Below are 275,438 nucleotides of genomic sequence, written 5' to 3' on the forward strand. Positions count from 1 at the left end.
GATTTTGAAGTTCAAAGAAGATAAACAACTAGCTTCTGGCTGAGGAGCAGAGAGGAATTCAAATCCTCTACTCTCTACCCAGGTCTGACCCCAGAGCCCCAGCCCTCACCTGTGCAGGTGCACTGGCCCTCTGTCTTGTGCAGCCAGCACAGCCCGGGTTTTGGACGGTGGCGGCTTTTCACAGATGTAGTTACGTTTCCTCTGGATCGACTTTGTGAACAGAAGTTCAGAATTGAAGAGGACACAAGATAGTGCTTAATGCAAGCACTTCATTCACAGAAAAGGAAACTGAGGCCCACAGAAGGGAAGTTAGGATGACACCACCAGGAGTAGCGTGGCATGTCACTTGGATACAGAATGGACTGTTTCTTTTCCTCCCCTTTGCCCCATGTTCCCCACACTGGGTTTCTTCCTTCTTTGGTATTTGGATTCTGTCTCCCAGTCTCAGATCACTCTGACATTGTTTCTTTTCCTTGAAAGCTCTCAAAGAGCTTTAGGCACGTTTTCTGGGGTTCAAAAACTATCCCTGCAATATTCCCCACCCACCTGCCTCTCTCCCACTGATTTCCGGGGCAGACTACTCAGCCAGGTCAGTACTTTCCTCAGTCCAGACAAACTGGGGTCCTCTTCTTATGGAGCTCTAAAGAAGACCACCCCATAGGTTTCCAGGGTCACCTGTCCCAATGTGCTATGTAATAATCTTCTAGGGAAGTTTTGCCTTAAGTTCAGTCTTTCTTTCTTCCCCCCTCTCTAATGCAAATTCAACTCCTTTCCTTTTTTTCTGGCCTTAGAGATCAGGGCCATTATCCCACTTCAGTCTCTGTTAAATTCACTTTCAACCTTCTTTTCTCCAAGTAAAGACAATTTTAAGATTCTCTTAGAGGCTTGAACTTATAAACATGTATTAACTTTGCCATTCTTCCTCTCACTTCTGTCCTTAAACTGTGATCCTGTTGAATACAAATCTCTGGTAAAGATCTGATCTGTGTCAAATAAGCACTATGGGATGCTGAGGCAGCTTGGCATCAGGGGCGCCCCTCAAGCAGTGTAACCTCGATGGTTGAGATTGTGCCCCACCAAGTCTAGCCCCACCTCGGCCTGGCTAACTTAGGAGCAGCGATCAGGGTGTGCACTGGGAGAAGCAGATGTGGGGGGGGGGGCTAATATTTTCCAAGGCTTTTCTCTGTGGCACTTACCTTAAGCACTTAGCCAAATCTTCCCAATAACCCTCTGCACATGGCAATTCTTTTTCTCATATGACGGATCTACAACTCTAAGGCTCTAAGAGTAAAGTAACTTGTCTGGGGTTGCACAGTCAAGATTTGAACCCCGGAGCTTCTTCACTCCGAACTTATACTTTTTTTCTCAGGACACAGTGGTGGTTCAAGATCTGAATCTCAAGTTCGGATCTGCATCAGTCCCATCGCATTCAGTGGAGGGAGGGGGAGAAGAAGACTGAGAGTGGAAGCATCATCATTTCCATGGCAGTGATCCTGGTGCCCTTTTTATCTGAATTGGGGCCCAAGAACCTTGGGGCATTTCTTGGCTGCCTATGTTCTTAGCTGTTAGGTAGATGTAGGGTAGCTTTTGAATTGGGCTAATCCATGAGACCTAGCAAATGAAGCCTGGTCACTGGCAGGTTCCACCCATGGCCTGGAGTTTGAGCAGTAGCAACAGAGCCTGAACAGGGCACCTCACATCTGAGTCCTGGGCCTATTGGTAAAGGCACTTTTCTTCTCCCTCCTTTAGACCCCTTCTCCCCCTCAATCATCTGGATTTGGGATAGAACAAAGTAAAATCTATTTCTTTGGATACTATGATTCATTTTTTGCTTACTAGAGTGAACGTTGGAAAAATAGGTTGGAAAGAAAGGCGGCGGAGGCGGGGAAGGAAAATACACCATAGAACCTGATAATTTAAATATCTGTTGGGGCGCCTGGCTGGCTCAGCGGGTAGAGCATGGGACTCTTGATCTCGGGATCATGAGTTCCAGCCCCACGTTGGGTGTAGAGATTACTTCAATAAATAAAACTTTACTAAAAATTTTAATATCTGTTTATTAGACTACTATGTTAGTATATTTACTCAATCTTGAATTTAACACTGTAGTACAAATATCATGTGCTTATCGTCATCTATTCTTTTAGGCGCGCATATGTATGTGTGTGTATATAGATGTGTGTATCTACAGACACACACACACACACACACACCGTGCTGGTCAGTACTTCTGTAATCAACTAGTCTTTTTCCTCCTAATCCTGCCACTTGACCAGATCAATCCTGCTCTAAATCCATGGGTGCTGAGCCACAACCAGACAAGTTTCAGGAATGCAGTTAGTCAAATATCTTCCAATGACTCAGAGCACAGCAGCCCTGGCTCATAGAAAGAGCACTAGGTCTGGAGTTGGCAGATCTGCACCTGAACATGGTCTCCGATACCTGCTACCTATGTGGCCTTGGGTAAGTCACTTGACTTCTCTAAATTTTCGTTTTCTCGTCTATCAAGTGAAAATCTTAGCACTTACCTTGTAGGATTGTTGAGAGGGTTAGAAGTATAAGCCTACAAAGCTTATGTGTCATTATCCTCTGCTGGGTTCGCCAGCAACAGCGGTTCTCTGATTCCTATCACCCGTCTGGAGGGAATAATATCCATCAGGCTGCTCATACATGTGTGCCCTGAAACAGTAGTGGAACTAAGAGGATTCTTTCTATTAGGGAGCATCTACCTTGCGCACACTAGCGTGATGGGTGCATAAAGACAGAGAATGCAAACAGAAAGTAAAAGACAGTTTTTGTCCTCAAGAAATTTACTACTTAACCTTAAAAATAAATCACGAAAATAAAAGACAGTTATGAAGCCATGAATGCCACTCACAAATGAGTACAGAATAATGCATGATAAACTAGATAAGTTAGTAGATAAGGGCCTAGAAGGGTATGGAATTAAGAAGCCATTAGCCTGGGATCTTTCTTCCCATTGAATTCTTCCCACTAGTTGTCCCAGTTACTTAACTGTTGGAAATGTTTTTCATCATCTTTATATCCTTTTGACATCCGTTTCATAGCTGCTTCAATGCCATCTGATGATAGGGTTAGACCTCTTGAAAGAGATCGGTTTTGAAGGAGGGAAAGGAATACCTGAAAAGAATGAAGAGGATACTCAGTGACAGGCTGTGGCCCAAGCACAGATGATGGCACTAGTGATAATGAAAACCCAAGCTGGATGATCTAGTAAAGGGGGAAACCCCAGTGCAATCTGTTGTAACCTTCACAAAAGCCTTATGAAATTGACACCATTATCTTCATTTTACGAATGAGGAACTAAGGTTCAGAGCTTGTAAGTGAGGGAGTTGGAGTTGGAATCCAGACCGGTTTGACTCCATAATAATCCCATTTCTTCGTGATTCCTGGGGCAAGCACGCTGGGTTGTTGACCTCTGTTCAAGACACTCATTTTCTCTCTAAATCTAAGGGACTCTATTGTTACTTTCATCTTGGATTTTTAAGACCTCATACTCTTTGACCATTTCCCCAACTGGTTGGGATCACTCTGACTTCTGTTGATTTTTTTTTTTTAAAGTAGGCTCTACGCCCAACATGGGGGTCAAACTCAAAACCCCGAGATCCAGGGTCCCACGCTCTACAGACTGAGCCAGCCAGGTCCCCCTCTACTGTTGATTTTTTAAAGAGGTTAGCAACTCCACTAAATTTGGCCCATATACAGAAATGGAAGCAGGCTTGTCTTTCAAGCCTCAGGTCAGACCAGAACACATTTTGGAGATCCAATTAGAACCACTCAAATGCTTTGAAAGCCAGCTATTGATTAGAAATGGGAATGTCAAGTTACCTTCACCCTAACAATAAGCTCATTACAACGCACTTCAGAGGGATTCAAGCATTAAAGACCTTGCTTTGATGACTTTGAAAAGGTAGGGAAAAGTAGCAAGATTAGTTAGGAAGAGAGTTTTTCCCCTCAGATCAGAAACTAAAGATTGTTGGAAACTCTTATAGACTGAAAGACATACATACAAATATATTTGTGTATGTGGATAATAACGTGTTTATTATTAAGCTTTATTTCAACCCCAGTGTCCCTATTTGGGCAAAAATTAGTTGTTTAAAGGGAGTCTTGGAAAATACTAGTTCAGTGAATGTTCGGTACAGGAGAGGGTACTACTCTTTAAGTACTCAAGCGATGCTCTTGACATGCTTTCTGTAACTGGGTTTGGATTGGCTCACCTCCACTCTCTCACCAGTCTCTCTTGGTACAGATAGCACCCTAAGGGTGCTGGGGATGTGTAGCCAAAGAAAGCAAGAAGGTATTCTGTCACTTGTTTTTTATAACTTGTATTCTTAGTTTCTGCAAAATGACAACTCCATTCCGTTGTGGTTCTAGCTAACATGGCATTCAGCCCCCACTCTTGCCTTCTGACTGGTTGCTCCAAACCAAAAAGATTACATTCATTTATGTCTACAAGTTTCTGAAACCCCTTCAAGATACTGCCGGTGTGGAGGGGTGTGTTGTGTGTGTGTGATCATCTTTCTTCAGATATTCACTCATGAAGTATTTTTGAGCACCTATGAAGTGCCAAACGTTGCACGAGTTGCTTGGGATGTGAGAGAACCAGAAAAACAAAAAAAAGATTCCTGCTCTTGTGGGGCTGTAGTCTAGTGGGGAAGCATTAGGGATACTGACAATTAAAAATAATGAAGTCGCATAATGTGTTACAAGGGAACCTGAAGGACCATCAGCCCAAACCCTAAAAGGGAGGAAAAGGATTGGGTGGGCAGCCCGCTTGTGGGGAGGGTGTGAGGTTGGGAGGCGGATCACTCTGGTAAGTAGGGTGGTCAGTGGAGTTCTCCCTGAGTGTGGCTTGACCCAAGACCTGAAAGAGGTGAGGCCTTCAACCAAGCAGATGTCTAGGGAAGAGCATTTTGGGGAGAGCTGCATAGAGCAAAGGCCTTACATGCTTGCATGTCAAAGAAATAGCAAGGAGACCAGTGTGATTGAGGACGAAGCTGGGGGGGAAATGGAGTAAGCTTGGCTTTCCGCTTGCTGATCATGAGTATGATTCTTAAGCTTTTTATAACGCTCATACTGACGACAATTAACCCTTTAAAGAGATTTATGTTTGACATGTAAATATGGACACAACACAGTCAAGTAAAAATAAAAGCAGGTAATAAAACAGTATGTGTAGAAATGATTCTTTTAAACTTTTTAAAAAACAGACATAGGCATGGCTCTCACTTTCTACTTTATACAGTTGAAAAAATCTATCCCTTCACTATCACCTTTAGATTGCAGGCTTCTTGAAAACAGGAGAGACGTCTTTGTGGCCAGACAGCAAGTAGCATAACGCCCCTGGTTGGTGGAGATGCTGGTGAGTAAGCACTCAATATATACGGGATTTGAATTAATATGTTTAATTGTGCCTGTTTGTTGTTGAATATGGGTTTTTCTATTTCATTCCTGACATATTTCCTACAAACCTGTGCCTTTCTTTGAATTCCTTTGTGATGATTTGGAACTGCCCTGTTAGACTTTCCCATTCACAGACCTAGTCTACGTACTGTACAACACAAGGTTTAACCCACCAGCCTGGCTTCTTATATCCCCCTTCCAGGTCAGAAATACGGCCCATCCTCTGGAGCTTCTACTGGGGAATCTTTCTTCCCACTGAATTCTTTCCATTAGTTCTCCAACTTACTTAACTGTTGAAATGTTTTCCATCATTTTTAGATCATCTTGATACCAGTTACGTACCTGCTTCAATTCCATCTGATGACGGCCATTAGGGTGGTTTCAAGATTCCTATCCAGGAGCATACTTATGTCGTAGATTCTCACTCCCAAGAACTATTTTCCAGATGTCTTTCTGCCAGTTTTAAACCAGTCCCTGCTTTAAAATGGCTTTGGTGAATGACCCACAGGAGCCATGCCGGTCCCTGAATTACCACATAGCTCCCTAGTTGAGAAACATCAAATGCTCCCTCCTGGTGTTCCATCCTCACCCTATATGAACTGATCAAATATAGTTTCATTTGGCACAGTTCTGCTATTTTCATTCTCCAAATCCTAAAAATGCACCTACACTTTGACGGTTCAATAGTCCAAGGTGCTGGCACTGGGCCTCACTGTACTTCAGCTCACTGGGTGGTGACATCTCCAAAACCAGGGTGGCTGCAACTTGTGCCCAGTGTCTCCTGGGTGCGTGACAGCTGAGTACAAACTCAAAGTTGGCCACTTCTCAAGCCAGGTGCCCTCGTGTCTGCAGGAGGAATGTCCTCTGCCTTTGGCTGAACATATTGCCGTGTTAATTTTCCCTTTAGCACAATCCAGACCTTGCATCTCCTTTTGATTCCAAGTGGCATTGTACAGTCCTGCTAGTACCTCTGTCCTCCTCTTCTAATCATGTAAATTATCTGCCACACTGAATTGGTACTTATTAAAGAGAGCAACATAATGGACATTACCACCAGCCGAAAACCACTCCAGTTGGGGCATCAGGGTCACCTCTGTGCATCATCAGAGTATGACTCTTTACATTGCTGTCCCATCAGGTTACTAATGAAAGAGAAATCCTTGTTGGCAATTCCTTTCCCCCCAGCCAGGGCCTTCCTGTTCCTCCCATATGTGACATAGGACCCACTGGTACGGTGGTGTGCCCCGGGGGGCAGGGCCAGGCAGTGGTCATAAATGAAACTGGCAGGCTTTCCTCCTCGTGTGGTAGCAGGTCTTTTTGTCTTGAATAAAGGATCTCTTTACCACCCAGGACCCCCGGAAGTACTGTTCTTGACCCCTGACCACAGACCCAGACCCTACAGGGTTTCCCCCACCTCCCCACCCCCAGCTCCAACTCAGTGCACCACCCTGCTTACCCTTCAAGGCCTGGGGTGGGAGGGGGAAAGCAGGATGGAGTGCTAGTCAAGAGGATTACCCTTCCCCTACTCCATTCTCCCTTCTCCTGTCACCGATTTCTGACCGGCTGTCGATCCTATCAGGGGTCCATAAAGCGAGGAGGACTCTGGCCCGGGAGAGGGGGGTAGGGGTTAGGCAAACAGGCCAGGGAGGCAGTTGGTTGAAGTTTAACCACAATATTCTTGGTGTCTATTGTTTTGAGTGAGGCCCAATATTTCCACAGCAGGATTATAGGATCTGATTAACCATGTTAGACAACAATGCCGAGCTGGGATGGGCTTCCCCTTCCAGCTGCCAATATGAAAAAGTAAATATAACACCCAGATTTCAGAAGGGACTCCCAGCAGCCCCCAAGCCCTACTCCCCAATTCTAGCCCTGCTTCTGTTTTAGGCCCCAAAGTGAGGGGAGGAAGAGTGTGGCACCGCATGCTCCTTTAACTCCTGGCCCTTGGCCCAGCAGGACAGGTAATCCTGGCACAATCTTCCCAGGTGAGTCAATGGCTGTGTGCTCCCCACACCCTGGAGTCCTTCCAAGGCCTCTTCCGGGTTCCCCTAAGCTGGCCCAGATTCTCAGGAGCCCATGAGAGTTAGGTGTCGAGAGGCTAGCACTCATTCAAAGGGTCCAGGAGTGTAGAGGGCACAGCAGAACCTGCTGGGCTCCAGGAGAGAGAGACCGAGCGCAGGTAGGACTTAACAGCTTGGAAGACCAAAGGAGCCGTAGCTGGAATGCTTTGGTGCCACCTAATGACTTCATGCGAGCCAGGGTAAAGAAATGAGACCCCAGAGTTGAGGGACTACCATAAAGCAAAGTCTTGGGAGATGGAAAAGTATTCCTCCAAGGGTCTGGGACAAAAGACAGGATAGCTGGACTTCCAGCTCAAGGAGCAAGGGATCCCCTAGGTCCCTCTGCATCACACACATGCACACACACAAGCTAACGCAGACTCTCCCTGTCTGGATGTTTCCCCTCAGGGTGGGATCTTCTGACACCCTGTCCGACAGAACATGGTGGCGGGGGGGGGGGCGGGGAGGGTAGGAATAGAGCAATAAAGAGCCCACAGGAATAACCAGTAGCTGTTTCCAGAAGGTCATGGCAGTTCAGGAGAAGTCTCCCTCCGAAGTGGGGCTCTCTTCCCTTCCGACATTCCTCTCTGTAACTGAGTGCCCAGCATAACCCATTGCAATTCAGTGAGCCCACATATTTACTGATGCCGGGAACAGGGACTAGGAACCCAGAGCCGTAGGCTCCAAGGCTGGAGGTTTCCTGTAGTAGGTCACTACTCCTTTTGAACAGTTTCTTCTTCAGGAAAACTAGAATTAGGAAATACTTCAGGGCAGAGCTTAGGAAAGCATACATCCTGGGGCACTTGGCTAGCTCAGTTGGTAGAGCATCCAACTCTTGATCTTGGGGTTGTGAGTTCAAGCCCCGTGTTTGGGGTAGAGATTACAAGAAAAGAAGAGAAGAGAAGAGAAGAGAAGAGAGGAGAAGAGAAAAGAGAAAAGAACACATCCTGATCTTGTAAAAACCCGTTCGGTAGTATAATACCACCACGGTGATATTTTCTGAGTTAGGGTTAAAACGGAGTCTGTTCTCAAAGAGTATTTTACTCCTTGAGAGTATGAAAGGATGAAAACAAGAAGCACACAGAAGATGGGCACGCAACACAGATGACATTAATGGTACAAATAGTGAGGGGGTAGGCAGAACAGATAAAGAGCTTATTACATCATGAGGATGGGTTATTAAGAGCATGTTAGGTTTCCCCTATACTCCTGGGAGCAAATCTTTCTAGTTTTGTAAATAGGAGACCATGAGGGGCAGAATAATTGTGGAGAGAAGGAGATGCCCCTGGTGACAACATCCAGAACAAGACTAAGCTGTGGCCTTTTCCATGCCCCTCCTCCTGCCGTCGCCAGTCAGAGGCTGACATGTGAGGCTCCTGCTCATCTCCCACCAGACCAGGGTGAGGAGCGGAGGTAAGGGCTGGGGGAAAATGGGAGGTTTCAATGAATAGGAAGGCAAGAAACGGGAGTTCAAATGTACCACCAGATAAAATTAAGAAGCAGTAAGGGCTGAGTATTCAGGAGACTTGACCATCCCTCCTTCCCCCAGGTGCTCCCTGTAGGTGAAGTGCATCAGACCCGGGGAAGGACGTTGGTCCGACAGGGACAGATTCTTTCCTGGCCCGGAGCACAGGAGCCCTGGTCTCTCTCTTTGTTACATTACACTCTAGAAATTCCAGGGTGAGCTCCTCCGGGTTCAATGGGAAGATGGAGACCAGAAGCTCCTTTTTCCCTTCTCAATAACTTTTCTAGCCTTTGGAAACACTCCTTGATCTGGGAGACCGGCTGACCCGTGACAGAGTGAATGACCCTGGTGGGATTTTTTTCCAAGGGGACGGCTGGGGCGCGGCCCTCAAGGCTGCTGGGAAAGCCCTCAGTCAGGCCTGACTGAAGGAGGTGCTGCCCAGCTGGAGCGCTAAGGGATGAAGATTTCTCTTCCAGCCAAGAGCTTGCCTGTCCCAGCTGACTGTGGGGGCAGGGGAGCCGGGCAGCAAGGCCAAGTAGGCCTTGCAGCCTAGGTGGCGCTATTTCCCTATTTTTAGGTCAAGCGGCTGCACGAACTTCCTCGAGGTCCCTAGTCCTGCTCCTGGTTTGCTGGCTTGCTCGTGTAAACCACCTTATATTATTTTTTTTTCTAAAAATACTCCAAAGCAATTGAAAGAGTCCCTTCTCCCACCAGCCAGCCCTGGCCCCAGCCCCGGCCCCGGGGAGCGGGCGGGTAGGCGGGGAGGTGGGCCACTGCTTTATTAAACACAGGGAAAACTAATATTTACGGAATAAAATTTATGGAGCAGCCACGAGAATTCGACCCTTTTATGTGCATGTGGGGTGGGGGTTGGGCCAGGCTGGGGGCCTCAGGGAGGGGCCCAAGCCAGGGGGCAGGGCTGGAATACAGCCTGGCTAGGCCAATTTGTCGAGGCAGGGATTTCCCTGGAGTTGCCCCAGGATTCTCAACCACCACCCGCAGCTCTGAGGGGCAAGAATACCCACCCAAGGCAGAGCCTCCAGGAGCAATGTTTCTCTAAGGATGTGTTTAGGCGAATCCCCACGGAGGGAGCAACCTTTGGGGTAAAGGGGGCGGTGTCAGGGAGATCACTAGGCATGTTCTTACTTAACCTTTTAAAAAAAGTCACGCATTCTTTTGAGAACACGAAAATGTTATGATCTTAGAATTTTACTCACAATTTTAGGGGATTCACACACCCGAGCCCCCTCTGATTAAAAATGCATGCTCTTAGGGCACTTGGATGGCTCGGTTGGTTGAGCATCCAACTCTTGATCTCGGGGTTGTGAGTTCAAGGCCCTCATTGGGCTCCACGCTGGGTGTGGAGCCTACTTAAAAAAAAATTAAAAATTAGAAAAAAAATGCATGCTCTTGAAACCGTGGTTTTAGCACAGAGGGATTATCCAGGGTGAAGGACGCTTATTTCCTCCCTCAGCTGGCTGGGGAAGTCTTCCTATTTTTTATGTGGTCTCATACCTCATCCATGCCAAAATCTGGCTGTCTAAATTATGCCAAAAAGAAACTAGGGAAGAAAGTGAGCCACCTGATAGATTGTTTTTACATAGTCCTCAGTTCACTTCAACGACAGTCCGGATAGTGGGGCGCATCTTGGGGTGCTGCGGTCTGGAGGCAGAGTTATTGGTGGTGACTTAGAATGAGCCCTTGGGGGACTCTCAGACTCTGCCGGTCGGGGAAAGCATGGGGGTCCTGGAGTCCTGAGAGGCTCTGCCGTGAGGAGCCTGTAGGAACCAGAAGATCCTGCTGAAAGGAGGCAGGTGCATAGGAGAAGGGTGGTTCCAGCGCAAGACAGGAAAGAAGGCCTAACACCCTTCCCGGAGAATGTCTGTCAGTCATATATACACAAATGCAGTTAAGAACTCAGAAGTCTGGGTTTAAATGCTGGCTGTTACTTATTAGCTGTGTGACCTTTGATAAGTCACTTAATCACTTCAAGACTCTATTTCCAAGCGGGTGAACAGTATCTTCCTCCTCTGATGCTGAGAGGATTCAATGTCAGGCACTTATCAGAGCACCTGGTGTATATTAACCGCTGAGTAACTGTTAGCTGCTTATTATTAGTGCTGTTCTTCTTATAATCATTATTATTTTATTATCGCTTGGGTTGTCCTCTCCCCATGACCTGACCTAAGGACAGAAACACCCGTCCCAGACAGAGAAGGCGTGGGGATGAAGAGGCATTTGACCATCGTAAGTAAATAAACCAGGAGAGGCCTCTGTGGGTTCTGCCCCGACTCCTTCCTCCACCTGACAGCTCCCAGGGAACATCTGAGCTCAACTTCCCTTCCTGTCTCTCCAAAGTAATGTTTCAGATGGTCTGACCTGTCGAGGAAAACCTAGCAGGAAAGGCCAAGGGACTTTGCCAGTCCTGGTCTGCTAAATCTTGCCAGATCTGCCTGAAGAGTTGACTTTCTAACGAAGATGCCGCCTATCTCATACAAACTTTGTCTTTTTTCCTGCTAAGGCCAATTGTGTTGTCTCAGAGAACTCTGTGGCCATTCCTGCTCCCTGCTGGCCTGCCTTTTCAAGTTCTTCTAGTTGCCATGTTATCTGAAGTGGCATGAAGGATGGGAGAATAAAATCCCTTTCTCTCCCACTCCAGTGGGAAACTACCTCAGCCCTTGTGCTCAGAGCTCTTTATAATTTCAATCCCAGATTGTGGTTTAGTCTGTTGTCTATGCCTTGGAAACGGACAAAAAAACAAAAAACAAAAAAACACCCTACATGACGTTGGGCAGAGGAGAGCAGCAGTGATCTGTGCTGTGTTGTGCCCGCCACGGAGAGAGTTCTCGAGACCAAAGTTCCCAAATGGAGGCTTAGCGCAGGCCACGAGAGAAGCATGAGAAGAATCTGAAGGAGCAGACTGAGGGCCTAAACTTCATCTAGAGACAACAATGGGTGGGGCCCAGTAAAGTGAAAGAGCTTGGTCATATGTTCCACAGAATAAGCAATCTCGAAAGCAGGGGAGTGTGAGTGCTTTTTATTCCAGGCTTGAGAGAGAAGTGGGTCTCTGAGGAGCTACGGACTCTTGAGAAAGATGGACAAGGCTTCCTGAGCACGTTGTGCCTTTTTTGCTGACTTGTCCTCTGCACATAAAGTCCATGGTAGGATCCTGGGTCTGGGGAACCTCCAACAAAAGAGAGGAAGGTATGGGATTCTCAGAAGCTGGCTTCCACTCGGCTAGGGAAGGCCAATGCCCAGCGGATGGGAGCCCAGATTCCCTGGGTTAACAGTACCCACGCCTGTCCGCGTGAATTTCTGTTACTTCAGCCTTGCTGTGGGGCCTCTGACTATGTAACCCCGCACTGGGGATACTGTTGCTACAGGAGCTCCTCTCGAGGTGACACGAGGAAACTATTCTCCAAGCCCATTCTCCGCAGTCGGGACAGGGACAGGTTAACTGAAGAGCCCCCTTAGCTTCTTCCTCTTGACCTTTGACAGCTGAGGTCTGTGCACAGGGCCTGAAGTACCCTAGAATGAAAAGGAACCCGAGTTAATAGAGGTGTTTGAACAGATCCATTTAAGTCAGGAGAGGAACTTCCTTGCTCCCACGGCCCTGGTGGGGATGAGGGGCTGACACAGGTGTTTTGAAGTCTCTGCCAGACAGTGAATGTGACACAAGACTTCATGCCATGCATACATCCCTTCTCCCCTAAGGAACAACCTCACAGACCATCACTGGAAGTGGCATAAGGAAGAAAAGGAGTCACGGTCCTTCACTTAGTACAGGGAAGATGCAAAAGACCATGACTCCCCTATCTAGAAATCCGTCATCTGGCGGCCTGCTCACAAATATCCTCCAATATTAAGGCAGCACCTCCACTAAGTGACAACTCCAAGGACCTCTGGTTCAGGGGCTGCAGGTGCGTGACTCACTGGGGGTTCTTTCTCAGGCACTGGGAGGGACGGTGCTGGTTCTTCCGGCTGGTTCAGAAGTTGGTTTTCGGTCCCTTGTGGGGAGGCACTGCTTGAGGGCTGAGGATCTCCTGAAATCAGAAAGATCAAGGGAACACAGTGATAAATGCCTTCTTACCAGGGAGGCATTAGCTTTTAGCAAGCATTCTGAGCAAGGCCAGGGTTTAGTACTAATATATAAACAGATGGAAGTAGCTATAAATCCAACTTCCAGCTGACTCTCGGAAAGCCCCGTTTTTACTCTGAAGATTTCCCGCTTCCACTAGGTAGGAGAGGAGTTTCTTTGACTCAAAACAGCCAACTGCTCCTCAACAGACAGGTAGAGAGATGAGTCTTTCTTCTGGTCCTCTCACTAATTCTCCTAAGCACCTAGACCAGTTCCAGTGGAAGTTTCTGCAATGACGGAAATGTTCCGCATCTGCACTGTTCGACTTGGTAGCCGCCGGCCACGTGTGGCTACCGAGCAGTTCAAGTGTGGCTACAGCAAATGAGGAGAGGTATTTTTCATTTTGTTTCATTCGTATTTAATTTAAATAGTCACAAGGGGCGAGAGCTACCATATTGGACAGCACAACCCTACACCGTAACTCTAACCCCAGGGAGACCAAGTACCTTTGGAGCTACTCACCAGTGCCCTGATGCTTCTGTCTCCCTTGGATCTCTTGTCTGGTGACTGCCATATACAGACTCTGTAAATTCATGACAAAGGGCCTTCCATCACCTACACTGCATGCCTCTGGTAGTTTCTATAGGGGAGCGGAGACGCGGTTATTGGTTATACTATATCACCAGAGAAAAGGAGTTTGATATCCCACTGGCAGAAGTGGCATCGACCCCAAAAGAATTTATATAGAGAAGTTCGATTCAACATAGGACGTCCATACCCATACCTTGTTGGGAACAGTATAAAGACCTCTCCTGAGGTCTTCTCTAATACGCAACTCCAAATGTCTATCTTTAATTCCCCCAATACCTATTATGTTTTCCCATGAATACCCCTGGGGTATTCACCCAAGAGTCTCTAGGCTCATTCTTCCAAAGGGATGACCTCTGAGAGGGCTGTTTTAGGAAATCATCTTTCCTAAATTGTCCCTGAGCTGTACAGATCACTGGATTACTTACATTCACTCCTACTAAAGTTCCACACTAGAGAGAAAAGGGATGAAATGCAGGAAAGGGGAGAACAGGCAAAATGGGAATGACAGACTGAGAGACAAGGGTAAATTATGGAGCCACGGTGTTCAGTTGGAGGAGATGGGGTGACTAAAGTGTGCCAAGTTTGGAGGCTTCCCTGCCATTTTACATTGCTTTACTGCAATCCATGAACCCACAAATGGGGGCGACCATTCCCCCAAGAGGGGGGAAAACTGGTTCTTGAGGGGTGAAAAAAATCTTACTCTTTTAAAGTATGAAACATCAACATACAGTACACAAACAGAATTTTACTCTATCTGTGGTATTAAAATTTCCTGAGGGGGAGTGATTAGGAAAAAGTATCTTAGAAAGGCTCCTGAGCAAGGTGATGATGGGGAGAAAGTTGAGAAATGCAGCTACCATCACACTCTATGTACCTGTTTCCTTCGCTGTGAATGAACTGTGGATTTTATATCCACAGGAAAATGCTTTGCCTAGTTCAAGTTTCAGGCATTTGGCTTAACGGCTGTAGGCGGAAGCAAGTGCAGTAAAAACGAAGACGAAGGCATATGATATCCCAGGGTCCCGCACCTGGCTGTGCTTCACAATCTTGGAAAGGACCCAGAGTTCCTTCACCTGTGCAGGCAAATCGTCATGGTTCCCAGGCAAGCTAGCAGGTCTCTAAGGGAAGCCATGCCACCAGCTCACAGGGTACCCACCCAAGAATCCTGGATGGACCCACAGCTCACGTCAAGGGCACTTGCTCTGTGCTCTAAAGGCATTCACTTCTGAAAACCCGCCGTGGGAGAAGGATGGAAGAGAGAACACAGGAGAGGTTCCGTTCCTTCCAGAGAAGGATGGAAGAGAGAACGCTGAACCACAGTCAGGACTCTCTCTCCCTGAGGATGGTGGGATCTGAAATATGTGTTGATCCTCAGGAAATGCAGCATCCATTCGTACTGCAACCCTACCTCCGTAAGGTCTCTATCAGGCTTGGACTTTCCCGGGAGACCACCGATAAAGTCAGAACTTGGCTTCTGGCCAGCAGTCACTGCAGGAGTGAAAGGGCCCTGAGGAGCAAACTGAAAAGGGAAGGCAAACTCTCAGGCCATACACTTTGACCTCCCCTCACTCTCCTTAATTTCAGCTTCCCCAAGCCACATGCTCCAAAAACACGTCCTCTGCTCTCCAGCCAGACAGCCATGACAGCGGAGAGGCCAACAGCTGTTCTCCTTCCTCACCTCTCCTGTCTCCGGGGCCGCCCTTCAGATTGCTCACGAAGCGTGGCCTCTCTCAGGCTGCGGCACACAGGGCTTGCTAGGCCCTTCGCTGTCTGTACAAACGGGCGGGGCAGAGTCTCAGTGGTCCCAGCTCCCCGCCCCCGCCCCTTCTATGGAACCAGACAGACTCCTACATTTTTTAGGGCAATCTTGAGCCAACTCCTGTACCGAGTCTCACAGTGAAGGGGCAGAAATGAAAGGCCATAAAGCCAGTGCTGTCCCGTATCTTGGACCTTCCTCCATCCTTCCCTGTCTCTGAGAGATCTGGTCCTGCAGTTGTTGCCGAAAGTTATCCCACCTGAGTACTCTCAGAAAAGTACCAGAAAGAGAATATTGGAGGCTGCCTGGGCGGTTCAGTCGGTTAAGCGTCTGCCTTTGGTTGATCCTGGGATCAAGCCCCATGTCCTGACTCCCCACTCAGCAGAGAGTCTGCTTCTCTCCGTCTCTCTCCCTCTCTCTCTAGTAAATAAATAAAATGTTTAAAAACCAAAAGAAAGAGAATATTGGTACATTTGCTGTATATTTCCTATATGTTAGACACAGTTCTAAGAATTTAAATGTATTGATGCATTTTGTCTTATTCCCTGCTGTTTCCCTGGCACTTGGACTGTAGTCGGGCTCTATAACCACTTGTGAATGAATGAACATGGTCGGCACGGTATGACCCCATTTTACTGAGGTGGTTCCAACTAGTAAACAGAGCAGGATTAGAATCCAGACAGGCTGACCTCAGGGCCGACGCATATAATGACTACCCTATTTACTTCTCTAAATAGCAGAATTTTAGTCCCAAGGGCCATACAGCCTTTCCCAGGATCACAACCATCTGTGCCTCCCATCACAGATCACTTGCCTCAATTCCCATCCAGCTCAAGAACAAGCTCCCTCGGGTGACAAAACAGAAGTGAGGAGAGAATCTGGAGGTTCTACCTGAAAAGCTGGCCTCACCTGGAACCCTCCGGGGCTGAGGCCATCCCTCAACCCTAGCCCAGCCATTCCGATCACTGATTCCATGCGCATTATCCTCACACTATGCAAGGAAAAGGAGGTTGGAGAGGCCCGAGCTTGGGAAGGAGAAACATTAGCTCCCTGTGCAGGACAATGGCAGGGGCGAGCTGGGGCAGGCCACCAAGATCAAAGGGAGAACAGCGGGGTCAGAACTAAGAAAAGCAAACAGCAGTGCCCCCCCCCCCCCCACCGTAAGTATGAAGGAGCCAGGAGCAAGGTGTACCAGCCACAAAGCGGGTCACTGCCCAGAGTGGAGAGGGGAAGAAGAGACAGGTCGGTCTCCTGTGGAATGCGTTCATCTGATGAACCCAGAATCAATTCCACGCAGCAAAAGGCTATTGAGATTCTACCATGTGTTAGGTACTACACGACGGGGGGCGAGGGAAAGAGATGCACCCTTCCCTCCTCAGAATGGGGCTGAGTTAGCCAAAGATAAATAAGTCAGAGTCCCTGCCTCAGGGAGTTTATATTTGGGTGTGAGGAATAGGCAGATTTCAGGTTTTTTCCCAAGTGTTATGCTATCACAGAGTCAGAAACAAAGGGTAATAAGAACTGGAGAAGAAGAAAGGAAGGAATTCTGACCGTCCAGCAAAAGGCCTGGGGCAGGATTGGGGGGTGGTGAGGGGATGGGGGTGACATAGGCCAGCCTTGCGAATGTGGGGAAGTATTTGAATCACAAAGGTGTGAAAAGACAGGATATGTTGATGTATCTCATGGGAAATAAGACCAGAAGACTAAGTTCATACCTGCCAGATTGCTAAGGGCTTGGTGTTCTAAACTAAGGATATGCCCCTGGAAGTTTCTTTTTGTTTCACAAAGTGGCTTTCTCTACTACACCCGTGCTTGCCAAGGCTTGCTTGGCTCCGAATGACTATTGAATCAAGGGTGAGGGGCCAGAAGCATCCTCTGGGTTTGCCTTCATAGGCTTTCTGCTCCATTTCGTACCTCTTCACTAACTGTACTGCTAGACTGTGATTCTTCAGTGGGCAAAACAGAGCTACATTTCTCTCCTATCTCCAGTTCACTGGGACTTTGGCCCCTGCCGTCTGGCCATATCAGGAGCTTTAGGAAAACCAAAGCTACAGAAATCCTATAGGGCAGGGACGCCTGGGTGGCTCAGTCGGTTAAGCGTCTGCCTTCAGCTCAGGTCATGATCCCAGGATCCTGGGATTGAGTCCCACATCGGGTTCCCTGCTCAGCGGGGAGCCTGCTTCTCCCTCTCTCAGCCTGCCACTCTCCCTGCTTGTGTTCTCTCTCTCTCTCCCTGACAAATAACTAGATAAAATCTTAAAAAAAAAAAAAAGAAATCTTATAGGGCATTTTATTTCCCCTTCTTTTCCTACTGCAGCCCATTTCTGTTCTTGGTGCCCAAATTCCCCCTCTTTAGTGGAGATGTGTCTGTAACTTCCATCACCACCATGAGGTCTCAAACTCACTCCCAGTGGTCCAGAAACTCCAAGGCTCCCTCCTGCTCACTGACCCCAGCAGGATCTGCTGGAGAGATCCCAATTGTTGCTTTCCATTAGAAAGAAGAGGCTGGTGGAGCACCTGGATGGCTCAATCGGTTAAGCGTCTGCCTTCAGCCCAGGTCATGATCCCAGGGTCCTGGGAATGCATCCTGCATTGGGCTCCCCACTCATCGGGGAAACTACTTCTCCCTCTGCCTCTGCCCCTGCTTGTGCGCGCGCTCTCGCTCTCTCTCTCTCTCTCTCTCTCCCGCTTTCTCACTCTCTCAAATAAATAAATAAATAATCTTAAAAAAAAAAAAAAAGAAGAGGTCAGATTTCCAGCCCTACTCTCCGCCCCTCCCCCCGCCCAATTCCATCCCTCCTTTCCCTGAGGCTGTTTCAGAAGAGAAACTTTTAGAATTCTGAGTAAGGAAAGGCCGGACTCTGACATCCTGCTCACCCTACTCAATATGGGCCCATGGCCCAGGAGACGGGTAGGGGACAAAAGAGAGAGAGGCCCCATGCAAACTGGAACTCCCCAGCATCAGCCTTGAGCAGGTCTTTGGGGCGGCCCCCAGCTGTCTTGGTAGCACATCCAGCCGGGCAAGGCCCTCAACACACAGCTTCCAGAGGGTAGAAGTTCCTCTCCTCCCTCCTGCAACCTGGTAAACTCTATGGGTAGCACTCACCAACTCCCTGCCCTGGAGAGCTCAAGCCTCCCTTTAGGAAATCATGGACATTTTCATCATTAGCTCCACGTAGGGTTAAGGGCACATTGGAAAATTCTTCTAAGGTCTCACGTTACCAAAGGGTTACCAAAATAAATAGAGAAGAACAAGAAAAATGGTTTAGGATGAGGATTCTAAAGGGAAAGACTCTAACAAACAGAACTCCTCCCCAGTGCTCCTCTCCACCCTCCATCCATTCACCCAACAAATATTTACTGACCCTCTACGGTGTTCAGGATGATTGAGATGCTGAGGATATAACAGATTGAACAAGAGATAAAAAAAAAAAAATCCCCTGCCCTCTTGAAGTCTACAATCTAGAGAGGAAGATCAACAATAAACATACAGCTGATTAAAACATATGCTCTATCAAATGGTGACAGCACCATGGAGAAAAATAAATCAGTGCAGGCATTATGGGAGAGGGGTGGGGATGTGTTACAATTCTGAATAGAGGCCAGAGAAGGCCTTGCTGAGATGGTAATGTTTTTAAAAGACCCAAACAGAAGTGAGAGAATGATCCACGTGGCTATCTGGGTCAAGGGACCAAGATTCCCAGTTTGCCTGGGTCTAGCCCTGGCTCACGCTTGTTGCTGTTTATTAACAGACGTCCCTTTCTCTCTTATTAGGTTCCAGTTTGCATGATCAATTAGATGGTCACCCTGTATCAGAGGACGAGCATGGCAGGTTGGTGCGTATGTGTCTGTGTGTTTATTTGAAATCATGAGTTAATGTAGTATGTTAGCTTCTGTTCTGTAAGATGGGGACCATGAGAGCTTATAGAGGAGTGAAATGATCTGATTTACATTGTAAAAGCATCACTTTGAGTGTTGAAGGACAGGAGAAGAAGTGGGCAGATCTTCTAAAGGCTGCTAGGATGATCAGGTGGAAGGTGGTGGGAGCCTGGTCCTGGGGGGCAGCAGGGGAGGTGGCGCGAAGTGACCAGATTCTGGGTGTATCTGAAGGTATGGCCAGCGGGGTTTGCCGATGGAGTGAGTGTAGTATTCGAGAGGAGTCAAAGATCACTCTGCTCCAGGGCCGAAGGTAGATGTCACAGGGGGATGACCCAGAAACCTAAAATAAATCCCTAGACCAAAGAAAACCTGAAATGACCCCTACGGCCACAACACAGACCCAGCTTTAGTAGCAAAAGGATGAGAGGAGAAGGAAAGATGAATCTAATGCCCAGGGGAAGTATCACAGTTTAAAAAGAGAAAGCCGGAAGTGGCTTCTCACTCAAAGAGGAAGCAGCAAGATTATCCAGGGATTAGAAAAAAAATTCTTAGAAGAAAAAAGAGAGGGCGCCTGGGTGGCTCAGTTGGTTAAGTGACTGCCTTCGGCTCAGGTCATGATCCTGGAGTCCCAGGATCGAGTCCCGGGATCAAGTCCCACATCCGGCTCCCTGCTCGGCAGGGAGTCTGCTTCTCCCTCTGACCCTCTTCCCTCTCGTGCTCTCTGCCTCTCATTCTCTCTCTCTCAAATAAATAAATAAAATCTTAAAGAAAAAAGAGAAGTAGAAATAAGCTTTAAGTTCTGGCTTGAGAGCCCAAAGACTTGGATTTGTACCTTAGGTCTATTTGCTAGCGGGAACATTTTGGGCAAGTTATTATACTCAATCAAGGTCTGATTCTTGAGAGAGAGAGAGAGAGAGAGAGATGGAGGGATGGATAGATGGACAGGGGAGGGTGCTGAGACTAATAATCTCTATGTCAGGGTTCATGAAAGGATTAAATGAGAGAGTAGGGTAAGTACCCAATTAAAGTCCATCCCTTTCCTCTGCGAGGCACACTGACACTTTTCTTACCTGGCCCTGGTCCAGTGCCAAGGAGGCTCAAGAAAAGACTTAATGCTATAGTGCATACAAAGAAACCAGGTCCGACCCAGTTATTAACCCTTCCCTGCTCGAAGCATATGCTCTTCCAACAACTCAATGACTAATCAAAGTCCAGGGCAGGGACCCACGGTCATGGAAACCCTGGCTGGTAACCTGTGGGTCCTTCACTGTCCACCATCGCCACACGAGCCCCCCCCGTCAGACGCTGGTGAGGACCATGGCTGCGTGGCTTCTGTACCAGCAGGTTCTAGCTTTAAATCCTCACTTTGCCAGTCAGTGGCCTCCTCCCCAGAAAAATGAGGATAGCTACCCATACCTATTTTCAAGAGATTGCTAGAAGGGTCACACGCAATAATACAAAGGTTGTGCGCTCGGCATAGATGATGTCTCCTTATCTCCCCCAAAGCTGCTCTGTTGCTTCTCAAAGATCTTCTTTGTTCTCCCAAAGTTCAGGACCTCCCTGAGAGGTCCAGGTCTCACTTCCATCCCTCTCACTCTCTTTCTGGCGGGGTGGGTGCCATAGTGGAGAGCAAAGCTAACCTCCCCAGAGGCACATGAAGCACAAGCAGCTTGCTCCCCAAAACACTCCAGCGGAAGTATTCCACTTAGCCCCACCTGTCTGAGGACACTTCAGCCGGGGGCCCTTTCTCACCACCCCTTCCTGGCCCCGAATGAGCCTTGTGCAAGAGGCTCCGCCAGGCCATTTCCAAACCAATACACACTCAACAAAGGCTATTGGGAAAGCAGAAAAACACAAGCTGCCGATCCGTCATCCACACAGTGAACAGATAAATGTATTTTGAAGGGATTAATCTCGGCATGTCTTCAGAATCTGAGAGGAAAAAAAAAAAAAAAAAAACATTACCAGGACACAGAAAAGAGACAGGGTGGTGATGTCCAGGTTTTTCAGAGACAACCAGCTCCCTCTCCCTCCTCCCTCCCTTCAATTTCCACAGCAGCTGGCTTGGATGAGCTGTCTGAGTTTCAGGCAAGATCCAGCCTCTGTCTCCTCCCTCATAGAATACCCCTCGGATTCGGATTCTCTCAGCCCGCTGATTGCAAATCTCGCTGATTTGGGAGAGCACACAGTACCCTAAGCGCACAAGGCGTGCTGCCCTTGAAGATGGCACGTGAAGACCAGACAGCTGAGGTTGCTCCTGTGTTTGGTCTGGCTTAGGTCTGTTTGGGTCTGTGCCATGCCAGGCCTACCCTGACCATTCTGGCCGCCGCTGCTGACCTGGCGCTGGTCTCCCCATAGCCCCTAGCTCCCAAGCCGGGCTCTGTGAAGGAGAAGGCACAGACAGGCCTGAACTTCATCTTGTGTTTGGGAGCCTGCAAATCCATTGCAGTCCACCTTGCCCCTCCCCACGCTAAAACAAGGCAGGGGAACGGCGGCACACATACATGCATACATTCAGGCATGCAGGTCTGCAATCTAGTCAAATCATTAAATGACTCTCTTTGCAGCCTGCCCTTCTAATGGGGTAGTTTTGCTGCCTCTCTCTCTCTCTCTCTCATGGTGCCAGAAATACAATGGAGATAAGATATGTGCACAGTTCAAAACAGTTTGAGATAAAGTCCAGTCCTACTTATATTATTCAGATTTTTCTGGTTCCTCTTGAGGCCCAGCTAGCTCCCTGAGCTGTACAGTCAGAAGAGATGAGAGATGGGAGAGAGACTATGAAAGAGATGTCCAAATGGACAGCCTGGGGGCACCTGGGTGGCTCAGCTGGTGAAGCGTCTGCCTTTGGCTCAGGTCATGATTCCGGCGTCCTGGGATCGAGACCCACATAGGGCTCCCTGCTCGGAGGGGAGCCTCCTTCTCCCTCTCCCCATTGCTCATGCTTTCTCTAATTAAAAAAAAAAAATCTTCAAAGAGACAGCCTGAATAATATCAGTAAGATTAACATTTTGGGATGCTTTCAGTGTATTAGGTACTAAGCTAAGCATTTTAATGCATTATCTCAATTAATCTCCACAGTAGCCCTATCAGCCAGGCACTAAGATCATTCTCAATTTATATATGAGAAAACAAAGTCTCAGAGAGGGTAAGTGACCGAACCAAGGCCACAGCTAGAGAGTGGCAGAACGCTGAAGTAGAAGACCCAGGAGGCCGAACTCCAGAACATACCCTTGATCCACTATGTCACACTACCTCTCAGAGTCACCCAGGGAGACAGGCATTCCTCCCTTGTGCTCCTGCCTCCCACTTCCCCAGAAGAAGGCTGCTGGTCCCCATTCTGAGGCCTAGTACTAGAAGCTAGCCCTCACCTGCTTCTTAAATCCCCAAAGAGCCCAAGAGGCTGAGAGAGGGAAAAGACGTAAGGCCCTCCAGAGAAGGAAAGCCTTACTCAAGCCCTGGAGGGTCCTCCGATGGGACTAGAAAATCAGCAAAAGGAGTCTCTGGTATAGGGAGGCTCTAGACTCAAAATCTCCTTTTAAAATAAGTACAGCCCCTCAAAGTCATAGCAGGAAGGCCCCTCAGCTCTGCCCCAAAAGAAAAATAATGGTAAAGGGAGTGGGAGTGGAGGTGGGGGGAAGGGGCCGCTGCGCTCATAAGAGCCCTTTGTGGTGGCTGCCCCTGAAAGGGGGTTTTGCTAGACAAGGTGGAACTTCTCAAGGTGACAAGCAAATGGTACAGCCTAAGCTGTGACCCTTTGCTCGCTCCATAACCACCCCTCCCCTTTGCAGGGCCGAGCCTACACTGTCCCTGAAGCCCCACCCAGCCCCAGCACAAATCGGGGCTTTCTAGTCTGGAGAGTGCCTAACAAGCAGCAAAGGGGCTGGGGACCAGAGTGGTTTCCTGGGGGGGAGGAATCCTCGGAGCCCCTCAGAAACTACGGTAGCGGCTCTCACTCCTGCTCCAAGAACAAGCAGCTCCTGTCAGCTCTGGCTCAGGGAGGGGCTCTGGCCAGCCTGTTCGGGAGACAAGCAGTCTGAACGATGGTCAAGCACCTCTCTGGAGTTCAGCCACCTCACCATCCTCTTCCCAAATGGATATGAAACCGTGTGGTAGAGATCAGAAAGAAAAAGCGTAAGGTTTAATAACAACAAAAATCACAACTACGGGGCAGGCACCTGGCTCTGAAAGTTCTGGATCCCTGCCCTGTGCCACGAGCATGTTCAGGAGTGCAAATTTCAGGGGGTTTTTTTTTCCTGTTCAAGGGGAGAAGAGAGGACAGTCAGCTGGGTCTGCAGGGCACAGAGGTGATTTAGAGGATCTGCTAGTATTCTCTGTAGGACCTCTACCACTAAAGGGATTCCCTTTCACTCCAGATTACACGCTTGACAGCTGGGAACACAGCCCATGGTGGCTGTCATTCATGGGCTCCCTGCTCCCCATCCCCCGCCTGCTGCCTACTCCCTGTAGGGTGACACAGTGTCCTGTCTACCCTATGAAATCTTACTCTGTAGGGTGATACACCGCCTCCCCATACACACCCATGTACACACACACGCTCGTGATAAGGGCCTGATCATGACCTTAGGTAGGTGAAGATTGAACAGGACACAATCACAGGGGAAAAGCCTGATAAATTGGACTCCACTAGAATTAGGAACCTCTCTGCTCATCAACAGACACCACTAAGAAAGAGCAAAACAGCAAGCTACAGAATGGGGAGAAAATGCCAGTAATGCACATAACCAACAAAGGACTCGTTTCCAGAATAGATGGAGAATATATGAAACATTCTTAAAAATCAATATGAAAAAAACAAATCACCCAAGGGAAAATGGACAAAAGGCCTGGTCAAATCTAAATGACCTACAATTACATGAAAAAGTACAGAACCTCATTAGTCACTAGGGAAGTTAAAGCCACAATAGGGCACCGCTGCATATTTACTATTATGGCCAAAAGGGAAGGGGCAGACGGTTCGTGTTGCCAAGGATGTGGTACAACCAGAACTCTTAGATGATTCTTGTATGAGCCCAAACTGACACAGTCACTTTGGAAAACTGTTTGGCAGTATCTACTAAATCTAAACATGTGTATAACTGGGTGCCTGGGTGGCTCAGTTGGTTGAGCGACTGCCTTCGGCTCAGGTCATGATCCTGGAGTCCCAGGATCGAGTCCCGCATCGGGCTCCCTGCTTGGTGGAGAGCCTGCTTCTCCCTCTCCCTCTGCCTGCCTCTCTGCCTGCTTGTGCTCTCTCTCTCTATCTCTGTCAAATAAATAAATAAAATCTTTAAAAAAAAATAAACGTGTATAACTATGAAGCAACCCTCCCAATTCTATGTATATATCCAATGCAAATGGATAAATAAATTGTGCTATGATCTTACAATGAACTATTATCTGGAAATGAAAATTAACAGAGTGCTGGTCACCACAACAAGGATAAATTTCGTGAACATTTTATTGAGGGAAAGAAGTCACACACAGAGGAGTATGTACCATAGAATTCCATTTATATGAAGCTCAAAACAGGTCAAAATAATCACACGAGAAGTCAAGATAGTGGTTACCCTTTAGAGGCGGTATGTACTGAGTACTGGAAACTTTCTAGTTCCTGATTGGGTACTGATTACATGGCCACGTGCATTTTGTAATAATTCTTCGAGCTATATGCTTATGATATGGGTACTTTTCTGTATATATCTTACACTTCAAGTTAAGACATTTATTAATAAAAGATAAACCACCATGAAAAGCAATTTGGCGGTTCCTCAAAAAGTTAAGTGTAAAGTTACTATATGACCCATAGCAATTACACTGCTAAGTCTACACCAAAGAGAACTGAAAACATATGTTCATACAAATACTTGTGCACACATGATCATAGCAGCATTATTCATAATAACCCCAAAGTGGAAATAACACAAGTGTCCGTCAGCTGATGAATGGATAAACAAAATGTGCTAGACCCATATAATGGCATAGTATTCTGCTGTAAAAAGGAATGAAGGACTGACACTTGCTTCAGAGGATGAGTCTTGAAAACACGTTAAGTGAAAGAAGCCAGACACAAAAGACCACATCTTGTATAATTCCATTTGTATAAAATACTCAGAATAGGCCAATCCACATAGAGACAAAGTAGATTAGTGAGTTCCAAGAGCCGGGGGGATTTGAGGAAATAAGGAATGACTGCAGATCAGTACAGGGATTCTTTTTTTCAGGGTGATGAAAAGGTTCTGGAATTAAAATAGTAGCTAGGGCAGCACAACCTTGTGAATATTGTAAAACTAGTGAATTGCACACTTCTGGTAAATGTTATGGTAGAAGAATTGGAACTCCACTTTCTAAAAGGATTTTTTTAAAAGATAAAGTCTCTGCTCTCCCTCTATCTGCTTCCCATTCTCTACTCAGTTTCCTCTTTGAGGAACAGACCTCTCAGGCCCCCAACAGGCCCGGACAACATTTAAAGGACATTAACGCAGTCAGTGTGGCAGATCCCTGCCCAGTGACCGAGTGACTGGACTTAGCACAGAATGATCTAGAGTCACACAGCCTTGGCTCTGAAAATAAGGCCGCCATTTACATATTCATTTTATTATCTTAGCTAAGTGACTTAATCTCTCTTTTTTTAAATTTTTTTTTAAAAAGATTTTATTTAGGGCGCCTGGGTGGCTCAGTTGGTTAAGCATCTGCCTTTGGCTCGGGTCATGATCCCGGAGTCCCAGGATCAAGTCCTGCATCAGGCTCCCTGCTCAGCTGGGAGTCTGCTTCTCCCTTTGCCCTTCACCCTGCTTCTGCTCTCTCTCTCGCTCACTCTCCCTCTCTCAAATAAATAAAATCCTTTTTATTAGAGAGAGAGTGAGCAGGAGAGAGAATCTGAAGCAGATTCACGCTAAGCGCAGAGCTCAACTCGGGGCTCAATCCCACGACCAAGAGATCGTGACTTGAGCCGAAACCAAGACTCAGATACTCAACTGACTGAGCCACCCAGGCGCCCTGTGACTTAATCTCTTTGAGCCTCAATTTTCTCTCTCTAAAACAAGTAAAATAACTCTTATCAATGAGGGTTGTTGGGAAAAGTGTTAAATGAGATTATGTGGGTAATGTGTTAATCCCATTCCCTTGAGTGTTCCAAGAATCTCTGCTCCTTGAAGGCAACCAGAAGCCCTTTAATTCAGCTGAATGGTATGGGCTCTGGAGTCAAAATGCTTCTGCTCAAATCCCAAATCCATCACTTTATCTTGCTAAGCCTTTGTTTCTCCAACGGCACACTGGCAATGATAATACTACCTGCATTACAGAGTTAACCATGAGGATTAGATGGTACATGGGAGGTGCTTGCTATGCTCCCCGGCACACAGAAAGCGCTCAATAAATATTAACTGCTACGATTCACTCAATCAGGTCAACAAAATTGTTGACACCGCCATATGGCGTGCCATGTCCTGAGGATAAGATGGGGTTCACTGCCTTCAAGAAGCTCATAGTCTGGTGGAGGAGTCAGATGCATAAACAAATAATTGTTCTCCCTGGCCAGCACACACTGGAGCCTTTGATTCTGGAACAGTCAGTAGCACTAGGTCTAAGGTATTATAAAACAAAGCTGGGTATGTGAGGAACGGTGTGGGGGGGGGGAGCCCGTGGTGAACACACTGACCATGAATCAACAGTAGACCCTCCCTTTTTTCTATAAATAGCTTCCAAGACTCTAGATACATAGGCACGCAGACTTCCTCCTTGGCATGACTTCTAGCCGGCCAGTTTAAGGGCATCTCCTAGATATCTGTTCTCAACCACCCCCCGGCCTAGGCATCTCCTAGATATCTGTCCCCCACTGGCTTCAAAACTGGCCCCTTCTCATCTTTCAGATCTCAGTTTAAATGCCACTTCTTCAGCTCCCCTGCCCCGACCATATCATCTAAAGTGTTTGCCCTTAGAGAAGTCTATTCTTTTCCCTCAAAACAATTAGAATAATTTCCAACTGTTTATTTGTTTATTCATTTTCTATCTCCTTGACCAGGCTGTGAGTTCCTAGAGTTCAGGTTCATTCTGCAGATATTCACCGAATGTCTACTACGTGCCAGGCTCTGAGGTATGTGCTGGGCACTCAGTTTGGGGGCACAGACATGGCCTTGTAGAGCCTACAGTCTATATTTGCTGCAGAGCTTTGGGATGGAAGTTGATCCCAATCCTGGCTGAGGACCTTCTTTTGGCTAGCCCAGTTAGATATGGGCCCTGGATTGCCAATTTCTCACTGAGTCCAAAAAGCAAGAGGCTGGAACTCTGGGGACTTCTGAGTTCTTCTTCCTTTTACATTCCTAGATCCCCACAACCCAGTAGAGTTTAAGTTAGGGCACAGAGCACAAACTCAGAGCCACTTCTGGCTTTTTTTTTTTTAATAAAGCTATCCATAGCAGCTCATAAGAGCAGAAACTACTGGCATCGGGCAAAGGATGTACTGACTGGGGGAGGGGGTGGGTTGGAGGTAGGGGTAGGGAGACGAGAATCTCCCTAAGTCCCGCAGAGAAGGAATAAGTCGACTTGGAGATTCTGAGCCCTGAGCACCTTTCAAATTCAATGCCCTGAGATTTTCAGATGGCAGCTTCCCACAGTCTGAGCTTCTCTATCATTGAGCCTGACTTCATCCCAAAGGTCGTTTGCTGCTAAACCCAGCCTGAGGTTCTAGGCGATGCTGAATTAGACTTTAGTAAATATATTCTGCTCCGGTTCTCTGGGAATAGGTAAAGGGAACACTGTTTTCCAGGACTGGGACTGGGAGATAATAACATTCAAAGGATTATTGAAAAAGCTGCTTTAAATTCTTTATTAAATAAACAAGGGAGTGTGCGCACACACACACACACACACACACACACACACACACACACACACACGGAATAAATCCTTGCTTAATAGCAGGAGATAATTCCCGAAAGCAGGATCAAGGAGAAAAATCTCAAGCCACAGAAACAAATACATTTATTCACTTGGCACCTTCTCTGAGCCAGATAATTCTAGGTCCAAAGAAATAAATGGATGATTGTGGGTTCAGCGAAATGTGTTCAGTTCTGGGATACAGGTCTAAGCCCAGTCTGCCCTGAGAGAGAACAGCAGAAAAGCAGGCAGGACTTTTCATCCTTGTCAGGGATGTCCCAACCCCACTCCCAAACTCTCTGCTCTTAACCTGTGTTGGAGGCAAACCAAAGCAGTACCATGGGGTGGGTCTGGAGGGTGGGGCCGGGGGAAAGACAGGTCCGTTAATTCAGATATTGAGCTGAAAACAGGAGGGAGATCTATAGGAAGCAGCCAACTTACAGCCTCCAGCCCAAATCACTGCTACCAGATCTACCAGAATTAGTGGCGGGACTGCAGAAAAGCTAGCGAGGAAAAAGTGTCAGGTAGGGAATGAGATTTTGCAGCGAAATCTATGTGAAACTGCCCCAGGGAAAGGAGATTTTCTGGAAATCTCTGCACTCAAATTCCTAACTCAGCCCCAGGTTAGAATGCATGTCCTCAGCATTAACCTCCCTTGCCCCTCTTTGAGCAGATAGTAAGTATCGTGTTGTTTTCCTGGCACAAAGACCGCATATCCTGGAAGAATACGCTGAGCCCATCTATGACAGATTGAACACGGAACCTATAATTTGGAGAAAATGCATGTGGAAAGAGTGGCTCTCCCAGGATCCATGATCCTGGCGGGGGGAAGAGGAGAATTTTTTTTTTTTCACTCAGCATTAAAATTTTACTATTATTCCAATTACAAACTGTGGTTCCTTGCCATACTAACATGATACCACTTAAACCATCAGTAGATCCCTTTCTGGATTCATAATGATCTATCCACATTCTACTGGTTTCTCTGATGATCAACAGCACATTTTTTAAAAGACTTTATTTTTAAGTAGTGTCTATACCCGACATGGGCTTGAACTCACAACCCAGAGATCAAGAGTTGCACGCTCCACCAACTGAGCCAGACAGGTGCCCCCACAGCACGTATTTCCTAGCTAGATGGTACAATATGACTATGGCAGAAAACTGTTCTCTGTATCAAATACAAATGACTTCAAAGTAAATTAAGGTAGCTAGCTTAGTTAAGCTCCCTGCTTTGGAAGTGTGTCTTGTCCACCCACAATGCCCCATAAAAGGGCAAGATGAGGGGGTCAAATCTGAACCACATCCCCTGGACTCAGGTAATTAGACCAACGGTGGACACCTGACCCAAGAGAACTCAATCCTTAGACCAACCAGCTTCTCGCCATCAGGTATGTGACCCAAAAGCCACGCAGCATGGATTCTTAGCCTTTTTTGTGTGCCATGGACTCCTACACAGCCAAGTGAAGGCTGACGACTCTTTTCAAATGCATACAATACAACATAGAAGATTACAAAGAAAACCAATTAATTAAAATGCTGTTATTCAAATATTTTTTACATGAGTGATATAATAATATATATACTTCTTTATTAATACATTAAACTACAAGATCTAGTAGTGGGTCTAATAACTCATAATTTCAAACAGCGATGAACATAAACTATATTTCATGATATCTGCAGCCACTATAAAATGATCTAAAAATATCTGTGATTTCTATTGGTGACAAAAATCACAGATGCCATTAATGCAGTAGTGGGTTTTGCTTAGATTTATAATAGAAGGAAAGGCCAAATGTCAGTTACAGGTTACTGAAGATAAGGTTGCAATCTGCTCCCCCCATCCAATTAATGAAACCCTGAATTCTTTTTTTTTTTTTAAGATTTATTTATTTAGTTGAGAGAGAGAGAGAGCATGAGCAGGCGCAGAGGCAGAGGGAGAGGGAGAGGGAGAAGCAGGCTCCCTGCTGAGCCAGGAGCCCGATGTGGGATTTTATTTATTGGAGACAGAGAGAGAGCATGCACAGGCAGGCAGAGGGGCAGAGGGAGAGGAAGAAACGGACTCTGCCGAGCAGGGAGCCCCATGTGGGGCTCGATCCCAGGACCCTGAGATCATGACCTGAGCTGAAGGCAGACACTTGACCAACTGAGCCACCCAGGTGCCCTGAAACCCTGAATTCTAAGTGTGGATGCTCAAGGGAACAATGGACCCCAGGGTAAAAAACTGATGTAGAGACTTTCACTGGATAACAGCAGATACTTAGAAAGGCCACACAGAGCTAGTCAGAGTGAACAACAAGACAAGCCAAAGCTGGGTGCCAGTCAATAATTTATAGGAGCAGAAGCCAACTGGCCAGCAGGTCGGCATGAGGGCCATAAAGGAGCAATCTTGGGATCCCAGAGAAAGAAGCTGTCTTTCCAGCCCCTGTGAGGCATGGTTAAGTGTCCTAAAATTAGGTACCAAGAGATCTCCCTGTGCTTCTTCAGTAAATTTCCCTTTCACTTAAGCTAATGGAGGAAATTTTTTTCCTTACAATTAATTGCCAAGATAATATTTATTTTATTTTATTTAACTTCAATTAATTAGCATATAGCATATTATTAGTTTCAGAGGTAGAGTTCAGTGACTCATCAGTTGCATATGCCGAGATAATAGTTAAACAAGGAAGCTTACTGACAGTTTATAATATGCTACGTATATTTGTGTATACTAATATTCCACTGGGTTATAAATTCCTTAATAGTGGAGACTCCGTACAACCTTAATTCTGTGAAGCCTGTAGCGGCTGGCTTCTGTGGGCCTGCTGCAGAAGACACTAATCATGTCCAGGGGCTCCCGGGAAGAGGGAAAGTAGACCTGGGCAGTCCATCTCTAGATATTTAGCCAGCAGGAGCCAGACGAAATGGAGCAGGGTGAAAACTCAATGAAGAATCCCTGGTACTACCTGAGTCATTGTGCATCTTTAGGTTTGGGGAGGGCAAGGGCAAGAGGGAGATATAAATGGCCAGAAGAAACCAAAGCTGTCAGAGGTCCTCTTGGGAAATGCATCTTAAATAGACATCCCATTTGATGGGGGGCAGGGAGGGACTGTGTCCTGAACAGCTTTCCTGTTACAAAACGAACACTCATGGTCAATGCCTCAGCTCGACCAGATGGATGTAGGCCTGGGGCCGCTTCTGTGGAGAAGGGAATAGAATGACCCTCGAGACTTCTCCAGCTGCTCTTCCCAACGTTCTTAACCCACTGAGGGTAAACAGGAAAGGACACGCAAGGGCAAAGGAACTGAATATTACTGTTAATTGCTTAAAAACGCAGTGGCTGGTGGGTACACGGTGTTTGTTTTCTTACCCTGTATACCTTAGATACGTCATATATTTTCTTTCATGGGTCCCAAATATTTTATAGCGAAAGTATCTTAAAAGACACAGTGAAAACCAGATCAAATCAAACATCCCAGTGAAAATGTGAAAATTATGTCACATAACATCTGCAGCGACTACCAGAGTCCAAGAACAGAAGTCCGTTGAGCGACATGCTCTCCAGCCTTGAACGAGTGTCTGGCCCCTCTGGACTCCGAGTTTAAGGACGGGCAAGGATTCCAAGGAGCCTGAGGTTCTAGGGGGAAAAAAAAAATTCTGGATACAAAGTCACTTTCCAGAAAGACAAGAAGCCCGCAGGTTGCAGGTTAGAAAGCTGAAGTGCTAGGCCCCAGTCACCTGCCCCCAGTTTAACTCAAAATACTCATTCATAACAGGGCACCTGCTAAAGCCACAGCTGGGGTGGCCATGGAGGGATGTGACCTCAAAGTGTCCAGTGAGGACTCTAAAATCCAGTGCCTAGGAAAAACTGAGCAGGGCCTAACGAGGCACCAGAGGAAGGTGGAGTACAGGGAGACAAAAGGGGAGGTTGAAAGATATGCTTCAAGTCAGAGCTCAACTCAGAACAGGAGTGCGGTCGCACTATGGGGGAGCGGAGGGTGGGTGGTGGGAGACAGGGTCTGGAGAAGGAGAGAAGCGGGAATCTGCAGAGGAGTCAAGACAGGTCTGATGAGGAGGAATTTGCCCTAAATGGATGTGATCAGGCCTGAGGTTAAAAGCTGCTTCCTGAGACTTCAGTCCCTCAGCCCAGGACTTCTCCCCACTCCTTGTCCTCTCTCCTGGCTACGATCCACGTACTCTAAGATCATTTCTAGGTATAGTACATCTCATGCTCTTTTGGATCTAGGTTTCACTGAGGAGGACAGGATGCCCTGGTTACCTAATTTAGCGCTTCCTACTGACACACTCCCCACTTCCTTGCAGGAAGCCATAACCTTGTGGGTTTAAGATTCCCCCTGAGTTTGCTAAACCCCTATCCTCAGGCTCAGTTAGGAGGCAAGGCAGGCAGCTCTGACACCAGGCTGACCCTAGGGAACAGAAGAGCTACTCCAGGGTTCATCTCCAGGTGAGGGGATGAAGGAAGGACCAAACTTAGGCTCTGGTTACAGGGCATCTTGAACACCTGCTGATAATAAAACATTATCTGTCAAGGCTTTGGCCCTCCAACCCTCCAAAACAGAGGAAGAGGGTGGGAGAGGAATTTTATTCCCTCTGATTCCCACCCCAGGGAGTAACAGCCCCCACCCCAACTCCACCCCAAAGGCCACTAGCCAGAGCAGAAGGGACCTGAGGGAGACTCTAAAGGAAGGACTGACCAAGGGACAAGGGACTGTATCGGCCCCTTCCTACAAAGCGAAGGCAGGTAGTGGACACGGGAGAAAGGCTAAGGAGACACTTGGCCCCGTCCACTATCCTCCCTTTCCACTTCTATTGTCTCCAACTATCGAGGTGGCTTCTGTAAGATCTATGGGAGAATAAAGCAGAGAAGGGCAAGGAAATAAAAGCCAACCATGATGAAAAGAGACCAGGCAGCACATAGACGGCTGGCCCAAGAGGCCAGGTCTCCAGGTTTTGAGGAGCGCGTCTTTCACCGAGAACCCTGAGGGCTAAAGGAGCTCACTGCAGTTCTTAGCACGTGGGTACAATGCTTTATACCTAATGGTCACTTTAGAGCTGGCCCCCGCCCAGCTCATTCCCCACACAATTGAAACCTTAGTTTATGCAGACCCCTTAGCCTCTGCCCGATTCCTGTGCCTGGGCCTGATGTGGTTCAGGAAGAGCCTCAGACCACAGCAGTAAGAGCCAACAGCGAATAGGGGTAGCACCATCGATAGCAGGAATTAGCTTCTCAAATTCTTAATAACCTGGGACCTAGTTCAGAGAGGAGGGGTATGGGCACCATTATAAATGCAGTCAGAGGAACGCCTGGGTGGCACAGTTAATTAAACATCTGACTCATGGTTTCCGCTCAGGTCGTGATCTCAGGGTCATGAGATCAAGCCCCACATCAGGCTCCTTACGTAGAGGGCAGTCTGCTTGAGAAATGCTCTCCCTCTCCTTCTGCCCCTCCACCCCCCCAAAATAAATAAATAATCTTTTGAAAAGATAAAAAAATTAAAAATTAAATGCAATCAGAAAAGTGTGAAAGGAGCTTAGGGGCAGGCTTCAAAGACGTAAGACAGGAAGTGAGAAATATGTTCACTGAGGTCATAAGGAACACTGAAAGCAGAAGATCAGAGAAATCCTGGGAGAAGCAATGAATGTATCAGTTAGACCACATCTGGGTTGGGCCCAAGAAGAGAAGCTTTGAGAAGCTGACAAAAAGTAAGAGGCTCAGTAAATCAAAATTTAGATTGGAGGAGAGAAGTGGAGACTCACTTACTCAGGGGCTGCTGGGTGCAAAGCATTCTGCCTCATCCAGAAACACTTCCTAAAACAGGATCCCAAAGCCCAGAAATCAAGGAATCAAACTGAGAGAGGGACACTTGGGAAAGAAAACATGGAGCTCTAAGATGTCTTTCTTTCTAACTCATTCAGGGCGGGACGAAAGTGAGAGGACCACCGTCTTGCTATTTTTTTTTTAACCTCTTTAAACTTTTTATTGTATAAAGTTGGTAGCATTTTGCAAGACTAGTCCCCCGGGGAGGGGGGCACCTGACGAGGTAGAAGAGTTGAGCCGAGAAAGATTCTGTAAATATAAGGTGCTGGAGAGATGAAACTACTGCTCATTGGACCCAACCTGTCGGTCATCTGTGCTCTGTGATCATGCCTAAAACTAGATGGGCATTAATTCAACAGATATGCACTGGGGCCCACTGTGTTCCAGGTACTGTTCTTGGCTACAAAAATGAACAAAACATAAAGCAATTCCTGCCCTGTGGCACTTATATTTTAGTGGTGGAAGATCACGAATATAAAATAGTATGTTAAAGAATGCTGCATGCTACAGGGTGGGGGGGAAGAAGGGTAGGATAAGGAATTGGGAGGGTGGGGATGAAGGGGTGGACTGCCATTCTAAATAGGGGGGCCAGGGGTGGGCTATGACGAGATGACATCTGAGCACAAATTTGAAGGACCTGAGAGATTTAGCTCATGGGTATCTGAGGGACAAGTGTTGGAAACAGAAGGAACAGCTTGTGCAAAGGCTTAAGGCAGGAGTGTGCACAGTGTACTGAAAGAATAATAAGATGGTCAATGTATCTAGAGTGAAGTCAAGGAGTAAGAGATTGTAGGAGAGGTCGGAGAAGTTACGGGGGTCAGATAATACAGGACCTTATCAGCCATTATGAGGACTGCTTTTACCTGAAGTGACATGGGAACCCTTTGCAGGGTTTGGAGGAAAGAAGTGGCTGACTTAGAACCTTAAAGGATCTGTCCAGCTTCCAAGTTGAGAACAGACTGTAGGAGAACCGGGGTGGAAGCACAGAGACCAGTTAGGAGTCTAACAGTCTCCTGAGCAAAAATGGAAGGTGGCTCAGATCAAGGTGGAAGAAGCAATAGAAGAGTTTGTATCTATTTTGAAAGAAGAACCAACAGAATTTCTCAATGGACTGGATACGAGAAAGATAAGAGTTAATTAAACATGACTCAAAGATTAATTCTTAATTCAAACAAGTGGAAGGACAGAGTTGCCATCAACTGAGAAGGGAAGGTTAAAGGAGGAACATGCTTGGTGTAGGTGTGCTGGGGAGAGAGGGGGAAATCAGGAGTTCGATTTGAATGTGTTGACTTTGAGCTATCAGACTTTCTATTGGAAATGTAGAACAAGGAGCTGGAGACACAAGTCCAGGGTTTGGGAAGATCTGGGCTGGAGATACAGGCATAAAAATGGTATTTAAAGCCATGAGATTAAATGTAATCACCAACAGAGGGAAGGCAGGTAGAGAACAGAAGAGGACCAAGGACGGAGCCTTGGATGTAGTACAGAAAAAAGGAAAACATCAAAGGAGATTGTGAAGAAGAAACAGAGAATAGAAATAGAAAAATAAGGCCAGTAAAGTACACATCTCTGGAAGCCAAATGAAGAAAGTATGTCAAGCAGGACTGGCTGGCCAACTGTATGACAGGCTGCTTGTAGACCAACTAAGACAAGAACCAAGAACTAACTATTGGATTTTGCAATGAGAAAGTCAGCCTTAACCTTTTCAAGAACAACTTCAGTAGAGTGATAAGGAGTCAAAACCCCACTGGAATGGTTTCAAGACAGAACAGGAAGAGAGGGACTGAACACAATGAAAATAGACAACTCTTGTAAAGAGTTTTGCAGCAAAGCAGGCAAAGCAGGCTAGTAACTGGTGGGCAAACCAAGAGGTGGTTTTTTGAGATGGGAAAAATAAGAGCACATTTGTGTGCTAATATGATGAGCCTATAGAAAGCAAAAAGTTAGAGAGAGGAGAATTACTGGAGCGATTTCCTTGATAGGAGACATGGAATCTAATGCACAAATGGAAGAAGTGCCTTCAGATGGGCAGATGGCAAATTTTTCTATACAAACAGGTAGAAAGGCAGTGTATGAGGGTATATATGTTAGCAGTGAGTAGAAGCGCTGCTGTAAATCTGTTAAAGTTCACTTCTGATGACCCTTCTTTTTTTCCCGGCAAAATAGGAAGCAGGGTCAAGGTGGCTTGAGGAAAGAGAAGAAGGTGTGAAATGATGGGAGAGTGAATGGGCCAGGGAAATACAATATGAATGCCTGGCAGTATTAAGGGTACGTTTGAGGTTCATGGTCAAGAACTTATTTATTTATTCTTTTTTTTTTTTTTTTTTTTTTTTGAGAGAGAGAGCGACAGAGAAAGGGGCGGGGGGGGGCAGAGGGAGAGGGAGAGAGAGAGAGAACCTTAAGCAGGCTCCACGCCCAGCATGGAGTCTGATGTGGGGCCGGATCTCACGACCCTGAGATCATGACCTGAGCCAAAATCAACAGTCAGACGTCAAGAATTTAAACTGAAATTAGTCAGCATGGTTGTTATAGTTTTGTTTTGTTTTCTTCTGAGCTGACCATGTTTTGCTATATATGCAGGTATGGAAGAGGCCAAAAAGTTGGGTTTGACAATACACAAGAGATGGGCAATAGGGTCAAGAACACATGCAAGGAAGTGATTCTAATGAATGACCACAGGAGCTGAGTAAAGAAGGGAAGCAGGACATCAAAGGAGCCAGGACAATGAAAAGGAGTGAGATCCATGGACTGGAGGTCCCCGTGGGATTAAAGGAAGGTTGAGTTGAGGTAGAGAAAGAGACCTGGAACAGTAAGTGGAAGAAGTGGTTGGAAAGGAAGATGTGGAAAATTGAGATGATGGAATGGTTGTGATAAGTAGCCATGACAAGGTCAGGAGTAGACTCGAGGCCAGAGTCTCTAAAGAGCAGTCACTCTGGGCTGGACAACGCTTCACCATGGTGGGTGGGGGCAGGGGGGCATCCTGCCTACTACAGGGTGTTGAGCAGTGTCCCCGGACGCTTACCCACTGCCGATAGATGCCTGCAGTGTCTCTCAAGTTACGACAACCAAACATGTCTCCAGACATTGCCAAATGTTCCTGTGGGCAAAACCTCCCTTTGTTGAGAAGCATTGCTCTGGAGTAGGACCACAGAAATCAGTGAATGAGGTAGAGCAGAAGTCAAGATAATTAGGGAAGGTCGGAGAAAGTGGCAGTGAGTCAGGAGCTAAAGTCCCCAAGAAACAAATGTGAATGACTCAGAGTCACTGCACTAAAACAATAAAGACTACTGGAGGATATAATCTGACAAGAGAGCCCAAACCGGGCTTTTTAGGGAAGAGGAAGGAGAATGGTCAGAAAGCAGCAATTAGAAGCACGGAGGACACATAGCCCACCACCAAACTCGGTGGTGAGAGGACTCTCAGCGAAGAAATAGCCACCATGTAAGTGGGCTGCAGATCAAGAAGTGTCCTCCACGAAAGTCAGATTTGTGAGCAAGGAGAATGGAGTGCTCAGAGAAGAGACTAAAGATAAAGGAGATTTTCCTGATGATACACTATTAATTCCAGAAGGCACAGTGGAAAGGTTCAAACTGGGGAGGGCTGGGAAGAGAGGACAGAGGGAAGTGCAAGGTGTGTCCCTCAAACTGGAAGGTGGAACCCGGTGGGAGGTCCACTAAGGGGAGTGGTGGCTTAGTGGACACAGATCTTCAAAACAAGAGAAGAAGGAAGCTTCCTATTATTTTAGCAAGAAGGTGGCCAAAAGGTGAGAATCTGCCGGGAATATGGTACATGCCACTAGCAGTCACACTGTAATTACCAACCCCAGGCTAAACTTGGTCTAGAACAAGAGGATCATTTTCTAGGCTTCCCCACAGAACAGCACCAGCTTTAATAGGAGGAAGTCAACCCAAATGGACACACGTCTATCAAGAGATGAGAACAGGGTTTTTAAAAACGCAAGAGCTAAGGAAATCTTCAAGAAGGGGGATGCTTGAGTAAGGTTCGTGCAGACAGGCCTAAAGTCCTAAGTGAGATTCTTTGGGTCAATTAGGCAAGTGCCTTCCTTATTGGAGGATTCGAAATTAGGGTGATCTAAGAGGGGCAGAAGGGATCTAAAGAAGCAATGGAATATGGCCAAGAATCCAGAGGACCTGATTTAGTGCTTACACTCTGGAAGAGAATCAGATGGACTGAGAATCCACCCCCCACCCAAACCAGTCAGGGTTAAGAAAAGGAACCTGGACAAGTAAGCCAGGGAAGCCAAATCAATCAAACTAAGAAATAGCAAAGAATTCTACCAGGATAAGGAATTGGTGTTGGGTAAACTCATCTACTACTTTTTCTTCCTTTTAAAAAAGATTACAAAATGACATTCCGACTTAACACTTAGATACACACTTAACACTTCAGTTTAAACGCCACGGAAGTATAGAAGTAGAAGTAAAAGATGCCCTTCACTTAGCCTCCAACCCATTCCTCAGAGGTAACCACTGTGAACAATATGGCGTGTGTCTCCCCAGGCTTTTTTCTGTTCTTATACAAACATACATGCACAGAGGTGTTTTTCCCCCCAAATGGGACCACATCGCATATATTGTTATGCACTCTGCTTTTTTTCATATACTTACTAGTATATGATGGCTGTCTTTTCAAGGTAGGTGTAGGTCAACCTCATTTTTTTTATTAATTTTATTTTATTATGTTATGTTACTCACCATATATTACATCATTAGTTTCAACTTCATTTTTTTAATGGCTTCATTGTATTACATTGTATGGATAAATCACAATTTTTTTTCATATTTACACAACAACGGGCATTTAAACTGTTTCCAATTCTCCCCATTATAAACAACACTGCTTTGAACATACTCGGGTACAAGTGTTTACACATTAATAATTCTACAGATCACATTCCTACCTGCTGGATTAAAGGATATACCTGATACTTCCAAAAAACCCTGGCCTCCAAAAATAATGTATCAGTCTGTATTCCCACTAAAATTGTATGAAGAATGCCCAATTCCCATAATCTTGCCAAAGATGTAACAATTGATTTCAGTCTCTGCCGACTGACAGAAGAGGATCTCATCCTTGTTTTAATGTGAACTCTATTTTGTTCTGTTTGCTTGGTTTGGTGGGGGATGATACGTCAGTTTGAGAACAATGAGAACTGTTTTCAAATTCTTTTATATGCAGGGCGCCTGGGTGGCTCAGTCGGTTGAGCGACTGCCTTCGGCTCAAGTCATGATCCTGGAGTCCCAGGATCGAGTACCGCATCGGGCTCCCTGCTCAGCGGGGAGTCTGCTTCTCCCTCTGACCCTCTTCCCTCTAGTGCTCTCTATCTCTCATTCTCTCTCTCTCAAATAAATAAATAAAATCTTTTAAAAAATTCATTTATATGCAGACATATTGAGCCAAAAAGATAGCATCTTTGTTAAATATACCGACTGCTAAATGGAAAGAAATATGAGAATAATAATAATTAGACGCACAACCAATACTTTGGAATGTTTACTGTGAGCCACACCATGTAAAGTACTCAAGTATGCTATCTTCCTTAGTGCTTACAAATCTGTGGAGGGCACGAATATACCCATTTTCCACCAAAAGAAACTGAAGCCAGATAGCTGAAGTACCTTTCTCAAAGTCACACATCTAGTAACTGAACGTTTTTAACTCAGACCACCTGACTCTGGAGCCTCCATTTAGACAAGTAACGTAACTTGCTCAACCAATGCCCCATAGGCAGTGGATGGTGCAGTCAGGATTCAAAGCCAGGTCTGCCCAACTACAGAGTACCCATATGTAAGGTGTTTGTTTAACAGAACTTGCATCACCTATATGAATAATGTAATGATAGTGTGGGGAAGAATTTGTTCCTATCTAAACTTTTTTTTTCTTTTTTTCATTTTCTTTCTTTCTTTTTTTTTTTTTTTGGTTCTGGTTTTGGTATTTTTGGTTCTGTTTTGCCTAAGGTTAAAAAAAAAAAATCCTGACATTGCCTCGGTTGAACTAAAGGCAGGGCCACTGCATTGCATTACTCAGGGGCATCATTCTTTACGTGAATGGAGCTCACTGGAGTTGCTCAGTACACAGCCTGCAGGGCTGAATGTGGTGGCGCTGGACCAGATACAGACTGACTAAAGGAAATGGCAGATTTCTCCCCACAGTTGGGCCAACTGAGCTAAGGGAAACAAAGTGCCCCCTAGTGGTTGAGGATCATATTGACAACGGCAGAAGTCTAGCTAGAGATCTCCAGAACTGACAGAATGGGGGTGGTTGCTGAAGTGAAATCAGGAGACATGAAAACGAATAGCTGCTCTACCTAGAGTGTGCCCTTACAAAAGAACGCAAGATATCTCAAAACTACTCTCTGGAGAATCAACAGTGCCCCCAGGAAACAAAGGGGAACAGAGGATAAGTATCGCCCAGAATTCGGGTCTCAAGAATAAGATGCCTACACAGTAAATGATGACAGGAAAGGAAAATGATTTTACTAAACTAGAGGAGGTGGCAGAGAAGGTAGGAACATACATAAATAGTCTCAAGACTAGATAATCAGTCCTTGGAAACTTCTGAGTAATCTTCCAAAAGGCATCCCCCCAAAAACACTAGAAAATTAGGAGAACCTTGAAAATGTTCTCAAGGGGAAAAACGATGCTAAAAGAAACCCAGATGTGGTGAATGTAAAATGAATGGAATTTTGGATTCATTCCTACTGTCAGCCTCTCTTAGAATTGAGGCAAAGGCAATTGCAGACTTGGGAAGAAAGGCTTAACTTGACCAAATTAAAATGGCTTAAAGCCATGAGGAGACCATGGGTAAAACAGAAACACACATCAGCTGGGCAGAAGATGGGCCCTGAGAATCAGCACAGTAACTGCAAGAAATGGGGCAGATGCAGCCAAGGTAAACATGATTACAGCGAGTGCCCATCACTTGCTTGATGGAGGAGGAGATATCCTGGGTAATCGCATTTTCTAGTTTAATGTTTACCATTTGTTACTCACATAGATTATCAGTTTTCAAAGAATTCACCAGTACGTTGTAAAATAAAAATAACACTAAAACAGAAGATGCCTCATAATCTTCCAGTGACATCGGGTGTTTATCAAAAGTATCAGCTGTCACTACTGCCTAAAGTTTGTACAGAATCTGGTCTCAGTTACTGACCTGGCTAAGAAGAAACGATCTAGAAAGATGTAGATGGCACCAAATAAGGAGATGACAATGCCCAGAAGTAAGAGCCATCATTTTTTCTTTCTTTTTTTTTTTTAGTTCAAAGGACTCAATACAGTTAGAAGTATGGTGAATGATAATAGCAATGGGACAGAAGAAAACAATGCCACATGCATCTTGACAACTCATGAGACTGTGAGTTCCACAAGAGCAAAGACTTTGTTTTGGTCACTGCTCTATCCCTGCATCTAGAACAGTGACTGGCACATAGTAGGCACTCAAAAAACTCAAAGGAGGAAAAATGCTGTTCTGTCTAATGCCCTTTTCCCATTCTCCACCCCCCCCTAAGAAAACATTTCCAGAAAGGAATGCTGTTCACTCAGTCTAATATCCTTCTTCACCTTCTCTACTTAGGGAAATTCTCATCCTGCAAGGTCCAGCACAAATGTCTTCTCTTTCTTAGTCTTCCCTGAGATCCCTTCCTGCTGCCCCCAACCCCACCTCCTTCAAAACGCCAGAATTAAACCTTTTTTCATTCTTGGCTTCCAAAGCCCATCACTCGGATCTGTATTTGCTCTCGTTTCGTTCTGCATTGTGTTGTAATTCAGTATTCACGTGTCTGACCCTTCCACTGGGTTATAAGCTCCTTGAGTCCCAAGTTCTTGAGGGACTCGGTGATTCTGGAAATCCCATCTTCTAACATAATGCCTTATAAACAGTCATTACTTAAATGTCTGCTGAGTTTAATAAAACAGAATGACATTCTTGGTGTCTAATAAAAAGCCAGCATCTAACAGGTGCTTAATAAATGCTTATTATATGAATGAACTGAAAGAAAGATACCAACAAAACAAAGTTCTTTGCCTCAAATCCCAGGGCTGGAGGGCATGTCTTGAAGATAGAGCAATGGTCTGAGAGACTTGCCTGATTCACGCACCTGGTATCAGGCACTCCGGCCCCAGAGCTGCTGAGATAAGTCTGAGGGAGTGCCAGGAAATCGAACAAAACGCGTGGGGAGGGGGACGGCGGGATGAAAACGGAGCAAGCAATGAGGGGCACGTGAAGCAGATGGCCTAAGTGACGTCTGGGACCACATGCAATAATCTTCTAAAAACGCTGGGAGAGTGTAAACAATCAAGAGGGGAGGAATTGTTTAGCCTGGGCCGAGGAGCTGAAACTAGGAGAAAGGACGAAACAAGGCATGGAAGGTCAAAGCCCAGTGACAGGAAAGCCAACCAGGAGAGACGCTGCTCTCCTTGGACTCAGACAACAACGTCACTGTCACGTATGTTTTCACGGATATCAACAAGTGCGATTATCCTCACTGCCAGGCCGAAAGGTCTACAAACAGACGGATTCTTGCAATGAGAAGAACTAAACCTAAAACAGAACCTATGCCTGCAACACAAAGTCCTTTTACCGTTATGCAAAATGCAGCCCTGTGCTCAGTGTTATTAAAGTGTCCAAAAAAAACCCCGTGGATTCGGACTGCACCTGTAAGGAAAAGCATCTTCAAGCGAAAAGGAGAAAAGGGGGAGGAGGGAATCAGTGCAGCCACAGGCCTGGAACCCCCCCACCCCAATTCTATAAAACACATGAAATCTCCCTTCTGGGTCCTTATTCACTGCTTTCCATTTTACTCTAACAAAGCCACCTCTCAAAGTGGTGTTTGCTGAAAACACATGCGTTTCTTCCCATTTCCCATTCCCCTGCATGTCTGCCTGCCCGCTCTCAGGAAGTCTCAGTGGGCGCCAACGGTGCCTAGGACATTAATAGTAAGGGCTGAGTGGTAGGGACAGAGAAGATATGGCAGCCCACTTCAAAGAACTCATAATCTACTTGAAGAGACAAAATATAAATATGTGCAAATCGCAAGAAAATCATTGCAAAGCAACACGTGATATATGCAAGAAAAAAAATAGGCTAAACTATTTATATAACTGCCAGTGGTCTGTGAAGTCAGAGCTTGAAGATAAGACGAGACCGATAATTCAGGGAAGGCTTCCCGGCAGAGGCGCATTTTTTTCCTGAAGAAGAAACACTGAAATGGACGGACTGAAATCAATGTATGGGTTGGTAAAAGCTAGAAGGAACCTTGAGGCGTATCCCATCAAAACTGCTCATTGACAGATCAAGTAAACAGAAGCCCAGGGAGCTTAAATAATATGTCCAGGGACACAGAGATAAGTAGAAGAACTAGACTTCAAATCAAAGTATTCTGTCTTCACATCCAGGGCAGACAGCAGGAACAACTGCAGAGAAGCAAGAACTGGCAAATGCCCGTGAAGAAGAAGGTGAGCGGGCAGGCTTGGCTGTGACAGGGGGACTGTTTCGTAGGGTCCTGAGAGTTAAGTCCCAGGCTACCTCCAAACCAGCTGCTCCACGTGAGACTGCGCTTCTTTCCCTGTCCAGGAACACCCAGCATACCTTAGTGACAGGGGCCCTGCAGGACTTCTGCATTTCCCACCCCACATGCCCTGCTCTGAGAGCTCCTCGCAGCCTCCATTCCTATATTCCCAGGGCCTTTCCAGTCCTCAGGACCCCAGAAGCTCCCAAGACACACATATGGCAAAACTAACCAAGAAGCAACTCCACATATGAACCTCTGGTTCTGCTCACAACCCCACCCTCCTCTTTTGCCCCCACCAACACTGAGGAAACCAGATGTACAAATGGTTAACAGAGAGAAAAAAAAAAAAATCCCACCCAGACCACTTGAAACGCGGCTAGTCTGGCTGGGCTTCGAATCCGCTCAGCGACTGCTCCGTGTCTGCTATTTATAGCCTCTGGGTGCCCAGCCCAGCTTCCAGGTCACTAATTGTGGCCCAGCCCCGAGCCAATCCCCCCCATCTCCTCCCCCGCCCTTGCAACGCAGGGAAAAAGAAGCAAATCCGGCTTTGTCCGGCCCAGGAAGAACAGCAAGGAGTGAGATCTGAATCCAAGACCCTATATTATAAGTCCTGTAGAAGGTACCAGAACTGTCCAGAGGGTCTGCCCTTGGAGAGCTGTACTATCCCTTCCTTCTATAGGAGGCATCCTTTCCTGAATTCTTTCAGTTCATCCAAAGTTGAATCCTAATTTCAGGCTCACCCATTCAAATACTAGAGAGGGGAGGCATGGGTTTGGGCCAACCAAGGACACCCGTGAACAGTCCAGTAAAGACCATATCTCTTTGAGTAGGTGTATAAGCATCCATAGATTTGTACGCTTGCCCCTTCTTGGGGTCTGTTTGCTGGATGACTTAACCATTTATTTGTCTTACTAGTCTACAGCAAAGAAAGTACCCAGGGAAGAGGCTTGCTCAGCATTACACCTCTAAAAATTCTCTTCTAGCCCCCACCAAATATATTTGAAACCCCCCAGGTTCTCAGTTTCAGACAGAGGCCCTAAATATGATGGGTTTATTAGGGCGCTATAAATAATCCCTTCAGATTCCAAGATGCTATTATCTGCATATTATTCTATAACATATTTTCCCCTAAGAATGCAGATGACTCTGAGATGAGCGATGACCATTTTCTGACAAATGAGGCTTTGTGAAGTTATCCTGAGTGGAGAAAAGTTGGGTTTTTTTGGTTTTCTTTTGTTTTGTTTTTAATAAAGGCACAAGGGACCAAAAAAACTTGGCAAAAAGACTCAGTAAGGTTTTCTCTGTCAGTTCCGTGTCTGTGGTACCCTGGGGCAACCCCCTGCGGGCCTGATCCTTGACTCTTAATTCTATATCTGAAGCCTTGTGTCCATCCCAGTGAAACCCATCCACTGTCAACAACGTTCAACTTCCGAGCAAAGGACTGGGACCGGAAGTGAGGGGAGAGTTACAGGTTAGAGTAAGAGTGAGAGGTGCCCTTCCTCTCCCAGAGCCCCAGGGCCCAAGCAAGGCTTACTTCTCATCTCAGACAGTCCAACAGACTCACAGCCCCCTATAACCTTGACCACGACTGCCCAAGACTAGGCATCTTGGTGTCAGTCCTCCCCTTCTCGTTTTGGGGTTCATTTGGGCCGCTGGGTAACACGCCAAGGATTCTGGTTATTGGAGCCAGAATCAGAATGCTGCTGTGCTATCTCATCATCACCCACAAATACCAATTCCCAGCCCCAAATGGCCCCAAATCTTTCCTCCCAAGACCACAAGGGGAAAAAAAGTTTCCAAATTAAAAAATCTAAAACTGGCAACAAAGGTGCCCCATGGCAGTAACCTTTAAAACTGGCCATTAAAGTTTATAAGTCAGACGGGCACCAACGTGAACGATCAAGAAGAGAAAAACAGCCCCCTCCCTTGGGGACCTGGAGCCACAGCCTTTCCCCTAAAGCCACAGAGTTGATGTCACAAGAAGCGCTTGCTGCCATCAAGGGCTCTCTGTGTCCCAACTACAGCCACGCAGCCTCTGTGCACCGGAGGTGGGTGGGTGTCCGGCCGAGACGAAAGGAAAGGGGAGGGGCAGGGAGGGTAGAGGCTGAGGGTATAGAGGAGGTAGGGGAAGGTGGCCAGGAGAGCTGTCCACGAGTCACAGGCCAGGAGGGGACAGGCCCATTGGGCTGCCGAGGACAGTGGTTCTCAACTTTTTTCTACCCAACACACACGAAGCATCCCACATATTTTCATCAGTAACTACAGGTCGTTATGCAGTGATTCTTAACCATCCTGGAGCAGAGGGAGCACATATCAGAAAATTTTTGGTAAGGGTATGAATAGTCTGAGAAGGCCTCCAAAGCATCCTGACCACCTCCCCTAGGGGTTATGTACCCCCTATGAAGAATCATCAGTTTAGGGAGACTACTTCTCCTTCCCTCCCTTCCTTCCTTCCATGTATTCAACAAATACATTTCGAGAGCTTACATGTGCCAGACATTGTTCTAGGGGCACTGGGGAGACAGCAATGAACACACAGACAAAATTCTCTGCCCTCATTGAGAATCCATGCCTTCACAGGGGAGAAAAACAACACAATAAAAAAGTAAAATCTGTGGCATGTTGGGTGGTGATAAATGCTAAGGAGAAAAACAGAGCAGGGGGTAGGGGACAGAAAGTGCTCGTGGGGGCGGGGCTGGAGGTGGGGATGAAATTTTAGATAGGGTGGCCAGGAAGTCCTCAGCTTCCTGAAGGAAGAGAAGGGAAGAGCCATTCTTAGCAGAGGGACCAGCAAGTGTGAAGGTCCTAGGGCAAGGCTCATGCCTAGTATGTTCAAGGGAAGAGCCGGGAGGTGGCCACCGTGGTGCTCACAGCCCCTCTTTCTCTGATTCAGAGTCGGGCTGATCGCCTACTGGACTAAAAGCTGTCCAAGCCGGGGACAGGCTCACAAGCAGAAGAAACTGATACAGCTTGATGAAAGGGGACATGGGTGGGTAAGGTGAGCCGAGTCATAAAGTATTTCTTTCTTGAAACAGCGCACATATCATTTTAAATAAAATCTCATCTATTCGCACAAAATCCTTGTAAGGAGCAAAGGCCCTATCCCCTTAACTAAGGACCAGAGGGGACAAATGACTAGCTCAAGAACCAGTTGTTTTTTGGGTTTGTTTTTTTTAAGATTTTATTTATTTGTCAGAGAGAGAGAGAGAGAGAGTGTGCACAAGCAGGGGGAGTGGCAGAGGGAGAAGCAGATTCCCCGCTGAGCAGGGAGCCCGATGTGGGGCTCGATCTCGGGACCCTAGGATCATGACCTGAGCCAAAGGCAGACGCTTCACTGACTGAGCCACCCAGGCGTCCCACAAACCAGTATTTAAATGATTTTAAAGCTACAAACTGGAACCAAATTTATTCTCAATATGCAGTCCAATGCTTTCTGATTCTTCATAAAGTCACAGGATAGTAAAAGTTGGAAGAGGCATTACGAGATTATCTCGCATATTCCCTTCATCTGACTCAAGCAGCAGCTGCTGACATCAGAGCCCAGGATACGGGTCTCACACTCCTTAGAAAGCAAAGTAGGGGGATAGTGCAGATTTTACAAGAGGGGACCATTTCTCTCAAGTCCTACATTCTAGAATCTCTCCTGCAAAGAGATATGGTGATAACCTTAGGATTCCCGAAGACTAAACAGTGTTCTCTGTCCCCAGACCCCTGCAAAAGTCCATCTCCCCATGCTAGGCCCACCGCCCTTTATCTAGCCCCCTTCAGCCCAAATGCCCTCCATGAGACAGAGCCTGGCCAGGCCCGGGGGGCTGCAGGTTCTGAAGACCAGAACTGAGCCTCCAGTGAGAATACAGATACACACACAGACGCATACAGTCAGTGAAGGAGGGGAAGGAGCGCACACGCAACACAACACACCAGGGCAGCTGCAGAAAACAACTGCTTGTTAAGTTAAAATTAAACTCTGCACAAATATTGACCTTTGGAGGGGACAGAAACCGGTCCCATATTTACCAGTTTTATAAATGGGACTGACCACAGCTGCCCCACGCGCTTGGCCAGCGTGATGGCAGGATGGGGCGAGGCTGTGCTTTGGGGGTGGGGGATGAATGAGAGGGGCAGGAGACATTTTCAACCCTCTCTGAAACGCAGGGACTACAGGTAGGTCAAAGTTCCCAAAAGCCTGACGGGGGAATTTCTAAGAAAGCAAATAAGGCAGTCTCTGAAGCGGGGCAGGGGGTGGGGGCCCATCAGAGAAGTAGGGAGGGAGAGGAAAAAGGAAGTGTCAGAAAGAAAAAGAATTGCTAAACATAGTGAGAAATACGACAGAGATTGAAACAGAATGGAGGGAACACTGAGGAGCTTACCCTTTTGAACCCTGGCCCTTGGTCAAACCAAGAGTCATAAGCAAGAAGACCAGGTGACCAACTTAACCTAATGGAACAATCTAAACTGACCCAGGCTGAATCTTGGCTCTGCTGCTTACTCGCTATGTGACCTTGGCTAACTCCGGACCCCAGGTTTCTCATCGATAAAATAGGGGCAACGATACAGAAACATTGCTTTGATTCACGAAGACAGAACCCAGAGAACACAACATAAGTGAAAGTACTTTGCCAACCGTAAACACGACCCCGATATAAATCATTACTTTTATTAATTCTCTCCCAGCTAACCGTGCACCTTTCCACTCCACACTGGCCAATAAACTGCAGTCTCTCTAAGAAAAAGCCAGGGGTCAGAAGGGGAACTTGAGCTTCCCCTGAACTTGCTAAAAGCCTCCTACAGGCATATGACTAAGTCCTTCCCTGGCTGATAGATAACAGGGAGGCCAGCTTGCTGAAATTGGCCCCAAAAGCCATACCGCCAGTTTCAAAGGTCCAGATACAAAGCGGGGAGAAAGGACTCATCAATACTACTTCCCTGAAAGCTGATCTCCGGCAACCCACGTTGTTTTGTTTTGTTTTGTTTTAGGAACAAACATCATAGATGCTGGGTAAAGTCGTTTTGTTCCAAACCTCTGATGCCTTCATCTCTTTTATATTTTCTTTACACTCGTGGCTTCCACGATTAATAGTAATAAGCACAAAAAGTCTGGACCCAGTCTGTATATAGTAGGGCACGAAAACACCCCCCCATCCTTGCATCTGTGCCACCAGGAATCACAATCTATAAGTATTCCAGATAAAAATACTTTGAAAAACGTCTGAAAAGATTTTGCCAAAATCTTATTTATCGCCCGGGTTCCCAAAGAGCTCCTGTACCTTTTATGCTGTGCGCTGCTTACACCCTACACCTTAAAAGCAGAGACAAGCATCTGTCCCTCACGGCATGAGCAGCAGTGATGACGTGAAAACCCTTTGCCTCCTCACTGCTAACCAAACACATGTCGCTCGCATCTTCTGACTCTGTTTCACTTGTTCAATGTTTTACCTTAATATATTACAGTTTATATGGTTAAACGTGCGCCATAAAATATAAGCAATGTACAGCACAACCATGTCAGCAATTCAAGAAGAATTTCCAACGCTGCAGTCTCTGTGGTCACAAGGCAGGGAGATGTTTTGCATTTGGTGCACCAAATATGTGCTGAAGCACAGACTCCAAACACATTGGGGAGGGGGAGACAGACAGGAAAGAAAACGGGAAGAAAATGGGGAAATGAGACTCCATGTGGGGAAGCAGCTTCCTTGAATTCCAATCCAAGAACTTTTTAAAAAATATAATCACTGAATTTCCATAACTCTCTTCCTCTGGCTTTGTTCTCCTGCAGGGACTCCGGGTCCTGCCACTCTGGGCTTCCAAGGCTCTTGTTTTTGGAACAAGAATGAAAATCCTCTCCTCACTCCACCCCCATCTTTCCCGGGAGCAAGTGACTCCCATCCATAGGTCTTAGCTCCATCTTCTATATACCACAGAGAAACTGAGCTCGCTGACCTTCCCGGGATGAGCCTAAGATTCCCTGCCAAACCTATTAAGCTATAACCAGAAGGACAGTATCTTCAAGTATTCCAGATTTCTGGAAAAAGGGAAATGAGAGGTACCATAATTAAGACTGTCACCCATTTAATACTCCAAGAAAGTTCATCCCCTCCCTCCAAGCGCCAGAGCTCAAGGGAGGAGCCCTGCAGAACCAGTAGGTCTATGACTCCTCAAGACCCTCCTTCTGCCATGTTCTCAACCAAAGAAAATCAATGCCTCAGACAGGGAGGTTTCTAGGCAAAGAAAATAGTTCAGGAGCTGAGCATAAGCACCTTCAAAAGCGAAATATTCTTGGGGCGCCCGGCTGGCTCAGTCAGTAGAGTGTGATTCTTGATCTCGGGGTTGTGAGTTCGGACCCCACACTGGGTGTAGAGATTACTTAAAAATAAAATCTTTTTTTAAAAAAAGGCAAAATATGGGGCACCTGGGTGACTCAGTCAGTTAAGTGTCTGCCTTCGGCTCAGGTTCGGGTCCCGCATCGGGCTCCCTGCTCTGCGGGGAGCCTGCTTCTCTCTCTCCCTCTGCCCCTCTCCCCTGCTCATGTTCTCTCTTTCAAATAAATAAATAAAATCTTTAAAAAAATTAAAAAAGGCAAAATATTCTTAAGGAGAAACACACAAGGCTCAGTAGATCTCTGAAAAAAACAAAAAAACAAACAATAAAGCCCGCAACAGGACAAGTGATTATCACCCAGCAATTATAAGTCATGTGTCCACGGACACTTTACCTATGAGGGTTCTCTTGACCTCCTACCCACAGCTCCATCTGTGAGACCCTGCTGATCCTCTCCCAGAGTAAATTCAAGCAGCCTAAATTCAACACAATGCAGCCCCACATAGGATTTCTAGTCGAATACTATTTCAGTGAGCTCCTGCTCTCTCCTCGCCTAACTGGTAGACTGGTCTCTCAGAGAAATCCCTAAGCAGATCATGTGCCAGGGCTGATTTCTGCTTAGAATGCCTTGGCTCAAGCCAAGCAGGTGACATGTCATTCCTGGGGGGGGGGGGGGCGTCGAGACAGAAGGCACCTTAATATTAAGACGACAGCAGCATAAGCGCTCCAAAGGCCTACATAAGCGGTAATGGTTATAAGGCCTGGGAAACAGAGGATGGAAGCCGGGGTCCCCAGAAATGCTCTGATATAACCCAACAAGGACAGCAAGGACACGAAGGGGGCTCTTCCACAGGGACTGGATAAGGCAGGGAGCAGAGTGCAAGCAGAGACCCAAGGAACTTCTCCACACACAAGTCTATTTTAGACCCGCGGCCCGGACACTGCAGAAGTTTTTGATGGGGTGGGAACTCGGTCCATAATCCCGAAACAACTACATTTCAAGCACGCTAGGAATCATCCCTCCACCGTGATCTTTGAAGCCCCGAGAGAAGCCAATAAGGAAACATTGCTACCGGGTCCCAGGGAGTGCTGCCGACTCACCAGCCCTAGGAAATGTCTGAACAGAGTCTTATTCAAGCCAAGGGAAAACGCTGTTAAAACACACAAAACTCCTTTGACTAATGTGAGAGGGGGAAAGAGCCTCTATAATTAACAGAAACTGTCACAGGCATTGGGGGCCTCCGACGTGTTCAACGCAAACCACTTGAAAAGACCCGGTCTTCTGGGGGAAGGCTGGGGTTTGTGAGTGGGGCTCCAACAGGCTGGGGACAGCTTTTCCAAAAGAATCCCACCATATTAAAAAAAAGAAGAAGAAGAAGAAGAAGAAAAAGAAAAAAAAAATGGGGGGGGGGGCAAAGGAAAACCCAAACCTCAGCTGAATGTTTTTCCACCACTGGAACTAAAAAGCAGAACAGAAGAAGAGAAGTCCGAATGCAACCAGTTTTCAATTAGGGCCTAATTAGAAAGGAAAGTGGATCTGGGGAGGAAGAAATGCAGTCAATGACTTTAGTTTGGGCTGAGCTGTCCACTTGAAAGCTGTGATGATTAGGGGGACAGTTTATGGTGAGAGATGTTGGAGGGCAAGAAAGGAATGAGAGAAGAGAGCCCAGGGCTGGCGCACTGTACCAATGCAGAGCGTCCCAAACATCCACTGATCACCCACAATCTGCAAAGCATTGCACAAAGGGCTGTAAGGAGAAACAAGAGATCATCATAATAGACACAACTCTGACCTGAAGAAGAGTATAAACCCTGTCCCTGCGCTAAGTACCCACCTTGTAACAACTCAGCCACTAGATAACGCATGCATGCATGCGTCGTCAGACAAAATCTAACTTCCGCTTCTTTTTAGACACCAAGTCTAGTCTGACCACTCATGTGGCATCTCTCCCAGCTCCCCGTGCATGTCCATACATAACACAGAGAGAAAAGGAAGCCATCGTGAAGTATAATTCCCAAATGACACCTCAGCTGTCACAAGAAGCCCGTCCAGGTCTGCACCCTAGCTCAGGTAGACCGAGACCCTACTTCAAGATGGGGAATCTCAGAATAGCTGGAAGGGCCTTTTCTGCTTTCCTCGTCATCCCAGAGGATTCCAGTCCATTTTCTTTTCTTTTTTTTTTTTATTAAAGATCTTATTTATTTATTTGAGAGAGAGAATGAGATAGAGAGAGAGAGCATGAGACGGGGGAGGGTCTGAGGGAGAAGCAGACTCCCTGCCGAGCAGGGAGCCCGATGCGGGACTCGATCCCAGGACTCCAGGATCATGACCTGAGCCGAAGGCAGTCGCTTAACCAATTGAGCCACCCAGGCGCCCTCCAGTCCATTTTCTAGGTCAAGGCCATACTCCCTGAGAATAAGCGCAAAGGCGCTAGGGATGGGCAGGCTTATCCATGGCTATAGGAAGGAAGGAGACAGCTAGATCTATTCCCTATTTGCAATGAAACAGAGCAGTCTGATTGGTAGAAGCATGAAGGACTTTCTTCCCTTGCTCTGGGGTACCTTCTCCCTTGTTGATTTAGTTCAGGCAACTTGGAGGAGGGACAGGAAGGGCTAGGGCAAACATGTCACAGCCTGCAGTGAATAGGGCCAACAGAAAGGGGAGGCAAAGAAGAGAGCTAAGAGGAGAGGAAAAGAGGGGAGGCCTCCCTTCCCATCCCACAACCTGGGCTCCATCCAACACAAAGTTAATTCCTAACCTCGGCTCACCACCCTGCCCACTGCTCGCATGATTTATCCCCCTATCTGCCTGCGTCGCCTTTACAAGCCTCCTCGCCCTGCACACCATTATAAAAGCTGTCTGTGCTGCTGGCTCGACCTGGCCTGGCCCGGGCTCCTGCCACAGTAACCCTTCCCCACCCCTGCATTTTACAAGCCTTCCACCATCATGGAAATCTGAAATCCCACGAAAGAACAGTAAACATCGCAGGGAAGAGAAAATACCTAGCCAGGCCACTCTGGACAGCAGAGTCACAAATGGACTGAGGTCTCTGAGCCGGGGATGAAGGCGTCTAGGCTTGCCTTCTCCCCCGAGCTCAGCTGGGTAATAATAAAGAGATGCACGCACAGATGTGCCAATTCTTTATGGGGCTCAGCCAAGCAACCTGGTGCCCTGGGAATCCCCAGGCTCAAAGAAGCAGCCAGAATGTCACGAAAACTCACAAGTAAACACAGGTGTCAGGTTTAGAGACCATGTGGAAACGTGAAAGTTTTAAATAACGGAAAGAGACTAAACATTATTCAGACCACAAATTAAGTCAGAATCAGCTTTGTCACCTTCTTATGGGCTCCTCAGGGAGGTAGTATGGTGTGGTGGAAAGAGCACGGGCTTGGGGTTTAGCTGAATGGCTTTGAAGGCTGGCTGCATCACATATCGATTAGCTACATGACTCGGGCCAACTCATTCTCTGAATCTCAGTTTTGCTCTCCAACCCATGGGAAAATAGCAACTCCTAAGAAGGCTGTGAAGAGTAACAACAAGATTTACAGCCAGAGGGCCTGGGCCTGGTACTCAACAGGTATTAAGACATTGCTATTATGATGATTTGGGGTATTAGACATCCTAAAATGGGGTGCAGGGGCTATGGCTTCCCTAGACAAATTTTAGCCCACTTAACAGGTTTCTCCTTTATTCTACGCAAACTTTCCCTTTCTAGACCAGTTTTCACCTTTTCATCTCCTGCCCGGAGAATGAGCCAAAAGGAGTCCCGTGGGGGACTATTCTTTCCTACCCACTGTCTTAAGGACCCTTGACCCTTCGCCTCTTTGAACTCATATGACCCAGTTCTGCCCCTGACCCTCCTCATCAGGCCCCGATGGCTCATCCAGCCTCAGTCTATAAAAGCTCTTCTTTCTCTTCATTTGCCTCAAGAGAAGCTGCCAGCACCCACGGGGTTCCATTCTTTTTGAGAAATGCCTGAATGCCCTATCACATACCTTCCCTGACTAACTCAGGGAAGAAACGGACACTAAAGAATTCTCCACGAGTCTCTGGAGTTCCAAAATGCCCTGCCAACGAGACCGAGTGCTCCCCAGAGCTCTGTTATTCACTTGGGGGTAGGTAGTGGGAGATGGAGGGGGGGAGGGATGGGGGAGGGCAGGAAGAGAAGAGAGCCTTGATTCAGGGGCCAGACTGAGTCCGCCACAGGCCAGGCTCCGCTGAGGTTTCTCGGGTGAAACACGCCTCTGTGATGGCTGTGCTTGTGAAGCGGATGGAAATGCCCATAAAGCCGTATCAAACCCTGTGCAGAAAAGGACAGGGATATATATAGAACCAGGAACCAAAGGGGCCACAGGGGATTCAGGCGGACAGCTCCGCCCAGCCCTTAAACCCGCCCCAGGGAAGGGGGGAGGCCCAAGGAACAAGCTCAAGGAATGAAGGTTGGAGACAGCCCGGCGGGTTTACCAAGGGAGTGGGGAAATTGGGGGCGTCAGGGACAATGCCGGGAGAGAGCTAACGGCTCAGCGGTGGGAATCAGTCGGGGCTGGGGTAGCCGTGGCCGCTCAAGCCTGGCTGCCACAGAGCCTCTGAGCTCCAGTCCATCCTGACATGACTTTTAACCCTGCTCCCTACTGTCTGGACAGTGCTCTGCTTCCGTCTCAGGACCGGGGAGCCTCTGCGGGACGGACTCGCGCTGTCCTCCTCTGCTCTCCACGTCAGCACCTCCAGTTTAAATCTGTCCGGGGGCCAGTGTTCTCCATTCCCTACCCACCCCCCCCCCCCCCGTCCCCACTTCCAGCAACCACCCCCGGAAACTGGGGAGGGGGACAGGTGAGAAAGAGAAATCCATCCATAAGGAGAGTGTCCTGAGGCAAGAAAAGTATCCTCAGATGGGCACCTATTATCACTGAGAAATGAACCGACAGAAAGGCCAAAGGGGCTGACAGGATGAGGCGAGAGCCTCAGAACCCATGCTGTCTGGTAGCATCAGGCCCCAGAGGAGACACAGGGATGCCAGGGACAGAAAGGGAACCAACTCTTCTTCCACTCTTTGATTGGCCAGGATCTCTCTCTCCCCGCCGATCCTCTTGTCAAAGTAGGGCGCTGGAGGGACAGATCCCGGGTGATGGGGACTGGCAGATGTTGAACCCTCAGAGACTCCTTACCTGAGCAATGGCTAAGGTAGCCAGTCTCCCTCTCCCTGTCCCCTGTTCAAAAGAGAATCCTTCTGTCTATCCATCTGGAGTCTTTTCCTAAGCCAGGGCAAGTATGACAATGTTTTGGCGCCACCTGCTGTCCTTTCTGACAGATGAGCAGTATAGATCCTAGAACAGGATGAACCTCAAATTTACCTTGAACTCATCATAAGCCCTAAAGGAATAGAACCCAAGAGAAGAGAAACCGTAACTTCCACCAAAGGGACTATTCTGATGTAGCACAATGGACCACTCCAGTGGTCTGCCCCTCCCCTGCTTCCTGGGACTGGGATCTTAGGACTCCAGTTGTGGCCAGACCCCTGTCACTGGTTTGTAGAGCCAGTCTTAATAGCCATTAGTCTGCGAAGTTCCTTCTCCCAGCATCTTGCTGACTTGAGAACAGTGAATACTCAACGAGCCTTTTCTCTATTTAATAAATTCCCTATGTTTTAAAATTATTTCTCTATCACCCTGTTTGGGTTTTCTGGGTTTTAGGTAGAAGTTCTAATTTTGCACCAAGCTGACACGGTCCTTTGTCATCAAACTGTAGAATGAAAACGCTGTCATCCAAGAGCAATGACTTAGGTAGCTTGCCCAGCTCTCTCATTCCTGTGGCCCTCACTATGGTCTGGGCAAACATGCTCATAAGCAATAAGCTCATTGAGAAGTCGGTTCATCTCACAAATATAAACATTTGTTCATCCATTTAACAAATATTTCTATAGCGCCAACTATGAACCAGGCGCAAATTGGAGGCAGAGGGTGAGTAAGACAAGGTTCCTGTTCTCACAGAGCCTCTACCCACAGCACCGTCTGCCTGATTCATGAAGGTCGCCTGGTAATCTCCCACTCCTCTTACAGAATACCTGTATGAGCAGCAAAGATCAAGACCAGAACTATGAGCAGACTTCGTAAAGAAACAGAATGAAGAAACGTAAGCGGACAGAAGAGGATGGATGTACAGAGGGGACGCTGGCTGTGTGCGGAAGAGGGACTGTTAATATGCTCCACCTGTTGGGAGGGAAAGACGCCTGAAGAATTCTAGGAAGGGAGTTTCCAAGCTTCCCCGGCCACATTCCAGGCAGGTAAAAAAGAAAAAAAAAAAAAAGTCCTCTCTCTACTTCAACTATATCCTTATTGCTATAATTCAAGCTCATTCTTTCTTAGTGTCCCTTGAAGGAAACGTGGAGAAGTTCCTTATCATCCTACATGTACCAGTCTTTCCTATTCAAAAGAATGAGCTACCATTCAACTCTCTGAATTCAATAATCCCATTTTCCTTGGATACTTTTTTTTATAAAATTCTGTTTCCATCCCTTTTACTATTGTCCTGATGTTCCCATGGGCATGAAAACCCCACGCATCTTTCAAACATGACACCAAAATCCTAAGGGGCCAACTAGTGCTAAATTACAATGGCAGGGCGATCTTGGGCTCTCGTGCTCTTCTTTCAATTACATAACCCAGGATTATATTCATCTTTTTGAGTACCCAAACTTGCCGAAGATTATATCATAGTTGGGAGCTTTTACTAGTTAAGTTTTTCAGAAAAAAAAGAAAGAAAGAAAGAAAGAAAAGAAAAGAGTCCATCTAGGAAGTAGAAGGATACTCTATAGGAAAGAAGTTCTAGTAAATGAGATATCGGAATAGCTAATGCATCTGACAAAAGGCAAGGGAGGCACAGTTGGTAAGCAGGGAGCCCAGGAGGGTCATGCAGAGTGCCTTATGCCTCGTTGAGTGTTATTGAGAGAGTAACAGAAAATTCTCCTTCATTTCTTTAGGTTCACCCTCCTCTCAAGAGCTCCCCACAGAGAAGGACTTCCTCATGCATCTGCACCTCCGCACTGGGTACAGCTTTATTTAGCATGGCGCCCTCACCCTGAACTACAGGTATGTAGACACCTGTGTCCCCTGCACTTCCATAGGCTGCGTGGGGCTGGAATCACGTCCGTTATCACCGAAGACCTCACAGTGCTAGTCTCCTACTCCCCACAGTGCCTTGTACGAGAACCTAAGCCCAGTGGTATTCAATAAACACTGGATAAGGATGATAACATGAACAGCCATCCAGCCCAACTCCACTAAGCTGTCAGACCAGTTTAGGATATTGGCATGAAAACTCTTTTTTCTCTTGGCCCAGACATTTACTCTTAAGGTTTGCCTCCTCCTTAAGAGACTCCAGGAAATAGGGTTAGTTTTAAGTTCTAGAAGCTCTAATCATTCCTGTTTTCTCCGAGCTAAGGGCCTAAAGGAAGACTGCAGATGCCTCATGAATATTAATGAGCCTCTGCGGTCACATGAATATTAACAACACCCTGTGGCTTTCGGGAACAGCAGCCCAGCTAGAAGGCCTAATATTAACCTTGGCTAGGCCCAAAACGTGGGAAGAGCATATGCCCATAGGTCTCCATGGGGAGTAAAGAGTGCACGGCAGAGCCTAGTTTGGGGGTTGGCCCCTATGCAAACACTGGGCACAGAGGCAGTTAAGAGAGGACTAAACGTTGTGCCCCGTGTCCCTGGAACCGAGGACTCTGTTAGCTGCTACCTGGGCAGAAACCCCCAATCCTCAAGCTTCGCAGAAGTAAGGATGCAAAACGTCCCGTGCAATGCAAGGGAGGATCTGGTGGGGACCCACAGGTACCATAGCTACACAGAGGGGTACAGGCAAGGTTCAAAGTCAGTTCTCATTGGACAAAAACCAGAATCAAATAATAAGGCTCAATTAGACAACAAAATACACCGGTAGCAGATCACATGGTAACCGTAAGGAAAGAACCACAGACTGCAGTGTTTCCTGCTCCACACCTCCCATGAGACTAGCGGACACAGAGGCCGATGACTCGGGTTTAAGAAGGAAGATGTTCTAGGGTTGAAGCAGCAAGAGATGGGAGGGATCGGGTTCTTTCAGCACCTCCAGATTCTGAACCCAGGAGACACCAGAGAGAATGATGACCGCTCTTAAAAGTCAATAAATAAGAAGTACCGTGAACCAGAGTCAACAAAAGAAACCCATGCACCCCTGGTCCTGGGTCTCAATTCAACACCTTCTATGGCACACGACAATGTTATTAAAAGGAAAGGCAGGTTGACTGGCCTCACGCACTGACTGGAATTAATGCTAGTAATAAGATTCCTGCTGTACTCACACACCAGGACAGACGGCTTAAAACTTGAAAAGCACCTCTTTACGCCTCTGGCCTGATCCTACTCAAAGGCCTTGACCCCTTAGCTCTGTCTGAAAAGCTGCCCCAGCCCCCTTCGCACACACTCCAGAGGAACAGAGAGGCCTGTGGGCCCAGCCCAAGCCGAGGCGGTGAGAGGCCACACCTAGGAAGTGGGTGGGGGCCGTTCACGGGAGCTGTGTTCTGTCACACAATTACCATATTATGTAGCTCTAATAAAAAGAAATACTTGAAGTTTTACTAGTGCCATATAATAAAGTATTTATAGAATCCGGGGGGTGGGTGGGGGTGGGGGTGGAGGTGGGCAGAGGTAGAGACTGAGAGGGAGAAAGGAGGAATCGGAATTGTTAGCAGGAGCCCTGGCGAGGACAACTCCCAGGATTCAAAGCACAAGTCAACTTCAAAGCTGGCAGCCTGGGACGTCAGGCCCGCTCTCGCCAACCGAGACCGAGGTGGCTGCTGTTCACCCCCTCTCCCTAACAGTCCGTCTCTACCTTCTTACCGGTTAACAGAGAAAGAGACGAGGAACTGGGAGGAAGAGAAGGAAAGACAGGACGGTGTGGCTGGGGCCACAGGAAAGGGGACACTGAAGGAATGAATGGAATGTTCCATCCTGAGGCCACGCTCCCAGGTGTCGCCATCCTCCATACCCGACGGTGTTGAAATTTGCCAAAACAGGGGTTTCCATCACCGCACAGGCCCCTGCTGCACACCTCACATCCCCCTTCCAACCATGCTCTCCACTCACCACCAGCACGAGGGCTGCGCACTCCACACTTCCCGTGACCACACAGCACGCACCCGCGGCTTCTCGCACACCTCCCCTCTGCACGCATGGGCCCTATGGCCACAGTGTCACACACACACACACACACACACACACACACACACACACACACACCCCCCACACGCTCACCACCACACACTCCTCCCGGAGCGTGCTCACTGGCTGCCCGGACTTCCCCGGCATCTTCCCAACGTGAGACACATCCTAGATAAAAAACATTTTCTGAGTCTACAACCCTCTTTAACATTTCAAAATTTTCTATTACCCAGAAAATCTCCCCAAAGAGGGAGAGCAGTGAGGGCTGTGGCATTATTACAGAGGAGACTATAAACAGAACAAATATAGAGCTGCTTTATTACAAGGCAGTGTGGGGCTGGTGGCTGGCTGATTACAGGGACACTCCCCAGAGCTCTCTGCAGTCCCAGACCTCAATAAAGGCCAGACTAGAGCTGCTTTCAACTGAGGGGCAATTGGATCCAGGGGCCCCCTCGAATCCCTTCAGATTCCAGTCCAGGATATGATACCTGCCTTGGTTTAAGATAAGAAGGAAAGCAAACACAATCTAAGAACAACCACGCTTGGCAAAGAGCCACCCGACTATCTTCTCAAAGGGAAATACAATTCGTAGTATGGTTGGGGTTTCTTGAAATCAGTAGAGATCAAACTTCGGAGTTAAAAAAAAAAAAAAACCAACTACAGAAATCAAGAACAAATTGACAGATCAAAACCCAGGCACGTCAGGGACAATGAGGAGCGAGGAGAAAGACTGGGCTAGAAGGCAGACAGGGAAGCAGTGTAGCCTGAGTGGCGAAAGCCACTGTATTACGCCTAAAATCATAGAAGAGTGGGAAATCCACAAGTCCTCTCTTCTGGGCTCTGGGCACACGGCGTCCCTTCCTGGGTGACTCACTGTGGGATCACCTTCACCCCCTGCTTCATGTGGTCAGGGCCTCTTTATAAGGAGACACACCGCGAGCCTTCTCCTCCTCCGTCCCTACAAGCCAGGGGAGTTGCGTCACTGACCCCCCCACACACCCCCTCCCTCCTCTTTCCAGCCGGCCACCACACAAGGGATCTTGTCTTGTGGTCCCTGCAATCCTTTCATCTGGGCTCCAAACCCACTGTCACCTTGGCCCTGAATCACTCCCCAGGAGACACTGGGAAAACATTGCTGGACAAAGAGCGTCTGGGTCCCCTTATGGCTAGAATGTACTACTGATCCCTGCCGGTGAGAGAACCCAGGCCATGCTCTTCCCTGCCCCAAGGCCAGGGCGCAGGAGTAATTTTGAACCTGGCCCTGTGGCCAGCTCTGCCTACAGACTAGGTTTCTGATGATCTGGGGGATACCCATTCTTTCCAGCCCCCAAGAGCTGAAGAATAGAAACGGCTGAGAGGCAGCCTTAAAGGTTCTAGCTCATCCACCTTACTAGCTTAGTGGCTGAGAAACTGCTAGAGTTGGAAGAGGGTCAGCAAGTGTCCCCCCAGGTCCCCCAGTTCGGTCCTCACCCCACTTGGCTGTCCTGTTCTCAGGGCAGCCCCCGGGGAAAACATTTTGGCAGCTGAAAATGTCAGTGTTTCTCAGATCCTTCTCCAAGACTGAGGATTCCCCTCCAACTGTGTCTCAGAGATATTTCCATGTCTCACAGTCCTGACACTTTTCCTTGACCTTCTATGTGATGGGTAATCCAGTTTGGTGCTTGGCCATCTTTCTACAATTTCAGACCTGTGTTTCAGTGGGCAGATTTAAGAAGAGTTACAGGGATGCTTTTTTCCTCTCTGAATAGCCTCCCTTCTCAAATATATTTTATTAGAACAGAACCTCTGCGACAGGGGGAAGATAGGAAAAAAAGCTCTGTACTACAAAGTCGAAGGATGAGGTTCTGGTTTCAACTGCAATTACTTGTGGGACACAGTGCTACTTAATTTCTCTGAACTAAGCCACCATACCTCTTCATCCTGAAGCGGCTCTAGTGTAGTTAAAAAAAAAAAAGGTAGATTTATTTCTTCTTTTTATCTGAGTAGGTGATTGACATATTTGTGTTGAATTTTATTCAATGAAACCTGCTCACTTCACCTGCTAGTTAAAAGAGAATCAAATTAAATAATAAAGGCAAAATGTCTCTGCAGAATATATAACACCACAAAATGTACTGAGTACCTACAATGGATCAGACAAGTTAAATAAAACCGCTAATATCCCTGCCCTTGGGGAACTTAGCACTGGGGGAGGCAGGGGTGCGCAGGGATCCAGATAAACAGCAATTACAATGCAATGTGACAGGGCCTATGATACAGCCAATAAAGTGGCACACAAGAAAGGCAACTAAATTAATTGAACTCAGAGGGCCAGGGAAAATTCCCCAGAGGAAGTGACATCCCCGCTGAAATCCAGACAAGGAGCAGGAGTTATCCAGGTGAAAAGGTCTGCTGGTGGTGGCAGGGACTTCCCAGAGGGAACACTGTGTGCCAAGGACAAGAGATAAGACAGAGAATAATGGGCTCTGGGAACACAGCAGTGCTCTGTGCCTCGAGTGTAGATTCGGTATGGAGGGTAGAAGTGCGGATGGGGAGTGAGTGTGGCCTAGCAGAAGAGTGGGAGATGAAGTGGGGGAGGTAAATAGAGACCAGATCATAAAGGGTCTTAATGGTTTTATTAAAGAGTTTGGACTTTATCCTAAGGTCAAGAGGGAGCCGCCAATGAGTTTTAAGCAGGGACACGTGACCAGATTTAATCAGAGCTTCCACCTGGCTTCTTTTCCTGATTGCAGATCCCTGGGCTGAGTGGGGTGTTAAAAAGAGAAAAGGCACAGAGGTGAGTCTGGGCTTACTTCTCTTCCTTCTGTCCTTTAGCAAGGGTGGAACCTAGCAGGTTCCCAGTCCCTCCCTCCCGGAACTCTCCAGTCCTTTAAATTCCTGGCTTACTTTCCAAATAGTCTTCCCTCTCAGTGCCCTATTGCTCTCTCTCTCTCTGGCAAAGACAAACCTTTCACTGCATGGCCAATCCTCTCCACCCCGCTGTCCTCCGGACCGGGGCTGTGAGCCCCCACTCTCCAACTAGGCCTGCCAATAACCCACAGTTCTAATCCAAGGCCCAGCTCTTATCTCTTACTTGAATTCCACCAACTCTGCCAATATTTACTTTTCTTCTCAATCCTAGATCTCTCAACCTCTGGAAACAATTTGGTGGCCTCTTAACAGAAGACTAAGATAATGCTGACCAAACACATGATCGATCTGTATAAGAAAGACCTCATATCTAGATGAAAATGACAGACTGGTAAATGAACCCTATGAAAAACATCCCCCCCCTTTTCTTTCTTTACCTTGGTAAGTCATCTAGAGCCACAGTTGAAGACTTAGAATCACTACCCTGCAGGAAAATCATCAAGGCCATTAATTTCACCTCTTGGCTTTACCATTTGGCATGAGAATCACCAAACCCTGGCACCAGGAAAGAAACCTTTAATCAGCCAGTTCAAACTTCCACCTCAGTACCAGAGCTCTTTGGCATGACTTGGCAATTGAGATCAGATCATTTCTTACTGCCTGAAATTTCCTTAAGAATTCCCTTCTCTAGGGGCACCTGGGTGGCTCCGTCGGCTGGGTGTTTGACTCAGTTTCAGCTCAGGTTGTGATCGCACAGTTGTGGGATGGAGCCCCCCGCTGCGCTCTGCACTCAGCATGAAGTCTGCTTGAGAGTCTCTCTCCCTCTGCCTCTACCTTCTTCCTGCTCACGCACATGCGCTCTCTCTCTCTTACTCAAAATAAATAAATAAATAAAATCTTTTTAAAAAAAAATTCCTTTTTCTATTCATCGCCCACTGAACAGGTTAAGGGTAGGACCTCTCTATGTCCAATAGGAAATAGCTCAACCTCACTAGGTCTTATGGTTCTAGAACAATGCTATTCAAAGTGTGATCAGCAAACTGGTGCTGGTGCATGAACCCTCTGCAACTAGCCCATGATGACGGAAGTATGGAGACTGAGTTTAATAAGCATGTAAAAACTTTCATAGCCATCTGACATTGCCATAACATCCAAACACTTGGTCAAGAGGACTCCTCTCAATGAACAGGGTACAAAATGGTTTGCATATCACATGGGGCACATGCTGCATATCAGTCAGGCACAGTAAGAACATGTGCCAGATTACTCTGAAAAGCACTGTTCTAGAAGGTTCCATGGGAAGAGCAGAGGGTAGGTCTGGGGACAGGAGCGCTACCTCTTCCTTCCCCCCCCCCCCCCGGCTTTCTGGGTACAATAGGGAGTGAATCTGCTGCCTCGGAGGAGGAACAGGAAGCTGCTCCCGCTAAGCCACTGGCCACATGGGGTGAAGAGGAGGGCAGGAGTTGGTGGTCAGGTTATCAGGCAATAACAAACTCAGCATCCAAGCACGCGACTTCCAGCAATGCAAGGAGTTTCCTTTGTTTTGGGAAAACAAGAACTGCAAGAAGCCTCTCCTTGACACGTTCTTGCCTGGCTTCGGGAGGAGCCCAACCGTCCCTGACACACAAACAGGACAGTCCTGGCCAGCGACAGACAAGCCAGTACCCTGACCACAACCTCTGTTTGCTTTTCCTTTTCCACCACTTCCTCAGTTGGAGGGCCACTGTGGGGCCATAGGGAGCTGCCAGCCTAGGTCACCATTCAAGAACTTCACCCCCAATGACCCAAAACCTACTCCATGCAACACTTCTGATACCCTCTCTACAGCTTACTTCCTCTCCCCTGTATGGTACTTTGGGTCTGAGACTACGGGCTCCCGGCCCCTTCCCCAGAGTTACAGATAAAGCAAAGAAGCCTCAGAGCACCATTCTGACAAAAGCCATGGTGTGCTCTAGCGAACTACACTATTTTAACTCTAAAACCGGGAAGATCGGCGTCAAGTGTCCCCAAAGAATAATACTTGAGGTTTCCACAGACTATCCTAAACAAGTATTTTTATGTTACTTGAACAGAGTTGATTATATTAGATCCTCAGCTTCAAGAACCCAGTTATCACCAAGACCAAGATATATAAAAAACAACGTATCTCTTTATGATGCATGATGTTGTCAAAACTGAAATTCTAAGTAGCTAGCAAGGGAGCTTCGGACCAAAGAGGCAAAAATCCAACAACACTTGGGAGCCTCGCTTTTGGGGTTTTATAAACAGAGTAAGGATGTCAAGCTCTCAGATTCACATGGAAGGGCTTCTAAGACCAGCGACTTCAGAATAGTTTCTCCGAGAGCTCTGAGAAGCAGGGCTAGCAAGTTCCACTTACGACTTTAAATCATAATCTAAAATCAAGAGGCTCGGGGACCAGAAACCTTTCTCCCTTTCTGGTTAATCAAGGGAGGTTACTCTTTACCCTGATGGCCTGAGAGTCCAAGTTTCTATGAAGACTCATTTGTCCAGGAAGGGGAGGGGTGTGGGGGCGGGACTCCCCCCACTCCAGGCCCCCTTCATGCCAAAGAAGGAGGAAACAGAATAAGCAAAATAAAATTCATAAAGCGAAGCAGTAATTATGGTGTGGTCAACAAGAGGCTGTCCTCAGGCCCATCATTATGTGGCTAAATTTAACGCCCTGCGCGGCCAGGGGAGCCGTGCGCCCCGGGCACCATGTGTCCACACAGACGCCGGTTCTGCCACCTTCACCCGCTCGACAGCCGCCAGGGCTGCCAGAAAGCAGGTCACAATTTTTTTTATAGTCTGTTTACCAAGATGCTGTTTTTACTGCCGAGGTTTCTCTCATTTTATCTCTTTTTCCCTTTTCCCCAAACAGACTGGCCTGTATTTTCTGTCCTGGGTTTTTTTTGTTTTTTTTTTTTTTTCTTTCTCCCTCTCTCAGTACTATTTTCAGAACTCTAATTTTATATGGTATGTCCCTTTTTTTTTTTTTTTGGTAAATATTTGCCATGACTAAGCCAGGCACATCCAGTTTAAAAGGCTCCGTCCCACAAAACATCGGGTCTTTAATGATATGCATCTCATTAGCTTGCCCCATGAAAGGGGGTATAGAAAAAAAAAAGCGACTTACAGACTCTCTCACTTTTTATATCTAGAGAGACCTATATTTATATACGAGGACACGCTGAAAACTGACATTCTGAGCCCCGATACGAGGCTGGTACAATGGTCGCTTGATTCAGGCTTTGAGGCCTGAGAGAGAAGCAGTTTCAGGAGAGATGGGTTACTGGTCTGACTCTCACCGCTGGTTGATCCAGGTGGGTCTGACCAGGTCAGTGCAGCTAGAACCGAACCTTGGACTGTGAGCAATGAGGGCTCTCTAGACCTGGGAAGCAAACTCTGGGAAGTCTTCTGACACTAAATTTCCTAAAATGGGTGTGAGAAAACAAAGAGCGTAAAAGAGCCAATCTGTCCCTCCTCCGCTGGTAGATGGAGTCAAAGAATGGAAAACTCTAAATTACGAGAGTGCTGAGAGAGACCTCCTCCAGGTCAGAACTTCCACACCTCCACTCACACCCAAAGGGCTTCTCCAGCTGGACAAAGCCCCAACACTGATGGCAGGTTTTCTTAGGATAGGTGTTAGGTTCGACGGAAGGGGTGGTAGGGTCGGGCCCACCGAGGGCACTGAACAAAAGCCAGAGCCTCCAGTAAGCACTACCCAAGTACTTACCTGGCTGCTTCGAAACCCAGCTTGATCCTCTAAGATGGCTGGAGGAGCCCCCACTATCCGGTGTCTGCAGGAAGAGATGTCGGAGGCATTATACAGACAGACGCAGATTGAGAGACCCCCAAGTAGCTGTTCAAGCAGCATCTCAGGGGAAGTCTGTACTTTGTAAGGGTCACCAAAGGTCCGGAGTCCCCAGCACAGTTTCCATTAGTTCACTTAGGGATAATCGGACTCCAGAGAGCTGAAAAATGCAAACTAAAATCACCCAGGACACCGCTTTAGAAATTAAAATGCCAGTGTATTAGGTTATAAGGTGGGGGCTCTATCATATCAGTGACCAAACTGTCTTCAGCTGATTTTTCCTGAGGAGCCAAATAAACACTGAGTGCTATTTATTAAATGCAGGGAAAAAAGGTAAGAGAAAGTAGCAAGTGACTTTATGGGAGAGTTCCTATACACTGTGGAAAAAAACTAGACATTCATCCCCATTACTATATCACTGTTTTGGCACTCTGCTAGATACATCGATAAACTGTTATTCTTTAGTTTTGGGTTTTGGTTTTTCATTCTATACAACTCTGCCCCTCTGCTAGCACATCTGCTCCTCAGACCTCATGAATTAATTATGTAACAGTTTTTCTCAGATCGCTTCCAAGAGCCTAGAGGTGTGCAAGACTAAGGGTTGGAAGAAAGGGATGTGGAGGAAGAGAGGAGGCTGTACTTGGGGCAGAGCTCGCTAGCCACGGACCACTTTGCCATCTCTTACATAAGTGAGGTCTCCATAATGCTCACCAACGGGTCTCAGTCTTGCCTACTGCCCACCTGAAGTTCCAAGTGCAGCTGTGTAGCATGTGGCAAGGCAATGGGATATGATGGAGTAATACCGGACCAGAAGTTCAGAGCCCTGGGTCCTGGGGCCAAGATCTACCACTGTTGGTCTACATCAGAGTTCTTTCATCTTTGTAGGCCCTAATTTCCTCAAAAGTCAAATGAAGAGGTTTGATATATTCTTAGATTGATAAAGTCCCTTCCAGCTCCCCAAATTCCATGGCTCTAATCTTCTCTACATATATATATATCTGAGATGCCATGATTTCCTTCATTAAAGGCCTCACCTAGGCCCTGGTGGAGACTTGTAACCTAGCCTCATAAGCACTATACTTACAAACAGTAAGTAGGGTAGGTCACTTCCATAGATAGCTAATCTCATCCAATTTCCTATTGAGTCTTACTTACCTCGATATCAGAGCTTACCCCAAATTGGGAGGGGAGGGGGGAGAACACTCTACTTGAGATGTGCCCCTCCTTTGTTATCCACTAAATTCAGCAACTTCCCTCTGCTCTTCCCCCAGCTGCTGGGGCTGCAGAAAACTGAATGCTGAGACAATCATCAACTATTCCTTCTTTAGACCAAAGGGTATTGTCATCTTGTCTCAAAGCTCCCCACCTCCCCCATTCCTAGCTTCACTCACACCAAACTAGAAGGGGTTCTGTGGAGTAAAAGATTCTAAGAGGACAACGTACGGCCTCAGAGCTGCTCAGGCTTCCAGCGTAAGAGTAACAGAAGGCAAGGAGCTCTTGAAGGATTCCCTCAAACCACCACACGTAGGGAGAGCCTCTCAGATTGTGTAACTGAATAAAATACCTAGTTCGGCAGCCACTCACCACACAAAATCCCTCCGCACTCTTAGCTCAAGATTCACCTCTTCCAGAAATACCTCGTCCAAACTAGCCTGCTACAAAGCCCAGAGCCCATCCAAATCAATCTATTTCTTCTCCCTCTGTGGTAACATATATTTTGTGTATTTAGAATATCCTTTGTATATATGTAAATTTCAGTGGTCTAATCTCCCTCAAAAGTTCATCTTTCCAGGGCAGAAACCATGTTTTCACTTTTCAGCATGATTCCACAATGTTTAATATTTCCAATGGTGCTTAAAATGTCCCATCCACATAGAATTTAAACTTCTAAGTATGAAAACAAATAGACTAAAGATCTCCCGTACAGAATGAAAAAAATAAAATGCTTTCTGAGACTTTCTGGCAATTCTTCCCTTGATGATTCCCTTATGGGAGATAGTAAGGATGCCCATGAGTCCTGACGTCTTGTTCTGCACACACCGGACAGCTAAGCTGCGAACCTATGGGATTCAGCCTCTCACTTTTCAATGTGGCTCACTATCCAAAAGAAGTATCACCCATAAGTGAAGGCCATAATAAGAGAACACTTCAGGGATAAGGCTAAAGTTATGAAGCCAACACATCAGGAAAACTTAAAGGTAAGTCATTTGATACTTTTGTTTTCCCTCTTTGCTTCTATAACCAGAGACAACATTTATCAGCGTGAGAGAATCTTCCAAGCCGAGACCTTTAAGCTACAACCACTGGTTACTCTGTGCCTCCTACCTACAGGGCACTGCAGTGGTAAGTGACACAGGAAAGACACAAAGGGACACGGGAGCTCAGAAGAGGGAAAGAACACGGCTGATACTTCTGTCAGTTTCGGTACTTTGGTCATTAACAGAAAAGTCACGGAACGAACCATCTGATTCTCTGTTTAAGTAAGTAGAATTAAATGCCCTTGGGAATCACTTTAAAATTCTTAAATGAAAAGGCTATATCTTCTGGGGAAAGAGGATGGAAATAGGCGGAAATCAAGTCACCTGCTTCAAAACATAGCCCGTGCCTTCATGCCATCCGCAAATCTCAGAGGAAGGACTAATTCTCCCACTGTGCTCAACTCTGCAGCTCCTTGCTTTCACACGGTCGTCCCCCTTTCACCAGCTTAAGTCTGTCCCTTACCAGTGGCTTCTTCTTTGCTTTCAAACACACGTGCGTCTTTCCATCTTTAGAAGAGGTTTTGCTTAAGCCACTGCTAGCTTAGCAGCTCGCTCTCACTTCCTTTTCATTGTGAAACTTCTCCGGTCGAGAGTTCTATACTCATGGTCTTCATTGCCTTATCAATTGATCCTCCTCCAGCTGCCTGCAATCTGCGGATACTGCCCAAGATCACAAATTGCTATGGTCTTTCTTTGGGCCGGCAGGCACCCGATCTCTTTGGTCTCTCTCCCACATGTGGTGCTGTGGATCACCCTCCAGGGTGACAGGAAGAGCACAGGATTTCAGTAAAGACACATATGAGCAAATAGGGTGAGCTGACCTGAAACAAACTACTTAGCCTTTGAGCCTCTGCTTCTTTATCTTTAAAATGAGAATAATATCAGCAACCTCATAGGTTTGCTGTTAGGATTTAAAAGTTATAAGTTAGATAAAGCACCTGGCTACTGTGTCTGACACATGCACAGATGCACTTGACAACTGTCTGTTCCCTTTTCCTGGCTAATTTCTACTCTGTTCAGATTCTTCTATCTGCTCGCACTTCCTTCACTGGCTCCTACTACTCCTTCCAAAGATGATTGTTCCCCAAATCTCAACCACCGGACTTTTGTTCTTTTTTCTGTGCTCTTCTCAGAAAAAAAAAAAAATGCATCCATTCTCATGACTTCAAATATCTCTCCTCTGCAGCAGAGTCCCAGATCTCTCTATTTCTACAGATTTTCTCAACCAAAGCTTCAACACTCCTTTGTCAATGTTTCCCTGAGCATTCCCACTTGTAGGTCCTACAGTCAATTTAAATCCAACATGTATGGGAAAAAGACTTTCATCTTATATTTTTAAACGAACTCTGATGATATAGAAGCCATCATTTTTTTTTATAGACTGAAGCACTGTTTAATGGTCATAATGTAATGAATGGACTTTTATGAAACCCTTCCTTTACCGGGGGAAGAGGAGACAGACTCAGCTATGTGAATCACTGCAAAATGCTTCAGAGGTACGAGAAGCTTATAGTTTAGGCCTAAGGAGGCTAGATGTTTGCCAGAAATAAGATCTCAATCATCACTGCCTTACAACTCAATTCTGAACTAAGTGAATTTCTCAGACTGGAAATGAGAATGAAACCAAATGAGAGAATAAAAGTGGATTCAGTGGAGCTAAGAAAACAAATAAAAAAACAGTTTTCAGGGGCGCCTGGGTGGCTCAATCGTTAAGCGTCTGCCTTCAGCTCAGGTCATGATCCCAGGGTCCTGGGATCGAGCCCCACATCGGGCTCCCTGCTCCGCGGGAAGCCTGCTTCTCCCTCTCCTACTCCCCCTGCTTGTGTTCCTGCTCTCACGGTCTCTCTCTCTCTCTGTCAAATAAGTAAATAAAATCTTTAAAAAAAAAACAAAACAGTTTTCATTTTAGGAGTTGGTAACTTCCTTTCAATGAAGTAAGCTACACAAGCCCCCCCAGAACAGTGTCCGGTAAGCTGTGCTAGCCTATCTGGAGCTAGATACAGGGGCATGCGCGATCCCGTTTTCCGCAGACCCCTACAAATCTCTGTTGTCTTATATCCAGCCTGATACACATATTTATGTTGTACGCCTGTCCCCTGTAGGCATCTGAGTTAGTAACACTTGATTTTGAGGCTTTTAGAATACGAGAATTTGGAAACTGATAAAGTGTTTCACTATCAGGACTCCCAGAATCAGAAATCTGTCTCTTGGATATGCGTAATTGTATCCCATTTGTACCCTTCTGTTTGCTCAGATTTTTGATAAATTTTCTTTTGAAAGTATAAGCCCCTATAATGCTTTGTAAAAGGAAAATAAGGAAAGAGGCCTTTTAATATATTCTGGGGCCAAAAAGAAAAGAGGTGGTGGCCGCTGGTAGCAGGACTCAACGGTGACTACAGGAACCACATTGAGAAGAGCCCAAAGAGGAGGCAAAATTCCCAAGAAATGTAGCTAAGAAATATATGCAGCCATCCCTTCCTCCCTGGAGATTTTCATTCCAGAGCTCAAATACTAGTGGATTTGTGTTTTAAATAAGGAAAACCATTCCTTTGTAGGCCCAAGATTAGATTTAATTGAGCCCCACCCATGATTTCCCTAGTCTGGCAATAGTACCACTGTTCTTCAGCTCACATAGGCATACCACTGACAGCCTAATCTTCCCAAAGATCGCTTTCATATGTCAGTTCTCCAGCCAAAACGTCCCACGGCTTCCCACTATCTATAACAGTAATTAATAACTGCGAGAAGGAATTAATAACTCCTTCCTAGGGGATGAGCCTGTTTGAGAATCACAGCATGTAATGAAAGATGTTCATAACTGGACTGAAAATGGCAAATAAATGGATTCCCAGCAGGAAAAAAAGCTGAAATACATTTACCTTCAGAATCAAGTACCAATCCTCCAGCCCAGCATTTAAGGCCCCCCAACAACCTAGTCTCGAGTTCTTATCTTGGTAACCTTATTTTCTGCTAATCCTCACCCACTCGTTATGACTTTATATCCTTCGCCCATGTGCTTCCCAGCTAAAATGCCTTCCACCTAGTTCCCTAGCAAAACCCCAAACAACACGAAAGTCCAGATCAAGTACTGCCTTTTGCAGGAAGCTTTTTCCGATCACAGCACAACTGTGGCCCCTATTATCATTCATTAAGAATAGTGAGCTCTCTGATGATCACATCATCCCCTGTATGCACACGCACGACACTGAATCCCGGAAGAATGAATTCACTGCAAGTTCCTCTAGACCAGAGAACAGACACACGCGATGGGAGGACAGTCTCATGCCCCTAGACTTATCCTGCTTTACAATGCCCATGAAGGATACTGAAAAAACATACGCCAAGTCCTGTGTCTTCCTCTACATACTGACTACCAGGCATATGGTAGCTGAGCAGCCCTTCTAACTGTGGAGGAAGAGCCCAGGGAGAGGAAAGACTGAGGAAAGAGGAAACTTATTAACTCGCTTTTGGCTGTATGACTAACGTTCTTTCCAGGATTTTGGTAGGCTCTTCTTCTTTTGGTTTTTGGGATATTTCATTTCTTAACTGGGTCTAAAAGAGAAGCTCTGGGGGCTCTTGGTAATAAAAGTTTCAAGGCTTATAGTTTATCCCGAAGTTGGGACTATCTCCCAGTAAACAGGCAGGTAGGAGAATGGTAATCCAACAGCAATCCTCTGCTTAGGCTACTCGTCTATTTGCAGGAGGGCTATCTGGGTCTCAGGCTACCAACAGGTGATAAATTCATAGCCTGTTCGTAAGACAGGGAAGACAAAGAGGAGTGGGAAGATGCCTTCATCCCTCAACAAATATTTACCGAGTGCCTACTGCGTGTAGAGGCACTGTTCCATTCACTGTGGATAAACCACTGCACAAAACATCCACCCTAGTCCTTGCTCAGCTCCACATTCTAATAGGGGGAAGATACCATGAACAATGAGCTTAAGGAAATAAGGAAATTTTATTGGATGTTGGAAGATGAGTGCTACGGAAAAAATGAAAAGTAGAGCCATGTGCAGAGGGGCAAGGATGTGGCTTACAATTTTAAATAGGATACTCACCGTAAACCCCATTGTGAAGGTGACATTTGAACAAAACCATGTACTGTATTTTTCACACAGCTCCCCTTAAGAGGTGGAGCTTAGTTACCCTCCCCTCGAGTGTGGCCTGGACTTAGTGCTTCACTTCTAATGAAGAGATTACAGCAAGAGAGTGAGGCACTATCACTCCTGAGATTAGGTTATAAAAAGGCTGCAGCTTCCGTTTCGGTCTTGGGCTGTCTCTGGGATCACTTGCTCTGCAGGAAGCCAGGACCATGTCACGTGAGCAGCCATATGACAGGGCAATGGCACTTCCTGCCAACAGCCACATGAGAGAGCTTGGAAGTGATTCCTCCAGCCCCTCCCAGCCAACGTCTTGACTACAGCTTCACGAGAGACCCTGAACCAGAATCACCCCACTAAGCTGCTTCCAAATTCCTGGTCCTCCACAACTGTTTGTTGTTTTAAACCACAACATTTTGGAGTAATGGGTTATAAAGCAATAGAGAACTAATCCAGACATTAAGGAAGTCAGGAAGTTGGCCACACAAGTACCTGAAGAAAGAACATTCCAGGCAGAGGAAACAGGCAGCAGAAAGGACTAAAGGCAGGTGGTGCTTAGACAGCTAGAAAACCAGCAAGTGGCCAGTGTGGGTGCAGTGGAGTAAAGGAAGAAGAAAGTGGCAGATAAGGGCAGAAAGGTAATGAGGTCCAGATTACGTAGGGCTTTGTAGGCCACCGTAAGGCCTTTGGGTTTTACCCTAGAAGCATAATGTGAAGCTAATGATGGACTTTGAGCAGGGAGTATCATGATGTGATCTGTGTTTTAGTAAGATTGCTCTATCGGGAATGGGCCAGACAGGAGCATAGGTAGCAGCAGGGACACCAGTAAAGAGGCTATTGCAATGACACAAGAAAGAGACAACTGTGGCTCAGACCAGACTGGAAGCAGCAGAGGTGAAATTATGGGTGTACATTGAAGGCAGAGCCGACAGGATTTCCTGATGGACTAGATGTGGGATGTGAGGAAAAGACAGAAGTCAAGGATAACTCCAAGGTTTGTGGCCCTAGCAAGTGAAAGGGTGATGTTTCCATCAGCTAAAATGGGAGGAGGTTGTTCGAAAAGCAAATCTGGGGGGTAAGTTAGGAGTTCAGTTTTGGACATGCTGAGTTTGAGATTCTGTTGGACTTCCATGTGGAAATGTTGAGCAGGCAGTCCAGAGTTTGGGGGCAAGGTCTAAGAATAGAGATTAAATTCAGGATTCGTCAACAAGGAGGCAGTTAAAGCCATGGGACTCCATGAGATCACTAAGGTGAAAAAAGATAAGATCACCAAGGACTGAATCCTGGGACACTCCAACATTAAGAGGTAAGGGAGGGGGCACCTGGCTGGCTCAGTCGGAGGAGCATGTGATTCTTGATCTTGGGGTGTTGGGGTTGTGCGTTCAGCCCTGCACTGGGTATAGAGATTACTTAAATTAAAAAAAAAAAAAAAAGGTAAGGGAGAAGAAGAACCAGCAAGAGATTCTGAGAAGGAACAAACAATGAAGTAGGAAGAAAAGCAGGACGGTATCGTAGTATGAAGCCATGTTAAGAAAACACTGAGAAGAAGGAATTAACAAGCTTTATAAAGGAAAAACTTAAAGGAGAAAAGGTCAGCCAACTCAATTTTCTCCCTCCCTATCCTTCCTTTTCATTTCCATTTCCTCCCTTATGCCAACCGCTACGGCAGAGGTCTGTCCTGGGGGCTGTGGGAATAGCAGGAGAGTGTACCTGTGCCTGCAAGAAGACTGAGGAAAGGAAAAACGCTCACGGAAAACTCACAAAAGGGATGATGTCTGTGCACTCGGGAAAGCTGAGTAGGAGTCTGTCATGAGCACAAGAAGGAAGAGAATACCAGGCAAACTTGTCAAGGGATGTGTGGGCATCAAGACTTCAGTGTGGGAGGGTGGCAGAGGATCAGGCGGCAGAGGGTAAGAGGACCAAAGCATGAACGCCCTTGTGTGCCATGCCAGGAGTTGGGACCACTAAATGACTTCAAGCAATCGGGTTTCTGTTTCTGTTTCAAAGAGATCACTCTGCTGTAACGCAAATTCAACTGGCGGGGAATAAGGACTGACTGGGTGACAAGTTAGGAGGCTGCTGGAAGGTCAGACCAGAAAACGTGGGGGGATGGGGGCGGCAGAATAGAGAAGAGCAGATTCAAAAGACAGTTGACAAGTTAGGCTCTGAAAGTAAGGCCCAAGTGAAAAGTGGGTAACTCCCAAGTTTCTAGCTTCGAAAGCGGAATGGATACGCGTATGCCTCCCCAAGATAAGGCACAGGGAAGAGAATCAGATTTGGGGGGAGTACGTGATTTATTTTGGACATGAGTAGGATGCTGCAATGTGCGACATCCAAGTAGAGATGTCAAATATGCAGAAAGAAATGTGGGCTGCATAACGGAGACACAAAATTAGCCCTTGGTGGTATACTGGTGACAGGTCCAACGGGGGTCTGGAGGAGATGACCCGGAGAGAGAAGGGCAAGGGGAATAAGGACACAGTCTCGAGTAACACTAACATTTAGGGTGCAGGTAAAGAACGGGACGCCAGCCGAGGAAACCGAGCAGAAGCTGTCCGCGACGGAACTCAACCGGACGGCAATCTCCAGGTTTAAAGGACTCCTCCTCCTCCCCGGGCCGCTCTGATGTAACCTCTAGCTTTCTAAGAGCAGCAGGGAAGAGCTTCATAACTTCAAGTCTCCGCTCTAGCATCAGGTTGCAACTGGACAGGGAATGAAGACAGTAACTAAAACTAGACAGGGCACAAAGGCCGTGGCTACATTTAGGATGCTGAATCAAATCAGTGTCAACTATAGTTCTATAACTGTAACTATATGATAGAAACTGGTGACGGTATTACACTGAACAGATTAAATCGACAAGGCCTGCAGCATGCAGCAATGGGAATGACTGCTGTGCTGAATACTCTCCTCTGAAGACAGGGAAGGAGACAATCTCGCTGTTAAGGCCCCCCCCCCCCCCCCGCTTAAGGAAGCCAACTTCACGCAACTGCTCAGGTTTTGGTGTCAAGGGCTGATTCCTGGCCAGGGGTTGCCAGCTGCAGAGGGCGGGGCTCTATTTTGGGCTGCTTGCTGTCCCTGAGCCTGGCCGCGTCTGGTTTGAGCAGCATGCAGCCCCAGTGACTCACACACCCATGCAAACCGCCTGTGGCTCAGTGGCATGGCCTCGGAATGCCAGCCTCAGGCCAGCTCCCTCCTCACCCCATTACACTGGGATAAATAAATAAAGAGCCTGCCAGCAGCCACACAGCCTGATGGCAACCAGATGGAGAGGGGGAAGGCATGGACACGGCCAGGGTAAGGAACTCCCTCCAGTGGACCAGAGTGAGAGAGGGCCATGCCAGCCCCATCCTCCTAAACTTCTCTCACACAGTTCCTGGGCAATGCAGTAATAGTCCCTGATTCCTTGACTCATCTCCCACTCCGAACAGTGCCTCCCAGCCCCCAGTCCTAGGAGATGCTCTCTATGGGGAATCTTCCCTCTATGAAGATCATGCCAGAAGCCACTCCACCCAGCCGACTCGAAGAACACTTCCAGGTTGCCCCCTCCAGTCAGGCCACCATCGACTAGCCCCCTTGGGCTCCCTGGAAATGCGAAATCCAAGGCTCTAAGGAGGGGAGGGATGAAAAAACAAAAGAAGTAAATATGAAGACATAACCCCTGTTCAACCCTTAAATATTTTTCCTGGCCTTAGTATCCTAGAAACCTCCCTGTCCTACTGCCCTTCGTGCCCTATCTCTGTGGCCTCTCGCCTAGAACCAGGAAAAACAGACCCCAGCACTGACCGCATGGCCCCTCTGACATCAGCCCTGGCCCCCCTGCACCTTCATCCTGGGCTCTCTGTCCCTGGTTTGTTTATCTTCCTATGTTGCTTATTTTGATGGCACATCCTTTCAGCTGTCTTGGGTGACCCCATGACCCTTCTGTGTCCTGTTTGTAGGACCCCAGATGAGCAGAGTAACTGAAAAGGTGCAGTGGCCAAGAAATTCTGTAGTCCCACAAGGAAGCAGGTTCTAGCAGCTATGCAGGACAGTCTGTGATGCCAGAGGACGGTGCAGTGATCCCGGAGATTGCAAGAATTCCACACTACCCTAGCCCTTAACCCTCCTCTAATTGGTGTGTATAACCCGTTAGAGCGGCAGAACAAAACAGGGATGATCCCAGACAAGAAATGGAAGAGGGCCCTAAATGTCTGGCTACAGCAACATGACCTTAGGCAAGTCACTGACCCTGCCTGAGGCCCAATGTCTTAGTCTATGAAACGGAAAACTATAGCTACCTGTCTCTCAGATCCTTTGCAGATACATAAAATTCTGTAAGTCTCTGTGGTTTCGGTGTGATCCGCCCAGGACTTTGAAGACCAGTATTCCTGACGTAATTGGTTCTAAAACACCAGTACACCTCCTGGGTTGGCACCAGGATTCTATATGCCACTATGTCATTCGACTCTGCGGGGTTGCCCCCTGCCCCAGAAGCATGGAAGAGACGAGCCTCCAATTTTACAAATGAGAAAACAGAGGCTCTGGGAACACTGACTCATCCAAAGCTGGAAAATAAACCAGAAGAATAACCAAAGACCCCAAATACAGGCATCACAAGCAGGACTGTATCCACAGGTCACACTGCTCCAACTTTCATGAAACTTCCCCCAGCACAGGTTTATCAACATCTTCGTCGACAAACTTATAGAGAACCTACTACTCCTAGGCACTCTGTTCAGTGCTGGGGACACAGAAATGCATTTGACACAGTCCTTGTCCTCAAATCATTCATAGATCAATGGAGGAGAAAGGCATAGTCTCGCAGACCTAGAAACAGCAATATCTATCACAAAGTTATAAGTGGTAAAACGGAGGTAGGAACCAAGGCACTATAGCAGCAGGGAAGAAGGATTATCTTTACAAGGAGAGTCTGGAAAGGCCTCCCAAAGAAGCCAAAGCTGACACTTAAAAGATTAATAGAAGTTTACGAGGTAGATAAGGCCAGGGCATTGGGCATTATAGATAAAGTGAACAGTGTGGCAGGACATAAAGGCTAGAGGAAGGCATTGTGGCAATTCAAAGTCATTTTCTGTGACTTGGAGCATAAAGTTCATAATGAAAAATGTCAAGAAACCAAGCTAGAGAGGTCTGTGGGCACCAGATCAGGAAGGGACCTCTCTGCTGGGCTAAGAGTAAGTCTTGCATTGTTTCACTAAGGGGCTGAGACAGGGAATCAGCATGTCATCCCTAGCCTATGTTAACCTCCTTAACACCTACACTTACAGACAGAGGAAGCTAACTGACAGAAAAATGGCCGAGGAAATCTCTCTGTGGCAAGTCTAGGTTTAATGGTCTCTCTTTCCCCATAAAGACTTGAAATCTATTCTACTTCAAGACGTAACAGTGCACCCTTTCCTTCTTCTCCAGAGTTAGATTGCTTCAGTAGATGGACTGGGCACGCAACTTGCATTTTTTGTTCTTTGTGTTAAGACCCCAAGCATGATGGCGTCTTTGTTCAGCCAATGCACAGAGGCAGAACAGAAGGTTCCAAGTCAAGAACACCTGTTTTCTGCTGAGCCCTGGGAAAAATATTAATTTCATGTTCAAAAGAAATATGAGTCACAGTCCCTGTCCACAAGGGGTTTACAAAGTAGCCTAGATGACAAGACAGAAATATGAATAATCTATACAGAACATGATATTATAATAGCATTATTTGCTTACATAGTAAAGTACCAACTTGGGTCACATGTATAATTAGAAAAAAGGGCAATAATACTAAGGTACTAACTGTACAACCAACAAGTCCTAAAAGAGAGAAGAAGAAGATCAATATTGACTGGTATTATCAAAGGTCACTATTATTAATACTCCCCCTGTTTGGCATTTAATAGATGTTTCTTTTGGCCAAGTTCAATCCTTAGAAGGGAAACCTAGGCAGGAGCTTCTGACAGGCCACAATTATCTACTCCCCATTCATTCCTTTGCCAGGCCCCTTGTATAAACACTGTGATTTTCCACAGCCTACTGTGCCCACAAGACAGTTCCCAAATGGTAACCCTGTGCTTTTCACCTTCCTCTGCTGCGGGATGTTGGAGGGGCCCAGACAAGTAATAATGACCAGCCCCCCTGCTCCACAATCCAGACCTGTGATCAGATCTCAACGAGCAAAAATTGATCAACTGGTCAACCAAACTTTCCAAGGTCGGGGAATTCTAAATGAAATTCCTAGGTACGTGAACAGAGATGTTTTTACAAATGTTGACCAGCCCACTTTTGCCTTTTATATTCTTGCCCCCTATTTCACCCCATCTCCTCCATGGGCATCTCAAGTTTTATCAGATTTTCTATAGGCAACTTTTTCAGAGAAAGGACTTTCCAACCACGCAAGCTGGCTAACACCCAAAATGCAAGTCACTACTCAGGCACCTGGAAAGAGAAAATAAAGCAAAGCTGCACAAGGAGAAAGGAAATCTTTATCGTGATATACTCTACCTCTACCATAAATTGTTCCAAGAAGGAATTTTCTTCAAATGGCTCTGTCTTCAACCGATCTGTAATAAGAAGGGATACAGAAAAGAAATATTAGTCTTAGGATGAGTTTCCTGCCTGTGAGAAGGAAAAGAAACAGAGCCCGAGATTTCTTGGGAGGGAGCATACACATGCAACACCCAGAGTCCAGTGGGAGAAGGGATGAGAGTGTGTGACAAACAGGAGGAGGAGGAGAGGGTGATCAGCAACACAGGACATGTTCTTCCTGCCACAAAGATGCAGGTAGAACGGAATTTTTATTCTGAAGCAGGAACTATGCTTCGGAAGGTCCCAAGTGCGTGTTGCCCTCCCACAGTTTTATACAGCTGTTGGCCCTTTTCCAAAGTCTTTCCTTGCCACTGCCTCGGGCATGGCTGGACTCGGTTATAGCTTCTATTGGTCACTTGGGTGCCAGCCAGGTCCTCAAGGCAGAGAGAAGTGTCACCCGGCATCAAGTCTCCAGTTACGGTCAGTACCCAGCATCTCCTCGGGGAAGTACACCTCTAATGCAGATGTCTCTCCCCTTTTCTGAGGCCCTTTGACCATCTGTACCACTCCCTACCCAACACCCCAAAGAATGCCCTCTCACCTCGGCTCAGCACAGCCCCACTCTCCTGGTAGTCCTGGATCTCTAGATCTTTCATATGAAGCACAGTTGCTAGCTCCCTCACTTGGCACTGCAAGGCCAGGCTCATGCCCATGAGAGGACGAATCAAATGCTGGGAGACCTTTCATGGAAGAGATATCAATTAGCCAACAGACACAGAGTACTGCCCACTGTATTAGGAACTAGAAAAATACTGAAAAAGAAATGTTTTCATAGGGACTTATGGTTTCATGAGCAAGCAACCCATTTGCATGACTCTAATAATACAATAATCAAATAGGTAGGAGAAATAAGTTCAAGGGTTTTCTTTGTAGCATACATAAAAGGGTGGGGAGAATAGGGGAGAACACATGGATAGGCAGCCTGGAGTGGTGACTTAAAGAGAAGAATGTGACAGAACTGATAAGAGAAAAGTGTTGCTTCAACTCTCTGCAGAGACTGAGAGACAAAAGCAGAAGATCCAAGTAGCCTTCAGGAAAGTAGGCGTGGCTAAAACAGAGTGTGCTAGCTGGAGCATACTAGAAGACAAAAATCAACAGAGAGTAGAGAGCCTGGGAATCAGTCTCAAATTAGACCCAGACACTGATCAAGAACCATTTCAGGGCTGATGATAGCCCAGAATGAGCCCAGAGTTTCAGTCGGCTCCCAGGAAAACAGCAAAGTTTGAGGTCACTGTGACAGAAGCCAGCCAGTCACCGAGAGGCCAGCCTAGGAAGGAATAAACCACACCAGCACACCTTGCTCTTAATAAGGTAAGGACACAAGCATTGCCACGCTGCTGAGCAGCTAGGATGGTGTCCTCATATAATAACATATAGCTGTGGAGAATAAGCACTTAATTCACCCACACAAGGTGTCCAGTAGCCAAAGAAAGCAAAAAGCCTTAGCCAAAGAAAATAACTAGAATCAATAATCTCTTTGTGACTAGTGGATGCTATCGGGGTTCCTTTCCCTTGCCCCAAGGAGATGAGCTCAAGGAGACACTAAGAAAAAATGCCCTAGATCAGAGGTCAGCAACATTTTCTGCATAGGGCCAAGGAGTCAATATTTTCAGCTCTGTGGTCCCTACAGGCCCTGTCAAAAAACTCAACTCTGCTGCTATACCATGAAAGCGCCCATAGACAACATATAATAAACGAGCGTGGTGGGTTTCCAATAGAACTTCAGAAAAATCGGCAGCAAGCCAGAATTGGCCCGTTGGCCATAGGCTACCCAGCCCCATGCTTCTCTAAGGACAGATCAGAAGAGAAGAGATTGCGGGGGGGGGGGGGGGTGGTAAGGGTTAGAGCACGCAGCTTCTGTACCACCACCAGGACCCGACATATGCAGGGCTACTGACGCAGAGTAGGAGGCTGAAAATCAAACATAGCTGTAAATACCCATCACTTCTTTCCATCACGAAGCACATCCCAAGCTGGTCCTGGTACCCAATTCAGGTCCTTAGAATAAACTTAAGCCTCCAGGAAGTACTGCTCAAAATGCAGCCAAAGTTCTGCTTTGGGAAAATTCATCTGCTCCAGACCCAACCCTCTTTCCTAGGAATTGTTTGGTTAGGTTTGGTCCTGTTCGAGGGAGATCAGGAGGAAAAATAGGGAAATCCTCGGATGAAAGCAAGTCAGTGTTTGGAGGGGTGAGCTGAAAGTAATCGCAGTTGGTAACCAAGCAGCATCACCATCCCTCTGGTGACAGCCCTCAAATACAGAAATTCCTAAAGGTGACAACCAGCCTCTCTCTGGGAATCCACCTTACCAGCGATCTCTTTGAGTGGTGGTAAATCTAACCACATGGAACATACTGAGAAAGTTTTTAATCAATGCCATGTCTAATTAAATAAGGTAATGCCACGCCAGGCACCGGAAGTTATCTATCAGACTCCAGTGTCTATATAGCAAAAACAAAACAAAACAAAAACTATCTGTAAATATTTCAACTTCTCAAATAATTTCCTAGAATTGGGTTACACTACTTTGAATCCTTAGGATATAACTCATTTCAAAGTTAGATGCACACTAACACGCTAACTTAGATCAGTTAATTAGGACAAGGCATGTGGCTGACGTAATGGGTTTCAAAGCAAATCCACAAACACTACAAGGAAAAAGCTTGAAACACTTCAGGAGGTCAGGAAAACCCCTACCCCTTCATTTAAAGACAATGATATATGAAGAGCTGCAGTTTCACAAGTCAATTCAACAAATACCTACTGTGTACCTAACACATACTGTGACCCTGTGAGTCTTCTGCCCCCAAAGAGCTCACAACAGTTAAGGAGGTCAGGAAGTGTGATGGATATAGAGGCAGGAGTTTCCAATCTTTTCCAGAGGAAATCTATTTATAACATCCCTCAATGTCTGCAGATTTCCCATTGAAATGTTGACAAGTCAGAGGAAGGAGAGTTGAATGGCAGTTACCAATCCCGAGATGAATTTTATCAGGTTTGGATATAGTGACAAGGGCAACCAGACTGGGAATTAGATCTAGATTCTAGCCCTGGCTATGAGAGCACCCAGATGTGAAAATGGCTTAATCCCAAGCGCTCTTGTGGTCCTTATCTTTTTCAAGGAAAAATCAGGGAGTCGGAGTATTTGCTCTCAAAGGTTCACAATAATGCTGAAGTTAAGTAATACTATGTGTGGTCTTGTCTTTAATTCCCAGGATTCCACAGTAAGGTTGGGACTGGTGCCTCCACTTTACAGATGATGACACCAAGCCTCATAAAAATTCAATGACTTATCCCAGGTAATACAAATAGTCAAAGTTGTAGAGCTAAGTTACAAATCAGTCCTGCCGGCTCCAAAGCCTGTGGGCTCTTCCTGCCACAAAAAAACCTTTGGCTGTGACTCCTAGAAATTATAAAATGGCCAAATTTGAAAGTCAAAATATGGAATATCAAGAATTACATTAGGAAAAGAAAGGTAACAGCAATAACACCAAAGAATTACATCAGATCCTGGGAAGAACAGTGAGGAGGACGAAGGGACAAAGGAAGCTGGCTGGAAGTGGAAATGGGGTAGAAAGCAGAGACCCGAGGCTTTAGCTGTCCCATGCTACCCCGCACAGCCTTGAGAACTTAGCGTGAACCCACCACATGCTGAACTCTCCTACTCTCCTGCATGACTGGTAGGAGTTTAGATGTGCAATCTCTCTGGAAGACAATCTGGCATCATGTGAATAAGATTAAACATACAAATAGTCCTTTTTTAAAAAAAAAAAAAAAAAGGTTTATTTATTTATTTATTTCAGCAATCTCTACACCCAGTGTGGGGCTCAAATTCACGACCCCGAGATCAAGAGTCACATGTTCTTCCGACTGGGCCAGCCAGGCGCCCCCAAATATTCCTTGATTCAGCTATTCCATTGCTAGGAATTTACTCATACATTTATACTCAGGAAAAATAAATGCAAGGATAGTCACTACATGTACTAACAAAAGAATGGAAACAACTTAGGTGTTTACTGGTAGTTTGCCAATTAAATACATGTTGATATATGCATCAAATAAGGCTCTAAGTTGCCAGTAATGAATATTAAGGCAGACCTTCTAAATATATTGCTATGAATGGTTTCTAAGTTCTGTAATTAAGCGAAAAGAGCAAGCTACTGAACAGTGTGGATAGCATGCTGCCATTTGTGAAAAGGCATACATATGCCCAGATAGGTATTTGACTGTGTAAATATATACATACTCACATATATACAAACCTACATACAGCTTTCTTTAAGAATGCACAAGAAGATGGTATCAGTTGCTTTAAAGAAGGAAAACGAGGGACTAGAGAGAGGAGTAGAAGGACCTTTTTTTTCTGCTCTAGACCCTGCTTCAATGCTATCTGAAATGTTTGCTCTTTGCATGAATTACTCATTGAAAAAAAAATGAAATAAAAACTATCACAAGAATGAGTAACAAACAAAAATTATGACTGTGTGACCTCACAGACACACACACCAGCCTGAAATAGTATCCACCTACATCCTTGACAGTGTCCGCTGCCTCTAACTTTTCCCCCTGTAAAGCCTCCTCAGGCTCAGGGGTTTCTCTGGGCTGGCTTTCTTCTTTTTTTAATAATAAGTATTTTATTTTATCTTAAAGCCTAATTGTTCACCAACTGCTCAATGTTCACTTCTCCCCGTGGCCAACCAGGACTCATTCCACTCCAAACACTGATGCTTCTTTTCTTATTGTGGCTGCCCAGTTAGAGGAATTTGCCTAGAATGGCTAGTTTTCCCTTTATATATTATTTTCAATTATAAGCTCATTATACAAGTGAGCTTTATATCTTTATCATCTTGGGGGGAAAAAAAAACTATTAGAGCCCATCAGCCTCCTAGGAGAACTACCTCATCAGTCTCACTGTTCTGAATTTCTAGGGCTGTATGATGGAAAGTGAGACCAGCTATTGCTAGGACCTCCCTGGGGCGGCCCAAAGGTTTTGGTCCTAGAACAAGCATTATTGAGGGAACAGTGCCCCCTGGTGTTACTTAGAAAAAGTTACAGGGTTTTGAACAAAAGAGGTAGACTAAAGAAGGATGGAAAATTTCACAAAAAAACTCAATTAAACTCAACAGATATCAAAACTATTATCTGCTAAACACTGTTGATGGACCTTAGAAATTCAGAGATGAATGAGAAGTAGTTCTCCAGCTTTATTGGGTTCCAGATCAAAAATCCACCAGAAGGGCACCTCAGTGGGAGGGTTTGTATCTCTGACCCTTGGTTTCAGCTCAGGTCATGATCTCAGGGTCCTGGCATCAAGCCCCGCGTCGTTGGGCTCTGCGCTCAGTGCAGCAGAGAGCTTGAGACTCTCTCTCCCTCTCCCTCTGCCTCTCCCCACCACTCTCACTCTCTAAAAGAAATAAATAAATCTTAAAAAAAAAAAAAAATCCACCAGAGAACAGTTTCTCAAAAAAACACTTTTCCCATCCACCCTGTTGATTCCAAAACATCACATCACCTCCGGAAAACTAGAGAAGGGATATAGGAAATGATGCCCACATGTCTTCAGGCCCTTCGGCTGATAAACCTACACCTTTAAGGCCTCCCAAAGAAGACCCCGGCCTCTAATGCTACTGACTGAAACAAGCTCTGTCTGTATAAAAGGGTGGAACGGACCAGTGGCAGTAATTCCTGCAAACAAGTTCGTACCGTTTATTCTCAAACTAATTTCTTTTTTTTTTTAGATTTTATTTATTTATTTATTTATCAGAGAGAGCATAAGCAGGGGGTGGGGGGAAGAGCAGAGGTAGAAGCAGGGAGCTGAGCAGGGAGCCTGATGCAGGGCTCGATCCCAGGACCCTGGGATCATGACCTGAGCTGAAGGCAGATGCGTCACCGATTAAGCCACCCAGGCGCCCCTCAAACTAATTTCTAATAAAAGCTCCAGGGGCCTAGAAAGCTACTAAGTGAGCAGAAAACATTATCCTCCTAGTCCCTGAAAATGGGCTCTCGAATCAGACCTAACTGGGAGTAAAATTCTCGCTCATTCATTTATAAGTCGCAGGACTTTGGACAAATTGCCTTCGATTTCAGCTTCCTACTCTGAAAACAGGGAACAATACTACTTATCTTGCAGGACAGTCGTGAGGATTCAGTGACAAGAAATGTTCAGAAAGGCACGTACCTAATGCTGGTACATGCTCTACCCTGTTGCCAGACTGCTCTTGATAAACTACGAATTGGATCATGCTAAACGCCTGCTTAAAGTTTTTTAGTGAATCCCTGTTGCCTTTAGGATAAAATCCAAACTCATTAGAATTCCTCAAAATCTGGTCACTGCCTACCTCATTTCCCACAAATCCCCGCAGTCATGAAATTCCCCCACTGGCCCCACGCTTATACATCTCCCCACCTCTCAAAATGCACTCTAGCCTAGAATGACCTCTTGATCTCCCAATGAGTTCCTACTCATCTACAGAACTCAGCTCAGAAACTATCTCTTCAATGGGGCGCCTGGTAGGCTCAGTTGGTTAAGCATCCAACTCTCGATTTCAGCTCAGGTTATGATCTCAGGGTTGTGAGATCCAGCCCCATGTTGGGTGCCCTGTTGGGTATGGAGTCTGTTTAAGATTCTCTCTCTCCCTCTGCCCCTCTCTCCCCCTCTCTAAAAAAAAAACAAAAACAAAAAACCTCTCTCTTCAAAAAGGTTTTTCAGACCTCCAGTCATCCTGAGCTTACCTCAATCAAAGAATTTATCATACTTTATCCTGTTCCCTGTCTGTCTTCTCACTCGATTATGGACTCCAGGAATAGGCTATATTGCTTTAGATTCTGGACACCCAACAATTAGCCCACGGTAGATGCTTAATAAATATTAAATAATGAAGAAAGACACCCAAGAAAGCAGGTAAACCAAAACTTCGCCTTTGCTCCCTTTGCAAAGAAAGGATGTACCAGCCAAGAATCCGTTCTGCTTTCTGTCCGGTCAAGGAAAGTTTTCCAACTGAAGAAGAGTTGCAAACAGAGTCCACAAAAAAATAAGAGCACCTAAGGATTCATCTCAAAGCAGCTGGCATTCCCCTGCCCCACTCCACATTTGAATCACACTCACCACGGAAGGGCTGGCTAGGGTGCAGTGGAAATTCCAATAAAAGGGGAGACCAGAGAGCTCACTCCGCACGCGCAGGATCAGTGCCTCGGCCACATGATCACAGACAAAGGTAGCTTTGCTGGGGCAAGCTGTGTCCTTCAACAACGGGCGAAGCAGATCATCCAAATGACAAAGGAAAGCCGCAGGGGGGGCAGTCAGGCGCTTGTTCAGCTCCTAAAAAGACAGTGGGAGTTGTACGGAGTAAGGGTGCGCAAAGGAAACGGACTCCCCCCTAAATTACAGCAAAGGAGAACTCTGGCTAACATGAAGACAGTGGGCTTGAGAGGAAGGGAAGACAAAAACGGGGAAACAGGAAAGAAGAAAACAAAACGAGAGAACGACTGGCCTCCTTTACAATCCCACCTTGTACTAAATGCAGTGCAAAAACTAACATCAGACAACGATATGGAAAGATCCGGGGGAGCGGGGCGCCTGGGTGGCTCAGATGGTTGAGCATCTGCCTTGGGCTCAGGTCATGATCCCAGGGACCTGGAATGGATTCCCTCGTCCGGCTCCCTGCTCAGCGGGGTCTCCTTCTCCCTCCGCCCCTCCCCCCACTAGTTCTCTCTCTCTCTCTCTCTCTCTCTCTCTCTCTCTAATAAAATCTTAAAAAAAAGAGAAAGATCCCAGGGCTTTAGGTAGAAGGGCAGGACATTCATTAGAATTGTCTGAACCTGATTCCACCTCCCCTGGCAACCTACAGGCCAGCAAGCTGGCTGATGTAAATGTACCCTGACCTGCACTAAGACAGAAATTATATCCACTACCGCCCTGCAGCAGAACTTCTCTTCACGCTTACCTTGGCTCGCTGGCTGACCACACGAGCATCCACCTGTTCATGCCACACCTGCTGAAGATCTGAAACCAGCAAGGCATACCCCTGCTTGGTGATATACACCTTGGCCAAGAGAGAGTTCTCATCAAGTTGTAGCCAGGCCCATGGCTGCATCAACAGGCCTTGCTCCAGCTTCTCCATCTGCAGTAGAGTCTGGATTTAGGAAAGTGCCCCAAGGTACTGTAGGCCTGGGGACAGGGGCACCACACAAACAGTCCCATAGCAAATAAGTCTTATGAAGGACCCCTCCCTAATAAGACAGAAGGCATGGATTTACATTCCCCCCCCCCCCCCGACACACACACACAACCCCTGCCCATCCCCTGTCTCCCATATAACCAGCTGGGCACCGACCTTACTACCTCCTGGCCACTAAAAATCTATTTAGAATTTTAATTTATTTTTTCAAATTAAGTTCCTAAAGGGCATAAAATATCGCTCTTGTATAGTGTTTAAGTCTTGGCATATTGGTCTCAGTTATTTCTGCTTTCTAACAATATAACTGAAACCTAAACCATTCTTGTTGTATCTTTATCACATTCCTAATAAATATGCCAATGTTACCCTTTCCCAGAACTTCTAGAAGAGAAGGAATAGTTCTTGTCTTATAAAACATCGTAAGTCATAAGTGTCATGAGCAGGAAATTCAAATTATTTGATCATTATCTAGAAACAAAACTAGAAGATCTCAGATTTTCATATATAAATATTTATATGAACATAGATATATACATTCCCAAAGACAGGAATTCTTAATCTAGAGTCTATGCAGATGAATCCTCTGGAATTATAGACAAAATCTGTGCATACGTGCAGATAGCCATTCGGGAGGAAGAGGTCCACAGCTGTGTCAAACTCTCAAAGGGATCAATGACATACAAATAAAGAGCTAACAAATTCTATGTCCAGAAGCAAACAAAGAAGCCCCAAATCCCATTTCAGGAACCTAGATGACTAAGACGTCATAAACACAAGGCACAGCATTTCACAGAGATAGAAACAATTAATTAACTTCCGCTTCGCTCTTCCCCTATATATCCCTAACCCAAGGTACAGCCATCAATGACATCATGCCCTGCTATACCTCCTGGAACTCCTGGGAACCAACTTTTCTCGTTCAACAACGAAATTTGTAGTCTTAACCTAGTAGATGTTCAGTAACTAAAGCTACTTTACAGGAAGTTTGATCATTTTTCCTGTGGGGGAGGGAGGGAGTGATACTATTTCCTTCATTATTTCAGTCTATAAATACAAAGTGAGGTGAGGGAAGCACCTTAGAACATAAAGAAGATAATGAAATTCCTTGGATTTCCTTCACATGATTAACATGGTTCTGTTCCTCCAGTCATTTCCATCACGGTCTAAGCCGTCATTCTTCCAACCATAACCTAACTTTTGAAGTGTGGCCTTGTAACAAAATTGTGTAGTCAATAGTCGGATAAAACGTAAATATATATTGCGATTTTTATTTGCGGCAGCCTCAAAACCTTGCGTTTGGGGGATGGGACGTCAGTCGCTTCCCATGAGCTGCTCCCACGGGGAGATCTTGGAATGATTAAGCTAGCCCTCACTCGAGTTCCACATTGCCAAAGGTCACAAATGCAAGGGAACAAGGGAAGTCGCCAGTGTAGGCACTCGGCAGTGCGTCCTGTAAGAGTGCCCTAAATTGGGTTATCTTGGCCCGTCACTTTGGAAAGCCTGGGAGCTCAAAACCTTCAAACTGTATGGCTGTTTTTTGTCCTGTCTGGGGGGCGGGAGAGGGATTTAAAATGTGCTCAGGATCAACGGGCCCCATAGGAAGATCTGAAACATTCAGCACCAGACCTGGTGTTGGCTGCTCCCACCAAAGGCGTCCTGTTGAGTCCAAGGCCTCTGTATCTCATTTTTCCCCCCTTCAAGGCCGCCTTTAACCGTCACATTAACTAGATTCACCCGTTTATTATTCTTGAATGAAGCGGGGAAGCGCCGAGGGCCAACAGGAGGTCGCCCGAGAACCCGGGTCTGCACGGAGTCCCGCCCCTCGGCCGAACTCCTCTCTCGGCGCAGTTCCCCCGTCGTCCTGCAGAGGGCAGCAAGGCCCCAGCGACCGTCCGGGCTGGGCCACGCCCCGTCCCTCTGGTGGGGACCAACCCTCGCTCGCCTAACCACAGCCCCACCCCAGGAGCCCCGCCTGGCGTAGCTTCCACCCGCCCTCACTGCGAGGGCCTCCGCCGTCAGGCTTCGACAGCACCGGCCGCACCGAGACGCAGCTCCGGACCCCTCGGGGTTAGCAAAGCCGACCACCTGCTGCTTTGTAGCACCAAGGAGTCCGCCAAGGAGTAGCCTCACAGGGCCCGCCTCGCCGTCGGAAGGCGGGCTGCGCACGCGTGGCGCACGCGCCCCGCCCACCCCCGGAGGCCTGCCGGAGCTCCGGGGCCGAGCGCCGGTGCCCGCTCGCCCGCAGGGTCCCCGCGGCCCCTCGCCGCCCGGCCCCGGCCCGGGTCCCGGCCCCGATTCGAACCCCACGCCACCTACCGTGAGCGGCCGCCAGAGCTCCCGCCCCTCCCCGCAGCGGGCCGGCCCGCGCAAACCGAAAGGCCTAGAGTAGAGGCCTTTCGGGACAGAGGGGCGGAGCCCAGGCCCGACGTGGGCGGGGCATCTGGGCCCTCAGAGCTGTTGGAAGGAGCACTCAGAGCTGGGGGGCCCCCCGCGCCCAGGGGAGCGGGAAGAGGGCTGGGCGATCCGCTGCTAGGGAGATGGGGTGGTGGTGGCGCCCCTCGGAGTCGCGCTGGCGGAGTAGAAAGAATGCCAGAGGAGGTGCGGGAGAGGGGGTCTCTGGATTTGGACTTGCCAGTAAACTTGGATCACTTCCCTCCCCTACCTGTCCAACCACTTGTTTTGTTTTGTTTTAAATAAAGTGAGGGGCGCCTGCCTACTTCGGTCGGCTAAGCGGCTGCCTTCAGCTCACGTCATGATCTCAGGGTCCTAGAATGCAGCCCCGTGGTGGGGCTCCTTGCTCAGCAGGGAGTCTGCTTCTCCCTCTCCCTCTGCCCCTCCCCCCCAAATAAATAGGTAAAATCTTTAAAAATAAATAAATGAAATGAGGAGGTTGAACCTCACTAATCTCTCTGGTCCTCACCAGCACTCAAATTGTTTCAGAGAGGATCCTTCCATGCATAAATCCCATAGTCTCACCTCATCCTTTCTCCTGTCTCATTTCTCCTTCCATTTAGCCCCATATTTATGCTCCATCACCATGGAGAAACTTGAAATCCCTCAGCTCATTTTCTGCTTTGCACAATTTATGGTTTTGCTCCAGCTGGATACCTGAGCTTGAAATATTCTCCCCATCTGCTTTCCACTTGTCAAGGCCAGCCTTGGTGCTACTGCTTTCATATAGCCTTTGTTTGCCACTGTCCACAATCAGAATTAATCGTTTCTTCCTTTTTGCTCCCATAGCATTGTTTTAATCTTTATTATAGACTGCCTTTTGCCTTAGATTTTAGTTAGTAATTACATAGGTCTTTTTAAATGGTAGGTGCCTTAGGAGGGTAGGGATCCTGTCTTATCCATAACTGTAGTTCCAGAACCTTGCACGTGGGAGGCCTTCAATAAATATTTGTTAAGTAAATACTGGGGTTTGACCATAGATAGTTCACATGCAGAATCTCATTCATTCAATCATTGCCCACTAAACCATGGCCCCTGCCTGGAACAGTTAGGCCTAATTAAGAGAAGGAAAGGCAACACACCCATCGGGAAATGAGACCATTAGGTGGGCCCATTTCTCACACACACACACACACACACACACACACACACACACACACACACACACACACACACACACACACACACACACACACACACACACACACACACACACACACACACACACACACACACACACACACACACACACACACACACACCTTCTTCCTAGGAGAAATTAGAACCCGGGAGCTCACTCTCCAGCAAGCTGGGAGATAGGGTAAACTAACCAGGGCAGGAGTAGGAGTCCTGGTAATCACTGGGACCCAAGTTCTCTTCTAGACTCAGGACACTGCTCCCCAAAGCCAGGCAACAAGTCGGCTGTCTCTCCTGGCTCAGAGGGCCCTCCTTCCTCATTCCCAGGGTCTTCAGGCAGTGGGCAGAGGCAACGGAGGGGCTGAGGGATGTAGGGACGCAAGTTATGGATGGGGAAAGGAAGTTCATACTCTTTGGCAGCCTTCTCCCTGAACTTCTGAGGCAGCCGACCCTCTTGGGCAGCGAAAGGAGATGGCAGCCCTTGACCTAGGCCTCGCTCAAGCCTTGTGCCTGCAAAAGAAAGGTTGGTCAGGTCATTGCCCCACCCAGGGAGTGAGTAGCACCTGGCTACTCCCCACTGTGCTGGGGCCTGGCCTCAACTTACCAGGAATGGTGTTCTCTAAGAGGAAGCCCAAGAGTCCTGCCAGGAAGATGGGCTCTGTGAGCAGCGAGCGCAGTAACACATCTAAGGGGCTCCAACCTACAGAGAGTTGGGGCCAGGCAGGAGGGGAACTCTGATCCTGTGCAGGGTCAATGAGTCTTATATTTCTATGCCTAAATCTAAGTCTTGGGCTAAGGACAGATCTTTCTGAACTGTTACCCCATCTTCCCCCATCTTTGTCCCCCTACTCTCTATTTCCACTACCCAGGCCCTTTCCACAAGATCCCAGCCCATCATCCTGTCTTCTGAGTATCCACATGCCCTCCAGATATGTTTTGGTGGTTGCAGGCTCTGTAAAGTTTGGTATTAAAAGCCCCAACCATGGGGTGACTGGGTGGCTCAGTTGGTTAAGCGGCTGACTCTTGGTTTCGGCTCAGGTCATGATCTCAGGGTCCGGGGATCAAGCCCGCATCAGGCTCCCTGCTCAGTGGGGAGTCTGCTTGAGGAATCCCTCTCTCTCTCCTTCTCTCTCTGCCCCTCCCCCCACTAGCACCCTCTCTCTTTAAAATAAAAATAGATAAATCTTTAAAATAAATAAAAAAGCAAACCAGGGGTGCCTGGGTGGCTCAGTCGCTAAGCGTCTGCCTTCGGCTCAGGTCATGATCCCAGGGTCCTAGGATCAAGCCCCGCGTCGGGCTCCCTGCTCAGCAGGAAGCCTGCTTCTCCCTCTCCCACTCCCCCTGCTTCTGTTCCCTCTCTCGCTGTCTCTCTCTGTTAAATAAATAAAATCTTTTAAAAAAATAAAAAATAAAATAAAAGCAAACCCCAACCTTACTTCCCACTTTTTTTTTTTTAAGATTTTATTTATTGGAGAGAGAGGGAGTGTGCACAAGCAGGCAGAGGGGCAGAGGGAGGGAAGAAACAAACTCCGCTGAGCAGGGAGACCAATGTGGGGCTCCATCCCAAAGGCATGACCTGAGCCAAAGGCAGACACTTAACCGACTGAGTCACGCAGGCGCCCCTTACTTCCCAACCTCTTACCTTCTATGCTCTAGCCTGGTTTTCTCAACCTCAGTACTACTGACATTTTCGACCAGATAATTCTTTGTTTGAGGGGGCCTGATCTGTGCATTGTAGGATATTTAGCAGCATTCCCTGTACCCACTAAATGCTACTAACAATCCCCTCTTCTGTTTGTAACAACCAAAAATGTCTCTGGATATTCCCTGTGGGGCAAAATCCTCCTCAGTTGAGTGCCACTGCTATTAGCTAGGCTGCACTAACAAACTAAGGTCTTTGCTCCTCCCCGGAAATACCCTATTACTTCCTACATCTAGGTCGTGGTTTCTGATGGTTCCCCCACCGGAAATGCACTTACTCTCACTAAATATGTTCAAATCTTGCCATCCTTCGAACCAGCTCAATGTTACTTTCTCCATAAAACTTAACTTGGATCATCTCAAACAGAAACTCTCTCTCACCACCAGCACTCCTTACCTGAACCTTTGCTATTACGTTTGTACATATCTTATTTATTTTACTGGACTGTAACACCTGGAGGCACCTCTGTATCCCAAGAGGCTAGACTGGTGCTCAATAAATATTTGTTAAACAAATGGCTGACATCAAAAGGAATGAGATCTTGCCATTTGCAACGACGTGGATGGAACTGGAGGGTGTTATGCTGAGCGAAATAAGTCAGTCAGAGAAAGACATGTATCATATGACCTCACTGATATGAGGAATTCTTAATCTCAGGAAACAAACTGAGTGTTTCTGGAGGGATGGGGGGTGGGAGGGATGGGGTGGCTGGGTGATAGACATTGGGGAGGGTATGTGCTATGGTGAGCACCGTGAATTGTGCAAGACTGTTGAATCACAGATCTGTACTTCTGAAACAAATAATGCAACATATGTTAAAAAAAAAAAAAAGAAAAAGAAGAAGATAGTAGGAGGGGAAGAATGAAGGGGAGTAAGTCGGAGGGGGAGACGAACCATGAGAGACGATGGACTCTGAAAAACAAACTGGGGTTTCTAGAGGGGAGGGGGTGGGGGGATGGGTTAGCCTGGTGATGGGTATTAAAGAGGGCATGTTCTGCATGGAGCACTGGGTGTTATGCACAAACAATGACTCATGGAACACTACGTCAAGAACTAATGATGTAATGTGTGGTGATTAACATAATAATAAAAAATTTTTAAAAAATGGCTGAACTATTTACACCAAAGCCCAGAAAAGGGTGTGGGACCTGGAGTCCAGAGAGCCCCAAGCCTCCAGTTCTTGTTTTCCCAGGTCTGTCCAATTCCTCTTTCCATCCCTCCTCCTCCTCCCACCTGTGGTCAGCAGGACTGGGGCTTCCCGAAGCCATCTTGGCAACAGCAGAGCCATGAAGATGGAGAAGCCAACAATGAAGACATTCCGCCCAGAGTCAATGTCAGCCAGGTGGAAGCTGGAGAATCCAGTAGACAGAACCACGGCCTGGGTCACCCCAAGCACCCCACCTGTCTCGTAGGGAAGCAATCAAGGGGGTTGGGAAGGGCTGGCGTAGGAGGGAGGATTGCAGGGTGGGGCAGGTTGTGATGAAGACAGACAACTAAAAGACTCATTCTCCAATTACGCCAGAAGCCCGGTCAAGAGGTCAAGATGTTGGGCTGGGGAAAATGAGGGCAGCTGACACACACAGCTCGCCATATGTCAGGGGTCTGTTCAGAAAGAGAGGGTTCCAGCCACAAGCAACCAGTCGGGCCATCCTGGGGGGCAGGGGGGAGTGCTAGTTCAATACCAGCCCTGCTGATACGTCCACTCACCAAACACAGGCAGCGGGATGGCGGTGAGGAGCTGGGCCAGCCTTGGGGAGAGCCCAAGCCCTATGCAGAGCAGCCCCACCAGGTGCACCACTCTCCGAGAGCCAGCCTAGGTGGAGAAGAGATGCTAGAAAACATAGCCACCTCTTCAAAGCTCCAAGGATTTTGCCTCTCATCATTTGGATCCCAACTCAAATGTGACCCTTCCAAGAAGCACGCTACCTGAAGGCTCCTCCTTTTCTTTTTTTTTTTTTTGGCTTTTTTCTTTAAATTTTTTATTGTTATGTTAATCACCATACATTACATCATTAGTTTTTGATGTAGTGTTCCATGAGTCATTGTTTGTGCATAACACCCAGTGCTCCATGCAGAACGTGCCCTCTTTAATACGCATCACCAGGCTAACCCATCCCCCCACCCCCTCCCCTCTAGAACCCTCAGTTTGTTTCTCAGAGTCCATTGTCTCTCATGGTTTTTCTCCCCCTCCGATTTACTCCCCTTCATTCTTCCCCTCCTGCTATCTTCTTCTTCTTTTTTTTTTTTTTCTTAACATATATGGCATTATTTGTTTCGGAGGTACAGATCTGTGATTCTATAGCCTTGCACAATTCACGGCGCTCACCATAGCACATACCCTCCCCAATGTCTATCACCCAGCCACCCCATCCCTCCCACCCCCCACCACTCAGCAACACTCAGTTTGTTTCCTGAGATTAAGAATTCCTCATATCAGTGAGGTCATATGATACATGTCTTTCTTTCTCTGATTGACTTATTTCACTCAGCATAACACCCTTCAGTTCCATCCACATCATTGCAAATGGCAAGACCTCATTCCTTTTGATGGCTGCAAAGTATTCCATTGTGTACATATACCACATCCAAGGCTCCTCCTTTTCTCAACCACTGTCCCACTACTACCCTGCTTTGTTTTCTTTTTCTTTTTTAAAGATTTTATTTTTAATTTTTACCTACTTTGTTTTCTCGATAGCACTTATCACTCTGAAATTATCTTACCTTTTTCCTTTTTTAAAAAAAAGATTTTATTTATTTATTTGTCAGAGAGAGAGAGAGAGAGAGCACAAGCAGGGGGAGTGGCAGGCAGAGGGAGAAGCAGACTCCCTGCTGAGCAGGGAGCCTGATGCTGGACTCGATACCAGGACCCTGGGTCCATGACCTGAGCTGAAGGCAGACGCTTAACCAACTGAGCCACCCAGGTATCCCTATCTTACTTTGTTCCTTAAATTGTCTGCCTCTCCCTCTCTGAAGTGTCCAGGAGAGCAGGGACTTTATATGACATGATCTCACTGGATCCCCAGCCCAGGTACAGTGCCTGAGGCATAGAAGGAATTTAGTGGTGACTTAGTGTCTTCTTCCCACTCCTAGCCCCTTACCGCTTCTAGGCACCTCCCTAAATGAGATCGTTGATGTGGAGTGCCTGACAGAATGCTGGACACAGATGGCCACCAGTCAGTGTGAGTTTCCTCCCCTCTCCCAGCTTCCCCACCCCACCCTCATCCACATACCTGGATAAGACTCACTGTGCCCACATTGGGGAAGCTAGATGCAGTGCCCATAGGGCTCCCCAACAGCCCGGCCAGCACGCTGCCCAGGCCCTCCAGGCTCAGCCCTCGACTGCAGGCGTGTGGAGGTGGGGACGGCAATTGCAGCAGCCGGCCGCACAGGGCATAGCAGCCCAGGGAGCTGGTGGAGGCTGCCAAAGCCATGGAGATGCCAGCAGCCAGAGCCCTGGGTGTCAGCAAGGGCCAGTCCCACTCAGCTGGGGAGGGAGAAAGAGCCACCTTGGGGCCAGACTCCAGTCTGGAGCATCCCCCTGCCTCCAAAGTTCTGTGCCATAAGAATCCTGGAGAGCCCATTGTCTTTGAAGATAATGTCTTGGGATAAAACCAACAAACTCAGGATAAAGACTCATCCCTTTACCATGGTCTACAAGGCTTCATCTCTCACCACACTCTGCTTCACTCCCTTCACTCCAGATACCCTGGCCTTGTTTCAGGCCCTTGTACTTGCTGTGTGGCTGGCTACCACAGGGCCTTTGCATGTGCTGTTCTCCCTACCTAGAATGCTCTTCTCCCTTGCCTTTACCCTGTTAGCTCCCACTCATCTCTCACATCTCAGCTTAAAGATCACTTCCTTAAGAATACTTTTCCGGATCTCTCTGATAAAGTCAGATTCTCCATTTTAAGCTGTCATTACACAATGTACCTCCCCATTGTTACACTTACCACATGCAATTTCATGTTTACTTGGGTGACTATTTAATTAGTATTTGCATTCCCCAGCAGATATAGCTTCATGATTATAGGTACTGTGTCTGTCATATTTATCACCATGTCCCCTATCATGTGCCCAGCACAAAATCGGCACTCAACAGACCTTTACTAAACTGACAAATGAACAACTTTTGTACACAGTGCCTCAAAAGCAATTTTTATACCTAGGTCACCAACTCAAATGCCTGTGGGAGGAGGGGGCACAAAGGCATAAATTGGGTAAGGAGTATCAACGGGGAGTGATGGGCTTGCAGATGTCTCTTAACACTCAATAAAACACCTGTGATGAGGGGCCGGCACTGCCCCTCAGACTGGCAACTCCTCTTCCCTGTGTGTTTTGAGAAAACACAGGACTTAACTCAGAAATAAAATTCACTCAATCTTGAGTCCAAAGAAATAGACCCTTTATTTGAGTCAGAGGATGGGAGACGAAGAGCAAACCTACCTGGGTGAGGTAGCCAGACCCACGGCACGTCAGGGGAGGTAGACAGCTCTGGGGAGATGATGCGCAGACCCAGAAGGGCAGAGATGATCCACACACAGGCCACTGGCATCAGCACCTGAGGGGCAAGACTGAGGCAGGAAAGAACCCCTTCCCCAGAACCTTCCAAGCCAGGCTTTGAGGGGTAGACAGAAGCCAAAAGGTAGCAGGCTGAGCAAACATTCTATGCCAGTCCTCCTCCCCTCAACTGCCCTGCCCAGACCCCAACATACCGAGAGGAGCCGGAAGACAGGAACGGGAATGTGAGGAAAAGAGTTTGAAGCTGGCCTCCAGGGGCAGGGACGTAACTGGCAGGAGCCCAGGTGCTGAGAACAGACCACCATGAGCAAGATAAGCCTAGGAGAGAGAAGGAGCTTTAGGAGCAAGAGGAAGCAGGCATCCTGTGGGGGTTAATGGAGGTAGGAGTGGCAGAATTCCCTAAAAGGGGTCCCAGAGAAGAGAGGAAAGAGGATACCTTGGTGGGGGGGAGGGGAGGGGTCAGCGAGAGACAGTGCAAAGCCAGCAAATGAATCCAGCAAAAATCCTGGATTCTAAATCCACAAAGGATCGGCCCTGCTCAGATGGCTGCTGAGTTGGGTAGGGCCAGCTGCTCTGCCCTCGCCCAGGGCCCCACAACCCACTGGTTACCACCCCACGCCTCTCAGGACTTACGTACAGCAAGGCCAGGCCCCAGTGAGTAGAGCAGAAGAGGGCCACCTCCCTGTGGGCAGAGAACCCTGCCACCACCAGGCTGGGGGCCAGCACCAGGGGCCCACAGTGGGAGAACAAGTAGCCAGGACCCCCCAACAGCCCCAGGGTGCCCTGCAGCAGCCCGGATACCACCACAGCCCCGGACACCTGGAGGAGCCAAGAAAAGGACAAAGAGGAAGCGTTCTGCTCAGTGGAGTTGACCTTTAGCCTGGACTTCTTCTTCTTCTATTTTTAAAATTTAAATTCAATTAGCCAACATATAGTACATCGTTAGTTTTTGATATACTGTTCAGTGATTCATTAGTTGCGTATAACACCCAGTGCTCATCACATCACGTGCCCTCCTTAATGCCCATCACCCAGTTACCCCATCCCCCCACCCACCACCCCTCCTCCAACCCTCAGTTTGTTTCCCAGAGTCAAGAGTCCTCATAGTTCGTCTCCCTCTCTGATTTCCTCCTATCGGTTTTCCCTCCCTTCCCCTATGGTCCTCTGCACTATTTCTTATAGTCCACATATGAGTGAAATCTTATGATAATTGTCTTTCTCTGCTTGACTTATTTCACTTAGCATAATCCGCCCGAGTTCCATCCACGTTGATGTAAATGGTAGGTATTCACCCTTTCTGGTGTCACCCTGGACTTCTTAATGAATTCTGAATTCCAGGGGTGGGTCCCTGCCCCAGATCCTTCCCCCAGACCATCTCAGTCCCCACCATCTGGAAACAGGAACCTCCTCCAACCTGGCACCACCTGCAGCCCTCCTGCTCCCTACCCCCAGGCACTCACCTCTCTGAGAGAAGTGTTCCAGAGCCCCGGGCCATGGCAGCCAGGCCCCCCACATAGGCGCAGCACAAGGGAGGCTGGGAAAAGTGGGGGTGTGGAGAGGAGAGAGGTAAGTGGGACAGAACCCCAGTGTTCTACAGTCCTACCTCGTGCTCGGCACAGCTCCAAGACCCCAAAGCCTAGCAGTTCCCATCACTGCCCGCTCTCCATCCTGAACCCACCTATGCCTGGAGGCTCAGATTGGCACCCCACTCCACCCTCATCCCCTGCCCTTGCTTTGTGCTCACAGTTTCCAGGTGTCTGGATGGCCAGAGGTAGCTTCTGGCTGGTCAGCACCAGAGCAGGGACAAGGAACTCTAAGGATGGAGCCTGGACAAGAGGGAGCCTGTAGGAACAGCAACCCTGGCAGGTCTGGAAACGTGGCAGCCAAAAGCAGTCCTCAGGCCTCTCCTACACTCGCACAAGTACACACACATCTACACACACACACACACACACACACACAGGACCCGCCCCCTTCTCTCCAAGGAGTTCCCCTCACCTGCTGCCTATCCAAATTTGCAGGGTGGTAGACACACCACATGAAAAGAGGCTGGAGGCCAAGAGCTGCGCAGGGGAGTACGAAAGTTCTCCTGGGGGGAGACTTTGAAGCAGGAGCAGATGGGAGGCACAGAGCAGAGAAGCCAGGACCAAGATATGCTGCAGGGGGAGGAATGGGAAGGGCGGTCTTCAGAAAAGGGGTGGAAATAGCTATTTCCAGAGGGTTTCTCATGCCACGCCCATTCCCCCCGGCTATCCCTTCAGCCAGCACCAACTTCTGCACCTCTGCTCCTACCTGCAGAGCCAGAAGACAGCTGAGGCCCCAGGGAGGAGGCCCACACTGAGAGGCCCAAGGGTTAGAGGAGGGATTTTGGATAGCAGGCGTTGGTGGTGGTGGCGGCGACAGGGGAAGCAAGGCATCCTGGGGGCCCATGGATTGGAGTTGGATGGGATGGGGGGATGATCGGCTCATGCTGCCCCGCTTTCTTCTTTGTCTTGGCTGCCCTGGGCCAGAGTTAAGTAGAGAGTGTAAGAGGTCAGAGTTTGGATGAAGTTAGCTGCCTGGAGCGGGGAGGGGGGTGGAGGGGTCAGTGAAGCGGAGCAAAGGGATGAGGGATTTGGGGCAGGACAGGCCCTTTCACCTTTGCCCAGCTCTTGTGCAAATTCCATCACCCATTAACTGGGGAACCACGTTCTGGACCCCTCCCCCCAAGAATCTCCATCTAGATCCCCTCTTCCACGCTCTGCAAAGCAGGGTAAGTGGGCTGGGAAGACTTATAAAATATCCCGGGGAGGTCTTACAGTGTTCTCTCCTCCCCATCAGCATTTGGAGAGATGGCTGTTACCCCAGTTTTCAACTTTTTCAGGGTCCAGCCCCCATGGGGACTGCCTGGGAAGGAAATGCATGGGTAATATCCATCCATGGTGCATGGCAACAGTGAGCACAACTCCATACAATTTTCTCACCGTTAACAGAAAGGAGAAATGAAGGTGATTGGTGATAACAAGTATTTGACATGTGAAAGCTTGGGCCCAGCTAAACAAGAAGGCGATGTAATCCACGGCCCACCCCCTACGTAGAATCACCGTGGATGCGGCAGCTGCGACGGCAACGGATACCGCTGCTTTCTTGGCAACTCATGTACCAAGCAGCGCCGCCACTGGTGACCTGATGTTCCAAAATAATGAGCGGTTCTTGGCAAGTGCTGAGCAAAGCAAAGCCCGGTTTTAATTTACACGTAGGTACAAACGCCTGGCAAACGGCGTCTTTTTCAAAACGTGCAAAAATGATTTCGTGTTTACGTGTTAAAAAGTTCTAGGTTCAGATAAACAGGCTTTTTTTTTTTTTTAAGATTTTATTTGACAGAGAGAGACACAGCAAGAGAGGGAACACAAGCAGGGGGAGTGGGAGAGGGAGAAGCAGGCTTCCCGCAGAGCAGGGAGCCTGATGCAGGGCTCAATCCCAGGACCCTGGGATCATGACCTGAGCTGAAGGCAGACGCTTAACGACTGAGCCACCCAGGCGCCCCTAAACAGGCTTTTCATATACGTGATGTCCTGTGGGTCATTCGAAAGTTGTCTTGAGAATTCTTCATCGTAAGGGAGGGGCCTGAAGCTTTTCAGGTTGCCCAGCTAAATGCCAGTAGCATCCCTTCAAATGTTTGCCTCTATCAAAAAAAATGCCCCGTTTCCAGAGTGCCCCCTAGGGGGCAGTATGCCCGGTCCCAAATACCCTCAGTCCAGGTGCCAGAAAAGTTTTCCTTCTTCAGATAACCCGCCTTGGATTTGTCTTAACAACACCAACTACCACCGGGTGTCAGACCAGACTGATAGGATAGAGAGAGAGGCATCCTTGGGGCTTGCCAAGGACACTTAACTTGGCCTCTCAGAATCCACGAGGATAGGGCCCCCCCCGGAACTTGTGACAGACAGGGCCCACTCAGGCATGGTAGAATCACCCAACCGTGCCCCACAGCACCCAAGTCAAGCAGCACTAGGGGCCCCAAGGTGCTGAGAGCAGGGATGAGTAAGTTTGAAATGGGAGTCTGTAATCATCAAACAACAGGGAAGTTTTGTTGGGTTTTTTTTTAAGATTTATTTTAGAGAGAGTGCACGCTTGTGTAGGGGAGGGCAGAGGGAGAGGAAAATCTCAAGCAGATTCCCCACTGAGCGTGGAGCCCGACGCGGGGCTCAATCTCATGAGCCTGAGATCATGACCTGAGCCGAAACCAAGAGTCAAACGCCCAACCCACTGAGCCACCCAGGTGGCCCTCAAACAACAGGGAAGTCCTAAAATGGGGCTCCGGGAGAATGAGTTGCAAGATGACGGGCTCAGGAAGTAGAAAGGCTTAGAATCCAGATATGGGACAGGGGGTGGGGAGATTCTTCCAGGGCTGCTGCAGAAGAAAGAATCCAGGCCACGCAACTTAAACTGTTTATTGAAACCTCAGTTCTACAAAAGCGTGAAAAACCCAGATACAAAGCGATGGCCAGAGTGGCCTATGAAGAGAACACCCAGGAGAAAACCGGAAGAAAGGGAAGCCCAGGAGCAAGGTATTAAGAAGAGGTTGGAAGACAAAAGGGAAAGGCTGAAGGTCCCAGTAGTCCCTGGCTCCTTTAGGCTATATCCAGGGGGATGGGTGTGGAGAGGGTTCCCCCCTCCCCCCACACCCCCCCCACCTTCCCTTGGCAGATCCCACCTTAGCCTTATCTGTCCCTGGCTCTCCTGCTTCAGGGACATCACACAGGCCCCCAGTCAACGTCCCCTCTCTCCCTCACCCCACTTTTACCCTTCCATCCTAGGGAACTCAAATGCAAAAGTCTAGAAGCCAGGGAGGTAGAGAGACAGGGGCTTCTTCTCTGGCTGGCTGTGGTCACCAAGCTGAAGCTTCCCCTGGTACCATCACTGCCCTGGCCAAGCAGCCAGCCACTGAGGTCTAGAGAGTGAGTGACCTTCAGTCTTTCTGCCCCACAACCCCTTAAGCTCCATCACCTAGGAGGACAGGGACCAGCCAAGGACCCAGAGAGGTAGAGAGGATCTAAATCAAGCTTTGCTCCTCCAGGTTCTCAGGGACTCCCGGATCCTCTTACTGCATTCCTTGGAGGCCTGCCTAACCTGGGAAAATGAAAGACTTGAGACGGGCTAACTCCATGACACTGAAAAGGGAACATTGCTGGGGCTGGGAAAGCAGGGGAGGCATTGGGCTCCAGGGCCAGGGTGGAGCCAGGCCATGGGAGTGGTACCCAGATTTGGGGGGCCCAGTGGGGACGGTATGGTTGGAGTGGTGGCAGGCGTGGCAGCTTGGGGAGTCTCTCTGGAGCTTCTGACAAAGGGGACAGTTCTGGAGAAGAGTGGGAGGGGCAGGAGGGTCTGGGGGAGGCAATGGTGGAGGAGTCAGTGAGGCCAGGAGACTGCCCCAGAGTGAACGCAGCCCTGTGTCGCCTTCTAGGCCACCGGAGACATTAACAGGACATGGCAGGCACTGTGGCACAGAAGAAGGTATGCAGGGTTCCAAGAGGCACCTGGAGGCCAGTCCAAGGTCTGGGGGACCTGGTGAGGGGCTGCAGGACAGCCCCAAGGACTGGTGAATTACGGCCACCGAGGCCACCACCAGGGCCACGCTGCTCACATATGCCATAGCTAACAGGCAGGACAGCTGCAGGAGAGAAGGTCAGAAAAGTCAGTGCCCAAACACCCTTCCCCCAAGACCCGCTTCTGCCTTTAACACACCCACCCTTGCCTGCTCGAGTTAGAGCTGTCACCATCTATTCTCAAAGCCCATCTCCTGAGGCCTCTGGCATTTGCTCATCCCGCCCTACACACCAGCCCACTCCCAGCCCCTCTCCTTCCCAACCCTCCTCACCTTTGCCAGGCGCTGGCAGAGGGAGCCCAGGGCCAACTGCCAGGCCGGCTGCTCCAGCAGCACACACAAGTCTGTGTAGGTGTACCAGCCCCGCCGCCGCCCCTGCTGCTCAGCCACGCTGTTGGCGGGGGAGAAAGACAGAGGGCATCTACACCTCTCCCGCAGCTGGCCCAGGGCAGCCTCATTCCCCTGGGGACCCACTAGGACACACTGGGTAGCCTGTTACACGTACAGATTCCTAGGCTACCTGTTGATCCAGGAATTGAGAATGAGACTGAGATCTGTATTTTAAAATAAGCTCCTCCCGCCCTTCCAAAGGTGATTACAATGGTTTAGGAACCACTGCCTTAGGCAATTCTCTTTCCTGTCTCCTCCCTCCCCTCAGTTACACAAACCTTCCTCTTTGTCGGCCTCTTATGTCTAAGCCCCCAAATCCCTTGAGCCCTCTCCCCAACTCTAGAACCTACCAGCTCTCCAGCCAGCTCAGCACCTCAAAGATCTCCCGAGGGTCAGTGTAGAGGCGCCAATCCTACGGGCAGGAAGACAAGGGCACCGAGCAAGCTCAGATACGAGCCACAGTCACTTAACAACCAGAACGACCGCACCACCTGCAAGCACCGCCGCTCCTGCAGACATCCCCTGTGCCAGACACCGTCCCAAGAGCTTTTACATATTAACTCATTTAACACCACATTATCTGGTTTCACAGCACACCCTCCGTTAAGGGCAAAGAGAGAAAATAATCCAAAGACTGGTCCACGCCCATAGGGAGCTCAGAGTCAGGAGGCAGAGAAAGTCTGGATGCAAATAATCAGAACCCAGGAAGATAAGCTGTGACTCAGAGTGTAACATGTAGGGCCTAAGGGAATGGGGGTGGGGGGAGGCAGCAGCAGCTGCTCCATTTCTGGCCTCACCATGCCAGGAACCTCCAGAAGGTGGGGAGGGAAGCCACTAATAAGGAAAACCACAAGGAGAAGAGGCAAAAAGAGAAACAAAGAAACTACAGAACGCTGACAGAGAAAAGCAGAGGATGAAAGGAATACAATGAGAGATCAGAGGAACTGAGCGAGAGACAGAACAGCCACTCACCATGGCACTCAGGAAGCCCCGCTCCAGGGCGTTGAGAGTGGGCACGGCCACGCCCCCTGCAGCGCCCCATTCATCGTTGAAGACCTCCTCCTCCTCCCCTTCGTCATAGAGGTACTTACTGGCCACCATCTGCAAAGGGGCCAGAAGCATTGTCAGAAGAGCTGGCACCCAGCTCCTGGCTCACCAGGGAGATGAAGGGGAGGGAGCGTCCTACCATGGAGATCAGGAACAAGTCAGAGGATGACACGTGCTGTAGGTAGTCTGGGTTTCGATGCCGGAGCCGCTCGATGTACACCAGAGCAAGCATCATGGCGCACGGGGAGATGCATGCCTCCCTGCGTGGTGGAAAGGGTCACTAATTAACCCCAGGGATCTTTCCGCTCTTAGAACTCTTACGATGCTCACCCCTGTATCTTTACATCTTTCTTCAGAGATAACTATTTCCCGTTCCCTAGGGCCCAAACACTCTCATCCCGTCCCCCTCAATTCCAGGCTCACCGGGACACATGAGCTACGTATTTCTTCTGCAGCCGGCGAATAGGGCTGGGGGCTGCCTTCTGGAGCAGTTCCACAGCAATGTCTGCAGGAGGCAAAAGGCAGAGTAGGCAAAGAACTCCTCCCTTACCACTCCGCCCCCAAGCACACCTAGTTCCCACTGCTATCAGCAGAAAACTCAGATCTCTACAATCTGAGGCCTTAGGGACAGGACCACGGTAACAAAATAGATCAAATTCTCCCATGCTGAGACAAAAGGCCCATTCCACATTTGAATTTCAGCTCCTTCCAACAGAAAGGCTTATTTCCATGTCACCTGAAATTACCTAGATTTGTCTTTCGCCCCGCTCATCTGAGAAAATGAACAGGCCTTGTGAATTCAGGGTACGTATATGTGTCTCATGTACAAATCAAGAGTGACATAAATTTGTAAGACTCCAATGTCTTCTACTCATTTGGACTGAAAAAAATGTGAAACGGAAAGCGGGTCCTTGTACTAGGTAGCAATAAGTTAGCTATGACCAGACAGCGTAGCTCATGGGGTATGCACCTCATTTCGGTGACGGCTGACAACCCCATCTTCATGCTTCTCACTTGTCCAATCACGCAACACTAACCTGCCACGGGGCTGGAGAGTTCCTCCAAGCTGCAGTCAGCTTCCCAGTCCCAGCCATAGTAGAGTCTCCTTCGGATCCGAGCACTCAGTTTCTGGTGTCCTGGGAGGAACTGAAAAACGGCAGGTGGCGGAGGGTGAAGGGCAGGGAAGGCTACAGTGGAGATCCTGGCTCCAGCGTGGAAGTGGGATGTGGGGCAGCAGGCTCACCTCACTGCTAGTGAAGCCCATGCCCCACCCCACCCCGTTCTCCGGCTTATTTGCCAATGGCAGCCTATCTACAGTGGGAATCCTCCGCCACTGACTGCACCCCAGGAGAGGTCCTCCGAGAAGGTCCCGGGCTGGCTAACTCTACCTCCATTCCTCTACCCCGCGGCTCTCCCTCGGGGCCCAAGGAGCCGGGGCCTCGAGTAAGCAAGGCTTGAGCGGTTCCCGCCTGGCTTCCGGACCGAGCCGTCAGGCTAGCTGACGGCCCCGCTCGGGTCCCCAGGGGAGCGCCCGGGGTCCGGGCTCAAGCACCGGGAGGCCGCGGAGGGGGCGGGCCGCGCTCTCACCGTAAAGTCCTGGAAGCCGGTGAGGGAGAAGGTGCCTTCTTCGTCCAGCAGGAGCCCCGCCAGGTCCATCACGCCGCCACTCGCCGCCCTGCGAACGTGGAAAGGAACGCGTGGTAATGGAGCCGCGGAGCCCTCGCCTGCGCGCCGTCCTCCCCAGCGCAGACCGCCGCCTTGGCCAGCGCAGCCCCCTGTCCTCGCGCCGGCGGCGGCAGGCGGGGCCGGGCTGGCGGGCGCCTCTTCCTGTTCCGCCCCGGGCGGGGCTCCGGGCCCCGAGATCCGGGCACCGAGTGCGGGCCTCGGGGGCCCGGGGCGCTCACCTCACCCAGTGGAGAGAAGACCCGGCTACCAGGCGCGTGCAGCGAGTCTGCTCCGCCGCGCGTCTGCCCGGCGTTTACTAGCCGTAGGGGTGTCGCCGGCGAGTCAGCGCCCGGCACTTCCTGCGACCCCGCTGGGCCCAGCCGCCAGCCCCGACCGCCACAGAGGAGCCGGGCTCGCCTTCCTCCTGGTCGCCCCGATCCCTAGCGTGTCCTCGTCTGGGTAATGGGGACAATTCTCAGGGGACCATGCCACACTGAGGATGAACGAGCCCGGCTGACCTTTTCGTACCAATGTAGATAATGTGAGTAAAACCAAGATGCAGGACGAGTGGCTGCCACATGTTTTGAAAAAGATAACACAGAGCAATGTACATACATACAAAACATCGGAAAGAATACAGAAAAACCTTAACAGTGGGTGCACTGTGGTCAAGGTGGCAGGGAAACTTTTTGCTGTATACCTTCCTTTCAGTAGTTTGAATTCTAAACCAAATTACGTACTTTGTGGGGTTACTGCAGAAATTAAACGATCACAAGGGACCACAAAGCGCTTCGTACGTTGTAAGCCTCAATAAATGGTATTAGCATGCCTCCCCAAAATAAACATCTAAACAGGATTCTATTTTTAAACTTATCCCGCAACCCCAATCTCCTGTTTGAGCAAGGGATCGTAAAGAGTTCCGGTACGTGCAGGCAGTAAAGTTTACGGAAGCGGATGAGGAGAAAACAACTTTTCTGACTAGATGAAGCTGTTTTTGAGTCGGGCGAATCACGCGCTGGTGTTTGTTTATCCGCTGAGGGGAGGGAACTGGATGGACCAGTAAGTCAAGGGCTGAGTAATGGAACGGCCGCCGCCCTTCCCGAGCAGAAGCATTTGGGACACTGGGCATTTGGAAGCCCACTCCCTGCCCCTTCCGCGCGCATCACACCGGGAATACCAACTCCCTAGCCGCCCTGCCTACACAGGGAGAAGAAAACGGGCTGGGGTGCAGAAAGGCGGAGACACAGTCCTTCGGCCCCGCAGAGCACAACAGCGCACCAACCGGGCGGGGGAGCACTACACCAGCCGCCACAACACGAACCTGCGCAGAAGCAGGGTCGCTGGTAGCCGCCTGCGCGCAGGCGCGGGCCGCCCTATCCCGGCGGTTAGTGTGCGTCACGTGACGGGCTCGTTGTTCCGCCGTCACGTGACGGGCCTCGGCGGCCTGGGCTGCGCTCTCCGCGGCGTGCGCCCCCTTCCGCCTGACGCGCCCCCGGCGGCGGCCGCGCAGCCCTGGCTCCTCGCGGGGTCGGGCGGCGGCTGCGACGGGGCTATGGCAAGCGGCGGTGGCGGTGGTAACACCGGCGCAGGTGGGGGCCCGGGGCTGGGCCTGAGCCTCGGCCTGGGCCTGGGTTTGAGCCTCGGCATGGGGGAGGCCACCGGCGAGGCGGAGGAGGAGGCGGCCACGGCCGAGGCGGTGGGACGCCTGGCCACGACGCTGTGGCTGCGGCTTCGCGGCTGGGAGGCGGTGCTGGCGGCAGCGCAGCGGCTGCTGGTGTGGGAGAAACCGCTGCACAGCCTGGTCACGGCGGCCGCGCTCAACGGCCTCTTCTGGTAACGGCTGCGGAGGAGGAGGGGGCGGGGCCGGGCAGCGCGGGCGAGCGGGGGCGGGAGGGGCCGCGAGCACCATTCCCGTTCCCGGGGTTGACACTTGCCCCGGGGGAATGACCCCCTTACCCTGGCTGTTGTCCGTCGGGGTTGCCCCATTCCTCTATCTCGGGTCTCGAGTTAGGCCTGGAGGTTCCCGTTCCCCCATCAGTGGGCGCTTTTCAGCCTTTCGCCATGGATGCAGGAGCCTCTCACCCACTCACCGCCGAGGTGCCTGTTTCTCCCTAAGGTTGCTGTCTTCGTCGTCCCTCCGGCCCTTCTTCCTACTCAGCGTCTCACTTCTGGCCTATTTTCTGCTGGATCTCTGGCAGCCTCGCTTTTTCCCTGACATCTCAGGTGAGTGTTAACTTCATTCACCAAACCCCGTTGTGCACTTGCTTTGTGCCTGACCCCTCTGGGTGGGTTGAAAGGGGAGGGAAAATGTACAGCAGGCAACCAACTGCCAGGCACCACCACTTCCCTAGTTGGGAAATGGAGAATTGCCTTCTTCTCAGAATCAGCGTTACGTGAGTGTAGTAGTTAAAGAGTGTGAACTGTTCAGCCACATTGCCTGGGTTCCGTTGCTTGCTCTGCCATATGCCACGCATGTGACCTTGTAAGAGCCACTCAATTTCTGCTGGCTTCAGTTTTCTTTTTTGTGAAACAAAGATAAAATTTAGTAAGGACGTGAAGACTGAATGAGTAAATACGTGTTACGTTTATGGTAGAGTTTCACATACCACAGGAATCATAGGAGTATTAGGTTCTGTTTTGTTGTTGTTATTCGGGTATCTACTAAACAGGTGTTTTGAAGCAATTAGAGGTCAGGCTGTGTTAGTTGCTTGGGATGTAAACATGAGTAAGATGTGTTTGAAGGGTGTCTGGGTGGCTCAGGCGGTTAAGCGTCTGCCTTCGGCTCAGGTCATGATGCCAGGGTCCTGGGATCAGTCCCGCATGGGGCTCCCTGCTCCGTGGGGAGTCTGCTTCTCCTTCTGTCTGCTGCACCCCCTGCTTGTGCTCTCTCTCTGTGTGTCAAATAAATAAATAAAATCTTAAAAAAAAAATGTGTTTGAAAAGAGTGAAGTTTGGGATGCCTGGGTGGCTCAGTCATTGGGCATCTGCCTTCAGCTCAGGTTACGATCCCAGGGTCCTGGGCTCGGGTCCTTGCATCGGGCTTCTTGCTCAGTGAGGTGCCTTCTTCCCCCTCTGCCTGCCACTCCCCCTGCTTGTGCGCTTGATCTCTCTGTCTTGCAAATCAAAAAATCTTTGGAAAGAGTGAAGTTTGGAGCGCTTGCCTGGCTCAGTTGGTGGAGCGTGTGACTCTTGATCTTGAGGTTGTAAGTTTGGGCCCCATGTTGAGTGTAGAGATTACTTAAAAATAAAGTCTTTTAAAAAGAGAAGAAAAGAGTGAAGTTTAAAGGAGGAGAGACATACAAATACAAACAGCAATAACAATGTAATTTTTTCTGTAATTGGCATCTGAAGAAAGTGCTCTGGGAATGCAGAGGAGGGGCAACTATTCTTGCCCCAGGGAGTGTCTCCCAGAGCCCTACCACTCAACTTGTTCCCCTACTTTCTTTATAGCATCATCCCCAGAGGAGACACACTCTGACAGGTGAGTGCAGGCCACCTCTTGAAGACAAATACCCAAACCCTGTCTTGCTTTGGTGCCAGTGTCACCACAGTGCACGGCAGCTTCTGCAGGCACAGACCCCAGCATAGCAAATGGACTGGCAACAAGTTTGGTCCTGGGTTCCTATTTAGGTTTTTGGGTGCCTGCTCCTTTGGGGGCAGAGGTTTGGAAACTCTGGGCTTTGCTTCCCCAAGTTCAGAACAGCCTCCCTTTAGGAAGTGGGGTTGTCCACTTGCTTAGCGTGAAGATCTCATTGGCATTCTCAGAGGGATTTGAGTGCCTAGGAAGCTGGTGTCTGAGGCTTCCAGGGGTCCTATCATGTCTCCCCAGTGAGGGTGCGGGGTCAGGCGCCCGGCCGCACCTGCTGAGTGTGCCCGAGTTGTGCAGATACCTGGCTGAGAGCTGGCTCACCTTCCAGATTCACCTGCAAGAGCTGCTGCAGTACAAGAGGCAGAATCCAGCTCAGGTAACCTCCACATCATAAAACGGTTTCCTGCACTGTGGGGAAATAGAGGGGGGTGGGAGGCGGGGAGGAGTAACGTGAAATCCCTGGCTGGCTGGACACTGAAGAAAGAGGGCCGGTGCCTTTTTGAGGCAACATTCACCGGTAGTAGCTTGGTACAGGAGTAGTCTCATTTCAGGGAATATGCATTTGATGTTTTTATACTGCATCTTGTCAAGGCAGATCAGTTTGAATTATGGGTGTTTGGTGATGTCTAGTGTAAACTTTTTGGGTTGGTGGTCTTGGGCATCCTCTTGACTAGATTGGATCACCACATCCCTAGAAGGCATACCCCTCCTTCTGTCAGCTGAGCAGCAATTTCTTGCCCAGATGAATGGGGCATATATTTTTAGACCCTCTGCTCTTCTCTGCAGTTCTGTGCTCGAGTTTGTTCTGGCTGTGCTGTGCTGGCTGTATTGGGACACTATGTTCCGGGGATTATGATTTCCTACATTGTCTGTGAGTAGGGTTTAACCCCTGCCTTTCCTGAAGCCCTTTCCTTCTCTTTTACTGGGCTGAATCAAAGGGACTGACTGACTCTAAGAGAGGATGGTGCTCTCTCTGTGGTTATCCATTTATGGAGGTCTCCAGGGGGTGCTGGAGTATTAGTAATAGTACAAGAGTCATCTGGGGAGGAGAGTAGTAGATGTGGAGGGAGGAGGTTGGTACAGCCTCCAGAAAGCCTTCAGCCTTTTCAGTTTAGGGACCGGTTAAACGGGGGCCCTTAGGAAATAGGCGTAGGGAGCTGTGAGTGAACTCTCTAACCTCCTAGTGCTCAGTATCCTGTTGTGGCCCCTGGTGGTTTATCATGAGCTGATCCAGAGGATGTATACTCGCCTGGAACCCCTGCTCATGCAGTTGGACTACAGCATGAAGGCAGAAGCTGACGCCTTGCATCACAAACACGACAAGAAGAGTAAGGGGCTCCCATACCCAAGAGGGGGTTCTGTGAGAAGGGCATTGGTCTATGGCTCATGAAGTGCCCTGGAACTTACTTTCCAGTTCCTTGGCCGTATTTGTCCCCCACCACTGTCTCTGCTTGGTCACTGACCTGCTCTTCTTATTTTTCTAGAGCGGCAGGGGAAGAACGCACCCCCCGGAGGCGATGAGCCACTGGCGGAGACAGAGAGTGAAAGTGAAGCAGAACTGGCCGGCTTCTCCCCAGTGGTGAGGTCCAGGGGAGATGGGATGTCAAGTAGAAGGCTGGAGGAGAATCTGCTTCATAGTAGCCGCTTCTCAAGGGGGTGGGAGTCACCGGGTGGGGGGTGCTTTTGAAAAATTGGTTCTCTCATTTTCTCACCTGTTGCGTTATCCGGGTTCTCCTGAAGGTGGATGTGAAGAAGACAGCATTGGCTTTGGCCATTACAGACTCAGAGCTGTCAGACGAGGAGGCTTCTATCTTGGAGAGCGGTGGCTTCTCTGTATCCCGGGCCACAACTCCACAGCTAACTGATGTCTCGGAGGGTATGAGAAGCCCTTTGCCCTTCCAGTCTTCCTGCTCCTTGTTGGGGATGTTGGCTGTGCTCTGTGGCTGTCACTCCCATAAATGTTTTTTCTGGGACCCGATGCTCTAATTGGACTTCAAGCTCCTGAAAGACCTTAACCATTTAAGGCCTGGTCCAGTATTCCATGTCCTGAGTTGTCATCCTTGAACTGATTGCCTTTTGTGATGGTTTAGAACAGCAGGTCCATCCACCCATGCCTCACCCTTTGTTTCTGGCACAGATTTGGACCAGCAGAGCCTGCCAAGCGAGCCAGAGGAGGCCCTGAGCCGAGAGCTGGGGGAGGGAGAGGAGACAGAGCCGGCCCCTCCTGAAGACCTGCTGGGGCCCCCTCAGGCCCTCTCAAGGCAAGACCTGGACTCGGAGGAGGAGGAGGAGGAAGATGTGGTAGCCAAGGAAACCTTGCTTCGGCTCTCGTCCCCCCTTCACTTTGTGAACACGCACTTCAATGGGGCAGGCTCTCCCACAGATGGAGCGAAGCTCTCCCCTGGAGGACCAGTGGAGACACTGAGCCCACTGAGCCCGGAGGCAGGGAGTGGTGACCTCACCACTCCACCGATCACCCTGTCACCCCTACTTTGCCTTGCTGAAAGTGACCCGGTCCCCTCCCCCTCAGTGCTCCCACCTCTTCCCCAGGACTTGCCCCGGCCCCTGCCTGCCCCCGAGGAAGAAGAGGCACTCACCACGGAGGACTTCGAATTGCTGGATCAGGGGGAGCTGGAACAGCTGAATGCTGAGCTGGAGTTGGGGCCAGAGACATCCTCAGAGCCCCCCGATGCTCCGCCCCCTCCCTCCCTAGGGCCCGATGCCCCGTCTCTGGTACAGTCAGGCCAAGAGGCTCAGGCTGTGGCAGAGCCATGAGCCGTGGGGGAAGGGGTTGCAGGCACGGTAGGGTTTCCTGGCTAGGGGCGCCTCTCCTTCTTCCCTGCTCTAGGGAGAGCTTATGCATGGGGAAGCTGGCTGTCAGATGGTAGCCAGTCCACCCCCTGCCTGCCTGCCTGCCTGCCATCCCAGGCCTGGTACAGTGCCCGTGCCTGGGATTGGTTTTAAGTTTGTAAATAATTTTACACGTGGGTTAGTGGATGTGAACAGGGCCAGGGAAGTCCTTCCCACACCCTGCACTCGCCTCCCTGCCTCATATCCCTTCTTGTTCCACTATGCCTCAAGCCCTGGTGGTGTGTCCCTTTCTCTTTTCCTCCTATCCTCAGGGACCTGTGCTGCTTTGTCCTCGCGTCCCACTGGTGGCTTGGTTTGGGCACTTTATCGTTCTCTCCTGTCCCATGTCTCCCTCTGCTTTATTTCCTGGCTGTGCCCTGGCCTTAGCAGCTCAATCCCCACTCTTGGCCAGCAGGCCGTGGCTAAGCTTTCAGGAGGCTCCTGTCTGCGTGGTACGGACTAAACCTGGGGTGGTGGGTCAGGCCAGTGGTGATGCGCTTAGGTCACTGAAGGCCACGTCAGCTACATGGCACTGTTGTCCTCGTTCCTCCCAGGCTTTCCTGCTAAGGGAGGAGAGCAGGAGTCCCACAGCGCGTGCACCAGCACCGTGTCAGTGAGCAGGAGCTCTGTCCTGTTGGGATGAAGGGCTTTCTTACTATCCTAGGAAGGAATAAAGAGACTGCTCTTTGGGGGCCTTGGATGGTGCCCAGTGTGGTGGGACCCCCTGGTAGGGTCAGGAGGTGGACAGTAACATCTGTGCAGGTGTTGACTGGAAAAATAAAGTGTTGATTGCCTAGAACTGCTGCCTTTCCGCCTGCCTCACTGCGAGCTGCCTCCCACACTGTTCCTCCTCACCCTCCTGTTCCCCAGTCTCTCTTGCTCCTGGCTCTTTATTTACCTTGGTGCAAAACAAGGCCAGAAGCAAGCGTTACCCTAACAGCCCTAACTTGCCCTTAGTCATCTTCCCTGACAGTGTGATTTGTTTAGTGAGATTTAGCATGTGTGAATAAAGTATATGCAGGAGGAAATCGCTTCGTCTTCCCAATCAGAAATTGAGGAGCGAAACAATTGTTTACTATGCTGCCTAGAACCTTAATGTCCTCAGAAGTCCTTACCCGTGCACATGTTACCAATTAGCTCAGTCAGCTGTGATTGATCTATCCTGGGGACTGAAACAACTAGGGCTTAATGCCCATATCAAAACTGATTTGCGGCCAAGGTACACTAAAGAAATAGTATCTTACACTAATTGAAGGCTAATACGTGCTCAGCACTCTTCTGATTTATGGTTGGTTGGTTGGTTGAAGATTTTATTTTAAGAGTGTGCCAGGGTGGGGGAACAGAGGGAGGGGTGGGGGAAAGAATCTCAGGCCAACCTGTGCTGAGCGCAGAGCCTGACTCAGCTCCATCTCACAACGCTGAGATCATGACCTGAGTCAAAACCAAGAGTTGGATGCTTAACCGACCGAGCCACCTGAGTGCCCCAGTGATTTATATTAACTCAAGTTTTTTCCTCATAATCCTGAGATACATACTATTAGTAAGTCTGTTTTACAGATGGATTAACTCTCCTGAAAGCCACAGTCCTAGTAAATAATGGGAGTCAGGATCCAAATCTAAGCAGTTTGGCTGCAGCGATCGTGCTGGAACAGGAAGCCCCTGTCCATTAAAAGGGCACAAATGGGAAGATGTTCAAGGACATGGGAACTATAGAGAACCAAGCTAATACCTCAGCTTCGTCGAGTGGACTCGTAGCAGTTCTTGCTCTTTGGGGAACAACATTAGAGAAAACCTTAACCTTAGCAGAGGGCCTCTTCATGAGTTCACACTCTCTGCCTACAGCTTGGAGGGACCTACCTGACTTTGGGGGTTGACTCATATGCCATATCTCTCCTAAGTGTGTGGGAATATTTTCTTTCCCATTTACTTCACCTTTGCCTGAGAGACCATCTGTGAGAGCTGATTCACGCCCTGTCCTCTGCCTCTAAGGAACATGAACTTTTAAGCATCCAGAGGTCTCAGAAGGGAATAGGAAAACAGTTCTAAACAAACAGGAAGGGGCACCTGGGTGGCTCAGTCATTAAGCGTCTGCCTTCGGCTCAGGTCATGATCCCAGGGTCCTGGGATCGAACCCCGCATCGGGCTCCCTGCTCAGCGGGAAACCTGCTTTTCCCTCTCCCACTCCCACTCCCCTTGCTTGTGTTCCCTCTCTCGCTGTGTCTCTCTCTGTCAAATAAATAAAAATCTTTTAAAAAAGAAAAAAAAAACCAGGAAATGCAAGAAAAATAGAACCAACTAATCAAAGACAATGGCTGCCATATGTCTCATCTCTAATCCATTTCCTTCTTAAACTTACAGTCTGAAGATGAAGACAGACGCCTCAGTTGGACCAAAACATTCACCATAGATTGGAAGTCCCATGAGGGTCAATTCTTGACATTCACCTTAGTCTAATGGTTGCTACATGTTTGTCTACAGTTTTTTTCATTAACAGGTGCCCTGGTTCTTTTCTGCCCCATGATGAAAGGGACAAGAAAGCTTTTCCTATGAGTGAAAGAAAAATGAGCAGAAATGTGAAACCTACGATTTAAGCCAAACAAAAATCACCTGTAGAGTACAGGCTGGGGCAGGAAGAGTCGGTTACATTTACACTGGAGGGAAGGGCCATGCACTCCAGTTACCTAGACATTCCAACAGCTAATAGTGTAAGGCGGCTGGTCATAAACTAAATTTTAGGCTGCATTACTAGAAATACCGTTTCCAAAGCAAGGGAGATAATATCTGTATGTAGTGTGCCCTGCACAAGTTAGAATACTGCCAGGGGATGGCTTGCTTTGCTCAGAACAAGTTGACAAATTGCAGTGCGCCCAGGAAGGGATCACCAGAGATGAAGGCTGAACGTGGTCATATGGGGAACTGTGGAGGGAACAAAGAAGGCTCCAAGAAGGGGGAGCTGCGTTCAGTCACATTAGCTGCCTTCAGGTGATCTGTAGGACTTCAGAGGATAGAAATGAAGTCTTCGAGAAGAATCTGATTAGTAGTGGTGCTGGGCAGAATTGGTTTTTCTGGTCAAGGGATATTGCGGAACAGAGTACATGTAAATGATCTTCAAAAGTACAGTGATCAAGAATTAACAGGTTAAGAACTGTTAATTTCATCGTGGAAGGACAATATATCACTATATGGCTTTGCTTTCAATGGCTGACTTAAGTTTCCTTGGACTTCCTCGACCTGCTCCCTTAAATGTTGGTGGTCACTGAGTGTCACTGGCTCATTTTGCTTCTCGCTGCCTGGGCAATGTCAGGTGTCCACTCCTATGCTGATGACTTCTACATCTTAGCTCAACTCCTTGCCCGGAACTTCCAACTAGGTATCTCCCCTTGAACATCCCATGCGTACTTTCTGCTCAGCATACAGAAAACTCTTTCCCCTCTGCTGCCCCCCTCCCCTAAACAGATAGACTTCTTTATTTTCCATCTTGCTTGCTGGCACCACTGACCACGAAGGCCTACTTCTCTCCGTCATCCCACACCCAATTACCAGTTGCTGCTAATTGAAAATCCTAATTATTTCTTGATTCTGTCACTTGTACCACAGCCCTAATTCACACCCTCCTCATCGCTTACCTGATGCGCTATGACAGTTTCCCTGTCCACACTCTTGTCCTCCACAGAAATTCATGCCCCCAAATGTGGCTAGATTATTTTAAAATACAAGTTTGATGACCTTTCTGCTATTTAATATTGATCAAAGGCTCTCCTTCTACAAACTTTTATTCAAGCTCCCTGATATGGTTAAAAAACCTCTGAGATTTGCCCCTTCCCTGTCTTGCCTTTTTTTTTTTTTTTTTGGTGGTGGTGGTGGTGGTAAAACAAGAAGGGAATTTATTTCAGAACTCCTGGGTGGCTCAGTTAAGCGTCTGCCTTCAGCTCAGGTCATGATCCCAGAGTCCCGGGATCGAGCTCTTGCTTTTCACACTACAGCATCAAACCCCAAACAGCTCATCCTCCCCTCTGCTCGGCTGCACTGCCCTTCCCCACCTCTGCTCTACACACAGACACACACCGTATCTCTCTGTTTGCAAGCAGTTCACTCGTCTCTTAACATGTACTTTAGGCCACGCTCCATCTACAAAGACTCTCCTGATGTCTCAGGTCACCTGCCCCCCATCTCAGACCTCTCCTAGTGTTCCCTCAGTGTAATTCTATTTTTTCCGTGCATCACATAGAATCTTCATTTTCTCTATACAAGTGTGGTATAGGAGATATATAGGTATATGTGTGTGTGTGTGTGTGTGTGTGTGTGTGTATATATATATATATATATATATATATATATATATATATATCTCCCACTAAAATGCTTACACTTGAAGGCAGGGACTGTTTTCATCACCTGAATATTCCCAGAGCCTAGCACAGGGCCTGGCACATAGTAGATGCTCAATAGACGTCTTTAAATTAAACGAAACCAGTGTTTGAACTTTGGAAGCAGCCAAAGTAAATCGATGGTGGTAATTGGTACCTACCTATTGCCAGTAGATATCTTGCCTTTGTCTGTTATTGTTCTAGAGTGGATGATAGCTAAGTTAAGGGAAGCTGCACATAGACTTGTGAGCTCTTTGTTCCTGGACTAGGCCAAAGGCAATGGAAATGATCTAGATTCGGAGGTTCATATTTGCCGGTTTTGGAGCTAAAGGATTTTCTGAGTTTAAAGTAAGATTGCCCAACCCGCCTAATCTTCTGTGATTGTATCAAGGTATGATGTTATTTCAAAAACCATTTTGACCAAACTATTTAGACTCAACTGAATATTTTGATCAAAAATCCAATTATATGTGTTAATGCTTGCTTGAAAAAAGTGTGACTCTGCAGAAATGGGATAAAGTTAAAAAGAAATCTCAGGATTTTTTTTTCTTTTTAAGTATGAAAAGTGAGTTGACTCCCCTTCAAAAATGTCCATTTCAGGGGCGTCTGGGTGGCTCAGTTGGTTAAGCGACTGCCTTCAGCTCAGGTCATGATCCTGGAGTCCCGGGATCGAGTCCCGCATCGGGCTCCCTGCTCGGCGGGGACTCTGCTTCTCCCTCTAACCCCCCTTCCTCTCATGTGCTCTCTCTTTCTCTCTCTCTCTCTCTCTCTCATTCTCTTTCTTTCAAATAAATAAATAATCTTCTAAAAAATGTCCATTTCATAAAAGATAATGAAAAACTGAGGAACTATTCAAGATTAAAAAGGAGACCAAAGAGAAATGACAATGAATGCAAGGGATGATCTTGGATGGAATCCTGGTGGGAGAAAACAGTTACTATAAAGAACACGATTGGGACAACTGGTAAAGTTTGAATCTGGATTGTATATTCGGTAAAAGATTACATCAAGATCAAACTTCTTGAAATTCACTTTGTTTGTATAAGAGAATATCCTTATTTTTAGGTTAGACATTCTAAAGATTTTAGAGGTGAAGGGTTATTTTCTCTGCAAATTATATCAAGTGATTTAGAAATGTAAATAAATGAGTATGTGAACGTATGGTGTGCGTGTGTGTGTGTGTGTGCGCGTGCGTGCGTGTGTGTGTGCGCGCGCGCGCGTGTGTGTGTGTGTACAGAGAGAGAGAGAATGATAAAGCAAATTTGGCACAATGTCAGAAGAAATACATATGATAAATATAACACATAGAAGTTTGTTATTCAGTGGATAAATGTATGTTCAGACAACTAGATAGAATGAACAAACTATAACTAGGCACAAAAATATGTGTGGATCTCATAAATAAAATATTGAGTAAAAGAAACTAGACACAAAAAATATATGATATATGGGGCACCTGGGGGGGTACAGTTGGTTGAGTGTCCGACCCTTGGTTTTGACTCAGGTCCTGATCTCAGGGTTGTGGGATCAAGCCCCATGTTGGGGTCCACACTCAGCGAGGAATCTGCTTGAGATTCTCTCTCCCTCTCCCTCTGCCCCTCCCACTCCTGCTCTCTCTCTCAAATAAATAAGTCTTGAAAAAAATATATGATGTATGATTCTATTTATATAAAGTACATTTATATTGTTAGAAGTCAAGATAGTGGTGGGGCGCCTGGGTGGCTCAGTGGGTTAAGCGTCTGCCTTTGGCTCAGGTCATGATCCCAGGGTCCTGGGATCGAGCCCCACATAGGGATCCCTGCCCAGAGGGGAGTCTGTTTCTCCCTCTGCCTGCTGCTCACCCTGCTTGTGCTCTCTCTCTCTGTCAAATAAATAAATAAAATCTTTAAAAAAAGAAAGTCAAGATAGTGGCTACCCTTGAGGGTGGGGGAACAGCAATTGGAAGGGTCTTCTTGAGGGTGGTAATATCTTATTTCCTGAACAGGGTGCCGGTTATATGGGAGTGTTGCATTGGTGAAAATTCAATCACCTATTTACACTTCTGTATGTATGTCATAGATCGATAAAAAGTATCAATACCAAGTGTATTCAATCTATTTCCACATAACAAAGTGCTCCAAAACTTAGCAGCCTAAAACAACATTATCTCACACTCTTTCTGAGGATCAGGATCTGGGAATATCTGGGTGGTTCTGGTTCAAAATCTCCCACAAAGTTGCAACGAAGATGTCAGCTAGGGCTGGCTGCAGTTATCTGAAGTCTTGACTGGGGCTAGGGGACCTGCTTCCCTTACATGGCTGTTGGCTAGAAACCTCAATTACTCACTTGTTGTTGGCAAGAGGCCTCAGTTTCTCATCACACTAATCTCTTCCTATGGCCCTTTGAGTGTCATCACAAGACAGCTACCTTCCCTAGAGCAAGTGATCCAACAGAGAGCAAGAAGGAAGCCACAATGCTTTTTTGTATGACCTAGTGTCAAAAGTCCCACTCTGTCACCTCCACCATCTTCAGTTTGTTAGAAGCAAGTCACTGAGTCCAGCTCCCACTCGTGAATGGAGAAGTAGCAAAGAATTTGTGGATGTATTTTAAAACCACCACACCAAGCTTATCTGGAAATCATATTAAAAACTTTGGACAGACAATCTACACACTAAAAAAATAAATAAATAAATAAAGACCATGTATTAATGCATGAGAAATGGACAATTTAGTAATAACTGATTATATACATTTGCTAAGTTATATAGTATAGATGTCAGTCATAGATCTAAGTGCTTTACTTGTATCCTTTTATGTGATCTTCATTGCCACATTTTGATGTAGGACTCCGCGCCCCCCTACCCGCCCCGCTTTACAGATGGTAAAATTTAAGGCTGAGTGAGGTATCGGGCTTGCCCAAGGTTACATAGCTAGTTGTGGTCACAGCACTATTTTTCAGTATTCTTGTTTTCCCATGCATCCTCATATTTTAAAGTACCAACATAGAATTTTAGTTGAGGTAAAATCATTCTTTCAACATTAGAAAAAGAAATCTGAATTCTGAATCATTTATAAATGAGGCACAGCTGAATGAAAATTTGAACACATAAAGTTCTATTTTATTTGTTTTTATTTATTTTTTAGTGGGTATTTTTTTAATTTATTTTTTTAAAGATTTTATTTATCTGAGGGAGAGAGAGAGAGAGAGCACAAGCAGGGGGAGAAGCAGAGGCAGAGGCTGAGGGAGAAGCAGGCTCCCCGCTGAGCTGGGAGCCTGATGCGGGGCTCCATCCCAGGACCCTGAGATCATGACCTGAGCCGAAGGCAGACGCTTAACTGGCTGAGCCTCCCAGGTGCCCCCAAAACACACAGTTTTATTTGTTTAGAAAGCATTGTTGCACTCCACAGACTTCAGGAGGAAAGACAATGTCAATGGATAAAACAAGCTTCTCTTACAAGAATAGTTTTACTAGTTCAGAGACACTTTAAACAAGTAGAATTAGGAACAGGACAATATTAAAATTAATATCGATTCTCTGCATCAGAATCTCAGTCTGTATTCAATGAAATTAAAGAAGATGGATACAAATCACATTTGAAACAAAAACTAGAGCTTGCCAGAAATCAAAAGAAAAGCATCTCATCTACCTCAAGAAGCAAAAATATTGGCTCAAAAATATCTCCTTGTTGTACTTGTGGTGAGCAGAGCATAATGTACAGACTTGTACAATCACTATGCTGTACACCTGCAAGTAATGTAACATTGTGTGTCAACTGTACTTTTAAAAAGTTATCAAAGTTATCAAACAAGAGATGAAATTATTTGAATAAGGAAGAGTCAGAGAACTGTATTTGAAGTTAGATTTATAACTTCATCTCCTCACGTTCTCTTGAGCAGTGTCATACCAGAAAGTGCTTTTCCAGCAGCTTGAAAATTTGCACACAAAATACACTTAAAACTTACCAGTGACACCTTGCTATATTTTCTTTAAGAGATCACTGTTTTTTAAAAAGAGCAAATAATTTTATTTTCAATGATTTATGATTACATTTTAATTTGGACTGCTGTTCAGTGTTTACTTTAAAATTTATTAGTTTTATATTCTAATAATTTATATTAAAATAATAATGTATATTTAATATGCATGCTTTTTAAACTTACATTTTTACATTTAGTTATGTGTGTATGTATATGTCTTTCTTTTTTTTAAAGATTTACTTATTTATTTATTTGAGAGAGAGAGAGAGAGATCATGAGCGGGGGTTGGGGGGAAGAGCAGAGGGAGAAGCAAACTCCCCACCGAGCAGGGAGCCCGATGCAGGGCTCCAACCCAGGATCCTGGGACCATGACCTGAGCCAAAGGCAGACGCTTAACCGATTGAGCCACCCAGGCACCCTGTGTGTATGTCTTTCAAAGGTATTCAGAACTTTTTAAAATGTTGAGCATTTTGCTGTAAAAATAAATGTTTTATGTAAAATAAATACTGAAGGGGTGCCTAGGTGGCTCAGTCGGTTGAGCGTCTGCTTTCAGCTCAGGCCATGATCCCAGGGTCCTGGGATGGAGCCCCACATCGGGCTCCTTGCTCAGCAGGGAGTCCGCTTCTCCCTCTCCCTCTGCCCCTCCCCTCTGCTTGTGCTCTCTTTCTCTGTCGAATGAAGTCTTTAAAAAGAAAGAAAGAAATACTGAAATATCAGTGAAGTCATTTTGCCCTGATCTGTTAACCTCTGACAGTGAATAATTATTGATGATGTGATTTGAACTCACTCAGAATAGTTCCAATTTTACATTTCATCTAAATCAGGGTTTCTCAACTATTGACTAACTGTACTATTGACCTTCTTCTTTTTTTTTTTTAAAGATTTTATTTATTTATTTGTCAGAGAGAGAGAGACAGAGCACAAGCAGGAGAGTGGCAGGCAGAGGGAGAAGCAGGGTCCCCGTTGAGCAGGGAGCCCGATGTGGGACTCGATCCCAGGATCCTGGGATCATGACCTGAGCTGAAGGCAGCCGTTTAACTGACTGAGCCACCCAGGCATCCCTGTACTATTGACCTTCTGAGCCAGATAATTCTTTGTGGGTGGTGATAGGGACTGCCCTATTTACCCAGAATGGGTAACAGCATCCTTAACCTCTCCGTTAAATGCCAACAGCACCCTCCCGCAGCTCCCGTCCACCCTCACAGACTGTCCCTGGCTGCAAAATGGCCCCCCATTGAGAACTGTTGGTCTAAATGATGCTGCCCTTGGCTGTATGGAAAGAATACTAAACTTGGAATCAAGGTGTGAGTTTGAAGGTTAGTTTTATCGCTGTCTATAAATGTTTATAAGCACACATTTCAAAAGAATACAAAAGCTACCTGGCTATTCAGCCTCATGTCTCTGCCCTTTTCCCCCTTCTAATTTGATATTCCAACCACAGCACAAGTATTTGTAATCCCTCATCCTCATCAGTCATTCCTTTGCATTTGTGTCTGTCAGTCAGGAATATGGTTCCCTACTCCCCCGACCAACTCTTACTCCTTCTTTAAGACTGAGATTTTCTTATCTTTGCTTCCCTAGTTGTCCATTTCTTTTTCTTTTTTGTTCTACTTTCTAAAATATCTTCTCGATCTTACATTGCAACCATCCTTCTGAATTTTTTATGCTGTGATTATATTTTTTATTTCTTTTTATTTATTTATTTATGAGAGAGAGAGGGGTGGGGGAGAAGCCGGCTTCCCGCTGAGCAGAGACTCCAGTGTGGGGCTCGATCCCAGGCCCCTGAGATCATGACCTGAGCCAAGGGCAGATGCTCAACTGACTGAGCCTCCCGGGCTCCCCTATATTTTTTTTTATTTCTAAGCATGTTCTTTGTTTTCCGAATATCCTTTTTTATAGTTTCTTCCTCTTGTGTGTTAGATGAAAAATCGGCTCTCTGAAGATATTGCATTAATCATTAGTAGTATGTCTTATAACTATACATAATATATAATTACACATAATAAAGTATTATATATAATAATTATTATAGGTATATTAATTATATTTTTTATGTTCCCTGCATTGTCCCTACTGCCTCCCACCCCCACATTTTTTTCTCTATTTTGGCCTTCGTCTTTCATGGGAGAGACAGCCCCCAAATCCTAGTTTGTTCCTTCCTCTTTGAGCAGAGGCACCTAAAGGCCAACTGAATACTCTCCAGGCACAGGCACGACTCCGTGCTTGCCATCTTCCCTGTAGAGTGATTTGGCGGGGACAACCATTTTGTTGGGAACCCCCAAATGCCCGTATCTGTGGATCTTTTCTTTTAGGTTGGCCAGGTCAGATACAGAAGAAGGCTGCAATTTCCAGCCTCGGGAATATAAACTTGGCGGCCTATGCTCTGGCAGTGAGGTATAATCAGGGTGCGGTTTCTCCTTCTCTCCCCTCGGCTGCATCTGATGACCGTAATCCCAGAGTCCCTATGGTCTATTCTCAGGGGAGTATACCTCCTGCCTTCTGTTGGGGTAAGAGGGCCCATCATCTGGCTGCCCAGGTCAGAGGAGGGAATCAGGGAATCTAACTGCTCTTTATGTAGATCTTCAACTCCTCCTTCTGTTTTCAGCCCCAGCCTTCCATCCTACCTTCAGTTACCTGTTGCTTCCCACCCCAAACCTTTCTAAGGCCCTGCAGCCCAAACTGGCTTGTTCCCCCATCATCCCTTTTTGTAACCTTTCCATTTTCCAAGGCGTTTGCTTTTTTTTTTTTTTTTTAAGTAGGCTCCACGCCCAACGTGTGGCTTGAATTCACCACCCTGAGAGCAAGAGTCGCACACTCTGCTGATTGAACCAGTCAGGTGCCCACCCCCTGCCAAGATTTTTTTTTTTTAAGATTTACCTATTTATTTTGAGAGAGAGAGAGAGAGAAAGGTGTGGAGAGGGGCAGAGGGAGAGAGAGTCTTCAGCAGACTCCATGCGGAGCACGGAGCCTGATGTGGGGCTCGATCTCAGGACCCTGAGATCACATCCTGAGCCAAAACTAAGAGTCGGATGGTCAAGATGGTTTTTTAAAATCATATCTCCATTTACTGTTTCTCCTGCTCTGTTTATTCCTTTATTGTTATTTCACTGGAGTTTGAGAAGGGAACAAACGTAAAACGTGTGTGCTTAATCTACCATATTTAAGAGAAAGTCTTTTTTCCACCTTCCTAGCTTCTTGTGCACTCAGTCTCCTCCATGCCCTACCTGTAACATTTGCAATCCCCTTCCTGCGGCTGGAATACCTTTGACTTCTTGTCTGCCTGCAGAATTCTCCCTGTCCTTCCCCAACCCTGCTCCTGAGTATTACTGGCTCCCTTTTCTGTGTTCTACAGCTTATGCACATCTATTAGAGCATGGTTTTCAAACTAGGAGTCATGAATTAGTGGAGCATGAAATCATTTAGGGAACCTTAAATAGCATTTATTTTATATTTCTATATATTGGGGTGAGGCGTAAAATGTATTTCTTGGTGTGGGTCAAGACCGAATAAGTTTGAAAGCCACTGTATTGGGGCACTTTTCACTTTGAATTAGTTGTTTATGTGTGTTTACTACTAGACATTGAACAGCAAGGGGGTAGAGACAATGAGTTAGTTACTCACCTTCTTTATGCCCAGGGTATTATTAAGATCCGACCAATAATGCTAGTCAATATTTAGTGGGTTGAATCAAATATATATGAGATCACTGTGAAACACATAAAGTCACATGAATTTGAACGAGGAGTCTAAGTAGCTCGCACAAGAGCTAGGGCACTTGAAGAAGACAAGTGACAGTATTGTCACGAAGATTGTATGTATATCACATACCGGAGGCAGGGAGGCTGACCTCAGCGAAGGTAGAGCCCTGCTGCTCTATGGATCTCCTGGGATCTGAAGCCCGTTCCAAAGAGCCTCCCCATCCTGTTTATCTCACTTAGATATTTAACTACCTTGCTATGATAAGGTGTTTGATTATTGAGTTATCATGAAGAGATTTGGGATTTCCTACAGTCTGAGAAAACCACCACTTAAGATTCCTCTTTTCAGTTGTTAAGAAGGTTATAGAGGAGGCAATGTTGTATCATGAGATATCATGGGACTTAAAGCAATACAAAAATCTGGCTCCAGATCCCATCTCCATAAGCAAATAACTTAGCTCAAACTCAGTTTTCTCATCTGCAAAATGGGAATACGTAAGATCTACTTCGAAAGGTTTTCATGCGGGATTAAATAAACTAACACATGAGTCAGAGCAGGACAAGATAGTTAACAAAACAATTTTCCTTTCCCGTTCTGTATGCCCTCATTCTCCAAGAGTTGATTGAGGAGGAGGAAAACCACTGAACAGACACCATTAAGCTAATATTTGAGTTGAATTGGGCCAGGGACATCCTTGCTGACATCCCCACTTTGACCTTGTCTGCTTTAAACCTGCTGATCCCTGGGGCACCTGGGTGGCTCAGTTGGTTAAGCGACTGCCTTCGGCTCAGGTCGTGATCCCGGGGTCCTGGGATCGAGACCCGCATCGGGCTCCCTGCTCGGCGGGGAGCCTACTTCTCCCTCTCCCACTCCCCCTGCTTGTGTTCCCTCTCTCGCTGTGTCTCTCTCAAAAATAAATAAATAAATAAATAAACCTGCTGACCCTGAAATAAGAGGTGTCTGGCCCTGACCGCACCTGCTCAGTTATAGAGGAGCTGATTTCCGCTGTTCCAACGAGGAGGCCGCTGCTCAGTTGCTCGCAGCTGAAGCACAAAGCTGCCTATCAGGTCTGTGAAGGCTTTGCTGGGCTACAATGAGGGACTTAACACAGTGCTCAGATTGTTAACTGATACCTTCTGACACAGCTTGGTCAAGGTAGAAATGTTATTGGATTTCTCTCCTTTATTCCTTTATTAAGGAAACGAGGAGCCTACATCCAAACTCTGCATTAGGGAGTGGTGACTTTGATCTCTGTTTGTCACCCTTTTTAAGTCTTGGAAAGCTCCTGGGTTGTTGATCCGCACAAATAGCTGAATCTAGACTGTAACCCATCAGTTAGGAGAAGTCGTGCCTGAGAAAAGAGAAGACTCAGAGCTTCACTCTCTCTTGTGGTCTCTGTGGTGTCTGAAGTAAGTCTTGTGGCAGTTAAAACATTTTGGCTCATGCCCAAGAAACAGCTCCAAAGATTTTATTTTTAGGGTTCTCTAAGCCTTCGGTTATCTGAGCATCCGTGGAGCGGGAGCAGGGAGAGAGATAGTGTTTATCTTTGTTTAGTCTGCTCCAAACAGGGTTCCAAAAACTGAAAACCTACAAGTCTTAAAGCCACTGTTGAATGTAGAGAGAAAAAAAAATTCTTGAAACCAAATGATTATAGTTTAATGTGAAGAGGATGATTTAAAATTTGACAATTGTATGTTAAAATAAAAGCACTTATACAGCCCTAGAAATTATTTATAATTAAAAACAAGTAAACAGAATATTAATGCACAGATTATAATGTCGGTATTATCAGGAGTCTTACCAGAGCTGTGAGGAGGGGTTAGGGAGCTCAGAAATCACTCTACTGATACCACCAGAACCAACACCATATGTAGACAATACACCAGCAAAAAGTTCCAAGTGAAGGAATCAAAAGTTCATTTTTATTAATATGAGCTTCCATAACAGGTACATCACAAAGGAAGCTTCGGAGTGCAAGACGAGGAAAACTTTGCTAGCAAGGACACTTCCTCTCATACGACAAAAGGTCAGCTGTGGTGCTCAGGGTGTTAATTTATCAATGACCCTGGGTCTTTTCCATCTCTCTTCTTTGCCATCTTCAACAGGTTGGCTCGTCCTCTCTGCTTGGCTCCACTCAAGGTCACAAAATGCCTGCCTAAGTGCTGCATGTCACAGGTAATGTTTAGAGCAGAGATAAATTCTCATCTGAATAGATAGTAAGATAGTATAGGGGCGCCTGGGTGGCTCAGTTGGTTGACTGTTTGCCTTCGGCTCAGGTCACGATCCCAGGGTCCTGGGATGGAGTCTCGCATCAGGCTCCCTGCTCAGCAGGGAGTTTGCTTCTCCTTCTGCCTGCCACTCCCCCGCTTGTGCTCTCTCTCTCTCTGACCCCCCCCCAAAAAAGATAGTATGTGTGGGGCACTTGGGTGGCTCAGTCGGTTAAACGTCTGCCTTCAGTTCAGGTCATGATCCTGGGTCCTGGGATCTAGCCCCGTGTCTGACTCCCCGCTCAGAAGTCTGCTTCTCCCTCTGCCACTCACTCTGCTTGTGCTGTCTCTCTCTCTCTGTCAAATAAATAAAATCTTTAAAAAATAGATAGGGGCGCCTAGGTGGCTCAGTCATTAAGCGTCTGCCTTCAGCTCAGGTCATGATCCTAGGGTCCTGGGATCGAGCCCCGCATCGGGCGGAGCCTGCTTCTCCCTCTCCCTCTCCCCCTGCTTGTGTTCCCTCTCTCGCTGTCTCTCTCTCTCTGTCAAATAAATAAATAAAATCTTAAAAAATAAATAAATAAAAATTTTAAAAAATAGTTTGTGCATTTAAAGGTTTTATTTAAATCATGAATGAGGGAACTGGTAAAGAATGCAAAAAGTTGGTGTTTTCAAGGAAGAAATATGTATATCAATAAATGAACAAAATTACTAGGTTGCTTTCAAACTGATTAACATTCCACAGGGCAAAAAAATAATGCCGTTGGGGTTAGTTTCTTCGAGGCTATATATGAAAAACACCTTATCAATTTCCACAGGTCAATGGTACAAACTGTAAACTGTACTTTTATCAGTAGTGGATTGTTAGCCAAATATAACAACAGTTATAGTTCCAAGAGCAATAGATGAAGGTCAAGTAGGCTTATTAGAAAAACTCCAGCATTCTATTTTTTAGCATTCTATTTTTTAAAGAGAATAATCATCATTTTGTCTTTTTTAAAGTTAAGGATAAATTTTTCTTTCCGATACAAATTGTATTACATGCTTTAACCAAGGGGAATGAAGGCAGCTTAATGGGCTTAGAGCAGCTGGGTTCTGTCCCCCCAACCAAAGTTTGCCAACCATTAATGGGACGGTGGGATGGAAATCAACATAGTGAATAGGCAACCAGATTTTTAAAAAATGAAATAGAATACGATAGCAGAGTGTATCAAACATAATAAGGTCAAGTGTCAGTTTTGGCCCCTGTGAGTGTGTGTTGGGTAATAAAATGTAGTTATAAAATGGGTATTAAATGGTGGTGGTGGTTAAAAAGTTTGAAAAACACTGACTTAAGCCATTTAAGACTCATCCTGGGGGCTGCAAAGGGACCCATGTAAAACACAACTGTTTGGAAAAGGCTGATTAAAATCATGGTTTTGTCCTCAAGGAGAGAGCTAGGGAGAGGCTGTTGGGTAGACGGCCAACGGAGCGGGCTACGGCAGGAGACTGGCCAAGTGGTGCTCAGTCCCATCCTTCTCATCCTCAAACCACATGAGATGAGCTAAGAAGCCATCCAGTTGCTTCAACAGTCTTGGCTGCTATGTGACGTTAAGTGACCCACCCCCTGCTTTACTCCTTCAAGCTCAAGATGGTCCACATATGATAAAATGTATCCTTTATTTCCCCTTGTGACACTCGTCTTCTCCCAAATATCTGTTTTCCTTTGCTGATGTAATAATTGAAATTTGATCTGGGCACATGGCCATCCAGCTAAGGACTACATTTCCCAGTTAGGGAATGAACATGACGGACCTAGGTATGATCATGTGACTAAGTGCTGGTCCATCCTAAGGGCACAGAAGTGATGTATGCAAATTCAGGGTCATACCCTTAAATCACTGGGGGTGCCCTCCTCCTTTCCCTCATTCTGCCGCCTGGAGCAGGGACTCATTTGGGACCACATGGACAAAAGCAACAGCTGAGGGTGGGGTAGCCACAAAATAGGAGGTGTCCAGGTCCTCCTTGACAGGTGCTTTCATACCAGTCTTGGGTTATTACATAAACAAGAAATTAAACTTTTCTTGTTTATGCCACTGGTTTTGAATCCCTGTTATGGCAGCGTAACTTGTTTCCTATCTAACGTCCTCTTCTTACATATGATTAGTAGAAAATAGAAGTTTGAAGGGCAGAGGTACATAGACATTTGGTACATCTGTTTTTAAGGTGTGTGGGCTTAAACCATACTCTCAGACAGGAACTGTTTGCCTTCATGTCTGGGTTCAAAAACCCAGCAGGCTCAGGATTAGATAGAAGGTCAGAGAAAAACAATTCTTGCCCATGATGGATGTTGTTGCTTAGATTATATTAAATCATATCCAAAACATTTTTTTCAAGATTTTATTTTATTATTTTTTTACAGATTTTATTTATGGGGCGCCTGGGTGGCTCAGTCAGTTAAGCAGCTGCCTTCAGCTCAGGTCATGATCCTGGGGTCCTGGGATCAAGCCCCACGTCCGGCTCCCTGCTCAGCGGAGAGCCTGCTTCTCCCTCTCCCTCTGCCTGCCACTCTGCCTACTTGTGCTCTCTCTCTATCTCTCTATCAAATAAATAAATAAAATCTTTTATTTATTTGACAGAGAGAGAGAGACAGTGAGAGAGGGAACACAAGCAGGGGGAGTGGGAGAGGGAGAAGCAGGCTCCCCGTGGAGCAGGGAGCCCGATGCGGGGCTCGATCCCAGGACGCTGGGATCATGACCCGAGCCGAAGGCAGACACTTAATGACTGAGCCACCCAGGTGCCCCAATATTTTATTTTTTTAAGTAATCTCTACACCCAACGTGGGGCTCAAGCTCACAACCCCCAAATCAAGAGTGACGTGCTCCACCAACTGAGCCAGCCAGACACCCCATATGAAAAATTTTTAAGTAAAAAAAAAAAGTCAAAATTAGCCATTTCATAAGTTTAAATCTAACAGAACTGATGCTGGATTTCACAGATACGGAGTTTTGGAATTCACAAATGGCAAGCTCTTCAACATGTTCTTTCTAAAGAGCCTAGGTCAAAAGCTACATCCCCATGGCAGAGGGCCCTTATGTGTAGACCTGTATCAGGAGCCTCCACAATGTCATCAACCTGACTTCAGGTTGTGATCAGAAGTTCTGACAAAGCCTTGAGAAATACCCTGAATTTAATGGGATGACTTATAACTATCTTAAAACAAAGTGAAATCAAGGATTAATGGCAGTTAGCCATATTTTTGTCAGAGTGTTTGGGAGGAGGCAAAAGAATTAAGTAATGATATGACTTAAGCCCATATATGTGAGCTACTAGATCAACCTCTTTTTAGGAAGCTCATTGTGTCCCACTGCAGAAAACGAGAGTATTGCAGGGTTCCTGGGTGGCTCAGTTGGTTAAGCGACTGCCTTTGGCTCAGGTCATGATCCTGGAGTCCCGGGATCGAATCCCGCATCGGGCTCCCTGCTGAGCAGGGAGTCTGCTTCTCCCTCTGACCCTCCCCCCTCTCATTCTCTCTCTCAATTAAATAAATTAATTAAATATAAAAAAAAAGAAAACAGAGTATTGCAGATAACAATCTCTTTTCCAGTCCCCCAGCCAGTATGACAATATGGAAGTATGGCAGATGGCCAAACTATAGGTTATATATTACGGGACCCATGGTTTTATGAACACTGATTCTCTTGGCCTCGATTCCAAATCCTTGGGAAAGAAACCGATTGGCCAAATACTGCCAAATATAGCAGATGTTCCTGGTGCCCTGTGCCACATTTGCTCGGCCCATCTATGACTTCAGCTGCTGCTGTGGACAGTTCATATAATCCCTAATGGCTTCCCACCTCAAAGCCCAGCCTTGCCATTTCTGCTTCAAGGCAAAGCCTCCATAGCTCAGTCAGCTTGCACACATGTGCAGACTGGCTGTGCAAACTGGGCGCGGAGAGTTATCACTCCCAGAAGCAACCCCCAAGTCATGGCAGACAGGAGTCAGCCCCGCCTTCTGTCCTTTAGAAAGACAATTCTGGGGTGCATTCTTGATGGTTTCCCCTACAGTTCCCGGTGGCATTGAGCTCCTATTACCACAGTGGTAACCGCTCAATAACATTCTTTATTGGTTTTCCTTCCTTCCTTGTCTCTCTTTCTTTGGTTAGGATTACCTCCCACATGAACTACCTGCACCCAAATCCTTGTCTCAGGCTATGCTTTTGGGGGAACACAAACCTAGATACACAGTACGTGTCAGATGATTACTCCCAGACCAATCATCTTTGGGAAGGCAGAAACATGGCTGTCCTGAGCCACCCCAGGGTGTGAGGGTGGGTTGAGGAAAGGACCTGTCAGAATTTCCCTGAAAGAATGGCCAAAGGTGCTCCATACACTAACCCAATGTTTGGCTGAACTTTTGCATAGAGGTAAGTCAAAGTGTTTCCTACAGATAAGGTTGGAATTTTTCTCTAAAAAAATTTTTGAGTACTTTATAATTGCTCTGGGAGTAGAATCCCCCCCCCCCCATTTTATCCCTTCAGTGATATATCGGAAAGTTACTTATTTTAAAATATCTATCTCATATCTAAACTCTCTACTGAGTTCTAATTCTTTTTTTATTATTATTAAGTTATGTTAATCACCATACATTACATCATTGGTTGTTTTTTTTTAAAGATTTTATTTATTTATTTGACAGAGAGACACACAGCGAGAGCAGGAACACAAGCAGGGGGAGTGGGAGAGGGAGAAGCAGGCTTCCCGCTGAGCGGGTAGCCCGATGTGGCACTCGATCCCAGGACCCTGGGATCATGACCTGAGCCGAAGGCAGACGCTTAACGACTGAGCCACCCAGGCGCCCTACATCATTAGTTTTTGATGTGTGTTCCATGATTCATTGTTTGCGTATAACACCCAGTGCTTCATGCAGTATGTGCCCTCCTTAATACCCATCACCGGGCTGACCCATCCCCCCAGCCCTGAGTTCTCACTAACTCTAAACATTGCCACCACTCTGGTTCAGCCCATCATCTCTTGCCTGGATTACAACAGCCTCCTACCTGGTCTCCCTTTTTCTAATCTCATACTTCCCTTGATCTGTTCTCCACACTGAAGCCAGAGTGACTTTCCCAAAATACAAACCTGATCATGTCACTTCCCTGCTTAAAGCTATCTCTAGTCTCTTGTTTACATTTATGTTGAAACTCTCAATACCGCTGTGGCCTCCACTATCTGAGCTAATTTGGCCCCTGCTAACTCTCCAGCTTCACTTCCTGCCAGACTGGGCTTTTTGTACCTAAGATCCGGACGCCCCAAGCTTTCTTTTTGTTTTTATTTAAATTAAATTTTTTATTTAAGTTTAAAAATTTAAATTTTATTTAAATTAGCCAACATATAGTACATCGTTAGTTTCAGATGCAGTGTTCAATAATTTATCAGTTGTGCATAGCCCCTAGCTTTCTTAAAGCTCATCTAAAGGACCTCGTTCTCTCTTATCTCCAGGTCTTTGTCCCTGCCAATTCCTCTGCCTGGAATACCATCTCTTTCCACTCTGTTCCTTTCCCCCTTGGCCTTCACCTAGCCAACATCCACTCACCCTTCAGGTTTTGACTGAAAGAATACTTGTCCACCCTAGACTGGGGGTACCTGAGATGTATATATATTGCCCTGTAAGTCATGTCTTTGCATATGTCATCCAGTTGCTTCTTCGTATGTTTTTATTAATAAGCCCCGAGGGGCCCCTCAGCAGCTGAGCTACTACTGAGTTCTCACCTGTGAGAACAGATGAGGTGATGACATCCTGACACAACTTACTTCATTCTTATGTCAAAACAACTTCTAAAAACAACTTTTGAACTCATATCAAACCCACATTAACAAAACCACACAATTCTAGGCAGTGCGCTGGGTGCTAGGGACCCAGAACAAGAGAGAGGCGGTCCCCGATTTCCCAGGACATTGATGTGCGCGTGTGTGAACAGCCTATTACAATAACGTGATATGGGCGCTAGCACAGAATCGGGGAGATCACACGGTCGGTGCTCCTAACTCCGACTGGGGAGGGTCAGGAAAGTCTTACAGAAAAGGCATCAGAGGTAAACCCGGAGGAAGGATCCGTAGATCCAGCGGAAATCTGCACTGGGAGGAAATAGGGGAGTCGTCAGCTCGTGGACAGTAAGAGCCCCTGTGGCAGTGAACGAAAGCGCGAGAGCGAAAGTATTGGAGTGAGGAGCGGGCGAGGGACCCAACTGTGAAAGACCCCAAGCCACCCCAGCCCTCCTTCCCCAGGATCTCATGTATCCTCGCCCTCGCCGGCGCTTTGGCAGGTCCCGGAGCTTGGCCCGCGCCCACCCTCCCCGAGCCGCGCGTGGCCACCCAGCCCCCCCGCGCCGCCGCCTCACCCGGCAGGGGAGGCTCCTCCCGCTGCCCACAGACTGCGCGGGACGTGCCCGCCCTGCGCGATGACGTCAGCACGCCCGCGCGCGCCGGGGGAGGAGTGGGAGTCGCTGGCCGGGAAGGGCTGAGGCTCCGGTAACCCCGGCAGGGCGGGGGGAGAGGGAGGGGCGGGGCAGGAGCCCCCTGGAGTGCGGGGTCGTGGTCCGGACCAGGAGCGGGAGCCCTAGACACGCTCAGCACCGCTTCCTCTGCCAGCAGGCCCCGCCCGGCCCGGCGATGGAGTTTCCGGACCTCGGGGCTCACTGTTCCGAGCCGAGCTGTCAGCGCTTGGGTGAGGGGCGGAGCGCGCGGGGGGCCGGGCCAGGCCGAGCGAGGCTTGGAGTTGCAGGTGGGGCGAAGGGTGGGCTCCAAGGGTGGGCTCCCAAGCTGGCACTGCCAGAGGGCGGGGAATCGAAGTTGGGGGCGGTGGCTAAGGGGGCGTGGCTAAGGAGATAGTGGCCTAGGACTGGGTGCAGTTTGTTGCAAACTGGGCGGCGTTTTCCCTTCCCCTGAGTGGAAGGCTTGAGTGAGTGGCAATGACGTCGAGGTCCCGCTGGACCTGCAGTCCGACCCGCTCCCTGCAGATTTTCTGCCGCTCAAGTGCGACGCCTGCTCCGGCATCTTCTGCGCAGACCATGTGGCCTACGCCCAGCATCACTGTGGATCTGCTTACCAGAAGGTGAGGGGGCGGTCTGACGGTGGGAGGGGGCGGGTGGAGGATGCTTGCAGCATCTCCGGAATCCCTCTGCCTCCCATTGCCTCTCGTTACTGTTTTTCTGAAGCTCAGTGCTGCAAACATTGTTTCCTTGTGCGTTTATAGGAGGCATATCCAGGTTCTTTCAGGGAGGCTGTTTCAGGACCAGAGATTTGGTTGGACTGGGAGCGGGCCACAGACTGACTCCTACTCCTTCTTAACTCTAGGATATCCAGGTACCTGTGTGCCCACTCTGTAATGTGCCTGTGCCTGTGGCCAGAGGGGAGCCCCCTGACCGCGCTGTGGGGGAGCACATCGACCGAGACTGTCGCTCAGATCCAGCACAGCAAAAACGTAAGGTAAGCGTTGGAGGGGTTAGCCGTGACCCAGCTGGGACCATGGATGCTTGCAAACCCGAACAGCTGTTATGATGGGATTGGAGAACGGGGTCAGAGTCTCAGCAGAGACAAACCTTCCCTCTGCATCTCAGATCTTCACCAATAAGTGTGAACGCTCTGGCTGCCGCCAGCGGGAAATGATGAAACTGACCTGTGAGCGCTGTGGCGGAAACTTCTGCATCAAGCACCGTCACCCACTGGACCATGAGTGCTCTGGGGAGAGTCACCCAACCAGCCGGCCAGGGTAATTGCAACCAGGTCCAGTACTTGCCTTTGGGATCACCCCATCCTTTTGAAACTGACTCAGCCTCTATCGTTACAAGTTGGGGAGCTGCAAACCTGTTGCCTCTGGCTAGAGGAGTCTATTTTAGCTTCCTATTCAACTGCCTATTTTTCCAGACTGGAGGAACTCCCCTCCTGACTTCCTGGGTAATGCCTGGGAGGACATGCAAGCTGACTGTTCTTGGAGGCATGCCAAGAGTGTCTCTTCCCTACAGACTTGCCGCCATCTCCAGAGCACAAGGTCTGGGTTCTTCTACAAGCACCGTCCCCAGCCCAAGTCGGACGTTGCCTTCATCTACCTCTCCCAGCAGGTAGGCAGGCCTACCTGTACCTTCTCTCCCTTTTTTCCCTTCACATCTCTGACTTCAGCCTCTTGAATGTCTGCCATAGAGCAACAGCCCAGTCTCCATCCAGGTCAGCCCCCCCAGTGATTGCTCTGCAGAATGGCTTGGTGAGTTGGGTGGAGCTTGGGGGGGGGGTGGCAGAAGCAAAGCTCCCCCCCCCCCCCGCCGGGAGAATAAAGTCCAAGGCAACTGGTTTTCTTTCTCCTTTTTGCAGAGTGAGTATGAGGCTCTGCAAAGAGCCCTGGAACTGTCCCTGGCAGAGACCAAACCCCAGGTCCCAAGGTACCTCCTCTGGTGAAAGAGAGTGGGATGTGGGCAAAGGCTCAGTTTGGAGGGAGGGCGGTGGGACCACTTCAACCCCACGTAGGATAATGAGAACTTGGACTCAAAATTCAGCTTATTAACTATATGACCTTTGACAAGTTCTTGAACCCATGAGGGTTCTGAATTTTCTCTAAAATGGGACCGTATTACTACCTACCTTGTAGGGTTCTGGAAAGACTGAGAATACTCAGAAGCGCTCAGCACAGGGATGCCTGATAGATCAGATGCTCCCGTTTTAGGTGGTATTGTCATCCAACTTGCGCTATTCCTCCCTCCCAGTTCTCAGGAGGAAGAGGACTTAGCTCTAGCACAAGCGCTGTCAGCCAGCGAGGCGGAATACCGACGGCAGCAGGTATGAGGACTGGGGGGGAGCTCAGGTCCTGCGCTGCGAAGGACGTGGGGAGGGGCTTTCTTCAAGTGGCAGTTTCGGAATGGTGGTTATCCTTTCGTTTTTGGTGTGACTTCAGCCCACACTGGGCTCTGAAGTGAGGACTGGCCCTCATTTCCTTGACGTCGCACCCTGTCTTCCCTTCCTTCCACTTTTCTTGCTCCAGGCCCAGAGCCGCAGCTTGAAGCCGTCCAACTGCAGCCTGTGCTAGGGCCCTGGGCTTGGGGAGGGAGGCTCAGCTGAGGAGGACTGTGGCCCCCACACCTCTAGGGTACACAGGGAGAGGAGGCGGGGAGCAGCCAGGAGTGAAGACAAGGAGGCCACCTGCAGGGAGCATCCGGAGGAGCACCTTGTGGAGTCAAGCCTACAGAAGGCCCTGGAAGAGAGCAGCTAGAACTGTCTGGTGGGTGGGCCCTCGGCGAATGCTGGCCAGGCCCCGGACAGCCCCCTGCATCATGTCATCCCCTTTACACTGAGGCTGCCCCCATCTGTAGGGGGCAAGGAGGGGCCTGGAAGGAATAAAGGATCTTGGCAGTCACTAAGACCTCCAAGTGGTGTGTTTTTTTCTCCTTTCCAACCGAAACCAGAGGAGTCCTGTCAAGAATGTGCCCCTCGCCTAAGGGTAGAGGCCCCCTGCAATGCCCCACACCAGTGTCCCAAGGATCCTAGCACAGTCCACACTTTTATTTCCCCAAAAAGTGCCTTTCCAAAAGGTTCTTTCCCCCAGCTATAGCCAGCACCAGACCCCAACACCGGGATGAAACATGCCGGGAAACGGGGTACATCTTATTCCCCTGAGTTATCCTTTGGGAGGGACGTGGCCGCAGCTTTGTCACCGGTCTCAGTCTGGGGGTTTGGTGTCCTCAGAGACTTCTTCCTGTCCCCGCTGCTGCAGCTGCCACATGTCCGCGTACATGCCGCCTCGGGACAGCAGAGCCTCGTGCCTGGGGCAAGGAGGAGGAGGAAAGTGCAAGTCCCAACTACCGTTTAACCCCAAGAGTCCTCACCACCAGCCCACAGAGAGGAGAGGGATCGGCCAGGGAGCTCCCTCCGAGACACTCGTGGGACTTCACCTTTTCCTCCCCCCCGCTTTCAGAGGCCCCGCCCTGTGCATCCTGCCCTGTTCCTTACCGTCCTCTCTCTACAATGCAGCCATCCTTAAAGACGAGGATCTGGTCCGCGTCCACCACAGTTGAGAGCCTGAGAAATCAGAGCTGTGTTACGCACCACACACCACAAGTGGGTGCCCGCTGCCCGGGGTCCCGTACCTGTGCGCCACGACGATGGTGGTGCGGTTGGCGCAGACTTCAGCCAGAGAAGCCTGGATGGCCCTCTCGTTAGATGTATCCAGTGCTGATGTTGCCTACAGAGAGGATCTGGGTAAACCTGCCCCTGACACCCAAAATCCCCGTGGAAGGAAGATACAAGCTGCTAGCTGAGGCCTCGGGAGTCAAAAAGAACCTGCTCTGCATTCGAGGACTGTAAGGTGTTTTTATGAAGCAGGGATTCATGCTGTCTATCCGCGATGGGCCACCACCCAGCAGCAAATGGCCTGGGCACAGGCAAGAGAGGAAGGAGGGGAGCGGGCTGCCCAGGGCCCTCACCTCATCCAGCAGAATGATGTCTGGAGCCTTGAGAATGGCACGAGCAATGGCCACACGCTGCTTCTCCCCACCACTCAGCTTGAGTCCCCGCTCGCCCACCTGCGTCTCGTATCCTGTGAATATTGCCCGCCTCCCTCAAGTCACACGGAATACATTTGGTTTCTGTGCTCAGATGAGCAGGACGGGATGGAACAGAGGGTTGCAGGGAACAGCAGGACTGAATCGGGCAGGGCAGGACCTCTCTCTGCAGGGAAGCTCACCTTCAGGGAAAGTCATAATGGCCTCATGGATGCCCGCAGCCTGGGCAGCAGCTACCACCTCCTCGTCCCCGGCTGTCAGGCGGCCATAGCGGATGTTGTCAGCGATCGTGTCATTGAAGAGGACGGTGTCCTGGGGCACGACTCCAATGTGAGACCGGAGGGAGATCTGGGTCACCTGGAGCCAAAAGACCGTATGGCCCAGGCCGTGAGACTGCCCTACGCCCACCGTCTGGCCTGGGAGGTAAGATGGGCTGGGGTGGGGGGGCACATGGGATGAGGTAGAGGAACCCTGTCACCACCATCCCATCCCAAATCCTAGCTGTGTGGGCAAATCACTCAACCTCCCTGAGTCTGTCTCTCCATCTATAAAGAAAGAAGATGCTTTTTATGCCCATGACTACTTTACTGGGGTAGGTCACATGGCGCTAGAAAGGCTGAGATCTCCAGCTGCAGCTTTTTGCAGGGGTGACATCTTCTCTCCCTGGAGAGTGGCCAGTACTTCATAGAGAGCCATTCTTTCACACACAGGCCCCTAAATCACCATCTCCTCCCTAGCAACCTTACCTGTGAGATGTCCTGCCCATCTATTCGGATGCAGCCGGAGCTGATGTCATAGAAGCGAAACAGCAAGCGCAACACTGTGCTCTTCCCTGCTCCAGATGGGCCCACCTGGTGCATTGGAAACAGAGGGAAAACATTTTCAGGCCTGCCGCTTTTAAGGCTTGCTCTCCAAGAAGCCACCAGTGTCCATCGAGGGTGCTACATTCAATCCTGTGGCCTGTTGTGACAGGATTCTGACTCCACAGCCTGGGTCACAAACTTCCATGAGCACCGGAGTAGGGAAACTCAAGGAGTCTGGGCCAAGTGCCTGGGTCTTCTCTCACCAGGGCCAGTGTCTGTCCAGGCATGACGGTGAAGGACACACCTTGCAGCGTTTCTCGCCTGCAAGGAAGGGTGGGCATGGTCAGCAGGCCTGCTGCACTCCCAGGGACTCCTTCCACCAGCAGAGCTACTCCTGGGCCCTGCCCCTCCCCTGGGCCCTGCCCCTCCCCTGGGCCCTGCCCTAGAAGGCTCCCCTTCTAGGAAGTGGTGGGCTGAGAAGCAGGAATGGGGGCGGGGGCTGTGGCCATGTGTAAATGGATGATGGGACAGGAGGCTGGGAGGTGCCAAAAGGGAGACTCACCCACTGGTATAGCTGAAATGCACATTCTCAAACTCAATCTGGCCCCTCTGGAAGTGCAGGGGCCCTGCTCCAGGGAGGTCCTTCACCTAGGAAAGTGCCACCCATGCATGCTGCCACTATAGGTCTGCTATTCCCCAGACACCGGAACACCACGCAGACTCCTGCTTCCCACACCCCGCGCTTCACTCACTTCCGGCTTCTCTTTCAGCAGGTCGAACATGTTCTCCATGTCGATGAAGTTTGTCTGGATCATCCTGCAAAAACAGCGCTGGCTGGGGCTCCTCTGAGGAGCTGGGGAAATAACCATGCACCCCAGACAGGTGAGGGTTGGCGATCAGGTTAGGTTACCTGTAGTAGGTGCCAAACCAGTTGAGAGGCATGTAGAGCTGGATGATGTAGGTGCCAAAGAGCACGAAGTCCCCGACCTGCGGACATCCCAGGAGGCGGACAGGGTCACGGGAGACCTACGGGCTGGCACCCCGCCCATGTGCTGTCACCTTGCCCACTTCCCTCCAGGCACCTGGGGGCCCAGACACGGCCCCAGGGCCCCTCTTCCCCGTCCCCAGCACAGTTCCCTCACCTGTAGCTTCTGCTTGCTGACAAAGTATGCACAAAGCAGGGAGCCAGCAAGGAGCCCGAGTCCAATCACCAGGTTCTGGATCTGATTTAGTAAAACCAGTGAAGCCGTTGACTTCCACTCCAAATGCTGGGGGGGGTGGTGGGGCGGAGGGGTGGCATGTCACGTATACACTCTCACCAAATCCAAACCTGAGCCCCCAGGCATCATCAACCTCACTTTTTCAGCCCAAGTTGTACTCCTCTTGGCCCTGGCAATTCTGTGAGGCTAGGCCACTGCTCTTAGCTGGCGTCAAACGAGCATCCTCACCTGATATTTGAGGATGGCCTCTCGATAGCGGTCCACTTCGTAACCTTCCGCGTTGTGATACTTCACCTGACGAAGTCAAGCCACCCTATGAGACGAGGCTGCAGCCTGAACACCTGGATCATTTCCTCCAGATTCCCAGTGCTTCCTTCCTCATTATATCTTTTCTTTCTTTATTTTGTTAAACTCTTATTTAAGTAATCTCTACACCCAACATGAGGCTAGAATTCACAACCCTGAGATCGAGAGTCACATGCTCTTCTGACTGAGCCAGGCAGGCCTCCCTCCGTCCTCATTTGAAAAAGCACCGCCCCACCCCCACCCCCCTGCCCCTCGCAGCTCCCTGGCAGCCCTGCTGGTCCCAGCCACGCTGCCTCACATCTCCGTGCCTCACGTTACTGCCTCCAAGGCCTTTGTTACCGTCTCAAAGTTTAGCAGAGAGTCCACAGCTCGGGCCCGGGTAGCATTCTCCTGTGTGTTCATAGCACGTCGAAACTTCGTTCTCCACTCAGTGACCACAATGGTCACAACTGTAAGAGTGACAGGAGGGGGAGGAAGGCAAAGAAGAGATCAAGACATCACTCCCGACGGCAGAGACCACAGGGGGGTGTTCGCTACCTGACACATACACATGAACCCTGAGCTAGAGACCAGGGACCCAGATCCCAAAGGGAGAGAGCCCTAAGCTCCCCAAGGGAAGGGGCTATGCCTGAGACGTCTCTGCAGCCTGCACCAAGCCTTGTGTGTGAAAATGCTGTTGGTGACCAAACGAAGGCGAGCTGCATCTGGTTAGAGAAATGAGGTTTCTCCTTGACTTGAACCCACAGCAGGCCCCTAATGTGACCAGGATGCCTTCCCTGGCCCTCTATCCGGCTTGAGCTACAGCCCCCCTGGCAGAGGAGAAGGCCCACCCATCACGTTGGGGAGCAGCAGCTTACTCAAGTCCACTAATCCACAGCCTCTCCTAGCTGGGCCACCTGAGTAGGGGCAGGGCTCATGCCCAAGGAAGTCCCCAGAATACTTCAGGGAGACGTTTCCACTAGGCAGCACTCACTGAGGTAAAGACTCATGCAGAGGAACACAATGAGGCCAAACCAGGCGTTGAAGAACATGCTGAAGTAGACGATGCCGATGGTGATGTCAGCCAGCGTGGGGAGCACGTTGAACACCAGGTAACTAGGAAGGTGAGTCAGGCAACAAAGGAAGGTTTAGGGGCTTGGAGCCAGCAGCTCTACCCCCAGGAGTTTCAGTGTGGTGTTTTGTTTTTCAGTGGCAGCAGACTAGAATCAAGCTAAATGCCCCTCAACAGGTGGATGGCTAAATAAACGGTAGCAGGCCCCAAGGACAGAATGTGCCGGGTCAGTTATAACGAATGAGGAGGATCTTGATGCAGGGGAAGAAAACGTCTCCGTACCATTTTGTTAATAAGGCAATTGAATGACATCTGTGTCGTGACCCTAGGTGTTTTAGGGAAACCCTCCCTAGTACCCCATTAGTGCCATGAGTCTGTGCACATACGTATGTCCAAGTGTGGTGAAGAGCACAACTCAACATCCTAGATGGGGTGGGAACCTCTGAAGAAGTGAGTAGAATTTACAAGGTACTTGTTCCGTTTTATTTGTGTTATTATGGCAGCACGTGTACATTTATCTTAAAGTTAAAAAAAAATAATTAAAAGGAGGATGGAGAGGCAGCTGAAGCTGGGTGCTTTCTCCAGCCCCACCATCCCACACTCCATTTCCACGGGCCTGGCACCTGAGCAACCCTGTGACACTGGACGTGCCCCGGTCCACAATCCGTAGCACCTCCCCGGTACGGCGTCCCAGGTGCCAGCGCAGGGAGAGCTCATGCAGGTGGGAGAAGAGGCGCAGCTCCACCCGCCGCGATGTGAACTGCTGTACCCGGATCCACAGGAATGTGCGCAGGTTGCTCACAAAACCTAGGGGGAGTTGGGGGGAGGCCTCGGTAGAGCTGAGGGACCAAATGACATCAGCCCACTTCCAAGATATGAAAGGTCCGAGAACACCAAGAGGCCAGGGGAGGGATGCTTCGGGGAGGAAGAGGGGGAGAGGCCAATGACAACCAGAGTGACAGCAGAGTCCCTCATACCTGTACTGCCAGTGCCACCCCCCTGGAGGAACTTGAGGATGACATAGGTGGTGACGGTCCAGGCCAGGGTGCTCCACGGTGCTTTCTCAGTCAGCAAGTTCACTACGGAGAAAATAAGTCAGAGCCCACTTCTGGCCCCGAGGGCTCTCTTCAGGAGAAACTGCTCCAGGCACCAGCCACAATCCCCTTTCTGATCCTCCAGCTCCTCACACTGTCCCACCTCCGTAGGTTAGGGCTGCCACCCCTCACGTGGCCGATGAAGGACCAGAGAGCTGAGCGGGCACTTCTTCCCCTCACCTATGTCCCTATAGAAGATGGGGACCAACACGTTCAGTCCCCGTTCCAACCCCATGAGCCCCAGGCAGATGAGCACGACAAGCTGCAGAACTGGATTCCCTCGAGGCCACAGGTAGCCACTCAGTAGGCGGAGCTTCCTGCCAAGGTCTTGCCATGTAGATCTTGGTGGTGCCTCTGTTGACTGAACCTAGGATGGTCAAACACGTAGGGGAGGGGAGTTCAGAAATAAAAAAGAAGTGGCCTAGCCGAACCCCTCTAGGGAAAGTGTATGGGATTACAGCTCCCAGTTATCTCAGACCCACAAGGGATCCCCAGTGAGGTCAGAAAGGCTCACAGGGCACAAATGAGATTTGGGAAAGAAATACTATGGTGGGAAAAAATGAGGACAGGCAATGAAATTAAGACAGACCCTAAGGTTCAGAAATTCAGGCATACCTCGCTCCTCTCTACGTCTTGATCCTCTTCATTAACCTTCAAGGCATAGGACTGGGGACGAAGTCCAGGGCCCCAGAGTCCCAGGATAAAAAGCCCTCCAGAGACCACATACCGCAGCACCCACAGGCTAAACTGAACCTAGAATAAAATGTGTCCAGAGAGCATCAAAGAAGGCCAAAATGCCATTGTTACCACTTATAACAGAGCTAGGGACTGGGGTAGGGCACATACCCAGGTCAGGGGCCCAGCATCAAGTAGGCTTTAAAAAAATCTAGAGTGACTCAGCAGAGACACACCCCACCAGCTGGCTATCAGCAACCAGGCCATGCAGGCCTCCCCCTTCTTCCCTTTCTTAGAGGCATCCCAAAGTGTGGAACCAGTGTGACCAGACATACCATCCTTCTTCCCAGCCCTTGCCACTCATGATTCTCCTCTCCCCACGAGGTCCCTTACCTGCTGGCCCAAGTCTGCCCGTGCCCACCACCACTGTGGGCTGTTCCAAGACACAAGGGCCAAGTTCTCAGCTGTAAATGCCACAGTCCAGAGGAGCAGGAGACCCGAGCTGTGCCTGAACTCGATCCAGATGCCCATTGCTAGCTTCTGCCAGGCCTGGTTATGTTCCACCACGAGCAGCCCCAGGCCACAGGCGCTGGCCAGAGTCCCCAGTATGGAAGCCAGCAGTAGGTAGCCTGGCAGCGGGGCGCCCCCAGCAGTGCCCACCCGGCCAACCAGGCCGGCTAGGGGCAGCGCCACCTGAAGTGTGGCCAAAATCAGCTGCAGCACATAGGGAGCGACGAGAGGGCCGGCACTCCAGGACAGCTCGTGGGGGCCAGCTGGCCGCTCCCGGCGCTTGCGGGCAAGGGCTAGCACCAAGGCCAGAGCCCCCAGGGCCATCAGTGTCGAGGACATAAGCGTGAAGAAGAAGCAGGGACTCAGGCCCCCCTTCACCCAGGCCGGCCCCAAGGGCCCCTCGGCCTCGCAGTAGTTGCCCACAATCACCATGGCGATGCGTGGCCGCTGGCCGCGGCTGCGGGAACTCTGGGGCCTGCGGGGACTGCAAGAAGGGCAAACGGAACCGGCTGCTCGAGGCGGGGCGCGGAGGGTGGGGTGTTTCGGGTCACGGGGCCGCGGGGCGCCAAGCGGCGAAGGTCTCGGGCAGGGACACACGTGGGGCCCGCCACACTACCCACTCTTGCCGCACGCGCCGCCGCCACGCACTCACGCAGGGCACGTACGCCGTCTTCTCCCGTCCGTCCGCCCCTCGCTCGCAGCCTGGGACCCTACTGCCAAGTCCCGGCCCGAAGGAATGCTCGGCGTCTGACCCGAGCAGCTCCCTCGCGCAGCAGCCCCGCCTACCAGGGCGGCCCCCGCCCCTACGTAGGGTCCCCATTGGTCAACCTCTCTGAAGGGGCGGGAGGGGGAGGGTGCACGCGGGAAAGGCAAAATACCAAGGGCGGAGCCGGCTTGGTCACGTGCTCACGGCGCGAAATCTGACCGCACGTCCGGCCTGAGACATTGACCTCCACGGAACCACAGCTAGGAAATGACCCATCCGCTAGCAGGCTAGCTCGGTATATCCAAGTGACGGCATAGACTGCCCACTTTCCTACAGGGCCCGGCCGGGTCCCCGGCCATTAGGGAATATCACACGCACCCCACTCCGCTTGTTCCCACAATCCTAGCGCCGAGAGACAACTAGCGGCGCAAGACAACAAGCCGCGACCTGGTCAAAGTCCCTTTTTTATTAAGGGTTATCAAGCTGTACACAGTTCCTACGCCTTCCGCTGCGAGCTCGGGCAGCACAGTTGACCACACCCGCAGTGGACCAGATCGGGGCGAGGGGTGGGATGGAGAGTAGGAGCTGGATCCCAGCATGCAATGCGGCAGCTCAAAGCCTAGGGCGAAGGCCTCCTGTCGTCCCTCTGTCCCCCTCTGGAGGACAGCGGGAGGCAGGCCAGAGCTCTCCTGCTGGGAGGTAGACAGCCGAGGGCACAACCAGTCCAGTCCATCCTATGTGCAGGCGGTAAGGGGTGTAATAAGCAGCAATGGGGACCAGGACGGCCTCAGTCTCCCAGGGGCCCATCCTAAAAGTTGGGAGAGGGCAGCAAAGAAAGTCCACCCTGCTCCTGCAATTTAGAAACCTTCCTTCTTAGTGTCAAGATAGCATGAGAGGAGCTGGGATCTAGGGCCTCCGCACCAATGCAAAGCAAAAGCTGAACAGAATGGGAGCAAGCGAACAGAACCAGAGCAAGCGGCACACGTGCCAGTCATGTGCAGGAAGCGGGAGAGGTGAGCAGGCTGCAGCACTGGGAGAGAACTGGGGGTGAGGTAAGGGCCACAGCCTGAGCTGCTCATCTGTTCAGGGTGGGGGAGGGAGGCTGCAGAGGCTGAGGGTCTGGGCCCAACCTCCCCACTCCACAGTTGGCACGGGTTCTCCCTGCTTGGCAGCTTCTGTGGTGGGCAGTCCTCTGGAGACTTGCAGGGGTGGGTGCAAAGGTGGCAGTACTGGGGCTGGGCTGGGGACCAGTTTCTAGCACCACACTCTGAGCCAAGGGGGTTCCTGGGGATGAGGCTAGAGTCCTGTGTGCCTTGGTTCCTGGGCCCCCAATTTCTCTCCTGGGGCTGTGGCAAGCCCAGTGTTGGCACCTCCCTTGGCCAGGCACAGACACACAAAACACCACACACGTGGAGCCAGGCAACACTCAAGAGGAGCCCTCCATGGCAGGCGGATAGGATGGCAGGGCAACAACGGCCTCCATCCTGGGACACAGGGACCCTCCTCAGCCTTGTCTATACCTGTGGAGAGAAACGGGTTAGTAGTGGAGATAATCTTCCGCTCTCTGCTTGCCCAAAAAACAGCTTGGAGATAAAGGAAAAGGAAAGCTTGATTCCTGGGGAGGAAATCGTAGGGAAAATCAAGCCCTAGATTTCAGAGAAGGTGAGGCAAGAAAGGGCATTGTATTTTGGAGGGGGAGGAACAGTATCTCTGTACGAGCGGCCTGCCTTCTCTCCCATGAGACTTTGATCTCGGCCTGAAAGTTACTACTTCCAGTAGTAGTCGTTCTCCGGTCCTGGAGCCCTTACCTTGTGCACCTGAGGGGGAAGCTCATCCTCCGAGCCCTCCTCGGGCACCGGCTCTGGGTGCCTGGATGCTGACTGCCCGTCTTCAGCCCACCCTCCAAGGGGCAACCGAGAGAAGTGAAAGGGAGCCCGGGGTACTGTGCCAGGATCTAGAGACACAAGTAAATGTCCTCTTAGAATGAACACAAGCAGAAATGTGGAGAAAGGTTCTGGGGCTGTTCAGGGTCGGGGTGAGGGTTAGTCTCTTTGGGCCTGATCGCTCTGACCTCCTTCCTCCCCAGGAGGCCCCCCCAAAGAGCCACCTTTCCCTGAAGGCTCTGTACCCTCCTGGACTCCCGCTGGATACCTGTGATACCCCCATAGCGCCTCTGGAAGCCCCCCTGCAGGGCGGTGGTCTCAGGGGCTCCGGGCCGGGCTGCAGCACAGGGATAGCTAGCAGAGCGAGGGATGGGTTGGGAGGCCCGGGAGCCCTCTGCCCCCTCTTCAGGGGCGCTCTCCCCACTCTCATCGCTCTCCCGGCGGTGCCACACGTGCCGCTCAGGTTCGGCCTGCGCCTGCTGCTTGTGGAGCTGAGAAGTGGAGGGGGGTGCTCATTAGGCAGGGACAGGCTATATGAAACAGATGCCCCCCACCATGCTATCCTCCAGTTCCCATTTTTACCACCTCACCTAGAATCAGCGACCCAGAGTAACTACCACGTTAACAGTGTGTACCACACATATGACGTCTTACAGGTTAAATTCTCAGATCCCTGGAACCTAGTCATTTGAGTCAAGAACAAATTGGTTGCACATGTAAGTGCCAGGCACTCTTTCAAGGTGCTGGGAAGACAGCAGTGAACAGAACAGACAAAAATCCCAGCCCTTGTATGGCTTCTATGCTGGGGGTGGAGGTGGGCGGTTATAGACAGTGAAATAAAAAAGGAAAAAAAATGCAGCAGGTCAGATAAATGCTATGGAGAAAAATAAAGCAGGAAGATTCAGGAGGGTGGCCAAGGGAGGCTCTTTTGGTCAGGCTGGCCAGAGACGGTCTCATGGAAGAAGTAAGAACAGGTGAATAAAGGAGGGAGCCATATGCCTAGCTCAGGGAAGTGGATTCTTGGCACTGAAAACAACCAATGTGTAAAGGGCCCTGGATGACAATAAACTTGGCTAAAAAGGATGGTAAAGGGGTATATGCGGGAATGGAGATCAGAGTAGGGGAACGGCAGAGAAGGGTTCCGAACCCAAGTCTTGCTTTTCCACTCCTAAAACCCTCTATTTGTCAGCGGCCACCTTGATTCCGTGGCTTGGGCCCTTCCTGCCCCACTCACCTGGTGCATATAGAGGGCATGCAGGCTCATCTCGGTGGATGCGTATTCCGACAGCACCAGGCTCTGCAGTTGTCCTTCCCACACACTGCTCCCGGAGCTGGCTGTCCTGGCATCCACCCTGTCCCTCCCGGCACAGACAGCAGCCGTCAACATTTCTGAGACCCGCAGAGGTTGCTGGGGGCTACTGCCATGCCCTCCCATCGTGGCCCCCCGCCCCCCACTCACCCAGAGCCTGTCATGGTGCTGGGAGCTCGGCCTGTGGGCACCTGACCAGGGTGCAGAGGGGAGAAGGAGCGCAGGGCAGAGGCGACTTCAGCCCTGTGCCTGGAGCCCTGCAGGTCTCTGGGCAGTGGGGGTCCCCGGCAGGATGAGCCGGCTACCACATTTGCGATAAGGCTCAGTGGCTGTGAAAGAAAGGGGTGGGTAGAGTTCCCAGGGCAGGAGGGAGGCCGCAGGGCCCCTCAGTGTTCTGGATGTCAGGGCACAGACTGAACAGACAGAAGGAAACCGACTGGGCGGGTAGGCCCTTCCACCCCAGGCCCTCAACTCCCAGCACCTGGAGTCCACTCTGCCCACTGTCAGCTCCAGTCCCCAGGAACACACCTCAGACTCGGACTGTAAGGACTGGATGGACGTAAAGAGGGCATTTTCAGGGAGCAGACCCCCTTGGGCGAGGCCGGCAGCTGCTCCGTCCCGCTGAACCTGCTCCTTGAGGAAGCCGAGGAAGGCCGTGCTCTCACGTGGCGGCTGCCAGCCGGGGTTGGTGATGGCAAAGTGCATGAGTGACAGCTCTGTCTTCCCATCCTCGGCTTGCTGGTACACCGAGGCCTCTGTCTGCCCACCGGACAGCCACTGCACAAGGGAGGCTACAGTGAGGGGGACTGCTGTATCTTGTCCAGAGCCCCGGGGCCCACCCCGGGGACGGTCACACGCTGGGCTAATTGCTTGGTTTGTGCCTTTCTCAAGGGAACTTGGCCAGAGGTTGCAAGCTGAAGGCTAAAATCCAGCCCAAGCTCCTATTTACCAAGCAGGGCTGCCTTTTAGTGATGCATTGGCTCAGAGGGGTGTCTTTCTGCAGTCGGCCCAGAGACCCTGTTCACCTCCGGCCACCTGCCCTTGTCCTCTCCCGGTACCTGGGGATGCCCATGCTGGCGAACATCCATCTGAGCAAAGGAGCAGGTATCTCCAACACCTACGACCTCCACAGTGAAATTGCGGAAGAAGTCTATGATCTCCAGGGCCCGTGGGCGCAGGCAGAAAATGAGGATGAGGGGTGTGACAATGGGGCTTAGTAATTCCTCCAAGATGAACACCTGAAAGGGGAGGGGGGACCCAGGTCACAAGAGAGCAGGAGGGATCCCAGCCCTCACCACCGAGCTATCAGCCAGTCTCTAAGAGGCCCTAACTCCAACTCCACTCACTGCCTTGTACTGGAAGAGCTGGGCAAACTCGTCCCGGGTCTGCGAGCGGTGGGCATTACCCTGCCAGTGGTCAGGCATGTAGTGGATGTGCGCGAGGATCACGCGGAGCAGCTGCTCGGGGCAGAACACCATATGCTGGTCCGGGATAAAGGACCTGTGGGAATCGGGGTCACGGTGAGAGGTAAGCCTTTCCCAGGGGCGCTAGTTGGCTTGCCCCCGCCTGCCGCCCTGGCCCACCTGCACACGGTCACAGTGACCCCCAGGAGTGTGACGGTGGTGAGGACGTGTTCCACGGCCAACACGTCTTCGTCGTAGATGGTGAGGGCGATAAGCACGGCCAGGATGGAGCCAGCGAAGAAGGCGCCGTTCTTGGCCAGCAACGTCAGCAGAGGGGACAAGAAGCAATTCATGTACTTGGAGGCGGGCTTGTAGCCTCGGTTGAGGCGGGACTGCAGCTCGTGTTCCAGCTCATTGAAGTGGCGGAGGTAGCAGCGGCCGTAGAGGGACCAGCAACGTGCTCCCAGGGCCCCGGGCTCCCGCTTCAGCACCTCCGCGTAGCTGAAGAAGGCATAGAGGATCTGCCAGATGAGGATGAGGGGGCACAGCAGGAAGTTGGCGATGCCGATCCATAGGATGCGGTTGCTGAGGCGCTGGGCCAGCTCGAGCCGTTGCCCCCCACGTTTGTACTCAGCCTTGAGGCTCCATTCATTGAGAAACAGAGAGCCAGGTCCCCAGAAGAGGATCAGCTCGAAGTTGTACTTGAGGCCACGGGTGAAGAAGACGGCCTCCCCCAGGCCGGGCAGGCGGAAGCGCAGAGGCAGGAGGGATTTGTTAACCAGGGCGACCATGTAGTTCTGGAAACGGAGGATGCGATGGTAGATGTCTAGCTCTGTCAGCTCGCGCTTGTGGATGCAGATCTGGTGCTCCTTCTGGGTCTGCACAATCCGGGCCTGCACTTCCTGCCACGTGCAGTACGGAAGGGCAGACTGTGGGGTGGGAGAGAGACACGGTAGGGAAGGCGGGCTTGTTGCCTGGACTCCTCCTCGCCCCGCATTAGCTGTGAGGCCCTGTGCTTTGCTGGGTGGAGCCTTTAAGCAGAGGCTCCTTTGACCTGCCAGTGACAGAGGAGGGTGCCCGAGGCCCAGCAGCACGCCCCACCCCTCCCAAGCCGCAGAAGGCACGTTGGGCTGTGGCGCGCTAACTGCCCAACTTCTCCAGTCTCACCATGGGGATACGCAGAGCGTGCAGGTAGAAGGAGTGGATCTCCCAGTAGCAGCAGATGTTATAGATGAACTTGATAAGCCGATGAATCCAGAATACAGCAGCGATGACCAGGATGGTGATAAGGGAGCCATTTTCCTGAATCCTGGTGGGGAAAAGGAAGGGGGGGGAGGGGAGGCCTTGAGGAGTCTTGGCAGACAGGATGCTATCCTGAAGGATATGGCGAGGCTGAGCCCGAGTCTGTGTTCTAGGGAATGTGCCACCACCTCCCACTCCATTCCCCACCTGCTAGTGGAACTCTGGCTCTGGTGTCCTCTGAGCTGTGGCCCTTACCTGGCACTACAGACCTGGGCGGGCAAAAAGGCGTCTGGCAGAGTGACCTTGACAGGCTCGGTAGGGTGAAGACTATGGTTCACCATCTTGTTGGCAAATAGGATGTCGTAGTCCACACAGCTGACCAGGAAGGTGGTGAAGGCAACCACAAAGAGGAACTGCCTGGGGAATTGGGAAGAGGGGCCACACTCCAAGAGTCAGAGAGGCACCAGTGAAATAGTGTGGGAAAAGGGAAGAGTCTGGAAGCAGCAGAACAAGGCTGGAGAGCAGCCTCTGGGGATGAGCAGGGGCTGGAGAACCCCCAGTGGGCTCTCTCTGCTGCTCAGCCCCCCGAGACCTTCTTAGGCCCAAACCAGCTCCCGCTTTTTCCTCTTAGCCTTGGGCGTCACACAATTAGCCTGCTTTCCTCACTGCATGGTAATCTCTGCCACCACTTACTAGACTCTGCTCAAAGATCTTGTGATTGTGGTCTCTGCTACCCAATCCCTGATTTCCTTTTGAGATAGTATTAGAAGCCCTAAAGGGATTTACAGTCTTTCCTGATTGAGGGAGGGTTTCCCAATCCCATCCTCTTTGGCAAGGCCATATGGCTCCTTTCTTAGAAAGTGCTCTGCCCTCCTAGGTGTAACTAAGGCAGAACACACACTTTTCTTAAGTGGCTGGCATCTCTGAGACCTCCTGACCGAACCACGCCCATTCCATGGGATCGCTGATGAGCTGCTGAAATGGTCAAGTCTCAGTTCTCTTCATGGAAGAGAAGAGAATTTGGGAAGAATTCCTTATAAGGCAGATAAAGAAAGTGATTGTAAATTTTGGTGCCACACCAGTCCCTGAGCTCTAAAATTAGTCTGCAGGGTTTTGAGCCGGGAACTGAGCTGCACTGGCTGGTATGGCCAGGGCTGAGCTCAAGAAGAGGAAAGACTGAGATGCGGTCCTTCCCCACATCACTGTCCCTCCTTAGACTTACATGAGCTCAAAGATCTCCCCGATGAGCATGCAAGTGAAGCCATTCTTCTGGTGTAGATTATAAACGTATAATTGTCAAGAAAAATGTGGTTGACAGAGACAGCACTTAGGGGCACAGACTTTGGGGGTCACATGCCCAAACTTAACTCCTGGCTCTATGACTTTCTAGCTGTGTGACTTTGGCCAAACTTAATCTCTCTCAACTTTCGTCTGCAGTGGCACTTTGGAAATAATAGCACCCGTCTCATAGGATTATTAGGCATGAGCTAATGAGTGTAAAGTATTTACACAGAGCTGACACAGAGTAGGTAAAAAGATACTGATTATTATAGTTATTAGTGTCCCGTCAAAAACAAAGATCACCTTTAGAGAGGTTCCTTATGAACTGACACCACGAAGTGAAAGGCACGCAGCTCTTGGGAAACGCAGGCTTATCATTATCTATAATGATCCTTATTTCCCCAGCCTCTTTCAGCCTTAGGAAGAGTTCCATCTCCCTTCCGGGGATTAGAATCAAACCCACCCCAACTTCCCACCGGGGCCCTGCTTAGATGGGGGCTAAGGGTCCCAGAGCTCCCACGCAGACACAAAGGATATTCGAGAGAAGAAGAGGTCAAGGTTTTCAATGTGGTGCCAGGGTGCTGTGGGCACAGGAGTAGAGATGTCAGAGCCCTGAAGGAACAGGTCCCTCTGTCCTGTTCCTCCACCCGCTCCCGCCCCAGGCCCCAGCTCCGCTGTCGGGTCCGAGAACTCACATTTGCTCCCCTCAGGGACGTGCACCAATAGGTCCTCCTCTCCAGGGGGTGAATCACTGTAGGAAGCCTCAAGGCGCTGGTATTCAGTGTCAAACTGCGCCATCACCACCGCCCCCAGTCCACTTTGTCCCCCTGCCGGGAATGACGAAGAGATCCAGGTTCAGACCGTGCTGCTGCTTGTCTCCTGCCCTGCCTAGCAGATCAGAAAGAGTGAGAAAGAATCTCTGCGCTTGGTCTCTACTCCCAGTCTTCTTGGCTCAAAGGCAGAGGAGTAGTTACCACAGGAGAGCAGTAAGCTCAGGGTCTGGAAGGTCAGTCATTCCCAGAGCCTTTACTGAGTGTCTACTGAGGTCTGGCCGGTCTGCCGCTTTGCGGGTGGGGGGGTGGGGGGGGTAGGGGTGGGTGGGGGTGCTGTTTCATCTTCTACTCAGTGGAGATAAGGGGGCTTCCCTCTGCCCTCCTGGAGAAACCCGGGTCTCCCAAGACATCTCTGGGAGATTGGAAGCATTTTGTAAACAAAGGTTTGAGAGAAGCACATGGCCCTACCAGCTCCATGGGCAGCGTCTGCTCCACTCCAGCCCTTGATGCCCTCGCTCTGCAGCTGCTGGAGGAGAAGATGTCAGGCCCCAGGGAGTGGGCAGTGGGGATAGAAAGAAACCCAACCTTCCTACCCACCCACCCTCCACTAAGAGGAGGCCAAGCATGGGGCAGGGAGGCTGCAGTGGGGAAGAGGCACTAGGCTAGATGTACTTCCTCTGGCTGTACCATACAGGACCACTCATCCAACTGTAGGATCCCAAGAAGTGGCTTGTTGAGCCTGTAAAAACTGAGTCAGTACAGGCCTGAGGTCAGGCAGCTCCTCTGGACTGTTTTTCCATCGCCCCACCTCAGCCTCAGAAATTAGGCCTCTCAGGGTCCTCAAAGCCCCAAATCCAAAACCCAAGAAAAAGAGTCTCTTCTGAAAAGGGCCTTTCTGGTCAACCTCTTCCCCTGGTTCCCTAGCACCAAAGGCCCACCAGGCAGGCACAGTTCCTGGATGGGAAATCCTGACTGGGTCCGTGCAGACCCAGATCCTGGGCGAACTGTGGGGTCCCTAGGTCCCTGGAGCCAGGCATGTCTAGGCAGCACTCACCCACCCAGTCGGTGCAGACCCTCGGGCCGTGGAACACGACCCAAGCCTGGCCCCAGTGGGACTCCCTGGGTTAGTGAGAGCCCTGGGTCCAAAGTAGCTGACCAAACCTTCGGGGAGTTCACCACTCACCGGGTCAGTGTGGACCCAGCGTCATGGAGCCCCGGCTGGCCGGGCCTGGGCTCAGGGTTTCCTGCGGATGTTGGAAGAATCGAGCTAGTCCGACAGCCGATCACCCAGGTGGGCTGGGTTGCCTCCCCACACCCAGCCGCCAAGACCCGAGCCCAGCGCGCCCCAGGGTCGCCCGGCGCCAGGCCAAGGGCTCGGCTGCCAACAGCGGACAACCTCGCGCGCGGCCCCGCCGCCCGCGCGCGCCCCCGCCCGCGCGCCCCCGCCATCAAAACATTCCGGCTGCGCGCCTTCGCCACTCCCGCGGCGCCCCTTCCCCCCGTTACTCGCCGTGAGCTCACTTAGGGCTCCGCGGGCACCCTCCGTCAGGCCCGACTCGGGCCTTGAGATTCCAGTAACCGATCTCGCGTTTCACCTCAGGAACCGTGACCCGAGTGATTCCAGGGGCTCGGTCGGCTCCGCTGGGTTGGTCGGGACCGAGAGCTCTAGGCCCGGCGCCTGCCACTCACTGTCACCCGCAGCCAGTCTGGCCAATGAGCATAGGGGGTGGAGACACGACGGCCAATACTCGGCTTCGGAGGCGGGACTAAAGGTTCGAAGTGCGTTTTGGACAGTCAGAGGACCAATAGTGCGCGCTATGTGGGGCGGGGCTGAGGTGCGGGCGACGCCGTTTGTCCCCTTCGCTGCTCCGTAGTGTCGAGACTGTTGTGGTGTTGCAGAAATCCGGGCTCGGAATTGTAGGCGTGCGTGCCGCTCGGCTACCCGGGACCTTCGGTGCGGCTCCTGAGGGTGGGGGCGAGTCCACGCGGTTTAGTCATTGCTGGAGCTCATCGCGCGGTTATCGAGGAGCGGTCGCTTAGGGAACCTCAGTGATTTTTAGCTCTACTGGACTCGATTTGGGAGCTGGATGCTTCCCCCTTTCACTCTGTGTGGTCCGAGACTGTGGGTTTGAGAAAGCGGCCTGGGGTCACGTATTAACCCCCAGAGCGGACTCCTGGTACCAGAGTAAGGCCCGAGGTGCCTTGCGGCGTGGGGGAAACCAAGTCAGGCAGGCAGGAGACTGGGCGGTAGGATCGCACTCTGGGGAGCTCTGTTTCTGTCCCTTTCTGCTCCAGGAGCTCCTCCTAAAGAATTTCTGCTCAGCCATGTCGCCGGTTTCAGCAGCAACCCAGGTTCCTACGTTGGTCTCCCTCTTTGACCTCAACGCGGATGCTCCGATCCTTCAGGGCCTCAGCCTGGTGAGCCACCCTTCTGGGGAGGCTCTGGCCCAGTCTCTGCAGACTTCCTGTCCAGGTATCTGGGAAGGTTTGGGGAGGACCCACGAGAAACGTGACAGGCTCTTTAGAGCTTATTGCTCGTCCAAGGAACACATTCTTATTGATATTCCCCGGTTTAAGAGCCCTTGTTGACATCTCTTTCTACTGGATAAAACTTACCTTAAATTCACTCAATCTCCGGGTTGTTTCCAGCACCGGCCCCCGAATTGTCTCCAAACAAGCCTCTTGCCTTGCCATTGCTTAGGTCTGGTCACGTTTACAGCACTGCCTGCAAAAAACTTCAAAATTCCTAGATATAGTCCAAATTTAAGTGGTTTCCAATCAAATCATTCGTTCTTAATGAATGTAAAACAATTTTTTTGTTTTTTTACAACCTTAATTTGCCTCTGGCTGTTATTCTTGAACTTTTTTTTTTTTTAAACAAACCACACCGTAATTGAAAATGTAAGCTAAAAAAAAAAAAAGAAAACAGGCATTTGGGAAGTGATTTTTGCAGTTAAAAATAATCTTAACGTTACCAAAAATTATTTTCTACATGGTTCTTCTAAACAATCTCTTTAGTTAACGTCAAGTATTTGATATGTATTTGTCTCACATCTTTTCAGAAGCATACTTGTTGTATAAAGTGATTACTCTGCTGTTTATCTTGTGATTCCTAGATTGCAAACTCTGAAGGAAAGGATGTGCCGTCTTTTTCTTTTGTATTTTCCTTTGTGTATCAGACACTGAATGTAATTCCAGGTACTGCAGGTTTGTACTCCCTTTCCACCTCTTATTACCCTCCCCTTATTTAGGTTCAGGGGAGAGAGCAAGCCCAGAAAGAAAACCACTCCAGGGTCTGCTGGATATTTCAGACAAGTTATTTTGTTCCACTTGTGACCAGACCTTCCACAACCACCAGGAACAGGTAATAGGCCAGGTGCAGAGCTAAACGGCAGAAGCAAAAGTATAGGGTGGGTGAGGAGAGGCAGACATGTGGTTTGTCTTTCGTTAATAAAGGTCAGTGTTTTGACTGAGGCTGTTGGTATTACCTGGTCATACTTCCTGGAGTTCTGTCACTGGTCTTGGGTACCACAAAGGGCCAGGCTAGGGCATATTTCCACATTCAGCCTCTTTCTTTGCCTCCTACCAGAGGGAACATTATAAGCTTGACTGGCATCGGTTTAACCTAAAGCAACGTCTCAAGGACAAGCCTCTCCTGTCTGCCCTGGATTTTGAAAAGCAGAGCTCCACAGGTGATGGCTGGTAGGAGACCTGTGTTGAGTAGGACATGGGGCTGGAGGAAGGCCCTAGTTTAGGAGCTTGAGGAAAGGTCAAAGATAACACACCAAACTTGTGCACTTCATGTTGTTTTCAGGAGATCTTTCCAGCATCTCAGGATCAGAGGACTCAGACTCAGCCAGTGAGGAGGACTTGCAGATACCGGATGAGGAGAGGGCTGAGTTTGAGAAGCCCAGCAGACCCCAAGGCTTCCACTCCCATCGGGTTCTTTTCCAAAATGCTCGGGGCCAGTTTCTTTATGCCTATCGCTGTGTGCTGGGCCCTCACCAGGCAAGTGGTGGCCCAGGCTGTGTGGCCAACTGCAGCCTTTATACACTCAGCCTAGGTCTCCCCTAAGCCTGGGCCATTTCTTACTTCTTTTCTTCCTGTTGGATATGGGTATCACCACTGACAGCACAGTTTTGGATTGAATTGGCCTGAATCTGGGGTCCAGTATAATGGAATTAAGTTTGGAAACAGACCAATCTAGGTTTGAATTGTTCTACCACTTGATCTTGACTACCTCTACAAGCCTCAAATTTCCTTGTCTGTAAAGTGGAGACAAGCCTCAAGGATGGTTGTAAGAAATGAGATCACGCATGTAAGACACTTGGCACTGGGTTTCTTCCTGTGAGCGAGCGCCACGGGCATGCTTGTGCTGTCCCTCTGTCATCCAGGTGCCCCCAGAAGAACCTGAACTGCTGCTACGCAACCTGCAAAACGGAGGTCCCAGACACTCTGTGGTGCTCATGGCTGCAGCTGGGCACTTTGCTGGAGCCATTTTCCAAGGGTGAGAGGGTGCTGCCTGGGGTATAAGGATGCGGTGGGTCTGGTTAGCCTGGGTGTACGGGCTGGTTTCCAGCACCGAGTCTGTGTTGTCTACAGAAGAGACGTGGTGACCCACAAAACCTTTCACCGCTACACGGTGCGGGCCAAGCGGGGCACAGCCCAGGGAATTCGGGATGCCCGGGGTGGGGCTTCTCGTTCTGCCGGAGCCAACCTGAGGCGCTATAATGAAGCCACATTATACAAGGTGAGTTAGGTGTCTCAGATCCGGTGGTCTGCTAATCTACTTTTTTCCCTTTCATCAAATGTTACAGTGGGGAGCTTGATGCCTGCATCCTCCCAGTCTTCGTTATTTCTGGGAAGGCGAAGGTAGACTAGGGATGGATCCCCAAGAGTCTTCATCCTCTCGTTCTTTCTTCCTCTATATTATCTTCTGCTTCCCATTCCTTACACATCATCTGTGGGCTGGTTTTTTGGTTGGAGATTTAAAAATAGCAAGTGAAGATATATGGGGCTGAGTTACTCTCTTCTCTAGGATGTTCGTGACCTGCTGGCAGGGCCAGTCTGGGCTAAAGCGCTGGGGGAGGCTGAGACAATACTGCTGCGTGCTCCCCGCTCTGGCCGGTCCCTGTTCTTCGGAGGCCATGGGGCGCCCCTGCAACGGGGGGATCCCCGACTTTGGGATATCCCCCTCGCTACCCGCAGACCCACCTTCCGAGAGCTACAGCGTGTGCTCCATAAGCTGACCACCTTGCATGTCCATGGTGAGCTTTTGGTCTGGATCCCCAGACTCCCTAGACCTTCTTGTACCTTCCAGCCCAAGCCTTGGGTTCTCATTTGTACACCCAGACAACATCTTCATTGAGAGAGACCCGGGCTGGCTTCTGCTCTCAAAAGAGAAACATCTTTTGTTTTATGGCAGGAGAAGATCCCCGGGAGGCAGTCAGGTTGGACTCACCTCAGACACACTGGAAGATGAAAGGGGGGAAGAAGACTATCGAGGCAGAGAGAAAGGTCTCCAGTGATGAAAATGAGGCACTTGGGCAGAATGAGGAATCTCCCAAACAGGGTTTGAGCACCATCTGGCAACTGTCAGCTCTCTCTGGGTGTCTATCCTGGAAATGCAGTGTCAAATCTGCTGTTGCTTCTCTTTATAATGAGCCCTTACACAACACATACACCGTTAACACACACACACACACACACACGTCTGTTATGATAAGGGGCACCTGGTAGCAATTACTGAGACAGGTTTAGCGACCTTTCCAAACTTCCTGTTCTGTTTGTTCACTGATATATCCCTGTATCCCCAGTACTTAGAAAACATGAAATAGTACGTGAAGCAGATGCTTGTGTGGCACGAATCTCACATAATTGCCGTCTCACCGGATGCTGCAGTTTGGACTGAGGCCTGCTTTCCCCGCTGCAGACGCAGCGGTTGTGGCTGTCCGTGCTCCCATGCTCTCCCCTGTTGTGTACCATCCTAATGCAGCTCGAGGGGAGAGTCTAAGGATGCTTGTCCCTCCGTACCTCCTGCTGGGTCTTCCCCTCTGAGCTGAGCCTCATTTCTGCATGTGATATTATTGGATTCAGCTCTTGATGTGCTGATCTTGGGTAACAAAATACAAATACTTATTTTCATTTCAAGACAGTCTGGATTCTCTTTTTATGTGCATTCTTATACATCTGGGGCAGCCCACATCCTTCCACCCTCTGTGTATTTCTTTAGGTGGACCTAACATGTAGCATTTTTCCCTAGGTTCAGGGTCGGAGGGCGAGGACAGCTTCCAGGTAGAGTTGGAGCTAGTAGAGTTGACCGTGGGGACCCTGGATCTTCGTGAGTTTGAGGTACTGCCAAAGCGGAGGAGGAGGAAAAGGAATAAGAAGGAGAGAAGCCGAGACCTGGAAGCCTGGGCGCATGGGACTCTTCCCCAGCAACCTCAAGGAGATGATGAGGCCTTCTCACAGTCTGCCCAGGCACACGCAGCCCCTTTGGGGCCTTCCCTGGATGAGGCCAAGACCCCTGATCAGTCAGAGCTCTGGGACATGCTTCTTGCTGCTTGTCGAGCCGGAGATGTTGGGATGTTGAAACTCCAGCTAGCTGCCGGCCCCATAGGCCCTGGAGTTCTGTCTCTGCTCAGTGCCCCCTTGGGCTCCAGTGGTTTCACCCTCCTACATGCAGCAGCTGCAGCTGGGAGAGGTTCAGTGGTTCGCCTGCTGCTGGAGGCAGGTGCCGACCCTACCGTGCAGTAAGTAAGGGTCCCCAAGCCGAGTGAGCCCTTTGGGGTATAGAGAGGACCATCTGGAGGCTAACGTTGGTCCTGGCTACTTGACGGTATTCCCCTCGATCTGCTTGGGTGAGGCTGGGAGATGCAGGAGGCAAGCTAAACCCATATTTGGGGCTTTTCGCACCTAGGGACTCCCGGGCCCGGCCACCGTATACGGTTGCAGCTGACAGGTCAACACGTAATGAGTTCCGAAGGTTCATGGGGAAGAATCCAGATGCTTACGATTACAGCAAGGCTCAGGTCAGCTGGAAAAAGAAGCGGCAGCAGAGTAGGAAGGCAGCCTAGATCCTGGCTACGATCTTTTCTACTTTCTTCTAGTTCTCCCAAGGACAGTATGTATGGGTCTTAGCTTACACCTCCCCGGAAATCCCCCAGGTGCCAGGGCCACTGACGCCAGAAATGGAGGCACGGCAGGCTATGCGGAAAAGGGAGCAGAAGGCTGCCCGGCGGCAGCGGGACGGGCGGCAGCAGAAGCGGTGGGAGCAGGAGGAGGAGCACCAAGAGGCGCGGCGCTTTGTCGCCCTCAGCGACCGAGAGAAGGTGAGGCCGGAGCTTCTCTATTCCGCAGCCCCGACTTCCTGAGGGGTCTGACCCCTTCCCAGCATGCAGCTGTCCCTTCTTGGGCACCCTGTCTGCCACCGGGGCCTTGTCCTTAACAAGACTTCTCTTTCCCTCAGAGGGCTCTGGCCGCAGAGCGCCGGCTGGCTGCCCAGCTGGGAGCGCCCACCCCCCAGGCCCCCGGCTCTGCAGCCATCAGTGGTCCGTAAGTGCAGGGGCAGGCGTGATGGCCAGGCCAGGCGTGGGCAAGTAGAACGAGTGTTGCCGAGTACCTCAGAAAGGCTGTCGGGGCTGGGGGGTGCTGGAGATGTTCTGGAAACCCTCTGGAGCAAAACCGGAAATGGCCCGAGGGGTGGGGAGAGCTTGGATTGGAAAGGTTCTGGGGTACCTGTTCGGCCACCTGTCTTCCTCTTGTGCAGACGCTGCTGGAGCTGTGGGACATCCCTCCAAGGCCTCACTCCCTTTCACTATCTTGACTTCTCTTTCTGCTCCACACGCTGTCTCCGGGATCACCGCTGCCAGGCCGCCAAGCCCTCTTCCTGATCTCTTACGGCTGCGCCTGGAGCCACCTCGGCCCGGAGAGGGTGCATTCACACTAGCCCTAGGTTTCTTCTTTCCCGTGAAACAGGAGTATTTGGAAGATCAGAAAGGACACTCAGGAACCAGGGCAAAGACAGGGCCACAGAGGGGTGCGGAGCTGGGACTGTCTCTGGAACTTTAATCACAATAAAGTTTGGCAAGGAAACTGCACTTAGACTTGCATTTGGGCCTTGTGGCCTTTGGTTCCTCGTGGTCACCATGGCCAGCACGAAGGGATCCTGCCCACTCCATGTCCCAGGTCCAAGGGTTACCCTTCTTTCAGTGCCCACTTAACTCCATTGGTTCAAAGGCACTTTGTGTATCAGCCAAGAGGGAATAGATGTATGTCTTATGCAAGGTGCTGTTGAGGATAGGCCTATCCAGAAACTGGATTTGGGGCCGAGGAGGCACGTTTTCCAGCTCCAGCACTGTGATTTTGTTGAGGGCTCCCCTATAAAACAGCAGGGGTCTTGGCACATAGAGGGTCTCTTGTGGCCCCCGCTTTATCCAGTACCGGCCCAAGTTAAACCCATTGATCCAGACTTGGCCCTGGGGAAGAGAAAAGAGAACGAAAATAAAAGGGTCAGCTCTCAAGGGGGTAGAATCATCCCCTTTTGGGTTTCTTTCTTTTTTTTTTTTAAAGACTTATTTATTAGAGAGAGTGCAGGGGAGAGGGGCAGTAGGCGAGGGAAAGAGAATCCCAAGCAGACTCCACGTGCTGAGCGTGGAGCTTGATCCGGAGCTCGATCCCACGACCCCGAGATCACAACCTGAGCCGAAATCAAGAGTCAGATGCTCAACCGACTGAGCCACCCAGGAGCCCCTCCCTTTTGGGTTTCTAATCAGGGATAATTTCTGCTCCCCCCTCCTTCACGATTTTCCTCTCATCACTCTGACCCCACAGTCAGCAGTACCTTGGTCCATCCAGGTAGAAAGAGAAAAGTGTCCCCGCCTTCTCCTAAAATTTGAAACGTTGTAGAGTAGAAGGTGGGGCCAGAGGGAACTTGATGATGTGACCTTTTCATCAACTGGAGGGGAAACCACCACTTTACAAGCTTATCAACTTTCAGAGGGAACATCAGCCACTGGGTAAGGACTGTTTGCCCCAGAATTGGGGGTTCTAACAGGCCCTGTGAAGAAGGCAAATGAAAACTTATCATTTATTAAGCTCTTAAATCCACACTATCCCTAATCAAGCCCTGGGGTGCAACTGGTGGCCATGTCTGGACCCCCACAAGCGACTACTTTGCTGCCTGACTCCTAAGCACAGGGCTCTTGTTTGTCCTCCATTAGGCCCCTATTTTCCCAAGGGAGTTTGGTCAGTAAGAGTCTGGAAGAGAAGGGGTGGGCAAGGCTAGCTCACCTTGAAGTCACTGCTGTTAGACCCGAAACTGAGCCTCCCCATGTTCTCCAGTAAGATGTCCACTTTGGCCCCTACTTTCCCCATCAAAAATAGTTGGTGTTTCATGTTTCGTTCCAGAACACCCTGAAACACCTGTGGATAAGAGGAGCTGTGAAAGGAAGGGCTCGGCATCTAACTCATGGCCATGACAGAGGAAGCTATGGTAGTTAGCACAGGTATTTGGAGAGCAAATAGAATGTAGCCCATCTGTCAGTTACCCATTCATTCTGGAACCTTAGCCTCAGTCAAATTCTTCCTCATCCCAGCTCATCCGTGGCCCCCCTGCAAATGTGGGCAGACAGCGGGAAAAGGCAGATAAGGGGAACTTAAGGCTAAAGGGTGCTGGGGAGGAGAAGAAACAGGCTCACAAGGTAGCCTGGAATTAGGTCCTTACCCCATCTACCATCACATAGGCACGGTCATGTACTCTGTTGTTAGGCACCCAGAACTGTGTTGGCTCCGAAACAGTAGAAGTCAGATGGGTCCGGTACAACACAAAGCCACGGTCCTGGGTATGGAAGAGTGAGTACTGAAGAGGAACTGAGCGGTGAGAGAGGGTACTGTGGCGAAGATGTGCAGCTGAGGGAACCACTGGCAACAGCTGTTGAGGAAAGCTGCCACGCCTACTGGATGGGGGATTATGCCTTACCTGTTTGACAGCCTCAAAGGACATTGGCAAGATTGAACGGATGGGCCCTTGGGGGCACAGGAAGTCTAGGAAAGCCAGCAAATCCCCATCCTGTTAGAATAAGGACAAGGTATTAGAATAAAAGCGAAGTTCCGGAATAAAGGGCAGAATAGGCTGGGCCATTTAGAGAACAAAGGGGTAGGATCAGAGAAAAGATGAGGAAGAGCTTACCAGATGCAGGGTCAACGGTCCAAACATCATCTTGGGGCTGGGGGGAGGTAAAGGTCCCAAGGGAATTTCCTGGAACTAAGCCCAAATTCTCTCAGGAGCCATAGGAAAACCACACAACCCCTATTCCAAGACGCTAGCACACATAGAACCCCTATTCCAAGACCCTAGCACACACACAACCCCTATTCCAAGACCCTAGCACACACACAACCCCTATTCTAAAACCCTAGCGCACACAACCCCAATTCCAAGACCCTTGCGCAGGATTCTCAACCTGGGGTCCAGGGAAGGACTTCAAGAGGTCATGAAAATCCTGTAATTTTGCACATGCTTGTGTGTCTCTTCCCAGGTAGTCCCATCTGGGTAGTTGGGAAATGGTTCTGAGGGCTCCGTGGCCCAGACAACAATCAGTGATTCATGGGATCCCGTTACAAACAATTTAGGTACTCCCTTTCCCCAAATTAATAAAAGCCTTTGGCGCTTAATGAAGTGGTAGGGCACCTTGCTGATGACGTTTCGAAGAGCAAAAAGCTTAGGTGTGGGGTCCCCTGCTTCAGATATTGGTGCATCATAGTCATAGCTGGTAGTAATTGGAAGAAAGCGTCCCTTCTCATCAGCACCTGGGGTCAAACCAATTTCCTTCATTCAGTGTCTTTCAAACAGTAGGCACTAAGCAAAGACATTCATGCAGAGAATTTTGCCATCAGAGGGAGCAGTGGTGGCCACATCCAGCTTCTAGACCTCCTAATCTACCCAGCCCTAGGATTCTAATTCCCTGATGCCTCCCTGCCTCCACCCCAGGGACCATCTGGACTCACCATTCCAGAATCCAAAGTTGGTACCCCCGTGAAACATGTACCTGAAGTGGGGGAAGGTGGGGGGGAAAGGCAAAAGCTGACCCACTGAGTCATTTTCATCCCCAACACCCCGTTACGGCTTCATGTTGACCCCCGTGTCTCCAGTTACATGTTCACACTGGCTCCCAGCTTCAGCATGTTCTCTAGGCCTGTGGTCACAGCCAACACGGACCGTGTGGAGTGACTCTGGCCCCAGTAGTCCAGCCAGCCTGTGTAGTACTCGGAGTTCACCTAAAACGTGGAATGAACGCCGGGAGCGGGATGGGAACTGAGCTCGACCCGTTCCCAACCCTGACTCTGGCTTTGATTGCCCTCCCCTCCAGCTCCTCACCAGTGGCCCACGGGGTTCATACTTCCGCAGCAAGGCAAAGATTTTGGTCATGTTGTCAGCTGCAGAAAGGAGGCAAAGGTGAAAGATAAACATAGAAGAAGAGATGCCCCCCCCCTTCCCCAGACTCCACTCCACCCTTGCTCAAGAGACCTGGGCCAAAATCCACAGTGGTATAGAGTCCCTGGAGGGAGCCACATTTGAGTCCTTCAGGCCCATCTGTGGTGAAGAGCAAGATCCTGTCTCCTAGCAGCGCACGGAAGAGCCCAGCCAGGTGCCTCATGTAGCTGAAGTCACAGGCTCTGTAGCTACCATATTCATTCTCCACCTGCCAGGGAGAAGGAAAAGTGGAGCTTGGCTATGCAGTGGAGGTTAGGACCCCCGGCACCTCCTTCCCCTTGCCCGGTCAACTTGTACCTGAATGCTAATGATGTTGCCCCCATTGTGGTAGAGCCATGGATATAACTTGGGCAGCAAGACCTTGAACCAGGAGTCCACTGCAGCAAGAAAGTCTAAAGGAAGGAGCAGTGGTCTACATATTAGGACACCACCTTTGCAGCCCCCACCCATAGCACAAGGCCAGCAACCTCAGCTGCCTGAACCCTGGGCTACAGTTTGCATCCCACTTGTCCACAAATGAATCTGAGCAGCAGTGACTCTGAACCCTGAGCACTTGTGAATTTGCATGGCAAGGACATCCGAGCACAGGAAACCTTAAAGCAGTGTTTGTAAATTTAATTTTTAAACATAAGAAAAATGTTAGGGACGCCTGGGTGGCTCAGTCAGTTAAGCGTCTGCCTTCAGCTCAGGTCATGATCTAAGGGTCCTAGGTTTGAGTCCCGCATCGGGCTCCTTGCTCAGCAGGGAGCCTGCTTCTCCCTCTGCCTGCAGCTCCCCCTGCTTGTGTGCTCTCTCTCTGACATAAATAAATAAAATCTTTAAAAAACAAGAACACTGAATTCCTTTACATTTTCTGTTCTGTATAAAGGGTGTCCAGATTTAACTGCCTCCTTTAATCCAAGCATATGTTAAATCTCATTCAACAAATATTTATGGGTGCTTACTGTGCACCAAGCAATGTTCTAGGTATTAGGGATACAGAATAGAAAAAAACAGATAAAAGTCTCTGCCCTTGTGGAATTTCTTTCCCAATGAGGAAGGCAGACAATAAAAAAATTGCTAAAATATATAGTATGTTAGTGCCAAGGAGAAAAAATAAAGCAGGGAAGAAGGATATAAAAGGGCGGGGGAGCTTAAATTTTAGAGAGTAGCCCAGGGCAGCCCTCACTGAGAAGGTGATTCTGCAGGAAGCTAGCAGGAGCACTGAGTGCAAAGGCCTCAAAGCTGGAATGTGCCTGGTGGGTTTGAAAAACAGCAATGAGGTCGGTGTGAACAGTGATGAAAAGAGTAGAGGTCAGGGAGGTGACAGGGCCAATTAGGTAGGACCTAATATGAAGGCCATTTTAAGGACTACATGGTTCATATTCTGAATGAGATGAGAACCTATTGGAGAGGTTTAAGCAGTGAAATGCCATGATCTGAGATATGTATTTAAACTTCTATTTTAACAGGATCACCCTATATCGAGAACAGAGGGGTAGGGGCAAAGAAGGGAAACCAGTAAGTAAGCTATTAAAGTAGTCCAGGTGGGAGAGGTGGTTTGGATTAGTGAGGGTGATGAAAAGTAGCTGAATTCAATATATTTTGAGAGTAAAGCTGCAAGGTTTTCTGATAGGTTGAATGTGAGGTGGGAGAGAAAGGCATGAAGAATTACACCACAGTGCTTAGCCTGATCAGTTAGAAAATGGAGTCACCATTAACTGAGAGGAGATCGTAGGAATAGCTGGGGGAGTGGCAGGCAGAGGGAGACTAAACCTAACCCTAACCCTGCTGAGCAAGGAGCCCGACGCAGGACTCGATCCCAGGACCCTGAGATCATGACCTGAGCCGAAGGCAGATGCTTAACGGACTGAGCCACCCAGGCATCCCCTGACTGGAGATTCCTATTTCAGAGTCATTAACTATTAGATGGGATTGAGAGCCAAGAGAATGGATGAGGTTGTCTAAGGAGTGAACACATAGAAAAGAGAAGCGTCCAAGGACTGAGCCCTGCAACACCCCAGCATTTAGCGGAAAGAGAAAGGGAGAAGAACCAGCATGAGACTAAGAAGGAGGGCGCCTGGGTGGCTCAGTGGGTTAAGTGTCTGCCTTCGGTTCAGGTCATGGTCCCAGGGTCCTGGGACGGAGTCCTGCATTGGGCTTCCTGCTCAGCGGGGAGCCTGTTTCTCCCTCTGCAATCCCACCCCGCCCCCCCGGCCCCTGCTCGTGATCTCTCTCTCTCTCATGCTCTCCCTCCCTGACTCTCTCTCAAATGAATAAATAAAATCTTTAAAACAAACAAAAGAGACTAATAAGGAGTGGTCAGCAAGGCTGGGGCATGGGGAAGGAGCAGGGACCAGATAAAGGTGGTATCTTGGAAGCCAAGAGGAGAGTGTGTGTCAAAAGATGGAGTGAACAGCTGGGCTGGGTGCTCCTGACTGGCCAAGGAGGAGAGAGGCCTGGAAAGGGACTGTGGACTCGGGAGTGAAGAGGTCGCTGGCTTTCTTTTCTTTTCTTTTCTTCTTTCTTCTTTCTTTCTTTCTTTTTTTTTAGGATTTTATTTATTTATTTGACAGAGACACAGCGAGAGAGGGAACACAAGCAGGGGGAGTGGGAAAGGGAGTAGCACGCTTCCTGCTGAGCAGGGAGCCCCATGAGGGGCTCGATCCCAGGACCCTGGGATCGTGACCTGAGCTGAAGGCAGACGCTTAACGACTGAGCCACCCAGGCGCCCTGGCTTTCTTGAGAAAAGTGGACACCGCATGCTGGTGTTCCAGCATGACTTTACCATTTCAAATGTATTTCATAGCCAGCTGAGTTGGAGAATTGCTCTGAGGGGCATAAAGCTCTTCAGCGTCCTCAGAAGTGGAAGAGTCCCTGCAGGGTCCCCGGCAGATACAAAGCATTTTTACCAAAGTGATCTTTTTAAAAGATATAAATCAGATAAAATCACTCCCTTGCTCTGATGACTTCCTATTTACACCTGAAGTAAAATCCAAACTCCTTGAAAGTTTTGGGCATTTCAGAGCTTCATCTTGAATTCTCATCTTCTCCCCCCCTATGCTCTTTCCTCAGGCAATGTCTCAATAGCCATGGATCTAAATGCCAGCTTTAGACTGACAAGTCCCAAATTTCTCTCTAGCTCAGACCTCCCCATGAGCGCCACACTCACACAGCCTATGGCTTACTTAACATCCTCACTTGAGTGTGACAGGACAGAAATTTAACACGACCAGATGAACTGTTTTTCCCCAAAAAAGGTGGTCCTTTGCTGCCCCTAGTCTCCTCCGTCTTTCCTATGTCAGTAAACGGTGGCATCGTCTTGACTGGCCAGAAAGGGGACCCCTTTCTTTCCAGACCGTACCCATTGCTGTTCCCCGCCCCCCACCTCTCCTTCCCATCAAAATCTATAAACAAGTCCTGGTGATTTTGATCTCCAACCTACATCTCAATTCTGCCCTCTTCTCATCCCCACCTCCGTCACCTTAGTCCAGGAGCCATCGCTCCCTCCTCAACTACAGTCAGAATCTCCCAATTAGTTTTGCCACCTCCACCCTTGTCCCCCTCCCTCCATTCTCCACATCCAGGCTAAAGTAATCTGAGAACAGATCAAACCTGTCTGGTTAGGCTCTTCCAATGGCTTTCTACTGTGCTTAGAATAAGATGCAAACCCTTACAGTGGCCTACCAGGTCCTGCATGAACAGTCCCTATCTATCTCCAATTTCATGTTACATTCCTCTCTCCCTTAACGGCTATGCTCCAGCCAAGCTGGCCTCAAGCAGGCCATGTTCTTTCCCACCTTTGGGTTTTAGAATACACTGTTCCCTCTACCTGGTCGTTGTCACCTCACTCTTCATATGACCAGCGCTTTCCCTTCCCTAGAGTCAAGTGAAATGTCATCATCTCAGAAAAGCCTTTTCTGGCCTCCGTACCCCAAACAGGCCTTCCCTGTTACTCACGATCTCAACTCGTCTATTTTCGTGGGTGGTATTTTTACAGCTTGCGCTAATCTTACAGGTTTTGGTTTTTTAAAAAGCTGTTTCTTTCACCATAAGCTCCACGGCACAGGGGCTGGGTCTGTCTGGTCCCTCAGTTTGTAGCATCTTGCTAGGCCTGATGGAAACACTCAAATATCTGCATGAATGATCTCCAGTGTGGGGATGGTCTCTTCGGTTTTGGGCACCCAAACGACCCATTTTGTTGCTGTTGGTTGTTTTTTCTGTGTTAAAAATGTTATCTCAACTCACCTGGGTCTGAGGTTCTCAGATGTATATCAGGTTTTTGAAGCAACCAGGCTGGGAGACCCCCCTGAGACAAACATAAAGACAGCAGGTTTTGTTGTTCGGGAGTCGGGGAGGGCAGGTAAGAAGGGAGGATGTTGAGTCTAGCACTGGAAGTGGCCCTATAGTGCAGGCAGACGGGAGGAGTGGAGGAACTGCCCAGGAGTGGCTCTGGTTCTGTCCCTTCTCCTAACTCACCATGTCCCATTCTGCACAGATGTAAGGTCCTGGTCTCAGTATGACCAACAGGTTCGCTATAGATGCCTCATTCAGAAATGCAAAGAGGTCCCGGCTGCCATTAAAGTTATAGACCCCAGGCTCTGGCTCATGGTAGTTCCAGGGCACATAACTGAGAAAGAAAAAGGTTAGCAGGGCCCCAGGCGGGGAGGTGCTGAGAGGCCTACGGGCTCAGGCCTTGCAGGGAATCTCCAGGAAGCTGTTAGGAGAAGGTCCTGGCCCACCCTTTCCCACCTTTGGCCTGAAAGCCCTGGAGCTCTCATACCCAGCGAGGCTTCCTATCCCAATCCCCTTCTTACGGGCTTGGTAGGAAGGGTAAATCCCGCCCTCCATGGCTCTCCTGAGCACTTCTTACAACTGTACAGTGTTGAGGCCACTCATTCGCATCTTGAAAAGCCGGTCTGCCCAAAGCACCCGTGGTACCCGAAAGTAGTGCAGGCTGCCAGACACGTAGCGGAACGGGGCCCCATCTAGGAGGAATCTGTCATTTTCCCGATCCACTACGAACGACCGAGTGCCTGCCTGCAAAGGGAGAGACCAGGCTCAGCAGAGGTCTGGAGTCGGGGGTGGGGGCGGTCAGTGTCCGGAGAGAAGAGGGAACTAGCCTGCCCATTGTTCTGTGATTTTTCACTTTCCTTCTCTCCCGGGCTAGATCTCCTCCCGCCTCACCACACCCAGCCTGCTGATTCAATCCTGGCATTTTACCTGGGGCAGCAGCGTCAGAAGTGGTAACAGCAGGACAGGAAGGCAGAGCGGCTTCTTGGGAGCCATGGCGCTAACGGGGTTCCTCTAGTCTGAGAGGGCGGTCCGACTGTCACGTGGCAGATTCCTGGGAGGGAAGCTCAGCGAGCAAGGGGGCGGGGACCACCTCAAGTTGCCAGGCCAGTAGCCTGGACTTGTCCACCTGCTACTCTACTAGTTTGTAAAAATCCTCTACATCTTGAATCTGCTTCATCAGCGTCACCTGGGAGCTTTTAGAAATGCAGAGTCTCAGGTCCTACCTCAGACCTATAGGATCAGAATTTGCATTTTAACAAGATTCCCAGGCGATCCTAAAGACATTCAAGATTGAGAAGCACTGTCCTACTAAACTGAGCTCCCTGAGGGTGAAGAGTACCTTGTCCATCTTGAATCCTCAGCTTCTAGCACAGGGCCGGGCACATAGCAGGTTAAATCTGGGTGAATGAATGTCAGAACCAGGGGGCTAAAACAGGTTCAGAACCAAGAGAAACCAGATCTTCCCAGGGGTGTGAAAGTGGGGGACCAAGTTACAAGAGGGATCTTTCTCCTGGTGGCCCTGTTACAGCAAAAGAGACCACCTCAGCCATTCCTTCTTCTTTGGATGTGCACTGCTCTTCAATCTATCCCTGCCTGCCTGTGTGAGAGATGTCAAGGACAACTACTTGGTGCCAAGGCTTGGGAATTTGTGAATTTCCATGACTCCTGCCTTCACAGTCCCAAGCCTGGGATGTAAGAACCAGAATAAGAAAAATAAAATAGTAATAAAAGTAATAGTAATTTGTTTATTGACACTAACTGAGGGTTATGTCAGATATTGTGCTAAGCACTTTACATCTCATTTAATCTTCAAAAAACTCCGTGCAGTTGATAATTATCATTCCCATTTTACAGATGAGGAAATTGAGAGGCAAATTTTGAATAACCTGTTCAAGGTCCCACAACTAATTTAGCAGAGCTGGGATTTGAACTAGGCAGTCTGGCCTCACAGTACGTGCACTTAATCTTAGGTACTATTGTACCTTGTTTACAATCAGGGAAACTGAGGCTCTGAGAGGTTAAGTGGTCCAAGGCCACAATGCTAGTAACTAAGCTATTAAGACAGGATTTAGAACCTAATCTGGTTCAAAAGCCTAAGCTCTTAACCATTCTAACTAGGGCAGTGGGATACAGGCCAGAGCCCCCAAGGTTGTATTGATCAGAGCTGTAGGGGGTAGGGGTCCAGGCCGCCAGCACGCGCCCCAGCACCCGCCCCTCGGGGCTGGACTGTAGTCAGCTTCCTACCTCCGGCATTGGGAGATGGAGGTCCTGGGGGCCTCGGGCCGAGCCCGGCTTTGCTCCCCTTTGGCGTGGGTGCCTGCGTCTTGACCACGAAGGCCAGGTGTGGCACCCTCACCCGGGTCCTGGGACGCGTCCTCCCCCAGGCTTAGCCCACCCCCGGCCTCTCAGCTCGGTGCCCCCACATTATCCCGATGCCCAGCGGTTGCTAGGATACCGCGGGCCGTTACGCCGGCGCGGCCTGATGACGTATGCACTTCTTCCGGTCCCCGGCGCTTCTCTCCAGCCCGAGCCAGGTCAGTGGGGAGTCCGGGCTGCCTCCCCCCCGCCCCGGCTCTGCGCGCCCAGGCGGGGGGTGGGCTCTTCCCGGGGGTGGGCTCTGCCGGGGGTGGGCCCGGACCTCGCACCCCGACGAACTACCCTCTGCTCTGCCGTGGCGCCCCGATGGCCGTGGGAGCGGGGGCCGCTCAAAGGTGGGCTGGGTTGGAGGAAGCGGCCTTGCAGTCGCTGCGTGGCCGGAGGCTTTAAGGCACCTGAGCCCAGCCTTCTTGGAGCTGGCGTCGCCAAAGCCCGTTTTCTCTACGTTCCGAGACCCGGGCGCCAGTTCTCCACATTGGTACTTCAGGGGTCGTCTGGATCGTGCCTGACCCACGACCCTGCTGTTCTTTTCCTTCCAGCATGATCCGCTGGGCCCCCAGCGCATCGCCTGGAAGAGCCCACTTAACCTGGACGAAGCTGCCGGCCTCCTCAGACCGCCCTTGAGGAGTATGACTGAGACACTATGGGCCACGCGCTGTGTGTCTGCTCTCGGGGAACTGTCATCATTGACAATAAGCGCTACCTCTTCATCCAGAAACTGGGGGAGGGGTGAGTGTTTGGAAATCACTTAGCTAGTCCCCAGGGTTCTGGTGATTGAAGGACAGCAGTCTGCACATGATAGGGGCACAAAAGTTTTATTCTCTTAACCTTAATCCTTTAGCTCACCTGACAGAGCCTAGTGACACGGTAGTCAAGAAAGTGGATTCTGGAGCCAGGCCTCCTGGATCCACCTTGTGTGACCTTGAAAAGCCATGGTTTCTTCATCTGCTTAACGGAGATAATTGTCTTTTGTCGCTGATGGAGTTGTGAGGATTAAATGTGATAATGCGTATAAAACATCTCACCCAGTGCCTGGTTCCCAGCACTTGATAAATGTTGACTGTTACTCATGTAATATTTATGGAGCATTTGTCATGTGCAGAGCAGTGCATTGTGACCAAAGTACCTCCAGGGATTACTGTGTTCCTACTCTTGAGTCCAAAGTGTAAAATCTTCAGACTTCTCTTGAAGCCACATCTTGGGAGGGTTTCTGCTAACTGGGAAAGATACCCCCCTCCCCTTCTCCCCAGGGAGTTCCTCTGGGTCCAAGCCGTATGGGAGATGACTGTGGTCCTTCACTGACCCCTTTGGCCCACAGTGGGTTCAGCTATGTGGACCTAGTGGAGGGCTTACATGATGGACACTTCTACGCCCTGAAGCGGATCCTGTGTCACGAGCAGCAGGATCGGGAGGAGGCCCAACGAGAAGCAGACATGCATCGCCTCTTCCGTCACCCCAACATCCTTCGCCTTGTGGCTTCTTGTCTGAGGGAGCGGGGCACTAAACATGAGGCCTGGTTGCTGCTGCCCTTCTTCAAGGTCAGAAAGTCTCCTGGCAATGGAGGGGCTTGCAACAGAGTCATCTACCGAGGGCTGTGTGAGTAGCCAAGCATGTTAGGAAGCAGAGACCATGACCTGGGGTTGACTGTTTCAGATTTGGGGTCTAGTGGGACTGTGAGGTGTGTAGTGTGTGTGGTGAAAGAGTTGCTAGGCTCTGACACAGGGAAGGGATCAGGCTGAGGGAGCAGAGGCTCAGAAAACATGTCCAACTATGGGGAAACTTGTGTTGCAGAGGGGTACGCTGTGGAACGAGATAGAAAGGCTGAAGGACAAAGGCAACTTCTTGACTGAAGATCAAATCCTTCAGCTGCTGCTGGGTATCTGCAGAGGCCTTGAGGCCATTCATGCCAGAGGTTTTGCCCACAGGTCAGTGGGAGGGCCCTGTGTGCTTATGGGGCAGAAAGGAAGAACCTTACCAAAAGGAATGAGAGGTCTCTGCTCTCCTCCCAAGGAACAGTCCCCATGATTCTTTTGCCCCCAGGGATTCTAGCCTCCCGATCCAGGGATGCTCATGGGTCATTTCCACTTCCCTACAGGGACCTGAAGCCCACTAATATCTTGCTTGGAGATGAGGGGCAGCCGGTTTTAATGGACTTGGGTTCCATGAATCAAGCTTGCATCCATGTGGAGGGCTCCCGCCAGGCTCTGGCCCTGCAGGTAAGAGTGTCCAGGTTCCTTTGCCCTCCTGTTCCGCATCCTCCACCTTTTCTCTTGCATTCCCCCAATTTGGTCACATAACTGTGACCTGTGCCCCTTGTTTGAACTGTTCCAGGACTGGGCAGCCCAGCGGTGCACCATCTCCTACCGGGCCCCGGAGCTCTTCTCCGTGCAGAGCCACTGTGTCATCGACGAGCGGACTGACGTCTGGGTGAGGAGCGTGTGGCTGGGCACATGGGTGGGGAGGAGTGCTACTCTGTACCTGCTGCGCGGCAGAGGGGCAGGGCTTTGGGTTCGAGTGCATGGGGCCCCAGGAACCGTGTATGTCCCCATCCCCCTCGACTTCCTTCCTGGGAACTGTCGCTGACACTGTACTCAGCTGCTCAGGAAGTGGTATAATCCTGCCCTTTGAACAGAGCGAGCACAGCGAAGTGTCAGGGCTGAAGGCAGTGGCTAGGCACGGGGTGCAGAGGCCTCCAGCTAACGGGTGGTTTCTCTGGACCCTGGTGGTGTCGTGTGGCTGAAGGTCAGCATATTCTTTTTAGCTTCTGTAGTCACCTTTTAGTACAAAATTAAGAGGAGAGATACCACCTCCATTGGTCCCCTGTCAAGGAATAACCAAGTTATGCTCAGTCCTTAGGCTGCGTGCTATATGCCATGATGTTTGGGGAAGGCCCATATGACATGGTGTTCCAGAAGGGTGACAGTGTGGCCCTTGCTGTGCAGAACCAACTCAGCATCCCGCAGAGCCCCAGGTGAGCAATAGAGGGGGCACCCACCACTTCATACTCCTCCCTGACGTTAGCAGAGTTGGAACCTTGGCACGGGGAATAGGAACCCTCTGATCACCCTGCCCGCCTCCTTCCACAGGCATTCTTCAGCCTTGCGGCAGCTGCTCACCTCAATGATGACTGTAGACCCCCAGCAGCGCCCTCCCATTTCTGTCCTCCTCAGTCGGTTAGAGGCACTGCAGCCCCCAGCTTCGGGCCAGCACAGCACCCAGATCTGAACCAACCAGTGGCCACGTTGAGAAGGTGGTCCCTGTGCCTTGGAAGGAGCCTCCCGTCCCTCAGAATCTCCGTCCAGTCTCTCCAGGACTGCTGTCTTGTCGTTGGGGGCAGACGGATGGGGACAGTCAACTCAGTCTTATTTCTCTGCTTCTGCTCTCTTATCTCCGAGAGCAACAACTGGACAGAGGGACTGACTGAGTTGGGGTGGATGAGGGTGGGAGATGGGGAAAGGGAAACTGATAGAACCTAGAAAGGCTCTGAGCAGGACTGCTGAGCTTACATCATGGTCTGCCTTCACATCTGGGAGCAGGAGAATGTATAAATAGAAGAATAAAGTGAAAGCAGCTTGGTGTGGATCTTAGTCTCATTGTTCCTGGAGTGAGAGAGAAGAGGTGCCAGGGGCCCCAGGTCTGGTTGCCATTTCCAAGGGAACAGACAGGGAAGAAGGACTGGCGTAGTGAGGAATGGCATGACTTTGTCATTCTGCCTAAGGAGACAGGTGTCCTTATCTTAAATCTGGCTACCTGGAAGGAGGCAATTCTTCTCCTAGCTTGCCTTAGTCAAAAACTTAAAAGCTGTTCTGGATCGAGCCGGCTTCTCTGCTAAGAACTGGGACCAGGGCTCCCCAGAAACTTGTTCAATTTGTTTTTTCCTTCATTCCCAGGAGTGGGTAGCTGAGTCAAAGCAGCCCAGCCGGTTTGCCAGGCAAGGGCTTCTGGGTGGAGACACCTAAGGAAGCTTTTGGACAGCAACTTAACAGGCCTCTCCCAGCCTCAGCCCGGGGGCAAGGGGAGTGGAGGTGGCAGCCATTTGGCCCACAGTTTCTCCCAGAGGATTCTAGCTCACACATGGTTAATGATTAATGAGGCCAGTGTGGTGTGGCAGTATCCAGCTGCCACTTTCCTGCCCTACTCTGCTGAGTAAACAGGGGCCCTGCCTTTGCCGGGCTTGAGACCTGTTCCCTAGGGGAGGGCACTGCGTCCCTGAATCACCAGGGAGGGGGAGGGAAGGGCAGGGTTGACATCTTCTGCTCCGGAGATTGAAGCTTCATCCCCTGCCCCCCTTCCCCAACCAGGCTCACCCCCATGTGCCGACGTCGATGTGGGTCCTGGGGTGCCTATTAGCAATGTTGGAATTTTCCCCAGGGCCCTGGTGGGAGGCTCCCCTGGCTAGCTTAGAGGCTGAGGCCAGAAAAAAAGAACAAACAGAGGGGAGACGACCTGACTTTTAATGGCACAGCCCTAGGCCCCAGCAATGCAGCAAGAGAGACAGCTGTGCGAAGCTGCTCGGAGGTGCAGTGACACACACAACTCTAGGAGCTCGCCCTTGTCCCCTCCCATCCCCCAAGCTCATGACTAGGCTCTATGCCCAGGAACTGAGGGCCAGCCCGGCCCCGCTCCCAGGCCCTCATCACGCACAGAGGTGCCTGGGCCAAGCTTCCAGAGTCGGTGAATGCAGAAGCAGCAGGAAGAATAGGGTAACAGTCTAACTGAAATACAGAAACTGCTAGACTTAAACTCCTACTTTGGAAAGGAAGTGAAAACTTGTATCTTTCAACAGCTTGTGGCTGGACAGACAGGTCCGGGAGTCAGTCCTCATTTCCTCTCTACCATCCTGGGCGCCCCCGGGGTCTTACATCAAGGTCCCCGGGGTCACGTTTCCTCAGGCCTGGCAAGGACCCCTTGGCAGGTCTCACCTTCAGCCACAGAAGGGAAAAGGGTCATAGGCAGCAAAGAATGAGGGCGGCAGCAGAAGCAGCGGGCGGCCACAGCACAGACGGGAAGGCAGCAGAGGCTCAAGCACTCACAGAGGGGACAAGGAACCGTGCAAGGAGACTGTTTATTTCGAAAGGATTTTGCAATAAACATAGTGAGTGGGCTCCAGGCAGCTGTTCTATTCTTCTCCCTCATCCTCGTCCTCATAGGAGTCGATGCCCACCTCCTCGTAATCCTTCTCCAGGGCCGCCATATCCTCCCGGGCCTCCGAGAACTCCCCCTCCTCCATGCCCTCGCCCACGTACCAGTGCACAAAGGCCCTCTTGGCATACATCAGGTCGAACTTGTGGTCCAGGCGGGCCCAGGCCTCGGCGATGGCGGTCGTGTTGCTCAGCATGCACACGGCGCGCTGCACCTTGGCCAGGTCGCCCCCGGGCACCACGGTGGGGGGCTGGTAGTTGATCCCAACCTTGAAGCCCGTGGGGCACCAGTCCACAAACTGAATACTGCGCTTGGTCTTGATGGCGGCGATGGCGGCGTTGACGTCCTTGGGCACCACGTCGCCCCGGTACAGCAGGCAGCAGGCCATGTACTTGCCGTGACGGGGGTCACACTTCACCATCTGGTTGGCGGGCTCGAAGCAGGCGTTGGTGATCTCGGCCACCGACAGCTGCTCGTGGTAGGCCTTCTCCGCAGAGATGACGGGCGCGTAGGTGGCCAGGGGGAAGTGGATGCGAGGGTAGGGCACCAGGTTGGTCTGGAACTCCGTCAGGTCCACGTTGAGGGCCCCGTCGAAGCGCAGGGAGGCCGTGATGGAGGACACGATCTGGCTGATGAGCCGGTTGAGGTTGGTGTAGGTGGGGCGCTCGATGTCCAGGTTGCGGCGGCAGATGTCATAGATGGCCTCGTTGTCTACCATGAAGGCACAGTCCGAGTGCTCCAGGGTGGTGTGGGTGGTCAGGATGGAGTTGTAGGGCTCCACCACGGCCGTGGACACCTGGGGGGCGGGGTAGATGGAGAACTCCAGCTTGGATTTCTTGCCGTAGTCAACGGAGAGCCGCTCCATCAGGAGTGAGGTGAAGCCCGAGCCGGTGCCCCCTCCGAAGCTGTGGAACACCAGGAAGCCCTGGAGTCCTGTGCACTGGTCAGACTGAAAGGCAGGAAAGAGAAAGAGCAGTGTAGGTAGGCCAGGGGCCTGAGAAACTCTACCTTCTGGCTCCACAAAAGCCTAAACTCTTTCAGGACTCAGGGCAGATACTAGAAAGTATCTCATAGTGGCAGCATGCTCTGGAACACATAAAATTAGAGATGACCCCCCCCAAAATGGATCCTGACAAAACTATGTTCCTGACCATTAGCATCATCTCAAAAGCCCCCTCCCTTCCATCCCAAATTCTCACCAGCTTGCGGATCCGGTCCAGGACTGGGTCAATGATCTCCTTGCCGATGGTATAGTGACCACGGGCATAGTTGTTAGCAGCATCCTCCTTCCCCGTGATGAGCTGTTCTGGGTGGAAGAGCTGCCGGTATGGGCCATTTCGGATCTCATCTGGAAGGGCGCAAACACATCATTAGGGCACAAACCACAAGGCTGTGCTCAGCAGGGATCTCCCTCCCCCAGTGTGGCAGCTGCGGTCAGATGTATGGAAAAGCTCATCCTTCTGCCAGCCTGTGATAGCAGTGTGTGAGAAACCCGGAGCCTGCCACCCAGGCTAGCCTGCGATCGGCCTCCTTTCTTCAGCTGCAAACAGGGCAAAGAGTTTGTAGGACCAGGAAAGCCAGGTCTAGACAGCAGCTCTCCAGAGAGAAGCTTAGAGTCACAGTCTGCTCCCCTCAGTTCCACCCCATCTTCATCTCACCAATCACAGTGGGTTCCAGATCCACAAACACAGCCCGGGGCACATGCTTCCCAGCACCGGTTTCACAGAAGAAGGTGGTGAAGGAGTCATCCCCTCCACCGATGGTCTTGTCGCTGGGCATCTGCCCATCAGGCTGGATCCCATGTTCCAGACAGTAGAGCTCCCAACAGGCATTGCCCATCTGGACACCTGCCTGCCCCACATGGACTGAGATGCATTCACGCTGAGGAATAAAGAGAGGCGACACAGCATAAGCCCCACATCTGCAGTCCTCACCTCATGAGCCTCTCTTCCACTCTATCACCTACCGGCTAGGATGATTCAGTTGGCGAAAGTGGAGGTGTGGGGCTGGGCAGAGGTCGGAAGAGGCTGGTAGCCTGCCCAGGCTCCCCCGCATAGGACTTAACAACTGGAAACACCCACCCAGTAGGGCAAATCCCTTAGCCCACTTCTCTGTGGGGACCTTGTCAAGTAAGAGCTGTGGCTCCACATGACCCTGCCACGCTGACAAGGCACTCAGGGAGGACAGAGAGGGCAAGTGCATATGAAAGACAGGCAGACACTGCAGTAACAGACAAGGACACGCACCTTCTCAGCTGTTTCCAGCTTTCTACTCCCAAAGCCACCTTCTCCAGCCTGAGAAGGGACAGGTTTTCCAGAGGCATGAGTGTATAGCCAGAAGCCCTCAAGGGGAACAACTAGAATTTCTTAGAACCCTCTCCCCCTTTCTTTCCCACAGGAAAGAAGACAGATGTCTCAGCCTTCTGGCCTGGCATCAATTGACCACACACCCTGACCATCAGGATGCCCTCTCCCCCACCTTTAAATCCCATCTGGCTCTGGGGATCAATCCCAGCTGGCTCCTCTCCCCACCTCCACCCCCGCACTCTGGGTGTCTTCACCACCTTCATCCACCGTGCAGCCCTCACGGAAATAGCAGAGAATGCAGATGGCAGGCACAGGCAATAAGGGCTGTGGGCACTGGGGCACTCGCAGCCTTAGGCTCATCCCTGCCAGTCTGAAATTAACCCCTAAAGAGCCAAAGTGGTGCGGCGCAGGGCCCCGCGCAGCTTCCCTTGCCAACACCGAAATGGCGGGGTGACGGTTTCCAAATACCCAGAAAAGGAAGCGGAACCTGCGGTGAGGCCCCAGAGGTAACCCGCCTTGCCCTGCAGAGGGTGAGCGCCATCCTGCACCCGGGCCCTGCATTCGCCCCCCTTCTAGATTCTTTCCAGTTACATCCCAGCCGAAAGTGAAGATTGGATTTCGGCCCCGGTTCCTGGGCTATAAATACCACCCCCCTACACACACCTCTTTCCCCTCCCCCCAACCTGGCCTGGGCCGGCGCTCTCGCTCAGCGCCAGCTGTCTCTGCCCGTCCGTTCACTCGGCTCCGGGTGGAGAGGGGCCGGCTCGCCTCACAACGCCGAACCCCATTCCCGCCACCCCTCCCGGCTCAGAAGCGGGGTGCTGAGTCACCGGGGGGGGGAGCTGTGGGTAGGAGGGATGCACACACAGTAGGAGGAAAAGGGGATGCTGGACCAAGTAATCTGACCCCCTACCACCTTCTTGGGCTAAGCACGTGTTCGGTCAGATCCAGGGAGCGGGGATCCGGGTTGGGGGGAGGCTAGGGGCGGAGGGCAGCCCAGCGGGTCTCCCTCAACCGCGGAAAGGACTGGGCGCGGGATCACGACTCCCCTTCAGGAGGGTTAGGGCACAAATGCTTGGCGGAGCAGGAGGCGATTTCCAGAAGGACTCCTCTCACCTAGCGAAGAATCCCACCCCACTCCATTCCCCTTCCCCAGCCTCCAAAAGTGGACAGCACGGCTCGGCCAAAGTCACCAGAAGAGAGTGGGGGTGGGGGAATGCACAAACCCTCGCACCTCCTCGAGACCGGGAACGTCGGATGGAGGGTCCCGAAGGAAAAGGGTAATAAGGGGAGGGGCGCGATCCCCGCGGGGCCGCACTCACCATGGTGAGTCCGGGCGGTGGGTCTCACGTAGAGTCCGGGTGACGGGTCTCAGTGAGAACTGCGCTAGCTGCAGTGCCGCACAGCTCTTATAGGCAGGGGGCGGGGCCCGCGCGCTGCGCTCGCCCACTAGGGGCTGAGCGGCCCGGAGGCCACGCCCCCGAATGGTAGGCGGCCCCCGAGGGGTGGGGTGAGGGCGGGTCCCCTCCCCCTGCACTGTCCTGGCCTCTCACCTGTCGGATTTGGGTTAGGTGTAGCGATCCCGACCTTAGCCCTTCGCTCCAGGTTTTGAGCCGACACCCTGGGCTCCCGATCTCCACTGCAGGGGCGCAGGGCGCGGTGCCAGGGCGCATCTCGCCTGCACCTGAGTCATGGGGGCGCCCATCGCCCAAGTGTTCTGACTTAGGCCGAGTGCTGTAGAGGCTGTCCTTGCGAAGTGGCTGCAGTGGGCCTTCGCCCGTGCCCCCCTCCCCGCCCTGCCTCCCTGGAGGCTCTGGCCAGTTCCGGGGGAACCCCTTACAGCGACACACGGCCTGCTGGTCCTCGGCCGGGACGGCTGGCCTTCGCCAATGCCTGTGGGCGGCCGAGGACCAGGAGCTGCACAGTCTGAGCCCCAGGGTGCCGATCCCTCAGAGTACCCCACAGAGCTGAGCCCTGCAGCCTGTCTGCGAGGGCCGACCCCAGGAATCTGGCGCGGCTCGCCGGCTGCGCGCGGGTCAGTGGCCCCGTCATCAACGCCGTCACTATTAGCGAGCCCTCGCCACCGCCACCTGCCCGCTTCCCTGCTGCCAGAACCGCCAGAGCTCTAGGCGGAAGCCCTCGGGACCCGGATTCGCATCCGGACTGCCGATGTGACCTTGGGCAGAGGACCTAACCTCACTGTGTCCTTGGCATATTCATCGGTGAAAAGGAGACAGTGATTCCACATTGTCTGCATTGTTGTGAGGTATCAAAATGTGTGTTGACTCATGAGGAAAAAAAGTGGAGATTCTGGTATCATAGCTGAGTTTTGACTTTCTCATCTTCTCCTGTTCCCCGCCGGGATCTGCGACCGGCATCTTAACGCCCTTGGCGCTCAGGCGGAGGCTTCAACAGCAGTTATTCCTTCTTTCCACATTTCATTTCCATTTCTTTCAAGAATGGCCTTTTCCATCTACTTTTTTTTAAAGATTTTATTTATTTATTTATTTATTTGAGAGCGAGAGAGCGGGAGAGGGAGAGGGAGCACAGAGGGAGAAGCAGACTCCCCGCTGAGCAGGGAGCCCCATACAGGCTCCCTGTATGACCCCAGCGGAAGGCAGCTGCTTAATCGACTGAGCCGTGCAGGCACCCCTTATCCATCTACTTCTGCTTTCCCTTACATACCTTACATTTTCTAGCTATCTCCCTTCACTGGGGAAATCATCAGGAAGTGCCCCATGTACCCATCGGCATGCCCTGAAGAAACCTGTCTCCCAGGCTGGTCCCTTGGAAAAAATTCACCTGCCTCTCCTACCATAGTGTTTCCTAGGACCAGAGCGGTCTGACAGCACAGTAGGCTAAAATAATGGCAATGGCAACTTCCTACCAACAGAGTATCTAATTGACACCTTACTTGGGCAAGGCATGGAAAGGAACACAGTGAAGCATGACAAGGTCTCTCTTCCCTATGCACTTGCCACATGGTTCGGAGAACAAGACTCTTTCATAAAAATGGAAAGTGGCAAGGGCATATAGTGAGGCTGCTTTGGGAAGTGGGGTCCTGGTCTCTACAGAGCAAGGACCCTTGGTGATAACAGAACATATGGTCTCTTGTAGACCTTCCCAGGCCCTTCTTTTTCCCTTGTGCATCCCCAATCTCAGCAGAATGCGTATGGTAAAAGACCTGAGCTCTCTCAGGCAAAACCCTAAACTCCTTTGACCTTCAGGTTCAGGTTCTTCCTTTGTGAAACAGGGATAACTTCAGATTGTGAGGACCAGATGAATGTAGGGATGTGTACATAGCAAAGCACCACGTAAGCAGCTGCATGGATTCTTAGAGCATCTTATTCGTTTTCTTTAGCGCATTAGCACACCAGGCTGCAGTTATTTGTGTACAGGTCCGTCTTAGAAATTGCAAACTCATTCCAGGTAAGGATTGGATCTTATTCATCTTTGTGTCCCTAGATCCTAGCATAGTGCTCAGCAGATAGTAAGCATTTGCTAAATGTGTGTCAGAAGAATTGTTTCACTTCAGAGATGGGAATAAAATTAGGATAGAACTCTAAGAAGCCAGAAGCTGCAAATTGGCAGCCTGGAGACCAAGTTCCCTCTCAGAATTGTTTTGTTTGACCTTCACAGTGTTCATCCCCACAGCATTTAGAATATGAAAAAAAGCAGGAACTACCTTTGTGCTGGAGCATCCCCAAGACCACCCCCATGTCAGGAGATTTACTAGAAGGACTCAGCATAAAGTTAATAAATAACCCCCTAGCTAAGGTTTATTACAGTGATGTAGGAAGGCTGCACAGCTGGATCATAAAGGGAAAAGACACAAGCAGAATCTATGTCCTCTCCCTCCCAGGAGGGCTCACACAGCATTCTCTTCCTCCAAAATGAAAATGGAGCAACATTTCCCTGCAGTGGTTCTGCCCAAGGAAGCCTGTTAGAGACTCAGCACCTAAGGTTTATGGTGAGGGCTGGTCACATAGACACCTCTGCCTTGCACATACCCAAATTCCAGACTCCTAGAAGAAAAGCAGCTGTTCAGCATAAACCATATTCTTTAAAAAAAAGATTTATTGATTTATTTATTCATTTATTTGAGGGGGGAGGGGCAGAGAGAAAGGGAGAGAGAGAATTGTAAGCAGGCTCCACACTAATGCTAATGCGGGGCTCAATCTCATAACCCTGAGAACATGACCTGAGCTGAAATCAAGAGTCAGACACTTAACCAACTGAGCCACCCAGGCACCCCTACAGCATAAACCACATTCTTTACACACACAGTCTAGGCACAACAAATCATCCTGATCCTTTAACCATTGACTTGAAAACACTCTAAAAGCCAAGTTCTCGGATGCCAGCCAAGGGCCGATTTTACAAGCAGACCTTTCTAAGGAGCAGTCTCAACCTGCTGTGTTAACTCTTTCTGCACAGTCATATAAAAATCCAGATTTCTAGCTTATCTTGAAAAGAATTGGAAGATCTGGCTATATCAGGCCTGCATTCCCATTTAGCAACTGTGATAGGCAGAGTTAATAGTCCCCCAAAGATGTCCACATTTTAATCCCTGGACCCTCTGACTGTGTTACCTTACATGGCAGAAGACTGCAGATGTGACTAAGGTAAAGATCTTGAGGTGAGGTTCTCCTTCCTTTTCTGGGTGGGCCAATATAATCACAAAAGTCTTCATAAGTGGAAGAAGGAGACAGGAGAGCCAGAGTCAAGGAAGAAGAGGTCAGAAGCAGAGGTCAAAGTGATGTCATTATTGGCTTTCAAGATGGAAGGAAGCCATGAGTCGAGAAATATGAGCAGTCTCTAGAAGAAGGAAAAGGCAAGGAGCAGACTCTCCTCTAGAATCTCTAGAAGGAAGGCAACCCTGCCAACCCCTTGAGTTTATTTATACCTAAATAGGTTCTGGTATTAATTCCAGTGGGGGATGGGGTGGGGAGGGCTTCCCCATACACCACCAAACAACGCTCAGACACCTGCAGGGTGTCTTAAGAGTTTAACTCAATTCTGCCACTATCTACTAGAGATAGCAACAGATTCCACAAGCTGAGGGTACTGTCCTATACAACTGCCTCTCCAGCACCCCTGTTGTTCCCTGGGCTTCGGACCAACTGGCTATAAATTAGAGGTTCCCATGGTCTCCTCTTGGGTTTGATTAATTTTCTAGAGTGGCTGACAGCACTCAGATGTTTCACTTACTGTATCATTGGTTTATTATAAAAGAATATAAATCAGGAATAGCCAGATGGAAGAGATGCATAGGGCAAGGTGTGGGGAAAGGACAAGGAGTTTCTATGCCCTTTCCAGGCATGCCACTCTCCCAGTATTTCCACATGTTCACCAACCTAGAAACTCTCCAAACCCCATCCTTTTGGGTTTCTATGGAGGCTCATTACATAGGCATGGTTGTTGAATCATTGACCGTTGGTGTTTGCATTCACTCTCCAGCCCCTCTCCCCTCTCTGGAGGTGAAGAAGGGACTGAAAGTTCCAACCCTCTAACACTTGGTTGGTTCTACTGGCAACCAGCCCCCAACGTTAGGTGCTTTCCAAACCTTAGGTGCTTATGTCATTAGCATAACAAAAGATATCTTTATCACTCTCAACACTTATGAAATTCCAAGGGTTTTAGCAGCTGTGAGCCAGGAATCCTAGACAAAGACTGAATATATATGAGGAATATATTTTGGTCATCTGAATAACCACATAAATATTTTTCTTATAAATCATAGTATTGTAATCCCCATAAGACCTCTTTTGGACTTCTGATCTCCAGAACTGTACGATAATAAATTTATGTTGTTTTAAGCTACTAAGTCTGTAACACTTTGTTACCACAGCAGTAGGAAACCAGTAGGGCAACAAATGGAGTGGGGTGGTGACTACCTTCTTAGGATGGACAGCAAGCTGCTCCAAATCACTCATTTCACGATTTAGCATCATATGATCAACTGTAACATATTTATGTTACCCTGGCCCTTAGCAAGGAGTTTATAACCCCTGAGCAGGGCTTCTGGCAGGCAAGATGGAGAAGACAAAGGTGCAAGGAGAAATGTCCAAGGCATGTTAATGGAATACAGATTCTGCTTCTGCCTCTGTGTGTGTGTGTGTGTGTGTGTGCATACGCTCGTGTATGTGTGCACATGACTGTGAGTGTGTATGTATCTCCTGAATTAGGGCCATAATGTCTGGATGGGTATACAGGTAGCAATCTATATTACCAGATTAAAAACTTGAACATTTTTTTAAAGATTTTATTCGTTTATTTGAGAGAGAGAGAGAGAGAGCATGAGAGGGGGGAAGGTCAGAGGGAGAAGCAGACTCCCCGCTCAGCAGGGAGCCTGATGCGGGACTCGATCCCAGGACCCTGGGGTCACGACCTGAGCTGAAAGCAGATGTTTAACCAACTGAGCCACCCAGGCACCCCGAGAACTTGGACATCCACATACATGTACAGAATCTAGAAGATGATGCCGGGCACTTCTTCATTTTCCCAAATGAGTCACTGCTTAGTCTGTCTGCCCTACAAGGGTGTCCAGCAGACCACTCTCTCTCTTTGGATCTCTTTCCCCCTTCCCCTTGCCCTTTGTTATCTCCATCTTTTCTAACCCCTTCCCAGAGTCTCACCTCTGTCTTGGAGCAGTGCAGCAGGGTCCTCAAATTTAAAATGTCTCCAGTGATTCCATCTGGGAAAGGTGGAACTGAGCCTTAGTGCACATCCTTCCAATTTTTTAGACTGGAGCATCTACCAGCTGTCCTCCTTCCCACAGCACAATCTTTCCAAAGGGATATCTTCACGTCTTCTCTCCTCTTCACTGTCCACGCAGGCTTGGTTCACATGCTCTGCTGGGATGCTCTTGCCAAAGTCCCTAGTGACTTCCAACTGACCAAAGCCAAAGATCACGTTTTTACATCTTTTTCAGCCTCTCACCAATATTTGAGATAGTTGATCCTTCCTTCCCCCTTGAAACACTTTCTTCTTGGCTTCAATGACACACCCCTCTCTTGGTCCCAGCCATTCCTTTTTGGTCGTCTTTGACGGCTTACCCCTAATAGGTGTTTCCCATAGCTCAGTCCCAGGCTCTCTCTTTTCCTCCCTGAAGGGGCAATTGTTGAAGGTACGTGAAGAGTATATGGGGTTTTATTATATTATCTCCACTTTGGGGTGTATTTTTAAACGTCCTTAATAAAAAGTTACTGTAACATTTTAGGGTTATTAAAAAAGAATGTATACATTCACAACCAAAGAGAAAGAATAGAATAGAAAGAAATATCACCTTTGTGCTGATAAGTCTCAAATTTATATGTCCTTTAGGACTTCTCTGAATATCAGACTCACATGCTTATTTGCTTTTTTGACATTACCACTTAAAGCCTGTTAGACATCTCAAATATCACACATTCAAAGTAAAACTCCCAATGTTCCACTCTCACCCTGCTCCCTGCCAAAAATGTTTCTGTCCTAAGGCTTCCAAGGCTTCTACCCACGTGCTTACATTAAAAACCTAGAATTATCCTACATTTCTCTTTCCTTTCTTTTTTGGTTAGACTTTTCTTGGCTGCAAATAATGGAAAGCCTAACTAACAGAGGTTTAACATCCTTAAACAATGAGGATATTTATTATCCTGCAAGAAATCTGAGTGTAGGGCAGTCCCAGGGTTGATTCAGTGATGTTACCAACAGCTCCAGTATTTCCAGCTATCTGCTCTGGCATCCTCAGTGGGCTGGTGGCATCCTCCCTTATGATCACAAGATGGCTGCAGCAGCTCCAAGTGTCATGTCCTCATTTGCTAAGGCTGGGAAGGTGGAAGTCCTCCCACAGTCTCTTTTTATCAGGGAGAAAAACCTTGCCTTCAAGCACCCTTGTAGATTTCCCTTATATCTCACTAGCCCCTTGCCTAAACCAGTCATTGGAAGGAGGGACTGGAATTACCATTAATGGTTTAGACTAATTTATATTCGCACCTAGGTCTGGGAAAGGCCATCTTCCTTGAGCAAGTGGAAGGGTAAATAATTATACAAATTCAGGACCCTGCCAGCAAAGACAAAATAGAGGCAGGGGGCAGGTAAGGCTGTTGGGTAGATCTGCACACCCCACATTAGTGTGTCCTATGACTTTATTTCGAACCCAGCTACTTCCCACAATCCCTGCCCCAGTCCAAGCCACCATCCCTCATTCCTGGATGCCAGAAGTAGCTTCCTAATTGGCTTCCTGCTTTTCTTTGGAACTCCTGGACTTGCTTACCCTTATAATGCTTCCTCTACACAGCAGCAGCTATAATCTCTCTAAAACACAAAGTAGGCAGTGATGCTTGCTTAAACCCTCCCACTGCCCCAGTAATGGAAGCCATTCTTTCAAGACTCCTTTACCTCTGTGTTTTCAGCTTGCAGAGCTCCCTCCCTCCCTCCCTCCTTCTCCTTGAACACACCAAGTTGGCTCCTTTGGCCTCACTATTCTCTCGACCTGGAGCGCTATGATCCAGATCTTGTTATGGTTGACTCCTTGGCATTCGGTCTCAGTTCAAACATCAGCTTCTTTCTCTTCCTTCCTTCCCTCCTTCCTTCCTTCCTTCCTTCCTTCCTTCTTGCTTTCTTGCTTTCTTGCTTTCAACATCAGCTTCTTAGAGAGCTGTTCCCTCTCAATAGTAGCTCCCCATCTCTTTCTGTGCCATTATCCTGGTTTATTTTCTTCATGTGTTTATTTCTATCTGAAATTTCCTTGTTTTTTATTTAATATCTGTCTTCTCCAAGAAAATGTAAGCTCTTTAAGAGCACAGACTCTTTGTCCACCACTGTATCCTTGGCACCTGGAATAGTGCTTGGCACATAACAGACACTCAATAAATATTTGTTGAAGAAATTAAGATACGGATTTCCTCTCATTTCATAACTGAGATACATTTAAAATCTCAGTCTCTTTACTCTGTTGTACATAAGACCTTCCCCCCTGCCTACCTTTAGGGTAGTTTTCTTTCCAGAGTTGGTGATGTCTACATTGACTCTTGAGATGCCCAACTTTGAAGGCCAGTTGGGAAGTTGAAGTGCTGGACAAGAAGGTTTTGGGCCCCGTGGGCCCTCTGGGAGCCCAAAAGCCTCCATCTGGATAATAATTCCTGAGGCCTATGCCTTCATGGATCAACCCAGTGTAGGCTGGGCTTGCTTACCTTTAAAGTGTTGGTTGGCTGTGTCTTCTCTCTGGGGATTTTGGCCTCTTAATTCCAGTTGGGAGAGTGATGACTGCAGTCCACAGTAAAAACCAAAGTTAACCCTCTTGATATTCTGGGTCACTCCCTGGCATACTGTGTTGAGGAGGGCTCTGAAAAAAGCCCCCAACCTCAAAATAACTCCCCCACCATTTGGCACCTTGACTGAAATTTCATATTAGCAACTGCTTCGTGGATAAGGTTGTTAGACAAAATTCCTTTATTTGCTAAATCTGGCCTTCCTATTCCTGGTCATGGTTGCTGACTGGAAGAATGACTGGATGGAGAGGCGTAGTGAGGTTTCTAGGCAGCATTAGAGGCCATTTGAGGTTAGTGGTCATACATTTGAAGTCAGGTCAGTCCTCCCAGTTCTGGGTTTTTCTATAGCCACTGTTTAGCTGGGTCAGGACAGGCGCAGAGTTGGTGAAGAACCAGGGTTGTGGTTTAGTCAAACGAGAATGCTGAAGCTGGAGGGAGGCAAGGGAGTGATCATGGCCACCATGGAATTTAAGATGGAGAGGAAGGAGATAAAGACACAGGAAGGGGATGAGGGACAGTGAAACCTCTGCCTTGTGGAAAGGGGAGAAGCACTGAGCCTGAGTCCCAGGTGAATTTCAATTCCACCACTAATGAGCCCCCATGTGACCTTGGGCAAGATGCAAGAGGCTTCCATTTCCTTTTCTTTCTCAGGGGAACAGAGGCCCCGCCTTGCCTACCTCACAAAGCTGCTGAGGGACTCAAAGGAGATAAGGGGTGTAGCCGCCTCAAGAGCCACAAAATGGGATACAAATGTGAAAGATTAACATTTGTATTTCATAAGTTTTCCTCAGGCCATAGGGAGACTCCTGTGCGGAAATAAGGCCAAGTGAGGCCCGCAGCCACTTGCTTAGAATAGGGAGAGACCATGACAAGTAGCCCTGAGCCCCTGCTCCTCATCGTGCTTTCCCTGTGGAGAATAACAGCAATTCTAGACTAAGTACTCTTGGTTTATATGGTTTCATCCTCACCATACTACCTCTCCCCATTCTACAGATACGCATGCAGACTGAGGTGGGAAAATAACTTAAATGCCAGAGCTGGCCCTAAGACTGAGCTCTAGTTCCCTATGTTCCTATAATAGTCTGAGTTTCCACCCTGAAGGCCCTGAGGCTTGATCTCTTGCCCTAGGACTTGTTATTTCCAGTTTAGTGCACTCTTCTTAGTGCCACTCACATTCCACTTCCAGTCCTCACCCACCCTAGGGCTGGCCTTGCAGCTGGAGATCAGGGGCTTTGATTTCTGAATCCTCTCCTACCTGCGAGAGACTGCTGAGCCACCAGGAAATGGGATTGTGTGCCTGAGTGCAGACACTGTGTACCTGTGTGGGGTGACCAGCCGAACCCCTCCTCTAACCACCCCACCTTGCTGCCCTGTTTGAGCCCAGGCCCAGCGCTTGGTAACCAAGCCAACAGGCCTGTCCTCCTGGGGCCGTTTCTAACTACCTTTTCCCCGCTGAGAGATGATCGGAGAGTATAAGGAGGCCAGTGGCTGTGGGTCTCTCACAGACCCATATCTGCCTCTCATCAAGCAGCAGACAGACAGACAGACAACCCAAGCCAGCCCCGAGCCAAGCAGCATGGTAAGCAGGGGTGGGGGGCTGGACATGCTAGTGAGGGTCCTAGTGCACCCCAGTGGGTGGTGTGAGGGATCCTTGGGAGTCCAAGTGTTCCAGGGGCTAGTGTGTGGGCACGTGAGGTGGGGAGAGGGAAAGAGACTTCCAGATGTGAATGTGGCCCCCCGAGTGTGCCGGTACGTGAGAGCACGTGCAAGGGTGGAGGACAGGGTGATGGTAACCAGGATGTGGCTGCTGAGGGGTTCTGGATTTAGGGATAAGGAGTATGGAGTAAGCAGGACTGGAGCAGGAAGTATAGGCATTTTACAAACCCTGGGCCCCACAGCAGGCTCACCCTTAGCCTCTGGTCTTACCTCCCAGCTGTGGGCACACAGCCTCATAGCCCTGCCCAGCTGATGCATCTGATCTGACCTCTTATTTCAATAGAGAGAGTGAAGAGGAGGAGGGGAAGGGAGGGTGCTCCCTCTTATCGAGACCTGGCTGTGCATGGGGCTCATTTGATATCATTTGCCAGGCTCCCCACCAGGAGGGATAGAAGAGCAGTGAAGAGCATGGTTGGAGCCAAGCTCCCACTCTGAATATTACTGGTTTTGCTCATGACCTTCAGCTAGTTGCTTAACCTCTCTGTGGGTCAGGTTCCTCATGTGCAAAATGGCGTCATGAAACTACCTACCTATGGGGTTGTCGTGAAGATGAAATGTATAATAATGTATGTGGAGTGCTTAGCACAGTGCCTGGCCCCTAATTAATGCTTAGGACAGGGGAACTAAATGATATAATGACAAAGCCCACCAGATACAAAATCATACTATTTTTACATTCAAGGAAAGGGCACTAGAGTAGCTAAAGAGAAGTAACTTGTCTGAGGTCATAGAGGGATGGGGGTTTGATGCTAAATCTATGTGATTCTAGGGGTTGAGTTCTTTGCCTCAAACCTGTTGCCGCACAGCATCATTTCTAGCATCTTAAGTATACCCAAGAGGTCAGAGATGCCTTGCGTGGGCTGGCAGTCATGGGCGCCAAGATGGTGTCTGGCTTTGTAGACAGAGCCTGGGCAGGCTTGAAGTTACAACAGCCAGCTCTGGCCTTGCCAGTGGACTGGTAAGCCCTGTCAGTCCTCCTTGTGGGATATGGGGATTTCTGGAGTCCTTGTGTCCCTGAACACCCCCCAGCTTAATTCATTACCTTCTCTTACTATGACAGCAGGGTTGGGGGATGGGAGTCGGTAAGGAGACCCAACATGTATGGTGCCCCCAGTATGTGTCATGCAGTGAGCCAGGTAACTTATATGCCTTCTTTCATTAATCCCCATCACAATTCTACGAGGGGGCTCTCATTTGCCCCAGTTCATGGGATGGAGGGAGGCCCACAGAGGTTAATACTCTTGCTCAAGGCAAGTAGAGAAGTAATGACGATGTATGATTTAATCCCAGTCATCTCAAAATCATAAGTCAAGGCCCTTGCATCATATTTAAAAAGTCAGGCAAGTGTTAAATTTATGGAGAAAGCATCCTCATTAAAAATTGTGAAATATTGCAGGCAGGAAAGTGTAAAGAATAATATAATAAACACCTGCTACCCAGCTTAAGAAATAGAATATCTCTCCAACTGCATGCACATCCCTCTTCTACCAGAGAGAACCTTTGTTCCAAGTTTAGTGTTAATATTTTCTCTTGCTTTCCTTATTTTTGTAATACACACACGCTACAAGAATATATAGCAAAATATAAATATATCTGTAAATGACGTACAACATCGTTTTACGAGCTAAAGATTTTTATAAATGGTATCATTTTGTATGATTCTTCCCTCATTTTCTTTTCTTTTTCCCAGTAAAAATTTTTTGGTAAGATTCTTTCTTTTTTGTTGTTGTTGGGTTTTTCTTTTTTTTGTTGGATTTTTTTCTTTTTTTAAAGTTTTATTTATTTGACAGACAGAGACAGCAAGAAAGGGAACACAAGCAGGGGGAGTGGGAGAGGGAGAAGCAGGCCTCCCACTGAGCAGGGAGCCCTATGTGGGGCTCGATCCCAGGACGCCGGGATCATGACCTGAGCTGAAGGCAGATGCTTAATGACTGAGCCACCCAGGCGCCCTGGTAAGATTCTTTCTTGTAGTTCATCCATTTTTACTTCTGAATCATTCTTCATCCATTTTCTCCTGTTGAAGGACATTTAATTGGCTTCCATTGCTATGGTGCTGTGAGTCTTCTTGCACCTGTTCTTGTCTACCTGTGTGAGAACTTCTCTAGAGCAAGAGTGTCATCAGCTCTCCTAGATTTTGCCCAATTTTTCTCCAAAAGAGATGCATCGATTTAGGCTTCTACCAACTGTCTAAGGAGTCCCCTTTCTCCACATCCTCCACATGGTTAAGCCTTAAAGCTTGGGGAAACCTGATGGATGTGCTCATTTTGTTTTCAAGGTCTGTGGTAATTCTCAAGCAGAGCAAGAAGGCCTACTCTGGTATCCCACTTACCATGCTGTCCCACACCTGTTAACATATTAAAGGCTCCCTTCCCTGCCCAGTGGGCTACTGGAGGGCAGGGACTGTGCATTGGGTGCTATGTATCTCCAGTGTCAGCACAACATCAGGCACAGAGCAGAGGCTCAGAATGTTTGATGAAGCAAGAGGGTCCAACCTTCTTGATTCTCATGGGGCTCCCCAGGAAGGGCATTGACCTTTCTGATTTCCAGGACCAGGTAGTTTATCCCAGTACTGCTTTAGGGGACAAACGTTCTTTGACCACCAGCCTTGAATCATGTGGGGAAGACCTTTTTCCCAGACCCACTCCACTCCACTCCAGAATTATGCACACCCAAGAGAGGAAAGAACAGCATACCCCCTACCATTCCAGGCCCACTCTTCCCTTCCTCACTGGCATTTCTAGCTGTAACACGAGTCTAGAGTTATTCCTGCTTTCAAAACTCCTCCCTTGTCTCGGATCCCTGAAACCTCACTTGGATCTTACTTCTCTCACCCATGGCCCTTCATTTCTTTCTGAACACGGGTGGGTTGACTATCATGTTTTGCCAGACTCATCTGATCCCCTCAACACTCCTTAAGATGCTTAGTCACTGAGACTAAGACTCTATAATCTTAAAACTGCCCACATCTGCTTCCTCTGAGGGTTTTGGCCCAGCCCCGGAGCCACTGCCTGTGGATCCTCAAGGCCACAAGTAATTCCTTAGACACAGGAGGTGGGGCAAGGAGGGCAGGAACCTTTGCTCTCAGCCAGAGAACCACTCAAGAAAGGATTGCAGGCAGGAACCGTGTCCAGGCATGACAGGCTTCTCTTTGCTAAGGGTGTTCTCTGCACTTTGCCTGCTCAGCATGAGTGCTTCTCAGTGCATGTGGGGCAGGCCAATGTGCAAACTGGCAATGCCTGCTCGGAGCTCTACTGCTTGGAACATGGGGTCCAACCAGATGGACAGATGCCTAGTGACAAGACCGTTGGTAGAGGGGACGACTCCTTCAACACCTTCTTTAGTGAAACTGGGGCTGGGAAGCATGTGCCCCAGGCCATGTTTGTGGACCTGGAGCCCACTGTGATTGGTGAGTGATGATCAGCCTCTGTCACATATGTCACCTTGTCCTGGGCACCACAGCCAGTCCTTCCCCATACCTGGGGCACTAGAATTTGTAGTTGCCAGGAGTAGTAGCCAATTAAACCACAGATCTGCTGCCACTCAGCTCCAGAGTTTCAGGGTAGCTCTATATCCCTTTCCTTTTTATTGAAGAATACTAAAAGTCAAGGGCCATAACACCAGCACGAATGGGGCTCCTCTAGGGTAGAACTAGGGGCCCAGTGGCCCCGCCCCTTCTGGGTAACTTGAGAAGCCAGGCTGCTAGGGGAAGGGGGGGTGCCTAAAACTCTGCCCATTGCAGATGAGGTTCAGACGGGCACGTACCAGCAGCTCTTCCATCCAGAGCAGTTCATCACTGGCAAGGAAGACTCTGCCAATAACTATGCCCAGGGTCACTACATCATTGGAAAGGAGCTCATCAACCTGGTACTGGACTGAATTCAGAAGCTGGTGAGTGGTGGTGGCTGAGGGCTGGGGAAGGGGGAATCTGGATTCCTTCAGCGAAGAAGTCTGGACGCCAGACAGGAAGAGAGCCTCCTGGACGAGTTTTATTTTACTTTATTTTATTTGTGGATGAGTTTTAAAGATGCAGGGTCAGGACCAGTGAGGAGGGGCCCTGCATACTGATCAAGGGAGGCAGAGTGAGCACTCTGGCCTGGAGTTGGGTGTCCTCTTTACCTCCTATAGCAACTGGCCCAAGGCTGGGCAGAGTGGCCACCAGGGCAAACATGACCATGGGCTGTCTGGCCAAGCTGTGGAGGTCCATAGGGATTCCCAGAATATCACCTTGTGTTGCAGGGATGTGGGCAGAAGACCCTGTGAAAAACAGGGATCCAGATAGTCCTGACCCAAGGCTCTATGATCAAATTTGGTCTCTACCAAGGATGGGGATCAGGTTCCTGGATTGTTGGCCTCAGTAGGGAACATGAAACACGTGAAATTAAGTCAGGGGTAAGCAGGTATGGAGCTGGGTGGGTTATGATGTTTTGAGGACAAAAATGACTATGTCGTGAGATTCTAGAGAGCTGTGTGTTAGGGACCTCAGGAGGGTTTAGAGAGGAGGAAAACAGGAGGAGAGAGAATGGGCCTGCTTTGTGCTCTTGGAAAAGTCTTCCAAGGATTTAATGAAAGTTTTGGGGAATTTGAAACAGCTGGTTTTTTCCTTTTCCTCAGCTGTGCTTCATATCCCACATTTCCCTTCACCTTGCACTTTCTAGGCCGACCAGTGCACGAGACTCCAGGGCTTCCTGGTGTTCCACAGCTCCGGAGGGGGCACCGGCTCGGGCTTCACCTCACTCCTGATGGAGCGGCTCTCCGTTGACTACGGCAAGAAATCCAAGCTGGAGTTCTCCATCTACCCCGCCCCCCAGGTGTCCACGGCCGTGGTGGAGCCCTACAACTCCATCCTGACCACCCACACCACCCTGGAGCACTCGGACTGTGCCTTCATGGTAGACAACGAGGCCATCTATGACATCTGCCGCCGCAACCTGGACATCGAGCGCCCCACCTACACCAACCTCAACCGGCTCATCAGCCAGATCGTGTCCTCCATCACGGCCTCCCTGCGCTTCGACAGGGCCCTCAACGTGGACCTGACGGAGTTCCAGACCAACCTGGTGCCCTACCCTCGCATCCACTTCCCCCTGGCCACCTACGCGCCCGTCATCTCTGCGGAGAAGGCCTACCACGAGCAGCTGTCGGTGGCCGAGATCACCAACGCCTGCTTCGAGCCCGCCAACCAGATGGTGAAGTGTGACCCCCGTCACGGCAAGTACATGGCCTGCTGCCTGCTGTACCGGGGCGACGTGGTGCCCAAGGACGTCAACGCCGCCATCGCCGCCATCAAGACCAAGCGCAGTATTCAGTTTGTGGACTGGTGCCCCACGGGCTTCAAGGTTGGGATCAACTACCAGCCCCCCACCGTGGTGCCCGGGGGCGACCTGGCCAAGGTGCAGCGCGCCGTGTGCATGCTGAGCAACACGACCGCCATCGCCGAGGCCTGGGCCCGCCTGGACCACAAGTTCGACCTGATGTATGCCAAGAGGGCCTTTGTGCACTGGTACGTGGGCGAGGGCATGGAGGAGGGGGAGTTCTCGGAGGCCCGGGAGGATATGGCGGCCCTGGAGAAGGATTACGAGGAGGTGGGCATGGATAGTGTGGAGGGGGAGGGAGAAGAGGAGGAAGATGAAAAATAAATTAAAAAAAGAGGAGGGGGATGAATACTAGGGTAATCCTCTGTGTCTATCCTAAATAAAGTGCTATAGCCTTACCATCTTGCAAGTGTCTTTTTGTCTGGGGAAAATTTGCAGAGCAGGAGTTTCTCCTTCAAGAGAGATAAGAAGGCTGGAATCTTAGCCTGGGTGCCCCAGAAACCAGATCTGGTTCCAGATTTTATTAAAGCGTGCGATTCCAGGAAGCTGAATGGGGATCTGAGAGAGTACATCAGAGAAGGAGGCAGAATTCACCCCAGAGAAGCTGCAGCCGAATAAATGGCATCTCAGAATCAGCCCTTGGGTGAGGGAGCAGGAGAGGAGGTGAGGGTGGGCAAATGTATCCCCTGGCTCCGTTCCTCCACTGCTTAAGCCTTCACCCCATGACACAGGAACTCCCCTGCCCATCTGGGTGGCACCCACGTAGGCTGCAGCGTCAACAGGGAAATCCCGGGGCAGGAGCTGAGTGAAGTCGGTCCCGGCCACACAGGGCTGCCACGGGAGCCTGGTTCTCACACAGGAGGGTCACAAGGGTGCCTTCGAGTAAGTAGTCTGCCGGAGCCGGCACTCATTACCCCCACCCTACAGATCGGAGCTTTGTCTTTTCCAGGCAGGAGGTTTGGGTAGAGGGTCCAGAAGCTGGCGTCTAAGGCACAGTGGCAACAGTGGGGAAATGGCTGACCTCCCAGAAATCTCCCCTAAAACACACCACTTTTTGATAACGACAATTGACCCTCATTTCAATACCATGCCTCAGGCTATGCAAGCACAGTTTCCAAGCCCCCACTTCCAACCAGATGGCTGGCCCTAAAATCCTTATATATGGATTTTCTGTAGCCTCTGCTGGGCTGGAGGGATGACTTTACCATTGGAGGGATTGAAACTAGGACAATCCCCCCCATCCTCCCGCCCCCAAGAGATTTAATGCTCAGCGTTGCCCTCAGCTCTGTCCTTCCTGCAGCTTCCCTTTCCCAGGATTGGAGGCTGGGAAGGCAACCGAAAGGTCAGGAACACCAGGAAGCTGCTAGCAACCCAAAGGGCTGGAGGAGCCAAGGGATGAGATGGTGATGCCAGATCCTTGGAGCTGGGACGCCAGGTGGGAGCTGGAACCACAGCAGAGCTGCCCAGACGTGGCAGGATGAGCCAAGGAGGGAGGGATATTCGGCAGGATCCAGAGCCCCTGCCTGAGGTGGCCCCTGATTTAGAGAGAGGGGGAGGAAAACCCTGGCTTCTCCTTCCTCCCACCCTCAATCTCCGGCTAGTGGCTCCCACTGTCGGAACCTAGACAGGAGCTAGGTGGCGAGGGGGGCTGGGAACAAGGGGGTGCAGCAAGTGAGATATCCAGAGCAGGGCCAAGAAGGTGGGGGAATGGATCTCAGAGCAAACACATACCCACACCAGGTCTAGCTAGCATTCAAGGCCTGTGGTGGGTCAGACTGGAAAAGGAGTGACTCCTAGCCCCCATCACCTGTCCCTGTCTTGTCCTGATTATTGCTCTGTAGTAAGCAGAGGATGGAGTGAAAGCAGCAGGATGGTGGGGGTGGGGGGTTAGGGAAGAAAATGGGCACACCCAGCACAGTAGTTTGCTCCTTCCATTTTGTAATTCTGTGCCCAGGGACAGCAAGTATTCTCAACTCCTTTTTGAGGACTGAAGCTTACAGGGGCAGCTCTGTCCTGGGAAGAGAAAGGCCTGCAGTTTTGTGTACATGTGTGTGTGATGGCAGTGGTGAGAGTAATTTAATTCAGTGAGAGTATTTAGAAGCCCGTTTTGGCTGAGGAGCTCAGCTATGCCCTCAAATCCACTTCTTCAACCCACTAAAAGGGCTGACTTTCAAATCTCTATCTGACTCCTGTGTCTTTCTCTCTCTCAGCTGGTTTCAAACTTGGGAAGAGAAGAGGGGTCATTTTGGGAGCCCTTCAAATCCCAAGAAACATCATCATTTATTGAGTACCTGCTATGTACTAGGCCCTGTGCCCATATTACTTTGTTAAATCCTGAGGTAAATACAGTTAGACCCACTGGACTGGAAGCTTCATGGGAACAAGGCTTGTTCTATTCTCCACACCTAGAATGTCGCTGGCTGAACATATTAGGCAACATGTGTGTTGAATATTTGTTGAATAGACTTGCTAAATGAATGCCTATTTTACAGATGTGGAGACTGAGGCTCAGAGAAGTTATGGCACTTGCCCCAGTTTACTCAGTTATAAATGGAGGAATTGGGATTCCAATCCAGGTCAGCCTGGACAGAAGCTTCTGCTGCTGTCCTCCCCTCCCTCAGATGCCCTTCCCACGCCTGCCACAGCGGTTCCAGGCACCTTTCCCAGACACCACCTCTCTGAACCTGCCAGGTCTCTAATGCCCAGACAGTGACTCAGGCACCTCAAAGGCAAGGAGGGAGTGACGCTTGACACTCCCTTGCCCAGGCGTTGTGGTGGAGGGCACGTGGGGGGGGGAGCATGGGGGGGCAGACACACCGCTTCTGGGACTGAATGAGGGCAGAAGCATCTTTGAGGCCAGGTTTGGGGGCTATCAGTGCCCTCTGGAAAGGGCCCCCAGTCCCAACATCTCATAGGAGGTGAGGTAAGGGCTTGGGAGAGGCCAGAAGGATGTGAGGTCTTCACCTGTCAGGATGTCTGGGCATCCAGAGAGGGGGCCAGGAGCCCCTCCTGTCTGCTGCACCAGCACGCCCCGCCCCCCTGCCCTGGGCAGCTGTGTGGCCATCTCCTCTCAAAAACTGCAAGGCCTTCCCAGCTAGTAACTCTGCTGGCAGGCACTGGCAGGCCTCAGTTGCGCTAAGTGTGGGTGTGGGGAGGTGGCAACCCAGCCCTCCATGGGGCAGCCAGGAGCGCCACCCGTTCTGCCTCCCAGGGACTCCCTCAGTGCAGGGAATGCTTTCATCCCCGATGCTTCTAAAGCCAGGACTACAATTACCTCCTGCAGGCAGACACAAGAGACAGATTCCCAACTTGGATTCCACCCAACACATTTATTCCTTCATCTCTGGTGTGTCAGGAACATGCCTGACTCCAAAACTGTGTTCTCACCATTCCCTCCTTCTGGAACGCCACCTCCCCCTGCTTGTCTCAGTGTTGCCATTCCTTCCAGCTTAGGTCACAGTCACCCAGAACCATCCAGCCCTGGGAAGCTCCCTTCTCGAGATTCTCCCAGCACCTCCTGTCTGTCTCTATCACTCATTCAGCACTTGGCATGGACTGCCTTGTATGGTGGCACTCAGGTTCTTGCCAATATCTTATTTCTCCAACTAGATTTTTAAAAATTCTGTATATAGTCGAACAGTTATTTTGTGAACATGCTTCCAAATTGAAAAGGTACAAAAAAGATTTCCAAACAGCAAAAATAAGTCTGTAAGTGAAAAGAAGTCCCCTTCTTTTGTTCCGCTCCTGACAGCCTCCACTTAACTTATTTGTTCTCGTTGCTTTCCAGAAACATCTACATATATATTAATGTGTATACAGTAGTCCCCCTTGATCCATGGGGGATATGTCCAAGGCCCCCATGGATGCCTGAAACCATGGATAGTACTAGACTCTGTATATACTATGTCTTTTGCTATACATGCAACCCTATGATAAATTTACTTTGTAAATTAGGCACAATAAGAAACTAACAATAACAATAAAATAACACGAGTCTAATAATATACTGTAAAAAAAAGTTATGCAAAAGTGGTCCCTCTCAAAATATCTCGTGTTGTGGGCACCTGGGTGGCTCAGTTGGTTAAGCGACTGCCTTCAGCTCAGGTCATGATCCTGGAGTCCCGGGATCAAGTCCTGCATCGGGCTCCCTGCTCAGCAGGGAGTCTGTTTCTCCCTCTGACCGTCCCCCCTCTCATGTGCTCTCTCTCTCTCATTCTCTCTCTTAAGTAAATAAATACAATCTTTAAAAAAAAAATCTTGTGTTGTACTCCCCTCCTTCTTGTGATGATGTGAGATGCTAAAATACCTACATGATGAGATAAAGTGAGGTGAATGACGTAGGTATTCCGATGTAGTGGTTGGTTACTTGTGACTTTCTGATGATACATCAGAAGGAGAATTATCTGCTTCCAGACTGGTTGACCACAGGTAACTGAAACTGTGGATAAGGGGGATGACTGTACACACACTTAGATACACTTTGTTTTACCCTCGTTTTTTCATTTAACAAAAAATCCGGAAGATGGTCCTTATCAGTACATAAAGATATGCCTCATTCTTTTTGGTAACAATGTACTATTCCATTGGATAGTGTACCCTTGCTTATTTTACCAGTCTGCTGTTAGTATTTAGGTTGTTTCCAATTCTTTGCTTTGGAAACAAATTCTGGAACCCTTGTACATACTTCTTTGCCCATGTGTACAACCAAAACCTCTTAGAATCAGAATTGCTGAGTCAAAGGTTACGCACCTTTAACTTTGATATGCACCCTACTGCTCTCCAACTGCCAATGTGCTATAGCATGCCTGTGCCCACAGCCTGGCCCACACAATGTATAAAACTTTTTGATCTTTGTCAATCATCCGATAAGTGAAACAAAGTATTTTATTGCAGCTTTCCTTTATAATTCTCTTGTTGTGAATAAGATCGAGCATCTTTTCATATGTTTAAAAATCAGCATTTTCTCTTCTATAAACTGTCTTGTCTGCCTTTTGCCCATTTAAAAAACTGCATTGTTGGTCCTTTCTTGTGAACAAAGGAAATTAACACTTTGTTTGCCACATGTGTTCGATATAATTTCCCTCAGCTGTCATTTGTCAATGTCCCAACTAGATTTTTATCACCTTGAGTACAAGGACTGGAACTTAAACCCCTTTGTATTCCCAATTCTTAATATAATATCACATACACAGTAGGTGCCTGACAAATGTCTGTTGAGATAAGAGAAGTAAGAAGAAAGAGATTTGGAAGATTTTGGAGTGACCCAACCTATTCCTTCCTCTTATACTAAGGCCAGTCAGGATTCTCATTGTAAACAGCAGAAGTTAGTTCTGGCAAGTTAAAACAAAGAAAAAAGACACCCCCCCCCCTTCCCGCATACACACACACACACACACACACACACACACACACACTGGAGAGACACTCGGTAGCGTACAGAATTAATATGAGGGTTGCCACATGAGACTCCACAAACAGGTAGGCACCAAGGGAAGCTGAGCATCCAGCACCCTGGTCAAGGTCAGGGCACAGGACAGCCTGCCTAAAAGACCCGGGTTCCCTACAGAGCGGGGGGGGGGGGGGGGGGCGGGGGGAGGCGCTGCAATGAGGCGTCTTCCCACCCAGGCACCGAGACCGACATTTCCTCCTTCAGACACTAGAGGCCGCTGCTGACTCCGCTGTCACAATCACCGCAGAAATGAATTCTCAACGGCTCTTGCTTCTCTCTGACTTGCTCCACATTCAAAGTCCCAGCTGGAGGTTTCAATTGGCAGAGCTAATGGCTATGTACCCCTAGAGCCGAGAAGTCTGGGACAGCACGTGTCAGGGCTTTGTGACAGGGGGTGGCCTATCTCCCATCAAGGCCTACACATTGGGAATTCCCCAAAGGTAGTCAGAAGGTTGAGACTGTGGGCAGCCAGGGAAAGTGGACAAATGCACACCACCTTCTTCCCTCATGTCTAGCTCAAGCCCTTCTCTTTGGTGAAGGATTGCTGGGTCACCCAGCCGAAAACACTCTTCCGGACTCACATAAGCATGACTGCTTGGGCCAATCATGATGCCAGAGAGGTATGTACTAAGACCCAGATGTACTATGTACCACACTTCATTTGACTTATAAACAGCCCAAGGTGTTACCTGTATTTAGGTAGGAAAAACTGAGTCCTCAGAGGTTTTGCCAAGTCACACGATAGTGCCAGGTTGCAAACCCAGGTCTGTCTGTTTTTAAAACCTTGGGATTTCCCAGTGGGCTATATTGTTGGGCTGGTATCTTATCAAATTGGAGCTCTGTGAAGTCAGGGACTGGGTCATATTCTTCATTTTACATCCTGGCTGCATCTACTATGTAGATGTTCAATTAATAGTTATGGATTAGCCTGGACGATATCAAGCAGGAGCCAATTCTGGAAAGTTCTCTAACTCTCCCATGAGGCCTGAACCCAGGAATCATTTTGAGGTGGACAAGGTCTATTTGGGATCACTCTGGGAGGGGGGTGGATCCCAGAAAACCAAAAAGCCAAAAAACCTTGAATCTGGAGAATTTCCTTTTCCTTTTTTTTTTTTTGTTTTCCTTTTACCCTTTAACCCCACCTTCCCCAAATGTGTCAAAACTGTCAACAAGAGGTTCCAATCTGTTCATTATTTAATCATCCAAAGGCTATTTTTGAACCCCACAACTGCCTTAAATACTCTAGGGCAAGAAAAAGACACAATCTCTGTCAGGTGGAATTTACATTCTAATGGGGGAGGTGAAGGTCCGTCAAAGAATCAAACAAGCAAGGGCTGATTTGTAACTCAGACGAGTGTGATGGTGTCAGGAGACACTGACAGGCAGGCCTGACCTACTCAGGGAAGTTGGGGCAGCCTCTTTTCAGGACCTGGGGTGGGAGCAGAAATCTGAAGGGGGTGGATTTAGGCCCAGAGGGGGGGAAGTCTGAGTCCTTGAGATGGGTGATTTCTCCCAGAGTGAGTAGCCATCGATCATCGAGCCCGTTTATAGGAAAGGACAGAAGGACCAGGGCCGGGCGGCTCGTTGGCCCGCGAGTGCGTCACGCCGGAATGGAACCGGCCGCGGTCTCCCAGGTCGCGTTTGGGGATGACGTCGCCCGGGTGCAAGCCCAAAATAGCCGGCTCCGCCCCCATCTCCCGGCAGCCCCTGCAGCACTCCCCCAACCCCCGCCCCCTGGGTGACAGGCCGAGCCGGCCTCCTCTGGGTCTCTAGTAGTTTCCTTGCCGCTGACGCATGCTTGCGCGCACAGCTGGGACAGGCGCGTCCTACGCAGCAGCCGCGAGTCGGGGCGGCCGGTGCCAGACGGTTCCGGCGGGGGGCAGGGGCGGGGCGCTGCAGGAGGCCAGGGACTCTCGACGGAGGAGGTGCGGGCGGGGGGCCCCGGTCAGGCTGGGAGGCCCCGGGCCGGGCTGCTGGACTCACGGGGCTGCGATAGGGCTCCCCGGGCCTGGGCGCCGAGATAGCCCTCGGCACCGGCCTGCGGGGGACCGATAAGGCTGCCGGAGGGAGCCTCGTCACCGGCCCCAAGCAGAACCTAGTGGGCGCCGCTTCCCCCTGGGAGCGCCTCCGGCTCCCCCGGGGGTCTCCAGGCCCAGGGAGGGACGCTGGGTTCTTCCGGCCTGACTCCTCCTCCTCTCCTGCAGCCCCATCGAGGCCCATCTGACTCCTGACGAGTTGCCATGGCATCCTACTACGACATCCTAGACGTGCCGCGAAGTGCGTCTGCTGATGACATCAAGAAGGCGTAAGTGCCTCCGCTGCGCATCAGAAAGCCTCTCGCCCCCCCCCAACCCCTCCCCCACACCACCATAAGGGTCCTTCAGAGGCCTTGCCGCTGGAACTAGGTCCTTAGAAAGGATTGGGGGGCTCCCTCTATAGGAAGGAAGAAGACCCCAGGAAGAGTCGGAGAAAGTCCTTAGCGTGAAGTTCTGCTGGGAGGTGCACTGTGCGTCCTTCTGCAGTGGATCCCCCCCCACCTCCCCCTTCACTCCTGCCTCAAGCCTCAGCCCCTAGGTGTGGGCTTTCTCAGGATCCCTGCAAAAATGTCAGGCCCTGTGACCAGGAGCGGCCAGTGCCCTGTACACCCCATGGCCACACGTATTTCCAACTTTTGCAGCTCCAGGGAGGGGTTAGGGCTGGGGCTTTCTCCTGCTTACATTATCATCTGCTGCTGCAAGTAGTCCTAGCACTGGCCTCTGAGGGGAGAGATAGGGACCCCATTAAAACATGGCAGCAGAAGTAGCCCTGGCAGCTGGGGTGGACGGGGATCTGAGTGGAGAAAGGACAGTGGCAGGCTAACGGGCAAGTGGGTCGTTCTGTTTCATGGTGAGAGGTGCTTGCTTTTGTCCTCTGACCCAACCCACTGGACCCACTTCCTGCAGGTATCGGCGGAAGGCCCTTCAGTGGCACCCAGACAAGAACCCGGATAACAAAGAATTTGCTGAGAGGAAGTTCAAGGAGGTGGCGGAGGCATATGAAGTGCTGTCAGACAGTAAGGGCCGGGGGGTGGGGCAGGGCAGCACCTATTGCCTCCATTTCATGCCCCGGCCTACTCCTTCCCAAAGCCATGTTGCCACCCCTGTATCCTCCGTGCCTCTTTCCAACCTGGCATTTAAGTGCCCCCCCCCAACAGGGGACTCTGCGACTTTTTTTTTTTTTTTTTTTGCTTCAAGTGAGCACCTACTATGTGCAAAGCACCCTTTTATTCTTTCCCTAATCCCCTGTGCTGAGTGTCTGCTCCCCGGGATCTGGGATGGTAGTTGCAGCATGGGTCTTGACAAGGGGATGGAAGCAGGGCAGGTAACCTACGTGTGCCGAGGCTTCTCTGTGCCAAGCATTGGTGGGTGTAATCCCCAAGAGTCCTCACAGCCATCCTGTGAAGCAGGGTTTATCATCCCCACTTTATAGGCAAGGAAACTGAGGCTGAGAGAGGTGAAGTAAGTTGTTCAAGGTCACACACAGCTGGAATACGAATCCAGGTCTGTTGCGGTTTTTTTTAAGATTTTATTTATTTACTTATTTTAGAGGGAAAGAAAGAGTGCGAGCACGGGGAGGAGCAGAGGGGGAGGGAGAAGGAGGGGGAAGAATTTCAAGCAGATTCCGCACTGAGCATGGAGCCCTATGCTGGGCTCGGTCTCATGACCCTGAGATCACGACCCGAGCTGAAATCAAGAGTCGGATGCTTAACCGACTGAGCCACTAGGCGCCCCTCCAGGTCTGTCATTTATTTATTTATTCATTCAGAAAATATTCATTGAGTGTTTATGGTGCTGGGCCCTTGCTGGGAACAACGGAGGACAAGCAGACACTGTCCTGGTCATCATGGGTTTATTACATTTGGCCCAGGAAGCCGGACATTAACCAAGGAAATGGACAAGAGTATTCTGCAGGGAAGTAGCTGGGTGATGTTGATAGGGAATGACGGTTACCCTTTTTGTTACAGTTGTCACAGAAGGCTTCTCTGAGGAGGCAACATTGAGGCTAAGCCCTGATTAATAGCATAGTAATAATTAGCTGATATTTGTTGAACACTTACTATGTTATCAGGCACTGTGCCAAGCAGTTTATGTGGATTGTCTTATTTAATCCTTGCAATGAGCCTATGAGGTTGGTGCTGTTGTGCCCATTCTACAGATTAGAGGGAGCCACACTGAGAAGAGCTGGCACTGCTGAAACCTATAGCCCATGTCTCCCTTGCACCCTGCTGTCCCCCTAGCCTCAGTCACTGGGCGATCCTCTGAGGGTCCTAACCTGGAAGGGGAGGCCGTCATCCCAGAGGGAGGGAGAAATGATCGGGTCTCTTTTTCCAGAGCATAAGCGGGAGATCTACGACCGTTATGGCCGGGAAGGGCTGACTGGGGCAGGTAGGTGGAGCGGCAGGGCCCAGGGATGGAAGTGGGTCACTGAGGAGAGGGGGAGGGCAGATTTTTAGTGCAGCGGATGTTCTCTTGAGGCTCCTGGCCATGCCTTCAGTGGGGTCCCCTGGCTCAGGGCAAGATGCATGCCCTAAGGCCCCTCCTCATCCTGCCCCTCCTCCAGGAACTGGCCCATCCCGGGCGGAACCTGGTGGCGGTGGGCCTGGCTTCACCTTCACCTTCCGCAGCCCCGAGGAGGTCTTCCGGGAGTTCTTCGGGAGTGGAGACCCTTTTGCGGAGCTCTTTGGTGAGTGGGCTCAGGAGGCCTCTGATTGGCTCGACTCCGGTTCCAGGCCTCCTCCATCAGCCGGGAGCCCCTGAGGAAGGAGGCTGAGAGGGCAGCAGAATTCCACGGATGGAAGATTTTGTGGGGGTGGGTCCAGGGACAGCAGGGACAGAACCGGACACAGGCCTGAGCCCCCCGAGACTCGCCTTATGAAATGAGGGCCACAATGGTATATTGTCAGGCCTGCACAGTAGCAGCCACGAAAGCAAGACTCAGAGCGCCGTGTGACAATCACAGTGACATCACACACGACAGATAACATGTGTGCAGTAATGACTATGAACCCTGTGAGGTGGATAATTTTCTCCCCACTTACAGATGAGAACACAAGGGTACTTCCAGATAACTAGCTGAGAGCCACGCAGCAAATGGGGGAGTCGGGCCTCCTGGCCGGGTGGGCCTGACTTCACACCGTGCTTACCTGCCTGTGCCGGAGGGGCTAGCCGTCCCCCCTTCCTCTTTCCCTTCCCTCCTCCGTTGTCTACTGTGGACAGAATTTACCAGGGATCTTTTTCATATCTAATATTAAAAAGATACTTAATTCGTAAGCAAGTCCACAATCAAAAAAGAAAAAAAATATCAGAAATGCTTAGGTTATATTTCTAGGCTGAAAGGCAGGGTTCACACATTTTTGGGGGGCAGCTCTCTTTGCCAGATGATTGTTAATCTGCTTGCTTGTTGCAGATGATCTGGGCCCCTTCTCAGAGCTTCAGAGCCGGGGCTCCCGACACTCGGGCCCCTTCTTCACCTTCTCTTCCTCCTTCCCTGGGCACTCTGGTATGTGCTGTCCCTTTGCGTTTTTGCTAGCTCTGGGTCCTGGATCCCCTCGTCCCGGCTCGTTCCCTTTTCCAAGCCTTCTCTCCTGAGTATGGGGAGCCCTGCCTTCGGGCATCTCTGCAGGGAGACCCCACAGAGGTTCCCGGCCCCGTCTTGACTGCAGCATGCCGGCTCCATCCTCCCTCTGACAACCTCTCTGCCTCCTCCCTTGTGTCCATGCCAGATTTCTCCTCCTCATCTTTCTCCTTCAGTCCTGGGGCTGGTGCTTTTCGCTCTGTTTCTACGTCCACCACCTTTGTCCAAGGACACCGCATCACGACACGCAGGTGAGGGCTCCTTTGGGATCATCCCAGGTGCAGGGGTGTGAGGGTGAGGGGTAGCGGGGGAGCCGCATGCAACTAGAAGGTCAGCTCCTTGTGGGCAGAGTCTGTCCTGTTCGCTGCGGCATCCCAGAGCATGGACAGGCACCTGCAGGATTCGTGCGTGCTCGCTGAGTGAACTGTGCCATCCCCCACAGAATCATGGAGAACGGGCAGGAACGGGTAGAAGTGGAAGAAGACGGACAGCTGAAGTCAGTCACAATCAATGGTGAGGAGTGGCTCTGCCACCCAGTCCCTGGTAGGAAGCCCCAGGCCCAGGCCCCAAGGCCCCCTCCAAACCGCTCCTCTCGGAACTCCTTTGGGGCAGTGAAGGAATGGTGGCCACAGGCCCTACTGGCAGAATCAGAGATGGGAATCCCCAGGCAGGGGCAGGGAACGGAGGAGTCTCAGAGGGCCAGCCGATCACCATCATCCTTAGTGGGTGCCCGGGGTTTGCAGAACATGGACTGTTTTGAAAGCACTGGTGCGCATAACATGAGCTCTGTATTGAAGCAGGCAAGGGGAAGGCAGGGCTTTGATATTGGCCCTATTTTTCAAGTGAGGAGACTGAACCTCAGCATGGTTAAATGGCCCTAACTCCCAAGTTAGCCCCAGGCCCAAGGCCTTGTCCTACTTAGTAAGGGGTAAAGCCATGAGTGACCCGCAGGGTGCAGGATTCCTGGGGCAGAACCCTTCCCACAGCATCACGCCCTATGGGATGGTCAGCATGGCGCCCCTTCACTGCCTGCCGCCTCTGGGGGCACTGCACGCCAAGTGTGCTTCCTGGGCTGTCTTATTTAGTCATTGGAACAATTTGACAACGTAGGCGCTCTCGCCGTTTGCATTTTATAGATGAGGAAAGGGAGGCTTAGGGAGGTTGAGTGACTTGCCCAAGGAGACAGCTCATATGTGTTGGCGCTGGGTACCTGCCCACGCACATGACCACCATGCTAGGTGCCAGAGTGCACGCGTGCCGGTTCCAAAGGAGGGGCTATAAGCGGTCAGAGTTGCCACTGCATGAGGCAGCCTGGCCTGATTCCCTTGGCCTGGGTCAGAGGGCTCCATGGTGGCCATGACTCCTACAGGTGTCCCAGATGACCTGGCGCTGGGCTTGGAGCTGAGCCGTCGCGAGCAGCAACAGTGTGTCACCTCCAGGCCCGGGGGCACACAGGTCCGGCAGACTCCTGCCTCCCGCACCTCTGACAGCGATCTCTCCGAGGATGATGAGGACCTGCAGCTCGCCATGGCCTACAGCCTGTCAGAGATGGAGGCAGCTGGGAAGAAACCAGCAGGTGGGCGGGGGGCGCAGCGTCGTCGGCAGGGGCTCCCCAAGGCCCAGGACCAAGATCCCGGCGTGGGGGGGACCCCTGAGGCTGCAAGGGGGGATGCGGCCAAACCCAGCCCATCCCCAGAGGAGAAGGCCTCTCGCTGCCTCATCCTCTGATCACCAGGCCCAAACCACCCTGATTTCAGGGCGACCGGGGGCTCCTGCTCACTGTCGGGGCAGAGGGGCAGGGCCTGAGTTGCAGGAGCCCTTCTCCAACTCAGTGCTCCCCCAACAGGTTTCCCTCCCATGTCCACTCGCACTCCAGTGTGGACTCGGGATTTGCTCTGCTCAGCCCACAGCTGATAGGTCCCTGGTGAAGCCCAGGGTGGGGAGCCTCCGGGCAGTGGGAGGGCCTCCCAGGAGCCAGGATGCACTTATTCCTACTAGATGGGGAGTTTCTAAGGGGCATTAGTGGTTTGGGTCGGGCCTGTTGTGCCCAGGTCTTCTGCCACCTGTGTTGCTGATGACATCAAGGAAGGAGGACTTGGCCTGGGGTTCTCTGAGCCGGAGTCGGCAGCTACACCAGGGAGTCTCCCGTGCTCCTTGTCCAGCTGCAGACATCCCACCCTGGTTTCGGTGCAGCGTTGAGCTCTGACGTCTCTGTTGCTTCCCTTCTGGTGCTGCTGCTCCTCCCTCGCTCTCTTCTCTCTGCACTTCCCCGCGGGCCGCATCGCTTGCTTTCACTGCCATCTGGCTAGGACTCCCTTCTTCCTTCCCCAAGAAAGCCTCAGTGTGACCAGGAAGATGCTGTGGCCGGTAGGGCCATAAGGTCTTCTGGGGAGGCTAGCTGGGTGGGGCGGGAGCCTCTCATCCAGATTCGGAACCGGAGCCCACTCCTCCTCCCTTCCTCTTGCTGCCTCAGCCTGCCCCAGGCCTCGGGACTAGGCAGAGGTGAGGCCGGCTATCCCTGGAGAGGTGGGATAAGGCCAGGGTGCCCCAGGAGGGAGGCCTAGGAGGGGGCTGTACCCCGTCCTATTTCACCATGCATCAGGGCTCAGGGAGAGGCCACAGGGCTAGCCCAGGTCTGCATGCTCGGCTCCATCCTCCACGGCTCTCTGCTGACCCTGTCTCCTGTCACCCCGCCCCCGCTCTCTCCTCAGATGTTTTCTGAGCTGGATGTCCGGGATCCAGAGCCGCTGCACAGTTCCAACAGGACAGCGCCCTCCCCTGTGCGCTGGGAGGGGACCCTCCATTCCTCTCCCTCACCCATGCTGAGCGTAGAGCTGGGCCCGGGTGGTGGGTGGGGGCCGGGTGGGAGGCATCTGTAGTCTTAGCCTGTGATCTCTTCCTTGGCTGTTTGGTGCTGTCTCTTGGGGACTACAGGTCCCAGAATGCAACACACCCTGCCTCATTTCTGATAGATCATGCTAGGGGAAGCGGTGCGTGGTTGTGGAGCTGTGCATCTTGGGACATGTAGTTCCAGCCCAGGTCAGCTTGTCACTCGCTGTGGGAAGGGGAGATCTTGTCATCAGATTTGATTCTGGCAGGGGTGGCAAGAATGTGGATGAAGGGGTAGTGGACCAAGCTTCGGTTCCCCTGACACCTCTTGCTAGTGCCGGGCTTAGAGTGTACAAATCAAAGCCCTGCGGCATCTGGGAGAGAGGCTCTTTTCCTGTGGGCAGTCGGAACAGGCCCGGATGGGATGGGATGGGATGAGCAGGGCGGGGCCCCAGAAGGCTGACTGATGGGCGTGGGCAGGCAGAGAGCTTGGAAGGGGAGGCCACTGGTGTGAGAGGGAGAGAGAGAGTGTGTGTGTGTATGTGTGTGTGAGAGAGAGAGAGAGAGAGAGAACATGCACGCATGCACGTGGCCGGGATTGGTGTGTAATGGGTGCTCCGGGCATGTTGCTGCTTGAATGGCTTCTTTGGCCTCTGACCCTGCTGCCCATTCTTCTTCTCCAACACCACAAATGAGCTGCCTCTCCTCCTGCCTGCCTGGGGAGCCCCGTGGCCAGGGAGGGGAGCGGTGGAGCCAGGGTGTTGCTAGCCCTGTGACATTGCATCTCAGAGACCTATCAAGCCAGCTAGGCTGAGCTCAGACCGAGAGAGAAACACTGGAAGTCAACAAATAAAGCTGTTTTGAGCGCTCGGTGGTGTGTTGTGTTCCCATGTTCTTCCTTTCCAGGGTGTCCTACGGGACCAGTGGGTGACATAGCCACCTCTATTGCCCAAACACCCAGAGGTCACAAGGCTTCCCAGATGACAGCAGAAGTACCCCCCTTTGACCAGGCTGCCCTCCCCGAGTACCTTGTTGAGTCCCGAGAAATGCTCACATTCTTTTGCCCTCACCTCTGGTGGCCCCACAGCTGGCCTTCCCCAGGCAGTCGCTGCTCCCCTTCCTGGGAGGGGACACACCGTCCACTACTCTGCCCCAAAGCTAGGACTGAACTAAGTTATGACTCAACTACAAGTATGGGAACGACCGAAAGTAGGGAACACGTGGTGAAAACTTGTAAAAACTACTCCTGAGGCCCACAAACTGAGCCCCTCCCCGGGTTCCCTTACCTCAAGGCCGGTGGCCAGTCTCAGAGGCCTGCCTTTCCCACGTGGAGTGGTCCAAGTCCACCCCACCCAGGGTCCAGGCCCTAAACTCCTCAGGACCTAGGGATGAAAGAGCCAGGGACCTCCTCCTCCCTTCTCTCTAGACACCTTCGGAGATGCCCTTTCAGCCACGGGACAAACAACTCTCCATTGTCAAGCAGAGCGCTGTGGCTCCCCGGCCACTCTCTTCCATTCCAGGATAAGTGCCTGCCTAGCTTCGTCTTCAACAGCCGAAGGGCCTGTATTGTACTTTTCTCAAAGCAAGGAAGCAGCCTGCGCTGAAAGAGGCAATTCAAGCCTCTATCTTGAAAGAGAGAAGCTGCTGGAAGTTTCTAACATGGCTGTTTTGCCCACTTCTAGTCTTTGAGATGTCAAACACTGGAGTGGAGCCTCAGCAGAGCTCAGGTGAAGTATAGGGAGGCCTGTGGTCTGCTCACCGGTCCCTTTGCTCCCTGTGCCGGGCAGATGGGACTCCCCCCTGTTTTTCATGTGAGGGGACAGCCTTGCCAAGTGTTAGGAATTAAGTGTTCCTAATTCCCAAGTAGCTCCGGGCCCAAGGCTCTTTTGGCCTCATTTCTGTGTCCACCAGGACACATTTCTGTGTCCAAGGAAGCCTCCTGACATGCAGGTGAGGGCTCCCCTGGGGCCCTACAGGGAGGAGGGCTGGGGGAGGGGGAGAAAGTGCCCCCTTGCCCCCAGCTGGATGGATGCCTGTTGTGACGTCTCACAGGCCTGGTCTACAAGCTGCTATTGGAGTCTAGCTAGTTTTGCTTGTGGTGTGCCAGGCACTTGGCCCGCCCGAGGTTCATTATCCTGAGGCTGAAGGGCACGAAGCAGCTGTTCACGAACTAAGAGGAGAGGCATTAAAGAGGTTAAGCATGCCTGGCTTTGAATCCAAACTCCACTATATACAATTGGCGTTACCTTGGGAGAATGTTCTTCCGGGCTACCGATGGGGTAGCATCACGGTGAAGCTGTGCGTGGGAGCACCTGGGAGACTGCCAGCCCCAGGGGAGGCGCTGCAGAGAGACAACCACCTCATTACTGGCTACCATTCAAGCCTCGGAGAGCCAGACTCCGCAGCCTGGCCCACCCGGCACTCTCTGCATCTCCTGAGCAATGCAGCAGGGCCGGGCTCCTCACGGGGCCTTGAGATGGAGTCTGGAAGCAGAGACGACGAAAAGTGTAGGAGTCTGGGTAGCTGCACGCATGACACACTAACTTTATTCACATTGATACAAAAGTAGATTTCTCTAGAAATGTTCTCTTGTGCCAGAGGGCGAGAGTGGAGTGGCACATGGCAGGAGGGCAGGGGAGGAGGCCTGAGGGAGGCAGGGAGGGCGGGGGCCAGAGTGTGGGCCACAGAGGCAGGGTGGCAGGCAGTGGGGGCTGGACAAGCAAGAAGGGCGGGGTGGGGAGGGGCGGTGGCAGGCCCTCCACCCGGTTCCGTCCACACGGATATCCTGGGAGCTCTCAGAAGAACGGGAGCTGGGGGCCAGGGAACTCAGGCAGGAGAAGGCTCTGGGTAGAGGACTTTCCTCTGCTCCTGGCTGGCTGCCAGCCCCCCACACCCCCGTAGAACTTCCCGGGGGCTCCGACAGGTGAGAGGCTGGGTAGCCCGACCCTTCCCACGTCCCCTTCTTCACACTACTCTTGGACGACTGGCCATGTCCCAGAGGGACCGAGGCGGTGGGGGCGGGGGGTGAGGAGGGGGTACACAGATAGATGCTCACATAGGCAAAGAGGGAACAGAGGCTGGTCTGCCCACTGAGGGGCCCCAGGGGTCTCACTGGGGCAGGGCCTTGAGGATGGCGTTCACCTCCTCCGCCACGGCTGTCAGAGCAAATTCAAACTGGTCCTGGGGAAGGGCAGGGGGAGGATGGTCATGGAGAGAGGGCGCGGGCTTTTGGGAGGGGGAGCCGGGGAGGTCACTTGGGTGAGGGGGAGTCCTCCTGGGAAAGGTGAGGGCAGGTGGGGGAGGCAGGCTGTTGCTGGTTTCCCTGGTGGAGGCCAGCAGCTCGGGTCAGCACAGGGAGGAACAGTCACCTTAGAGCGGACGAGGCCAGGCCGTTGGTCACGGACGTGCTCCAGGGTGGCAGCGATGTCGATCTCCTTTACTCCTGGAGATTGGAGAGGGCACAGGGCTGCTCAGGGGTTGTCCAGAGGAGGAGAGGACCCAGAAAGCCTAGAGCGTCCTGGCCTGGGAGGCTTAGAGGACTGGGCAAAGCCCGGGGTTGTGATAACCGGTCCCTGCAGGAGCTCCTGTGAGCCTGGGTGCTGGGACGGCTCGTCAGGGCCGGGCTGCAGGCGCTGTGGGGAAGGCCCTCACCTTTTGCCATGCGGTTCAGTACCATGTCAATGAGGATGTAAGTGCCAGTCCTCCCTGCACCGTCGCTGAAACGAGAGATGATGACAGGCTCAGCTCGGGACCAGCAGAAAGGGGGAGGGGCAGAGGAGACAGGGAGGCTTGGGGTGGGGAAGACACTGGTGGGGCCATTTAGGCTGGGCTCGGGGAGGGCATGAGTGAGCTGAGGAGGCAGCGATCATAGCCCCTGGGCCCTGGGAATTGGGCCTTGAGTGGGGAGCCTGTGCCCTACGGGGTGTCACTTGGATAGTGGGCCAGCCTAAAAGCAGAGTCCTGGCTCAGTCCTAAGGTGGAAACAGCTGGAGGGGATGGGAATGGCCCTTTCCAGCCTCTAGCCAGGCTTTGGTTCAGCAAACTTTTTTCTTTTTTTCTTCTTCTTCAACCATTTAAAAATGTGAACACCAGTCTTAGCTCATGGGTCATTGAAAAAAAAAAACAAAACCAGGTGGTATGTTGAACTTGGCCCCTGGGCTGTCGTTGGCCAGCATCAAGGGGCGAGGCAGGCAGCATGCACGGGAGATGTGCCCAGGGCGGAGGACCAGAGAGAGGGGTGGGAATCAGGAATGCCCCACCTTGGGGCCCTCTGGCCTGGGCTGCCCTGTCCCCTGTGATCCCCATCCCTGCCCCCAGCCCGTCCGCACGCACCTGCAGTGCACAATGATGGGGCAGGAGCGGCCCCGGTAGCACTTGTTCACTTTCCTGCAACAAGAAGTGGGTGTGAAGGCGGGGAGGCACCAGCACATCCCTGGGGGGCCTCTCTTTCTTCTTGTTGTCCCCACGTGCCCAGGGCAGAGGAGGGAAGAGGGCTGGAGGAATGAGTCAGGGCAGGAGGCAAAGAACCAGAGATGGTGTGGGTGGCTCTGGGCTTGCCTTGTCACTTAATGAGCTAGGTGCCAAGCGATGCACCTGGGAACGGCTGACTTGGGCTCTTCGAGCCTCAGTTTTATTGTCTGTAAAGTGAGGGTGATAATGATAGTAAACCTCTTCTTAGGGTTCTCACCATGATTGCATGAGGTAATCCATGTAAAGAATTAAGCATAAGACATACAGTGGGTGCTCAATAAATGGTAGTACTATTAATGATACTACATCATATCAATAGCCACCTCTGCTAAAGTCCAGGGAGAATAGGTTTTCTGGTGACTTCAAGGGTGTCAGTCTTGTCACCTTCCTGCTCTGCCCCTCTGCCCTCCTTTACAACTGCCCAGGCTCTTCCCCTCCCCACTCAGGCCCCTTGTAGTCCTCACTAGCAATGAGGTCAGGTAGCTCTAGGCACAAAGATCTTTTGACCAGGGGAGGACAACCTCTCAGCTCTGAATGTTATGAGGCTGTCTGTCTCCCGGAATCAGCCTCATCTCAGCACAGGTGCTCTGTGGTTGGGTCATATTTAGACTTGGGGTCCACTTGGACCTCAGACTCTTTTCTGTTACCCTGACTGCTGCCCTCTCAGCAGGAAGCAGGGGATTTTCCCCTTCTTCAGTGGCCTAGTCTAACCTGCCCTTGTCCCTTATGACTTTCCTGCTTGGAGAATTACCTGCAGATCCTGATACCCTCAGTGGGCCAGGACCAGGGAGGACCACCTGAGGAATTATTAGATTGTTTCAGGGAACGCTTGGAACTTAATGGTCTACCAGTGTGATTCCTCCAGACTTGCAAGGGCTAGGTGACTCTGAATGATTTTACAGGAGTCCACATGGTTTTCTAGCAAGTTGTAAGTTGTCTCATGTGTTAGAGAGCTGGGGTTGAACAGAAGTCTCTGCAGTAGGCTCCCAATTGTTTAATAATAATGACAATGAATCGTATCTAGAATTCATCGAGCCTTTGCTGTGTGCCAAGCACTGAAACGAGATTTTACAGACTTTATCCCATTGACTCTTGTGACAACCCCCTAAAGTATGGGTCATCATCCTCATTTCACAGGTAAGAAAACAGAGATCAAGAAACTTGTTCGGGGTCACTTTTTAGCACTTAAAAAAAATTAGTTTGCCTTCCCTCTGGTAGACCTTCAGCAAACCATATTTATTAGGCAGCAGTTAAATTTGCTCTGGGTGTCCAATGGCAACTGAGTTTACATACTTCTGGCCTAAAGCAAAGAAATGTAATCTTTTAGCTTACCTGTGCAGTCTTAAAAACGGTCCATGCACTAATTCTATAAAGATTTTTTTAAATGTGGAAAAAAGAAAATAGCTCTATGACCCCTGGCATTGCTTTTGAGAAGCCCGTGTCTCGGGCTCCAGGGGGCCCAGTTAGAAACCATTATCCTGAGGCTCAGAAACTATCCCCAGCTGGGGCGCCTGGCTGGCTCAGTGGGAAGAGCACGTGATCTTGGGGTCCTGAGTTCGAGCCCCACATTGGGTGTAGAGATTACTTAAATAAACTTAAAAAAAAAAGAAAGACACTATCCCCAGCTTCCCAGCCCAGCTCTGCTCCTCTGCTCTCTGCCCAGCACCTGGAGACCTCAGGCCAGCCTGGCAAGAGGCAGAGAAGCAGGTGAAGGCTGCAGTGTGGGCCAGGGGGGGAGATTGGGGGTGCTGGAGGACTGGCCTGGTGGGGGGGTGCTGTTGTCAGAACAGGCAAAGTCCTCTAGTTAGCTTCCTGTCCCGGCTCCCACCGGCTCCCCTGAGTCCCCAGCAATCCCAAGATCCTCCGCACTGCCTTTGATAGTGTTTGTCTCCTCCGAGTCCCTCGCCCCCCCCAGCCCCAGCCCCCAGCTCTCCCAGCAGCCTTCATGGGGCCCCTGGGCCCACAAGTCCTGATTGGATTGTCCTGTCCATGCAGCGGCCACGCCTGCCAATGATCACTTTTGTGACTATGCAACTGGAGAGAGAACACTAGCTGCAGATCACAAAAATGACACTGGCAGCCGTGAGAGGGAGAGAGACAGAGGAGGAGAAGGGAAGAAGGGCAGAAGGACAGAGTGGGCAGACAGAGGGAGGGAGAGACGGAGAGAGGCAGAGCAGGCAGGGAGGTGGAGAAAGCAGGGAGAGAGGGGATGGAACAGGGGAGACCTGCAGGGCAGGAGAAATGGAGAGAGAAAGTGGGACAAACTCAGAGACAGTGGGAGAGACAAGAGATGAGGGGAGAGGCACGGGGAGGGGAGAGAGAGGGAAAGGAAGGAAAGACAGATGGGGGGAGAAATAACAGGCCAAGGAACAGCAAGAGATAAAGAAGGACAGATGGGCAGGAGGGAGTGAGAGACCAGGGCACAGCAGACACCCAGAATATGCTGGAGATCCCAAAGAGCAGCACGGGAGGCGACGAACAGGTGAGACAGGAGCCGGGACCGGGAGAGGGAGAGAAGGCGGGGGGGGGGGTGGGGGGGGTGGGGGGGGTGGAGCTTGAACTCAGGTGAGCCCTTCTTGGGGGCGGGGGTGATGGAGGAGCCAGACGCGGGGAGGCAGGGAGAGAAAAGGGGCGAGGGGGACACAGCAGGCAGAAGAGCAGAGAGCGGGAGCACGCGGGTGGAGGGATGCGCACAGCCAGCCAGAGCATCAGGCCGGGCTTGCGGGGTCTGGAAGGGGGGCGGCTGGAGGTCGGAGGCCGAGGCTCCAGGTCGGGCTGGAGGGCCCGCCTCACAAGACCAGAGCCCCCAGGAGGGGCTGGTGGTCGGCGGGGGCGGGGCGCGGCGGTGGGGACGCCCAGCTCCCCCGCCCCCGGCTCGCGCGCCGCTCTCTCCCCGCCCTGCCCCCCTCACCTGCGGAAGTCCAGCAGCGGCCGGGTGGACGCCGGAGTGCCCTCTGCCGGCCAGCTGAGGAAGTGGAACTGCGTGAGCGTGCGCGTCTCCTGGGTCTGCACGTTCTTCAGGTAGAAGCTGCGCACCAGGAAGTCCTCGCACCAGATGTGCTCCGACACGAGGTTCACCTGCCGAGGAGCGGGCCCAGGCCTGAGCACGGCAGCGCCTCTCCAGATCCTCCCAGCCTCCCAGGCCGGCTCAAACTCTACATCCTCCCGGAAGCTTACCCAACCGCCCGCTCCTACTGCCCCAGCTGTCCCCAAGACCCCTAGTTGTTTGTGTCACTTATGGGCTGCTCAGGACAACGGGTGGCTTTTCCGCCCAGACACAGCTACTGTGGGCTTCTTGAGGTCAGACTTCCTCCTTCCTCACAGAGTCTAGCAAAGTGTCTGTGCTACACACACCAAAAACTTTGATGAGATTTTATAATATTTGTATTCGTTTCTTTTCCTTTAACCATGAGCAACACCAATTTAAAAAAAAAGCTTTTAAAAAAAAGACTGCCGAAACAAAAAGGAGAGGAAAAAAAGAGAAAAAACGAAAAAACAAAAAAACCCAAAATAAAGAAAAAAATATAAAAATAAACAGAAAAAAGAAAAAAATTAAATTAAATTAAAAAATAAATAAAATAAAAAAGGAAAAAACAAAAAAAAGGAAAAAAAAAAAAAAGACCGCTGAGTGCTCATCGGATGATGAAAAACTATCCAGTGCCCCCCCAGTAATGAGAAGCTTCCATTTTCTCTTAGTGTCTCCTGCTTTACAGGGGGGGTCACCTTCCATGTGTCAGGAATCTGTTCCTCTTTCCTCGGCTTTGCCTCTCCCCAGTCCCCCGCCCCCCTCGTCTTCTCTCCTAATGAAAAAGTTTGTTTCTATTCTATACGTGACTGATGGTTATTTCTTTCTTGGCTTTGGAAACTCAGAGCTAAGTGAGGCTAGATTAACGTAGGTCTTAAATGTTGGTCTTTGGTTTTACTTCTCTTCCCCGTCTCATATACTCTCAGCTTCCAGCTTCTGACCTCAGTTTTGGTGGTTTTATAGTTTTATTTCTGTACCTTTCATCATAGGTCCCTACAAATGCTTTCTGGCCCTGGCTGGACACACACATGTAAATGTATAGTACGTGTGTGTGTGTGTGTGTGTGTGTGTGTGTGTGTGCATATGCATTCATACATGTATGAATGGTTCACCGTCCAGTCTCCATTCCCATCGTCCCCCGGCCATGGGGTCTTGCTGACCTCATATACGTGGTAGAGGGAGGACCCCTCATCTGGCCAATAGCGGTCACACTGCTTGACACCATCCTCCACCAGTGGGGTCAGCATGACGATGACGGTACAGCCACTCTCCCACACCATCTAGGGACAGAGACGCCATTCTAACCTCTCCGGCTGCCCTCAAAGACCACTGGTCCCTGGAGAAGCCCTCCTTCCAAGAACTCACCTGCCAGAAGTCTGCAATGGTATGGGACAGCGGGCCCTGTGTGGCTATGTAGGCTGGCATCCGAGGGTCGTGCTCAATCTGGGGCAGGGAAGACACATCATGAGTCAGAGTGGGAAATGCTACAGTGGAGAGGCTTGGTCGGAGGGAGCAGGCTGGGAGAGCTTGAGAAACCCCCACTTCCACACCAGGATATCAGGCCCCATAATTCCAGGGCGTCAGGTGGAGCAGATGGTGACCAGAAGGAAATGGAGTTTATGCAGGCAGGATAAAAATGGGGCGGAGGAGGGGGCTGGAGCCAGGGCCACTTACAATGGGGCTGGCATTGATGTAATCACTCCGAGAAGGGCTGCTCTCCACCTTCAGCTTGATGCGAGCGTGATCATCTGCACAGACCCCACATCCCACCTCAGATGCCCCTCCAGTTATTGGGGTCCTGGTACCTCTGCCACTTGGCCTGAGCCAGGAGCCCAGCCCTTCCCCCCAAGCCATCCAGGGCTCCCAGCAGAGAGAGGGCTGGGCCAGGTTGACCAGCAGGACTCACTCACAGGGCAGGAAGTCGGGGTGGCGGTTCTTTTTGACGTTGCCCTCCCCCTGGGCTGTGGCACAGGTGTTGGGCTCTGCCTGGTAGGCACACAGGGCCTGCCACTCCTTGGCCAGGCGGCCCCGGTTCCGCAGGTGGTCCTCCATGTACGCCTGCAGTGACACCACAGCCTGGCTCTGGCCCACGCCACCGGCCCTGCCTCTTCTAGCATCCTAGAAGCTAGAAGCATCCCTTCACCCCCTCTGGGCCCCGGCCCTGTCCTGACCAGGATCATGTGTCCTGTGGAGATGTCCATGTTGGCCTGGGCGGGCTCCTCGCACCAGGACGGTGTGCTGCTGTGGGAGCTGGGGCTGGCCTGGGCCGCGTCACTAAACTGGGAGGACACGCTGCTCACGCGAGAAGGCTCCGGCGGACCCTCCGCCCGGTTGAACAGGGACTTTGTGGCCATGTGCTGGCGGCACAGGTCCTGCAGGAGAAAGATCAGGCAGGGCTCCAGGGCCCCTAAAGCCCTTTCAACATTGTCCTGGGCTCCATTCTAGGCTCATCCCTGATGGATTCTGTATGAAACCCCTCTCCTCTGGGGGAGGCTCCGCTGCCCTGGTCCTCATTCTTTTCAAGGCTATTCTGTTTGGGTGGTGCCTCTGACAACCTCAGAGATGAGAGTGGAGTCCCAGAAATGTGGCCCTGGAAAGAACCTTAGGAAGCATCTGTTCCCAATTCCCGTCCATTCAAAATGTCCCCGCAACACCCCTGCTTGGGTTTCTGTAGGCCCAGCCCGGGTATTCCCAGGCATGGGTGCTCACTCCCCATCCAACACCCCACCCTCACCCTATGTGAGACCCAGACTCCCAAGCCCCTTCCATTCCCTCTCGTCTACAAGCTTTCGGGGCCACACACCTGGTACTCAAAGGTAGTGTCACCATGGGCCCCCTCAGGCCCCAGGGCTGCCAGGCGCTCCTTGTCCCGCTGCCGTGCATGCTGCCGCACACACAAAGCCACTGCCAGAGCCACCAGCAGCCCGGCCACGCCTGCCAGGGCCACCAGAGTGAGCAGCACTGAGCGCATGGGAGAGGTGCTGCGGGCTGGTCGGGGAAGGACTGCAGCTGCCTCCTCCCTCTGTGGGAACAAGGCTAGAATCAAGGGGGGCAGTGGCAGTGGAGATTTAGGAGCTGTTCCTCAACCCCCGTCCCCCCCCCATGCCACGCTCCCTGCTAGGGTATCTCCGAGGGCAAAGCTGGGAGGGCAAGGGTATGGTGGCACAGGCAGAAGGGCTCAGAAAGACCCAAGATCCTCCTTCTCCATCCCCATCGGACCAACTCAACCACACCGCACTGCCTGAAACTTAGTGGATGACCCTCACTAGGAGTTTTGCGTTTAAAAAATGAATGTAGAGGAGTTTGGAGAGTCGCAAGGAATTGAATAGTAGAATGTGAGGCATCAGTGTTGGATGCAGAATAGAAATATATTTTGAGTTTAATGTCCTTACTGCATAGGGTTTTCCCTTGGAACTTAGAACTTTGCGGCCGAAGGCTATGGACACCTCAGGTGGTTCTTCCAAGCAGGAGGCCTTCCTATGGAAGACTGGTCCTGCCCTTGAGGAGGAGGAGGGGGGAGAGGGAGGGAGGGAGGGAGGGAGGGAGGGAGGGAGGGAGGGAGGGAGGGAGGGAGGGAGGGAAAGGAAGGAGGAGGAGCAGCCACTGGGGCCATCTGCTGGCCAGAAAGTGAACTGCAAGGGGAGGGCTGCTTTGGCAAAGCCTGCGGGCCAGCCAGGTAGGTACATGAAGTTTCAGCTCTGGTTTTCCTGCCAAGTTTGCCCCCATCTCTTGTGGATAATGTCAGCCCTCTGGGGTTTCAGCTGATTCTTCGGTTAGCTCATACCTGTCCCACTCCTGTCTGCAAGATCTGGAGCCCTGTCTGTGCTTCCAGTTCCGACTTCACCAGCCCTGCAGGGAAGCTGTGGGTCAGACTCTCTCCAGCTCCATGTGGGCTCCACTCCACGTCATGCTATGCTTGGTGGCAGGCAGGGCCCGTGTGTGTTGGGAATATTTCAAGGGGGGCATCAGCCACAGGCCTGGGTATGTCCTACTAAGGCTGGGGCTGGGACCAGGAAGTATTTACCAGCTTGCTGGGTCACATCAGCCAAAGACAGGTTCTGTTCATTGTGTCGGATGCGGAAGGTGAGGGCCGGTCCCACCACACTGCCAAACAGGAGCTACATTACTGCCTCACCCACCACAGACCCCAGACTGTAACAGAGAGGCCAGCTCTGGTCCTCTCCCCACGAGAGGATAAGCTGGGGCTGATCAGACATGCCTTACAGGGATGTTTGAGGGAAATGCTGGATGAGGCCAGCATCCAGTGTGTGTGTGTGTGTGTGTGTGTGTGTGTGTGTGTGGTGGGGGGCACCTTCAATGCAGCTGGGAGCATCTCTGACCCCACCTTGGCCACTTACCCAAGACTTTGTCTTCCCTTCCTTCCCTGAGCCCCTCCAGCCACCTCTCCCCTCCAGCTACCTTCTAGATCCTGGCTGCCCCAGCTAGATACCAGCCCCACCTGATGTTGATGAAGCTGCCAGAGGACACATGCACATGCTCAGCTAGGATCTCCAGCAGCTTGACTCCTGCCGCCAGACTCAGGGGCCTGAAGGTGGAGAGCAGGGAGAGGAAGGAAAGTGGGGATCCTCTTGGCCACTTTCTTGAAACAAACTACCTCCTGGGGTACAGAGGAGCCCACCTCTGTCCACTTCACATCTGGATTTCTGCTCTCTGCTTCTTGCCAGGCAGGCCAACCCACGCAACACCCCCTCCCCAGGGGGGGCCGATGGAGGGGACTGGAAGGCTTGCCCCGGCTGAAGCCCTTACTTCTGGTCAGTGACAATGTAGCCATACTCCTCTGCTGATGGCTGAGCTGCCGGCCGCCTCACCACCGGGGGCTGGCTCTGGCCCGGTGGACTTTTCTTCTCCAGCAGGACAGGTGTGACAAGGTGGCTTGCAGCTCTGGGGGGCTCGGAGGATCCAGAGCTCAGCACCTGCTGGGCTTTTTTGGAAGTGGGACTGGCAGTGGGGTATCCAGGCAGGGAGGGTGTGGGGGGTGGAGGCTCCGCCGTGCTTCCACGCTGCACCTGCTCCTCGGTTGTCTGTTTGGAAGAGAGGATAGAGGTGTGGTCTCCAGATGATAGAGGGGATGGGGGTTGGGGGTCCACATCTTAGGGACTCTGAGGTCCCTAAAGAGGACCTTGGGACTTGTTTCTTTCTACACCCCCCCCAGGGCCCAGGGAAGCATTGGGCACAGAGAGGTCACCCAGAAAAGTGAGTCAGGTGGATGAATGAATGAATGAATAAAGGATTGAATGAATGCAACATGATCAGTAATGATCCACAAGATGGAACTGGAGTGAGGAGAACCTCTGGAGTGAGGGAAGGTGGTGTTAGGAGACATGAACAGGCAGGTAATGGTTTTTAGACTTCTGTTTAGCCACAAAATCTCAGAAGTCAAACGCGTGAGAAAGATAGAGCTCTTCAGGCTCCAGGGGGGCCAGGAGCCTGCATGTGACTCCCCTCTTCACCTAGGGATACTCAGAGCAGGGTCTGAAACGACTGCAGTGAAAAAAGTAGCAAATTGAGAACTCCAGCTTCTAGACCCAGCTCTGCCATCAAGTTGAGGTGAGATCTTAAGGCAAGGATTTGCAGGCTCTGGGCCCTGGCTCCCCCACAAATGAGGAGGGTTGGAAGATATAGATCTGGGTCCCAATGCTGAGGTTTAGATTTTGACAAGGGGGTTTGCTGCTAGGGGCACTATGGGTCAGGGAGGTGCCACAAACTCACTTTCTTGATGTCAGTTCCAACATTTACAACCCCTCCTGTAGAGACAGGAAAAACAAGACTCTGGGCAAAGGGCCAAGGTGAAGGTCCATACAACACAGGTAGGAGAAAGGGCCAGCGACCCTGAGCCTGTTGCATCTGCTGTGGCCTCTTTTTCCTCAGTCAGTGACCCAGCCCTGCCTTTGGTCTCATCCTAAGCATGGTCTCATGCCTGTTTGCTTCTACCTCATAATTGTTTTATCAGCTCCTTCCAGAGTTATTGGCCACACGTCTCAAAACTATTCTTTGTCCAGTCCTCCCCTTACCCATCAATTACTGGCTTCACTTGGCATTGGCCACTTCCTTCCTTAGAGGCTGTTATCATCCACCCACGTTCCTTGGTGCCTCCTGATCCCGGCTCATACCCCCTGTTGGCTTATTCTTCCATTACTCCCCGCCCCTCCAGTTCTTTTCCGCTCTAACTCAGCTCACCACCCCACTCCCTTGCTTCCTGCCCCTGGCAGGCAATGACCCTGTGCTCGTGTCTCAAAAGAGCTCCCTTCTCTGCCCCCTGACCTTCCCCTCTAGGCTGCTCCATGTGGGCTTGAGAGTTGGGGCAAGGGCCCATCATGTTGCTGGTGGTTGCTGGTCTCTCTGTCTGGACACTCACCCAGATTTCGTCCTGCGCCCTTGGGCAGCAGCTGCAGCAGGGTTGAGAGGGTGGAGAGCTGCTCAGGGGTCAGCTGACGCAGCTCCACCCCATAGCCCGCAAGCACAGCTGCCAGTTTCTGGAGAGTCACGTCTGCTGGGAGCCAGACACAGAGCTTATGGCGAGATGGTGGCGGCGAGATGAACTTGTGGGAGGCATTTGGGGGTGGGAGGGTACTAGCACACTTAAAAGCTTCTTCTCAAACCCAAGGACACTGATGCCCTCCACCTTCCAGCCCTTGCCCACACTTTGGGGGAATGGCCTTCTTAGGGCCAAGACCAAACTTCAGGCCCACCATGGACATCTTGACTCTCCAGCTGCAGAAGAGTTATGTTATCTCCACCCCTCAGGGTGTCCCCACTGCCTACCTAGTGCCTGGCATAGATCGGGTTGTCAGTAGACATTAGTTAAACATATGAATGACTTTAAGGACGAATTAACAAATGCATGGGTCATTAGGAAGGAGCCCGCGGATGCAGCCCCCACAGGAAGGGAACGGTGCTGAGAACTCTGATACCTGGCAGCTCTGCTGGAGAAGGAGGTTTCTCCCTGCGACCTTCTAGCCCTTCCTCCTCATAGCCCTCTGAGGAGTCCTGTGCCCGGCTGCTGTCCCCTTGCTCCGGAAGCCTTGGTGCCCTGGCCCTACTGGGCGCTGGCAGCTCCTGGGCCAGGTAGAGAAGCCCTGACTCCTGGAAAAGTTGACCAGGTGAAGGCCCTGGAGGGTCCCCATAAGAGTGGTCAGAGGGAGCCCCAAACATGCCCTTGGAGGCAGTTCTGCTGAAGAGGGTAGAAGGTTCAGCCTTGGGTAGGGGGCCGACGCTGATCATCCCTGGCGAGCTCTCTGAGCCCCGGGAGCCATCGCGGGAGCCAAACTGTGGGGAAACAAGAGATCCGGGTAAGAGCAGATATCAGGGCTCAGGGATAGGTGTTGGGGGGGCAGTGTTTAAGGCTCACCTGATGGAACAGGTAGGGCTGCAGCAGGGCAGGTTCATAACTCAGAGCAGGGTGGGGGGCCTGCGGGGGTAGCAGCAGGTGCTCCAAGAGAGGGGGCAGCAGCTCAGCCTGCAGAGGGGAGAGTGGAGAGCCCACCCCAGCTCCACCCCCACCCACTGGAGGTTGAGGAAGCCGGTGCTGGGCTGCAGGGGTGGAGCCAGTAGGGATGCCCTGTAAGAGCAGCTCCCCAGCGGGACCAGGTCTCCTGGGCACCAAGCCAGATCTGGGGAAGAAAGCAAAGTGTACATGTGTGTGTTGGTTGTGTGGGGCAAGGGCATACAGAGCCTACAGGGGGCAGCGATGGTGGGACCAGACAGGCTCAGCAGTTTAGAGTAACCATGACCTCTTAAGAAATGAGATAGGCTCAGGGGAAGAGAGTAGCATGGGGAAGGGCCAGAGGGCCAAGCCTGGGCACAGGTCATTGCCTCCCTGGGAAGCATGCCTAGGTCCCTGAAACACAGCAGGGGAGGTTAGGGATGTGTGAGACAAGGAATGGAAGAGAGAATGGGTGCAGGAGAAGGCAGCCAGGTACCTCCATAGATAAACAGTGGCTGCAGTTTGCCCCGTTCCTCCTGTATTCATATCCCCACACCTGGCTCTCCAAGTGTGTGTTCAAGCATTCAGTTCAAAGATACAGTACTCCCCCCCCACCCCCCCACAAACTCTGCCCTTCTACCCCACTCTGCCTTTTTCATCCTGCTATCATCATAGGAGCCCCATGGCCCTCATTGACTTTCCTCTGCTTGTAGGGTCTGAACAATGCCTTCAGAGGCCCTAACCGCAGAAGGATGATGGTCTTTCCACATACACTTCCACATAGTAATGAAATGGAACATTCAACATTATCCATATGACAAAATTCTCATTTGTCCCATGCTGACTCCCTTGATGCTTCTTTTAAATTATGAAATGTCCAAGTTTTTCAAAACTTTTTTTTCCCCGCTCTTTTGCTGGATCCCTGGCGGTGAGCTCAGCTCATACTGAGCATGTGAACATGTCAGATGACCACTCCTGAACCTTTTACCCGTGCCTGAGGCTGCTGACCTTCGTGCCCCTTTCCCTCCCCTTTCCCTCTGTCCATCAAGACAGGACCACAGACCCACCAGCCTTGCCTTGCTAGAGCTATTGAGAAAGGATGCCTACCTGTCCCTTGGACGGGGCTCTGGGGGGTGAAGCCTGGGGATGCGTTCCATCTCCTGGGAGATCACATACTGGGTGAGGTCATCGTGCCAGGACAGTCCTGCCAGGGGACAGGATAGGGTGAGGTTGGCTTGGGACAGTCTGAGGGCCCAGTAACAGGGACCAGTGGAAATCAAAACCGCACTCTCTATCCTGCAGTGTATTGAGTTTGGCAGAGCAGAGGGGCAGTGGAGGTGGTCCAGAGACCTGGTGGGTGGTCTGAGCTGCCCTCTTCCCACACTCGGGTACAGATTTTGGAGCCATCAGTGAGACTAAGTTTGAATCCTCTGCCATTTACTCATTGTGCAACTTTGGGCAAATTGCTGAACTTGTCTGAGCCTCAATTCTCTCATCTGTAAAATGGGGGTTTATACCTCCTAAGATTGTGATAATTAAAATAACCCAACATAACATGGTAAGACTAGTACCCGTCACATAGTGAACTTTAAACAGCTGCTCTTATCATCATCATCATCATCATTATTATTTCTATCCTTTTTGTTGATACTGAAACTTACTTTTCTTTGTAAAGTGGGAATAATACATACTTTGTGGGGCTATTGTGAAGATCAAGTGCAATCAGAGAAATGAAAGTGCTAACAAAATTCTAAAGCACTATACACATTTTAAACCTTCACCACCACCATCAATCATCTTATGCTGGCGCAGATCTCCTGTCGGACTCTTTCCTTTCATGAAACTGCTCTCATGGAAGGTCAGTTACCTATTCTAAAGGCATAATCTCCCACTCTCCACCCCCATTTCTTCTTTCCTGCTTCTGAGTTAATAGCCTGTACTGCTCCTAACTCATATTCTAAGATTGACTAGCATCCATACCTGCCTTCTTGCCTCTGAATATTAGATAACTCATCCTATCAGAGGCCAATTCCTCCACTTGAGCACTGGATTTCATCTCTTACTCCCTACTCAAGAACATCTTCTCCGCAATTTCCCCTTATTTCCTACATGATCATTTTCCTCTGTTCTCTACTGAATTATTCCCTTTAGCATACAAACATGATGGAATTTCCTTTCATCTTAAAAAGTTACTGCATGACCCCACATTCCTCTCCAGTGATCACTCCATTTCTTCCCTTTTCTTTGCAGCAAGACTCCTTGAAAGTGTTGTCTCTACTGGCTGTATCCAGTTCTTTTCTCTCCTTCCCTCTTAATCCACTCTATTCAGGATTTTATTCCCACCTATTCTACCAAAATATTTTCATCCAAATCACCAGGGACTTCTGCTTATCTAAAGCCAGTGGCCAATTCTCTGATCTCATCTTACTTCATATACCATCATTATTTGACACTGCTGATCAGTCCTTCCTTTGCGATACACTTCCATTTGATTTCTAGGACACTGAACATTCTTGTTTTTCCTCCTACCTCCTTGGCTCCCCCTTCTCAGTCTCCCTTGTTGGTTCCTCTCCTTGTCCTGGTCCTCTTAATATTGTAATTCTCTAGGCTTCTTCTTCATATACACTAAATCGTTTGCTTATCTCATCTACCTCATGGGTTTAATTGTCATTAATATGCCAAAGAATTCTAATTTCCTATCTCCACTCCAGAATCCTCCATCTCTCTTTCAAAATCCAATCTCATACTCTCAATTTCCCACTCTATGTGAATGAACATCTTAAATTCAGTATATTCAAAACTGAACACTCCTCCCCAGGTTGATCCTTTTGCATAGTCAATGACATCTCCATTTACCCAATTATTCAGGCAGTAAAATCTGGTGTCATCTTCGACACTTCCCTTTCTTTCACAGCATTGTCCAATATTTCATGAAATCATGCTTACTGCCTTTAAAATATATGCAGAATTCTGTCATTCCTTTCTACCTCCCTGCAACCACCTGATCCATGCCACATTCATCCCTTACATGAGTTATTGTGGTAGCTTTTCACGATCTCCCTGCTTCTACCCTTGACTCCCTTCCGTCTATTCTCAACAAGAACAAGCATGATCCTTTTAAAGTAGAGGTGAGGGGTGCCTGGGTGGTTCAGTCAGTTAAGCATCTGCCTTTGGCTCAGGTCATGATTCCAGGGTCCTGGGATCGAGCCCTGCTTTGGGCTCCCTGCTCGGCGGGAAGCCTGCTTCTCCCTCTCCCACTCCCCCTGCTTGTGTTCCCTCTCTCTGACAAATAAATAAACAAACAAACAAATAAATAAAATCTTTATTTTTTTAAAGATTTTATTTATTTATTTGTCAGAGAGAGAGAGAGAGAGAGAGAGCAAGTGAGCATAAGCAGGGGGAGAGGTAGGCAGTGGGAGAAGCAGGCTTCCTGCTAAGCAAGGAGCCCGATGTGGGACTTGATCCCAGGATTCTGGGATCAAGACCTGAGCTGAAGGCAGACGCTTAACTGACTGAGCCACCCAGGTGTCCCTAAATAAAATCTTTAAAAAATAAAATAAAATAAAATAAAGTAAAGGTGAGTTTATGCACCCCTATGCTCAAAACCTTGTCATGGGTTCCTCTTTTATTCAGAGTAAAGACAACATCCATCCATACATTCTCTTATAAGTCCCTATGATGATCTGCATCCCTTCCCCCAACACCTTCCACTTTCCCTCTCTATCACTCCTCTACAGCCAGACCATGGAGGTGCTCTCCACGGTATTCCTCAAATTCATGCTCCTGCTTTTTTTTTTTTTTTAAGATTTTATTTATTTATTTGACAGAGAGAGACCGTGAGAGAGGGAACACAAGCAGGGGGAGTGGGAGAGGGAGAAGCAGGCTTCCCGCTGAGCAGGGAGCCCAATGTGGGACTCGATCCCAGGACCCTGGGATCATGACCTGAGCCGAAGGCAGACGCTTAACGACTGAGCCACCCAGGTGCCCCATGCTCCTGCTTTAGTAAAAGCTTTTCTAGCTCTTTGATCAGGTTGAAACATTGCCCCCAGATAACCTTCTGGAAAACACCTCCACTTCCTTGATGTCTTTGTTCAAATTTCATAGTCTCAATAAGGTCTACCTTGACCACTCAATTTGATACTGAAGCTTCCTACCCCACCATTTCTGATCCCTTTATCATGCTGTAAGATTTGTTTTTTTCCCCCCTATAGCACTTACCACCTTATAATATACCATATATTTTCTAATTTATATGTTGTATTCCCCTTACCCCCCAAAAATGTAAGCCCCAGTAGACAGAGATCTTTGTCTGTTTTATTCCCTGATACATCCCAAACACCTAAAACTAAGCTTGCCACATAGTAAGTATTCAACAAAAGTTGTTGAATGAGTGAATTTGATGGGTGGGGTGTTCTCCCAGCTGAGGACTCCAGAATTCATGGTTCTGGAGCACTCAGACAGTTTCAGGGAGTGGGCTCGTCCTAAGGAGATGGACACTGGCCTCTTGCAGTGGCTCCTTCTGTGAAGGCCTCCTCTAGACTCCTCCAAAGAGTCCAAGTGTGAATAGCCCATCTCTATGGTGAACAGCCCAAGACTCCTGTCTTGCCCCCTTCTCCAGCAAGGTCTGGAAAGGTGAGGCTCTAGAAGTAGGTGTGATAAGAATGTTTCATGAAGAGAAGTTCTTGAGGCAGGTGGCCCCTCACTTCCCCACCCTTATCTAACGAAGCCCCAGTGTCTTTCCTTCAGTACAGCTAGACCTCACCTTGGGACATGAGCTGTCGGAGCACACTTTGTAAGCGCTGAAGAACTGGAGAGGTGACTTGCAAAAGGGGCCGGGCCTGCCCCACTCCCACCTGGCACTGTCCAAACAAGCCATCTAAGAGCACAAAAGTGGTGTCAGCAGGGTGCTTGGACAAGAGGCTTTCCAAAGTCCAAGTTGCAAATGGGCATCACTCTCTCCATCTCCTCTCTTGGCTTCAGAGAACTCTGCTCCTTCAGGCCATTCTCTCTTCTCCCCAAGACTGGACTGGTATCCCTTCCCCCTTCCAGGCCTCCCGCACACTTCTTTCTTGTTTGTGTCCCCTGTCTTGTAAATCCTATGCCTGGGCCTCACTCACCCTGAATACAGACTTCAAGGTGAGAGCAGAGTCTGCGGTCAAACAGACAGCCTGTAGAGGGAAAAGCGAGCAGAGGCTCAGAAACCCACACACATAGAATGGTCAGAGGATGGACAGGCTGGGAAAGGGGGAAACAGATGGGGTCCATTCTTTCATTCTAAGAAAGGCTTTAAGCTGGGAGGAGAGTAGGGAAGAGGCCTAGAATTCTTAAGAGAAGGAAGCACAGGATTTGGCTTTGGATTTTAAGGATCTGAGAGTCTGAATCCTTTCCCTAAAAGCCTCAGTTTGCTTAACTGAGTGATGGGGATAAGGTTTCCAGGTGCAGGGGGTAGTGGAGGATCATATACTTCTACTCTCATAGAATTACTATGGGGGGAATTTTTGGCCAAATTCTGAGGAAAATGGGACTTTCCTCCCCAAATCTCCAAAAGCATTCTAACTACGATGGGCTGGGACTCAAAAGAGATGGAAACCCTAGCACACCTTCCCTCCGTGTGGGAAAGGGGTATGGGTGGGGTGTCTCTAAAGCAATGCCCCCCACACCATCCCTGCAGTCAGTGGCCCCAGAGCCGCTAGCGCTGTCCGCGGTGCTGAAGCTCTGAGTTGGGCCCCGCCGAGGGCCACCTAGCCTGGAAGCAGTTATGGGGGAGGGAAGGGTGCTAGGGTCAGGAGTCTCCACAAGACCTGACCCCTCCGCCGTTCCAGACTTCACTTGCCACCCTACCAACCCAAAGGGCCACGGGAAGTACCTTGCATTGGCCTCCAAGCCAGGTGGGGAAGGAGGGTGTCAGACGATGAGGCTGCACCCCTTCCCCCACGCGCCCCACCACCCCACCCTCCCCCGGCCCATGAGTCAGCGCTGACTGTCTCTGTCCGCTCAGATGTGAGTCAGCACCGGCTTGGCTGTGGGGAAGGGGACAGGAAAAGACCCTTCTTTTCACCCTCTTTTGCCGCCTCCCCTAGCCGTCCTCCTCTTATTGGAGATCAGATCGCAGCAATCTGCCTCTCTAAGCTTAAAGAGAAACCCTGGCCCCTCCTTCGGCCTGATCTTCTCCTGGGAGCTGGGACCCACACGCTCGTGGCCCCAACTCCTACTGCCTGGACGTCAGGACTCCCTCTTCCTATCCCTACTTCCCACCCCCAATCCCTTAGCGCGTCACCACTTCTTTGGCGCCTCAGCGAGACTTCTCCCGTGGTCTTGTAGCCAGTGTCTAAATTCTTCTGTCCATATGCACCCCTATTCCTCCTCCTAAATCAGCAATCTTGCCCTGAGCCTGCTTCTCTTAGGTCCCGCCCCCGTATTCCCAGCCCCACCTCCAGGCCTACGCCCCTTTCCTCTCAGACGCCCTCTCATCTTCCTCACCTCCCCGTGCTTCCCCCTACCCTACTCCAGACACATATTCTACCTGAGCTTCCTACCTTCGTGACACCCCTCCCCCACCCCCCACCGAATTTTGCTCCCGGCACCACACTCCAGCCCCCACCCCACCCCACCCCCCGCATTTCCTCCTGACCGTGGGCACTAATGGCGCTGCAGCCTCCCGGGCGGCTGCTCAGCAGCAGGAGGCAGAGGAGCACCCGGAGACCCCCGGATCCCCCGGGACCCCCAGGCCGCCGCGGGCGCCGCATCTTTCTGGGCTCGGCGCGCTCGCTCCCCTGCCACAACCGCAGCGACGCCGGCCGGAGCCAGCCACAGGGGCCGAGGCGGGGCCTGCCACTCCCCACCCACCTACGAGGCGGGGTCTCTACGCCCCTCTCGCGGCAACTCGGCCAACCCTGGGCGGGTGGTGACGGCATCTCCACCCCCGGCTCTTACGCTTATTTGCGTCATACGTGACGTAAGAGCTCTGTTTTACGGAGGTGCGTACCCGCAGCTCTTCTCCACCAAATAGTAGGCGCTTCACTAGATTTCCCACTTGGCCCCACCCCCTTTTGACATAATGTTTCTCCCCAAGGACTACCACCTCTATCACCCAATCCCAAGGTTGGAGAAAAGGGGTACAGTTGGGTGGGGGCCAGGAAATATATGTGAGTCTAAGTCCTAAAATGAGCATAAAGGTGAGTAGAATAGGTACTGTTACGCCTCTCAATTGATGGTACTGGTATCATCCTTAACAGCAGGGATGGTTATGCATGTGTGCCTGGATTCCAGTTCTAGCAATGCCACCTACTAGGAGTAGAACTTTGGGCAAGTTGCTTAACCTCTCTGCGCCCAAATTCCTAATCTGTAAAAGAGATGTGCTAATAACTCCTACCTCACAAGGTGGTTGTGGGGATTACACGAGTTAAACTCGTGTGGATCACTTAGAACAATGACTGCACTGGCATATACTAAACACATGATACATATTCGCTTTTGTTATTAGCCTTGACTCTCTTTTCTTTTAACCTCTCCTGCCTCAAGCCTATCAACAATTTATGGTTTTGACCTGCAAAATGCATCTCCCATCTGTCTATTTCTTCTTTCCTCCATATTCACTACTTTATCTAAACCTCTGTGCTCTTTCATCACGAATATTACTGTAATCATCTAACTAGACTTTTGCTTTCACTTTTCTCACCCAATAAGCTAGGGAGTGAGCTTTCTAAAATTCAAATTTGATCACTTTATTCTCTTGCTTCTCATTAAAAATTGTCCAAATTACAAGAAAAGATAGGGTGCATAGTAAATATGCATATACTCATTATCTAGACTTAACAGTTATTGCTATTTTTCCAAATTTGCTTCTTTTAAAAAGTCAATTATAGACATTCTGTTTCCCTTATAAATGTTTCAATATGCATCTCCAAGAAATAAGGATATTTTCCCACATAATCCAAATGCCCATCTAACAAAATTTACAGTAACTCTCTAATATCATTTAATGCTCAATTTATATTCAAATTCTCAAATTGATTGAAAAAAATGCCTTTTTCCATCTGTTTTGCTCAAAATAGGAGTAAAAATAATAGGAGTCAAAGACCACCATTGCATGTGGTTATGTTTCTTAATTCTATTTAAATTAATATAGACAACCCCCCCATTTTTGACATTGTCTTGTTGAACAGACTAGGTTAGTTTTTCTTTACAACTCCCCATCTTCTGAATTTGTCTGATAGTTTCCTCATGATAGATTTCCCTGTATTTCCCCTGTGTCTATCCTGTATGTTCCTTGCATTTTCTGTAAACTAGAAGTTATATCTAAAGTCTTGGTTGAATCAGGTTAAACATTTTTTAAGCAAAATGCTTTATAGGTGATGCTTATGCCTCCAATTGTGTCATTTCAGGAAATGGGTAATGTCTGCCTGTCCTACTATTAGTGATGCTAAAATTGGTCACTGGTTTAAGGTAAAGACAGATCACTGTATGTAAACTTATGTTTCCCTCTTGTGACTAATATGTAATCCATGGGGTGATATTTTGGCACTGTGAAAATATTTAGTTCCCATTAACTTTTCACCTAATGGATTTGCTCTTCCTTGATGGTCCTCGACTAAATTATTTCATTAGAGGCTGCAAAATGGTGACTTTTCTAATTCTGTCATTCCTTTAACATTTATTAGCTGATATTTTATAAAGAAGAGCTTTCTTCATCAGCTGGGGTTATTTACCCTGAAATACAGTTCCAACTGGAAAGGTAGCATATATTCTTATTTTTTTGGTTTACCAATTTGCAGCGTAATGAATTTAGGTATAGTAGTTCCCTCCAACTGTGACAAATAAATTTTTAAAAAATATTTCAATGATGTTTCTTGTTTGATCATTACTATGGAAGAATGGATTTTCAAATATTCAATGTGTATCAATCAATTGCAGTAATTATTTTTTTATATTCAAATTGCCTCAGAATAAGTCAGTGAAAGCTCCTTTAAACTGGTTCTGGGGTCCTTTTGAAACATCCCATTAGAGGCGCCTGGGTAGCTCAGTCATCTGTCTTCGGCTCAGGTCATGATCCCAGCTCCTGGGATCAAGCCCCACGTCGGGCTCAGCAGCGAGCCTGCTTCTCCCTCTCCCACTCCCCCTGCTTGTGTTCCCTCTCTTGCTGTGTCTCTCTCTATCAAACAAATGAGTAAAAATCTTAAAAAAAAAATCCTACTAATCACTGACAGTTCTCTTGCTTTCTATCACTCCAAGATGTACCAGGTTCATCTTTTTCTCCCCCTGCCCTAGACATGGAAGCAACCATTCTTCCAAGAGACTAGGTAGCTTTTAGTAAGGACTGACTTTAGAGATCACAGTCTGGGATTTAAGGGTGATAATAGAAACTGAGATGACATTGCTTATAGGCTCTTTCAGTGCACAGAACTAGAATATTAAGATACACACACATTCACACACATATTTCCAACTAAAATTTAACTGTGATTTTTACTGAGCTCTTTTGATTTTGTACTCGTATCTCTTTATTCTTTTTTAAAAACTTTTTAAAAAAGATTTTATTTATTCATTTGAGACACAGAGATAGAGAGAGAGAGCATGAGCAGGGGGAGAGGCAGAGGCAGAGGGAGAAGCAGGCTCCCCGCTGAGCCAGGAGCCCAATACCCGGGATCACGACCGGAGCTGAAGGCAGATGCCCAACCATCTGAGCCACCCGGGCATCCCCGTATCTCTTTATTCTTACACTGAAAACTTTGGTTTCTTATGACATTAATATAATCACTTATGTGTGTAATCGTACAATATAAATACAATAATTTACAAATAATAATGCAAATATTACCCTACTAATAAAACAATAAAGACGTTTAAGATGTGTGGTAGTCATTTTTTCCTTGGAATATAATCCCTTAGGGTATACCATCAAAATACTGCATTCTAAAGTCATTTGAAATGGTTCTTTTGTTTGTGTAGTCATTTTTACCAACTTGATATATAATTTGGTTTGTTTGTTTCAGTTTGTTCTCAATTTTAGTTTTTTTTACTTTATATATAATTTTATTTTTTAATATGTAAAATATTTACATTTTTCAGAAATCAAAACTATATAATAAAATATACTCAGGGAATTCTCTGCACCTTCCACAATTTCTCCTGCCATCTTTTTTTTTAAGATTGATTTATTTATTTTCTCCTATTTCTTAGAGAGAGAGAGAGAGAGAGAGCGAGCACAAATGGGGGTGGGGAGAAGCAGAAGGAGAGGGAGGGAATCCTCAAGCAGACTCCCCACCGAGCACGAGCCCAATGTGGGGCTTGATCCTAGGACCCTGAGATCGTGACCTGAGCCAAAACCAAGAATTGGACACTCAGCTGACTGAGCCACCCAGGCACTCCCCTCCTGCCATCTTTATCACCTCACTCCTTTATTTCCTTTTTAAAAACTTTGTATATTGTGAAATAAAACAAACAGAAAAATGCATAAAACAAAAATGAACAACTCAATAAATTATCACAAGGTGAACACCCATGTAGTCCAGGTCAAGAAATAGAACATTTCTAGCACCTTGGAAACCTTATCATATCCCCCAGTCAGTACCTCTTCCCAAGGGTAACCATTATTTTTTAAAGATTTTATTTATTTATTTGACAGAGAGAGAGAGCACAAGCAGGAGGAGTGGCAGGCAGAAGCAGACTCCCCGCTGAGCAGAGGGGCTGACGCAAGCTCTGTCTCAGGACCCTGGGATCAGGACCTGAGCCAAAGGCAGATGCTTGACTGACTGAGTCATCCAGGCACCCCCAAAAGTGGCCATTATTCATTCTTTTTTTGACCCTATTTCTTTTCTTTTTTTTTTTAAATTTTTTTAATTTTTTTATTTTTTTAAAGATTTGTATTTATTTATTTGACAGAGACAGACACAGCGAGAGAGGGAACACAAGCAGAGGGAGTGGGAGAGGGAGAAGCAGGCTTGCTTGCAGAGCAGGGAACCCGATGCGGGGCTCGATCCCAGGACTCTGGGATCATGACCTGAGCCGAAGGCAGACGCTTAACAACTGAGCCACCTAGGCGCCCCTCTTTGCTTTTCTTTACAGTTTTATAACCTAAGGATGCATGGTTAGGTTATGAAAGTGTAAAGAAAAGTAAAGATATATAGATTTTGGATTATCCCCAGTATTGGTTTATCATGAGTAGTGTAAGTATGTATACCATTGTACATGTTTCCTGTTGCACATGTGTGCCAGGGGGAGCAGACAGCCTGTAACAACTTTAAAGGGAGGAAGATGGGCGGAAAAACACACCCTTTTCTCATCCTTTTCATTCCTTCCCTCTGATCTCTCCTAGGTATTCCCATTGTCCTAACCTAAAAGGATCCAGAGGAAGAGGGAGCTCATTGAAGTAGTCCATAGAAGTTAGCTTGTTGGGAGAGGAAATAGGGTGAAGACAAGTAGAGAGCAGATCCTAGCGGTAAACTTGAGGTATCTGGGTATCTGCTTTTGATCCCCTTTTCCCCCCTCTCTCTTTCTCTCTCTTTCTCTTTTTGAGAAATCATCTGTCAGTATAATTGTTACTCTTTTGTAGGTAACCTGTCTTGATTGTCAATATTTTACTAGGCTGTCATTAGAGAGACATTTATTTTCTTTTATTCTCCTTGAGATTCAAAGAGCTTCTTGAATACATGGCTTGATGTCTTTCAGCAATTTTGAGGCATTCTCAGACATTCTCAGACATTGTCTCCTTAAATATTGATTCTACCCCCATTTTCTCGTTCCCTTCTTTCTGGAACTCCAAGTAAATATATATTAGACTGTCATGTGATATCTTTTATGGTTCTACCTTATCTTTTGTATTTTCCATTCTTCTGTCTCTCTGTACTTCATTTTGGATATTTTCTTTTGAACTACAGTCCAGTTTACTAATTTTCTCTTCACATTTGTATAGTCTGATGCCTTGAACTCAGCCAGAAACCATGGTACACTCAATCAAAGTAAATCCAAAGAGTTTAATTATAGAACTGTTTATAAATGTATGGACAGGTAAAGAAATATAGACCTTTGTCAACTCACAGCAAGTCAGGGAGGGAGCCAGAGGAATGCATACCCTGAGTTTTCTCCCTCTTTGGACCCTGATATCTTGCCAATAACTTCTATTGGCCAAATCCAACTATAAGCCAGTGAGCAAGGACGTACAGTTGATACAGTTCATAGACATTGACCTGGGGCCATAGAGCAAGGAAAATGCGGAATATCTAGCTTAATCTTAGCTTCTACTCTTGTCCTTTACTTGAATGAAAACCCTGTACTCTTATGACAAGTGACACACACATCCCTTAATTCAGGTACACTCTCCTATGAAACCTAAAACATAGTGCAGTGCCATTGTTCTTGATAGAAAGTAGCAGGAAAGAGAAATGGGAGAAAAAAAAGAAGCTTCTGTGCCAAGTTATTGTAAACACAGCTGCTACAATCCCTTTCCTGTAGGGGATCCTGAGGCTTAAACTGACAGTTACAACTTCCTTATGCTCCCACTCATTTTGTGGCTTTTTTACTGTGGTCAGCACCTTGACTGGATTGGATTTTTGAACTGGTGGTTTGAGCCCCATCTTTATTTTTGTAGGATCTGAATCTTTGATGTTCCTGGCTTTGTTTGGTTTCTACAGTTTTTTATTGAACCAGTACTACTGGGAAGAAGAATACAAAGAGCCCAGGTTAATTCCTCTGGCTCCAGTAATAACCTTTTTTTTTTTTTTTTTTTTGCCCTTATTTTGTAGCAGCAACTCAACTTCTCCCTGGTAATTGGAGTCAATCACTGTGGCTAATATAGTGATACCCATATCTGTTTATAGGTTCAGTGGCATGAGGAACCCATGTGGTAGTCTCAGCTTCCAATTCAACTCTATCACTGTGGTGTAAGTGTGGTGTAAGTGTTCCCCTCTTGGGCACTAGCACCTGCAAACTCATCATTCAGGAGGTGGGAAGCAAAGATTTCTTCAGAGATTTTGAGGTATAAGAGTGAGGGGGCCACACTGACCTTTACCCTTTGGTTCCAAAACTCTTGGAGATGAATAAAACAACCACTCTGTAAGTTCACTAATGGTGAGTGAGTATTGTCAGAAGTATTGTGGACAGAAAGGGCAAATCCATATCCAGGATATAATTTGCTGCCTTTTTTCATGGTAAAAGAGGTTCAAAATAAAAATCTGTCACCAGGTGTGCCATATTGGAAGCTCAGTATTATCCTCTGTTGCTGGCAAATTGGTATTCAGGGGTGGCTATAACCATACCATTCATGAGGAGGAAAATTCACGTTGGTAAGCCCATGCATAGCTTCATTTCCTGCCACCATGTCCATTGATATGTGGGTCCATTAAGAAAACACCAGACTGGCTGGATAAAGAGGATGACTGATATCCACAGAATTGGTCATTTCATAACCTGATTACTGACAAGCTTTTCCATAGTCTATGTCTTCTCATAGTTATTTACATAGGAAACCATGACTATCTTCACACTCTGTGTTCATCCCAAGTGATCCCTCTCAGACTTTCTTGCCACAGATTTTCTTATCTTGTTCTATTCAAACCCCAGATCAGCCAACCAACCTGTTAGTCATGAATATTGTTATCGGTATAGACAAATACCTCATTTCTTTTCTTCTTCAATTCCAAGTGGACCACCAGATCTACCAACAAAACTTCCCACAGAGGGGATTGCTCTTCATCGATGTAATCCACAGACATTTCTGAATAGTGCTGTAATGTAGTGCCCTTCCACTTCCAGCTGATGCCTGCATTTTGTGCAAATGTCTATAAATTGGCTCTGTGCTTTCCCCCCAGTCTGTTCGCTGGTCATAGAGAATTCCCATAAGGCCATAATAAAGTTGTGGGAAAGGCAGTGAAGCAAGGAAGCTACTTTCTCATGCAACTTGTTCCATCCAGATCTTCTTGGGCCCAGTCTCATATACACCATTTCCATTTAACCTCCAATGTTATGGTTTAGTGGATTGGATAATACCCAATGCATGCCAATGCATGGTTGTCCCATGGTCAGGTGTTCAGTATACCATGGCCTGGTAGGAAATTAAGCTGCTCTTCAAATGGAGAATAGCTGATGGCCTAAAAGGGCACCATCTTCCTTTAAAATCCTAGGGATCTACACTATAATAATCTTACTGGGGCTTGCCATAGGATTCATATGACATTACAGTCTGGGACAGACACTTCCAATGCTACTGAGACCACTGGTCATAATTATCAAGGGAAAGGACAGCTTGCATTACAACCTGGAATTCCTGCAGAATGTTTCCTTGCTTCAGGACATACTAAAAGCCTGTTGGGTTACTGGTAAATGGGTCAGAGTAGCACATTTAAATGTGTTTCACGTTGCCTCAAATGCCAAAGAGGCTCATTCTTCCATAAAGAGTATTATCTCTTTTTTTATTGTGGTAGATGTTCAAGGTTAATTAATTTGTCTCACATGCAACAGATAATTGGACCCTATAAACATCATTAATGTGGCAGGACTTTGAACTTTCTTGACATTCTTCTTCCATGCGTCTTACGACATCTAGGGTGCATGCTATTCTGCCCACCATATTCAGTTGCCACAATATCATCAAAATAATGGACCAGTGTGATTTCCTGTTTCCTCTGATGTCTCAGGTTGAGATCTGAAATGATGAGGGTCTTTGACTTGTTTGGAGGGCTCCTCATGCTTTCTGTGTTGATTTATCGTTTTGAGGATGTGTTTGTAAACTGTGATGAGCACTGGTTCAGGTCAGAATTAAACAAAAGCCTTATTTGCATTACCAGCAACCCCCACATTATGAAATATACCTGGGAACCGGCTGTCCTACAACCCGATGGCTGTTGGATTTCTTTGAGTTCCTTTACCCTCTCTCTTCTTGTGGAATCAAAGCTGAAGGGCTCTCATGGGGTAGTCTCATTGAAAGTTCAATCGCTTATGACCTAGCAAATATAAGTATCACTGGTTACCTCCCAATATCATACTATAATCAAAGAAAGTTTTTATTCATCTTTGTGCAAAAAGAGATAAAGAATAATAGTCATACACATGGGGAAACATCCCAAAGGCCAGTGGGACAGGAAAAGTCAGTATCACCTCAAATGGAAAATGTGGGGACTCATCCCGAGTCTTGTAGGTATAGTTTTCCCCCTTTGGACCACATACATTTTATCCTTTCCCATTAAGGATGAGGCTTAACTTATAAATTCTAGATGGTGAGGCAACCTTGCTGATCTTGGCATGGTGGTTGTCTGAAGATTGCACTGTGTATCAGAAGCTGCATGGTGTCCATGGATATCATCTTCTACAAATTCATAAATGTTACCTTTCAATGAAGAACTTGCTCCAATGTGTGTATTTATGAACTCTTTGGGTAGAGGGAAAAGGAGCTTCCCTAGATTTTAAATTTGTAATAAAGGCCTATTTAAAAAGAAAAATGACAACAACAACAACAACAACAACAACAACAACAGATAATGGACCAGTGTGATTTTCTGTGGGACATCAAAGTAAAAAACATCTTTCCAAGCCATGCTTTTACAGAGGACAGGAGACTTGGTAGAGCCTTGTTCTTTTTTACTTTTTAAAAAATGTGACTACTAGAAATTTTTATTTTTTTTTGAAAATTTTAAATTACATATATAATTATAAATTGTATTTCTACTGAACAACACTGACTTAGAAAATTCTTTATTTTCCATTTTTATCAGGGAAGATAGCTGGAAGAAGTTTGCATTCACATGGCAGAGCTAATAGTATATCCTAAAACTGTCTTACTTCAGTTGTGTTTATACATATTCTTTTTTAAAAAGATTTATTTTTTATTTTAGAGAAAGAGTGTGTGCACAAGCATGGGGAAGGGCAGAGGGAGAGAGAGAATCCCAAGCAGACTCCCCGCCAAACATGGAGCCCAATGTGGGGCTCAATGTGGGGCTCAATCTCATGACCCTGAGATCATGACCTGAGCCGAAATCAAGAGTCAGAGGCTTAACCAATTTAGCCACCCAGGCGCCCCTAGAGTTTATAGATATCCTTAATTTAATAAACCAAATGTACTATCTTTTCCTTTATTTTTTGCACTTTCATTTCCTCTTTAAGAAATCTTATCTAACCATTAGGACATGAAGTTATTCTTATACTATCTTCTATTTTTTTGAAGATTTTGTTTATTCATTTGAGAGAGAGACAGAGAGAGAGCACGAGTAGGGTGGAGGGCAGAGGGAGAGGGAGAGGGAGAAGCAGATTCCCCGCTGAGCAAGGGTCCCAATGTGGGGCTCAATCCCAGGACCCCGGGATCATGACCTGAGCCGAGGCAGATGCCCAACTGACCGAGCCACCCAGGTGCCCTGGTACCACACTTTCTTAATTACTACAGTTTCATACTGAGTATTGATAGCAGGTAAAACAAATCATCCCATCTTCTTCTTTTCAGAAACATCTTTTCTCATATTTCCTTTTTACATTTTTTACCTTGAGAAATTCATAGTTATTATTATTTATTATTGAAGTATAACTTACAGCCAAGAAAGTCTATAAACTTAGGTTTATAGCTATATGATCATTAGATTAGGTATACAACTCCATAACTCCTTAGAGAAATCAAAAGGGTCATCCTAGAACTGCCCCTCTGGAGGGCGAATGCGAGGGCACTGGGGCAGAGGGGTTCCACCTGAGGTCTCAGTCAGCAACAAGGCTTTGGCCCACAGTGGGGGGTGGCTCAAAGAAGCCCTAAAGTAAAAAGAAACAAAGGATTGGAATCAGTATATGAGGAGGTGGCCCCTTCCTTACCTACTCTCCTTCACAAAATGCTTCAATAAGAGCCTGATTTATGTAAGCTACAGTGACTTAGCCCACCCATTGTCTGTCCCCTTGGCTCCCACAAATAGTTCACCCTCCCTCCCATGCTTTTCCTTTGGGCTCTGGGCTGGAGAAAAATGGCAGCACCTTGTTTGCATTCACAGAAGCACCATGGCAACCATCCCTCACAAGTGGGTCTGTCACTTAGCTTTAAATGCCTCGACCCAGCAACCACTCCAGGCTTAGGAAGACCAGCTGTCTCTTGATGGAGTGAGAACTGGTTTCCTAGGAGAGCCTGAGCGGCTGGAAGCCCCCTGAGGTGCGAGTTCCTTGCAGGCTCTCAGTTTTCACTCTTGCTTTTCTCACAGAGATTATACCCCAGTATCACGAGAGGGGCCTTTTGAAATTGTGTATCACATTATGTCACCCCTTCCTCGAAACTTCCCAGTGAAGTTGTCACTACACTTAAAATCCAAACTTTTCACTATGACCCATGAGCCCCTGTATGGTCATTCCGGGGCCTACTTCTCCAACCTAATCTGCCACTGACTTTTCCATCTGTTCCTCTAAAGTGAATGGTATACCTGCCTCGGGGTATTTGTCACTGGAGTGCTCTCTGCTTGGGATGCCCCTCCCTATACCTTCCTCTGGTTGCCACCTTCTTGCAATTTAGGTCTTAGTCAAAAAAAAAAAAAGACTTTCATCAGTGTGGAGGAGTCTGACTTTGGAACAGCCCTATTCTCACTACAGTCCCTGAGAGGATGGGCAGGGGTTGTGCAAGGAAAATGTCTAGGATTCAGGAGACCTGGGTCCAATCTTGGCTCTGCCATGAACCTGTGGTGCAGCTCTGACCCTTGACCAGCCTGGGCCCCAATGTCTCATCTATAAAGATAGATGGGAGTGCTAGATGCGTGTTTTTTTTTTTTAAGATTTTATTTATTTATTTATTTATTTATTTATTTATTTATTTATTTATTTAGAGTGTGAGCAGGGGGAGGGGCAGAGGGAGAGAGAGTCCCAAGCCGACTTCACGCTGAGCGAGGAGCCCAACGCAGAGCTCGATCCCACAACCCTAAGATCATAACCTGAGCTGAAATCAAGAGTCAGATGCTTAACTGACTGAGCCACCCAGGCGCCCCTAGATGTGTATTTTAAATCTAGATTCTGAAGAGTTCAAGCATCTCAAGGAGATAACCCAGAGTCTTGCCCTGGTCACTTTGCCCAGGCCATGGAGTAGAAAAAAAAGGAATTTAATTTAATTTGCTTTAATTTGGCCACTTTCAATGCCTATTTGAGACTCAGTGTCTATGCACAATCCTTTAGATCATCTCATCCTTAGAGGCTCTCAGCATCTGCCCTCCCAACCTCTCATACTGATACCCTCCCAACCTCTCATACTGATACCCTCCCAACCTCTCATACTGATGCCCATAGGTGTTTCTGTGAGAGAAGGAGGATGGGATAACCTTTGATTAAGAAAGGAAAGAACTTTTCTTCAGCTTATCTGTTCACACCTCAATATCTATTCCCTTCTTCATAGGAGCCTCCCTCTTTTAAACACGTTGTTGGTGATTCCAACCTCCAGAGAAAAAGTAAACCCCTTACCTTGACAGGGTTGGCCCCCTCTTGTTGAGGGTCTTCAAGTCCACCTTGGAGGTAAAGCACTGCTCTCTGTTCACTTTGGCCATTGGGCTCTGGGAGAGGGGAAGTCAGGAGTCAAGAAGAAGGCAGAAAAAGGTAACAGGGTTCCAGAAGGGAAAGGGATAGGATCCAAAGTCAGGGATTGAAAATTCTTGAGAAGACACGTAAGTCTTACCTTGGGGAATAGGAGTCGAAGTTTCTCCTCTTCTTGCCCCTAAAGAGACAGGGGTGACAGATGGAAGCTAAACTTGCTAACACCCATCTCCTCTCCCTCTGCAGAGGCTGGTCATTGTTTTTCATGGATCCCAGACAGAACTTCTCATAGATCACTCTCATAGTCCTGCCAGCAGCTCTTCCCTGTAGTTTTTTTTTTTTTTAAGATTTTATTTATTTGACAGAGAGAGACACAGTGAGAGAAGGAACACAAGCAGGAGGAGTGGGAGAGGGAGAAGCAGGTTTCCCATGGAGCAGGGAGCCCGATGCAGGGCTTGATCCCAGAACCCCAGGTTAATGACCTGAGCCGAAGGCAGACACTTAATAGCTAAGCCACCCAGACACCCCTCTTCCCTGCAGTTTTAACATCTGTTCCCTCCCTGCTGTCCGTCTGCTAGATAGCATGGGCCAGCCATAGGCCTCACGCACCTTATCCCAGTGGTTTTGGTGGGAAAGGCTGCCTTCCCATGCCTCAGACATGGATCTTGGGGGTGGAATCTGCTGATGTGCTTCTGGGCCCTCACATCCTGGGTAATGTCATCCTTCCAGAACAAACCTGCAGGGTAAAAGGATGTGGTGAACTGACACCTGAGACACACTGACTGGTCCACTCCAGGAACTGGAGTGAGACCAGCAATCCCCCTCTCCCTCAAGTAGATAAAGAATCACAACTTGTGCAGAGAACTAAATGAGCTGGTGTAGAAACATTACTTAGCATAGTGCCTGGTGTATAGTAAACCTTCCACTAGGATTGTATTCGGTTTGCTGATTCATTTGAGACTATTGTGAGGACTAAATGAGATTAGGGGTGTAAGGAGTGCTTAGAAAACTTAGGCAGTTATTCCTAAACTTTAGTGTGCATCAGAATTTCCAAATTCTGGAATTTCCAATTCCAACAAATTAGGGGCGCCTGGGTGGCTGAGTCGGTTAAGTGTCTGCCTTCAGCTCAGGTCATGATCTCAGGGTCCTGGGACGGAGCCCTGAGTCAGGCTACCTGTTCAGCAGGCAGTCTGCTTCTTCCTCACCCTCCCTCCTGCCCACTCATGCTCTCTTTCTCTCTCTCAAATAAATAAATAAAATCTTTAAAACAAAAAACCCCACTCAAATTACTGTTCCCCACACCCAGAGTTTTTGATTCAGTAGGTCTGGGGTGAAGCTCAAGAATGAGCATTTCTAACAAGTTCTCTGGTGATGCTGATGCTGCTGGTCCTGATGCACTTTGAGAACCATTGCTTTAAGGCATCACACACATATTAGACGTCAGTAGTAGTAGCAGCAGTGATATGAACTCAGGGTAGATTTCCTTTCTGACCCTTCCCCCATCCATGAAGTTCTGCTCTAAGGAAGGGTCAGCCTTCTGTCTCCAAGGGATTTTTCACTCCTTTTCATGCCTCCTATCTATTCGTCATGCTATTTACCCTGCTTCCTACTCGGAGGCTGAGGGGTATGTATGTGTGTTCTCCTGGCTGAGAACCTAAGGATTGCTGGTTATGGAAAAACTCAGATAGCACTAGGAGTTGGGACTCATCAGAAGGAATTGGATGCTGGCCTCTTCCAGAGTGTTCAAGGGCAAAGAGCCCACCCATCCAACTCCACCCCCATTCCAGTCATACCCCCTTCTCCATGAGGTGAGCATGACAAGAAAGTTTCAAGTAGAGACATCTGGAGAAGAAAGCCCATCCTCAGGTCAAACAGCCCCTCACTCTCTCCAACTTTTCTGATCAGGTCTCAGCCTCTCTTCCCCAGCCCTTACTCACCTTGGGGCACAATCTGCTGGAATACAACTTGTAAGTGCTGGGAGACTGGAGTGGCAAATCCTTGGAGGGGCCAGAGCTGCCCCACTCCCACTTGACTCTGACCATCTAAGAGGCAGAATGGTGGCATCAACAAGGAGCTTGGCCAGAAGACTTTCAAATCCTAGCTGAAGAAAAGCATCTTTTTTCCACTATTACCCCTGGGTTCCCTGGTCTCTATCCCCCTCACCAGACCCTTTCTTCCTCTCAAGTCCTCCTTCTTTTCATTTTCCCTTCCCCCATCACCACCTGCCCTGTTCTTCAGAACCTCATTCGCCTTTGATGCCAACTTCCAGATAAGAACCAAGCTTACAAGCAAAGAGCAGCTTGTGGAAGATGAAGTAAGCAGAGACTCAGAAAGCCAGGTGAACAAATGGGGCATGGGAAGCAGATGAACTGCATCCAAAGGCTTGGAAGCCTGGAGGAGATTGGAAAGGAGGGCTAGAATCCTTTGAGGAAGCAAGTATTGGTATGCATAGGGTTTGTGTGTCTGGATCTTTGTCCTGAAAGCCACAGTTTATTTAACTGTGCATAGGGGAACGATAGAGTGTGGGAGAGGATAATCCCTAATGCTACAACACCTTCATTATTCCAAGTAAATGGGGTAGAGTTGGTAGAGAGTCCCATTTTTTATATAGTGGAATTACCATGAGTCCTTATGGACAGGCGTTAAGAAAAGGGAATGGTCCTCCGAAATCAAATGGATTCCCATACCAATTTCCTGGCTTTCGGAAGGAGCAGAACCTCCAGCACCCTCATGAGAAAGAAAAGAGCTTCTTCTGGAAGGGAGATTGTTAGTGAGGCATCCCTCCAGCACTGATAGTAAAAGTGGTGACCTGGACGCCCTCTGCCAGGCCCACAGGGTTCCTGGCGCTGTCCTTGGTGCTGAGGGAGTGACCGACGCCCCGCTTGGAAGAGGCGTCTGGGCGGCAGAGGCATCCCTACAAGAATGTCCCCTTCCCCCGCCACACACACATCTCTCCTGTCATCCGCCACCAGGCCTCTTCCCACAGTTCTTCGCGAGCCCTCGGCACTGGCCTCTAAACCCAAGAATCGGGCGGGGAAAGTTGGCGTCAGACTAAGAGTTTGCGCGCTCTTCCCCCACGCTCCTGGCACTGGAATCCTCGAGTCTGCGCAGTCGGTCTCTGGCCGCTCAGACAATGTCAGCGCTGGTCTACCCCGAAGGCTCAGAGTGGAGGGAGAGGAAGGATGGACATTTTCCCCCTCCATTCTCTTTTACCCCAGCCTAACATTCCCCTTCTTATCTGAAATCAGAGCGCAGATACCAGGCTCAGAGGGCTTGTGATGAAATCCTAGCTCGTTTCTCCGCCCAGCTTTCTCTCTGGAGCCAGGACCCCGTACCCGTGCGTCCCTGCTCCTATTGTCCAGAAATCCGTGTCCCCTGACTATCCCTCAGCTATGGGCAGCTCTTCCTTGGCCCCTCGGTGCGTCTTACTTCTCCTATGGCGGCATAGGCGGGGCTTACTTCCCTCTGCCCACTCGTCTTACCGTCGCTTTTCTTAAGTCCAGATCCCATATGCGGAGCCCCACCTCAAGGCTGCGTCTCTTTCTACAAGACGCTCTCTACATTGATCTCTTTTCACGTCCTTCAACACATCCTTTTCCTCCTGAGTTCCTAACCTTGAGGCCCCCTCATCCACTTCTCTCAGGAACACTCTCTGGTCTGCCCGCACCCCCTCCCAAGATTTCCTCCTGACCGTGGCCACTAATGTCGCTGCAGCCCCCTGGGCGGCTGTTCAGCAGCAGGAAGCAGAGGAGCAGCCAGAACCCCCCGGAGCCCCTAGGCCACAGCAGGTGCTTCATCCTCCCCAGCTCGGCGCGCTCACCCCCCTCCTAAGTTGCAGAGAAAGTAGAGACAGCAGCCAGAGGGGCTGAGATGGACCATAGCTTCCCACCCGCAATGTGTGCTGGATCTGCACAACCCACCCTTGGCAGCTTGGCCAATCACGGTTCGTCCCTGGCCCCGCGGACGCGTAGCCAACTCCTTCCCTTTACCGCCCGCAGAGCCATCCCAATTCACCTCCAGGCACCCGCTTTTTTACGTAAACCAGGTCCCAAGGACTACTGCTTCTACTCCCAGCCCCAAAGTTGTACAAACGAATTGCATGTAAGATGCGGGTGCGAACTGTATCTACCTCATAAGCTTGTTATGAGGATTAAATATGAATAGCAACTGGACAGTAAACACTCAATGTAATTAGTCTATTTTTATTATCCTTGATGCTTACTTTACCCTCACCTCTTAAAAATCTTCAACATGCATGAGTTCAACCTGCAAAATATATCGCACATCCATCCACTTCTCTCCACATCCACTATCATCGCCTTGGTTCAAACCACTAACAAGCTAACTGATCTCTTGCGTCCATTCTTGTTTAGTTATAGGTTAGTGTGTGAGCTTTCGAAACCATAGACTGGCATTTCCACATTTTCTTTTTACATTTAAAAAAATGTTTAAGTAATCTCTACCCCTGACGTGGGGCTCAAACTCATGACCTCAAGATCAAGAGTCACATGCTCTACCAACTGAGCCAGCCAAGCACCCCCTCAATATTTTTTTCATTAAGCTTAACAAATTTATTATGAAAATCCTCAAATACTAAAAAAGAGAAGAATCTAATGAACACATATATGTATCAGCTAGACTTAACAATTATTAAGATTTTGTCGGAATTGCTTCTTTCTCTTGAAGTATTTAAAAGTAACTTACAGACATCATGACATTTCACTCTTAAATAATTCAATATGCCTCTCTTAGAATAAACAATAGTTTCCTACATAACCACAATACCAGACATCTTTGGTAGGCTGAATAATGGCCCCTAAAGATGTCCATGTCAGAGTCCCTGGAACCTATGAATATGTTACTTTATAGGGTAAAAGAGACTTTGCAGTGTGATTAATCTTAGAAGGTGATTAACCTCAGATGAGATTAGCCTGGATTTTCCAGGTGTGCGCCATACAATCACAAGGTCTCTATAAGAGAGAAGCAGGAGGGTCAGAGTTAGTAGTGGGAGATGTGACATTGGAAGAAGTTGGAGAGATGCCAGGAAGAGGCCACAAGCCAAAGAATGCAAACACTGTCTAGAAGCTGAAAAAGGCAAGAAAATGTTTCTTTGTTTAAGGCCCCAGAAGGTGGCTCAGTGGGTTAAGCGTCTGCCTTCGGCTCAGGTCATGATCCCAGGGTCCTGGGATTGAGCCCCAGATCGGGCTCCCTGATCAGCAGAGAGTCTGCTTCTCCCTCTCCCTCTGCCACTCCTCCTGCTTCTCTCATTCTCTCTCTCCCAAATAAACAAATAAAATCTTTAAAAATAAATAAATAAAAGGTAATTAAGTATTTGAGGGAAATTTGTATGTGGATTTTGGGTTCACTTCACTCGTTTCCCAGATTTCTTCCTCAATTTCCAGTTGCTCTGGCATTTCTGTGCTCCAACCTGTGTTTCTGAGGCTGGTCAGACTGCCACTTTCTGCCTGAGCTCTATTTCCCCATGTGCTGCAGGAAACTGTGAAGTGTCCTTAGGAGGAAAGCCTGTTAAATGTAGGATTCATCTGTGGACTTTCCTTTTCTCAAGGATTATATTCCCTCTAGCTTTTCTTGCTTTTGGGTGGTCTCCATGCTTTCAATTTATTTTGTCTAGGGCATATATATTCAATGTTAGAAGGAGACTAACACAAGCTATTTTGTCACACCAGGAACTAGAGGTTTATCTGGTTATCACTGACTTGTGTTATATATATTCGAAAATTGTTTACAGAAATAATTTGAAGCCTAAGAGCAAATGATTCTGAATCTGCTTTGAGATCTATAATGCTATAGGAAAAAGGCACATACTGGTTTTTGGGTAGTTGAGCAGAGGTGGCAGTGCTTCTCTCTCCTTTCTAAGATTTCAAACTGCCAGGGAAATAGCTAGCAAAATAATAGCTTATGTAGGCATTGCTACTGCACTTCTTTTTGCTATTCTTGCAAGGCACCTTAAAGCTGGGAGTAATAACCTCAGAAGACCAAGCAGGTTCTCAGGCCTATTAGACCTGGAGTTCAAGGGGAGGAAGTTCCTTTCCCAAGAGGAAAAAATCACCAGAAATTGTGGTGGGGGGAGGGGGGATAAGGAAGGATTGCAATTCAGCTGTGGCCCTCCGCTGCCTTGCATTCACCTGATGAATGATGTCTGGAAGGAGAAAGGGATCTGAAACCAGGCTACCCTCTGCACCATCACCACCCCAAATGTCTTCTCTGTTCTGCCCCTACATATTTTACTCCAGGGGCTCTGGTTGGAGCCCACCTGTCCTGCCACCAGACAAGCCCACAGAAGGAGTTTTGATAAAAACCCACTTTAAAAATCCAGAAGCACGTTGTCCTACAACTTCCCCTCTAGCTGGTAATGCAGGGATGCTTCAATCAGCTACAAAGTTTTGCTCAAGAAGGAAACAGTTTAAAAAGCTCTGAAGTGTAAGGAAACATGGGATTTGGAATTTGTGTGTATATGTGGTGGAAGACTTCCCATCTGCAACACAAACCCCCTCTCCCCCAATAAATAATAGGCTCTAATAGCAGTCCTGATTTGGGCAAGTCCTGAGGCATAGGGACTTAGCAACTGCTTGACAGCCAGCGTCCCCTTTGGATCGCATATCTGATCTTCTCTTCCCTCCCCTGATGTCCCCATAGTTTTAGAGCTAGTCAAGGACCTTGACTTAGAGAAAAGTGGCAGATTCTTTTATGCAGACTTTAGCACCATGGCAACCAGTCCTCATTGTGGGGATCAGTCACTTAGTGCTGCTGATGTCACCACCACAGCGACCAATCCGGGCAATGAAGCACAGTTGCCATGGTGACAGGAGGCAGAAGATGTTTCCTTGGAGAGCATGAGGGTCTGGATTTCCCCCCCGCCCCCCGAGGTTCAGAATGTCTCTGGGTAGAGTGCATGGCCAGCTGGAAGTACTCAGCTCTAGGCAGTTGCCCAGTCCAAGCTATCAGAGTGTCCCCTAGATCAAAACAATACTCCTAACAGGCCTGTCGGTTCCACTCTGGCCCTCTATCAATACATTATCCAGCAGTGCTAGAGTGGTCTTTTATTTTTTATTTTTTAAAGATTTTATTTATTTATTTATTTATTTATTTATTTATTTATTTATTTGACAGAGAGAGAGTGTGTGTACCAGAAGGGGGAGCGGCAGGCAGAGGGAAAGGGGAAGCAGACTCCCTGCTGGGCAGAGGGCTGAATGTGGGGCTCAATCCCTGGACACTGGGATCATGACCCAAGCCAAAGGCAGACACTTAACTGACTGAGCTACCCAGCCACCCCTAGGGTGATCTTTTAAAATTGTACATCACATCATTCTGTTCATTTCCTTAAAATCCCCTAGTGATTTTCTTCTGCTCTTTGTATAAAATCTAGACTCTTTGCTAGTAACTGCAAGGTCCCAAATAGCCAGTTCTGGGCCTACTTCTCCAACTGCATTTCCTACCACTGGCTGCGCTGTTTGTTCCTCTAATGTGCTAATTTATTTATTTATTTATTTATTTATTTATTTATTTATTTATTTATTCATTCATTCATTCATTCATTCATTCACTTATTGTGCTATTTTAGAACCAAAAATACAATAACCAAAATTAAAAACTTAATGCTCAATAACAGAATAGGAATACAGAAAAAAGTATCAGTTAACTTGAAGATGGAATAATAAAAGTGATCCAATCAGAACAACAGAGAGAAAAACATTGGGGGAAAAAACCATGAGCCTCAGGGACCTGTGGGACAATGCTAAAAGTCTAACAAGCATGTCACTAGAGTCCCAGAAGTAGAGAAGAAGAGGGGTAGTTCATTAAAAATATTTGAAGAAATAATGGCTGAAAACTTCCCAGATTTGTCAAAAGCCAGAAACCTACAGATCCAATAAGTTCAGTGAACTCCAAATGAAACCAGCAACCAAAGGATTAATGGGGCAGATAAGCACAGGTGCAACTTCTTCTGAGAATGGGTCTGGCACCCTGTTTCTGTAAGATAACATCCTTGCCTGACACCCTGATAACCAAGTGTTGACTTAGTTTTGCAGAGACCCAAGTTTTCAGTAAGGAGCTGGCCAGAACCAGTCAGGACCAATGGCCACCTCTTTGAAATGAAAGAGCAAAATGAAATGAACGTCTCCTACTTAGTAACTGCCTTTTTTTTTCTTTTCCAAGTTTTTATTTAAATTCATTGGTTAACATACAGTGTAATATTAGTTTCAGGTGTAGAATTTAGTGATTTAGCACTTACGTACAATACCCAGTGCTCATCACAACAAGTGCCCTCCTTAACACCCATCACCCATTTAGCCCACCCCCCCACGTACTGCCCCTCCAGACACCCTCAGTTTATTCTCTATAGTAAAGAGTCTGTTTTCTGGTTTCCTTCTCTCTTTTTTTCCCCCTCTATGCTTACCTGTTTTGTTTCTTAAATCCCACATATGAGTGAAATCATATGGTATTTGTCTTTCTCTGACTTATTTTGCCTCACATAATACTCTCTAACCTCCTTTATTTTGGGGCATGAAGCTTCTTTCTCCTTTACTGAGACCCTTTTCTGCTTGCCTTTAAAAATCCCTGACTCTCCCCCTTTGGGGAGGGAAATTTGAGGCTTGCCCTTCCATCTCCTCACTTGGCTGCCTCTTGAATAAACCCCCTCCTTGCTGCATACTCAATGTCTCAGTGATTGATTGGCCTTTGCCTTGTGTCAGGCAGATGAACTTGGGCTTGGTTACACAAACAGGAGAAACTTGAAGAAATCCATGCCCTGACACATCATAATCAAACTTCTAAAAACTAAAAAACAAAGACAAAATCTTGAAAACAGCCAGAGAAAAACAACATATCACTTACTGAAGAACAATAGTCCAAATGACTGTGGATTTTTCATGATGAACCACGGGGGCCAGAAAGGAATGGAATAACATTTTTAAAGTAGTAAAAGAAAAGCTGTCAACGCAGCATTCTATACCCAGCAAAATATACTTCAGGAACGAAGGTGAAACAAAGTTGGAGAAAAACTAATTTGTAGCCAGCAGACCTGTTCTAAATGAATTGCTAACAGAAGCTCTTCAGATAAAAGGGAAATGATATCAGAAGGAAACCCAGAACATCAAGAATGGAGAAAGTAATAGAAATGGGAACTATCTGGGTAAGCATTATAGGCTATTCTTCCTCTTTTGAATTACTCACAATGCATTTGATGGTTCAAAGCAAAAGTTCTAACATTGATAGAGTTTCCAATGTATGTAGATGTAATTGATTCTAGTCAACAGCTACAACATAAATGGGGAAGAGGGAAGGAACATATGCTGGTAAGACCTCTGCATTCCACTTAAAATGGTAAAACAGTGATTTTTTTTTTAAGATGTTATTTTTAAGTAATCTCAACATCCAACATGGTGCTCAAATTCACAACCCCGAGATCAAGAGTCACACACTTTACTCACTGAGCCGGCCAGGTGCCCCGTAAAACAGCAATTATAAGCAGACCTTGGAAAGTTAAATGTGTATACTCAGATGCCTAGAGCAACCACTTAAAAAGTATAGGAAGATAATAAAAAACACAATTGATGCATTAAAATCAAATACTGAAAAGTGTTTCAATAACCCCAAATGAGGAAGTAAAGGATGCACGTGATGATGGAGGCTGAGAAATCCCATAGTTTGCCTCTGCAAGCAGAAAACCAGGAATGCTGCATCCCTGGACCTAAGAAGCAGGGGAGCTGATGACATAAGTTCAAATCTGAGTCCAAAGGCCCAAAAACCAGAAGCACCGATGTCCAGGGGCGGGAGAAGATGGATGTCCCAGCTCAAGCAGAGAGCAGATTCACCCTCCCTCCACCTTTTTGTTCTGTTTGGGTCCTTGGTGGATTGGATGATGCCCACCCGCATTAGTGAAGGCATCTTCTCTACTCAGTCTACTAATTCGAATACTGATCTCTTCCAGAGACATTCGCACGGACATACTCAGATATTATGTTTTACCATCTATCTGGGCATCCCTTCACCCAGTCACACTGACACATAAAATTCACCATCATCATGGGCAACTGGGAATGAGCCCTACTGGGGACCTCTGAGGATCTGTGTAGAACTTGTCTCAGGTTTTCCCCACCAGGGACGGATCTGCTGGGGTATTTATCCACTAAACTCCATCCTTAACTGTTGAGAGCTTCCTCTGGGGGTGTTAAATCCCAGACACCTCAGAGCTGTCTTGAGCACAGGTAGGCAAGTCCCCTGGCATTCCAGAAATCCCACAGGACAAGAAGCAGAGTCCCAGCTTGAGATGGAAAGCTGTTGGCGCGTACAGACATGGCCTACCTGCAGCTACAGGCAAACTCAGAGATGGGCCAGGGGATATGAAGCAGGGCATCTACTGGTCTGCTACACAGTTGTTCAATAAATAGCTATCGCATTCATATGTTATATGTATAACTTACTTCCCTGACTAAGCTTCAGTTGCCTAGAGGCAGGAGCCATGTGTTGTGGTGGCCAGACACAGTGAATGTATGCTAGGGAAAAGTAGGGTACGTGGTAGGGGCCAACCTAACTCATAAAAACCAGACATAGATTAATGTGATGAGTCGAGCATTAGGTTTAGCTCTGTCCTTAGATGCACAGATGCAGGGGTTAGGACATGCTTTGGCAGCATGGTTAAGCCTATATTATCAGAGGAGTGGCTCTTACTTTCCCTGGGTTCTATAAGTAGGTAGATGCAATGATCTGAATATTTGTGTCCCCCCAAAATTCACATGTTGAAATCCTAACCCTCAAAATGATAAGATAGTATTTGCAAGTGGGGCCTTTGTGAGGTGGTTAGGTCCTAAGGGTGGACCCCTCATGAAAGGGAGTAGTGCCCTTATAAAAAAGATCCCAGAGAGATCTGTTGCCTCTTCCTCCCTGTGAGGGCAGTGAAAAGACACTGTCTATGAACCAGAAAGCAGGTCCTCACCAGACACCGATTCTGCCAGAGCCTCCGAGTGGCTTCCCAGCCTCTAGAACAGTGAGAAATAAATTTCTGTTGTGTATAAGCTGCCCAGTTTATAGTATTTTGTCACATCAGCCTGAACAGACAGTAGGTTTGGTACTTTCCCATGTGCTCCCATTTGTGAGGATCAATGAGCTAAGGGCTTTGAGAAATATAAAGCTTGAGGCATGGGATGTCTGGAGTTTGGTTGGATTGAACAATGGTGGCTGGTCCCCTTCTCCCAGGGGTAAAGTGACCACAGGTAACAGAATGTTAAATGTGCAAAGCCTATAGTCACAGAATTCTCTGTGTGAATTCTTGGGTTTGAGGCTGGCATGACTGCTCTGTAGGGGACCCTAATGCTCAGAAGGTACCGTGAACCTCACAGGCAGAGCGAGGTCCCAGGCCTGCCAGACCCGAGGTCTGGAGGGAAGACTTTCTTTCCACAGATATAAGAGAGACCAAGAAGACACATTTGAAGGCTGTGGGTGGGGGTGGCTGGCCACCCCTCCAGCTGTGATTCCCTCTTGCCTTTCATCTGCCTTAGAAATGATCTGTGAGGGGAGAAGGAAGGGACTGGAACCCAGACATTGGGGGCAACAAGGGCTCTGCTCTCTGAATCCCATACCCCAACCTTCCTTGGGTTCTGATCCCACCTCTCTCACCTCAGAGGCTCCGGTCAGGTCTAAACCCTACCCATTCTGCCTCCATACAGGTCTGTAGAAAGAGTTTGCTTGAAAATTGGCTTTCCTTTGGATTTGGATCCAAATTTGGATCAGCCTGAAATTGTCCTTCTTGAGAGCACCGGGAAGGTGTGGGGGATGGGAGGCTTCCCCTAAGCCCTCAATCAGCTGTGAGGTTGTGACTCGTGACTCATGACTCAGACTAGGGAATGGCTCAAAAACAGCCTAAAATGGGAAGAAACAAGGAATTTTCAATGAATGTTCTGAGGCAGAGGTTGTGACTCCTTTCCCCACCCCTCCTCCCCACCAAATTCAGAGCGAGCAAGTCTCCATAGCAGTCTTGATGTGAATAAGGCCTGAGACAAGGGACTCAGGTGCTGTCAGACTACAGGCCTTTCCCTGGTCCCCATCTCTAATCTTACCTCCTTCCAGGGATTTTCCATTAGACACAGGGCTGGTTGGTCCCCTGGGCCTGAAGGAGAATGTTAGCTCCTTGTTTGCACGCTTGATAGAACCATGGCAACCGGCCCCCATCGTGGGGTCAGTCACAGGACCAACGATGTGGTCCAGCAACCAATCCAAGCTAAGGAGGCCTGGCTGCCATGGTGACAGACAGGAGGACCAGTTTCTTTGAAAGGGGTAAAAGGCTGGAGCACCTTTGAGGTGCAGGCTGCCTCTGGATGGAGTCCAGCTCGGAGCTTCCCAGCAATGCTACCTCAGCCTTTTCCAAGCTACCACCAGATCCCACCTGGACAACTCAGCCCCAAACAGTTCGAATTGGTTCTACTCCTGTCCATTTCATTATCCATCTTCCAGCAGCATCACTGTATCTTTATAAAATATTTATCACATTGCCCTTCCCTCGCTGATGATTTCCATTGCACTTTGAATAAAACCCAAATCCTGTCTTATAGACTTGAATGCTGAGTAGTCCTGGGCCGCTCTCCTGCCACATGCTTTGCTGTCTGTTCTCCTCTGAAGGACCCTGCAATCTCACCTAAGGGCAATTGTATTTGTCATTCTCTCTGCCTTGGGGATTCTTCCTCCAGATCTTCCCAGGCTGCTTCCTTGTGTCATTTAGGTCAAAGTTCAAATGCCACCTCCTCAGGCTATCATTAGTGTGGAGAAGTCTGATGTGCAGAGCAGCTCAACCTCTCCTGCGGCCCTGGAGAGAAAGGAGGTGGGGTTGGGGTAGGGGAAAGTTGGGTCAGGAGACCAGGTCTGGTTCTGCTCCAGCCCTGCCCACTTAGTTTCTCAGCTCTAAAGATGAATGATAACTAAGAGGTGAGTAGTTTTTTACCTGGGCTCCCAAGAGCTCAAGGGACCAAGGGGATGCCTGAGAGCTTTTTCTGCAGGTGACTTCCTCCACACCACAGAGAAGAGCAAGGGGGAAGCTGAATGGGAGTGGTTCTGGGTACTCTTGTCCCATTGGGATCATAGCTTTAGATTTATATATAGAGATATACGTGTATATATGTATGTATGTGTGTGTATGGAGAAAGAGAAATTTACATAGATATATAGATATGGATGGATGGATGGGCAAGGTAAGGATTAGGGTCATGTCATACTCAAGATTTTCTTAGAAAAACAGAGAGCCCATATTTCTTTTAAGTTGTAAGACCTCCCAAGTAGATTTCTGTAGGCCCTTTAAGCTCTGTGCCTGTGCTTGATCTTACAAGAGGCCACTGGAGGCCCCCAGCCCCTGCATCCTGCAGTTGCTGAAATCCGTGATAAATTCTGTGAGAGAGAAAGTGGGGGCGCCCTCCAGTGGGGAAAGGGAGAATTTCCCCTCAATCCCGCAACCACTGGCATTTTTCATATGTTGTCTTTAATCCACACAGCAACACCAGAGGGGTCGCCTTTATTAACATTCCGATTTTGCAGATGTAGAAGAAGGGATTTGAAGAGCCTAGGGAATGTGTCCAAGATCACAGCCGGGCAGTGGCAGAGCCTGGACTGGGCGGGCTCTGTATTGGAACCTCTGTTCTTTTCCATCCTCCAGGCCCTCTCTTCCAGAAGGTTCTCCATCGGCCTCAGTGAAGTCTTTTCATTCTTTATCAACCAATGTCTATTCCCTCCTTCACCCCGCCTCCCTCTATAAACAGGCCCTGGGTGGGCCCAGCCTTCCTGGACAAGGCCAGGCCCTCCCCTGCAGGGGGACCTTGCCATGGTTGGTCATCTTTTGGTTCAGGACCTCTGAAACCGTTTCAGAGACCAAGCATTGTTCCTTGTTCACCTTGGTCACTGGGCTCTGAGGGGAACGAAGGCAGGAGTCAAAGGTGAAGAGGAAATGGTGAAAAGGCCCAGAGGGAAAGAGACGGGATCCAAACGAAGAATTTCAAAGTCCCTGAGGGCCCCTCACCTTAGGGAACAGCAATCAGAGTTTCTCTTTGCCCTTGCCCCTAGAAGACAAAGATTAAGCCAGGGATACCAAGTAGTAGCCATGGGTCCCAATCCTAGCCATGGGTCCCAATCCCCTCCCTTTGTAGACATGACCAAAGTATCATGGGATTGCTTCGGGCTGAAATCAGACAGGTGCTCTCTTCATTCTATCCACTGGACTTCTGATGGCTCCTACCTACAGCCCTGACACTCCTTTCCTTCGCAACTGTTCTGTCTACCGGTCATGTGCAGTGTGGACAGACCACAGGCCTCACCCACCTTGGCGTGGTGGTTTTGGTGAAAAAGGCTGCCTATGCATCCCTCATGCAGGTCTCTGAGGCATGGAGCCTGGGCATATCCTCCATCTTCTGGGTCTTCACATCTCGAGGAACATCATCCTTCCAGAACAGTCCTGCAGGGAGAAAGGGTGGAGTGTGAGGTGACACTTGGGATGGCTGGATGGGCCACCCCAGAAACCAGAGTGTGATTAGAACTTCTGCTTTCCCCCAAATGCATAAGGACCACAGGGCATTGGAGGGATCCAGAGACTGGCTGGGGGGCAGGAGTTTGCCTTCTGCCTCCCTCAGCACTGGAATCTCTGCTCTTACTACTCCTGTGGCCCTGGGCAACTTAATTAAATTGGCCAAGCTTCAGTTTTCTCATCCATTAAATGATGAACCATTGTTGAGAGAATTACAGGAGATAATCCATGTAAGTTTCTTAGCACGGTGCTTGGTGTGCCGTAAGTGGTCAAATGTGAATTTAACAACAGTAGTAGGATAACTGAATGAAGTTGAGGATGTACACAATGTTTTTAAAGCTCTAAGGCATTACTTGCACATTAGACACCATGATCATCAGTAGCAGTCATTTGAACTCCAAGCAGATCTCCCTTCAGAACCTTACAACCATGAAACCCTGCTTTCAAGAAGGGTCAGACGCCCCCCAAGGAATCCCCTCCCGCTCTCCCCCTCCATCTGTCATGCTTCTATATGCCATAAACTCTGAGCTGCCTACTCATCCCCGTTTGGAATCTGGACTATGTGTGTATGGTGGAGGGCGGGGGGAGAGGGAGGGTCTGACTGGAGACCCCATGATCCCTGGCTCTGAGCACTTGAATAGCACAGTGGGGAGGGGTATGGGGCTAGTCCGAAGGAGATGGATGCCGACCTCTTCCAGGGACTTCTAATCGCCTCTACTATGCTCCTCTAAAGAAGGCAAGTGAGAACAGCTTCCCCACGAAGGCTGGGAGACCACCAACCCTGTCTCGCTCAGGATCTGGGCAGGTGAGGCTCCAAAGGTGAGTATGATGAGAAAGTTTCAGGCAGAGAAATTTGTGGAAGGTGCTTTTCATGTCAAGCTGGGGATCCTTCCCCCACCTTTACACCTGACAGCCTGGTCTCTCTCTATCAGCTCTTCTGCTCTCACCTTGAGGCACCAGCCGCTGGAGCACACCTTGCCAGTATTGGAAGGCCAGGCTGATGACTTCTTGCCGGGACCTGGCCAGCTGCATTCCCACCTGGCCCTGTCCCTCTAAGGGCACAGAATGGCATTAGCAGGGGCATTGGCCAAAAGCCATAAGGAGGTCGGGGTTGCAGAAAAGCAGCACCCTCTCCACCTTCACTCTCAGATCCCTCCCCCTTCCCGGTTATCAGCTCTCCCTTCATCTCTGCCCTTTGCTCTTTATCGTCTGGGTCTCACTCACCCTTGGCACAGACTTCCAGGTAAGAGCAGAGTCTTCGGGCCAAGAAATAGCCTGTAGATGGACAGGTGAGCAGAGCCTCAGAGGGCTACAAAAATTGAGATGGCATGACCTAGCTTCCCCTCCCTCTCCGGTCTTTGCCTTCTCTCTCTCTCCATGCTCCAGCCACACTGGCTTCCTCTGCATTCATGAACCCCTGAGTTCTTGCAGACTCTTTCCTTCTCTCCCTGCCCTCACGGTTGTCCCTTTGTTTCAGCATCAATACCACCCTCTCAGAGGTGTATTTCTTCTCCCTTCGCATCATTTCTGCCTCACTTCTACCCCTCTTCTCCCCGACACACACCGCTATTTATAATGACTTGTTCATTTCTGCCTCTTCACTGGAGTGTAGTTGTGAGAGCGAGGGGGACATGTCAGTATCTAGCTCCAGACCGATCTCAGAGTAAATGCTCAGTACATAGTTGTTGAACAAATAAAAGGCACTCTGGGTCCAGAGACAGGTATGAAACATCTCTGCCTCAGTGTTCTCATCCGTTAGATGGGCACCCCATGAGGGAGCCGTGAGAATGGAATGGCAATGTTGGATGTGAGAACAGCGCATGCTATACAGACATGGTGGGAGTGGAATTCTGCTCCACCTCAGCTTCAGCCTTCCTGGGATTCTCCGACCACAGTCCAAGCCCCACGGTGGGTGGGAAACCTTGAAACCCAGAAGGGCAGGCCTGGTCTGCAGGAGTATCAAGAGCAGAACTCAGGAGTACTGCTTCACAGCTCATCGGGAAGGTGGGAGACACCCCAGCTAGTCCCAGAGCACAGAGGCTGCTCACCCTGATGGGGAAAGGGGGAGCCCTGAGGCAGCCTCACCGAAGCTGGACTCAGCCTTGGAGGCTCCACAGGAGCTTCTTGTCTGCGCGTTATTTGGGAGGGGTGGGGAGGGAGCACAATGAGCAAGGCATGGGGCTCCATTAACATGCCTCCTCGTGGATATCTAGGGAAGGAGATAATATCATTGTGTTGAGGTCTGTAAGACCCTTTATCAGGGAACAGGATCTCCCCTTGAGGATGTCATCATCCCTGGTGGAAATCTGGAAAAGAGGCTGTGTACAAGGGAGCAAAGGAAGGGTGGTCTCCAGTCCCTGGAAGCTGAGTTCAGTGGAGAGCGGCACCCCCTGGGGGAAGCAAGGGTACCCTGGCCAAGGGAAGGGGATTTTCCAGGAGACCCCCACTGACCCTCTCATCTACTCTCTGCCCAGGGCCTATCCTGAGCTTCTCGGGTTTATTGGGCAAGAAGGGGACATTTCTTTACATCTAATACCCCAGTCATCTTAGAGGAACTCCTCTCCTCTTTCAATTTAGAATGTGTCTAATGCCAACTTTTGTGTTTGAAGGATTTTATGATCCCCCTGCCCCCTTTTTAAGTAGGCTCTATGCCCAGTGTAGAACCCAACACAGGGCTTGAACTTACAACCCTGAGATCAAGACTTGAGCTGAGATCGAGTCAGACACTTAACTGACTGAGCCACCCAGGTGCCCCCATTCCCCCCCCTTTTTAATGAGTATTTTTACCTGATGGTTGTGAAAAGTGATACAAATAAACTAAAGTGGATAAGACATAAGGGTGCAGCTCAACAGATTATTAGAGTGTGAACAGCCATGTTGTGCTCTCCAAGGGACCGAACGCTGCCAGTACCCGCAGAAACACCTCCTTGTTCTTGCCAGGTTACATCTCCCCTTCTTCCCCCCAAAGTTAATCACTCTCTTGACTTTGGGGGCATAACTCCCTTCCTTATCTTTGTCCTTGTGCAACAATGGATGTGTGTTGTGTTACTTAAACACACATTTCTAAAGAGTGGTGTTTAGAAATGTAATTATATGGTGGACTAGCTTCCTAGGGCTCCTGCAACAAATTACAAGCTTGGTGACTTCAAACAAATGTCATGAGCACACTAGGAAGGCGCACACACGTGTTGTGTCTTTCCACAATGTCAGCTTTATTCAGTCATAAAGCAAAGTTAAATCGCAATTATAAAGCAGGGTCAGGATTCCAAACTCCGTGACATCTCACCATGTGATTAAACTCGGCTTCTTACACAATGCACAGAGCAAGGTAGAAGACCAACCACACAACAAATAAGATAACAGAGGGGGTGCAGGAAGTGAATGAACCAAATGTGAAGTCAGTCTGTGGGGCGCACAGTTGAGATAAGGCGTCGGTCCTGTCTGGTCCGGGTCTGCTCTTGGCACTGACTGCTTCTGATGTGCAAGCAGGGAAGGATCTCGGTTCTGTTTGGAGATCGATTGGGCAGAGGCTTTGGTGGCCATTGCATTTTTTAAGTGGTCAGACATAGAGGGGTCATGTCTGAAGGGTCTGACAGTTTGCTGCCAAAATCCTCCCCTTTTTAAAGGGATTTCATTGGTTTGGGGTCTCCGCAGACCTGTTCTGGTTCCGCTCGTTATCAGTTCTGGGGTGTCGGCTGATGCTGGTCCCAGAGATAGCTCCTGGTATCAGTACCTTATCTGCTTGTGTCATTGCTTGACACAGGCACCTGCTTGACGTGAGAGACTCCATTTTGCCCTCTACAACAAAAATGTATTCTCTCACACTTCTGGGGCCAGAAGTCCAAAATAAAGGTGTTGGCAGAGGAATGCTCCCTCCAAAGGCTCAACAGAGTATCCTTGTTTGCCTCTGCCAGCTTCTGGGGACTCCTGGCACTCCTTGGCCTGTGACAGCATCTCTGCTATGTCTCTGTGTGTCCACATCTCCCTCTCCTTTCTCTTATAAAGACACTAATCATTGGATTTTGAGCCCACCTAACCCAGGATGATTTCTTCTCAAGAACTTTAACCAATTACATCTGCAAGACCCAATTTACAAATTGGGACACATTCTAATTTGGTTCTAGGGAGACAGCAATTTTGGGGAGACATTATTCAACTCACAAATTACAATATGTATTATTTTGTGCTGACTGCTTTTGTTCAACATATTGTACTTTTTTAAGATTTTATTTATTTATTTGAGAGGGAGTAAGTACGAGCAGGGGAAGCGTCACAGGGAAAGGGACAAGCAGACTCCCCGCTGAACAGGGACCCCCCCCAACATGGGGCTTGATCCCAAGACCCCGGGATCATGACCTGAGCCAAAGGCAGATGCTTAACCCACTGAGCCACCCAGGCGTCATATATTTGATTTTTTTTAAGTAATCTCTATGCCCACTGTGGGGTTCAAACTCACGACTCCGAGATCAAGAGTCACATACTCTACTGGCTGAGCCAGCCAGGCACCCCAATATTATATTTTGTTTATTTTTTTAGAGAAAGCACTCACGTGCATGAGTGGGGGGAAGGGCAGAGGAAGAGGGAGAAGCAGACTCTCCACTGAACGGAGACCCCAACATGGGGCTCAATCCCAGGACCCCAGGATCATAACCTGAGCCAAAGTCAAATGTTTAAGCAACTGGGCCACTCAGGCGTCCCCCCCAATATTATACTTTAAAGACTTACCCATAACATTGAATAAAGAGTACTGTATTCATTTTCATTGCTTTATAGTCTTCCATTGTGTGATAACTTTACACTACGATTCAGAGGCTGAGGAACCTCCAGCTTTGGGGGTCCTCATCTTCACAGATCCCCTCCAAGGCTCTGGGAGGAGCCCTAGCAATGTGTTCACATGATCAAATATTTTTATATGATTTGCAAAAGTAATTTGTTATACTATATTTCTCATTCTAGCTACACCTTTCTCTTGCCTGATTGCCCTGGATAGAAGCTCTAATGTTGACTAAAATTGGTGAGAACAGACATCCTTGTCTTGTTTCTGATCCTTAGGGGAATAGCTTTCAGTCTTTCATCACTGAGTATGTTTATCTGTGGGTTTTTCATGGATACCCTTTATCGGATTAAGGAAGTTCCCTTCTATTTCTGGGTGTTAAATTTTTTTTTTTAATCATGAAAGGATGTTGGATTTATCAGATGCTTTCTCTGCATCTATTGAGATGATCATGTGGCTTTTGCGTATAATTCTTCCTTAAATGTCCTCATTCTTATAATTGCTTTCATACTAAATTTTTATTTGTAATTTTGTATTCTTCTACTTAAAGAAGGTCCCCAAATTGTATGTTTCAGCCCCCACAAAACTGGGATATCTCCCAGTATCTATTGTATTGTGTATGGACCCTTGGGTTGTTTCCAGTTTGGGAATCTTAGGAACAGTTGCTATGAATATTCTTGGTGCACATGCAAATGCTTTTGATGTCAGCAGGTGGGGGCCAGGGACCCAGAAAGGGTCCCTACAGGACCAGCCAAGAGGGTTTCTGGCTGCATGCAAGATAGAAATCAAATGCAAGCCAGCAGGAGATGAAAGCAGAGTTTGTTGAAGGTAGAGAGAGTTCAGATACAGATGCAGTGTCTGAGTGACTCAGAAAGGAAAGGAGAGAGATTCTCATCTTTGCTTGGGATCTGGGGTATTTACTGAGGAGTGTGGCCCAGTGTACATGTCCTCTCAAGCATCCAGGAACCGGTTAGAACAAAGACAAGGACCCAGGTATTATTCCTTGGAGCCAAGGGGGCTTGGTGTTGAGATGTCTAGCGTGGGTTGTCTGGAATATGCATAGGAGGGCTTCGTCTGGTCATTCTCATCTGGTCCTTCCTTAGATGCTAGCTATTCTAAAGAAATCATTAACTCTTTGTCCCTTACAGGGAGGACATATGCTGTTTGCATTATGCGGCATGTGCAAAGTGGGTGTACAGTCTTAGCAAGAAGAGAAGCAGGAAAAGGAGCAAAAAGCAGTTTACGGAGTCCTTCCGTTTCCTTACCTCACTTTTACTGAGGAGGTCTAAGGGACTAGAGTAGCTGCGTCAATGAGGCTAATGCCGAACTGATGTCCTAAACTGTTGTCACTTTACATTCTCACTGACATTGTATGAGAGTTCCTGTTGTTCCACATCCTTACCAACACTTGGTATTGTCAGATTTTAAAAATTTATATATCATAATGGGTAATGACATGTCACAGCGGTGACATATCATGGTTTTAATTTATATTAGATTAAACCCTATGAAATAGCCATTTTGTAGGTCAAAATGGTCAAACATAACTTCGCGATTCAACCCAATATTTCTAAGATGACTAATGAAGTAGAGCATGTTTTCATATATTTAATGGCTTTTTATTATGGAGTGCCCATTTAAGTATTTTGCCCATTCTTTTATTTTTTTTTAAATTTTTTTAAAGATTTTGTTTTATTTGACAGAGAGAGAGAGAGACAGCGAGAGAGGGAACACAAGCAGGGGGAGTGGGAGAGGGAGAAGCAGGCTTCCCGCTGAGCAGGGAAAGGGGGGCTTGATGTGGGGCTCGATCCCAGGACCCTGGGATCATGACCTGAGCTGAAGGCAGACGCTTAACGACTGAGCCACCCAGGCGCCCCACTGCCCATTCTTTTAGATATATGACTTTTCTTACTGATCGTAGGTCTTATGTACTCTGAATATGAGTCCTATGTCAATTACATGTGTTGCAAATAAGCCTTCTAATCCTCTTAATGATGTCTTAATTTCAATGAGGTCAAATATGTCAATTTTTTCCTCTATGCATAGTGTTCTTTGTATCCTATTTAAATCTTCCCCTAACCAAGATCATAAACTCTCCTTTAGTATTTTCTAAAAGCCTTATTATTCTGCCATCTATATTTAGATCTAAAATCCATTTTCAATTGATTTTGCGTATTGTGGGAGGGAGGGTTCCAACTTTTTCCATATGGATATTCAATTTTCATAGCACAATTTATTGAAAAGATCATCTGAGTTGCCACTTTCATCATAAATCAAGTATCAGATATTCACTTGCCTCTGTTGGTTCTACTGGTCAGTCAACCCTTGAACCAATTAATATACTGTCTTAATCAGTTTTGTAATAAGCTTTGATAACTGGTAAGGCGATTGTCTTCTTCAAATTGTTTTAGCTATTTCCATATATATGACAGAATCCATGTGTCAACTTCCACTATTTATAAGCAGAGAGGAGCATTATTAGGATGGCAATGAATCTACTTATCAATTTGGAGGATAACCAGTATTTTTACAATATTGATTTTCACATCCACAAATAACACTTATCTTCCAAATTATTTGGATCTCCTTTCATATAATTTTTTCTATAGAAATCTTTTCATGCTTATTTGTAGGTACTTGATTATTATGATTTGTGGAAGTTGTCCTTTTAAAAAAATTTCATTTTCTAGCTGTTACTCATTGCTGGTCTAAAGAAATAGAATTAATTTTGGTATATTGATTTTTCAGCCAGCTATTTTGATAAACTCTTATTAATTCAAGTACTATAGCCTTTGGATTTTCTATGTAACAAATGATATCAAAAGGAAGTTTACTCCTCCCCTTTCAGTGTTCCTTTTATCCTCCGTCTCACCTTACCCCCAAGCTGGGGACCAATAGTACAATGTTGACTGGAAATAGAAAACCAGGCATCCTTGTCTTATTCCCACTCTCAAAGGAACACTAGCTTAGTTTAGGCTCCCCCAGCAGCAGACCTGAGATGAGGATCCAAGTGCAAGGAGTTTATTTGGGAGGTGGAGGGAAACACCGGTAGGGGCGTGGGGATGCGAGACAAGGAAGGGAGGGCGGGTAGTAAAGGGGCCTGTTACCGGGCTTGATCCTGGAGCTTAATTCTGCTGGGGTCAGGGGGCCGGTGTCAACTACCCATGTCAGAATGATCTCCCAGATGTGAGGGAGCTGGAGTCTTCTTAAGAGTCTTGACAGTCTCTGGTTGGAGTCTCTGGGGTGGGGAGCATGTTTCCTAGCACTTCCAAATGCCTCCAGTGGGAAACGTCATGCAGCAAACGCACGTCCCCCGGGGGAAGAAGTGCTACTATTGGCAGGTGGAAGTTGGGCCAAGTCCACCCAAGTGATCAAAGTGAGGGACGGGGGTGGGTTACTAGCAGTGTCTTCTACCAACACCGTCCACATTTTACTATTACAAACAGCACAGGCGGTCCCCATGGGATGGCAGTGGCTGCCTGAGTCCAGATATCGCCATACGTCCTCCAAAAATCACCCAGTTCAACCAAAGGACAAGGAAGGAAATAAAAATACTCCTATCTCATGCTTACGGCATACTGAGAAAATACTCCAGACTTAGGTGATCAGGTGCTGCCACCTGGTCTCTGCTCTGCGGGACTCCTAGGCCATCAACACTAGGGGGCGCTCGGTCCCAAAGCAGCGTGCCTCCGAAGGCCAGCCTCAGCCAGCCAGAGCCTCGTAACCCTACGGCGTCCCACGGCAGCATTTGTCTGTCACCAGCACACTTAGCACTAACAGGAAATACTGCCGGGGCTCTCGGGGGAAGCCACAAATCAGGCAAACCGTAAGGCAAAGAAGGGGGATGAACAAACACAAGGAGAGGGGCAGTAAGAGGAGGGAACGGAGGAGGAGGGAGAGGAAGAAAGGAAGAAGGAAAAAGAGAAAGGAGAAGAGAGAAATGTACCGGGGGAAATTGTTAATCAGAGAAAAAAAACACTGAATAATAAGAAACTGCTTATAAAAGTTAACGAGACTGAGGGGCAGGGAGGGGAACGCGCGGGCTGCCCAGGGCAGATCTGGGGGCCTCGCGCTGGGTGTGCAGACCTCACAGCACTGAGAAGGGCTCCTGGACTCTTCTGGTAATGGAAGAGCATTGAGGCCACTTCCCAGAAAAGAGGACTAGGGATGGGAGAAGGGACCTTCCAATTGTGGACCCACCTACCTGTCGCTGACTTCAGGCATGGCCTTGAGGAAAAGAGATTTGAGCTCAGGCCTCCATCAGCTCCCAGGAGCTGCGGCCTCCTCTACCTCCCCCTCCCTAGCCCCTCTGTTCTGGTTTCAGAGGTCAAAGCCAGGTTCAACTCCCACCCTTGTGGTTTCCAAACAAGTACAACAGATTGAGTCTGAGTGAGAAATCCACTTTAATAATCCAGCTTCAGCTCAGCTGACCACTTCTCAAGTGCAAGAGAAGTCTTTCCAAGAGGCCTCAATCCACTAAGAGGTTACGGCTCAGAGAAGGGAACAGCTCAAAGAAGCCCTAAAGTGGAAAGCAACATGGGATCTGGAATCAGTGGAGGCCAGCTGGGGGTGCCCCGCGGCACACCTCCCGCCAACACAGGGCCCAGCCAGAGAGGCACGGTGCTCACCCACACCTGACAACTTTCCCAGTCTTGCCATCTCCCGTCCCCCCTCTCTGTCCTCTCATTATCCTCTGGGGGCTGATCAGGGCCCCTGGGCCTGGAGAAGAATAGGGACCTTTCCTCTCCTACATGGTAGCCCCAAGACAGCCAGCTCCCATCACCCAAGCCGGCGACCTAGCGATGGTGATGTTGCCCCAGCAACCCATCCGGGCACCGGACGAGGGAGCCCGGCTGCCGCGAGGATGGGTCAGGTAGGAGTCACCTTGAAGAGGGTGAGGGTCTGGAGTACTCCTGAGGTGCAGGCGGTCTCCCGGATGGAGTGCATGGCCAGTTGGGGGCTGCCTAAATCTAGAACCCGCAGCCCCAGCCGAGAAGCCAAGATAGGTCCAATGGTGGTTCCACAGGGAGAGTCATTCCGGACCATGAGATCCTAGGAAAGGGTGGAGAGGCTCGAACGGCAAGCAGTGTCTGCTCATTAAACCCAAAGAGGAAGTCGCCTAAGAACTGCTGGGCTGGCAGGGGCCTGTTTCTGCCCCCTCAGGGAGTGTATGTGACCAGAATGAAAACAGGAAGCCCACATTAAATGGCAGGCCCAAAGGACAGTATATTCTGCATTGGTCCCATTTTCTCCGTCTGAACTACCGCCACCCTCATTCCGGATACGCCCATCTTGCCTTCCATTAAGAATCCATAGCAGGCGAGGGAATTAAAAAAAAAAAAAATGTTCCGTTTATATCAGCCTCTTGCTTAACATACACTCTCTCCCCGCCCCCAAACACACACAAAGAACAATCGTTCAGCAGTTTTAGTGTTTTTAGAAATACTGCTATTGGCATTCCGAAACCATTTCCTTTATATTCTGGTAAAAAAATAAATAAGAAAGTCATAATATGATGTACGATATTAAGATTTTCAGTGTGAGGAAAAACAGAATTATAAAATCAGATAAATTAAGTAGTAACTATTACTTTTTTTGAGTAAGAATTATAGTATTAACTCATGGTTTTCAAAACATATTTTTTTCTAGCTATGTCAACAGAAGTGACCCCAAAGCACTGCCCCCCATGATAACAACAGACACTCAGGGGGTCAGACCACAGTCTCCAAAATCACCATCCTTCCAAAGCTGCCATGTCTGGGGAGAGAAATGAAGGAGATGAGCCTGCAATTTCTTGTTGTACAGAAAGCAAGAAAACTTTTGAGAGTCCTGTCAAAGGACACGTGTCGAAAGGACTCCCATTGGTCAAAGTTATGACTATCTGAGGATGAAATAAAGTGACTACAGGGGCGCCTGGGTGGCTCAGTCGGTTAAGCATCTGACTCTTGATTTCAGCTTGGGTCGTGATCTCAGGGTCGTGGGACTGAGCTCTGTGTCAGGCTCTGTGCTCAGTGGGGAGTTTCCTTGAGATTCTCCTTCCCTCCCCCTCTGCTCTAATAAATAAAATCTTTAAAAAATAAAATAAAATTACTACAGTGCATTGGATCCACACTGAACCAATGAAAATCTGATTTAATGTCAGAAAAAGGAGAAGAAAAGAAGCCCTATGTGTCACCTTTTGAAGTGGCTATTAACATACCTCGCCTTGAAAAGTGGTTATTATAAGGGAAAGAATGGGCGTTTATCTGGTCTTTCCAGTAGAAACCACATTTCATGATCACCAAATAGCCCTAGTTGATGGGGAGAAAGTTCCGCTTCTCAGAAGAATAGCAGCTAATATCTGCAGAAGGGATGACTCATAGAAGGGATGAATTGGAGGGATGAAATTATTGATTTCGGCAAGGATTGTCAATGGGTGTCAAAACCGTTAGGTGTCCGGTTTATAGAGAACTCATCACTGACACAGTTACTGTCCAGCCAGAGGAGGAAAGCCCCTATATGATGGAGGGTTTGGAGGGCACCCCAATCAGGTGCTCAATCTTATCATCACTAAGGGCAGATCACCCAGATAATACATGTATGATGTAACATGAAGGACACACCATGTCATGATGTCTTCTGGCCAAAAATGTCTAACTTGAATCTATCAAGCCTTCAGGCATAAATTCTAATTTACAGGAAATACAGGAAATACAGGGCCTAGAGGCATCAGCTAAACACCACCACAAAGAAGCAACCAGACAAATCGAGAAAGTGAGACATCATGTGGGATGATGAGACTTATTTCTTCAACAAGTCAATGTTATTTTATTTTACCTTTTTTTAAGATTTATCTATTTATTTAGAGAGACAGAGAGAGAGAGAGAGCACACGAGCAGGAGGGGCAGAGGAAGAGGGAGAGAGAATCCCAAGCAGGCTCTGTGCAGACTTTGCGCTGAGGGCAGAGCCCGACTCGGGGCTCGATCTCACAACCCTGAGATCACAACCTGAGCCGAAACCAAGAGTCCGATGCTTAACCGACTGCGCCACCCAGGTGCCCCAAATCGACGTTATTTTAAAAGGGGGTGGTGAGGGCTGCACTCCACTATGAGATATTTAAGCAATATATGAACCAGATGTAACATGCGGTCCTGAACTAGATACTCAGGTGGAACAAGAGTTTGTAAAGAATATTTTGGGGATAACTAGGGAACACTGAAAATGATCTGGGGGCACCTGGCTGGCTCAGTCTGTAGAACATGTGACTCTTGATCTCGGGGGTCGTGAGTTCAAGCCCCATGCTGGGCATAGAGCTTACTTTAAAAAAAAAATGATCTGGGGGCACCTGGGTGGCTCAGTCGTTAAGCGTCTGCCTTCGGCTCAGGTCATGATCCCAGGGTCCCGGGATCGAGCCCCGCATCGGGCTCCCTGCTCGGTGGGAAGCCTGCTTCTCCCTCTCCCGCTCCCCCTGCTTGTGTTCCCTCTCTCGCTGTTTCACTGTCTCTCTCTCTCTCTCTCTGTCAAAATAAATAAATAAAATCTTAAAAAAAAAAAATGATCTGTGCGTTAGGATTAGGCACAAATTTACTGAAACAAAAGTGTACTGAAATAAGAATTTAGAGAATACAGAGTGAGGAGAAAGCAAACAATATATTCAAAATGATTCCACTTTTTATAAAACATGTGTTAAGTATATGCATAGAAAAAATCTGGAAGCATATACACAAATTTCTGTGGGTTCATGTTTTCTTATTTCTATTTGTGTTTCCTGATTTTTTTTTTAAAGTACACATGTCCTGCTTCTGCTGTGAGTTTAATTAAAGAAAATTTCCCCAATGTCTTCTCACTGCCTTAGAAGAACATGCAGACCCCCTTCCATGGCCTAGGAGGCCCTGCATGACTGGCCTGGGCAGGCTTCTCTCCCCGCCTCTACCACTCCGGCTCTGTCCCCTCCTGACAGGCCGAGCGCACTCCTGTGCCCTTTGGGGCCTTTGCACTTATTCCCTCTGCAGGGATGCTCTCCCTGCAGACTCACCCACAGCTGCTTCTTTCTAAAGTCTCAGCTCCAAGTGTCACTTCCTCAGAGAGGCCTCCCCGAGAAGGGAACATTCAGGTCTACATGGGGAAAGGGGGGGGCTCTGTGTGGCAGACAACGCCCTGAGCCGGGAGGCAGGATGCCCTGACCCACCAGGACCTGCTTGCTGTGTGTCACTGGACTCCCTGGGCCCCAGTCCCTTACAGCTCTGCCTCCACCTATTTCTGACGACGTGGGCCATTGCCACGGCAAGAATGAAAATGAGCAGGTGGCAGTTCCAGTCTCCCCAGCCCTGAACTTCACTTACGGAGGAGCCCAGGGTGTGGAAGAGAAACACAGGGAGCTGGATGGGAACAGAGCAGGACTAAACTCACGTCACGAGCACACTGTATCTTCAGGTCTCACAGAAACCCAGCAGAAGAGGCCTCCTCATCAGCCCCATTTTACAGGTGTGGAAACTGACCCAGAGAAATGGAGCACCTCGTCCACAGTCACGGGGCTAGCCCCACAGCACACCCAGCACTGACTCCAGCTCTGCCCAGATCCAAAACCCATTCTTCTCGCTCTACTGGAAGCCCAGCCACCAACGGTTGGCTCCCAGGCGCCCCCCGCCCCCGCCACTTCCCTGGGGACGCATCATCTGTTTATGCCCCCCCAAGTCCCACTCCTTCCACCCCGTCTTCCCAGGCAGGGCCCAGCCTCACCTGCAGGGGCACCCCGACCTTACTGGCCACCTCTCGGATCAGGGCCTCCGAAACCGCATTCGAGGCATAGCGTTGCTTGCTGTTCACCTTGATCACAGGGCCCTGGGGAGAGGGAAACCAGGAAGCGAGGGTGAGGCACTCATGGGTGATGGGCCCGCAGGGAAGGAGACGGGGCCCAGAACCAGCCAGGCCTTCATGTCCCTAAGGAGAAACAGGTGCATCTCACCTTGTGGAACAAGGGCCGGTGGTTCTCCTCATGCTTGTCCCTATAAGAGACGGAGTCAAGGCTGTGAATGGCAAACAGGAGGTGGGTCTCCCAACACCCACCTCTAGCTATGCCCTGGAAACATCACTAATGCACCACAGCATTCTTTCCCACCCAGCCTGGTAGGACCTGAGGGCCATGCCAAACAGTGTCCCAGCATCCTTAGCAGTGGGTGGAAAGAAGTCTGTAGAGAGAGTCTATTCAACATACCTGGGTTGGGCATTACATGACTTTGACCCATTTGTGTCTTGGTGTCCTCAAAAGGAAGCCACCAACCTTCTGGCCAGAATGAGGAGGAAGGGGAAGGGGGGAGAGGCTGGGGCCCTGGGGCTGGGGCTGAGCCTGAAGGCAGGTTCCACTCGGGTCTCCAGCTGTGAGGACTGCAGGCCTGGCCCAGTAGACTCACAGGTAGTTGGGGTGCACGGCGTGGGCCATGTCTGCGCTGATCATGTAGGACTTGGGGATGGCTTCCTCGAAGGCCGTCAGGTGCTGGGGTGAGGCTGAGATTCGGCGCAGCACCAGCTCTGTCAGCAATGACTGTGCCCCCTGGGCGCTCTCGGAGCCCACCTGGTGACAGCAGAGACTGCTCTGGGGTCTGGGCTCAGGGAAAGGGGCCCCACACCCAGGATCACCACTGGTGCCCAAGACCCTGCTGACTCAGTGGACGAGGAATGAGGGGTGTTGTCAGCAACTTCCCCAACACCGTGCGCCTGAAAACCTGAGGGTGGGCTGGGGCCGAACTAGTCCTATGTCATCTCTGGGGCAGAAAGAGCACTTTCTGTGGGCTTCCTGCACCTTCCCCCCCTCCTCTTCCCCCAACCCTCACACCTGGGGCTTCACACAGGTGCCCCACCACACCGGCCAATCGTCTTTGATGCATGTAACAGAGATCGCGAACTATCCACGCTATGCTGCACAGGAAAACACCCAAATTGTAGCTAAGCACAGGACTACCCAGTTAGAGAGGACACTCCCAGCTTTCCCTTGCAGCTAACAGGGCCATGCCCATGGTGTTCCGTGGAACACGGGCAGTGAGGAACGCCCCCTTCGGGTTGCGCCTTCAAAGGTTGGGCGTGCACTCTCCCTCTGCCCCTTCCTCTCGTCCTCCTCACTCGGTATAGACAGGATGGCGGGAGCGGGAACAGCCGGCCGGCCTGCATCCTGACACGGTAGCCAAGCGCTCAGGACAGCAGAGACCTGTCCTCAACTGCTCACTCTGACCCGTACAGTTCCAGGAGAGAGAAGGACCCATCGTTCAGGCCCTGTGACAGTGTCTAAGAGCGCAACCTCACGGGAGCAGCACAGACCGAGGCCCCACCATGCGCTGAGGCCTGGGGCTACAGGATGAAGGGCAGAGTCCCTGTCCTCGAGGAGCTCACCATGTGGCACACGGGAGGTATGGTCACACCTCTAGAAGCTGATACATGCTGAGCCAGGGCGACCAAGTGCTAAGGGAGCATAGGCCTTCCATCTCTGTGGCTTCCAGAACAGTCCTGGCTTACGGTGGGTGCCTGGCACAAGCTGGCTGCAGGAAGCTTCACAGAGGGGACCCCCTCCACAGAAGAGACCCTCCACAGGGCCCTCCACGTACCTCTTCGTTGTCATAGAGAGCGATCATGCGCACGTGGGGCTCTGCAGCCAAAGAGGCAGGAGCCGCACAGGAGTCAATCAAAGCCTGTTTGGGGGGGATCAAGAGCATCCTCCTAACTGCTCCTTCTTCCATAACCCTGCCCACCAACATCTGGCAGGTTCACGCTCCCGGCCTGCCTGCCTGCTGTCGTCACGGGCAGGATGAAGCGGGCTGGGCCTTTGACCGGCCTTTGTCCCTTAGGGCATTGGCTGGCTTGAGGGAAACCTTTCAGCTGGGCTGGAGAACCCCCTTTGGGTGTGCTCCCCTACCTGCCTACGTGAAAGGCAGGAAGATGAATAAAATGGAGGAGAAGAGTGGAGAATCCTGGGAAGTCAAAAACAGCACACAGAGCACATGAACTAACTGGCCCTGGTGAAAAGATCAAGGTCCACAGAGGTGACTGGGACTCCATCAAGGGGACACAGCTGGCTGGGCTGCAGAAGCTGATATAGGTCCCAGGTTCGGCCCTGGTCTCCATTAAGGCCCAAAGCCTGTCTCCGAGAATAGGATGGGGTGTGAGAGAGAGAAATGAAAAGAGAGAGGGCAAGAAGAAAGAAAGAAATAGAACTGACTAGGGTAGGAAAAGAAGGGCGGGGACAAGGAAGAGAGCCAGCCCCACGGAGACCCCAAGGGCACAGACAGAAGGCCTGGGTGGGCGTAGCTTGGAGGGCAGGGGGAGCAGAGGGAGGAGGGTGATGCCGTCTCATGAGACACGAAGGCCCCTCCCCGGAAGCAGAGGCTAATATAAAAGAGAAGCAGTGGAGCCAGGTGAGGAGACCCCGTGGTGCCTGAGCTGGCCTCTCGCCTTCCCCCTACCTCAGCCCCGGCCCCTCCCCACAGTCCCCCGAGCGCCAGCAGACGGAGGAGGTGGCCAGTGGCCCTCCTAGGACCTGCTGGGCCTTGAGGCAGTCCCCCGACCACAGCTTCTCCCGGCAGTGTGCCCCGCCTGGGGGCACCCCTGCTGCTCACCTGCAGGGCACAGAAGCAGCTGTGCAGATTATCCAGCCGAGGGGCAAAGATGAACTCCTCGTAGGCACCACCCAGGACCTAGAAAGACAGGACAGTCGGCCCAACCTTCAACCCTCCACCCCAACTCACCTGCTTCTCCCTGCTCCCAAAGGCCTGGGTTTGAGCGAGCCTCCTTGGCTCTGTGTGCAACCCCGCCCTGTCCCCCGGCTTCGGGCGCTGGGATCCTGCTGGGTCGGGCTGAGCGGACAACGGGGAATGGAGCTGGGCAGGAGGTGAGGGATGGGAGGATGCCATCTACGGTTCCTACCAGTTCCCGTGGGACGGGGAAAAGGGGGGAGCTGAACGGACGCAAGAAAAGCTCAGGAAATAAACAGAAGACGAGACCAGCCCAGAAACAGTGCGCATTCAAAGAGGACAAAACCTCCGAAGATTTCATAATCTCCTGCTGTGGGCAACCAGGAGGGACTCAAGGGCAGGCTCCAGAGAAAGGGGGGGCCGCATCTGGGCCTTCTGCCCGCAGAGGTGCAGGGCCAGGGTGGGTGCAAAGTACACAGCGACCACCTGCAGCAGAAACTCCTAGGAGGGGAGAAATCTGTGGAGGGGCTGATTCCCAGGGCCCACGCAGGCATCCAAGGAGGCAGGTCTGGAGCACGAAAAGTGCCCTTTTGAGAACCTCTGGCCTGGAGGCAGAGGGACATGGTGTCTCCTGGGAAGAAGAGGGGTGAGAGGAACCGGGGGACCAGCTGAGGTGGTGAGTGCTTCAGGGGATACGCTGGGGCAGGCCAGGATCCCCGCGATCGCCACCCATGCGTCCCGGCAGCCATTCCCTACCGCAGGCTGCGTGTCAGCAAGGCAAAGCTCCATCTCCAAGATATCCTCGGGGCTCAGTCCCAGATGGGCGCAGAGAAGGGACAGGAGGACCGAGTGGTGCCGGTCATCCTGCAGGGCAGAAGCATGCTGGGAGGAAGAAGGTCTGCCCTTCCCCTCCTCCCCTTCTCAGGGAATCAGTCCTTTCCCCCTCTCCTCCCCCCTTCCTGTGAGCAGGGGACTCTCTTACTGCAGCATTGACAGGCCCAGGCTCAGGGGTCCCCTTCTCCAGCTCCTCCTGGACTGCTGTGGCAAGAATGGGGACTCTGTGGGGGGACACGTGAGGGAAGCGTGGGAGAGCCGAGGACAACGGCACCCCTGAGCTTGGGCATCTCCCAGTGGAAACTGCCCTTGCCCTTCGATTCCAGTTTGCTTCCCAAATGGCAGAGCTATGAGGCCCTTGGACATCATCAGCTGGGTCCCGAGAGTAGAACCTGGCTGTGGCGACCGTGAGGTGGCAGGGTCCCAGGTCCCCCGGGGCCCCTTCCATCACCTGGTGCCACAGCCATCCCTCCCAGTCACCACGGCCCTTGCCCCAGGCTCACAAGTGCATCTCCATGTTGGGCCCAAAGTTCTCGTTGACATTGCGCTGCAGATGGATGGCCAGGTGGGGGATGCGGAGAATCGGCCGGTCCACGTGCACCAGCCGCTGTTCCAGCCGGCCTGAGGTAGGGCACTGTGGCCCACCAGGCCAGGTCAAACCAGGGCGCCTCCCAACCACAACGGGTTAAAACCCCCACTTCACCCAGACTAACCAACATGATCCTCAAACCCAGACTGCCCCACTCCCCCTTCCCTGGGGGGGGGGCTCTCCACAGGTATCCTGAAGGAAGGTCACAGTCAATCTTCAGGCTGCTGAAGGTGAGAACCTCCCAGGTCCAACCCCAGTTCCCACCTTGACAATGACGCGTCCAGCCAAGGTCAGGTCCCGGTCAAACCACGTGCTCCAGATCCCACCACCATAGGTCTCCACGCCAACCTGCTGGAAACCCACCTGGCTGCGGCGGGACCGCCGTTTCACCTAAGTGTGAAGATGGGGAATGAGAAGTCAGAGAAGGCCAAATGGCATGATTTGGAGGTGAGACAGACGGGCGGAGGCGAAGGAACACAGAAAGAATATCGCTGACAGAGAAGGGCCCAAAGTGTGGAGGAAGGGGGCGACAAGTCTCCCCCGCTGCAGGAATAGAGCCCCCAATTTGTACCTCTCCACTCCCTTTTGCCCTGTATTCCCCTGATGCCGCCCCTCCCCCAGCGCAGCCCCAGTTCCTCACCCGGAGGCAGGGGCTGTCCGTGTGGGCCCCAATGAGGCTGAAACCATTGCCAGGAACATACTGGCCTCCCACAGCAAAAGCGATGATCGTGGAGGAGTTCCTGGTCAGGAAGTACTGGGGCGGGGGGGGGGGGGGGGCCGGTAAGATTGATTGGATTATCTAGCCGGCCGGCACAAAGGACTTTGAGTCCCGGCCTAGGGACCTGCTTCTCTGTCCCCACCCCACCCAACGTACCTTGCTCTCCGGCTTGATATCCCAGCTCTCCGTCTCTTTGAGTTCATGGAAGCCAGCCTGGAGGAGGCGGCTGCGGCACTCGGCCACGGCTGTAGAAAAAGAGCCCTTGCATAGCGATGGAAGCCGGTTAGGAGGCACACCGGCCACCACTCCCCTTGGTGGTAGTCACTTACCGTGGAAAGGAGAGGGGCTCCGGTTCACGAACTTGAGGAGTTCCCGGGCCGCGGCCTGCACCGCCTCTTTGCGGGCTCTACCGGTCATGGCCACCTATTGGAGGCGGGGTAGGGGGGCTGCTCAGACTCCTACGAGGTTTGGGACCCTTGACCTATATTATCCAGGCCCCGGAAACCACCTTCCCCATTCCCACAAGCCCCGTTCCCGCGAAGTGATCGCTCCCAGGCTCAGACCTCTGCTTCCGCCCCTTTTCCCACCGACAGACGCAGATGCCGGGCCAAACCTCTTTCCGCTGAAAGCTCCAGCCCTCTAGCCAAAGTATCAAAACCCCAGCAGCGCTCCCCGCCCAGCTCGACCAAGACGGCCCGCCCCCTAATTCGAGCTTCAGCCCGGCCCCCTAAATCCCACCCCCACGTGCCCGCCCAGCCCAGAAATCCCCGTGGGTTCCGAGCTCCAAGCTCTCAAGAGGGCCCCTAACTCAGAGCCGGCCTGCACCAAGGAGCCAAAATCCTATTGGCCGGGGAGTACCCCACCCCCCCACGCCCCCAGTCTTTCGCAGGCCACCCTTTTCCAACCCCAGGAAGATCAGGTCACGGAGGCCGGACTTTCGGTTTCGCTTTGGGTCAGGCACAGCCCTCACCTCAGCGCACTGTTGAGCTTAGGCCTGAGCCGGCTCCGAGCCGGGTCTGGGATCGGAGTTAGAGCTGGGTGGGCCGTGGACAGCCACCTGCATGGCCCCACGCGTGGGCCCGCGTCCGCTAGCCCTGCCCCCGTGCTCGGCCCGCCCCCTAAGCCCGCCCCGCCCCCCGCCGCACCGTCTGCTCCGCCCCTCGCTAGGCCGCACAGCCCGTCCCACCCCCGCCGCGCCGTCTGCTCCGCCCCTTGCTAGGTCCCTCCGCCCGCCCCGCCCCCGCCGCGCCGTCTGCTCCGCCCCTCGCTAGGCCGCACAGCCCGTCCCACCCCCGCCGCGCCGTCTGCTCCGCCCCTCGCTAGGCCGCGCAGCCCGCCCCGCCCCCGCCGAGCCGTCTGCTCCGCCCCTCGCTAGGCCGCCCCGCCCGCCCCGCCCCCGCCGCGCCGTCTGCTCCGCCTCTCGCTAGGCCGCGCAGCCCGCCCCGCCCTCGCTGTCCGCGGCGGTGGCGGGGGCCCTCTGCTGCCCGGGAGGTGCTAGGACAGCCGCGAGCCGCGCGCCCCCCCGCCTGCCCCGGGTCGGAGAGTACGAGATAAAACTCGCCCCTGCTAGCTCACCTGGTCCGACGAGTACTGTACAGAGTGCTCTCTCTCTCCACAGGCACCCTTGTGATAATAAAAGCAACAGGGCTAGTGTTCATGGAGTGCTCACGGTGAGCTTTAGCTTTATGATAAGGCTTCACGTGTTATCTGTTTAATCTTCACAACTGCTCTGTCAATTTTGTACTTTCATGGTCCCCGTTTTATTTATTTGTTTTTTTTAAACATTGTATTTATTTATTTGACACAGAGAGAGAGCACAAGCAGGGGAAACGGCAGGCAGAGGGAGAGGGAGAAGCAGGCTTCCGCAGAGCGGGGAGCCGGATGCGGGGCTCGATTGCAGGACCCCGGGATCATGACCTGAGCCGAAGGCAGACGCTAAACCAACTGAACCACCCAGGCGCCCCTCACGGTCCGGGTTTTATACATGAACAAAACCAAGTACAGACACGAATCACTTGTCCAGGGCAGTAAATGGCAGAGGTGGGGTTTGGACTCAATTAATTTGACTCCAGGGACCTGGAACAAGCCACTCTCAGATCTTTTCTGGCCCTTTACATATGCACCTTGGAAAGTGTTATGCTCCTGGGGAAGTGCCTGAGGGACAGAGAAGTAATGACTTGCCCAAGATCACACAGCCATTTGGATGCATCTAGAATTTGACTTCTGTCTGCACTCTTTCCACTTGTTAAAAGGACAAAATAAAACAAACTGCACAGGTTCTTGGAGACAATCCCAATATTCATATGTCAAGAGTGGTGAGTAGCAATTTAAAAAACCAAGGTACCCACCTAGTCATAGATTCTGATCAGGACTCTTGGTGGCCCCCGGGGTCCAAAATGGCCCAGCAACCAGGGGTGTTAGCACTCCAGGGATTACAGGTCAACAGCACAATCTGTCCTTTATATACG

At 49.6% G+C, this 275,438-nt stretch overlaps 15 protein-coding genes and 1 pseudogene across 52 annotated transcripts in view; 6 read left to right on the top strand and 10 right to left on the bottom strand.

Moving 5' to 3' along the window:
- Nucleotides 1-11,969: 11,969 nt before the first annotated feature.
- Nucleotides 11,970-89,482, bottom strand: NHEJ1 (non-homologous end joining factor 1). Of its 5 annotated transcripts, XM_027588033.2 has the most exons (9): nt 89,078-89,482; nt 86,528-86,704; nt 85,690-85,902; nt 79,127-79,265; nt 78,502-78,560; nt 65,589-65,652; nt 13,553-13,613; nt 12,886-12,995; nt 11,970-12,480 (listed from the first exon to the last, which is right to left on the bottom strand). In XM_027588033.2, exons 2-8 carry the CDS (start codon nt 86,702-86,704, stop codon nt 12,899-12,901), a joined length of 810 nt encoding a protein of 269 aa, XP_027443834.2. In that variant the 5' UTR covers nt 89,078-89,482; the 3' UTR covers nt 11,970-12,480; nt 12,886-12,898. The 5 variants fall into 5 exon arrangements, with proteins under 5 accessions (XP_027443834.2, XP_027443838.1, XP_027443837.1 ...); XM_027588037.2 differs by lacking the exon at nt 65,589-65,652 and having other exon boundaries at nt 89,078-89,480; XM_027588036.2 differs by lacking the exon at nt 65,589-65,652 and having other exon boundaries at nt 13,553-13,670; nt 89,078-89,477.
- Nucleotides 89,483-90,569: 1,087 nt separating this feature from the next.
- Nucleotides 90,570-99,038, bottom strand: SLC23A3 (solute carrier family 23 member 3). The gene is made up of 12 exons (XM_027589961.1): nt 98,862-99,038; nt 98,568-98,725; nt 98,314-98,411; nt 98,030-98,103; nt 97,207-97,388; nt 96,764-96,887; nt 96,495-96,609; nt 95,282-95,535; nt 93,759-93,864; nt 93,285-93,452; nt 90,954-91,049; nt 90,570-90,859 (listed from the first exon to the last, which is right to left on the bottom strand). Exons 1-12 carry the CDS (start codon nt 99,036-99,038, stop codon nt 90,570-90,572), a joined length of 1,842 nt encoding a protein of 613 aa, XP_027445762.1.
- Nucleotides 99,039-100,759: 1,721 nt separating this feature from the next.
- Nucleotides 100,760-105,879, bottom strand: CNPPD1 (cyclin Pas1/PHO80 domain containing 1). 2 transcript variants are annotated; one of them, XM_027589964.1, is made up of 9 exons: nt 105,498-105,879; nt 105,181-105,268; nt 104,631-104,739; nt 104,017-104,098; nt 103,733-103,853; nt 103,519-103,647; nt 102,897-102,958; nt 102,430-102,547; nt 100,760-102,222 (listed from the first exon to the last, which is right to left on the bottom strand). In XM_027589964.1, exons 2-9 carry the CDS (start codon nt 105,247-105,249, stop codon nt 101,677-101,679), a joined length of 1,236 nt encoding a protein of 411 aa, XP_027445765.1. In that variant the 5' UTR covers nt 105,250-105,268; nt 105,498-105,879; the 3' UTR covers nt 100,760-101,676. The 2 variants fall into 2 exon arrangements, with proteins under 2 accessions (XP_027445765.1, XP_027445764.1); XM_027589963.2 differs by lacking the exon at nt 105,498-105,879 and having other exon boundaries at nt 100,761-102,222; nt 105,181-105,421.
- A 769-nt stretch (nt 105,880-106,648) lies between these two features.
- Nucleotides 106,649-112,496, top strand: RETREG2 (reticulophagy regulator family member 2). The gene is made up of 9 exons (XM_027589962.1): nt 106,649-107,091; nt 107,375-107,481; nt 108,709-108,739; nt 109,088-109,223; nt 109,634-109,718; nt 110,032-110,175; nt 110,332-110,426; nt 110,588-110,723; nt 110,985-112,496. The coding sequence occupies exons 1-9, from the start codon at nt 106,811-106,813 to the stop codon at nt 111,620-111,622; spliced, it is 1,653 nt and encodes a 550-aa protein (XP_027445763.1). The 5' UTR covers nt 106,649-106,810; the 3' UTR covers nt 111,623-112,496.
- Nucleotides 112,497-132,358: 19,862 nt separating this feature from the next.
- On the top strand, nt 132,359-135,310 carry ZFAND2B (zinc finger AN1-type containing 2B). Of its 3 annotated transcripts, XM_027590765.1 has the most exons (10): nt 132,359-132,438; nt 132,562-132,634; nt 132,927-133,021; nt 133,264-133,395; nt 133,527-133,678; nt 133,932-134,027; nt 134,107-134,167; nt 134,275-134,342; nt 134,664-134,736; nt 134,939-135,310. In XM_027590765.1, exons 2-10 carry the CDS (start codon nt 132,580-132,582, stop codon nt 134,981-134,983), a joined length of 777 nt encoding a protein of 258 aa, XP_027446566.1. In that variant the 5' UTR covers nt 132,359-132,438; nt 132,562-132,579; the 3' UTR covers nt 134,984-135,310. The 3 variants fall into 3 exon arrangements, with proteins under 3 accessions (XP_027446566.1, XP_027446564.1, XP_027446565.1); XM_027590763.1 differs by having other exon boundaries at nt 132,374-132,691; XM_027590764.2 differs by having other exon boundaries at nt 132,375-132,634.
- A 125-nt stretch (nt 135,311-135,435) lies between these two features.
- On the bottom strand, nt 135,436-142,834 carry ABCB6 (ATP binding cassette subfamily B member 6 (Langereis blood group)). Of its 5 annotated transcripts, none has more exons than XM_027590760.1 (19): nt 141,997-142,834; nt 141,544-141,681; nt 141,109-141,295; nt 140,812-140,913; nt 140,458-140,641; nt 139,757-139,878; nt 139,123-139,232; nt 138,706-138,771; nt 138,400-138,480; nt 138,168-138,244; nt 138,010-138,073; nt 137,820-137,905; nt 137,521-137,578; nt 137,201-137,305; nt 136,637-136,811; nt 136,377-136,510; nt 136,041-136,135; nt 135,904-135,972; nt 135,436-135,716 (listed from the first exon to the last, which is right to left on the bottom strand). In XM_027590760.1, the coding sequence occupies exons 1-19, from the start codon at nt 142,543-142,545 to the stop codon at nt 135,614-135,616; spliced, it is 2,505 nt and encodes an 834-aa protein (XP_027446561.1). In that variant the 5' UTR covers nt 142,546-142,834; the 3' UTR covers nt 135,436-135,613. The 5 variants fall into 5 exon arrangements, with proteins under 5 accessions (XP_027446561.1, XP_027446560.1, XP_027446559.1 ...); XM_027590759.1 differs by having other exon boundaries at nt 136,377-136,489; nt 138,400-138,525; XM_027590758.1 differs by having other exon boundaries at nt 138,400-138,525.
- Nucleotides 142,835-143,265: 431 nt separating this feature from the next.
- ATG9A (autophagy related 9A) lies at nt 143,266-152,375 on the bottom strand. 11 transcript variants are annotated; one of them, XM_027588155.1, is made up of 17 exons: nt 152,232-152,374; nt 151,894-151,954; nt 151,179-151,233; nt 150,633-150,764; nt 150,475-150,518; nt 149,879-149,943; nt 148,912-149,073; nt 148,582-148,723; nt 147,595-148,343; nt 147,358-147,511; nt 147,070-147,249; nt 146,540-146,788; nt 146,162-146,340; nt 145,937-146,054; nt 144,971-145,193; nt 144,628-144,773; nt 143,266-144,339 (listed from the first exon to the last, which is right to left on the bottom strand). In XM_027588155.1, the coding sequence occupies exons 4-17, from the start codon at nt 150,733-150,735 to the stop codon at nt 144,334-144,336; spliced, it is 2,520 nt and encodes an 839-aa protein (XP_027443956.1). In that variant the 5' UTR covers nt 150,736-150,764; nt 151,179-151,233; nt 151,894-151,954; nt 152,232-152,374; the 3' UTR covers nt 143,266-144,333. The 11 variants fall into 11 exon arrangements, with proteins under 11 accessions (XP_027443956.1, XP_027443962.1, XP_027443954.1 ...); XM_027588161.1 differs by having other exon boundaries at nt 150,633-150,825; XM_027588153.1 differs by having other exon boundaries at nt 151,179-151,236.
- Nucleotides 152,376-152,572: 197 nt separating this feature from the next.
- On the top strand, nt 152,573-158,629 carry ANKZF1 (ankyrin repeat and zinc finger peptidyl tRNA hydrolase 1). 4 transcript variants are annotated; one of them, XM_027588167.2, is made up of 14 exons: nt 152,573-152,664; nt 153,006-153,183; nt 153,962-154,074; nt 154,300-154,402; nt 154,525-154,718; nt 155,105-155,217; nt 155,313-155,460; nt 155,749-155,977; nt 156,136-156,282; nt 156,973-157,462; nt 157,630-157,741; nt 157,877-158,041; nt 158,179-158,264; nt 158,479-158,629. In XM_027588167.2, the coding sequence occupies exons 2-14, from the start codon at nt 153,036-153,038 to the stop codon at nt 158,600-158,602; spliced, it is 2,172 nt and encodes a 723-aa protein (XP_027443968.1). In that variant the 5' UTR covers nt 152,573-152,664; nt 153,006-153,035; the 3' UTR covers nt 158,603-158,629. The 4 variants fall into 4 exon arrangements, with proteins under 4 accessions (XP_027443968.1, XP_027443970.1, XP_027443967.1 ...); XM_027588169.2 differs by having other exon boundaries at nt 152,588-153,183; nt 154,525-154,742; XM_027588166.2 differs by having other exon boundaries at nt 152,588-153,183.
- Nucleotides 158,630-158,792: 163 nt separating this feature from the next.
- GLB1L (galactosidase beta 1 like) lies at nt 158,793-168,922 on the bottom strand. The gene is made up of 17 exons (XM_027588170.1): nt 168,724-168,922; nt 167,407-167,530; nt 167,057-167,223; nt 166,663-166,813; nt 166,432-166,492; nt 162,502-162,596; nt 162,238-162,412; nt 162,088-162,146; nt 161,866-161,987; nt 161,718-161,758; nt 161,401-161,519; nt 160,900-160,974; nt 160,690-160,779; nt 160,435-160,548; nt 160,002-160,133; nt 159,553-159,768; nt 158,793-159,187 (listed from the first exon to the last, which is right to left on the bottom strand). The coding sequence occupies exons 2-17, from the start codon at nt 167,470-167,472 to the stop codon at nt 158,918-158,920; spliced, it is 1,953 nt and encodes a 650-aa protein (XP_027443971.1). The 5' UTR covers nt 167,473-167,530; nt 168,724-168,922; the 3' UTR covers nt 158,793-158,917.
- Nucleotides 168,923-168,976: 54 nt separating this feature from the next.
- STK16 (serine/threonine kinase 16) lies at nt 168,977-172,438 on the top strand. Of its 2 annotated transcripts, none has more exons than XM_027588172.1 (8): nt 168,977-169,013; nt 169,395-169,584; nt 170,174-170,393; nt 170,647-170,780; nt 170,951-171,071; nt 171,187-171,282; nt 171,705-171,826; nt 171,942-172,437. In XM_027588172.1, exons 2-8 carry the CDS (start codon nt 169,499-169,501, stop codon nt 172,078-172,080), a joined length of 918 nt encoding a protein of 305 aa, XP_027443973.1. In that variant the 5' UTR covers nt 168,977-169,013; nt 169,395-169,498; the 3' UTR covers nt 172,081-172,437. The 2 variants fall into 2 exon arrangements, with proteins under 2 accessions (XP_027443973.1, XP_027443972.1); XM_027588171.1 differs by lacking the exon at nt 168,977-169,013 and adding an exon at nt 169,022-169,190 and having other exon boundaries at nt 171,942-172,438.
- Nucleotides 172,439-173,901: 1,463 nt separating this feature from the next.
- On the bottom strand, nt 173,902-178,312 carry LOC113920876 (tubulin alpha-4A chain). 2 transcript variants are annotated; one of them, XM_035726515.1, is made up of 4 exons: nt 177,857-178,312; nt 175,656-175,878; nt 175,197-175,345; nt 173,902-174,946 (listed from the first exon to the last, which is right to left on the bottom strand). In XM_035726515.1, the coding sequence occupies exons 1-4, from the start codon at nt 177,974-177,976 to the stop codon at nt 173,975-173,977; spliced, it is 1,464 nt and encodes a 487-aa protein (XP_035582408.1). In that variant the 5' UTR covers nt 177,977-178,312; the 3' UTR covers nt 173,902-173,974. The 2 variants fall into 2 exon arrangements, with proteins under 2 accessions (XP_035582408.1, XP_035582409.1); XM_035726516.1 differs by lacking the exon at nt 177,857-178,312 and adding an exon at nt 177,626-177,738.
- A 12,231-nt stretch (nt 178,313-190,543) lies between these two features.
- LOC113920875 lies at nt 190,544-192,909 on the top strand (annotated as a pseudogene).
- Nucleotides 192,910-199,779: 6,870 nt separating this feature from the next.
- DNAJB2 (DnaJ heat shock protein family (Hsp40) member B2) lies at nt 199,780-207,346 on the top strand. 3 transcript variants are annotated; one of them, XR_003519213.2, is made up of 10 exons: nt 199,780-199,959; nt 200,239-200,339; nt 200,977-201,086; nt 202,405-202,458; nt 202,634-202,756; nt 203,480-203,572; nt 203,796-203,898; nt 204,090-204,160; nt 205,017-206,149; nt 206,359-207,346. XR_003519213.2 is itself a non-coding variant. In XM_027590199.2 (10 exons), the coding sequence occupies exons 2-10, from the start codon at nt 200,275-200,277 to the stop codon at nt 206,367-206,369; spliced, it is 837 nt and encodes a 278-aa protein (XP_027446000.1). In that variant the 5' UTR covers nt 199,790-199,959; nt 200,239-200,274; the 3' UTR covers nt 206,370-207,346. The 3 variants fall into 3 exon arrangements, 2 of the variants coding, with proteins under 2 accessions (XP_027446001.1, XP_027446000.1); XM_027590199.2 differs by having other exon boundaries at nt 199,790-199,959; nt 205,017-205,223; XM_027590200.2 differs by lacking the exon at nt 203,480-203,572 and having other exon boundaries at nt 199,788-199,959; nt 205,017-205,223.
- Nucleotides 207,347-209,000: 1,654 nt separating this feature from the next.
- On the bottom strand, nt 209,001-228,286 carry PTPRN (protein tyrosine phosphatase receptor type N). Of its 4 annotated transcripts, none has more exons than XM_027590195.1 (23): nt 228,047-228,286; nt 226,533-226,583; nt 226,178-226,291; nt 222,523-222,619; nt 221,341-221,602; nt 220,904-221,258; nt 220,348-220,479; nt 219,702-219,736; nt 218,739-219,013; nt 218,431-218,517; nt 217,996-218,075; nt 217,756-217,820; nt 216,775-216,993; nt 216,143-216,343; nt 215,882-216,029; nt 215,646-215,719; nt 215,337-215,414; nt 215,132-215,251; nt 213,858-214,024; nt 210,809-210,862; nt 210,128-210,192; nt 209,845-209,918; nt 209,001-209,656 (listed from the first exon to the last, which is right to left on the bottom strand). In XM_027590195.1, the coding sequence occupies exons 1-23, from the start codon at nt 228,159-228,161 to the stop codon at nt 209,585-209,587; spliced, it is 2,940 nt and encodes a 979-aa protein (XP_027445996.1). In that variant the 5' UTR covers nt 228,162-228,286; the 3' UTR covers nt 209,001-209,584. The 4 variants fall into 4 exon arrangements, with proteins under 4 accessions (XP_027445996.1, XP_027445995.1, XP_027445997.1 ...); XM_027590194.1 differs by having other exon boundaries at nt 220,348-220,482; XM_027590196.1 differs by lacking the exon at nt 226,533-226,583 and having other exon boundaries at nt 220,348-220,482; nt 228,047-228,268.
- Nucleotides 228,287-237,742: 9,456 nt separating this feature from the next.
- RESP18 (regulated endocrine specific protein 18) lies at nt 237,743-253,999 on the bottom strand. Its single transcript, XM_027590647.1, is given in 10 exon segments — nt 237,743-238,137; nt 239,812-239,837; nt 239,840-239,900; nt 240,023-240,061; nt 240,486-240,616; nt 241,818-241,922; nt 242,825-242,893; nt 243,572-243,707; nt 253,697-253,786; nt 253,967-253,999. Coding segments are annotated over 10 exon segments (741 nt in total). The 3' UTR covers nt 237,743-238,086.
- A 9,557-nt stretch (nt 254,000-263,556) lies between these two features.
- Nucleotides 263,557-275,438, bottom strand: part of LOC113920297 (aspartyl aminopeptidase) — a 19,494-nt gene continuing 7,612 nt past the window's right edge. For 2 of the 7 annotated variants that reach the window (XM_035726901.1, XM_035726904.1), the window contains 15 exons: nt 274,546-274,593; nt 273,300-273,393; nt 273,127-273,215; nt 272,893-273,006; nt 272,517-272,642; nt 272,167-272,297; nt 271,812-271,887; nt 271,586-271,693; nt 270,755-270,832; nt 269,747-269,830; nt 268,562-268,722; nt 268,117-268,156; nt 267,891-267,992; nt 264,057-264,224; nt 263,557-263,691 (listed from right to left, as the gene is read on the bottom strand). In XM_035726901.1, the coding sequence (XP_035582794.1) occupies nt 263,641-263,691; nt 264,057-264,224; nt 267,891-267,992; nt 268,117-268,156; nt 268,562-268,722; nt 269,747-269,830; nt 270,755-270,832; nt 271,586-271,693; nt 271,812-271,887; nt 272,167-272,297; nt 272,517-272,642; nt 272,893-273,006; nt 273,127-273,215; nt 273,300-273,393; nt 274,546-274,593 (1,470 nt within the window). In that variant the 3' untranslated portion in view covers nt 263,557-263,640. Of the gene's footprint in view, nt 263,692-264,056; nt 264,225-267,890; nt 267,993-268,116; nt 268,157-268,561; nt 268,723-269,746; nt 269,831-270,754; nt 270,833-271,585; nt 271,694-271,811; nt 271,888-272,166; nt 272,298-272,516; nt 272,643-272,892; nt 273,007-273,126; nt 273,216-273,299; nt 273,394-273,533; nt 273,722-273,940; nt 274,078-274,545; nt 274,594-275,438 lie in introns of those variants that run through there. The other 5 variants (XM_035726905.1, XM_035726906.1, XM_035726907.1 and 2 more) reach the window with 5 other exon arrangements.

The sequence above is a fragment of the Zalophus californianus genome, chromosome 3, assembly GCF_009762305.2.
Source record: "Zalophus californianus isolate mZalCal1 chromosome 3, mZalCal1.pri.v2, whole genome shotgun sequence".
NCBI lineage: Eukaryota > Metazoa > Chordata > Mammalia > Carnivora > Otariidae > Zalophus > Zalophus californianus.

What these genes read in the sequence shown, in the direction of transcription:
- RETREG2 (XM_027589962.1), top strand. Translation starts at nt 106,811, where the DNA reads ATGGCAAGCGGCGGTGGCGGTGGTAACACCGGCGCAGGTGGGGGCCCG. An exon ending in CTTTTTCCCTGACATCTCAG is followed by an intron (nt 107,482 to 108,708) that starts GTGAGTGTTAAC and finishes CTTTCTTTATAG; the next exon opens with CATCATCCCCAGAGGAGACA. An exon ending in TCACAAACACGACAAGAAGA is followed by an intron (nt 110,176 to 110,331) that starts GTAAGGGGCTCC and finishes TTATTTTTCTAG; the next exon opens with AGCGGCAGGGGAAGAACGCA.
- NHEJ1 (XM_027588036.2), bottom strand. Translation starts at nt 86,704, where the DNA reads ATGGAGAAGCTGGAGCAAGGCCTGTTGATGCAGCCATGGGCCTGGCTA. An exon ending in TGGTCAGCCAGCGAGCCAAG is followed by an intron (nt 85,903 to 86,527) that starts GTAAGCGTGAAG and finishes CTGTCTTTTTAG; the next exon opens with GAGCTGAACAAGCGCCTGAC. An exon ending in TGGGGCTGTGCTGAGCCGAG is followed by an intron (nt 78,561 to 79,126) that starts GTGAGAGGGCAT and finishes TTCTTATTACAG; the next exon opens with ATCGGTTGAAGACAGAGCCA.
- ATG9A (XM_027588156.2), bottom strand. Translation starts at nt 150,735, where the DNA reads ATGGCGCAGTTTGACACTGAATACCAGCGCCTTGAGGCTTCCTACAGT. An exon ending in TTGACCTCTTCTTCTCTCGA is followed by an intron (nt 149,944 to 150,474) that starts ATATCCTTTGTG and finishes TGACAATTATAC; the next exon opens with GTTTATAATCTACACCAGAA. An exon ending in GCCAGCATGGGCATCCCCAG is followed by an intron (nt 146,789 to 147,069) that starts GTACCGGGAGAG and finishes TCCCTTGTGCAG; the next exon opens with TGGCTGTCCGGTGGGCAGAC.
- ZFAND2B (XM_027590763.1), top strand. Translation starts at nt 132,580, where the DNA reads ATGGAGTTTCCGGACCTCGGGGCTCACTGTTCCGAGCCGAGCTGTCAG. An exon ending in ACCAAACCCCAGGTCCCAAG is followed by an intron (nt 134,343 to 134,663) that starts GTACCTCCTCTG and finishes CCTCCCTCCCAG; the next exon opens with TTCTCAGGAGGAAGAGGACT. An exon ending in CGGAATACCGACGGCAGCAG is followed by an intron (nt 134,737 to 134,938) that starts GTATGAGGACTG and finishes TTCTTGCTCCAG; the next exon opens with GCCCAGAGCCGCAGCTTGAA.
- SLC23A3 (XM_027589961.1), bottom strand. Translation starts at nt 99,038, where the DNA reads ATGAGCCGATCATCCCCCCATCCCATCCAACTCCAATCCATGGGCCCC. An exon ending in GGAACACTTCTCTCAGAGAG is followed by an intron (nt 97,389 to 98,029) that starts GTGAGTGCCTGG and finishes TGGCTCCTCCAG; the next exon opens with GTGTCCGGGGCTGTGGTGGT. An exon ending in CATCCCGCTGCCTGTGTTTG is followed by an intron (nt 93,453 to 93,758) that starts GTGAGTGGACGT and finishes CCTACGAGACAG; the next exon opens with GTGGGGTGCTTGGGGTGACC.
- PTPRN (XM_027590194.1), bottom strand. Translation starts at nt 228,161, where the DNA reads ATGCGGCGCCCGCGGCGGCCTGGGGGTCCCGGGGGATCCGGGGGTCTC. An exon ending in TTCTCCAGCAGAGCTGCCAG is followed by an intron (nt 220,483 to 220,903) that starts GTATCAGAGTTC and finishes TCTGGCTCCCAG; the next exon opens with CAGACGTGACTCTCCAGAAA. An exon ending in CTGGCCTCGTCCGCTCTAAG is followed by an intron (nt 209,657 to 209,844) that starts GTGACTGTTCCT and finishes GCCCTTCCCCAG; the next exon opens with GACCAGTTTGAATTTGCTCT.
- ANKZF1 (XM_027588169.2), top strand. Translation starts at nt 153,036, where the DNA reads ATGTCGCCGGTTTCAGCAGCAACCCAGGTTCCTACGTTGGTCTCCCTC. An exon ending in GCTGGAGCCATTTTCCAAGG is followed by an intron (nt 155,218 to 155,312) that starts GTGAGAGGGTGC and finishes TGTTGTCTACAG; the next exon opens with AAGAGACGTGGTGACCCACA. An exon ending in GACCACCTTGCATGTCCATG is followed by an intron (nt 155,978 to 156,135) that starts GTGAGCTTTTGG and finishes GTTTTATGGCAG; the next exon opens with GAGAAGATCCCCGGGAGGCA.
- ABCB6 (XM_027590758.1), bottom strand. Translation starts at nt 142,545, where the DNA reads ATGGTGATTGTGGGCAACTACTGCGAGGCCGAGGGGCCCTTGGGGCCG. An exon ending in CATCTTCTATAGGGACATAG is followed by an intron (nt 140,914 to 141,108) that starts GTGAGGGGAAGA and finishes TTTTCTCCGTAG; the next exon opens with TGAACTTGCTGACTGAGAAA. An exon ending in ATGGGCAGGACATCTCACAG is followed by an intron (nt 136,812 to 137,200) that starts GTAAGGTTGCTA and finishes TTTTGGCTCCAG; the next exon opens with GTGACCCAGATCTCCCTCCG.
- GLB1L (XM_027588170.1), bottom strand. Translation starts at nt 167,472, where the DNA reads ATGGCTCCCAAGAAGCCGCTCTGCCTTCCTGTCCTGCTGTTACCACTT. An exon ending in ATGAACCCCGTGGGCCACTG is followed by an intron (nt 161,988 to 162,087) that starts GTGAGGAGCTGG and finishes TCCACGTTTTAG; the next exon opens with GTGAACTCCGAGTACTACAC. An exon ending in CAACTTTGGATTCTGGAATG is followed by an intron (nt 161,520 to 161,717) that starts GTGAGTCCAGAT and finishes GTTTGACCCCAG; the next exon opens with GTGCTGATGAGAAGGGACGC.
- LOC113920876 (XM_035726515.1), bottom strand. Translation starts at nt 177,976, where the DNA reads ATGCGCCCTGGCACCGCGCCCTGCGCCCCTGCAGTGGAGATCGGGAGC. An exon ending in ACCTAACCCAAATCCGACAG is followed by an intron (nt 175,879 to 177,856) that starts GTGAGAGGCCAG and finishes TTTATTCCTCAG; the next exon opens with CGTGAATGCATCTCAGTCCA. An exon ending in TGGACCGGATCCGCAAGCTG is followed by an intron (nt 174,947 to 175,196) that starts GTGAGAATTTGG and finishes CCTGCCTTTCAG; the next exon opens with TCTGACCAGTGCACAGGACT.
- STK16 (XM_027588172.1), top strand. Translation starts at nt 169,499, where the DNA reads ATGGGCCACGCGCTGTGTGTCTGCTCTCGGGGAACTGTCATCATTGAC. An exon ending in GCCAGAGGTTTTGCCCACAG is followed by an intron (nt 170,781 to 170,950) that starts GTCAGTGGGAGG and finishes ACTTCCCTACAG; the next exon opens with GGACCTGAAGCCCACTAATA. An exon ending in AGCATCCCGCAGAGCCCCAG is followed by an intron (nt 171,827 to 171,941) that starts GTGAGCAATAGA and finishes CTCCTTCCACAG; the next exon opens with GCATTCTTCAGCCTTGCGGC.
- DNAJB2 (XM_027590199.2), top strand. Translation starts at nt 200,275, where the DNA reads ATGGCATCCTACTACGACATCCTAGACGTGCCGCGAAGTGCGTCTGCT. An exon ending in CACCGCATCACGACACGCAG is followed by an intron (nt 203,899 to 204,089) that starts GTGAGGGCTCCT and finishes CATCCCCCACAG; the next exon opens with AATCATGGAGAACGGGCAGG. An exon ending in GAAGTCAGTCACAATCAATG is followed by an intron (nt 204,161 to 205,016) that starts GTGAGGAGTGGC and finishes TGACTCCTACAG; the next exon opens with GTGTCCCAGATGACCTGGCG.
- CNPPD1 (XM_027589964.1), bottom strand. Translation starts at nt 105,249, where the DNA reads ATGGACCTGGCGGGGCTCCTGCTGGACGAAGAAGGCACCTTCTCCCTC. An exon ending in CCGGCTTCCAGGACTTTACG is followed by an intron (nt 104,740 to 105,180) that starts GTGAGAGCGCGG and finishes GCCGTTTTTCAG; the next exon opens with TTCCTCCCAGGACACCAGAA. An exon ending in ACTCTCCAGCCCCGTGGCAG is followed by an intron (nt 104,099 to 104,630) that starts GTTAGTGTTGCG and finishes TGCCTCCTGCAG; the next exon opens with ACATTGCTGTGGAACTGCTC.